This window comes from Cololabis saira, chromosome 11 (assembly GCF_033807715.1).
Source record: "Cololabis saira isolate AMF1-May2022 chromosome 11, fColSai1.1, whole genome shotgun sequence".
Classification (NCBI taxonomy): domain Eukaryota; kingdom Metazoa; phylum Chordata; class Actinopteri; order Beloniformes; family Belonidae; genus Cololabis; species Cololabis saira.
In genome coordinates, this window is record NC_084597.1 from 28,345,566 (window position 1) to 28,611,877 (window position 266,312).

General features: G+C 39.7%; 2 protein-coding genes across 4 annotated transcripts in view; one reads left to right on the forward strand and one right to left on the reverse strand.

The window, feature by feature from the left end:
- Window positions 1-2,891: 2,891 nt before the first annotated feature.
- On the reverse strand, window positions 2,892-123,149 carry strbp (spermatid perinuclear RNA binding protein). 3 transcript variants are annotated; one of them, XM_061734293.1, is made up of 20 exons: window positions 122,967-123,149; window positions 112,965-113,034; window positions 85,229-85,321; window positions 60,816-60,992; window positions 47,543-47,805; window positions 45,088-45,256; window positions 40,813-41,089; window positions 34,063-34,178; window positions 33,116-33,211; window positions 32,473-32,584; window positions 31,112-31,209; window positions 25,815-25,920; window positions 24,922-25,005; window positions 23,192-23,400; window positions 16,348-16,500; window positions 15,866-16,000; window positions 14,406-14,546; window positions 13,917-14,046; window positions 12,879-12,932; window positions 2,892-4,310 (listed from the first exon to the last, which is right to left on the reverse strand). In XM_061734293.1, exons 4-20 carry the CDS (start codon window positions 60,816-60,818, stop codon window positions 4,216-4,218), a joined length of 2,241 nt encoding a protein of 746 aa, XP_061590277.1. In that variant the 5' UTR covers window positions 60,819-60,992; window positions 85,229-85,321; window positions 112,965-113,034; window positions 122,967-123,149; the 3' UTR covers window positions 2,892-4,215. The 3 variants fall into 3 exon arrangements, with proteins under 3 accessions (XP_061590277.1, XP_061590276.1, XP_061590278.1); XM_061734292.1 differs by lacking the exon at window positions 112,965-113,034; XM_061734294.1 differs by lacking the exons at window positions 2,892-4,310; window positions 112,965-113,034 and adding an exon at window positions 7,281-7,631.
- A 76,750-nt stretch (window positions 123,150-199,899) lies between these two features.
- sh2d3ca (SH2 domain containing 3Ca) overlaps window positions 199,900-266,312 on the forward strand; it is an 80,055-nt gene continuing 13,642 nt past the window's right edge. Inside the window, 12 exon segments of the mRNA XM_061734291.1 lie at window positions 199,900-200,017; window positions 202,990-203,277; window positions 204,627-205,113; window positions 208,566-208,605; window positions 255,466-255,594; window positions 261,533-261,664; window positions 261,666-261,683; window positions 262,617-262,670; window positions 262,672-262,782; window positions 262,784-262,893; window positions 265,639-265,766; window positions 265,848-266,220. Coding sequence (XP_061590275.1) covers window positions 199,999-200,017; window positions 202,990-203,277; window positions 204,627-205,113; window positions 208,566-208,605; window positions 255,466-255,594; window positions 261,533-261,664; window positions 261,666-261,683; window positions 262,617-262,670; window positions 262,672-262,782; window positions 262,784-262,893; window positions 265,639-265,766; window positions 265,848-266,220 — 1,889 coding nt within the window. The 5' untranslated portion in view covers window positions 199,900-199,998.

The following is a 266,312-nucleotide window of genomic DNA, read 5'->3' on the forward strand; positions in this document are numbered from 1 at the left end:
GCTGGCTGCTATGAATGGAGCTGTAAAGATGTGGATGAAAAAGGTGCTTTGGCTACTGTAATTCTGTGGTATTTTGACCAAAGCATTTTTTACGAAGTTAGAAAATTGTGTCAGCTTATTAGAAAAACCAAAACCAAAAGGGTGATAATATGACTCCACTGGTTCTGTGATGGTGACAAGACCTCTGGAGCTGGTTCCTCCTGCCCAGGGTTGTGGAAGGGGTTGGATCTATCCTTGAGGTCAGTGGGTAAGAAGACAGGTCCACCCTGGACAGGTCACCCATCCGTCACAGACACAAACAAAACCAATAACCATGCATGCTGACGTTCACTCTTATGGACAATATGAACTCTTATAGAGAAAAAAGCTTCAGGCAGAGTATTAGGGCCAAACTAAGACAAAAAAAATTTGAAAATTACGAGAATAAAGTCATAATATAATGAGAATAAAGTCGTAAAATTACGAGAATAAAGTCGTAATGTTGTGAGAATAAAGTCGTAATAGAATAAAGTCGTAATATTATGAGAATAAAGTCGTAATATTATGAGAATAAAGTCGTAAAATTACGAGAATAAAGTTGTAAAATTACGAGAATAAAGTCGTAATGAATAAAGTGGTAATTTATGAGAATAAAGTCATAATATTATGAAAATAAAGTGGTAATTTATGAGAACTCTAACAGGAAGAGCAGTCTTCTCCCTGTGTTAAAATGAAGAACCTTGAGCATCTTGTGAAGTTATATTTATATATTTATAATATAGTACAACTTTATTCTCGTAATATTACGACTTTATTCTCATAATTTTACGACTTTATTCTCATTACATTATGACTTTATTCTCGTAATTTCCTTTTTTTGTTTTTTTGTTTGGCCCTAATACTCCGTCGTTCTAACAAGCCCTAAGGAAGAGATAATAAATCACCAGCACACAACACCATGTCTGACTGTGGACAAGCCATAAGCCACCAGACTGAGCCAGTTTTACAGCGACAGCGTGTCTCGTGTTCTCAGTCCACCACCGCTCCGTATACGCTCAAACACCCGACACACAGAGAGGACAGGGTCAGTAGTTAGGGTGGCTCCTCCTCCGTGTCTGTTCAATGTGAGGGGAAATGAAAAGGTTGCTCACTGAGGTCTGACTGTCTGCCTTATTAATGTGGGCCATCTGGGGAGAGAGAACCAGGGCAGAGGGAGGGACGGAGGGAGAAAACTCTTGGCTGATGGAGTGAGCCTATTCTGACACACTACAGGAACGACTTGTACACCTGCATGTGATTTTAACACAAGGATGACAATTTTGAGCAAAGCGCTTCAATCTCACCAAACCTAGAATGAAAGTAAAATAGAAAAAAAGTTTGACATATTGTAATGAAGTATTAAAAAAACAGGCAGCCAAGGTGAAGCACAACAGTCGTCTAAGTGAAAGGACCTTATTATCCAGGGATGCAGGGGTTTTTTTTGTTTAAAAAAGAAACACAGTTTCTCAAAGACGGTCCAATGTATGCACATTAGAAGGTTTAATAACAGCGTAACAAAGGCTTTATTGTTCTCTTAGGAGTGTAACAATTGAACACCATTCTGAACTTTACCTTCAGAGTCTCAATCAAAACTTCATCTTGACTTAAGCTACAAAAAATCCTTTCATGGTCTCAAAAACAGTGTCAAAAATGGCACCTTCTTTGACTAAACGTCCTGAACTATTGACTTTGAGGGCTTGCTGTGTCTACGGACTCTTTCTCAGACGTCAATCCTTTTGAATCAAAGTTCAGCGGATCAAACTGGTATCAGATCAAGGAGAATAGGAGGAGATTCAAAGCTTTCTCATGCAGATTCTGTCTATGCTGACTGACGTCTCCGTTAAAGGTGAGGAATAATAGCTGCGCCTATGTCTGGACTGCAAATGCGCACCACAGACCATAAACATTGTCTGATGAACGCAAGTGGGAGTTAATGGAATATGCTTCTATGTACATAAATCTAATATGTCCTATGGGAAGAGTAAACATTCTCAGTACACAATTGAACTACTAATTATTATTCACAGATGCTGGTTTTGCTTCCTCTTGAGTAATTTAACTGAGAATATAATAAGAGAAGTTTACGTTCTTCTTAGCCTCAGATGAGGAATACAATATTTTTCTTTCTACATCGCTTCCAATACCAAATACAAGTGTGATAATTGTTTTCAGATTTCTGTGAGGCAGCATGAGGCCAAGAGGAAGAAATGGGACTGGGCCTGACTCCTTCCTTCAAGCTTCAAGACGTCCAAACCTCAGAAACATGTGCACACACACTGCACACTAGGAATGGGCGATATTTTACCGTTCACGATATACCGTCAAAAAAAATCCTCACGATAAGAATTTGTCATCTCGCAGTAAAAACGATAAATTCCCGTTGATGATGTTTTTGTGTAAAACTGATTTATGGTTCTTTGTTAAATCCACGCACACCGTACGGGAAGGAAGGAAGGAAGGAAGGAAGGAAGGAAGGAAGGAAGGAAAGGAGGAAGGAAGGGAGAAAAGAGGAAGGGAAGAAGGAAGGAGAGAGCAGGAGGAAAGAAGAAAGGAAGGGAAAAAGGAAGGAAGGAAGGAAGGAAGGACAGGGGAGAAGGAAGGGAGAAAACAAGGAAAGGAGGAAGGAAGGGAGAAAAGAGGAAGGGAAGAAGGAAGGAAGGAAGGAAGGAAGGAAGGAAGGAAGGAAGGAAGGAAGGAAGGAAGGAAGGAAGGAAGGAAGGAAGGAAGGAAGGAAGGAAGGAAGGAAGGAAGGAAGGAAGGAAGGAAGGAAGGAAATGAGCCAGAAAGAAATAAAAAAGGGTAAATTCCCGTTGATACGTTTTTGTGTAACAAACATGGCGGATCTGGGAGCGAGATAGATTTATAGTTAAAAAGTTGGAGTTGAATTTGTATTTTTTTTTATCGTCATTTTTATCGTTATCGGGATAAATGCCAGAAATTATCGTGATACATTTTTTGGTCCATACCGCCCATCCCTACTGCACACTGAATTGCTGCAGCAATTCCAGGCTCCACATCGATCAGGCATCTCCTCTGCTCTTTATCTGTACTCAGCCTGTCAGAAGTTTGTGCCTTATGTACAGTAAAGCTGTGTCTGCCACTAGCAGCGTCACTTCTAGCCATCAAGAAGAGGACTGAGGAGTGAGTGTGTGTGTGTGTGTGTGTGTGCAGAAGCCAGGAGTGCTGGAGGATGTGCTTTATTGGGCCCTGTGAGGACAGCAAGGATGAGACTGATGATTGCATGTCCACTAATGCTGTGGGAGGAGCGCACGGGCAACATTTGTAACAACAGTATTCCCTGCCAGCAGTGAGAATATAGAAAATGTGCTTTCTGACAGGAGAAGTATGTGTGACTGGGTTATGAATGCGTTGGGGCCGTGTGGGCAAACTCCAAGCAGGAGAGTGCATGCTCAGAGAGACATCAAGACAGAGGAGAGGGGGAGGGAGGGAACGAGGGTAGCAGTAATATTCTACTAGCATGGGTTAATAAGAATACCAAAGATAATATTGCATCGTCTAGAACTAGCTTCAGTTGCTCAGTGTATATAAAATTGGAAGAAAGCTATACTGTGATATTACAGTTACATTTCACTTTATAATTTAAAATAGTTTATAACAACAATAGTTATACTTTATAGAGTATTTACATAAATACATAATCATATATGAATATTGTCAACACATAGTTATAGAAATACACCGTACCTATGTGTATATAGTCTTGTTATAGTCACACGTACACACATACAATAAATATACAATCAAAATCAGCTATTGCAAAGCAGTGTTGAGTAAAACTCTGTTGGACATTCACATTTCTCAAGTAAGTAAGCTCAAAGAGACGAGTTCAGGTGTATTGCTATAAGAAAGACTAAAGTTCAGCCCCGTTCTCCAGAGTCACAGCCGAACGTTTCTCGCAGTATTGCTTCGTGTAAAGTCGCTCCCCTCTGAGGAGAATAATCTGGGTGGAGAGAGAGGTGAAAGCAGAGAGAGAGAGGGAGGAACTCTGAGGCTCTCGGGGTCAGCAGGTCAGACGGTTTTCTCCAGCGGGCGTTTTCAAAGCGAAACCGCTCTGAATCTGGGTAGAAAGGCGGCCCACTTGTGAGGGACAGAAAAACAGGTGGGCGTGTGTGCAGCCGGGTGATCTGTGTTTACAGACAGCTAAGTGTGAAGACCGTATCCAAAAACCTGCTGCCTTTAGAAGTCAGAGAAGAGATCCTGTGGACCCAGATGGATGATGAAAGGTGCGATGGTACGTGGCTGGTAAAAAGGATTGTCAATGAACAGACCACCTGCAACAATGAAGAACAGAACGAGTCAGTAAATAGCGCAAACACAGCTAAACATATGTGATTTAGTGTTTCTTTAATTTTACTCCAAGTACACCGGAATGATGCAAACACTTGACTGGTATGTTGCAGTAAAACATGACGTCCACGATGATATTAACATCCATTTTTCATTAACTACGTATATGGGTTGCAGAATCAAAACAACAGATCGACATTTTGGAATGCTAATGAATTTCTTTGTCATAAGCTGATAGGAAAATGAGACAAGAAGATAAAAAACACCTGGATGCAGCACTTAATATGATCCGGATTCTACTAGCCTGCTTCTGTCAAAACTTTACAAAATCAAACTACCAATAAATGGACCGCAGCGGTTTGCAGGCTACTCCTCTCCCTCTGGGAAAGGAAAAGTGGACTGTTGCAAAAGACATCATGCCAAATTAAATGGAGATGGATGGAGAGGAGGATCAGGGCTCAAAAGTACGGTTTGCAAAATAAAGTTTTGCCTTGGTGGGGAATGTAGCGTCAGGAGTCCTGTATAGTTCCCTTTAAACCACCTGATTGCAGTTTAGGAGGAGAGTATCCGTGGGACTACTTTAAAACAGTTTTTATATATTTTTTTTTCGCGACTGTTGGTTACCTGGTAACCTCACACTTATGAAAATATTTCCCTTTTATTTTGCCTAGAATAAATAAACTATAACTGGATGTCACAGAAACTACAGTATACTAAATGTGCACAAGTCATTGCCATAATTAAGAGTGTGAGGAAAATGTGTTGCAGACTGAAAACATGATTTTGGAAATAACTTGCTCAACACTCAAGCTAAACATGGATATTAAGAGGTAGGGCTGGGCGATATATCGAGATTTTAATATATATCGATATATTTTCAAACACGATATGGTACGAGACAATATCGTTTATATCGATTTAAAAAAAAAAAAATTATTATTTTTTTTTTTTACATTTTTTTTTTTAATGATTTTGATATAGCTTATTTTGTGACAAATTGACTTGAATGTTTTATTTGAGATTTGCACAAATGTTTTGTTATTTGCACAACTGTCAACCTCAGTGGAAAAGTCTGCCTGTTACTGTCTACATTGTATTAATGCAGGAAAGGGATATTTGTTTTATTTTATTCAAGAAGCATTTTTATTCTATTTATGCAGGCAGTTTATTTTTATTTCATTTGTTTTATACATTTTGATATTGTGCAGACCTCTGTTAATAAAGGAACCTGTGTGACATTTGGCACGAGGCTTTGTATTAAAACTGACTGTTTTTTTAAGGGTTTGCCTCAGAAAAAATGAAGCTAACAGAGATGCTATGCTATAATGCTTTGGGGGAAACCTCAATTAAGGCACAGAAAAAATATCGAGATATATATCGAGTATCGCCATTTAGCTAGAAAATATCGAGATATGACTTTCGGTCCATATCGCCCAGCCCTATTAAGAGGTATCACAAATACCTCTTAATATCCATAGGTCTTAGTTGGGTTGGTAAACATTTACTTCTGGTCTCTTTGCTAAGCTGAGTTTATCATTTCCAACGTGCCATACAGGGAACAAGTACATTTTTCTAAAATAAATAACAAATATTAACACACACATAAAAAGATCCATGGAAACAATATACATAAAACAAAATAATATCAGTAAAAACACACAACATAGGCAACATGTGAAGAAAAAAAAAAGCATCTTCAATCATGTGAGATTGAAAGCCTTGAGAACAAATTTGCCTTTGAGAGGTTTGTAATTTTGTGGAGCTCAACCAACCATTGGACAAGACACTGGGTCTTCTCATCCAATGGCTGCGCCTCTCAGCTGTAACCATGGAGACATCGTCGGGGTTATCACTCGGTGGCCGGGACCGAGATGAGGTGAAGGGCTGGTCTGTTTTGGATCTCCGGTACTGTAACTCTCTCAGCCAGGTGCAGTTTGTTTTCTGTCAATATTTGCTAATCTTACAAATATCTTTTACTTATATCACTGAGGTACTGTATAGTTAAACTTGTTTTCTGTGACTTAGTTGGAATTCAATTCACAAAAGATGAAAAAAAACCACACAGGAAAACAACAATACAGCAAAACAATGACACATAAACATAAAAACACTCAGTGACGTTTTGCTATTTTTCCCACTTTTCTTACACTGGTTTAAATCTACATGAACTTGTTATGGCCTATTCTCAATAAGGGGAAATAAATGCAGATTCAAACGCTGCTGAGATAAAAGGCGTTGATAAATTCATTATGCAGAACATAAATCAACAAAAAAATCTGCAGTAAGGCATTTTAAGATGGCAAATGAAAGCTTTAAATATGATTGAAGGACAAAATGTATGATATCTGTGGGAAAGCTGCAAACATTAATCCAAATACAGTAATGAGATTGTGCAGCTGAATAAGAAATAAAGGATTTTAAGAGTTTTTTAATTTCACCATTTGTCTTTGGGTCTTTTTCTCAGAGTATTTAGGAGTTGTAGGTCAAAATGATGCAGCGAGTGATGCTGACGTAAGTGGAAAGACTGAATTTATATCAGCAGGATGCAGCTTGAAGTTTGATGTTTAAATATTGTGAAGTAACAGGAGTCTATGCGGGTTTCAAGTGCAATAATCTCCCAGGTGACACGTCTACAGTATGGTAAAATACAAGTCAAAACAAACATAACTGTGTCTCCCATCAGCTGAAAGCTTTTAAATCAGACGCACAACAGTTACCGTTGAGCTTTTATTCGAGATAGACTTTATTCATTTTTCAGCAGTAATGACTTATTCTTCTACACACAGCTCCCATTATTACTTTCTTTATACACAGAATATGTGTTGTGTGTCTTAAAATTGCAAAGAACGTCGTCTTCTAAGCAAAGGAGGAACAAAATAAGAAAAAGCTGATCATATATATATATATATATATATATATATATATATATATATATATATATATATATATATATATATGATTTAGACTCAAAGACTGACGTAACAATTCACAGTACAAATCCTTCAAGTTTTTCATGTTTAAGAATTTAAACTCGCAGTTCTTGATTCATAAAAGGTTTTTTTTTCCAAAACAGTAAGAAAAATAAACCTATAAACAAAGTTTAAAAAAAAGGGGGAAAAAAAAGCTTGTCCTTGATCCTTTCCCCATCACTGACAGTGTAGAAAAAGAACAGACTGAGTTTCCCTCCTAGAAAAAGGCTGGCTGCATTTGGTATGTGTGTCTCCTGTGCTAAAAGAAGTGGTAGTGGGGGACGGGGTAGGCAGGCACTTTCATGAGAGGCAACAGAAGCATTCTCTTGGGCAAACCTAGAGGGGAGACATGAGAAGAGCACAGCTCTGCATAAGTCCCGGGCAACACATCACCAAGACTCTCTATGCTCGCTGTAGCACACGCTAGGCTACAGGTCTGTCCACATAAGTTTGAGCGAGAGAAGCAGGGCTCCCAGAGCGGGGAGTGTGAATGTGCGAGAGCAGACAGGAATGTGTGCACGCGAGGTGGCAGCCCGCGTTAGTAATTAGATGATCCAAGAAGGAAGGAAAGGAAAGTTAAAGCAGCACTATGTAACTTTTCCACCTTAATATCATATTTCCAGAGTCCTTGTAATGGTACATCAACTTACAACAGGTTTAATGACACCTCTGTCATGGTCTGAGGGGTCTGTATCCCCCTCACTGGTACTATGTAACTTTGAGGAGCATGGTAGGAACTAGGGCTGTTCGATTAATCGATTTTAAATCGTAATCGCGATTATGTAATTAGAACGATGTTAAAACATGAAAATCGTAAAATCGATTTTTCACTTTTTTTTTTTTTTTTACCTTGTCTGCACACATATTAATGATTGATGGAAATACCTCTCAATACCTGCGACAAGTGCCCCATTACACACCTCTACCTCCTTCATGGGTTGCATTATTATTTAGCATGCAAAGACCCAGTTTAGTTTAATTAGAAAATGTCTTGTTTTATTTAATTGGAAATATAACTTACTGTATGTTTGCAAGTGCTGATTTGCTGATTTTTTTTTTCAGAAATAAAACTTTATATTTTATTATATTTTTAAAAACTTTTTTTCAACTTATTTTACAGAGTTTTGCACTTTATTCATTCATTTTTGGTTTAATAAGAGCAAAGTTTGCACTTAAAGCCCAATGGGGCAAATGTTCAATAAAAAAACAGCATATTTGAAATCATTTCTTTGCCTTTTGTCAATTCACAAAATAATCGTAATCGTAATCGAAAATCGGATTTTGAGAGAAAAAAATCGAGATTTTATTTTTGGGCAAAATCGAACAGCCCTAGTAGGAACCCTGCCACACTACTGGTAAAGCACTACCGCTTTTGTCCAAAGGAGCCGCCAAACTCAACAAAAGCTGAAAGTTACATTGTGCTGCTTTAAAGGGGTAGGAAAAGAAATGGCTTGGGTTAGAGATTAAATTCAAAGTAGCTTCATTTTGATTAGTTTGATTATGAAAAACTCATCTAAAATAACAGCTTAGATTTAGAACCCAAAAAGGACAATCAAGCATACTGTAAAAGGCTTCAACAGCTGTTAAAACTGGAACCGGACACACAACTATGGTGATAGTCTGCTTGACTGGCTGATTACTACTGACTACTCAAGTGTTGGGCCACAAAACGAAGCCGATAAAGAAAGAACACGTGTGAGTCAACAGCACCACACAACAGATCCACTTTTAGCAGCCATAACTTGAAGTAGTCAGTTCACGCATGAAATTTGGGCTCATTCTTCTTTACAACACAGCATTACCACTGGGTTTAGGTCTGTACTCGGTACTTTGACTAGGCCGGTCCAAAACCTCGATTCTTGTTTCAGCCGTTCTGATGTAGATTTGCTGGTTTGCTGTGGACCACTGTCCTGTTGCATGGTCTACCGTTGATCAAGCTTTAGCTATTGTACATTTGTTCCTAGTATAATCTGATGTACAGGAGTTTACGTTCAATCATTAGCTGCATGGTGCCCAGGTCCTGTGGCTGCAGATCACCACTCCTCTGGTGTGCTGGACAGCGGGTAAGCGGCCGTTCTGTTTAGCATTGGGCATTAAGGCTAAACAACTCCACCCTGGTCTCATCTGTCCTATGAACAAACCACAAAAAGTCTTGTGGCTCACATCCTTTTTAGTGAACCTCAGTGATGCTTCTGGATTCTTTTTGGACAGAAAAGGGCTTCTTCTAATCGTAATTCAGCTAACATTTTCATGCTTCTTGTTGGGTTGTACTTCTATAAACATTGACACACACCTGAGTGCTTCAGACCACCAAACTATAGGTCTTTACATCTGCTGATGACCATCAAGGGATGATGATGAGCAGCACCTGACTGCAACTTCCTCTCCTCAGTCACATAGAAGCAGGAAGAAGTACTTAACATTGTCACGTTGTTGTCTTTTTCTTGTTTGGCTTCATTAATAAAATGAAATAAATAAATACTGTTTTTTTTGGAATATAAGCCGCACCTGCATATAAGCCGCACCCGCTCTATTTTTTAAAAAATAATAAAAAAACGATATACAAGCCGCACCTGCATATAAGTCGCATCCGCTCTATTTAAAAAAAAAAAAAAGATATGCAAGCTGCAGATATTTATGTTGTTAGATTAGATATTTACTACATGTACAGAACCATTTTGAACTGTAAATGATGTACATGTTTGTACCTAAATAGATCCTTTCCTAACAGTGTATTTTAACACGGCAGCAACTTTGCTGATTAAAACGGGACAGAACCAAGAGAAAATAATTTATTTATCTATTTATCTGTTTGAAATCTGTTTCTACCTACTTCTATCTGCTAAAGAAGAAGTAGTGTATTCTTCTTTGCATTTATTTTGTCTTAGTTTTGATTCTAATTCCGGTTAGAGCGCCTGAGCAGTGGAAGAAAAATCCACAGAATAGCTGCACCTTTGTATAAGCCGCATGGTTGAAAACCCATGAAAAAAGTAGTGGCTTATAGTCCAGAAAATACGGTACATAAACAACAAAAAACCAAACAAGTTATGTGCTGTCATTCATCTGATGTTGTATTGGTCTACTTATAATACCCACTATAATCAGATAATGTTCTATCAAATATTTTATAAAGAAAACTAACTTTCGCACTTGACCTAAAAGGGACAATCTCATGGACTTGTTTTATAAAATACTGCTCTTTATTCTGTTATTCTGAGCTCAGGTTCTATGATGTAATAATATATTCTTCTACATTACTTTTTTAATATTTTAAGCGCAGCAGCTTTATGTTGTTGCATTCAACAAACTCAAAGCAGCAACGCAAAACAAACTGACAAAGCAGGAAAAAGAAACGGGAAAAACATTAAAAACAACTATAATATAATTTTTTTAAATGTTTATTTTCTGGTTTAAAAAAATGACATCTTGGCAAACAGAGAACCCCCAGTGCCAAGCCCCCCCCTGTGAAGGGAAACTATTTCCTTCCAGAGTTCAGTCTCGGGGGGGTCAGGAGACTTCATACCTATCAGGGGCCTTAGACCAGTTTTCTGAAACACATAAGGTCCTTTCAAACTGCAGGCTGTACAAAGGACAGAGAGGCTCCCCAACGTCACATGTGTACACACACGGAACAAGGCTGAGTCTGTTGAGGTAAACACGACTGTGTGACAGTGAGACGGCTGGAGCCAATTTCTCTCCAATACCTTTGCTGGAAAAGGTCAAGAATTAGTACATTTTTGCCTTTAAATGTCTTCAATTATGCCTCTACGGATGTGTGAGATGGCAGGGAATGGTGCATGGAGATGAACTAAGAGAGAGCTGTGCTGCCTGCAATAGGCCAAGGTTCTTCGTTCTGCTCATCCGAGCTGAAAAGACAATGACAGTGCAGAAATTGTGTCTACTTATTGAGCTCAATAAGAAGAAGTGGTTGTTCTCTACTCTACAGCGTTCTGTTCTTTTTTTTTTGTTTTATCAAAGACATGTGTGGGGGCTAGGGATGGGCGGTATGGACTAAAAAATGTATCACGATAATTTCTGGCATTTATCCCGATAACGATAAAAATGACGATAAAAAAAATACCAATTCAACTCCACCTTTGTAACTATAAATCTATCTCTCTCTCAGATCCGCCATGTTTGTTACACAAAAACGTATCAACGGGAATTTATCTTTCTTTCTTTCTTTCTTTCTTTCTTTCTTTCTTTCTTTCTTTCTTTCTTTCTTTCTTTCTTTCTTTCTTTCTTTCTTTCTTTCTTTCTTTCTTTCTTTCTTTCTTTCTTTCTGGCTCATTTCTTTCTTTCTTTCTTTCTTTCTTTCTTTCTTTCTTTCTTTCTTTCTTTCTTTCTTTCTTTCTTTCTTTCTTTCTTTCTTTCAGGCTCATTTCCTTCCTTCCTTCCTTCCTTCCTTTTTCCCTTCCTTCTTTCCTCCTGCTCTCTCCGTCCTTCCTTCCTTCCTTCCTTCCTTCCTTCCTTCCTTCCTTCCTTCCTTCCTTCCTTCCTTCCTTCCTTCCTTCCTTCCTTCTTTTCTTCCTTCTTTTTTCCCTTCCTTCCTTCTTCCTTCCTTCCTTCCTTCCTTCCTTCCTTCCTTCCTTCCTTCCTTCCTTCCTTCCTTCCTTCCTTCCTTCCTTCCTTCCTTCTTTCCTCCTGCTCTCTCCGTCCTTCTTCCCTTCCTCTTTTCTCCCTTCCTTCTCCCCTTTCCTTCCTTCCTTCCTTCCTTCCTTCCTTCCTTCCTTCCTTCCTTCCTTCCTTCCTTCCTTCCTTCCTTCCTTCCTTCCTTCCTTCTTTTCTTCCTTCTTTTTTCCCTTCCTTCCTTCTTTCCTCCTGCTTTCTCCGTCCTTCTTCCCTTCCTCTTTTCTCCCGTCTTTCTTTCTTTCTTTCCTTCCTTCCTTCCTTCCTTCCTTCCTTCCTTCCTTCCTTCCTTCCTTCCTTCCTTCACATATGTTGTGGGTGGATTTAACGCAGAACCATAAATCATCATCTTTACACAAAAACATTATCAACGGGAATTTATCGTTTTTACCATGAGATGACAAATTCTTATCGTGAGGAATTTTTTTGACGGTTTATCGTGAACGGTAAAATATCGCCCATTCCTAGTGGGGGCAAAGGACTGCAAGTATAACTTTTCCCGTGTCATCATGATCATAGTCAGTTTCAGGAAGATTCGAAGTCAGAACTAGTTACAGAAGATAACACTTTACTGATAAAATAGTGGTCCAAACTCAAGAAATACAGGAGAGAAAGTAGCGAGCAGCTCATGAAACAAGGGGTGAGTGGAAAATTAGTTAAAGAAAGATCGATAGGAAGACAGGCCGATCTGACTGAAGCACAAAGCCATAAAGAGCCAGATTTCTATATTTATAAAGATAACTGTCAAACCCTAAAAAAAACTGGTTAAAATCTAAATGAGTGATTATTATAAAAGGGTGGAAAAAGTGATGCGAAAAAGCGGAGAAAAAATAGTACACAAGGTGTTACATAAACTTGCTGCAGATATCATTAATCTCCCCAGGAATAGTTAGGGAGGGAAGAGGGTTAGAGATGGGAAAAGGAGGGAGGAAGGATGAGGGAGGAGGCACGTACCGTATGCAGGAGCAGCTGCTGCAGCAGGACTGTAGCCGTACGGTGTCCCAAAACCTGTTGGGGAAGAGGTTACAGGGTCTAATTCAATCCTGTACTGATTTGAGTCCTGGCCACACCTTTTACCATATTCAGCATGAGTATTTAACGGTCCTAAATTGGAGCAGACAGTTTTAGGATTAGGGCCCTGAAGGGACACCGCGCTCCTTAAATAGGCTGTATTATAAAAGCATCTATTTGGACAACTAAAGTGACTATTATCTAGAAAGAAAATCTGACATAACACAACCGCGTGGCCTCGTCTGGAGCCGCCCAGGTCTGAGAACATCTCATTAAGTGAGCCCCTCAGATTTGCAGGGTATCGTTACATCACCAGATCAGAGTAGAAGTATGCAACGTCCACAGCTTTATATCCAGCTACTGTAACTTCAACTGCAAATCATTGTTCATTCTCTGTGTCTCAGAAGAGGGAAGTTGAAACTTAAAGCAGGGAGGAATGAGCCAGCAGTGAACCCCTTGGGTTTTTCAAGCCCACACATGGCGGAAGATAAACTATTGAAAAATATCTCTGAACAGGAAGAAGCTGGTATAGAAAATGGAAAGATATTTTCAAGATGAAGATGACGTTTTCAGTCACGCTAACAATATTGACATGATGACTCCCCTCTGTCCTTCAGATTGCTCTAGGGTATTTGTTAAAGGCTGTGATATTTACAATTTAACTTCAGGGAGAAGAAACACTGTTTATTTGCTACAGACAAAGGAGCGAGCAGCCTAAGAAAGAGGAAAATGTCAAGAACTGTTAGGGAAACTAAAAACAAAAGGCCACATCTACAAAAACTAATGTTTCATACATAAAATACAGTCGCAAACTGGAATTTGTAGGAGCAAAAACAATAACAGTCCGATGGTACCATTAGATGGGGATGGTGCATTAAAAATGTGCAATTACTTTATGATGAAAAGCAATTTTATATTCACTGTATGCTTGTAAAAAAGGAAAAAGAACACACCAACGAAAAACAGCAAATGTCCAACTACCTGGTGTGACGTATCCGGGTGCAGCTGCGCTGACGAAGGCTCCTCTTGCGAGGGCTGCTCTTCCTCTTCCTCTGGCTACCTGTGCTGCTACTGCTGAGGCCGCTGCCGCCACAGACAACGCTCCTTTAGTCTGAACAGAGAACAGAGCAGGTTGTACGTGACCATCACTTCTCTTAACACCCAGGTACTGTAGTTGCAGATATGCAGTAGCAAATCTACATTGGATATGAGATAAGGACATGTTTATTTAAGCATGCTTACTGACAAAAAAGGGTAAAAGAGTAGTGATAATTACAAAAAGACTGATCTCCCCAACCTTTATGCACATATGATTAATGTTTTTGATTACTGGGTAAAATGCAAACGCATATCATGTAGTTTAGCCTCCCAACGATGACACAGACAGTTATTGATATGTTGTTGTTGTTTCAGAGTGAATGCAGTGCCCTCAATGTCTGGTATGCACTCTCTAAGTGCATGTCTCCCTACCTGAGGCAGTATCTTTTTCTTTTTATTTGCAGCTGCGTTGGGACCAGAGAAGAGTTTTTCCAGAGCTGCTAGAGCAGCGCTGGCCTTTGCTACCTTTTTGTTGGGGCCTGCCCCACGAAACTTCTGTCCATCGACCTCCACCTAACGAGCAGACACACAAATGATAACATTTATTTAGATTAGGGCTGTTCGATTTTGCCCAAAAATAAAATCTCGATTTTTTTCTCTCAAAATCCGATTTTCGATTACGATTACGATTATTTTGTGAATTGACAAAAGGCAAAGAAATGATTTCAAATATGCAGTTTTTTTATTGAACATTTGCCCCATTGGGCTTTAAGTGCAAACTTTCCTCTTATTAAACCAAAAATTAATGAATAAAGTGCAAAACTCTGTAAAATAAGTTGAAAAAACGTTTTAAAAAATATAATAAAATATAAAGTTTTATCTCTGAAAAAAAAAAATCAGTAAATCAGCACTTGCAACCATACAGTAAGTTAGTTAGTAGTTAGTAACTAAACTAACTAACTAAAGTAAGTTATATTTCCAATTAAATAAAACAAGACATTTTCTAATTAAACTAAACTGGGTCTTTGCATGCTAAATAATAATGCAACCCATGAAGCAGGTAGAGGTGTGTAATGTCAGTCATTACATTTGCTATTCACATTTGCAAGTTTTTTGCAAGGAACACGAGCCGGTCTACCCGGTGGCATGTTAGTATATCACCATGGTTACAACGCCCCCTCCTACACTAAAGAGCCTCTCCGATGGGGCACTTGTTGCAGGTATTGAGAGGTATTTCCATCAATCATTAATATGTGTGCAGACAAGGTTAAAAAAAAAAAAAAAAAAAAGTGAAAAATCGATTTTACGATTTTCACGTTTTAACATCGTTCTAATTACATAATCGCGATTACGATTTAAAATCGATTAATCGCACAGCCCTAATTTAAATGAGCTCTACTCATCTAAATACATAAAAATACATAAAACTGTATTTTGGGTGAAGAAGAATTAAATTCTAACAATTGCTGCAGTCTTTTCTGTTACATAAGAAGCCTTCCTCTTTCATGATACCATTCAGCCAAATCTAACAATATCATAATTAAGTTGCCCAAACGTTATGTTTATCTGTTGTCTGTGGCTCAGCCAGCAAGCTTCTCTGAGCAGGACAGCTTGTTTGGTAATGCCCTGCTGTCAAGTAGACCTGCTAATCAGTCAGCAGTGCGATGGAGCAGCCAGGCGTGTTGGAAAACAACACACCCCACAGAGAACAAGCTTGCCTTAGGAAACAAGTTGACTGATTGACTCTGCTGGGTGATCCGCCTGTTTCTGATTACATATTTCAGCCACCGTACGCGTCTTCCCTCAGCTTGAGTGCACAGCTGTGCAAGTGCATGCGAGCTGAAAACCATTTCGCTCGTGTTTAAGTCCGTCCGCGGTGGCATTATTCTCACCTCCATGACAAAGCGTTTGTCATGGCTGCCTCCGCTCTCGGAGATGAGCTCGTATTTGAGGCCTCGTCTCTTCTCATTAAGCTCCATAACAGGATTCTTCCCACTCGCCGTTAAAATTGGACCCTGAGTTCGCACCTGGGGAGAGAAAAGTCATTTCATTTTAAAAGCACTTCATTGCTTCGTTAAAAAAACACACTGCTGAAGTAAAACTGGGAGATGGATCATGATAAGCAGAGACTGTCACAAGATTAAAGTGGAATTAGCAGCACATGACAGCAAACATCTGGCAGCATTTAAGAAAGTTAAGATACAGTCAGTGTAAAAGAGCAATAAGCGTATATTTAGATTTGACAACTGAGCAGTCTGTTGTCAGCTACATATAAGATTTAATTAAGAAGTTCTGCATTATTCGCCATCAGACAAATTTGCTTTGGACTTTAATGTGACAGGTCGTTTTTCCTGTGCATGCCCATGTTTCTTACCTCCAGTGTGTTGGAACCATCCACGGAGTGTGTTGGGTTATTGCTAGTGTGTGAGGACGTGTCGTTCTTCCCCTCACCGTCCGACTTCTCATCTGAGCTCATTGGGTCTAGATCTGAGTCGAAACCTGTCGGGTAGCCCATCGCCTGGAGAACCTAGAGAGACAAAGTGATCACGCAGTTTAATGGATGAACTGATGGATTCTCAGCTGAACAGACCTGGTCTATTATTAGTCCCCTTGTGAGTGAATGGTTTGCCTTGAGAAGACATTATAGCACTGTGAAGAACAAAGGTAATGTGAATCATGTCTTATGCTTCAACATAAAATCTTCTTGAAACAGCAATATTGTTGCTAGGGGTGGGCAAAAATATCGATATGGCAATATATCGCGATACTTTTCCAGCTGATTCAATATCGATATTCAAATTTTGAATATCGATTTTTTTTTTTTTTTTTTATCCCCGATCTTTTTCCCATTATATCACCCAGTGCTCCTACCTAAGTGACAGTCCTGGGCATTGCCACTCTCTACCAACCCTGGGAGGGCCCTGCACTGAGCTCCGGTTTTATTGCCTGTCCTTAAAAAATGAAAAATAATGGACAGAGGTTTATTTATTTATGGATTTATATCTATACTGACTGATCACTGTGCCTGTCCTTGGTTTTAGTACCATCTTTCTTGTGTTTATTATCATTTGCCACATAATTAAAGCAACCTCATACTAAATTTAATGTTAATTTCATATGATGTAAATAATATGAAAAACATATACAGATATGTTGTAACTTTAGCTTGTATAGTTATAATAAAACATTGTTTTGACTCAGTTTGTCCCATGAATTGTCACTATAATCTGATGAACATGCAACTCGGATTTTAAGATCCATCACTATCATCTGATGTACATATATACAACTTGGATTTTAAAATGTGTAATGCATTTTTAAATTTTTCGGTGAACTATGTAGAATATAATAATCGGGATATTGCATAATCGGGATATCGCAATGTGTATCGTATCGTGGCTCAAGTATCGTGATGCGTATCGTATCGTGAGGTCCTTCCCAATACCCACCCCTAATTGTTGCAATATTATTGTCCATGTATCGACGAGACAGTGCAATTCACATCGTGTTTTAAAAGAAAAAAGACCTGAACCAAAGCTTTGTGGAGTTACGTGTCTTTTCTTTCCCAAACAGCACATTGAACAACGAAGTGGCTTCCAGAAATATCCAGGTAGAGAAGAAAAGGAGAATGACAAGTTTCTGACCCAAATGCCACAGCTGCTGAACCAGCCATGACAGCAAAGGAGCATGTAAGAGGAAAAGAGATGAAAACGAGGCCACTCAAATGAAAGAAAGTGTCTGAGAAGGGGAGCAGAAAATAGGAAGAGGAATTAAAAAAGAGCCTTTTATGGGAAAGAAGTGCACAGCGGATTATCCAAGCTGTGTGGACTGAAGAGCCTCTTTGTTCACAGTCACTTTGGGATTACATGTCTTTGCCCACCTTCATCGTTCCATGCACATAAAAACACAAACTGGAGGAATGAAATGTATTGTAGATGCCAAATAGTATAGTGGCAGTTCAGGTTTTGATTGTCAAACAGTTGCAGAATAATATTCCTCAGAATAAAATTGCAAAGACTGTTGAATATATCACCATCTAAAGTACACAATATCATCAAAAATGACGGGGCAAGGCAGAAAAGGAACATGGTAAGTCTGTGATCTTCAGGCCCTCATCAACACAGCTGTAATGGAAATCGCTGCATGGGCTCAGGTACACTTCCAGAAATCACTGTCTAAGAGCACAGTTGGCTAGCCCTGCTACAACGACCGGTTATAGTGCTATCATGCAAAGAAGACAGCCACATTTGAACATGATCCAGAAACACTGCCATCCTCTCTGGGCCAAAGCTCCATAAAATGGACAGAAAGCAAAGTGTAAAATGTTCTGTGATCAGGCAAACCAAAATGTAAAATTCTTTTTGAAAGCCACGTTGTTCAACCTCTATAGTACTGTAGCAGAGGCCATCAAATTTTGAGATACCCCTACCCGAGTTAGAACAAAGCACAACCATGTTTTTTGTGATCTTTAGGGTCAACCATTAATGAAATGGATGGTTGTGAACTTTCATTTTTGGGAGAAATTATTATTTTTGGCTATTATTTAGACCTACCCCAATCTCTGAAAAAGGTAAATCAGCATAGGGCAAAGGTGACAAAAAAGCTTATAACTTGAGAATGCTCACCCCTTTCTTCATCACATTTATTGACATATGAACCAGGTGTCTACCCTACATCGCCAAAGAGTCAGAATGTAGTTAACCTAAAGAAATACTGAAATGTGGCCCTGTAAATACACATTTACATTAGGCGGAGATTGTACTTTTGTAGTGAGGACTCCTCTACTTTCTTCTTACTAGTGTGGAGGGGAAAGAAGGGGAACCATCTGTTTTTTTTAAAATTAGCACTCCGTTCAAAAGCCTACATCTCTGATGGTACAGGGGCACATCAGTGCCTATAGACTGGCCACATCTAGAAAGGAACCACAAATGCTGAAGGACAGGGGTTATTTGTGTCTTTTACAGGGAAAGCCTTGCATATTTCAGCATGACAATGCCAAACTGCTTACTGCATGCATTAGAAAAACATGTCTTCATAGTAGAAGAGTTTGCCTGCTGTCCAGACCTTTCACCAGCTGACAAGATTAGGAGCATCATCAAATGAAAAACACAACAAAAAAGATTGAGGACTTATGTGCAGCTTAAATCAGACAAAAATAGACCAACATTCCTCTCCTGAAACTCCAACAACTGGTCTCTTCAGTTCCTAGACAGTTATAGACTGTTGTTAAGAAAAAAAGAGGGCTTGTCGGCTCCTGGTCTCTCAGGTGGCTGTGCCCTCCCTCCTCCACTATAATTGCAGTTCAGGTAACGCCTTATTTTCACTTTGCACACACACAATTACAAAGACAGACACGCCTGTTCACCCACTTACATGCTCACCTCACAGTTTTGGGGGACAGTTAATCGCAGTAGTCTAGTCCTGATTTAGTTTTAGAGACCTGGAATGGTTTCTGTTTGTGTCTCTGCCTGTTCTCGTTTCTGTTTGTTTGTTTTCTCTCTTGCAGATTCCAAAGGCTTGTGTGCCCGTTGTCTGTTTTCCTGTGTTTCTCTCATTTCAGACGTGCAGCGGATGCCCCCCCTCACGAGCCCCCCACCCTGATCCCCCTCATATATATGTTTAAAAAAAAAAAAGTCATACAATGATGAAAAAAACTGGCTTATGGGTTTCTGGCCTGTCATTGCTGGTACCTCTAGGTATTAAAAAAAAAGAAGGAGCTACACAGTGGTAAACATCGCCCTGTGCCATATTTTTGAGACAATCTGGTATCTCTATTTTTCTATGAAATTGCAAAATATCTCACTTTCCTACATTTGATGTTTTCTGTATTCTATTGTGATTAAAGAGTTAGTTTTAGTTAGTTTTAAAGAGTTCATGAGATTTGTTTACACTGCATGGGGCTTGCACATACAGTACAACTAGTACTAGTAAATATTAATTTAATGTTTCATTTAGTTAATGTACATGTCCAGCTTCTCTGTTATATACCTTTGGGAACTTCACAAATATTAATAAAGACTTTGTTTCATAACAGTCTCCACTCACTATCCCCATAGCCAAAGAAAAATCAGGTTTCATAAGTGTCTTGTTCCCATTTACAAAAGTATTCACAGCTGAGCTCTAGTACGTCCTGCTGCTATTATGGGCCCGTATGAGGCTTGAGCAGCTTGGGTGCCTATCACTGCCTCACAGAATTTTTCGGACCTGAAAACCAAAAGCACTCACTTGAAGTCACTGCTGCCAAAAGAAGTTTGACTAGCTTTTAAATCCAATCCCTTTTTCTATCAGCACTCTGAATATCTAACGGGCATCTTCAAAGTGATGGTCATTGCATGCATATTATCATCTTAAGAACATTGTGCTTGTCTTTCATTGTAGCATAAATGAGCATCAAATCACATGTATCTAGTAAACCCATGCACAAAAACAGACTGGACCACAACTTTTTGTTCAAGCCACTGACTTGATAGGATACAAGAAAACATTTAAGCATTTAAAAAGCTCAACACCATAGAAGCCTCCGGCTATACTAAGCAAAAATCCTCTGACTGAAAATTGGTGGCGATAACACCATTCTGTAAATTAATTTTTTATATGTAGGAGGCTGGAGTCAAGATGGAGAAAATTCTAACAAATAATAACAGCGGAGCCTTTTTCGGACTGCTGGGATGTCAGAATTTTATGCTTTTATGCTAAGACAATGATTCAAAAAGTTTCACCAGTACAACAAAGGGGTGGCTTTGGGAAAACTCTGACAAAGCGATCCAGCCAGAGTCTAACCCTGAACCCAGCAACACATCCCTGAAACTGAACATCATACTTCCATTCAAAGTTAAGGCTGAACGATTGTTCCAAGAAGAAAGGAGAAACTAATGAAATATTTTAAGAGACTTTCTTTATCCAAGCACTAAGCAAAAGATTGTAATACTTCTTGTAATACTGCAGTGGTTCTCAACCTTTTTGAGTTGCAACGCTCAATTTAACATGCATTGCTGTCCGTTTTGGCTTCAAGCTCTCGTGTGCTGGCACCTCAGAGCAAATGACACATTTTGGGTAGTCAACACTGTTTTTTGTTGTGCAGGAAAAGCCTTATTTTAAAAAGTGGGCTGATATTTAAAGAGCCTCGAACCTTTATCAGCCGCCGGTGTCGGCCCGGCCAGTGCCCTACTTTTCTCTGTTGGTGGTTCTGGTGGCTGATCTTGGAACCCCTGCTGCTGCTGACGGTCTGGAAAACTTTTTCTTTTAAGCGCTCCATTTCTCCAGCTAGCAAAGTTTCTGCAGATCTTTTTCTTAGTTCTCCCCCCAAACCTCCCACCTCCACCACCACCACTTCACTGACCAGAATCGGACCTGCATAGAAACGCTGCATTGATACAATGAATTTTGGACAAACAATGAATCGGAAAACAACTCTCTGTTTGAAATTAGGTAATTTAATGTGAATGTTACAATGCTTAATTTTATAATGTTTAAAGGGGACCTATTATGGCATGTAATACCTATTTTAAACAGGCCTTGAATGTCTTAAAATCAAGCATTTGATTGTTTTTGCTAAATAAAATAGAAATTCAGCCTCTGGGCCATGTCTTTATCTTCCCAGTCTCTAACCTCATTCTCTATGTGGGATTCTGAGTGGGCGGGGCTATGATAATGAGGCACTGTGCTGATTGGCTGCCTGAATGACGCGATACACCGCTACGAAAAAATGGTGGAAGTTCCGGCCGGTGGAGTTAGTTGTGGACGTGGTTTCACACATCGGAGGACAACCTATGTAAATTGCTCCTTTCGTTACGTAACAACGGGAGTAGAATCTGAACGGCTCGTAGAATCCACATCACACTGGACGGCTCATCCGGGCGGCTGAACAGACACTGCAGAATTTGGTTGCTTTCCTCCTTCTGAGTGGGCAGGCTGAGGGGAGACCACTTTATATATGTTAAAGCAAGAGAAAACTTGTTTTTCATAATAGGTCCCCTTTAAGTAATGGTTAATTTTACGTTTTGCGATTTCAGACCATCTATGAACGCGTCTGCTTTCTGCAGCCGCCGCTCCTGCTGACAGCAAACCGGGGAGAAAATAAGCATTTTTTTGCTCTGATATGTGAATGACAAGGACTACGTTTACATGCACTCAATAACCCTTTTCTAACCGGAATATTAGCAATAACCCGGTTGCGCACGGCCATATAAACACCAATAACCCCTTTGAATAGCCAGAATTTGCTTATATTCCGGTTTTTAAAAACCCGAATACGACCCCTGGGTTACTCCTTTTCTAACCCAAATATTTGGTCATGTAAACGCCTAACGGGATATCCCCATTAAAAGGAACATGAATTTGTTTTCTGTGCATGTTTTTTCGCAAGGAATCTTGCTCTTTTTAGTCCAGGAAGTTCTTATAAACATGGCGAAACGCAAGACCACGCCACACTTTTGGAGTGAGGAGGAGACTAATCACCTCATAAATGTAATGAAACATATGAACATTTTGTCATTTGTAGACGGTAGAAAGTACCGGGATAGCGAGATTTACAAAAAGGTGAGCGAAAAGTTGCGCGAAGCAGGATTTGTACGAACGCCAGACCAGATCAAGCACTGCTGGAAGACGCTGAAAAAGGAGTAATACAGGGCCGAGAAACAAAACAACTTCCGCCGTGCTGCTGTTATTGTTTTTGTTTTGAATTTGAATACAGGAAGAATAAGCGGAAATGACGGGAATTACGTCATGACGTTCTCCGTGCATCGCTGTTTTGATGGAGATATCCCAAATGATGAATCACCATGTATACAGGGATAACCCTGTTTGCTCACGCATGTAAACAGATTATTCCGAATGTTTCAGTAACCGGAATTTTGACTGAATGTAAACGTAGTCAAGGGCAGACATGAGAGTAGTGGACAGATTCGTTGTTGTTGTTGTGGTGTAGCCTCGTTATGGCCGACAGTAACTAGTTTTGAGTAAGAAAAGGCCTGATTGTAACAAACCGCTTGTCGTCCTTCTAACGTCCACTCGGAAGATACATTAATTTTGTGCATTTATATTTTTCCAAAATGATTCAGCGACCCCCATTAGTCATCTGGCGACCCCAATTGGGGTCGGGACCCCAAAGTTGAGAATGGCTGCCCTACTGAACCTATTTAATTTCAGTGTGAAGTGGTTTGAAATGATTTTGTTGCGAATAGATGCAACACAAATGAACTCTTGTCATACTGTAGTACCTTGACAGCAACGTGGAGCTTGGCGGTTTTCTTGGAGGATCCAGATGCTTCATAAATGGTTCCATCCAGGTCCACGGACATGGTGAAGACTGGAGCGTGAACAGGCCCCGACTGGGACAGCAGGCGGTACTGCAGCCCCGGTCGTATCTGGTTCAAACGCATCAGGGCGTTCATGGGCTGGTTGGAGTCTATGGCCTTACTGTCCAGGACTGTGGCAAAAAACAGATGGGAGAGTTTCACAGTGAGGAGTAGAGCAAATTAGGATAAATATAATAGTGACATGTAAAGTCTAACATCTGTCCAGCTGGAATTGAACAGAGAGGACAAATGCAGAGATAATATTGACCATAAATCAAATTATCTAATGGTTTTCACTCTGTCCAGGTGTTTTCATGAATAAAAGGTCTGTTTCTATTTTATTTCTCATTAAATCATTTTTGTCTTGTTTGCCAATACACTGTAGCTAGAAATATTTCTCAGCGCCCATATGATGCGGTTCATCTTCTCCTTGTGTAAAGACAGAGGTGGGGATGTTTGGGGGGGGGGGGGTAAATTGTTAGCAATCAATACTATTGATCTGCCTCCAGGATTGAAAGGAGGGATGAAGGGAGAGGAGAACACAAATAACACAAGTGAAAAAATAGAAGCAAGGGGAAGAGCAGTGACACTTGTTTGTGAAGAGCAAAAAATGACTTCTTCCACCTCTAACTGCTATACCTTTTTTAAATAATTGAAGATGAAGATTTTTTTAAAGACATAATACATTAGTACTCTTCTACTCTGAATTAATATATTTCTCTTCTTTATAAATATAAATATAATAGCATAATAGTAGTGAACACAAGATTCAATTTCCCTTGGGATTAATAAAGTATCTATCTATCTATCTATCTATCTATCTATCTATCTATCTATCTATCTATCTATCTATCTATCTATCTATCTATCTATCTATCTATCTATCTATCTATCTATCTATTAGGGGTGTAACGATACACTAATCTCACGATACGGTACGATACACGATATTGAGGTCACGATAACGATACGATATTATAGCAGTATTTACAATACAACCTTGAATGAGGAACATATGACTGGAAAAAATTGTCTTTTATTTGAAAGACACAAAATACAAAACAATGCTGTGCATTTGTCCTATTGTTACAGTTTGTAATGCTTTATAACTGTTTAAGTTTTAAAGAGAAAGCCAGGCCAACCATTTTTCACAAACTGAACTAAAAGTAAATTTCCGGTTTGCATTATGCATCTTGTCACAAACTGAATAGTTTCTCTCATGTATGACTTGACTTTTTTCTTTTCCAGAAATTGAACAACTAAAGTTAAATAAATAAATAAAAGTAAATAAATAAACTATGAAAAGTCCCAAACTCAAAATGCAACATGACTGTTATTCAGCTTATGACAGCTCCCAGCCTGAGGCCGTAAGGTGAACCCCATTATCGTTTCATCCCGCTCCCACCTTTAGGGACGACACAATCTTTACATCATAAAACCGATTGATTCATGCTCACCTTATAAGTAAAAGTTCGGAGCTCAAAACGCCGCAAGAGTCCCGTGATCGGGACCGCAAAACGGTACTAGTTTCTTCTGAGCGTAGTAATATTTTCGTCCGCGGGTCGAGGCACGGCCGTCACGTGATCTATCTATCTATCTATAGATCTATCTATCTATGTGCAATATATGACTTGTTTTCATCCTCCTCTTACCTCTTCTGAGATTTCTCTTCATTTTCTTGATGAGGTCCTTGTCATCCATCGCTCCATCCTCATACGGCCTCTTCAGACCTAAACCTAAAAGTCAGGGATCAGAATAAGAATAAAAAAATCACTTACAATCAATTATACAATAATATATCATGACGGAAACACAGGGAGGTGATGCTGCAGAAAACAAAGTATACATGAAGCAAACCTAGAGTAACATGGATATAGCTGCAGATAAGATAAACAGAACTGACAGGCAGACATGGAGACAGCCAAACAACAATGAAGACATGTAAGATCTTTTCCTAAGGGCACTTTAATATGTAAATACTCAGGTATTTTTCCATATCAGCCTCATGAGATACCAAAAGGCCAGTCGCTTTTCAATTAGAATAAGTATGGAAATGTGCCAACTGCATATCTTGTGACATTTCTGTGAATTTTCCCCTCATGTACTCAAAAGCAGAAACATTGCTGCATAGTTGCAGCATCTGCAAGAATACAAATTATTGACACTGGTCTGAGGAGGGAAAGAAAAAAAAAAGGGGAGGGGGTCATTTTTAATTTGTTAGCTTTATTGATAGAGGTTGGGTGTAGAAAAAATGTAATACAACCGAAAGGTTATGAGGAGTCTGGAAATATTCGCCATATACATAACCACATCCAGCTATGTTACAGCATCCATGCAAGTGAGGGCCAAGAAGCACAGGCCAAAAAACTGGGTTTCAAAGATTAAGTGAGAAAGTAAAAACCAAAATATTTAAAAACTGAAAGTTCTGAAAGTCCAATAATGAAGGCCATGCACAAACATACAAGAGGGCCGTGTGGAACGAAGACAAACACGGGTTGAAACGAGGGAAAGAGCTGAGCAGACAGAGATGGAGACGGGTACAAACCTTCTTTGTCACACCAAGGATATTTCTGTGATGGTTTATTTGATGGAAGAGGCTCCATCTCTAAAACCTTGTAGATCTGTCCAAATGCCATGAGTCTGAGAGCATGCTGTTGAATGCAGAACACAGCACACACAAGGTAAAAAAGGGGGAAATAGACAAACTTAATAAGATTCACTACAAGTAATCCAGAAGTTTAGTAATGTACATTCTCTTAAAGCATGTGCCTTGTCTTTTCTGTCATCAGCACATTTTATTTCTTAAAAAAAGACATTTTAAAACCCCAGTTAATACTTTTAATGTGTAAAAGAGAAGGAGTGACCCCCCCAGATTAAAATAAAATCTGTTTAAAGTGTAAATATAATCTTGAAACATTTCACGCTGACTCAAATTACAGGCATAAACAAATATGAGCAAAGAAGCAATTACAGTCTGCTTTTACACTGTAATTTCTTGCTTCAAGTTAAAGCTTTGCTATAAATACCCAGTGGCCTATAAATGGTCTCTTTGATCTTTCCACAGTTAGAATGGTGTACATCGCCGGTGAATTGTTCAATAGATCCTTGTTTTGGATCTTCATTTAGCTCTGATGTCCAAGGGAGGTAAGCACATTTTGTGTAGTTAGAGTATTGACTGTATTGTTGGAGTGCAACTGTTGCCCTCGTAGCTGGGGATTGACAAGCCGTCCTTCCTCTCCGTTTCTTCTATCTGAAGATTTTTCGAGTGTCCATCTTTTCCCAGACTTTTCTAGGAAGTGGATCCTGATAGTTACCCTGCATTCACACTGAAAGCTCCTGATGCCAGCATCGCGCTGCTTGGTGCGTTCACACTGAAAGCTTCATGTACTGCCGACGGCTGCAGTGGGCGGGGCTAAAGCTGCGCTGCAGAAGTGGAGGGAACAGTCTACACATATCTATATATAGCGTGCACATCTTCAGTTTCCTATTTCACCATAGATCACACTTTGGGAAGCCTTCTTTATATTTTAGCGTAATTTCCGCATAGATAAGAGTGAGGTTGATGCTCTCTTTAGCAAGTTTGGTCCGCGGATCAACAGCAACCATCAGCAAGTCGTTGGTCCCGGTGAAGCTGCAGTCTGTCTGCGGTGAACACTGTCGGAGCAGATTTGGTCATGATGTCTAAACTGTGTTTTGTGATTAATAAGCGCCGGTTTTTAATTATTTTGCGTTGGATCGATGTAACAAATAAAATAGTTCGGACCATACAGCTCCTCATCCATCAGGTACGTGTTTCACATCAGCAGTTCAGGTAAAAACGGCAGTCAAATCAGCAAAAATGTCAGTTTGATGGATGAAATATATTAATTCCTGATAGAATAAGTTTGTTAGTGCACAGCTCTGCTCATGTACACATGTGAATGAGTGTACGTTTGTGTGTACATGAACGTACAATCTGCATTGAGGCTTCTCGCTTCGGGAATCCCGGTCTGTGATTGGACGCTGCCTCGGCGTTGCCGCTGCTCATTTGCATAAAGTTCAGATTTTTCAACTTCAAATTGACGCGCTGCTCCGGCTGCTCCCGACGCCTCCGCTGCCTCTGCTGCTCTCGCTGCTCTCGCTGCTCCCGCTGCTCCCGCTGCTTTTTGACGCGCGTTTTCATAGGAAATGAATGGCAGCCGGCTGCCTATGACGCCCGTGACGCTTTCAGTGTGAATGCAGGGTTAGGCAAAAGATGGCTGCTTCTCACCAGGTGGTCAAAAGCGGGCTTGACTAAGGTTTGGGGTAATCGAGGTACAGTAGGTGAATAGTACTCCCAGCTCATTGTTGGAGGGTACTCGCTGGTAGGTAAACGGGGGGGTCAGTTGTGATAGGTTCTCGAGGTCAGCTCAGGGAAATCCAGGTTGTGTTTTTCCAACCTCAGCAGGCACATGGGCAGAAACCGTGCACCCTCAGGTTTGCAAATACACAAAATAGCCTGTCCTGAGTGTTTTTCTCCATCTATTCCTTAGGGATTAGTGTGACCGTAGTCACAGACCCCTTAAGGCTTCTGTTTTAGAAATGGCTCCTGGACAAAAGATTTTCATATTTGTAATCCCATGTTAACATAACAATGGGTTTTAATCAACATTTTACAGTATGAAAGTACTGTACCAAAGTACAGAGTGAAAGTACAGTACCAAAGCAGGACTTCCTACCAAAAGAAGGACTTAGACTTATATGAGTCCTACCTTTTGGTTACTTTTTTATGAGCAATGATATTAACACTGTCTTCCCAGGAGGACAATCACCTTGATGAATCTGAAATACAGTATCTCTATGTTTATGTTCCATTTCTTCACCCAGTCAGCATCTCCACTTTTCTTTTCAAAGTTGAGGCTCTGTAAGGGTTTTGAAATTCTTGACGAATGGATTATGTGCATCAACTCGATCCTGGAGGTGAAGCTAGCAAACTCCTCCACGATGTTGCAGTTCTGAGCTAGTGTTCTTCAGCCCAGGTCCTCGAGGGACACAGTCCTGCATGTTTTTCGACGTCCCCTTGCTCCAACACTACTGATTCAAATGAATGGATCACCATCAGCTTGGCCTGCACCTGCATCTTGGTCAGCCCAAGTTTTATAATGATGCATTCATTTGATCATGTGTGAACTGGGAAGACCACTTATTTGGAACAGCTGACCCTCTCACAGTTATTAGGGCCCGAGCACCTTCAGTGCGAAGGCCCTATTGTATCTGTAGGAATTTTTTTTTTTCTTTTTCTTTTTCTTTTTCTTTTTCTTCTGACGAAAGGAGGGCCTTTTTGCCCCCCTAAACGTGCCCAAAAAGTCACCAAATTTTGCACGCAAGTCAGGCCTGGCGAAAAATTTGATATTTAATGGTTTACATTAATGGGCGTGGCAAAATGGCTCAACAGCGCCCCCCGGAAAACTTTGTGCCTCAAGCCCCACAATACGGTTTGACATACATGCACGAAAATCGCTACACACCTGTATCAGTACACAACTTAAAGAAAAGTCTCTTGGCGACATGGCCGAAACCAAACAGGAAGTCAGCCATTTTGAATTAATCGTGTCAATTTGGCACAATTTATGCCATTCCTTCGGCAGTTAATACGGCCCGAACCGTAACGTGCACCCAGGTGTGTTATACATCAAAATGTGCGTCTCCATCCTGCGACAACACGCATTACTTTTCTCTTTCAAAAGTGTTACCATGGCGACGCTAGACGCCAAAAAGCGCGCCCACCCTTCATCTGGTTGGTTCAGACCGAAAAAACTTGGCGCCTCAAGCCCCATAATACGGTTTGATGTACATGAACGAAAATCGGTACACACTTGTATCATGTCGCAACTTAAAGAAAAGTCTCTTGGCGCCATGGCCGAAACCGAACAGGAAGTCGGCCATTTTAAACATTCTGAATTAATCGCGTAATTTTGGAGCAATATGAGCCATTCCTTCGAGAATTAATACGGCCCGAACCGTAACGTGCACCCAGGTGTGTTATACATCAAAATGTGCGTCTCTATCCTCCGACTACGCGCATTACTTTTCTCTTTCAAAAGTGTTAACGTGGCGACGCTAGACGGCAAAAAGCGCGCCCCCCTTCATCTGATTGGTCCATATTTGATAGTTCCCCAAAAGTCACCAAATTTTGCATGCAAGGCAGGCCTGGCGATAAATTTGATATTTTATGGTTTACATTAATGGGCGTGGCAAAATGGCTCAACAGCGCCCCCCGGAAAACTTTGTGCCTCAAGCCCCACAATACGGTTTGACGTACATGCATGAAAATCGGTACACACCTGCAGCATGTTGCAACTTAAAGAAAAGTCTCTTGGCACCATGGCCGAAACCGAACAGGAAGTCAGCCATTTTTAATTTATTGTGTAATTTTGGCGCAATTTATGCCATTCCTTCGTCAATTTTTACGGCCCGAACCGTAACGTGCACCCAGGTGTGTTATACATCAAAATGTGCGTCTTTATCTTGCGACTACGCGCATTACTTTTCTCTTTCAAAAGTGTTACCGTGGCGACGCTAGACGCGAAAAAGCGCGCGTCCCCTTCATCTGATTGGTCCATATTTGATAGTTCTCCAAAAGTCACCAAATTTTGCATGCAAGCCAGGCCTGGTGATAAATTTGATATTTCATGGTTTGCATTAATGGGCGTGGCCTAACGGCTCAACAGCGCCCCCTAGAATACTTTTCTCTGCCATAACTTTTGAATGGTTTGACATAAAGAGTCGTGGGTGGTGTCATGGGACTCGGTATTGAGTCCTTGACCATAATTGGTGAAAATTAGCCCCGCGCCTTCTTCTGATTGGTTGTCCCTATTTCCTGCTATAACATTTGAATGTTTTGACATAGAGAGTCGTGGGTGGGGTCATGGGACTCTGTAATGAGTCCTTGACCTTCATTGGCCTGAATTAGCCCCGCCCCTTCTTCTGACTGGTCGTCCCTTTTTTCTGCTATAACTTTTGAATGGTTTGACATAGGAAGTCGTGGGTGGTATAGTTTCTGATATGCTTATGGGGGGCGGTGGCCGTGAGTGCGAGGGCCCGTTCATCGCTGCTTGCAGCTTTAATTTTATTTGAAATTGCAGACCATTTACATTGTTTTGACACTGGATTTAGTGTTGGGAATCATCCAAATACATGTCTATATCCAAAGACCATGTATTTCTAATGTTCCCATTCAAAAATGAATGACATTAACAGGGATTTTGAGAAGTGCTTTAAGGACAAGCCGCTTTGTATTAACCCACGTGTAAGAAGATAACCAAATTGCACACAGTAGCTTTGCTAAATTTAATCTATTAGGAAGGTAGAGTGCGTCAGATATTCAGGACGCCTGGTGTAACTCATTGACAGAATAGCACCCTCTCTCCTATCTGCGCTTGTATCTGCTCCAATACAATTATCCCCATTGACATTCCAGCCTCGTTCGTGCTGCCTTCAAAGGAAATGGACGGCAGGATTCACTAAGCCGTGCAGCTTAGAGGCTGCCCTTCTCAGCCAAGTGTGTGTGTGAAGAAAGACCTGACAGTGTGCGCGCACACAGTGCATGCAGGTAACCACTATCCTCAGGGTGTCAGAGATGGATTTATGGCTTGCAATGGAAATGGTTTCCCACACCAATCTTTAAAATGCAGCATCACACAGCTCTTTCTGGAGACGTGCAAGCGCCCTCCTACAATTGTGTTTGCGTGTCAATACAGAGTGTGTGAGAGGATTTGTGTCTGGTAATAGTTGTGTTGCTTACATATTCCCACAGTGTGACAGCTCAGGGCAAGCAGAGCTGGGGGATAACAATACTGTCTCAGAGCTGCATTGTTTGCGTACCTGTGCGCTGTAGGTAATAGCCCCGGCCTGCTGGTCGGTCATGTGGGCTAGAGTGTCTGTGGGCTCTTTCTCACATGGGTCATGTAAACCTGGGCCACCTGGGGGAAGTGATAGAGGATACACAGATGCATATACACATAAAAAAACGTAGATGTTGCTACTTACTACGATGCAGATAACAATTTTACCATAGCTGCTTGTATTTTTCCCATAGTCAGCTCTGTTTATATGTATTATGTACAGTATATATATATATATATATATATATATATATATATATATATATATATATAAGGGCTGGGCGATATGGACCAAAAGTCATATCTCGATATTTTCTAGCTAAATGGCGATACTCGATATATATCTCGATATTTTTTCTGTGCCTTAATTGGGGTTTCCCCCAAAGCATTATAGCATAGCATCTCTGTTAGCTTCATTTTTTTCTGAGGCAAACCCTTAAAAAAACAGTCAGTTTTAATACAAAGCCTCGTGCCAAATGTCACACAGGTTCCTTTATTAACAGAGGTCTGCACAATATCAAAATGTATAAAACAAATGAAATAAAAATAAACTGCCTGCATATATAGAATAAAAATGCTTCTTGAATAAAATAAAACAAATATCCCTTTCCTGCATAACAATTACATTAAAATACACTGTGCAATTAATACAATGTAGACAGTAACAGGCAGACTTTTCCACTGAGGTTGACAGTTGTGCAAATAACAAAACATTTGTGCAAATCTCAAATAAAACATTCAAGTCAATTTGTCACAAAATAAGCTATATCAAAATCATTTAAAAAAAATTAAAAAAAAAATTATTATTATTTTTTTTTTTTTTTAAATCGATATAAACGATATTGTCTCGTACCATATCGCGTTTGAAAATATATTGATATATATTAAAATCTCGATATATCGCCCAGCCCTAATATATATATATATATATATATATATATATATATATATATATATATATATATATATATATATATATATATATATATATATATATATATATATATACATATATATATATATATACACACACACACACAAGCATTAATGCAGACAGACTTTTAGGTCAAAAATTAATATGTATAATGAAACAAAATCAGAAGCAATTGTATGCAATGACATTTCCCAGCTGATGTATAACATTTTGTAAAGAAGACATTCAGCTGCAACTAACGAAAATGCTCTCCTAACTCCGACAGCTGTACTTCGCAGGGTCATTCATAACATTCCAACCTCTGCAATGCACAAAAATCTAATCTTCCAACCAAGCTCAACAAATGTTTATTTTTTTAAATCTCTTTTCATCAGAAATGCCAGGAAATAGCCATGCTTGACTGATACCTGGTAGCAGTATGCCTGAGGCCAGAGACTCCATGACTCGACGCAGGGCTTCTCCTGCCCCAAGAGGTCTGTTGCAGGTGGCAATGGCCTTCTCACATATGAGCTCTAAGGGCTGCAAAAGAAGTTCATGAGTGCCAAGATGAATAAGCAGGAATGAAAAACAAGGTGCCAACAAGGTGCCTTACTTGTGCCAACACAAGTAAGCCCTTCGACATAAAACATATCCATAAACGTTGGCATAAACTTTTGCCCTTCAAGCCTGGAGTTGTATCACAATTGTTCAGCTTTGCCGGTAACACAAGGTTGCTTCTTAATGATATATTTGAAAATCATTTAATCAAATACATGGATATTTAATTATAGATAGAGATGGAATTCTTGAAAAAACAATACTACAATTAGGACTCTACAGATAATAATTTACAATAATTATTCATTCATTCATCTTGTAAACCCATTGCAATCCTATCACCTTTCAAAAAGTGGGTGGGTGGTTGAAGGCTATTGCAGCTTGTACTTCATTTTTTCATATCATCATCAATCCATGCATGTTGTGACAACCCAGAAGGGGCTGAACAGTTAGTTCCTCATCATTTCACAGGAGTAACACTCAAACAGAGGTAATCACAGTAAAAAGACTCACCCATCCCTTGAGAGGTTCCCAGGCAGGGTGTCTATTGCACATGTCTCTTAGTATCCTGAGAACGATAACACAGGACTTAAGTCCGTTCACTCGAGCCTGAGGGAGATAGAGGGATGAAGAGGGACGAAAGGGGAAAGACGAGGGGAGGCAGGCAGGGAGATCAAACAGAGAGGAAGGTAGGAAACAAATTGAGCAAAGGCGGAGTGGTACTTTTGCAAATACATACAGATAACATCCTGCATTACTCCACAGTGCCATAGTCATAATGGAGTGATTGTATCAGCTCTGCATGAGCTCCCCACAGACAGGAAATTCTGAGGCACGTGTATATTGCTAAACAGACTGAATTTAGTGCATTCAAAATATTTCTTTTTTGTATTTTAACTCTGCGCTCAGAAGATGCATATATTCTGTTAGATGCCGTTTCTTTCCCTTTTTTTTACTAAGGTAAGTGTGCAGGAAGATAGATGGGGATAAAAATGGGGGGGATCAAAGGGAAGCACTGACACACTGTACGAAGCAGGCAGGTTCACACAATAGCCGAAAAGAAAAACAAGTATCAACCATTGCTTTTGTAGCCTTACGATACTTATTACATTCACCAATTTCCTGTTCATGTATAATAGGTAGAATTTAACACTGAAGACAGCAAAAAATGCAGTTTGAGAGAATTAAACAGAATCTGAAAGTATATTGAGTGCTGATGTGTAGCATCTTTCATGTTTTGCTCACAATGTTGTGAGTTAATGTTCCTACAATTTGGAGTGCAGAAATAATTGTGATAGTCTCTAAGTAAAAAACTTGTTTTCATGTACAAATGTGTATCAAACTGAGTGGGCATATTAAAGCAGTACGGAGTAAGCAGGCAGTGAGTGTATCGTCCCTAGGTGAATCGTCAGGCTACAATAAGCATCGGGCACGAAGACAGGAAGTGAGTGGGTGCCGACCTGGAACCACTTGGTGTGTCGCAGCGCTGCCAGGGCCAACAGACATCTGTGTCTATCCAGCACCTCCCCCTCCTCCTCCTCCTCAGCCTCCACTCTCTGCGCAGCAGCACCCAACACTGCCACAAAACAATAACAACCCAATATAGAGAACGTAAAACGCACACACGTCATGTCTGAGTGTGTGTGTTTGTAGGCTGCGTGTGTGAATGTATCCAGACATGCTTGAAAGTGTGCATGAAAGCATACAAGCACACACACGTGCATGGATACTTTGGTACATACAGGGAGCTTTTCATGCCATAAAGTTGAACTTTCCTTGCTGAAAGTTGTCTCTCTCTCTCTGTGGAGTTCATAGATCTGTGATGAAGGCACTTCAAAGGAGACATATAATGGCCGTTTTTAAAAGCTTTCTTAGGTTTCTAAGGTAAAGTTTCTTAAGATCTTAAAGAAATAGTTGTTATTTGTTTCAAACAAGGCTTTGAAACTCTGTTCATAGCAGCTGGTTTAAAGGGATGGAGTCAGCATATGAACTTCACTCCCCCCCGTCCTTCTCTGAGGTGAATCTGCTTTGAAAAGTGTTAAATATATATAGTACAACAAACAGGGAAACAAGGTGAAGATTAATGGTGACGCTGGATAATTTAGCTTACTGACAGCTTAGTTGAAGAAGTGGCAGGGATGTTTTAACTAAAAGTTTTTGAGTTAGTAGTCATTTCACACAACAAATAACTTATCTCAAATACAGATCATGTTTTAATCTTTATTTTACGTCTCCTTTAAAGGCTTCCTCACACTGCGTGTCATTTTCAGCACTGTCTTACATGTGCTAACTACATCACTCACTGTTTTTTCAATAAACAGATGTGCTGAGAATGACACATGACTGTTTAGTAATAGTTTACATCTTTCCAGTTACCGACAGATTAGTAAGAGGGAGAGCAACCAGTGTCGACAAGGAAAGAGGCAGCTTTGTGGGATGGATAGCGCCCAACAGATATACACTAAACAAATACCTAAAGAGTGTTTGATTTACTGGATGCTGGCACTGCAGGGACCAGTCATTTTATGTGCCCAGCAAGGTAAATCAGTCTCTCCTTTATGTATTTGATGATAATTTTGATCCAGTCTGCACCAGGCCAGAGTCAAAATAGTAGCTTGTTTTTCTTCTGGATTACTTAAAGTGCACTTGATTTCACAGGCTCATAGAGAAATGGTGCAGAGAAAGCCATTCAACAACCTCTCGAGGCAAACACAGAATCAAGCGCTCCAAAAGTAGAGCTGAAAATGAAATAATATTTAAAAAAAATAAATTCTAAGATTGTTTGACCCAATCTGAGACAAACACAACACAAGAGGGATCAAGGCAAGGTTGAGTCAGAGCAATGTGGTTTGTAAAAGAGGAGCAGCCTTATATTTATTATAAGAGTGTGTTTGATTCGTGCTGCCAAACACACCAGGCTGGGGTGAGTAACCAGTCTACTCTATTATACTACTTGGAAATAAACACAAAGTGATGCACAAGGCATTTTGCAAGGCAAACTGAATCAAATGCATTTCGCATGAATGAATGTCATTCCATGGAGCTTCTACAGATGGTTTATTGTGCCGGAAATAAATGACGCAGATCAGCCGTTTGGGTCTCTATAGAAACACAACAAGGTAAATATTTTCCTCATCACTGTCATGTAAGAAGAACATCCTTTATTCAAGACTCGCTAGACATTTTAAAGATGCCTAATGCAGCAGCACAAGAACATCTATTTGACATACAGTAATCCTTGCAATGCAATTATAACTGTTTCTCTATTTTTAGCAGGCAGTGTGTATCTTAAGGTGTGCCAGAGTGGTCCCAGCTGCATGTGGGACCGGTCTGCTGCTAGTGGATCATTATAATCTTTCTGCTCTCACATGTCCTCCCACAGTTCCCTCAAACTCTCCGCTGGCCGCTCCCTCTTTAATCATCATCTCCCTCTGTGTTACAGATGCCCTCCTGTCCCTCAGTCTCATTAAAAAAAAATTCCCCTTGCTTTCGTGTCTCCAACAATTTTCAGTTCCTCCCTGCCTCTGTAACCACACAAAGCAAGTGAGATACCAGTGCCTTAAGAATCCATGTAGTGCACTAGGAATGGGCGATATTTTACCGTTCACGATAAACCGTCAAAAAAATTCCCCACGGTAAGAATTTGTCATCTCGCCGTAAAAACGATAAATTTCCATTTATGACGTTTTTGTGTAAAACCGATTCATGGTTCTGTGTTAAATCATGCACAATGTACGTGAAGGAAGGAAGGAAGGAAGGAAGGAAGGAAGGAAGGAAGGAAGGAAGGAAGGAAGGAAGGAAGGAAGGAAGGAAGGAAGGAAGGAAGGAAGGAAGGAAGGAAGGAAGGAAGGAAGGAAGGAAGGAAGGAAGGAAGGAAGGAAGGAAGGAGGAAATGAGCCAGGAAGAAAGAAAGAAAAAGAAAGAAAGAAAGAAAGAAAGAAAGAAAGAAAGAAAGAAAGAAAGAAAGAAAGAAAGAAAGAAAGAAAGAAAGAAAGAAAGAAAGAAAGAAAGAAAGAAAGAAAGAAAGAAAGAAAGAAAGAAAGAAAGAAAGAAAGAGAAAAATAAATGAGCCTGGAAGAATGAAAGAAAGAAATGAGCCATAAAGAAAGAAAGAAGGAACGAAAGAAATGACCCAGAAAGAAGGATAAATTCCCGTTGATGACGTTTTTGTGTAACAAACATGGCGGATCTGAGAGCGAGATAGATTTATAGTTACAAAGGTGGAGTTGAATTGGTATTTTTTCTATCGTGATTTTTATCGTTATCGGGATAAATGCCAGAAATTATCGTGATACATTTTTTAGTCCATACCGCCCATCCCTATAGTGCACTACACTTGATATTTTCAGTGGGATATTTAACTAACATTAGTATTTAATCTGTTAACCCAATTCATCAGGTCAATTACTGAAATGGCAGTAACATGTAACAGAGTGAAAAAAAGATGAAATCAGATCCGTCTCGCAGCATTCAAATTGTCAGAACTTATAGAAACTTGATATTTTTAGTTTTTTTTTATCTCAGCTGTGTCTTCTTTGTGGATGTTGTTGCTGCAAGTGTTAATATGTTGATGGTTATGGCTGCACAAGCCAAGAGCATCTGACAGCTGGTGTTTGCATTTGCTGATTCATGTGTTAATGGGAAAAAGTAATAGAGCCTGTCTTTTAAAATATGATCCCCCATAAATCTGAGTGATTACATCTCCGGTGTGGCAGGTATGTTTACGTCTGACCATCAGCAACGAAATATGGCCCCGTCCGTGTGCGTCTCCCTGACGGTAGCGATGCGAACTTCCGAGTAGGCATGCGCACGCTTCTTCTGATCTGCGCTTCTCTGAGACCTGTGGAATGATGAACAGCTAACCTTCGTGCTATCTCCCATAACCCTCCGAGAGCTGAGTGTCTAGTTGGACAGGAGCCACAGGATGGATGGGCAGCTTGCTGCTGCTTGGTTATTGATTTCACTGGCCTGCTGGCCTTGCTTTCCCAAGCTACCCACTACTAATTATAACCAGTTCCTGATAGCCATGAAAAGGGAGGAAGCAGAGTGAGCACCAGACAAGCGTGTCAATCCTGGAATGTGCCCTGAACGTAACACCCTGCTACTTTCATGTCAGCTGAATTTGATAGAACAGCACCTGCACACATTCATTACGCTACTTTTAACAGTTAATTAATGTATGCACTTTCCATTAACAGGCTGGTGGTCAGCTATTTCCTGATCTTCTGGTGTCGCATCCCACTGCAACAGCTAGGGCTGGGCGATATATCGAGATTTTAATATATATCGATATATTTTCAAACACAATATGGTACGAGACAATATCGTTTATATCGATTTAAAAAAAAAAAAAAAAATAATAATAATTTTTTTTACATTTTTTTTTAATGATTTTGATATAGCTTATTTTCTGACAAATTGACTTGAATGTTTTATTTGAGATTTGCACAAATTTTTTGTTATTTGCACAACTGTCAACCTCAGTGGAAAAGTCTGCCTGTTACTGTCTACATTGTATTAATTGCACAGTGTATTTTAATTTAATTGTTATGCAGGAAAGGGATATTTGTTTTATTTTATTCAAGAAGCATTTTTATTCTATATATGCAGGCAGTTTATTTTTATTTAATTTGTTTTATACATTTTGATATTGTGCAGACCTCTGTTAATAAAGGAACCTGTGTGACATTTGGCCCGAGGCTTTGTATTAAAACTGACTGTTTTTTTAAGGGTTTGCCTCAGAAAAAAATGAAGCTAACAGAGATGCTATGCTATAATGCTTTGGGGGAAACCCCAATTAAGGCACAGAAAAAATATTGAGATATATATCGAGTATCGCCATTTAGCTAGAAAATATTGAGATATGACTTTTGGTCCATATCGCCCAGCCCTAGCAACAGCCCTATGGCTTTGTTTTCACTCATAAAACGGCTACATGTGGTGTGGGAGATCCACCCGACACAAAACATCTTTGACCTTCACTATTGGAGACGGGCTCTCAAGCTGTGCTACCAACTACTAATAACCGTCAACGTGGCAGTGCAGTGCAACACGGGTCAGAGGTCAGCGCACTAAGGAGAGAGCAGTGTGTCTTGTGTTCATTATATCAGTTAGATGTTTGTTTTCATTTGATTGAGGACATTTTGTTGCAGTGAAATCAGATGACAGCAGCAGGAACAGTACTAAACGGTTATCACGGGTTATCAGAAGTTAAGGACAGAGGGACATTTTGATACTCTTTAAATTTAGTTTGTTGATTTCAAATTATCTGTTGGGTAGGGAAATAAAAAATAGGCAAAAGATACAGTTACAGCTATCTACCAACAGAGTATTACATGTTGTTAATTTCCATTCAGAAACATCTGAAGGAAGTCGCTCTGGAAATAGGAAATATTTTTATCTCTGTTCTTCTGACTCTTCAAGATGCCACATCACATCTAGGGATGGGCGGTATGGACTAAAACATTTATCACGATAATTTCTGGCATTTATCCTGATAACGATAAAAAAAATACCAATACAAAAAGTGTCATCAATGGGAATTTTTCTTTCTTTCTTTCTTTCTTTCTTTCTTTCTTTCTTTCTTTCTTTCTTTCTTTCTTTCTTTCTTTCTTTCTTTCTTTCTTTCTTTCTTTCTTTCTTTCTTTCTTTCTGGCTCATTTCCTTCCTTTCTTTCTTTCAGGCTCATTTCCTTCCTTCCTTCCTTCCTTCCTTCCTTCCTTCCTTCCTTCCTTCCTTCCTTCCTTCCTTCCTTCCTTTCTTTCAGGCTCATTTCCTTCCTTCCTTCCTTCCTTCCTTCCTTCCTTCCTTCCTTCCTTCCTTCCTTCCTTCCTTCCTTTCTTTCTTTCTTTCAGGCTCATTTCCTTCCTTCCTTCCTTCCTTCCTTCCTTCCTTCCTTTCTTTCTTTCAGGCTCATTTCCTTCCTTCCTTCCTTCCTTCCTTCCTTCCTTCCTTCCTTCCTTCCTTCCTTCCTTCCTTCCTTCCTTCCTTCCTTCCTTCCTTCCTTCCTTCCTTCCTTCCTTCCTTCCTTCCTTCCATAGATCCGGCTTTACACAAAAACGTCATCAACGGGAATTTATCGTTTTTACCGCGAGATGATAAATTCTTACCGTGGGGAATTTTTTTGACGGTATATCGTGAACGGTAAAATATCACCCATTCCTAATCACATCCACAATTAGTTCAAACTTCTGATGTATATTTTCTAACAAAGACTCCAATATACTCCTGTATTTACCTCCATGATGAATTGTCACTGACTTCTGGTGAAATATATAATTCACTTTAACATTTTAATGACTTCAAGGCATCACTCCACAACATGACAGTGAGGTGCTGATCTCTCGTTGGTCCAGTGGCCTCTGGGAAGCTTCTGGTCCTCTTAATGATGAACAACCTGTGATGACTGAGCATGTGGGGTCATAGCTCACAGATTATAAGGGCACTGACCCTTTGAGGGTTAGTTTGCTCTATCTTTCTTTCAGAATATGACATCCAATTCTTTGGTGTGTTTCTTTAATTTTAACTGAAGATGTGCCTTTGTGGTGGAAATGAAACGACCGCTGAGAGTTATATCAGGCAGGAAATCTCAGGCAATCTCCGCCTGCTTACATTAACCCCTCTGAATGGTTCATTCCAATTACTGCAATTACAGAAGTATGTGCTCTTAGAGGCCTTCAGATGTCTCACCTAAAAGCTCGCTGTTACTCTCAATGTCAATCCCACCTGTGTGCTCTGATTCAAAGGGGCGGGGTTAGTCCTGCACCCCTGTAGTTCTATATAAGCCTGATAAACAATGTTTGAATGGAGCTTAATGGCAATGCCAAGTATGTTTTACAATTAAAGTGTTTCAAAACTTCACTGCATAAGTTGTCTGACTGAAATTACACATTTGCTTTAAAAGATGTGAAAAAGAAAACAGAGTAGTGCTCTGTTTTTTATTTATTCATCTCTTTTACTTTGGGTTATTTTGACTCAAGCACTTGTTGTTTTTGTTTAAAGGACTTTTGTTTAAAGGATTTTTGTCTTCTTTTGTGTTGGCATCAGTTAATGAGGTCAAACATCTTGTTTTTTTATTTTTTAAATGCAAACAACTGAGTTTTATGACAATATGGAAAACTTTAATAGACAATTCAGTCGAATGTGTGCCTATCAGATAAAACCTGAGCAACAGAGAAAAAACAATTATCTTCATACGTCTATGTTCCTACCTTGACCGTTTTCCTTTCCCTGCTCTTCCTCTTCTTCCACCACTTCCTCCACTACCTCTTCTCCTTCCTCTCCATTCTCAAACACCTCTTCTTCTTCTTCTTCTTCCTCTTCCTCCTCCTCCTCCTCCTCCTCCTCCTCTTCTTCATCTTCATCTTCCCTCATGGCCGGTGAGGTGAGCGTAATCTTCAGTGTGAGTTTGGGCTCCGCTGTAGTTTTTACCAAGATGGCTGCCTCAGGCAGTGAGCTGGAGACCTCGTATTTCTCCTCTGTCAGCTTCTGTGGGGTGTTAGCAGACACAAGCAGATGCTCAGAGGCCAAGGTTGTAACATGACTCAGTGCAGATGTAAAATGTATCCAAGTCCCCTCAGCTTCCAGATGCTTCAACATTAACACCGTTTATGACAAAGTGGGTGTTTTGTGAAAATCAAACGCAGATAAAAAGTGAAAGAAACTGATTTCCCTTGGATATACACTACTGTATCTTCTGTTATTTCTAAACAGAAGACAGCTTCAGCTTCATGTGCATTTCTAGTTTATCTGCGGATCAGCAGAACCTCTGCTTGCCAGGACACTGCAATCATGTTCAGGGCTGTACGCTTACTTTTTTGAACGGTAGCACTGGTGCTAGCAAGTTAAAAATTTTAGTAGCACAAATAAAAATTTACTAGCACACCCGGGTGGACAGTTAGTAGGGGTGTAACGATACACTAATCTCACGATACGGTACGATACACGATATTGAGGTCACGATAACGATAACGATACGATATTATAGCAGTATTTTTTCAACAACCTTGAATGAGGAACATATGACTGGAAAAAATGGTCTTTTATTTGAAAGACACATAATACAAAACAATGCTGTACGTTTGCCCTATTGTTACAGTTTGTAATGCTTTATAACTGTTTAAGTTTTAAAGAGAAAGCCAGGCCAACCATTTTCCACAAACTGAACTAAAGTAAATGTCAGGTTTGCATTATGCATCTTCAGTTTCATACAAGTACTAATATTTTGCCACAAACTGAATAGTTTCTCTCATGTATGATTTGACTTTTTTCTTTTCCAGAAATTTAACAACTAAAATTAAATAAATAAATAAAAGTAAATAAATACATACAATTTTACATCATAAAACAGATTGATTCATGCTCACCTTATAAGTGTAAGAGGAGATTTATTTTTGTTAAGAAGGTTATTTTGGTAATTCAGGGTTCATTATTTTATAAATATATTCTTTATATTCTGATGTAAATCAGGGACTATAATGACACTAGTCAGTTTATCTGTAGTTGTTAATATGTTTTAGATTGGGCGGAGTGATACAGCACTAGGTGCTGTGTTGATGTTCTAAAATCCTACGCTGTTGAGCGGACAGTAAAGTACTCTCAAACTCAGCAGAAGTTGTCCTCTGTTTATCCTACTCACGACCCGAAAAAGGTTTAATTTAATAAGGTAAGGCTTAACTCTACACCAGACTTAAAAGTTCAGAGCTCAAAACCCTGCTAGAGTCCCGTGATCGGGACCGCAAAAAGGTACTACTTTCTTCTGAGCGGAGTAAGATTTTGGTCTGCGTGTCGAGGCGCGGTCGGATCATGGATGTATTAATATTATTAATAGCCTTTCCACACGGCGCCCCGGCCGTATGGTCGTGAAAATACGGTATTTATATATGAAATGACAGAATAGGTCATTTTTTTGACGACACCCCAGGGTGCCGCGACACCCCGGTTGAGAAAGGCTGATGTAAGTCAAGAGACATTCATATTTTCACACTTTTTTTAACATGACCCCAGCGCAACTCACTCGCACAAATGCGAGTGGATACATATTTCTCTTCGCACCGGATGGTTTTTATTTGCAAATGCGATGAAAACTGTCGCACTGTACAGCCCTGATGTTCGAGTTTAAGCCTGGCTGCAGGTTAAAATTAAAATGCTCAAGTAATACCATCTTGACACATAACGACTTAGCCAACAGTGCAACTGGTCTAAAGCATCTCCACGAAAGAAAGTCCCGTCTCACTGACACATATTAGGAAATTAAAAAAGGGCAAATTCATCTTTTCTATACCCCTTTCACCACATTTATGGTGATGAGGTGGGCGGTCGCCACTGGAGCCTGTCCTACATGTCATCAGGTCAGGTGAGAGGCAGGGCTGCAGGTCCACCATAGGACCAAGCAGAGACACACTACCATGCAAACTCAAACTCACCAGTTATCCTGATGTATGTTGTTGAATAAAGAAAACCCATACAAGCATAAGGAGAACATGCAAACGCCACATAGAAATGTCCCAGCTGAGATCTGAACCTGGAACCTTCTCGCTGTGTATGATCCATTGCTTCAAAACATTTACCTGGTGTATGTTTGTATAATTATCTGTTGAAACACTGCGTCACTCAGCTTGAAGTAATCAATTACAGCAGACTTCTGGTCAAGACTGGGTCTCACCAATCAAAATGAATTAATGTCGTCATTCAAAGCAGCCATCATTGTTCGTTGTTGCAGAAATCCATGTCAACAAACAAACAGACAAAAACAAGAACAAACTAAAAAAAGCAAAGTCAGTCATCTAAATGCCTCGATGCGGCCGGGGGAAACTTTTGAGAATTGACCTGCAAGTGCACTTTTGTTTTACTTCCTTGTGCTGCTCACGCTCTTTTGGTCAGTGGACTGTGTTGTGTGTGTTCATTTGTATTATTTACACTTTTGAGTAAGAAACCTCTCCTGACAGTAAGGGTATGAAGCTCCCAGTAATGGGTAAAATAAATGCCCCTTGCATGTTTAAAACTTGTTTCAAGTCTTCAATGTTTAAGATTATGATGAGTTTCAAGATTATCAGAGTTACATATCATTTATAAGGTTATAGTAAGCTCCGTCTGGGTTTGTGCAAATATTTCAGGCTTTGTTTAAATGAGTGCTGAATCATAGGCGGTCCATCTACATCTCATTTGGCTCACATGAGAAAATAAACATTTCAAAGGAGAGACTACTTTCTTGCACACACACACGAGGAACACGAGGAAATGTGCTTCTTTTTCATCCTCTCACCAGAAATACAGAGCTGGACATATATGTCATGCATATTCAATTAAAGGAGCCGTCTGTAAGAAATGTCCAAAACTGGTACTGCAGTCACTTTCAAAATATTGTTGAGCGGCGTGTACCCTCCCCCTCCTCCCCCCGACCAGAGGTTGCCAGGTAGGCTGCAGAATGCAGCAGGAACGTAGGCTGCCATAGCTGCCATAATTAGAGCCGAGCTGGCAACCCGGATGCCGAAACAATACTGACTTGGTGATTGGGAGATAGGTGGAGGGTGGAGCTTCAGAAACAATACTGACTTGGTGATTGGGAGATAGGTGGAGGGTGGAGCTTCAGAAACAATACTGACTTGGTGATTGGGAGATAGGTGGAGGGTGGAGCTTCAGAAACAATACTGACTTGGTGATTGGGAGATAGGTGGAGGGTGGAGCTTCAGAAACAATACTGACTTGGTGATTGGGAGATAGGTGGAGGGTGGAGCTTCAGAAACAATACTGACTTGGTGATTGGGAGATAGGTGGAGGGTGGAGCTTCAGGCCAAAACAAAAAATGACAACATAAACATCAGTTGAGGGCTGCAACTCCTCTTTTTAAACTGGAATATCCTGGCTTGAGTGCTGTTGTCAGTGACATAAGTATTTGAAATTAACATGATTTTTAAATGTCTGTTGACATATCGGGGTCATTTTATGATTCGTTTTATTATTGCTCTTACATACAGCTCCTTTAAGTTCAACTGAATATTACTTTACTAATCCCTGAAGGAAAAGTATACAATGACACTAATATATCTGCGTTTTCTGTGTATGATTGTATGTGGATGATTGCCAGAAGCTTTATTCGAAATCATGATTTGATCATGAGTAAATAAGACACCAAAATAACAACTCTTAACTCCAAAATTCACAAGGTTATCATCCCTTCTTTTCTTATGCTCACTGACACCCACAATATTTTCTGCAAGGTTTCTTTCAGTACAAGTTGGTGAACCCAAACAGAAACGTGGGAAAAAATGTCACCGCTTGTTCATTTAGCTTCCTGTCTGACATTAAATAGGGCAGTGCATGAAAAAAATGAAGAAAAAAAAACAAACAAACACACATGACTTTATTGGATAACATTTGGTAGAATGTATTGCCAGTGTGATTTCAGTAAATGTGTATCTGAAAACCCAAGTGAAGCTGTAGTAAACAAGTCTCTGCATATGTGTGGGTCTGAGTGTGTCTCTCACCTGGATCTGTGTTGGTAAATTGTGACAGACAGTGTCCAGCAGTGTCTGTGTGGGTTTGTCTCTGCACATAAGCACCAGCTCCAGGTCCATGTCCCCTTTGATCAGGAGTCCTTTGGCCACTAGACCGATCCTCATCACTCCACACAGCATGCCCTCGCCGCTGGACTCTCTGGTTTTCAAGAAAATTAAACAACTTTTTTTTCACCCATTTAAAACTATGCAGGTAACATTTCCCAGCAGAATTTATACTTAGATTTGAGGTTGCTGAAAATTATTTTGTCATATTATTGTTAATGTTAAATATCACACAAAATCCTCCAATTATCCTCCAAACATATGCTAATAATTAAAGTTGCACTCTAGATCAACAAGTCTAACCAGAAGGACTTCTAAACCTTGTTTGCTCGGCATCATAGTGTCGTGATTAAAAGATTAAAACACAATATTGCAGTCTATACTACAAATAAGACCAAACACAGTATTTCACCTGTTTAATGAGAAGTACTGAAGCAGTAATAAAATGGTTCATGAAGACAGTCAACCATGAAGACTGTTTGTACCCAGAGACAGTAAACAGAAGCAGTTTATTCTCGCTACTGCAACAATTTCTGCCTACAACCAGTTCCTTGTAGATATACAGCAGCTGGGTCTATTTTTTTTAACTTGTGCTTAATCACTTTTCTAATATGACAAATGAACATAAATGGTGCCTTTGAGGGGTACTGAATTATAATACATGTCTGCGAGTGATAAAGTCTTGTTGTCAGGCAATTGGATAATCAGTCTGGTACTGACTTAGCAAATATGAAATTATTTTACCCTTTCTACATCATCGTAAATATTCAGAGATTTAACCCTTTTGTGTAAGAAGTCAAATAACAAGTTGAAAGAAGACTTGGTGGAATCAGAGTACCTGGAAAACTTCAAGAAATAATCTCTCCCAGCCAAGAAATACTCCAACACATAAACACCCCTATTACTACAGCTTTTAGGGAAGATTAAATTAGTATTTTTTACTTTGGTATACATCAGGGAGGGGTCTTGTTCTCGTCTAAGGGACCTTATATCCCAAATGTTTGAAACAGATATAGAGATGGACAGAACCTTCCGTCTGCACCCTGTGTTTGTCTTTTTACACATTGTCTAGGTCAGGGGTCGGCAACCCAAAATGTTGAAAGAGCCATATTGGACCAAAAACACAAAAAACGAATATGTCTGGAGCAGTAAAAAATGAAAGGTCTTGTATCAGCCTTAGAATGAAGACAAATGGTGAAAGGAGAAATGTCGAAAAAAAGTCAAAATGTGGAGAAAAAAGTCAAAATTTAGAGAAAAAAGTCAAAATGTTGAGATTAATGTTGAAGTACAATCTCGAGAAAAAAGTTCAAATGTTGAGAAAAAAGTGGAAATGTCGAGAAAAAAGTTGAAATGTTGAGAAAAAAGTCGAAATGTCGAGATTAAAAAGGAAAGGAAAAGGGAAGAAAAAAAAGTGGAAAAAAGGAAAGAAAGAAGAAAAAAGAAAAAAAAACAAGAAAAGAAAGAAAAAAAAGGAAAAAAAGAGAAAAAAGAAAACAAAAACAAGAAAAGAAAGAAAAAAAGGAAAAAAAGAGAAAAAAAACAGAAAAGAAAGAGAAAGAAAGAGAAAAAAAGGAAGAAAAAAAGAAGCAAAAAGAAGAAAAAGGGGAAAAAAAGGAAAAAAAAGGGTGAAACATTTTTGAAAAAGCTCCAGGGAGCCACTAGGGCGGCGCTAAAGAGCCGCATGCGGCTCTAGAGCCGCGGGTTGCCGACCCCTGGTCTAGGTGCTTACGGATACGGACTAAACAGAGCAACACCACCAGAAGTCAAGGGTGGCAGTATTGAGTCAATTGTCAAACTAAACATGAAAACAAGAAAATGATGGGGAGGAAAACTGGCAGACATCCTAAAAAAGTATTTAACATTACACGTGGGTAAAATAAAATAAAATAATTTTGCTTATTTATTGACTTCGTTCAGTGGTCTGTTCGCACCATTGTTTTTGTTTCCGCCGCCTTAGAATTAGCGCATATAAAACATTTGTTTGACATTTTTGTTGATATCAGTACTCATTACTGCCCCCTGGTAGATACGCTGCTCAACAACTATTGAGACAGAGATGATCCACGGAGGTATGTAGGGTAATGACGTAAGGCATTTTGAACAGACAGATGTACAATCATAAAATGAAGCATAAACCATGCTTAACTCTCAACCGGGTCAACAAATCAATAAATATGCTGTCCCGCCATCATTTTCCACTCATCCGAGTCTGGGTCACAAGGGCAGCAGCTTAAGCAAAAGGCCCTGACCTCTCTCTAAACGGTTTCCCCAGAGTTATGTGGTTTTAGACTGCATGTTAGACAAAAAAACATAGAAACAGATGATTAAAAAAAAAAAAAAAGTCAAGGTTTTATTGAAGCGCCGTGGAATACTTGCTAACCTGTAGTTGTGACTGGATTCCTCAGTTTCTTCGGCCTGCTCATCGCCAGGGTCGTCCTCCTCTGTAGTTTCTGCTGGTTGGCTGTCAGGCTGGTTGTGGACAAGGCTGCTGCTCTGATCCAGCCAATCAGAGACATGTTTGAGGGCGCACTCAACGGTGGATACCAGAGTCTGAACAGCTTCAAGCTCCTGAGAGGAGGGATAGATGGTGGAGTGCTTCGCCATGACGTGGCGATCATCATTACTAAAGGAACGAAAGGACCTCTGAAAGAGAGAACGAGAACAGAGTTAGAAATTTCATTTAGAACATCCTCATATCTTACTGCACAAGGACACAACAAATGCTTGTTATAGTGTACAGTAGGGCTGTTCAATTTTGCCCAAAAATAAAATCTCGATTTTTTTCTCTCAAAATCCGATTTTCGATTACGATTACGATTATTTTGTGAATTGACAAAAGGCAAAGAAATGATTTCAAATATGCTGTTTTTTTATTGAACATTTGCCCCATTGGGCTTTAAGTGCAAACTTTGCTCTTATTAAACCAAAAATTAATGAATAAAGTGCAAAACTCTGTAAAATAAGTTGAAAAAAAGTTTTAAAAAATATAATAAAATATAAAGTTTTATCTCTGAAAAAAAAATCAGCAAATCAGCACTTGCAAACATACAGTAAGTTACATTTCCAATAAAATAAAACAAGACATTTTTTAATTAAACTAAACTGGGTCTTTGCATGCTACATAATAATGCAACCCATGAAGGAGGTAGAGGTGTGTAATGTCAGTCATTACATTTGCTATTCACATTTGCAAGTTTTTTTCTGGCTTGAGGGATGCCCGGTGGCATGTTACAACGCCCCTTCCTACACTAAAGAGCCTCGCCGATGGGGCACTTGTCGCAGGTATTGAGAGGTATTTCCATAAATCATTAATATGGTATCAATCATTAATATGTGTGCAGACAAGGTAAAAAAAAAAATAAAAAAATTTAAAAAAAAAAGTGAAAAATCGATTTTACGATTTTCACGTTTTAACATCGTTCTAATTACATAATCGCGATTACAATTTAAAAATCGATTAATCGAACAGCCCTAGTGTACAGGACTGCATGTTTCTTGCTCATGCAGCATGTATCTCTTTTATGGGTGACAAATCAATTCTTGCTTCCATGATGGGCAACATGTAATGCCACTGACCCTGACACACATGCACAGATGCATGTGTACACACAGATATCATAAAAATCAATTTCACCACCATCATCACATCCTTTATGTCTGTCCTAATTCAATCAGACGTTTGGCCTTGGAAATTCATGCCAGCTCTTCAGCCTCTCTCATTTGCTCGCTCCTGTTCTCCAAGAGGTGTATGGAAGAAAATCGTTGGAGAAGGATACCAGGTGCGAGGCATCAGATGGGGGTGGCACAGGGGAGAGTAAATGACAGAAAATAGAAGAGGCTTGCCAAAGGAGCCAAGAAAGGAGAGCATAGATAACACCAGGAGAGGGCTATGGGAACAGCACAGAATGTTTTAAAAGGAAAAGAGACAAAAATGGATGGGGGAGCAGGACTTGAATTCAAAGGTGGATTAAAAGTAAAGAGATAAAGGTGTGGATCAGGTGTAACTGGGGCTTCTGTGATTTGCATCCTGCAATAAATACCACCCAGATGGGAAACTGCACTTACAAAGATTTATATAAATACACTTTGTAGTTCGGCTTTTGTCGTTTTCATCTTTTCAAGTGTCACATTTCAGTGACTTCTGCTTTACAGGACTAAATGTCAAACAGATATGACTTTGCTGAAAGAGATGATGAGATCTTATATCTATCAGATTTAAGCAAATCGAAATTCCTTTGGGCGTAATTATGAAGTCAAATAATTCCAATTATTTCCAGAAAACATAATTGATAGTAGTAACATTTGAGCAACTTATTAACTACTGCCATAATTCAACATTACATATAAAAAGCAAAAAAATAGTTTTTGTTACACTCAACTTTGTTTCTTTAGCTAGCAGCAAAACATTTGTATCACTTTACACAAATGCTCTAATAGGCACATCTTTGATAATATTGATCTTGAAACTTCACTCGATCCTTGTTTTCCTCAACTCAGTCAAGCCTTTTAATATCTATTTGACGCTTAATCTATTTGTTTCTTTATTTTGCTTTAATATAATTTATTAAAAATATAATAAAAAGATAACGATAATATAATAAGATTAAGACAATTAACTGCTTTTTATGTAATGTCTTAATAACATTAATCTGAACAATGTGGTTCAGCCGTTATCGTATTATCTTGGTGAGCCTGAGGTGCACAGTTCAACACGAGGAGGGTGCACCCTGCAAGCTGCAAAGTAGACCTGTAGACTTGCTTATCTCCAAAACCCACATTTCCGTTTATTCACTTCTCCACACATACATGTACCGAAACAGACACACAACAAAACACAACGGGAGATGACCTTTCAGAGCTGTGCAGCTTGACTACTACTATCAATCTACTTAAAATACAAGAACCACACACACACACGCATGCACGCGCACACATGATTGTCTCAACATCTTAGTGGGCACATTCCACAGACACAGTGCACTCCCTAGTCCTTGACCATAAAACCCAACAATGAACCAAGTTTAACCCTAAGCCTCTTAGTCTCTAAAAGTGACTTAAAACTAAAGCCAACTGCAATTTGGTCCCCTTGTTTACAGGCAGTTCCAATAAGTAAGTATCCTCTCAGGATTTGACCCTATGTTATGATATAAAAACCAAACACATACACGGACACATAATGCACACTCCATCTCAATCCTAATTGAACTGGTGACATACTCTTTCAGTAGAGTGAGCGAGATAAAGCTATTACCAGCTTGGAGAACAAACGCTGCACAATAATTGCAGCCTCATAGCCCGTGTAGCTCAGTATGTAGAGCTTTGCAAGAACATTCGGAGTTACACACTCCATTCCCACTGAGGCTCAAGTGTGATTCTCCAGCACTTTGTCAAGACTAACTGGAGAGACATGGGATGAATATAGATACTCCGAAAGGATATAATGCTATTGAAATCTTTGAAAGTGCCTTTATCATGTTTTTACTTGGTTCACCAATACAAACATGGTGTTTTTTTCGTAACCTAAAATATTGTACCTAAAAATGGCTTTTACAAAAAAAATTCTTGATCTACCGATTCACGGTCAAAAGTATCAAACTACCTTACTTTTTTTTTTTTTTTTAAGATTTTTTTGGGCTCTAGTGGCCCTTTATTGAGATGCAGACTGGAAAGGGGTAGAGAGAGAACGGGGAAGACACGCAGCAAAGGTGCGCGGGCTGGAGTCGAACGCGCGACCGCTGCAGGAGGAGGACTGTAGCCTCAGTATATGAGCCGCTGCTTAAACCACTGCGCCACCGTCACTGTTTTTTTGATTTGACAAAAACATCCTTTTAATTGAGTTTTCTTCTTGAAGAAAGCAGAGAGTTTGTTAGATGGCTGAATGAAATGAAGTTGTGACAATAAATAAATAAATGAATAAATAAATAACAGACACATACAAAAAGATTCATTGCAGTAACCATGGCCTGTTTTAAAAATGAAAAATGTGAATGTAATTTAAAAGTTCTGCGCAGTAAAATGAAAAACGGCAAGTGTATACAGTATATGTGTATTCACAGTCCAGAATGAGTCTCGTACTCGTGTCTCCTCAGAGCAGTGTTTAACAGAGCACCAGTCATTGGTTTTATGAGCTGTTACTAATGGGAGCTTCTGCAGCCATAAACCACTTTGCAAGGCAGGATGGTGCCTACGAATGCATGTATGTAAGTCTGAGCCTCTCAACCATGGGGGAGTTGTTGCACAGCTGCTCTGATCGCTGTGTAAATCACAGCAGTTAAGCTGGACCTACAGACAAGAATCAAACCCTCTAAGCTGCTGTGTGGTAAGTTCATGCTGCATACATTTAGATAAGTGACAAGATAGGTGCGTTACTATGTCTGCAGGTTCAAGACTCATTGCAGAGATTATGTTAGATTTTTATTTGTTATGTACATTTAATATAGCTCATTCTGTAGACATGTGAGCAGATGAATGAGAGCAAATTAAATCATGCATGGAGATTGAATCACAGAATTTGTCAACCGGTTTGCCTTTAACATCCGCCAGCATCAACATTAGCTTGTGGCCAAGTTAAAAAGTTCAGAAAGCAGACTTCAGGTGTTTCATAGTGTTAAAGTTAATGTTTCAGTGTCTCAGTTCGTGTTTTGGTCAGACAGTCTTATGTCAACACAGGCTGCCGATATATCAAAGCAGTTAAAACAATGAAGTATGTTATTATCTTTGTTCAAAATGTTCAAACCTAGGGGAGTGCATACAATATTCTTGCAAGGTAAAGAATTTGTTCAAAGCTGGTAAATTCATCTGATTGCTCCTGTCTTCTGCTCCAATGGATGAAAATAATTTAACTCCAGAATTATTTTTCATCCATTGGAGCAGAGCGACCCCTCAAAAAAAAACGAAAAAAAAAAAACTCTTAAAGTGAGAAGAAGGAACTTTTGCCACTTTTAGCACCAAGGGTTCGCCTACTGGTGCTGAGGTTAAGTCGCTATGACACTATGAGATTTACTCTTGCTTCATCTCCTCTTTGGTGACTCTTGTTTCTCTTCTGTCGTAACTTTGTTAAGTACTTCACTTGTTCCTCCCATGATGCATGTAGCTTTTTGAGCTAGTTCATTGCTGTTGATGTGTTATATACTGTAGTCCTGTAAATATACACAGTGCAAAGAGACGACTGCAGCGCGATTGCAACATTGCTCAGGTAGTTTTTTGCTGATAATAGGAAGAGGAGACTGCGAAAACTATGTAACCCTTCCTAAAAATAATCAAATATTCCTTCAAAATTAAATTAAAACAGGTATTTTCTGATGGAAAATTTTACCTTTTGGCCACTTGATTAAACCAAAACTGCTGAGAGCAGCAAAATATAGCGTAGGCCCAAGAGTGTACAGACTAGTAGTCTGCTCAAAAAAGATTAGCACTGACCTTAAAGATGTTTATGTCTACTCGAATCATAAGAATGAATAATCATTGTGCCTTAAAATCATTATGCTTCCTTTGTTTCATTGTCATTCTGCATCGAGACACCTCATGTATGTTTTGACCCTTTTGCATGCAACTGCAACTGGATCATCTCTCAAGTCTTACTCTTGGTAACTTAGACACTCAGTTTCAGTCCAGTTATTCACCTAGTTTGAAAGAACATATTGAAGAGCATTTAATGGGTTTTTCCACAACATATTTCAATATGAAAAACTCCTTAGCATTGTTCAAATGTTTCATGAGCTGACCCTTTTACTTTTAAATAAACCTTTATCAACAGTAACCTTCAACAAAAAGCAGTTTCTAACTAACGTCTTAAAGTACAGTCTTGTCTAAATTATTATTTCTTTTTATTTATCAACATTCTTTATCATTTCTAAGAATGTTTTAGAAAGGAAACCCCATTTTAAATTGAAACTACCTATAATAACCCTGAGAAACGTATTTAACCTACATTACTATTTAGTGCCGTATTATAATTTCTAAGTGCATTGTGAAATTAAAGCCTAGATATAAGCCAGTGGTTTGGCATTGTACCTAAATAGCCAGGTCACAGTTTACACATATAGCTGAACATGCCGTAAAAAAGCCTATAATCCTGACAAATATCCAAAAATCAGAGTGACTGATGAGTTTGTGTAAAGTCAAATGGATTTGCCTGATATTCTTCCCATTCAATCATAAATACATGTACATATTAGACTGAAAACAAACACACACACACACACACATACTACACTTTGTGCACGTGTGTATACATTTACCTTCATATAGCAAATCTGCGTGCTGTTTTTAGACCACACAAGTTCTAATTATGTTCCATTTCATGCTCCAGTGAAACCTACCAGAAGGCAAGCCCATGTTACATAACTACATTACACAGCATTTACAACTCACAGTGCTCTGAGGTTCACACACTCCTGTGCAAGAAAACACAGCGCACATCTGGGTAAAAAACCTTAAAATTAAACATGCATCACACATGATAATCAAAGATGAGAATTAAATCAATAAAATTATACAGAGCATCTATTACAAACCTTCTCATCCATTATTTCCATCACCTCCACATCTGTGTTTAATGCTCTGATGTAAAACCACTTCAGTTCAAGGTGTTATGGAGAGACACGCATGCTGTCACCAGCAGCTACTTTACTGAGGTGCAGTAGAATCCAATGACTTTCATCTCCTTTCCTGTCGGTCTCCTCCAGGCTCCTCTTGTCTCATCCTGTCTCTCTGGAGCCATCTGCTATAAATTACGTGACCCAATGCCAAGGACTTGCTGGAGCAATATCGGTTGTGGCAGGAAGGGTTACTCTCTACCCTTGTCTTTGCTAGAGATTAATTAAATGCTCATTATATTTCAACTTATAAATACTACGTAGCATATTCACTGTGTGTTAGGCAGTGGGCATCACAAAGTGTGCTTTTACTCTAAATAAGTCATGTGTCAAAAGTGCTATCATATTCACTGACATTGTAAAGAGAGAATTTGAAGGGAAGGGATACAGAGATGAGAAATTGTATTATTTTTAGGGAGCAACAGTGAAAAGATTTGTTTCTTGAAATGCAGACGAGACCAACCAGAAACAAGAAACTTCTAATCAAATATAAATATCCAGCAGACTATTTTAGATGTGTTGCGTGAGGATGTATCACAACTCCACAACAAAAAGAAAAGAAGCCACGCAGACTTGAAAAAGAAAAGAAAATTCAAAAAGCCATCTAAAATAGGCTTCGGTGACAGGACCAGCGACACTGAAAAAAGCAATTCACTGCCTTCTCTGCAACATCCAGCAGCCTCAGGGGGATTGCATTAAAAATTCATCCCTGTGATTTATCTGCACTCTGCTAGCCCTGCCACACTCAGCTATCGGTTTTTATTGTGCGCTCTCTTTCTAGCTGTCTTTCAAATTGACACATATGCATGTCATCACACAGAGATACACGCGACAGCAGAGAACATTTACTTCGTAACATACAAAAAAGACAACACACACACTCATGGACAATATCAGAAGGACTGTGAGTAACAAAGACCTGAACTGTCCTGATAAGAATGAGATCAAATATGATACAGAGTAACCTACAAACCCAAATACAGAGAATTATGTAGTGCATGGCATCACTATTCCCAGATTGCCTTGTCTCAGTGGGAATGAAGTTCATCTTAAACCTGCTGTAATCAGTCAAGTCTATAAATCAGTCTCCAAAAACAAAAGTGCACAGCTTAATTTCTGCAAAGGGGGCTGGACACACACATATGTGTGTATATATATATATATATATATATATATATATATATATATATATATATATATATATATATATATATATATATATACATATACATCATGTGAAAAGATTTTTAATATGGAAAGAGTGCAGGCTAAGAGATAGGATGTAAACCCGTCTAGTGGAGCATGAATGATACTAAGGAGGATAATCTATTGAGGAGGGTGATATGACAAATGGTGTCAAAGGCTGCACTCAGGTCAAGGAGGATAAGACTAATGAGTAGTCCAGAATCAGCTACCATGGGGGGGTCAGCGTTTCTGTGTTATGGAGGGGACTGGAGCTGTTCAGATTAAGCTTTGTGGTTTTCTTTTGTTCAGACAAGGAGCCGAGGTCTTATCTTCAAACTTTTCTGACAGTTTCGGCAAAACTTCCGCCTTCTTCAGAGAGTCTCTCTCTCTGAAGAAGTAGTAATTTGCAGTAATTTGTAATTATCACGGATGACGTCCCGTCTGAATGTGCCATGTCTGTTATTTGTTACATTTAAAACAGGCCGATATGGCATTTTCCGATTCTGTCACTTGTCAATACGTGATGTGTAATCACTGAAACCTAGCTCTTAAGTGTCTGATGCATCTGATGCTTTTAACTCGATATTCAGATTTAATGTTAAATAAAAGCTAATTGCTTTGTAAAATGCAAGGACTCGTCGTTACTTCAAAGTCTGTAAATCACGGTAAAATGCAGACTTTGCTCATCCAGCATGAATGCATGGGACTAAATACAGATGTTGGGATGTAATTTTAGAATTACTGCAGGTTCAAATGTGATTTTAGTCCATTGTGAATAGTACATACGTTATAGATCTCTTTGAACATCGTGCGCTGATTTTGTATTGGATTATATGGCTGAGGAGCAACTCTCTCATTTTGAGGCTTCTAGCCAAAAAAAGAAAAAAGATAAGTCTCTTTCCTTAGATTTACATTGTAAGAAATAAGACAACGTTTCCTCCATCTTCATGAAAAATTGAGGCCTGCTGAGTTAAGTCTCTGTTCTGTGATTTAGAGCAGGCAACGGAAAACATTTACTTTTTAAGTTTACTGAGAAATATCATTCTGCTCTGGCTCATCACAATTTATACATTTATTTAAATTTTTCGTGGATACATTGTAGATTTTTGTCAGAAAAGCCACAGTATGCACCACTGAGCTGGTCGTTTTAACATTTGAACCATGTTTCTACTTTGAAGGGTGTTCATCACAGAAACGTTTCAGTCATTGAAAATCTCCTCTATAAATTAATTACTGCAGTTAGAGTGAACAAGGCAGCTGAGAGCGTAGCTAGATCTCCAGGCTTCCCCTCTTGGTCCTGGGAATCACTCTTTAATGGTACTTGCTGTGTTTATTGTTAGAAGAAATCATATTTTCAGCCTTTTGTTCAGTGTGGTACACTTTTACTGATGTTCATACGATGTGTGACATATATATGAGAAGCATTTTAATGACAGGTATGGACAAGCTGCTTAGAACTGTCCCCAACCCCCTTTATGAAGCTATTATTACAGAACTGTTGACCGAAGCCTGAATCATGCCAGGATGAAAAAGAAAAATGTCTAAAAACAACAGCAAAAATGATGTTAGCAGCTCCCAGGTTCTTGGGGTATACCTCTCAATGAAGATTCAATTTAATACAGTAAAAATATCACTCAGTTTTTACACTGAATGAAATATTTTTTTAATATCTGTTTCAATATGTTTACTTAAGTTTAATTATAATTCCCAAGCTTCTTCATTGTCTCAGACAGAATGGATTACACTAATGATGTACAGTAGGTACAAGGACATAGCTACACAACAAGGTAGACATTAAAAACAATAGAACACTTGTGTAGGTGCTAAAAAATGAATAGAGGCAAAAAATGTGGGGATGTCTATTCATTAAACACCCAGAGGTATCAGTGGTAGGAAGCTCTTTGCTCTATTGTGTGGTTTACATTTGGACTATCTTGCCAAGATCAGTATTTGGTGCACCAAGTCAAAATTAAACACAGTACTGTTTGCAACATGGGCATGCACTGCTCTTATTACCCATGGTTATTTATAAACTCAGGCATGTTTCCCTTTTCTGTAATATCCGACCTCAGCAGCTTCACTTAAAGGCTTGTTTTCTTTCGGTCATGCATTTTTCTCCTCCTTATCCCCTGTTCCTTTTCATTCTTTTTGTCCACTCTTCCATGCTCCCCTACACACCACTCTTTCACTTACTTTTTATACCCATTTTTTCTCCTCCCTCCTCTTGTTCCAGTTTTTTAATAATTCATCTTGTGCTCAGCTCCCCCCCTGAGGGAAGCAGCTCCCACTGTCACAGGCCAAGACCATTAATCAATCCCTCTTCTCGCTCATGCTTTACCTCTACCTTTCGCCGCTCTTAACATCCCTTCTCTACCCATTTCTCCACTTTGCACTTTTTTGCTGGTTTCAACATTCTTTTTGCTTTTCATCTTTCAGGCTACTGTCCATCATTCATGCTTTTAAGGTCTTATCTGCTCCCTCTTGTCATTCTCTCGTTCCAATACTGTCTTTGATCTTTTGAACCATCTTCATATAGTGGTTCTTTTAGAGCATTGTCTTCATCCTGTGAACTTCCTCTGCTGCCAATGTAAGGAACAAACCGAATTTCTACAGTGAATAAGTCAGTCTCTACGCACATAAAAAAATGTAGATAAAGGACGATCCCCTGTACAATATGGTGTAGCCCATAAGTTTCATCACAATACCAAATTACAACAATTCAGTGGATGGCGAGTCAGTATTTGCTGATATGACAAAGTCTAAAACGATACGATTTTGATTCGATTCGATTGAAGAGATAGCGACTGATGATGATGATTGAACACAATTACTTCCATTTATATTAAACATGGTGAGTAACTAAATTTAACTAGACAGTTCAATAAAAAAGGGGTGGAGAAGTCCTGCCTCAGGTGGAAGAGTTCAAGTATCTTAGGATCTTGTTCACGAGTGAGGGAACGATGGAGCGTGAGATTGACAGACTGATCGGTGCAGCATCCGCAGTTATGCGGTCGATGTACTGGACCGTCGGGGTGAAGAGGGAGCTGATTCGAAAGGCGAAGCTCTCGATTTACCGGTCAATCTACGCTCCTACCCTCACCTATGGTCATGAACTTTGGGTAGTGACCGAAAGGACAAGATCGGGGATACAAGCGGCCAAGATGAGTTTCCTCCGCAGGGTGGCTGGACGCTCCCTTAGAGATAGGGTGAGGAGTTCGGTTACCCGGGAGGAGCTCGGAGTCGAGCCGCTGCTCCTTCACATTGAGAGGAGTCAGCTGAGGTGAGTTGGGCATCTGTATCGGATCCTCCTGGACGCCTCCCTAGGGAGGTGTTCCAGGCATGTCCCTCCTCCCTAGGGAGGTGTTCCAGGCATGTCCCACCGGGAGGAGACCCCGGGGAAGACCCAGGACACGCTGGAGACTATGTCTCTCGGCTGGCCTGGGAACGCCTCGGACTCCCCCCGGAAGAGCTGGAGGAAGTGTCTGGGGTGAAGGAAGTCTGGGCATCCCTTCTGAGGCTGCTGCCCCCGCGACCCGGGAACGGATAAGCGGCGGAAAATGGATGAATGGATGGAGTTCAATAAAAAACTATATTTCCTTTAGAAAAGAGGTCACTTGATAAGATGTATTGATGAGGATTACATGCATTGATGTAAAATTGATATTTTTCATTTTGTATCATCTCTATTGGTGCGTTTGTCATTAAATAAATGCACCAAAATAGATTGACAGATTGTTACACCACTACCATACATGCTTAGTTTTTCAACATATATACGCAAATATTTGCAAACAACATTTTGAGTGATCTTGCCATATGAGAGTATAAGAAAAAAACAACTCACAAAGCCTAAAAAATATACTCAGGGATTAAAGCAAAAAAAAAATCCCAGGACGGAAAGTTTTCAGACCCCCCCCCGTTGCGGTTGAAAACGTAAATTTATAATCCATTCCAGTTCATTTTTTAATCCAGTGGCAAAATCCGTGCTAGTAGATACTTTTTATGTAATAATGACAGGGGGTTCTAAACGAGGCACTGCACTACAGACCCGCTACATAACTTTGAACAAAGCATCTGAAATTAAAATGCAGATATACAAGCTCACAGCGCGTCACATTCGTAATGCAACGTAGGCTTGTAGCTCCGCAGTGTTTACATTGCGGCACACCGACATGCGACGAGGTCTAGCGCTGAGTTATGGTTCTGCGTCACACCAACGCAGAGCACACGGCGCAAGAATACACACAAAAATACACACAAAAAATCTGAATTTTTGCAAAGAATGAGGCATTTTGATAACATAATAACACGCATTCATCATCATGGGTAATTCTTCATGCATGAATAAATCTTGAAATGAAGATAATTATATCTTAAACTTCTACAATGGCCAGAATCCCCCTTTCCCACCGAAAAAACTAGGGATGCACCTTAGTAATTAAGGAGTTAAAACTCACTCGCCACTTACGGGACTCAGTAGCCAGCAGAAACGGCAGTAGGAGCATTTATTACATTTATTAACTGTACACCGCTATTATGAGAGGTTATTTCTCACAGTATTAGCCTAAAGGGACTTAAGTCTGATTTATGGTCCCGCGTTACACCAACGCAGACCCGGCGTAGGGTACGCGGCCGTACGGCGCGCGTCGCCGCGTAACCTACGCGTCGATTTAACGCAGAACCATAATTCAGGCTTCACAGCGCGACTCCACTGTCGGCCGGTGCGCGCGCAGCTCCTCGCCACGCCGACTCCGCGCTCATATATTTAATACATTTATAAAGGCAGCCCATATATTTATAAAGCCCCACCTGGCCGAGCCCTAACACTGAAGCCATGGTAGATTTAGGTTACACACGGACACGCGGCACTGTTGACTTTTTTTCCCTGCCGGCTCTGCTCACTGCCGCAACGTGTTGCCTCCAGTCATTTCAATGAGAAGCACACCGCAAAACACTGCATTGCATATTCAGCGCCGCACAGAAGCTCCCAAATGGAAATGATTTTTTATTTCTGAATGAATGGATAGATACGTCGCTTATTTTTTGCATATTATGTTTTTCTTTTCTGGCCTGGTCCGTTGTTTGGGGAATTTTTTTTTTTTTTTTTTCCCCGTTCCGCGGAAATTTTTTGCTGAGACCAAAATCCGCGGATCCGCGGAAGATTCTGATGCCTGTATAATTGCAACACATGGTGCTTTACATGCAGAATAAAATAACAATCAAAAACACGTTGACGCAAACCACATGCGTAGGCACGGCGTCGTTTTGACGCAGAACCATAACTCAGCCTAGGCTGAGTTATTAGGTGTCAGGTTACGTGCATCTAAAACCAGAGGAGAACTTTACTGTGTGTGCACAGCCAACAGCTGATTGACTGCAGTGGGCGCCGTTCGACAAGTCACCGCGGCGCTACAGACACCCCGGTGTTCATATTTTTTGTCGTATTTGCGCTGATCTCATAAAAAAATATCCCCAAAAAATCCCCAGGACGGAAATCCGTACGCAGTACGGAGAACTTTAATCTCTGTATACTGAAAAAAGGAAACATTTGTAGTTAAATCATGCTTTTATTCTCCTTTCTGTTAATGACCACTGTCCTTCTTCCTTTTCTTAACTTCATGTCTCTTCCATTATCCTGTGCTCTCCCTACCGATGGATGGCTTTCTTCCCCCTACCTACTCCGAACAAGCTTTTATCAATTATCTACCTCTCACTAAAAGACACATTTTCTGTTGTCTTGTCTAGGACAATTTATCAGATTGAACTCTTGCACTCCTTTGTCTGGAGGAGTTATCCCTCCATTGTGGATAATCCACACCAGCCCACCCACATGGTAACCTCTAGCACATATCAGCAATGAGTATATATTACCATGCCTGCAGGAGGAGTCACCACTTGTTTCCTTCCTGCTGACGCCCACTTCTGGAGTTGGCAGTCGCGTGGTGGAGTGCAGAGGCAAGGTTACTCGTCAGGATGTTGATGGTACGCCGTTTCTGCTCCACATGTGCTCCCCTCTCACTCTGGCCACCACTCTAAAGAAGTTGTTTCCTAGCGGATAGAAAAACAGACCGGAGGAGAGACAGATGAAAGTTTGATCACTGCAACAGCTACAGGAAGTTGTGTCAAGGGGAAATTGCAAGACTGCTTCCCCAGTACCTGTAAAAAAACACAGCAATGAAAAAATTGTCAATTTACTAAATACATGAAAAATCTGAGAAAATGCTTGCAAAACATGGCAGAAAAGATATAGAGAGACAGTGGATTGAAAGACAGCATGGCCACCAAGATTCTACTCAGCAACAATCCCAAACGTACTCAGCCTGGGACCGTTTAATCTGCAGAGCTCATCTTCACCCTTTGTTTCTTTCCCTACTACTACTACTACTACTACCACCACCACCACCACCACCACCACCACCACCACCACCACCACCACCACCACCACCACCACCACCACCACCACCACCACTACCACTACTACTACTACTACTACTACTACTACTACTACTACTACTACTGTCATTTAGCAGACACTTTTATCCAAAGCCATTTACATCTGAGAGAAATCACATACTGTAGGAGGGTCCAGCTGGATCAGTGCTGGTCAGACTACTGAGAGTCCAGTTGGACACAGGTGCTGCCATGCCAGGGCTAGAATTATTTTTTTTCTCGCCCAACCCAACAGTCCCTTTATACAAGAAAGCTACATCTAAGAAGACACCATCATGCCATCATCTTGACATAAGTGCATGTAACTTACTCAGTGCTGAGTCCTGCAAAGAGCTGGATCTTCTAACTATTTCTGATGAGCAGAGAAGTTTACTCAATACAGAAGTGCTCCTTAAAGGGCTGAGTCTTTAGCTTGCTCTTAAAAGTAGGTGCAGACCCAGCAGATCGGACAGAGTTTGGTAGGTTGTTCCACCATCGGGGAACAATGGAGGAGAAGAGTCAAGTTACTGTACTGATTTCACGCCACGTTGTGGTGGAAGCACCAGGCGTCTTTCACTGGCTGAGCGTAGGTGTCGAGAGGGAGTGTAGCTCTGGATGAAGCAGTGAAGGTAGGCAGGAGCCGTTTGGGTCATTTTTTGGTAGCCAAAAGCAGAGCTTTGAACTTGATGCGCGCTGCAACTGGAAGCCAGTGCAGGGGAGTGACATGAGCTCTCTTGGGTTGGTGAAGACCAGACGTGCTGCTGCATTCTGGATCATCTGCAGATGTTTAACTGAGCACAAAGGAAGGCCGACCAACAAGACCTCCACTGTCAATGCACACAAACAGTCATCTAAGGCCACGTTTACACGTAGCCGGGTATTTACAAAAACGGATATTTCCCCCTCTACGTTTTCAAAAAAAATCCTCGTTTACACGAAGCGCCATGAAAACGCTGTTAAGGTGCTATGAGCAGCCAAACCTGCAGGGGGCAGTACGGAGCGCGTCGCCGCATACCCTACGCCGTAGGCTCTGCGTTGGTGTAACGCGGAACCATAAATCAGCCTTGACTGCCAGTTACTTCCAAGACTGAACGAGAGTCTTTCGTTTGGAGTTACAGAGAAGTGGAGTTAGACCCTGTCCACACGTAGCCGGGTATCTGCTAAACCGAAGATATTAAGATATTAACGCGGCAGCTCCGTGGCGGCCGGGACATGGGGGACTCGGGCTTGTTAACTGCGGCTTACAGAGAAGGAGATGCGCCTCCCGGGGAAGCTGCGAGCCGCGGAGGTGCAGCTTCCCCGGGAGGCGCAGATGATCTACAGGTTTAGAATGCTTATGAATGTGGTCGAAAAAGCAGATCTTCGTTTATGTGTGGAAGGGTTTTTTTTTATAAAACGATGCAATGTGGATACAAATTATTTTATAAACGGAGGGGGGGAAATATTCGGTTTTAAAAATACCCAGCTACGTGTGGACGGGGCCTTACGTTTTAAGTGTGACTTCAGAATATAAAATACAAGAAAATATTGACGGTGGCCAAACAAATTGTAAACACAGGTCGCACAAATGATGCTGGTGATGTTTCTGTGACGTTCTGAGCCTAAATCTCCGTTTTCCTCCGTTTTCCTCCGTTTTCCTCTGTTTAGACGCAAACGTGAAAACTGAGTTTTTGAAAATCTCCACTTTGGCCGGCGTTTTCAGAAATGATCGTTTTTGGGGGCTTTGAGCTGCGTTTTCGTGTAAACGAACGGCCAAAACGCATGAAAACGCCTCAGTTTTTGCTACGTGTAAACGAGGCCTAAGCCTGGACAGAGACCTGTGCTCGTGTTAAAGATCTAACAGAGTGGTGGATTGGTCCATGTGCAGAAAGAAGTGGACACATTAACACACGTAAGGACCCACACAGGTCCTCATTTATATTTCATGAGCTGGCAGGGGTCTGAGGGAGGGGAATGCAAAACAAACATGTACTTGTTTTCACACACTGGGTTACACACCGAAGCCTAACACGCCCTGAGTTCACAGTTCACACAGATCCACTGAAAGCTCAGACTTGTAAGCTGGTCTTTATTACGTGTTTCTGGGAAAACACATGCTGTTGTCAAAATCATAAAACAGGTCTTGGAAAACAATTAACTAATGTTAATTTGATTTACCGTTGGTGTTCATTTACTACTAAGTTGGGATGATGAAGGTTTTTACTCTTTGAAATACCACCTTTTTTCTGCAAATCCTACAAATCACCACCTTAAACCTATCAGGCTTGCAAACAAAGAGTGCCCACAGATGTTGTGCCGTTGGCTTTCCAACTAAATCCATTGCATTAATGTTCATGAACAGAAGGCGTTAAGCACCTTGATTTACAAAGCTAGTAGCAAATAAAGAATAGAAATGGTGCTGGAAATAAGATTTTTCTGTTTTTAGTGGAAAGGAATCCAACAATTATGAGAAAATAATCAGTCTGTGGCAATTACGCTGTTACACAGTAATGGCACAGATTCACAGTACAATACTGTATACTGTACATATTATTCAATTAAAGGAAAATGCTACCACAGTGAGCCTTGATGTGTGTAATAACTTGAGAATCATTAAAAATCCATATTGACATTTCAGCATTATTGGAAAAAGAGGTGATGAAATAATGTTACATTAGAATTTTAGCTTTCAGTGAGTTTTTACTGAGCAGCACTTTAATTCACTGGATAGTGACCAAACACAGACAACAGTAAAGACAAGAATAAAATAAAGCTGCAAGCAGCGATGAACGGGCCCTTGCGCGTGCAATTTTCACCAAAAAGTCAAGGACTCAAAACCATGTCCGATAACACCACCCATGAGTCTTTTTGTCAAACCATTCAGAAGTTATTGCAGAAAATAGGAACTATCACATATCGACCAATCAGAAGAAGGGACGGGGCTAATTTGCACAAATTATGTTCAAGGACTCAAAACGGAGTCCGATGACAACACCCACGACTCTCTATGTCAAACCATTCAAAAGTTATGGCAGAAAGTAGGAACTATCAAATATGGACCAATCAGATGAAGTGGGGGCGCGCTTTTTGGCCTCTATCGTCGCCATGGTAACGCTTTTCACTGAGAAAAGTAATACGCGTTGTCGCAGGATGGAGACGCACATTTTGATGCATAACACACCTGGGTGCACGTTACGGTTCGGGCCGCATTAACGGCCGAAGAAATGGTATAAATTGCGCCAAAATCACACGATTAATTCAAAATGGCCGACTTCCTGTTCGGTTTTGGCTAGGGCTGGGCGATATGGACCAAAAGTCATATCTCGATATTTTCTAGCTAAATGGCGATACTCGATATATATCTCGATATTTTTTCTGTGCCTTAATTGGGGTTTCCCCCAAAGCATTATAGCATAGCATCTCTGTTAGCATCTCTGTTAGCTTCATTTTTTTCTGAGGCAAACCCTTAAAAAACAGTCAGTTTTAATACAAAGCCTCGTGCCAAATGTCACATAGGTTCCTTTATTAACAGAGGTCTGCACAATATCAACATGTATAAAACAAATGAAATAAAAATAAACTGCCTGCATATATAGAATAAAAATGCTTCTTGAATAAAATAAAACAAATATCCCTTTCCTGCATAACAATTAAATTAAAATACACCGTGCAATTAATACAATGTAGACAGTAACAGGCAGACTTTTCCACTGAGGTTGACAGTTGTGCAAATAACAAAACATTTGTGCAAATCTCAAATAAAACATTCAAGTCAATTTGTCACAAAATAAGCTATATAAAAATCATTAAAAAAAAAATAAAAGTAAAAAAAAAAAAAAAAAAAAAATTGTTTTTTTTTTTTTTTAAATCGATATAAACGATATTGTCTCGTACCATATCGTGTTTGAAAATATATCGATATATATTAAAATCTCGATATATCGCCCAGCCCTAGTTTTGGCCATGGCGCCAAGAAACTTTTCTTTAAGTTGTGACATGATACAGGTGTGTACCGATTTTCGTGCATGTACGTCAAACCGTATTGTGGGGCTTGAGGCACCAAGTTGTCTAGGGGGCGCTGTTGACCCATTAGGCCACGCCCATTAATGCAAACCATTATATATCAAATTTTTCGCCAGGCCTGGCTTGCATGCAAAATTTGGTGACTTTTGGGGCACATTTAGGGGGGCAAAAAGGCCCACATTTCGTCGGAAGAAGAACGAGGATAAAAACAATTCCTACAGATACAATAGGGCCTTCGCACTGTCAGTGCTCGGGCCCTAATAAGACGAAACAGAGCTAGACCTAAAATTACCACGTTTAGTGTTTGGTAGGAAGGCTGTGCTGTATTGCAGATTCACCTTTCCCACATGTTTCTCACCTCATCTTTTATCCCTTGCAGCCATCAACAAACTCAAGTGACAGTAAAGTAATGCTGCTACATCTGGAGGGGCTCTTCACAGTAGAAAAAAATAATAATAAATACCTCACTGACAACAATTAACCTTCATGGTTTTCTGAACAACAGGCTACAAGCTAATATTTTTGTAAGGGTTAAATTAAGAAAGTTCTCACTTCCACCTTTTATCTTGTAGGTCTGAAGACTAAACTAAACTTGTGGTGCGGCCATGAAAACAGTTTTTTTGGGAGAGAGCATGCAGAGGTGCACCGATACACAGCGTTCCTATATTAACAACACGAAAATGTCAACAGTATCACCACTGACAGTGAACAGGCACATCTGGCCACACTCAAACCAAAGCCATGACATTTACAGAGCTATGCATGTTTAAAGTTGCTCACATAGGTTGTTTTCTTGAAGGCCTGCCAAAGAACATTCAGGAAGGTGTAGCAAAGTGTTTATTTTGTTATCAATGAGATCTGTGACCTAACTTTGAACTCTAAGCAACTGAAGTAAATGGTCATAAAGAAAAAAAAAAAAAAAAACTAAATACACTGTGACTACGGCTACATAATATTAGGAAAACGTGTATGCTACTGTCTTCCAACTTTGCAGCTAAAAATGTCACCTACAACACTTTGAATGTAAATTAGCATCTAAATTGGCATCTTGAGCAGTGACATATAATTTTATTGGCCAGATATATGACATATTGCAAATACATTTTTCAGTGTTAATATCAAAATAACACTTTATATTATAATGATAACTCCACATTTTCAATGTATTGTATGCATAATTTTGACGTATTGTGGCAAAGATTATACCCAAACTTAAGTTCAAAGATGCAGCTTGTATGATTGTGGGAAATTAGTACAAAAAATTGCTAACACGTTGGCTCTTGACATCAAGCGACCACTGGAGAGCAGGACTACCTAAACTTAATCCCGCCAGTCAGTTCATCCGGAAGAGAAATAGGTCATATTTTTATGCCAGAAATACTGTAATGATTAAGTAGACTGTAAAATAAGTTATAAAAAACGACCAAAAATATAGGAGCACCTAAAAACTGATTTTCTAAAATGGATTCCTTTGTTTGTATCCCTCTGTCAGATACTCAAGTCGTAGTTCACAACCTTTTCTATACTGACCCACATCGTATTTATACTGAAGACTTAAGGGAATTTCTAGGAAGGCATCCAATGTAATTATCAAAAGTATCTCATTAAAGATCAAATATATTATTTTTTTCCCTTGAGATTTTAGCTATACAAGTTTTTCTTTGTGAAGCATTATGATGCCACAATGATACTGACACCTAGCCAGACATTCGACCAACAAAAAAAGGTAATCAGCTCATCTTTGAGTACAAAAGAAAATTCACTCACAACATTTAAGATCCTTTAAATTCCATTGAATAGAAGAACATAAAAAAATACTGACCCTTACATTAAAGTAAGCAAGTACATCATGCAAGTGTGTGAGTTAGTTCATGTCCACAAATTTCAGGAAGAGAAACTTCATATATTACTTGCATGACAATGGCTTGGACAGTTTTAACCAGACGTTAGCTGTCTGGCAGATCTCACATATTACTCTAAAATACGGTGGTATACAGCCAAGTTGATTGTCTACTCAGTGACCTCGTGGTGCTCATGTCCTGTTACTGCAAAACAAGTCAACATCCTCACCCCTCCACCAGCATTTTGCTTGACAGTTGGTATGAGGTGTTTGTGCTGATAATGTGTTTTGGTTTTCACCAAACATGGCGCTGTAAATTATAACCAAACATCTGTCCTGTGGTCATATCTGTTTAAATTACACTGCTCCGCAAGGCATGTGGTTTGTTCAGATGCAGCTTTGCAAATTTAAACCGTGCATCTTAAAAACAAAAGGCCTTTTCTTTGCAATCCTTCTGAACAAGCCAAACCTATTCTTGTTCTCTTTGTACTGTCCTGAACCTGAACATTTTACACCCTAACAGGAGCAGGTAAGCCTGAGATGTAGCTTCTTTTTTTCTTTTGTTCACAGTTTCCCTGAGCAGTGTGCAATCTGACCTTGGGGTGCACCTCCTTGGACATCCACTTCTGTGAAGATTGGCAGCTGTCTTGAATGGTTTCCACTTGTGAACAATCTTTTTCACAGCAGAATAAAGGACTCCAAATTGTTTGAAAATGGCCCTTGTAACCCTTCCCAGATTGATGGACAACAACAATTGCTCTTGTAAGATCTCTCCTGATGCTGTTCTTCCTTGGCTTTGTGTTAACACAGAATTACCCGATAAGCTCTGCGACCACTGGTGATGCCGTTTATGGAAGGTAAATTGATTCTCATTGTCTGCTATTGATGAAGAAACTGGCGGCTGTTGGACAACAATGTTTGACTAATGAGCGTACTTAAATCCTTTGTTAGAGCACTGCAACAAATGTAATATAAAAAGGCAGTAATATTGTTGCTTTATGTTAAAGCATTGATGAAAATAATGTTTGATTACCCTGAGGAACTCTTTGACAAAGCAGTGGCTGCTACATCTATAGCCTCCTCGCTTCATTATTGATATGGCTTTCCTTAACTTGTCACAGTATGGCAAATCTGTCATTTTCATATGTCAGAGTAGTCGACTACAACAACAGGATGTATTGGCACAGTCAAACTTGAAAATTGGAACATTTTGTGTGTCAAATGCTGCATTTGTCAATTGAACTGTTGCTGCTTGAAGATCAAATAATGGTATCAGGTCTTACAAACAAAAGTGTAATGTAAAACACAGACAAAGTAGAGGTCAGCATGTTAAAACCATGTGAAGACACAGTCAAAGTATTGGTGGTATTGGTGGACCCCTCAACAAACTTTTTAGGAAGTGACAGAATAACATATCAAGAGGTATGAGGCATTCATTTGGTTTCCCCGGGTACCAACTGATGGGACATAATGGCTTCTGTGGGAAGCAATCCCAGTGTGAAGAAACCACATGCACAACCCTCAAAGCCCACAGGATCTATTACAAACACCACAGTACCAGTCACTCCAGGACACCCAAAGAAGTTCTTTTTCCAGAATCCAAATACACATACTTATCAATAAGTGATTTACTTTATACCATACTATAACAGTTCTGTGAATTCTTGACTTATAGAAGACTAATCCTGTCGATCTATAGTACATGTCTTTGCTAATACTCCACCTGTGGCTTTAACATGGAGAATGTCATGGCCACCTTGACAAATAAGATTGAAATCCTGCTCAAGAATTAAACTTTAATGACACTGCTGCCTAAAACTAAGAGCTCAGGGGGATGACAAATGGAATTATATAGTGAATAGTTGGAGAAAAAAGGTGAACAGATTTCATAATGACCATAAACGGACCGGGGGAGATGGAGAAAATGGTCATATTGGGGCAACACTTAACAAGAAAACAAGTACAATTTCGGTGAATAGAGACAGGAATTGGATAGGGTACAACACCAGATATTGAGCTAATCCCTCAGGCACAAAGACGCTAGTACAAGCTGCTGGTCAGTTTCTCTCCAGTTCTTCCTCTCGATGTTTCTGGACTTGAGCCTGCCACACTGACAATTTCCTCTCAACACACCTGGCAGCGACATTGTCTGGATCCATGCACAGGTGTTTTGCCAGTTCTGTTAGAGCCACTGCTCTCTGCTAAAGGAGAATAAGCTTTCCTCCGACATGGCTTACATCTAAGGACTATATACTCATGATTACAGTGCATGCACACAAACACAGACACAGGTTCAAACACCGAGCCAAGGAGCAATGGTGTCCCGGCCTGCATTTGGGTTTCATTATCAGAACAATTCAGTGATAAACAACAGTACCGCTTCCATCTCTGTTTCTCTGTGATGACACTTCTACCTGTTTTCTGAAACTAATCAAATGTACAAGAATGAAAATATAATCAATAATAGCTTTAAAATACAAATCATAATGGAATTTGTATGTTTTTTAAATCAAATTTTCTTCTGAAAAACACCATGTGGCCCACAGTTTGCTCATCCTCGTCTGCGGACCACCGAGAGATTAAGAAGCCTGGGTTTTGCTTGCACAAACTCTGTCTGTTTGTTCATAAATCCTGCTGTGATTTAGCCTTCCTTGGTTTAACACTGATCAATTATGACATTTCTATCTGTACTCCCCTTTTTCTTTTCCCACCATTATCCATACCCACTTTTTCCAATTTTCAATTATTTACACCATAATGATCGGTCATTAAAGTACGATTGCGTTACTTTTCCAGGAAAGAGAGAACAAAAGTGAGAAAATCTGGCAGAAGCCCTGCCTCATTAACGCAGATGGTGGTTTATGGATATTACCATATGTGCACATACACGTGCATAGGATTGGCAACATTATACAAACACTAACTCATTCCCATCCAATGTATTTGGAATATGTTCTTTCTTTTTCAAGAAATTACTTTATGCATAATGGAAAAGACACACCAGTTCTGAGTATTTCCTTTTGCCAACCAGGTAGAGGAAAAGAAAAAAATGAACTTGGAAGAAATTGAAATATGACAGAGAAATAGAGCTGGGGAATATGCTGGCATAGCTGTGAGCAGCAATTCACACCTTTCTCATCCGATATCCATCAAATGATGAGCAGTGGAAGAGACAAAGGGATGGGAGACAGAAGATTGACAAAAGGCAAAGATAGTGTGTTAATTAGTGTTGGCAGCCTGTATTTACTAAATATAGCTCTCTTAGAACGTACAGTAGGATTCTTCATAATAAAATGCATTGCCAAAAGAGAAAGAAAAATGTGTGGGATTTGTTTCATCATGTGATAACACCAGTGCACATGTACCAAACAGTTTGACTGGAATTGTACGTTACTCCTAAATTTCTTGTTTATTATCGTTGTAATATATCTTTTTTAAATTTCTACAATTTCACATTATGAAATTCAGTAAAGCAGATTCATGACAAAGACTAAACTTTACAAAGAAACAAGACACGCAACGTGTTCTCACCAATACTATTTCTGGCATTCATTATCAGCTCAAAAGCTCAAAGCATGAGTTGCCAGTGTGTTACAATGTTTTATTCTAGACATCTGTAGCTGACTCCAGGGTTACTGCTGTCATGATGTCTCGATCTATGAAAAAAAATCTGCAAAAAGCATGTGTTAATTAAAAATGCCACGTAGAAAACAGCACAGGCAAATAATGACACTCTTGTGTCCCAGCGGTGCACAATAATCAGAACTGATGCAGAATCACGCTCCTAAACACATCGCTCTAACCTTCCCTGTTGTGTGCTGAGTAAAGAGGTGCCAGTCGACTCAGATGCCTGTTTGTTTTAGCTCTTTCTCAACTGATGTGAGACAGCAGAGCAGAGACAGACAGAGAAAAATGGGGAGACAAGTGGTCAAACACGGACTATGTCACAAAAAGAAAAAGGGAGAACAAGGCAGCCATAGTAATTGAGATGTAAAAACACAATACAATAGAGAAGTCTAGTATTTGACGGCGCAACAGATTACAAAGGAATCCCCTGCATATTAAAAATGTGAGAGTAATGAGAGTATTCTGTCCTCTCTTCTTTGAGCTACAAAAATCCATATCTAAATTTTAAAGAAAACAGTTCCTACATTTTTATGCACGCAAAATGTCACAATGTATAATTCTTAAGCAGTCTGTTTTCCATGTCCATGTTATATACAGTACAAGTTTTGTGCAAAGGCACCAGCTTTGTTTAAAGGAGACATGTTATGAAAAACACGTTTTCTCTTGCTTTAACATATAAAGTGGTCTCCCCTCAGCCTGCCAACTCAGAGAAGGAGGAATAATAATAATAAATTGTATTTATAGAGCACATTTTCACCTGAAGAACAAGTCTCAAAGCTCTTACAATAAAGATTAGAAAAAAAAAGAAAAATAAAAATAAAATAGAAATAAAAAAATAAAATAAAAAAGCTAAATTAGCAAAAAAAAGCACAAGGACATTCTAAAAGACCAGGACATCAGGGATAGGCTTTCTTAAAAAGTAACGTTTTTAAGTTTCTTTTAAAACAGTCTGTGGTCTGGGGGGCCCTCAGGTGAGGAAAGCAACCAAATTCTGCAGTGTCTGTACAGCCGCCGGGATGAGCCATCCAGGGTGATGTGGCTTCTACGAGCTGTTCAGCTTCTGCTCCCGTCGTTACGTAATGACGTTGGCTTCCGATGCGTGAAACCACGCCCACAACTAACTCTGGCCGGAACAACAACAACAAATCCGCCGGCCGGAGCTCCGCCATTTTTCCGTAGCGGTGTATCGCGTCATTCAGGCAGCCACTCAGCACAGAGCCTCATTATCATAGCCTCCCCGCCCACTCAGAATCCCACATAGAGAATGAGGTTAGAGAATGGGAAGATAAAGACATGGCTCAGAGGCTGAATTTCCAATTTATTTAGCAAAAAAAATTAAAAGCTTGTTTTTAAGACATTCAAGGCCTGTTTAAAATAGGTATTAGATGCCATAATAGGTCCCCTTTAAAGTCCTATCAAAGCATCTAATTTGGGGGGAGGTCTGGACTTTGATGGCACTATTTCAAAACCACTTTTATTTTTCAACCATTCTAATGTAGATCTTCTGCTGTGCTTTGGATCACTATGTTGGATGGCCCGTTTTCAACCAACCCTTGTTGATGGACACACGGCCTCACATTTGCCTCTAAAATACAGAGGAGTTCATACTTGAATAAATAATTGGAGAGTAACCAGGTCTTGTGGCAGAAAAACCCAAAATAATCATACCTCTGCTGCTGTGCTTAACAGTAAATATAAGATGTTTCTGCTGAAATGCTGGGTTCAATTTTTATCAAACAATGCTAAAAACTAAGGCCAAACAACTCCTTTCTGATTCTATCTGTCCATGACATTGCTCCAGAAGTCTTGTGGATTTTTGAGGTGCCATTTTGTAAATCTGCTTCCATTCTCTTTGGAAGAAGAAACATCATCTTTCCATCACTTCCAAAACATTTACTTCTAAATTTCTTTCTATTTTCTTTTTCATTATTATTATTTATTTGAGCTTTGGTCTGACATTTGGGTAAATTGCTGGAACATCCACTCCTGGGAAGATTGGCAACTGTCTTGAACGCTTTCCACTTTTGATTAATCCTTAACATTTATCTCCAAATTGTACGGAAATGGTATTTCAACCTTTTGTTGAAATAGTTGTTATACATTAACAATTACTTTTAGGACCTTTGTTTAGAGCTATTCTTGCTGGCAATGCATTAACATGTTGGACATGACATGGACATGACAAGTTCTGGATCTCTGGAGAGAGCCTAGAGACAACTTCTGTTGTAATAGATGCTATATAGATACAATTGAATTGAATTGAATTGAATTAACACAGGCCTGAATGCTACAAATAAAATGTCTGCTTTTATGGATGGATGCACACTTGCTTTTGAGAAATTCATCACGGACCCTAACCCTTTTCTGGGGCGGGGGACTTTGTATTGCTTCACTTTTGTGATCTAAATAATGGCACAGAGAAAAAAACATTGATGGTGGTTGTCATCTGAGGTTAAGATAAGAGTAATTGACTAATACTAACATCCAGTACAATGAGATGGTTTTTATCACATTTTTACAGACACAAAAGGAAAAGAGGAGGCACTAACTTTTACACCTGATTTATGTACTGCTGCCTTCTTGGCCAGGTCTCTTTTGAAAAAGAGATTTTAATTTTAACGAGACCCACACCTGGTTAAATAAAGGCTAGTAAATAAATAAATAATGTATGTATGTATGAAATAACACTGAGATGTCAGGGACTTCCCTTCCAATACTTAACCAATTTCCTTTACACAAATAAACAACAAAAATAAAAACTATTTTTTATTTATGACAAGAATCTAATTTTTCCCCACAGATAAAACTGAGTTTTACAATTACATTCCAAGCTGGAATTAAGACAGAATTTCCTTTGTAGATAAGAAAAATGTAAGGAAAATACAGTAACAGTAACCATAGCAGGAAAAGAGGCATGTATGACTCAATATTCCAATAAGCATGACGCCATCCTAAAAAGGTTTATGCATTTAAACATTTTTTGCTGCTTTTTTTGCTGTTTAAATCTGCACAAATGGAGAACGCACTAAAATCGTAATACCTGAAAAATGTTAAATCTCATGCACTCATCACATGCATTGTATTTAGTAGGGACATGGTTTTGAGGAAGCGACACAGTGTAGACATAATCTGCATCTGTACTGTGTCTCTTTAATCCAGGACTATGCAGCAGGATCAATGCGTGATGGAAGGATATTAGAACACAGAACACCAGGGAAAATATATCAGCTGTGTATGTAACGGATTCTCAAAATGGACTTTATCATCCTCATTTCCTGTCATTTCACTCTCAAAGCTTAATGAGGCAAGTACACAAAGAATAGAATATACCCATTTGAGGGCTTATTTCACTGTTCCTCTCACTCCTGGTGTGTAATTACCAGAGATGACAAATGCTAACTACAGCATGAAAACAGTGTTAGAATATATATAACATAATATATTCAATCAAACAAAAACAACTGTTACATCAATTGACATTTTAACTTAAATTTTGAAACTATGACATGTTTGAGAAAGGTTGGCATTTCTGATGCACCAAACCTCCATGTATATAGGGCAAAAGAAAACCAGGTTTGTTGTACCTCAACTGAAATGGAAATCAAGGAATTTCTTAAATATCTTCTATAAATGCTACAAAAAACATTCTTGAGGGTTTATATTTATATAAACCATCTTTGGGTACCTAGAAAAGCGCTATATAAAACACGTATGTATTATTATGGGCATGCCAAGTAATGGCATGACCATATTGCAATCGTCCAGAATGGCCCAAAGGGCAATGTTGCTAGCATTTTGCTAACAAGCTAAGGTCGCAAAAGTCCCACGTCACACCAGCGGGTGTACAGCATGACCCCGCACTGATGTGGAAAAAAAATCCCCAAAAAATAAAACACGCCCGAAAAAATGAGGAAAACCATGAAAATGAAGGCGATATAATGGTATACAGAAAAGGTTTCCCTTTCTTATTATTCTTATTCCGTACATTTTTTCGTCCGTTAATACGGCCCGAACCGCAACGTGCACCCATGCATACCATACATCGTTGGATGTGTCTCCATCGTGCCTCAATGGGAAATACTTTTTTCAGTCAAAAGCGTTACCGTGGGGACGCTAGATGCCAAAAAGCGCACCCTATTCACAGGAATGAATGCAATGCATCCGTAAACACCTCAAACAGACATAGAACCACCCCGAACACAACCACTACAGCCCCAAACCAAAGCAGCAAGAGGGGTCGAATGGGCAGTAGGGCATGCCCATATCAAAATTTCCTGAAATTTTCTAGTTATTATTATTATTATTATTAGCAGGTAATAACCTATTTCCTCCTTTATTGTTTAATGCAATGGTAGACTATTTTTTTCTTTATAATTCATATTTAAGAGACCAAGACACTTTTTAGATCAAAATTCTGAAAAAAAAAACCATCAATAGATGGATGTTTTTCATGATTACGTGGAAACAATCCTCCACTGGATTACAGCAGACAGTGACACCACGAACAAAATCCACACCCACACACACACACACACACACACACACACACACACACACACACACACACACACACACACACACACACACACACACACACACACACACACACACACACACACACAAGCAATTACTTCTCCTACTGAGTACCACACTGATTCCCCCACTGATTTCAACTTACACACCTGACCAGCTCTAGTCATTTTAGCTCTCCCACCTCTCATGTTACTGTGCACTTATTAAGTCCATCTTCAGTCTCTCAGTGTCAGTGTAAAATCAGATTTTGTCACTGCTTTTAATTTTAACAGACATCCTTTCGTTTGCCAAATAGTAGAGTGCAACAGTTCAATAACAATTACATATAAATACATACTGTATTTGTGATTCTTTTTTATGGCTGGAACACAGAATACAAGCAAAAGCAAAGAATGATTAAGAATACTATGAACGTTACTACAACCACAAGCCTGAATCATGATTTTTTTATTTTTTTTATTCCAATACGAGACCACCTAGTGGCATTATGTTTGCTTGGAGAGTATGCATCTTTTTAGTTTTCTTTAAAAGTTTAGCTACACTGTATTCCTGTCTTGACTGGGTCCAGCTGCAGGCCAGGAGAAGTCAGTGCACAACATATGGATGAGGTGGCAGAGAGCACAGAAAATGCTGATGTTGCTTCAAGGAGGGAAGATGGATAATACTGACAGGGCAGTATAACTCCCCTTGGTTGGTTATTAAAAAGGAAGGAACTGACTGTGCATAATTCCTGCTGGTGATGGATCAGACTGCAGAAACTTAAGGTCTTTCTAGTCTGCTTGTCATCTATACGCAAATACATATGCAATATTTAGTCCTCCATCCGCATCATATTAGCTCAACTCTGTGAGTACTGTCCTGCGTCAATGTGGGGAATAAATAGACTATCACTATGCCAGACCTGAGGCATGCTACAACAGTGTGTACTTGTGTGCATGCTCTAGCAGGCTCCTGCTGAGCTGATTTCAGCAGGAACAGATGGTCCTGCCAGGGCTCTGCCGAGGCTCTACAGTCAGTCAGTGAGAGGACTGGTGAATATGCATATACTAGCTTGGTTAATTGTGTGTGTGTGTGTGTGTGTGTGTGTGTGTGTGTGTGTGTGTGTGTGTGTGTGTGTGTGTGTGTGTGTGTGTGTGTGTGCGTGCACGCGCTTCTGATTCCCTCTGTTTCTTAGCATTGACCCCACACTTCCATTTCCTACTAATTTTACGTACTACTGCACTTGCCCGTAGACAGGCTGACTGTTGCAGTGTAAGTGATATCTCAGTGGTCTTTGGCCCACTTGTCTCCTCCGTTGACACTTAGCAGCTTAATCCTGCTTGAAAGGCTTTTTACTGCTAAGCTCATGTTTGCCAACATGAAAAGCCATCATAACCCCACCACTGTGTGTGTTTGTGTGTGTGTGTGTGTGTTTGATTGTAAGAGTGCGTGCACTCATGCTGGTTTGTGCATATGTGACTCTGGTCAAAAACATAATAATAGTTACATTTAAGTTTAAAAAAAATGTTAGGGTCCTACTTAAAATAAAGGTCATAATGAATAAAAAGCATGGAATATTACCAACACCCAGCTTATTTGAAAATATAATAATAATGGACAATGAGTGAGTGCACGAAGGTTACATGAAGGTTAATCCAGTGTGCTTGTATGAGTAAATAACTTGAGAGTTTGAAAACACATAACACTATACAGTATAAATGGGGTATAGTACACGTGGGGTTTGGAAAATATGGGGGAAAGAAACAACCATGTTATGGTACATGTTTCACATTATCTCAGATGTTAAGATGATATTTCTTGAGCATGTAAAAAAAAAATCATCCTAAACTGCGAGTGAATTTGAAAGATGGGACAGGTCGAAGGCCAAAAATAGGTCAAAAAAAGATCAAGCGGATTTATTTGGAAAAGAATCGAGGTCAGAAGTTGTTCTCAGTTATACGTTTATACTGTGTATAATGAGATGTTTACTTGTGAGAATACTATAGCTATGATTGTCTATGTGGACTAATTCCCTAATCGGTTTCAGTTCACAAAAACAGGTTAACAAGCATGCAGCCTTAGTGTTGTGTAGTAACTCTAGGATGTGTCCTCCCTCCCTCTTTCTATGTCTGTCTTCATAAGAGTACCTAAGTGGTTGCTCATGGCAGATATGGAAATAAGTCAAATGTACATATAGCTGCTTTCATCAAGTGTAATGAAAAAAGAAAAAAAAATCCCAGAATGGACTCAACAAATTTTAATATTTCTGATAAACGTAAAACACCTTTGATGACTTGGGGAAATGTGTGGTTGTCCTTCTTTTTTAATATGCTTTCCCATTTGCACACCCTCTCCATGACATTTTTGTCTGCTACTCTGTTATTCAGTTCAAATAGCAGGGAGTACACTTTGAATACAGATGGCTGTTACCATTAAGGCGACTACTATCAATTTCAAGTTAAAACGAAAAAAAAAACACCTTTTTTTCTATGTTCCCATGCTTTACTTAATACCTGCAGACATTAGAAAGGCAACCTCACAAGTAAACATGTACAGATCCATCTATTATGTACTTTGCTGTACAGACAGAAAAATAAATAAACATGTTTGTGAATGAGATCTTTTGATAGTAGTATTTCTTATGTATTTGCAGCGGCTTCAGTTTTCCTTACATCTGTAACTCTTAATCTGCACTGCTTTAAGCTGATCAGTGCCTCCATTCATTCTAGGTCAATTTGAGCACTGTGCTCGATATGGCCGTGTCATTACACACTTCCTTCCTCTCTGTCTCTCCGACTCAGGGGAGAAGACAGAGAAACTAAGGGAAACAGGAAGGGGCAGGAGTGGGGGTGGGGGATTTAAAGGGGGCTGAAAAAGTTGAAGGAAGGGCATTAATGAGAGGATAAAACAGGGAAAGTGTAGACACACAAAAAATGTCTAAGACGGACAAGCTGCAATCCAAATAACTGATTAAGCAACATGCAAAATACAGTAATGTATCCTGTCCCTCAGTAATGTAAATATTTACTTTACTGAGGGAAATAAGAATATATCATCCATCCATCTTCATGCTTTATAGGACTGTCATCAGATCAAAGACAAGGAAAAATTGAATACTTCTAAAAGTTTTTAAGGTTTTAGTAATTTTACTATTTAGTTTTTAAAAATGTTTATGATCACCACAATATTAACTTTTTTTCATTATCATTTTCAAAGTTTAAATACATCATTTCACTACATAGTATTTAATATCAAAGCTGTTTTAATAAATTAACTCTAAAACTTGTGTGCATTATAATAGGTTGTCCAAATCACATTTTTCTGTTTTCAAGAACTAAGATTTGTTTGAAAAGTGCTATAAATTTGACTGATTCAACTGCAAAGTGGTATGTATTTATATATTTATGGTGGTGACATTAGAAAGGCAGCTACAAAGGTGAGAGCATGAACATAATTAAATATCAATGTGTGACTGATTCAGCAAAGAATAATGGAGCTGTAATGTAAGACATGCAGAGGAAATGGGGAGAACAAAGTAGGGGAGATGATGAAATACGAATTGAAGCTGAGATAACGTGAGGAAGAGTAAATATACGAAGGTCAAAAATAGATAAAACGAGACAGATGAGAACAGGAAGGACATAAATGAGGAGGTAAGGATGAAGTGCTGATTTGCAACATTTTCCAATTCATACAAAAACAAACACTACAGAGTCACAGGAAAAGGATTGGTCATTAATGATTCAAATGATTTATTATAAAAACTGGCAAATGAAAACTTCCATTTTATCTTCCAGATTCTGCCCTGCCCGAGGAGCAGAGATTAAACTTTTAGAAATGAAAGGAAATTACTTGTCATATTTTCATAAATTTTGAATCTAAACATTTTATTTTTTCAAAGGAAAGGGTTTAATTGTAATACAAGCCACACCCAATCAAGCAACATAATGTCTTTTTGAATTCAGTGACATTACTACTGTTAAATCTGTTTGGATTCTGAATATCTCTGAATGCTAGACCAGGATAGATTTAAGGATATTCTGAATTAAGACACATTCTATAGATATAAATTGTCCAAAATTAATAAAGTATGGCAATAGTACTTTACTGACAAAGCAGATACCAGTAAACAACCAAAAATGTACAGTGAAAAGGCTTAGGCGTGTGAGAGATTTGCCCCTTAAACTTATGTGCGGGGCACTTGCTAAACTGATACTGTTGACGATGATGATGATGATGATGTCAGTGATTACCTTTGAAAGTGAGATGATATAACCAGTACTCGAGTTGTAAAAAAAAATCAGGGGGGATGGTGGATTTTATCATATGGGGACAGATAATTTGTGCTCATTACAAATAATATAATATATTACAAATAATAGCACTGACCAAAACACCTGCAGGAATGGCATAGCAGCAGTTAAATGCAGCCTTCTGTAAGCTTTAAATATCCACTGGGCTTACATCAAATACATCAAAACACAAAAATAAAAAAACAGTTTTCTGAACTTATCAATATGTCTCTGTCCTTCACAGGATAAGTAAAATGGTTCACTGCAAAAACTCAAAATAAGAATATTTGTCCTATTTCTAGTTAAAATGTCTCATTTTAGTAAAAAATCTTATTACACTTAAAACAAGACTCATCACTGGAAAAAACAACAATTTTCACCTGTTTCAAGTAGATTTTCTCTTGAAATAAGTAGAGAAATCTGCCAGGGGAACAATATTTTTTTTTGCTTGTAATGAGAAGATAAATCTTGTCCCACTGGCAGATTTTCCTACTTATTTCAAGTGAAAATTTACTTGAAACAGGTGAAAATTGTCAAATAAGTTATTTTTCTGGTGTTATTTTTCTGGTGATGACTCTAAATGTTGAAATAGCAGTAAAAACACATTCATTGATGAAATGACATAAGGGATGGAAAGGGGGGATGGCAGTTTTACAGGGGGGATGATTTTTACTGTTTTTATTTCAGGGGGGATGCCATCCCCCCTCATCCCCCTTCAACTCGAGTACTGGATATAACTGACAGCATTCTTTAACACAGTAATATTTTGTCCAAGGCTGTAACATCCTTTAAAATGATTCTTCCTTTTTCTACCTTTTTAAAAAATCAGTCTTGAAAGGCCTCTTTTGTATCATAATTTGATAGCCAAGGTTCTAAAAACCATGAGCAAGGTTACAAACAAACAAGGAATCAAGCAAGAAACTTTAGATGAGAAAGTATGAATGAGAAAGATAGAATTTCATCAAACAGTGTCTCTAAGGGAGAAGTGAAGCCTCTTTCAAAGTGTATATGATTCAAATCTGAGTGAAAAGAACCAACATGAGTCAAACACTGCACATCCTCTGCTTTTAGATTCTAACGCTCATGCATGGGGAAAGCATTGGATTGCAACAATGCCTGAGAGAAAGGAGGGAAAGAGAGTGTGAAAGAGATTCATCCTCAACTTTTCTCTGTGGGACTGATCACCATGGTTACAGAGGCATCTTTAGCTGAATGCAGGGTAAAAATTGAGAAAGACAGATACAAACATGCACAAGATAAAGAGAGGACGTGGCGATAATGGGATTCTGTCATGGTATACTGTAGTATGGTAACATATGTAAAAAACATCTACAGTACATTTATTAAGAAGACAATGGATTCAAAAGTACTTACAGTACTATAAAGAAGCCAATCTGAATATGGGACCAGCGTCAATGAATATACAGTATATATACTCAGTGGAGCGTTGAGGATGCAATTACAAAAAAACGTCTGCCATTTATAACAGTACAGTTAGCTAACAACAAGATACTTGATATTCATCAGAAAACATGCAGGGTGGCAGGAAGAAGCAGTGACCCAATACACGTTCAAATGGAAAACAGAAACCAAAGAGAACAAACAGCATCAAGAGACTATAACATCTCATCTTGCAACCAGACAATCAGAATCCATCTATATTTCAGGAGCTATGGAAAACTCTAACAATGGGCTATCCAAATCTAAGATTAGTGGAAGGGACCTTTAATGAGGAGCAGGGCAAGCCAGCATCATGTTCCCTTGCCTAACTACAGTTTCACCTTAGGGCAATTTGTTCAAATTTGGTAACAAACCTTGAGGAAGAGTAATTGTATTTGTGCAATAAAACCAATCTCGGGCTTCTCAGTGCTATATATTACGGGATCAGACATTTAAATTCCTTATTTGGAAAACAGCTTGGCAGGTGTCTATTTGTCTAAACGGGGACTCTCAACAAGGAAGACAATTGTCTTAGATTTTCCCTGCAATAGCTTTGTCAATATTCACATCAAGTGTAACCAATATTACAGGATGAATTATTCATGGGGAAGAAAAGGAAAAAGACTTGTAAAGGCTGCTGGTGCTTGACAGTATTGTCATGGATCTACCCAAACATGTGTGTGTCTGTGTGTGTGTCTGTGGGGGTTGAGTGAGTGTCACCGAGAGAGTGTGTATAAGAAGAGTGATGCGCTCTACTGCGCTAACCAGCAAAGTCACTGCTTTCTCAAGGACACTGCGGCTAAGGGGCCAAGAAAGAGAGACGGAACGACGAACGGGAAGAGAAAGAAAAAGGAAGAAAGGAAGAAGCACAAACATTAGATAGACAGCCAAGTTAGAGAAACAAACTGAGAGAAAAGCAGTGGTAGATATGGAAAGAGTGATGAAAGAGAAGGAGTTAAAATTTATAAGAGGGATAGAAGACAGGGTGGAGATGGGGACCCATTTAGGGCTGCAACGATTCGTCGACGTTGTCGACAAAAATCGATAATCAAAATTGTCGACAATGAATTCCATTGTTGACAATTGTCGCCAGACGTGTTTTTCCAATGGAGTGAGGCGTCTCACTTCAATACAATCTCTGTCGAGTCGCGCATGCACACAGCGTCTGAGCGCAGCTGCGGGTAATAAAACTTTGATAAAAAATAAAATAAAAAGTTTGGGAGCATTTTAGCCTCGATACGGTGAATAAAAATATGACTTGCAAGGTTTGCAAAGCCGACGTTGCTTTTCACGGGAGCACGTCGGTAATGCATTTGAAGAGAAAACACGTCGGAGTGCTGAACGAAAGGGACTCGCCTTGGTAAGACATTAAGCTTATTTTGGCTTTAAAAGAAAGCTTTAACGTTATGCCTGACAAAGTATTAAATTAAGTCAGATATTTGGAGAAACTGCGTTTAGTGTCTGTGGCGCATCTTGGAAGAGAGACGCAGGAGACCGCAGTCGGTCAGCAGCATTCTCTCCCTCCAAATAATGGCCAAGGGATTCATTTGTTAAATTAATTCGTTTCATTCTAAACTTTGTTTATTTTATGTTATTTATTATTATTTGAGCCACTCACAGCTACTCTCGTTGCTATAACCTCAATCACATAATTGATGCAGCGCGAAAGGCGAAAAAAGGCTTGTGCGCTGATGACAATGATGGATTTGCATCTAACTTTCAGTCAGGTGCCAATGAACTGTCAATTATCCATCAAACTCCACAATTATCATGTTAACATTAAATCAGATAGATTTGTCTGGACTTTTCTCTTGCGGGACGGGAGAAGACACTAAAACAATGCATCTCTATTGTGCAGCATGCGGGCATGAATTCTCAGAGTTTTGCAGGAGGGGCGGGAGTGTAACACACACGTTGGAGGCGGTAATGGTCAGAAATGCAGCGGGAGCAGGATGAAGAAAACAGTCCCGCTATAGCAGGGCTCTGGTGCCATCTTTCTTGTGTTTATTATCATTTGCCACATAATTAATGCAACCTCTTACTAAATTTTTTAAAAAATTACTAATTATCCGGTTAGTCGACTAATCGTTTCAATAGTCGGTGACTAATCGACTATTAAAATAGTCGTTAGTTGCAGCCCTATTGTCTTCACTTCACTTTGTTTGTGATCAGTAATGTGAGCGGATATTAAAATTAGTTTTTCTGAATATAAAACTGAAACCATTTCTTTCATGAAAACCATAAAAGTATATGAAGTAACCAGAAGTGTTGACTTGCTCAAACTTGCTCATCACAACAAACATGCAGCACAGAACTTTGTATACCGATGATTGACAATACCAAGTAATGCACTGTTCTTCACTTCCATAAACACATTAATATCATCATTATTATTTTAAACAAACTTCACATCTGACAGGTCAGATTCAATCACATTTATGGCGCTTTAACCTTGTGATTCCCTGATCCCTTCATAAACCTAGCACTGAAAAACTAGAGACAAACAGCCCAACACAACTTCCCACTGAGCAAAAGCAAACATAGTATAGTCATGTTACATGCAGTGTAGCATAGGGAAGTGGGGCATATTTCTTTGCTTGGTTCAGTCTCATTGGTGATGCACTCAAACCTCCACAGCAATCAATTATTTACACAAACACAAACGCAGACCCCAAAACATCCCACTGAGACGAAAAGTGGGGGAGAGTGAGTTACATAAAAGCTATTTAAAATACATAAAAGTTCACCAAATCAGAGTGGGCTCTGCAACCACATGGACTGAAACCCCTGACCAAAATGTGGCTAACCAAAAAACACTGCTCCTGTCGAACCATAATAGTGACAAGGGCATGAATTTATGATGAAGCATTTGTTTGTGTCAGATGACACAAGTAATATTTAGAAACAGAAAGGAAGGGGTGAAACAAGATGAGCAGATACTACTTGTCGAGGAGATGTATGCATTGCTATGTACTGTAAACATAAACTACAGTTTATATTCTTGTGTGAAATACAGCCGCTGCTTCACTAAACTACAGGATAATGTGTCAGTGTCACATTTTCCTTCACCCTGGTGCGAAAACAACTTAATGTTGCGCAACTTTAGCAGGGGAAGAAAGTAGTGTTTGATTTTTTAATGAAGCATAACTGCCCATTTAGGATGCTGATTTGTGCAAAAGTGTTTTTGTTACAGATAGTTAGTTACAAAATAGATTCTCTTCACTGTAATCTCACAAATCTCAAAGAGCTGCATGATACAGTAATATAACCTAAACCTCCTGAGTCAAAATCCTGTGTTAAAGGTTCTCACTTCCTTCTGTGTTCTTAGAAGGCATTTTGTGCTTTTGTGCTCTGCCAACAAACATTACATGTACAAGTAAAAAAAAAAATGTAAAATTGTAAAGGTGTAGCAAAATGGTGCAAAATAGCAATAACTTAGTGGCATTAAAGAAAATGACAAACTTGCATTAATTTAGGATGATAACAGACAGATAGGGTGAATGATGCAATAATGCACGCATGTAAGCAAATAGATACAGTCTTGGGCTCAGCAGAGGTGTGAATCAAACTCTTTGCAATAGCGCTTCTTTTGCTTTCTGGCTAATTAGGTATCACTGTAAATTATAACAAACTACAATCCAAGTCATTACAATAAAGCGGTTTTACCCTTTATGGTGCAGAGGGAGACATAACTCAAGATGCACTTTACACTCCATATGCACAGAGTATGTTTACATGAACAGCAATATTGCAGTATTTACCTGATTAAGAAATTATTCTGAAAGGGACACTACCATAAGAGGAGCAAATTATGAATATATTACTCCTAATAAGTTTAAGCAATGATTGAATTAAGCCATTGACATCAGGAACATTTTTTGTTTTGAAGAATATGGGTATAATTCAAGTCCTAGATGGGTGCAACTATTGCAACAACAGTTAGAAAAGTATGCTCTGTAGCATGTAAATGGGGATATGAATGCAATAAAACTTATTTAAACACCATAACCTGAATACTTTGTATACTGAACATTTTGTATATTAATCTCATTGTTTTGGAAAGAGATGAATATTGAAAATGTTGCTGTCCATGTAAACGTAGCCTCAAACACAAGAATGATTTCCCAAATGAATTTACTCACCTTCCTCTGTCCTCTTATCAGCCTAATAATCTTAAAAGTCTTTCTGTCTGTCTGGAGTCACTGTGTTGGAGCAGGCAGGTTTCCTTTGTACACCTGAGAAAGCAGACAAGGTCAAAGGTCAACTAAATTCAGTGTGACAGCCTTTACAGATCGTGTATGGCTGGAGTTAATACAATAATGAAGAAAAACAGGATGGGCAAAGACAGAAAGATTTGTATTAGACCACATACAGCATTTATTTGCAAAAAGAGTCCAAATATGAAATACCAAATACCCCAATAGGAGCTTTGGCAAGTGCATATTTAAACTACGCAATACATCATATTACTTTGCCCTCTGGCTTTACTTTTCCTTCCCTCCAGTCTACATCAAAACAAAAGGCAACAGATAACTGCTGATAGAAAATGGGGAGAGGGACAAGAGAATAAGAGCGTGGAAAAAAAGATGAAATATTTGAGGGAGAAATGGATTAAAAAAACAACAATTGACTAAAAAATATAACCCAAACCAAGGTAAAATTTAAGTTATTTGTGGAACGCAGGAAAGCAGACATTTTCACTGGGCGCAAAATTGAAACCCAGCCTCCAAAGGGAAAACTGGGCCTCCTTTTTATTTGAATGTGTGTTGATGTAATGAAATAACTCCATTTTCAAAATTGCTTTTCACTCAAAGAGTTCAGAAAAAAAAATGGGCTGAATTGGGTTCCACCGTTTCGTAAAATTTATGGAAATATTCAATCGTGTGGTAATCTGAGACATGTTTGACTTTGAGAAAAGCTGCCTGTGAGCTCATCTGAAAATACTCCTCCAACATAAGTTACTTTCCAAGTTTGTATCATGCACTGCTGGCCCATCTTTTGTCTACTGTATAATCCCAGTATGGCATTTGGAAGAAAAAGGCTTACTTCAATTTATTGTGATAAAAGTCTGCTTTATGCCCATATTGCACTAAGCACCTGCAACTTTTTAACTTTGTAAGCTGATCTTTCTACAGTGAAGTGGTCTGACTATTCAACTTTAGTTTACTACATGCCAAATCTCCTCTTATCTCCATTAAAACCTTTTTTTCCCTTTCTTTTTTTTCCCACAAAGTCATGGCTGTTCCTGATTCCCAATAAAACACTTGCTCTAGTCTCCATGCTTTAATTGTGATACAAACTTGCACTGAAAGTTTGTATTAACATTTTAATCCGTGCTCACGGCCTAATGGTCAGTATTGTCTTTTGCAAAAGCAAACCATGATGCATATGCAGCGGTAGTACACTTCTCTACATTTACAGATTTCAGTCAAAGTCACTCACACATTAAGGATAATCACATTATTTACCCTAACTTTCAAAAGTAAATAACAAATTGTGTGACGGATGGAAATTAGGCTTTCCAGAGCAAAAGTGTGTGAAAATAGGACATTACTGGCACTGAATACTGGGAACTGCATGCTGTCTTGCTACACACTGTTTAACCGTGAGTCCCATTTAATCGATGAACCAGCTAGAGTCATTTAATAACCTTGCTTGGGTTTCATTCTAACTATTGTAAATCTATGAGACCAATAAAGATTACCGGACTACTGGGAAACATCAGACTATCTCTGATTGGTTTTTATGTGTGGAGTCAAGAGATGTCTTAACTCAATGAAAACAGGAGAAGTCCTGCAGATCATTTGCCAATCAGTGTACTTCAGTCGAGAAATCACAACCCACTGAGGCACCATGTAATTACATGGTGCCTGTGTGACAGAGATGATCCTGACCAGCCAGTGACAATAAACCGAGGATGGCACACCCTCCAAAAACCTAACAGGAAAGCTTACAGTCAAGAAAATCAAACCAAAGCAAATGTAAGTTTTCTGTTTTGTTCAGAAGAGTCGTCAAACCCCATCTAAAAGGGCATAGTTGATGTGGGTGTTGGTTGGTGAGGTGAATGTCTTGGTCCTACAAGTCAAACCGGTTCAAAGTGCATTCACATTGCACACTGTAACTGGTAAATACAGAAACAAAAAGCAAATTCGTCTTCATTCATGCATGTGACAGATTTTTACTACAAGTGATGGTGAGGGTGGAGCATCTTGGAGGAAACAAAAAACAAATAAACAATCAAGGCTCATCGTGTCACAATATGGTCAAAGAATGATCTCAAATTAATGACTTAAGAACCCAAGACATGATCTCAAGATTGCTATAAAAAAAAAATTACAAAAAGGACAGGGATCCCTTTTCTACAGCATTATTTAACTTGGTTTTCCCTTCAAACTCATTTAAAAATGTAGGTGTCAAAGTGGGATGCAATTAAGTGTAAACAATGACAGTTCCAGGTGGTACAGAAACCTGAATCAGTAAACAAAAAGCAACCAGCTAAAGCAAAGCTCGTTAGTCACAGATTGTCAGATTCAGTTATTACCGAGTGTAGAGAAATGTAGTTAAACACACATATTTGGACACATTACACAATAGATACATCCACACAGAGCTGTAGATGCACCACAACGGATATCTAGCCAGATCAGGATTGTTCATTCTGAGCCTCTGAATTCATGGGATGCATTTTTTAGTGTTTAAACCAATATAGTTTGTAGCTTTTAACGTTGGCGTTCTCATATGTGCAGGTGCCCTCATCATGGCTAAATCACCAGATAAAAAAGTCGATTTCATAAGTATGAGCGCTCTCAGCGCAATCGTTGTTGATGCATCATTAGACAGTAAATAATTCAGCTCTGTTGTGCTGCAGAAATTATTTACATACTCATTGGTGAAGCTCAACTGTAATGATGTATTTGGCTTACTCTGCTAAATATGTAAATTGTGTTGGCTGATTTACCTGATTTTTAAAAAACCTAAAAATGTCTTGTCCGAAAAAAAGAATTAGCAAATTAAATTGTAAATCCAAGGACAAAATTAACTTTTTTTAAGATGTTTGCTCATTTTCACTTTAAATTGCTGTCATAGCGTTTGAGCTCAAACTTCGGCCAATAAGATCAATCAGAACGGTTACCGCCCCCAACTGACAAAAACACCCACTAAACACAGAGAGTGAGCAGAATTTTCAGGTGAGAGCGTACAGATGGATGGAGGAGGCACGTTTTACTGCTCGCTGTGCTGCGTTCATGGGCCCACGTGTAACTATAAACCTCCCCGATAAGAGCCATGTGCTCTCTTGATTAATAAATGCGCTGTTGTAATTGATGGATACCCTTGTAATTGATGTACCGTATACACTCCTCAAGGTATTTGGTAGAGATTTGACGCCATACTACCATTGGTCAATAAAGAGGAAGGAGCAGGATCGGGCCAAAATTAAGACCATTGCTCAAGTGGCGGTGACACTCTGGGATAGACATATATCCCCCCTATGGGTATGTATAAGCGTATGTATAATGCTGCTCTCATGCCTTTTTGTTTAAAAAATCAGCCCTTACTGAAGACGAGCTGGACCAATAAGGGCAGCTCTTCTCATTTGCATAATGAGGGAGAATTGCACAAGGTAAAGTAAAAGGGGCTTTTTTTTACTTTACCTTTTTACATAAGCTAAAGTAAAAATGGGTTTTTACTTTACCTTATGCAGAAATGCATAAGGTAAAGTAAAAAGAAGAGACAAGGAAATGTAAAAATGCAGGTACAAGAAAAAGGAAAAAACATAATACAAATATTTTTTGCCAACGATGCATGCAGGAAAAGGAAAAACAAGAAATATATATTTCTGCTTTTATTTTTAATTATGTCAGATTTGGTCCTCCATATCAGGTTGCATTTATTGAACTTAACATAAAAATGTTGAAATACCGATAGTAAATTTAATTGTGTACAAAATACATTTCCAGACCAAGTAATAATCAATCAGGTCAACATAATAGATGCTGGTGTCCAGCTCAAATGACCCCCTAAATGTTTCTGGCCAAAAACGCTGGTGCGGCTCCAACATTATTTGATAATCACTTGAGTCCTAGTGAGGTGCACATCCCATTCACAACACAAGATTATGTGGGAAAATCATTGTTGAAATAAGTGGTATCAGAATATACATTGTAGCTTTTCTCCTTACTGGTGGTTACCTGTTTCATGATTTAAGAAGTTAAGAGTCCAAACAATGAATCAGGGTTATTTATTATCCCTATTTTTAACCCTTCTGAATGGAATACTGAACACCAGTGGGCTTTTAGTTGATGGTTTGTGTTATCTGGTCTACGTTTATACTTAAAAGTTAAGAAACTATAATCTTGTGCATTAATGGGTATATACAGTAATTCCACTTCTTCTGGACTTTGTTTGGGCATATACCTTCGTCCACTAATTTAAGGCATTTTCTTTCTTTTTATGTCTGTAACCTGGGTAACAAAGTTTGGATGTTAAGAGGAGTTTCAAGAAAATGGGAGTTTTTTCATATCTAATGATTTAAAAACACCTGTCTTAATTTCTAACTTAAATACAATAAAATATGTATTCTTATACTGTCAATGAAATCTAAAGTTGCAAGTCTGAAATTTACAAAAACTAGAAACTGGAAGAAAAAATTAAATGCAAATAGTGCACCTCTGGTCCATCATAAGGTCATCAGCAAGTGTTACTTACTCAATGTAAGATTTTTAACAGAATAATATATTAAATAATAGTTAATGACAATGAAGTAAATTGATTTTCTGCAGCTTTGACCCTGAAATGTAGATGGAGGAAAACTAGTCTTTAGATTAATATATTAGACCATTTCACTTAATTCTAGATATGTTTCACTGTTCAATTTGTAAAATGAAATCCAAAAGACAATCTCATTTTTATATTCATGCACTTTCATAATAATTATGATGTGTATCCCTAACCTCTTTTAGCTTAAGAATATTACATGTAATCATAATCTTTATAATCTCTGTTTTAAATCATTTTCATTATAGTGATGCTCTCGCATGCACACATTCAGTTTGAATTATTTCTAAAATATAAACAAGTTTCCTGAATAAATTACAGTCTTCCATCATGTAACCAGTGCATTTATTTTTTGGGAGTTTGTGCATATCCAAATCCAAATTAAATTAAAGCTGCAAGCAGCGATGAAGGGGCCCTCGCACCCTTGTGCACGTTCAGGCGTGCTGCAGTGGAAGCGCTTGTATGACTTCCATGTAGATGTCTTCAGGCCTGGACATTTAGCTGATGACACCACCTACGACTCTCTATGTCAAACCATTCAAAAGTGTCATGGTTTCCCAGTGTAGTTTTTTAGTTTTACTCACTCCCCTGTTTTTCCAGATCCTGCCACCCTAATCAGCCAGAGATCCACTCATTCCCTTCACCTGTGCTTCCCCACCCAGCTCCACACCTGGTTTCCCTCATCAGCAGTTCCCCTCATATACCGGCCCATTTCCACCTTCTTGTTTGCCAGATTGTCGTGTGCTTTTGCCCCGCTTTCCAGCCTTCCTGTTTTCTGTCCTGTTCCTGCCTGCCTGCCTGTAACCCTGCAACCCTGCATGACTCCCGGTTTTTGATTTTTGCCTGTCCCCTTGGACTTGTTTGCCTGATCTGCCTGTCTGCCCGGTTTTGACCCCTGCCTGCCTTGGACCCGAATAAAGCCTCTTGGACTCTGATTCTGCCTGGTGTTGTGCATGTGGGTTCTCTGTCCTGTCTGAGCCGTGACACAAAAGTTATGGCAGAAAATCGGAACTATCACATATCGACCAATCAGAAGAAGGGGCGGGGCTAATTTGCACCAATCAAGGTCAAGTACTCAATACCGAGTCAGATGACACCACCCATGACTCTTTATATCACACCATTCAAAGGTTATGGCAGAAAGTAGGAACTATCAAATATGGACCAACCAGATGAAGTGGGGGCGCGCTTTTTGGCATCTATCGTCGCCACGGTAACGCTTTTGACTGAGAAAAGTAATGCACATTTTGATGTATAACACACCTGGGTGCACGTTACAGTTCGGGCCGTATTAACTGCCGAAGGAATGGCATAAATTTCGCCAAAATTACACGATTAATTCAAAATGGCCGACTTCCTGTTCGGTTTGGGCCATGGCGCCTAGAGACTTTTCTTTAAGTTGCGACATGATACAGGTGTGTACTGATTTTCGTGCATGTACGTCAAACCGTATTGTGGGGCTTGAGGCACAAAGTTTTCTAGGGGGCGCTGTTGAGCCATTAGGCCACGCCCATTAATGCAAACCATGAAATATCAAAAAAAAAGGCCCTCCTTTCATCGGAAGAAAGAAAGAAAAATTCCTACAGATACAATAGGGCCTTCGCACTGTAAGTGCTCGGGCCCTAATTACCAAATACTTTCTTTAAAAATTGAAGATTTACACTAATGCATAGCAGAGAGCTGTGGAATTGGTTCTGTTTCTGTTTGAGACGGAATGGCCCATTTCCACCGCTTTATAATTCAAATCCAGAAACAACTCAAAAGTGAAAACAAACTGGAGACAATATGCACAGGAGAACAGGAAAAAAACTAAGGATCTCTACCTGCAACAAGAAGCAGAAAATAGCAATGCTAAAGTATGATAGTGTGAGGAACAATGCTGCTGCAAGCTGTGAACCAATGTAAAACATGAGCATGAGCATCTAGGTTAAGAGGTATCAAAGAAGTGGAGACAAAGTGAAAACTGCAAGGGACTTTCTACAATTAACCTGCTCTTCTGCATTGCTGTGGATCAGGAAGTTTTTCTCTTCCTACTTCCTTCAATTACTAAAGCAATAAACTTAAACAGGTGCAGCCACTGTGGGGAAGGTGGTGGATTTACTGACTGCATTAAATATAGTTTGAATCAAGTATCAGGTCGAACTGTGATATTTAAAATCTAACAGCGCTTAACAAGAGCGTCCACTATCTCTCACACACAGAGTTGTACAATTATTATCATTTAAACTTTGCAATTTACACCAGTTCTGCTTGACTGTGTTGTTGCAATACTGTATTGTTATACTGTATTGTTAGGGTAATTACAATATGTGCATGTGCAACACTTGCGTCGCGGTGTTAGCTACATTTTATGTTGCACTATGACACAGACCAGTAGCTCTGACTGATCACACTTCCCATTACTAATTTACAACATAGGTTTTATTTGATGAAAAACTAACAACTCAGCTTTCTCAATGTGCATGCACAGTGAAATTACCAAGAAACAAGAAACAGGTGCTCCAAATGAATATCTGGTTGCAAAGTGCAACAAACCAAACGGTAAGATTGAGTCAATTTATTCACAGAAGCTCTCATAGAAGCTCTCATTTCTCTCAAAACCTGCCGCTGATGTTGAGAGAGGACTTGATTGAGCTCATCCTCTTCCATACACACCCTTGGTTACGTTACGTTTCTCCTCTTAATGTTATTACGTGCCCTGTTTGGCTTCACTGCTGCTGAGCTGCTGAGAGGGGACCATTTTCAGAACACCACTTTGGAGGAGCGGTAATGACAGTTGTTCAGTAAGAGGCACCGAGGGGCTTGATCTCAGGTGTTTGTTGCTTACATACTAATCTTATGGCATTAAAATTCAAGTAGAAAAAATGGTTGAATGCAGATATAACCTGCAGAATTACATCCACCATTCTAAAATACAGCTAAGAACTCTTCCCAAATAAAACAGCTTAAACAAACCACAATTTACATTTTAGCCTTAATCCTCACCATAAAACAACATTAAGCTTAATTTACCCCCCAACACACAAACACATGAACCACCCCCATCACAATTCTCAGAGGGCCCCTGTGTCTAATTAGAGGTGCAATTCATTCTGTTTAGAATGGAAGACATGTAGTGCTTTTTCAGCACTATTGATCAAAGGATTTATCTGCTCTTTGTTTTGCAAAGAGAAAGAAGTAAAAATAGATGATGGCATCTAGACTGGACAAAACTGAGGAGAGGGACCTTTTTGGTTTGTTAAAAGTTTCCTAAGGGTACATGAAATTCTTAGTTCTTTTCACCTTCAAGCAAACAATGTGTTATGTGTTGTGTGACCCTGAGCCATGGCTTTAAAAGTAGCTTTCTGAATCACACACACATGCACGCACACACGCACGCACGCACGCATATATATACTGTCTATATATATACATATACATATATATGTATATATATATATATATTTATATATATATATACATATATATATATATATATATATATATATATATATTAGCCCGAGGTGGGCTAATGGCTAGGCTAATGGCTAACCCGTGGGGGACACCGATTCCATCTATTCTCCTGTCGAACGTCTGCTCCCTGGAAAATAAAATGGACTACCCACAGTACATCTGGATCTAACCACAAAAAGGGGGTTGAGATAATGCTGTGCTATTATTCTCACGGAGACATGGCTAACTTCGTCCGTACCCGATGCTGCTGTTAGCCTAGCGGGACTAACAGCATTCCGGCTCGACAGAGACACTGTACTGACCGGCAAAACCCGAGGTGGCGGTGTGTGCATTTACACAAACGACAACTGGTGTAATAATGATACTGTGGTCTTCAGCCACTGCTCTGCTGACTTAGAGTTTCTGACTGTAAAATGCAGGCCATTTTACTTGCCCAGAGAGTTCTCTACGGTTAGCATCACAGCTGTTTACATCCCCCCCAGTGCCAATACTAAGGAGGCACTGCAGACTCTCTCACCGTTCCATCAGTGACTTGCAAAGTAACCACCCGGAGGGCGTTGTTATTGTTGCTGGAGACTTCAACCAGGCCAACATGAGAACTGTCCTCCCTCATTTCCATCAATATGTGGTGACCAGGTGGCTCTGTGAACAGCTACAGCCAACCTTAACCGTGCGATAAGGCAAGCTAAGCGTGCCTATGGACAGAAAATCCAGGGCTTCTTCCAGGACCACACCAACACTCGGAACATGTGGGAAGGCATCCGGGTCATCACAAACTACAAGCCTTCACAGGTGTCTTGTAGAGATGACATGGACTTCTTAAACAAACTAAATAACCACTTTGGCAGGTTTGAGGAACTGAACACAACAACAACAATGAAATCTGAGCCCCAGCCAGGAGAACAGCCACTGTCCTTCCAAACTGCTGATGTCCGCAGAACCCTGAAAAAGATCAACACACGGAAAGCAGCCGGGCCGGATGAGATACCTGGGCGCCTACTCAGGGAATGCACGGACCAGCTGGCCCTGGTTCTGACGGACATATACAACACCTCCCTAAATCAGGTCACAGTTCCATCATGTCTCAAGACTACCACCATCACACCAGTGCCCAAAAAATCCACAATAACCTGCATAAATGACTATCGCCCCATAGCACCCCGATCATGATGAAGTGTTTTGAGAAGCTCATAAAGCAACACATGGTCTCAAAACTACCCCCTGGCTTTGACCCACTACAGTTCGCCTATCGCCCGAACCGCTCCACAGAGGACGCTATCTCCTCTGCACTCCATCTGAGCCTTCAACACCTGGAGGAGAGGAACACAGCTGTACGGATGCTGTTTGTTGATTACAGTTCAGCTTTTAACACAATAATCCCCCAGCATCTAGCAGATAAACTGGCAGCCCTTGGTTTCAGCACCACACTATGCAACTGGATATTGGACTTTCTTTCTGAAAGGCCCCAGTTTGTTCGGGTGGGGAAGAACACCTCCTCAGTCATCACCCTGAGCACCAGCTCACCTCAGGGCTGCATCCTGAGCCCGCTGCTCTTCACTCTCATGACCCATGACTGTGTCGCCAGATCCACCACCAACCACATCATAAAATACATGGATGACACGACAGTGGTGGGCCTCATCTGCAACGACGACGAGTGGGCCTATAGAGAGGAAGTGGAGCGACTGGTGAACTGGGGCAGCAGTAATAACCTTCTCCTGAATGTCGACAAAACCAAAGAACTCATTGTCGACTTCAGAAAGAAGCAGCCCAAACACACTCCCAGTGCACATCACCAACTCCCTAACCTGGACAGAAAACACAGGATCTCTGGTGAAGAGAGCACAGCAGCGCATGCACTTCCTACGCAGGATGAAGAGATCCCCCCTCCCCCCTCCCATCCTTACCACCTTCTACAGGAGCACAATCGAGTCCATCATGACGAACTGTATCTCTGTGTGGTGCGGCAGCTACGCGGCAGCTGCACAGCAGCGGACTGGAAATGCCTCCAGAGAGTGGTTAGGATGGCAGAGAAGATCATCGGGACCTCTCTGCTCTCCATCCTGGACATCGGAAACATGCTCTGTCTGACGAGAGCCAACAGCATCATCAGAGACTCCACACATCCACACCATGGACTGTTCACACTGCTCAACTCTGGCAGGATGTTCTGCAGTGTGAGATGCAGAACAGCCAGATTCTGCAACAGCTTCATCCCCCAGGCCATAAGACTGTTGAACTGTAAATGAAAGGATTCCACACCCACACACACACACACATACAAAATGGAAAAGTACACAAACTGCTGCTAATGAAAGCTGCATATTCTGCTTATTTTCATATTTTTTAAGCACTTAAGCACCTTTTAAGTTAAGTTAAAATGTAGTTTTAGTTTGTTACATGTGTCCTGAAAATGACAAATAAAAACTTGTATCGTATATATATATATATATATATATATATATATATATATATATATATATATATATATATATATATATATATATATATATATAAATAATCTGTTTTCAAATGCAAGTTTGTAATGAAAAATATTTGTCAAATACTCCAGGAAAGTAACCAATCAATAGTTTACAGCAAACCGCATGCCGCAGATGAAGCCTCAGCACGCCTCTGATCAGACATCATAGTACAGTAACAATCTCCAGTTGGCTCCTGGTTTCACTGGTGGAAATATGTTCTTCCACATCAGTTCATCTATGCGTTTTTCAGGTAAAATTCCTGGAGTGGAAGCATAGCTAAATGTATTCTACCACCTCCTGCAACTAGTTTAATTTTGTGGACATCAGAGTTTTTTAATCATTATAAGGGAATTTCTATGAAAGCTAGTCGCTTAAAATATTGCTTACGAATGATCTTACATTTATTACTGCACATGTGTTTAAATGAGAACACGCATCCACAACATCTTTGACACTAATGCCGCATATGCGTTAGTGTTTGGCGGCTCCTTTGGACAAAAGCGGTAATGCTTTACCAGAAAGAACACTACATTTCCCATGAGCACCAGCGCGTACTGCCGGAAAGATCCTGTCCCCGTCGCGTGCAATTGTTTTGAGAGAAGACGGGACGCACTTTCCAAACTACTTTTCTGTTTCACCAAGTGAACAGACGGAACGCAAAAAAAAAGATGTTAAACTGCTGGAAAGGAACTGGAATTTACCGGGATACCTTATATGGAGAAAATAAAGATTATTAACGGTTTGGATCCATATTAAATCCCTACTAAAGAGTGGAGCTCCTCGTCGGAGCTCCACTCTTTAGTAAGGATTTACTGTGGCAGTTCTGCACAACCAACGTCTTAAGGCTGAATTATGCTTCTGCGTCAAAATGGCGCCGTGCCTACGGCGTGTGGTTTGGATCGACGCAGACGACACGCCGTCACCTGCGCCGTCTCTGACGTGCACCTCCCGAAAATTGTAACTACGCGTCGAGGAGACGCAGACCACACGCAGACCGAGAGGGCTGTGATTGGTTCGTTTGAAAGCGAAGCATTTCCGGTTTCCGGTTTGAATCAGTAGTGAACTTCCAGGGCTCTTTTCTTCGTTTATATGTGATTTTTTTTGTTTTTGTTTTTTGCACAATAGTTGTCCTTATCTCTTTGATTTACTGTGACCGGAAAAAGTCGGATAAACCATTCAGAAAAAGATTGCTAACTAGTGGCCGCGGGGGGTACTGCACCGCGACCAAACGGAGAGACGGAGAAGTCAGAAGGGTTCAGCAAGGCGTCGCGGCTGCGGCGTGTGCTCTGCGTTGGTGTGACGCAGAAGCATATTTCAGCCTTTAGGCTACCTTGTTTAGGAGTGTTTGGCAGCTGCTTTGGTAGATGTTTGACTCGCCATGTGTTTCAATAAATTTGTATAATAGTACAACATACAGTACATGTTTTGTATTACTCTTACTTTTTTCTTTTTTGACTGCTATATTATGCGGAAGAGGCTCCGAGGCATGAGCAATATTTTTTTTTCCTCGTGAGATTATTTTTTTCCTCCGCAGCTACAAATCAAATAGTTAATATTTTTTCCTCAACAAAATTAATCGCACCGCAGAGAGCTGGCCAGCAACTGCGTTTAGCTCGAGAAGTGGGGAATAAAACCCGTATGAATGATGCGACCCCGCTCTGTGTGAGTGTTTGTTTGTGGTTTACTGTGGAAGGTTATGTTTGGTCGTCTTACAGCCGCGATCCAAGCGAGCCGACGACTCTTTCACTCTTTTACTCTGTTATCTCAGATACTTGGTCTTCGTGGTTCTGCCTCCGAGCAGGAAAGCGGTGAAAAGTTAAACCATTAGCGATCTTTTCCCCACGTCTGTTATGTGTGGAGCTGCTGCAGCCACAACACAGCAACGGGTTACCATGGTTGCAGAATAACGGAAAGTAACGATTACAAGTACCGGTGGGCTAAGACAAAACGAAGAGGGAGCACGTCTGTACACGCTCTGGTTTTGTTCTACTGCACCTTTTTCCTGTCACGTTTTTTAGAGGGACTTCGTCATAAATTAGTCCAACATACTTACTGACAAAATAAAAAAATACTTTATAACCTGTGAATAACTGAATGCCCATTCCTTATATTTTGCAGATCAGCCCTGCACAATTTTACAGTTCTCAGGAAAAATACTAGAACCCAAGACGAATCCCCTGTATGTGAAAACATTCTAATTTTGATTCTTATTGAACGTAGAACTCTACATTTACATTTGTATCATAACAATTCTGTCTCTTGTTTTATCCCCATAAATCCACATCGGTCGGACATCCCTCCTCGTCTTTCATCTCACGCCAGCGAGTGAACACCGGGCCAATGTTTATTCTTGTCCGAGCATTTTTTTATTTTTTTTTGTCCGGGCATTTAGCTTGTTACTCTCCCGCTTTCTTTTTTTCGCCTCCTCTGATAAAACTTTTATTTTCTTCGTTTTTTTCGCTGCTTCGGCCATGATACCAGCTTCCACGCCCCCGCCAATTTTCGTCTCGACTACGAATCGGGAAGGAGGGGGAAGTGATGTATGCCGTAAAGCAGTCAAAGCCGTAAAAAATTGTAGTTTTTTAGTGTGGCAGGGTTCCTACCATGCTCCTCAAGGTTACATAGTGCCAGTGAAGGCGATACAAACCCCCTCAGACCATGACAGAGGTTCATTAAACCTGTTGTAAGTTGATGTACCATCACAATGACTCTGGAAATATTATATTAAGGTGGAAAAGTTACATAGTGCTGCTTTAACACACAAAAGAAAATAGAAATGAAAACATTTATTCCTGACTAGATTCAAGTCAGATGACTGATTTTAACAATCCCTGATAGCTTATTAAAAAAAGAACTGAACACTAAATGAGCAGAATTCAAGTTAAAACATTATTCCCTCTCTCATGACGTGATGTGGTACAAAAACAGTATTTATAGGTAACTACAGTAAATACAAAAAATGAGCAGTATAAAAGGAACAGAGCTATTCATCTTTACCTCTCCTGCGAGTTTGTTTTTTATTATTTAATTAGCCACACGTGTTTGAAACCAACAAGGTTTATTAGCAACTGTAATTAGCCGTGGAAAAACAAAATCTATTAACACCTGATATCAGCCTGACAGATAACTCTAACAGATCAGGAAAAAAAGCAGGCTGACAGGAGGGGGAACAAGGAGGGAGGTCTGGACTCTCACCATGTCTCTCACCCACACTTGTATCAATACCCACAACAGACACTAAATGAGAAAGACTGAGTAGCACTTGCCCTAGGCCACATACAGCAGCACTCAGCAAATCTAAGCCTTACCCAATCGTGTCCTTTCTTTCTGGGTTGCCATAGCTACAGCCTGTCTCCTTGCCTGTACTTTGGGAAGGGTGAGACTTAACCGCTGTGTCACCGTGTAAGTGTAAGCGTGTGCCATGTGGTAATCCCACCAGATAGGGTCTTAACACTTCCCATCTATCAACTTTACAGTCCCACTCCGATTGGAGATCTCAGATGGAAAAGAGTGAGAGCAGAGAGGTGAGCTATGCTGAGACAGGGCCATCTGTTACAGAATATTGGCAGTCTTGTGACCTTACACATGTCATCCCATTCGGTACTCACCCCACATATTCACCCCGCAACAACAACCTGACTTCTATTTTAGGGGTAGAGTAAGAATAACACAACCATTTTTTAACACTTAAAAAAAAAACAATAATAATACTTAATACGAATCTTTAAATTTAGTTAAGCTAATTTGTTATAACAAAAACCGCCTTGCTCAAATGTATATCCCATCCCCACACACAAAAAAATGGGTACTATTAATCTTTTTCTTTATTTTGTCTGCTAATAGAATTATAGCATCTCCCTGAGTGTGTGTTCACAACTATATACATTCATAATTCCCCTCATAATAAAATGTGATAATCTACCTTGATAAGTAGTTTATCACATAATTATAGTTGGTAAGACTTTAGACCATTTTTAGCATCATGAAACTAACAGTCAGAGAAGGCAATTAAAGTAGTTAGTGTGTCTGTTGGTGATAGTTAGATAAAGAGTTAGACAACCCCACAGGTTGCATGCACCCAACACTGCTTCTGAGTTCACATTAGCAAAGTCAGAATGGAGGTGTGTGTGAACTTGGTGCATGTGTGTGATCCACACACCAGATGCCACCTTGCAGATTTGTGTTTGTGTGTGTTTACTATCAGGATGGTAAAGTTGATATAAACACTTAAGGATGGACATATCACTAAAACTCCCACCATCTGCCCGCCAGCAGACAAACATAAACTTCTCTTACTCTGCTATTTCTTTATCTCCCCTGCATCGGCCCACTTTTCTCTCTGTTCTAGCTCTCTGCAGAGCTGCCATCCATCATCATTAAGAGGCCGATAGATGACCTGCCCGCACACTCTCTCTCTGCTCTGAGGAGGGGAAGGCAAAGTAAGCGGCAAGTTTAGCATCCAACTATAAATGAAAATGTATAGTTGTATTAGGGCTGGGCGATATGGACCAAAAGTCCTATCTCGATATTTTATAGCTGAATGGCGATACTCGATATATATCTCGATATTTTTTCTGTGCCATAATTGGGGTTTCCCCCAAAGCATTATAGCATAGCATCTCTGTTAGCATCTCTGTTAGCTTCATTTTTTTCTGAGGCAAACCCTTAAGAAAACAGTGAGTTTTAATACAAAGCCTCGTGCCAAATGTCACACAGGTTCCTTTATTAACAGAGGTCTGCACAATATCAAAATGTATAAAACAAATGAAATAAAAATAAACTGCCTGCATATATAGAATAAAAATGCTTCTTGAATAAAATAAAACAAATATCCCTTTCCTGCATAACAATTAAATTAAAATACACTGTGCAATTAATACAATGTAGACAGTAACAGTCAGACTTTTCAACTGAGGTTGATAGTTGTGCAAATAACAAAACATTTGTGCAAATCTCAAATAAAACATTCAAGTCAATTTGTCACAAAATAAGCTATATCAAAATCATTAAAAAAAAAAATTAAAACAATTTTTTTTTTTTTTTTAAATCGATATAAACGATATTGTCTCGTACCATATCGCGTTTGAAAATATATCGATATATATTAAAATCTCGATATATCGCCCAGCCCTAAGTTGTATAGATATTAATTATAAGCAACCAGCATTATTTACTGTTCATCTATATAGTATGTGTATCTCTTGCTGTCCAACATGTCACAATAAAAAAAAGAAATCAATATCAGAGATCTTAAAAGAATATTTCTACATCTGTCACAATTTTATTTCAGATATGTTTTAGACTATCTGAACCATCTTTCATTGGTTTAGTCAGCCTCTTATGACCATACTGAACGACCCAGGCTGTATCCCATGCCAAACACAGCAGGGAGTTGACTGATCATCCCATCCCTTAAGGAGGAGAAAGGACCAAAGCCAATGAAGACAAATAAAAAAGGGGGAAGGTAGAACAGGAGGATGCAAAAAGAAGGTATGGGAGTACCTAAGATGGAGGAGGAGCAGAAGCATATGGATGTGGGGAGGACGATCAGAGGACAAAGTATTGTCTCCTGGTAATATGTAAAAATAACTCTGCTGCTGCTTGCTGCTTGATGGAGCTAACTAGGTCAGAGAATTCCCACAGAAAGAGACAAGAGGGGGAGAGAGAGGTATGACATTGATTTAGCCTGTGCTATGAGTCTGAGGCAAAAGTCAGTCTCTCTTCACCTCAGGCTGTTCAGGATGAGGTGCGTCTCTGTGCACTTCCGCATATTTGTACATCAATCTATCCATCTCTCTGATACACCATTCTTCTTACCGCACCCTCACACATCTTTCCATCTTTCCTTTTTCCCCCACCTCTCATTTTTCTGTTTACACCCACTTCATTTCCCTCCACCACTAATAAACATGTCCTTTATCACATACACTTGTAGTCTTCTCTCACATTCTGCCCCTTAGTTCATCTGTTGCAATTAATCCTACTCCCACGCTCCCTTTCTCCTTTATTATGTCTCTTTTCTCTCTTTGTACAGTAATGCAAAAACCTACTACATGGATAATAAAAAAAACTTACTGTATCTCCTAAAGGATTCTATTAGCTATATGCCATCTAATTACTTAGGAGTTAAGCAAAGCGACACATACTGAATCAGTAATAATGAAGTGAAACAAGGTGAAATTGAATGATATCCTTGGGGGAATAAGTAGAATGAACTAACTTATTACATTAAAGCATGGATTATTACATTAAATCACACCTGGATCCTATTCTGTCGCATAATTCTTATAGTGGTCCTTATTTGTGCGAACTTGACAACCCAGGAAAAAAATAAAATAAAACAATGTAATGTAACACACCAAAGCCCAAGTTAGGCAAGAACAGCGCAGAAGAAAGCATATATTATCACTTTTGCTTTGTCTTTGCAGGACAGGCAAATACATGTGCTTCACATGAGAGTCACATGAGTAAGAACATCACTTACAACATTTACTGGTTTTTCTCTAATTGTTTATCCACCAAATGGAGGAAAACATTTCTAAGGGTTATCGATTATTTGTCGACATAACAAGACAAAGCCAACTACTTGAGCTGCTTTTAAAAAATGTTGCTATTTGAGATTAACTGTGAATCAAAGAGATGGAGTGGATTTTCATAGTTTCTCTTTCGTGGTTTCTGCAGTCTCGTGCAGAAATGATCTATGGTATACCTGTGTTTCAGGATTTTTACTGTTGCCCCAGCCAACTCCACAGCAATAAGATTAACTCATAAACCACACAAGATATGCTGGTCAGCAATTTTGAGCTATAATTAAATCTTTACTGATGAAGAATGCAGTGAGCATATCAACTATTTTGCTGAGCCCCTGCTACACATAGAAGCTACCGCAAAATTACTCTATGTGTTAATAGAAGTCATGTATCTATAATACAAATTAATGGAAATTATTTTTTTTGCTCAAATGACCAAATCTGAAAAGGGCTATGCAAATGATGTCTTGTTAAAGGTCACAGTAATGCACAATAATTCAACTTTCACCACTTTCAACATTCATTGGACCGCAATGTTTCTGTAAATTTCCATGCTACCTTTTTAAATGTATAGTATTCATTATGAATCCACACATATGACACCAATATTTAGCATGTGTCTGGATAGATTCACATTAGGCCAGTGCTTAAAATCATTAAGACGTGACAGCCTGAATGGATTAACCTGCAGTGTCCAAAATGAGCAAGGTTGATCTTGGCTCACTAACTAGAGGCAACAGAAATAGCCTGAGCTGACCGCGGCATATGAAGAGGACTGCAGCAGATCTTCAGGATTCTACGTGTTTGCGTGTAACCCATCTGCTGTATTAGTGCTTGTTTAAGAGAACAGCTCAATGCTTTTGCATGCTGGAGTGGTCATGTGATACTTCCATGGGTGGTGCAGGGTGTTGGCTCATCTATATTTATAAGGAGAAGAACAGCAGGTAAATGTGGCTGACACACAGTATATCTTAATGAGGCCTTGGTGCAGTGCGGTCTTTTGAAACAACAGGCCAAACAGTAAATGTTATCAATACAAATAAACACAAAGCATTAAGTCATGGCAGATCATGTCATATCAGGAAACACTCCAGTACTGTTCTGCAACAGAAGATCTTTGACACTAATAAAATTATAGATGGTCACTGAGACAGCACTATGACTTCTGTTTGTTTTAGTGTACGTGAGGAAAAAAAATGACTTCCCCGTGTAAACAATTTTAATGAACTTCATAACTATAAATAAAATATACACTGCATATTATTGGTTTGGCTTCAGTCATATTAAAAATAAATAAAGGTACTTGCAATTACAAAAATAATTTTGATAGAAATGTGATTAGATATGTATATCAGGACAACAAATATTATTTATAGAGGTGTTTCCTCATGGTTAATCAGCATTAAAAATGTGTCTGATAATTGTAATTACTCCTTGGCATTCCAACTTGTGCACAATATAAGGAAACCGCTCATACTCTGCAAAAACCACATCTTAGGCCCTGGTAGGTTCAGCAAATTCTGCAGTAAAAGCCTATTTTTCACAACTTTGCAAAAAAGTACATTGGTGAGACTGGAGCCAAGACAGCAACTGCAACCAAAGCCTCATAATTACCAACACTGCTGCATCCATAAGCATCTCTTTGTTTCATTTCAGTACCTGCAATATCTGCGTAATCTTTTTGTTTCATTTCAGTCCCTGCATAACTACTAGTTGGTTGCAATCTAAAACAAGTCGCTAAGCTGCTACTGTATGTTTCTCAAGAAAACAAAACTGTCCATTGTTTAGAATTCAGTATTGAAAAAGTTTAAAGTCCACGAGTATAAAGCAATAAAGTCACTGGATGACTAACCTTGAGGGTAGTAAAGTGAAAATCCCCATTCTTCACTGAAACTTCTCTGTGAGAAATTATGTTTCTAAAAAGAATATGCATATAGTCATGTTTTACAGATAAAGGAGTACTGAATATCTTGTGTATTCAGTACTCGTGTATATCTGTAAAACATGACTATCCACATACAAAACATTCACAAGTTTGTTGTCTGACTAGATCTAAACATGGTTGGATAATGCTTTTATGTTATGTACAACCAATATGAAGCAGTGCTGATATGACCATAAAGTTGACGGAAAGCATTAGATTACACCAGAGGCAGTGCAGTTAACTTTATGAGAAAGCAGAACCAATTCAGCTTAGATTTACGATAGCGTTGATCTTTGAACGTTGCACTGAGAAAAGTGCATCTAAGTACTGTTATTTTAGACACCACGTGGTGGATGCATTACACTTTGCATAGTTTCATTATTAAAACTGTATGTATTCTACACAAATGCAGACATGTAGGTATTATTCGTCAGATGCATTTATCGATGCGTACACATTTATCTCAATCATCATAGAATTGTATGTGTCGTGATTTACATTTTCATTTTTATTCATGGATGAATGTGGACAGTCCCCTACTTTCGTATTTGCATATACAAAAGTCATCAGTACAACAACAGGAGAACTGAAAGTAGGAAAGAAGAAGCAACAATGTGACACTAAAACACTCATCAGTGTAGTAGAGAAGAGGAAATTAGCTGTATTTAGTGTCAGTTCTGGAAACAACAAATGAACAGCAAGTAGAAAAGTAGCAGATTAGAAAAGAAAAAGATATGAAAGCATCATTGCTCTAGAAGGATGACCTTCTTTAGCTAAAAACTATGAAGCTTTTTTATTGGGTCATAGCAACTTAGTAGTGAGTTGATCAGAAGAGAGATGCATATGGACAGATGGAGCATGACACATTTTTTAAACAGATCTTGGAAGTCTAAAGTGCTAGGTAAACCATCCATCATCTGATGCTAGAAAATGTGAAAAATCTTCAAACACTCTTTTTTTTCTTAAAAAGGGATTAGTATGGTTTTCCAACATCCTCATTCTAGCATCAAACTGTTACACTGAACTGCAATTATTCATAGCACCTACAATTATTCATTGATTTTCTATACCTGCAGTCCTTTTCAGGGTTACGGGGCACTTACACAAGAGACAGGCAAAACAGACAACCATGTGCAATTAAATCTGTGGTCAATTCAGAATAATCAGTTATTCAAGCATACATATTTTTTTACTGAGGGAAGAAGCTGCATTACCTAGATTGTAAAAAAAATAAATAAATACATAAAAATAAATTAGATACAAATTAAAATCATCCGTTTCATGTGACAATGTCTCCTTTGTTTCATATAATCCAAAAATAAAACAAGATAAATTAACAAATGAATTGATAACACGTGAAGTCTTTCTGTATCCATCTGACTGAACATGCCATCTATCCTGGGTCAATAAATGACGTGTATAGAAATGTTTCTCATTTCTAAAAGTCAACAGTGTAATCTGTGTTTCCAAATGTGAACTTATTTCCTGTTTATTGTTAACCAAGACTAAATTTCCTGCTCTCTTTCCTCTTCTCCTAATGAAAAATGTTGTTTGAATGTCAGTGCTGTTTGGATCATTTTCTCTATGGATGAATTTACACAAACTTGTGTGCAATTAGAAATTAGACCTCGCTAACATGTAATACGTTTTTAAACGTGTACAAAACCAAATCTGAAATTACGATCAAAATTGCAAAAATAAGAAAACAACTATTGTCTCTGAATTTCAATCACTGCAATGTGGTCAAAACATATATTTACATTCAAAAGTGATTTCTTCATAAAAAAGGTGTCGCTGAACATGACTGAGATAACAAAAAGGTAGGGAACTAATCCACAGCAGTCATGGATTCAGGCTAGGGCTGGGCGATATGACCTCAAATCAATATCACAATAAATAGGGCAGTTTTACCTCGATAACGATAAATCTACAATAACCCTTAACCATTTTAAGATTGCCTGGTCACTAACTTAAGACAGCTGCTCTGAGCTAAGAGCGCTCAGTAGCGTACCGTGACTCGTTTGTAAGATGGGCTGTTGCAGTTACTGTGCGGTGAAGTTAATTTCTCAGCATAAGAAATGCCATGTGTGGCGTGAGTAGGGGTGGGTATTGGGAAGGACCTCACGATACGATACGCATCACGATACTTGAGCCATGATACGATACACATTGCGATATCCCGATAATTATATTCTACATAGTTCACCGACAAATTTAAAAATGCAATTACACATCTTAAAATCCAAGTTGTATATATGTACATCAGATGATAGTGATGGATCTTAAAATCCGAGTTGCACGTTCATCAGATTATAGTGACAATTCATGGGACAAACTGAGTCAAAACAATGTTTTATTATAACTATACAAGCTAAAGTTACAACATATTTGTATATGTTTTTCATATTATTTACATCATATGAAATTAACATTAAATTTAGTATGAGGTTGCTTTAATTATGTGTTATATAAAAAATAAATTATAAAATGAAATAAAACGTGAAATAAAACCGGAGCTCAGTGCAGGGCCCTCCCAGGGTTGGTAGAGAGTGGCAATGCCCAGGACTGTCACTTAGGTAGGAGAACTGGGTGATATAATGGGAAAAAGATCAGGGATAAAAAAAAATAAAAATTAAAAAAAAAAAATAAAAATTAAAAAAAAAAAAAAAAAAAAAATCGATATTAAAATTTTGAATATCGATATTGAATCAACTGGATATATTGCCATATCGATATTTTTGCCCACCCCTAGGCGTGAGAGTGTGTGAACTTGTTGAAATGCGTGAGTCTCACACTAGACAGTCCTGTTATGTCAGAAGCTTCTTTGTTTGAACCATCAGCCATTTTCTTGGGGTTCTCTTCTTCAGTCCAGTTCAGACTGGATGGGTGGAGTCACGTCATTGCAGACACGCTGTACACTCATACGCGTACGCGACCTGCAGTTCTCGCCTTGCCCGTGAGTGGCGCTGGTTCAGGTCAGAGCACCAGCGGACCACAAGTGACTTGATGCGGAGGTCGTAAACTTGCGGACTGTTTTGAAGAGAGGCTGCTGAGCAGCTGTTATCCTCACATTTATGATCGACATCGCCACCGCACTGTGACAAACATGCGTGTCAGCGGTCGGAAAATCAACACAGTCCTGGGTGCAGGTAGCAAAAATATTTCTGCTGTTTCTCATCATCGGTTGCCTGCATCGGCAGGAGGAACGAGCTCTCCAGTCTCCCGACGGCTCTGGTTGAACGGCCCGACAAACCATCTGCAATGGCGCCTTTTTTTTTACCGAGATCACAAGATCAGTGATCTCCTTGTCATCCAGTGTTGCTATCTTGTTTATTTATCCATTATTCCACCAGCTGGTTTATTATACTACTACGAAATATTTTATTACGTTTCTAACTCTGTCTCTGCATACTGCCCCCAATCGATTACCGCCGGTATGACGCATTTTCCTCATGTGCGAGCGCGGTACGTTCACAACGCAGCTGGTTGTGAACGCGAACGAACGCAAGCGCAGGCTCAAACAGCAAGTATATTCGCCCCTTTAAAGGGGAATCAAACTAGCCTATCAGCACACATTCAAAACAGACAAAAAGACGTTTATTTAAATTTTTTAATCAAAACACTGAATTTACCGACATGGGAAAATTGACATCGGTCATCGCAGTGAATGATGGTAACAGTAAATTTTTCGGTTTAACGCCCAGGCCTACTTCAGGCATAGTAATTGGTTACCCATTATGATTGATACACCACCGATGGCTTAGGGAAGCCAGATAGGGTTTAGGTTGGATCCATACATAAAGATTCTGCTGGAGCATGGCTGTCTGATATGAGGCCATTTTCATTCATCATGTAACACCAAGGATAGAAAAATTCCAAACTAAACATAACATGCAGCAAAGATTAATTTGATCTTTTTTATTCTCTTTTTTTTTGGGGGGGGGGGGGGCAAAGTAGCTTTTTAATCTGAAAAAGGTAGGTCCCAGCATCCATTTATACATTTTATAAGTTCCAAACTTCATGTTTAGCATTACTACAGTTTTTTTAAAACTGTCTTCCCTCACTAAGACAGTTGGAAAGGAAATGATAACATCAAACAGGAAGCAACCTCAGGTTTCATCTATCTAACACCTGCAATGCAGCCTTAAATCTCCTCCCCTGGCATATTCACAGCCATTTACACCGTCATTCATGTGACTGAAATATAACACGACTGATCAGATAAATAATGTATGGTGGACAGAAATCCTCAACGACACACAAAAAAGACCAGTGAGTCAACTAACAAGAATAAACGCTCAACAGCAGCTAATAAGCCTGATACAACGGGGCAATCAGTTAAACCTAATGAGGCCTTTCAGGTAAGAGGTGTTGAGAAGTATTACTACAACCTGGATGATTGAGAATCTACACCAGCATACATACAGGATGTTGCAAATATCCTGACACAATCTGTTTATAAATTTAGGTCAGATAACTGAATATAATTTCCATAATTTGTATATTATATCATATAACTTTTTTTTTGTTTTTTTATTTTTTTTTTTTCAAAAAAAAATTGTTTTCAAAATTTTTTTTTTTCGTTTTTTTTTCGTTTTTTCCCTTATAAATATCAACAGTCAAGTTCCATTACAGACCTAAATGTGTACTAGTCTGTGCATATCAATAAATATATGTGCAATGATGCGCGTGTCTGTTCAATACAACTGCGTCAGACCAAGCGCAGACACAAGCTGCTCTGATCCAGACGGGTGGAGTTGGAACAAACTGTCACACAATGTCGAGAGAACGAGACAGATTCAGGAAATTTCCATCAGGGGATGAAAAAAGAAAAAAACTAAAGAAAATGGAAGAGTTTAATGCCTCTCTGAAAGGCTTGTTTGATAAATTTGTTACAAAAATCACCGATCCAGCCGGGTCTCAAGCAGCCGTGGGGCCCCGCGTCGAGGCAAGCCCAGATGACGATGAGGCAAGGGAAGGTATCCAGTATTTTGCTAATTGGAGAGTTAAAATTGCGCATATAGACACCCGATCCGACCCGAAAAACCCAAAAATTTTGCGGCGCTCGCTGCGCTCACGCGCAAGGGCCCCCCCAGCCATTTCGCACAGGGCCTCACAAATCTCCCAGGCGGCTCTGGGTGTAACAATATATCGTGCCACAAAATTTTGCGATACAAAAATGTCACGATAAGTGGAGGTGACAAACTGTAGCGCGATATTGGGTTATTAATATTAATATATTGTGTTTGCTAGTAACATCTTATTGGTGCAGCGGGATCACGTGACGACCTCGCCTCGACCCGCAGACGAAAATATTACTACGCTCAGAAGAAACTAGTACCGTTTTGCGGTCCCGATCACGGGACTCTTGCAGGATTTTGAGCTTTTACTTATAAGGTGAGCATGAATAAATCTTTTTTATGATGTAAAGATTGTGTCGTCCCCAAAGGTGGGAACGGGATGAAACGATAACAGGGTTCACCTTACGGCCTCAGGCTGGGAGCATGTGGCTGAAGCTCTTAGATCTGTCATAAGCTAAATAACAGTCATGTTGCATTTTGAGTTTGGGACTTTTCATAGTTTATTTATTTACTTTTATTTATTTATTTAATTTTAGTTGTTAAATTTCAGGAAAAGATAAAAGTCAAGTCATACATGAGAGAAACTATTCAGTTTGTGTCAAAATATTTTTACTTGTATGAAACTGAAGATGCATAATGCAAACCTGACATTTACTTTTAGTTCAGTTTGTGGATTGAGACAATTTTTTCCAGTCATATGTTTCTCATTCAAGGTTGTTAAAAAAATACTGCTATAATATCATATCGTATCGTTATCGTGACATCAATATCGTGTATCGTACCGTATTGTGAAATTAGTGTATTGTTACACCCCTAATAAATATCAACATCAAACAAATTATCCAAGAAAAATGTGACTTCCATTTGTCTAGAAGTCGCATTTTCCATGATTAAGGTGAAGTGCTCCTCTTAATTGAGCCTGGCTTCTGGGCTTTTATTGTTAGCTAATGAATGAGACATTTTTGGGGCAATTAATCGAAACAATCTTGGTGTTAGAACAGAAAAGATGACAAACAGTTAAAGCACCTTAGAAACCTAACGCTGTGGGTCATCTGTAGAGGAAGATACCCACTTAATAACTGCAAAATCTCACTTGTCCTCAGACTGACTTCCCGATGTTTGCTTGCAGCATAAAATGTAGTTGTGCTCCAGATCTTTTTACTGCCCCAGCAACTTCCCTTCCGGATATAAACTGGTAGGTAGATCCGATGATGTGATGTGTTTTTAAATTGTTCTGTTATATTTGTAGTTTAATTGGTTCTGTTTCATTGTCACTGATATGTTTTGACCCTTTTGCATGCAATTGTTTAATTAAATCTACTGAAATCTGGATCATCTCTCGAATCTTATTCTTGGTAACTTAGACACTCAGTTTTCAGTCCAGTTATTCACCTAGTTGGAAATAAACGTGTTAAAGAAGTTTAGCAGGTTTTTCCACGACAGTAACACAATATCCTGCTTCAGTCTAAACAGTCTTGTATCCATCAATTAATCCTCAGCAAACGTGTCCATCAAGTCAGTTTTCCACCACAGATGCAAGCTAGACCTCATTCAGTGGTTGGTTTTGATTGTCTGGATTTTAGGCTGTACTTTGTGCCTTTCGTGTATTTTACCATATGTTGTCTATTTTTGTATCAATACTTGCATAGTGCAGTTCTTGTACTTAACACTCAAAACCCAGACTAAAAATGAAAAGGTATAAAAACAATAAACGAAAAACAAACTTTAAAAAGGAGTCAGGCTGATTTTTTCCCCCTGTGGTATTAAAGAAATGTTTGTAACTAATTTGCTTAAAATACCTCAAAAGACAATATAGTGTGTTCCTTTTCTGCCATCCCTTCCCACCAGCTGGTTTTACGAGATGGAGGGAGGCACCTCAGTCTACTCCACCCTTTCTTCCTGAGATTGTGCATTTTCTAACATTAATCTATCACTTTGCTACCCACCTCTGAGGAGCAAATTCAGCATTTTGTGAAGCTGGTGGAAATAAGATAGGGAGATGGGTAATTCTACTCTCCAAATGAAATGACAGTGCTGTGTTTTTACAGAGTTTAAAAGTCATTCAGACACCCAAAGAAATAAATGTTCTTACATTTTCTTTATCATTAAATGACTTCTGAAAATATTGTTTTTACTTTAAACTCCATCATTTAAATTTTGGCACTTTTTAGATTTAACTAAACATTTACAGTTTTGCGCTTCCCATTAACAGTTTCTTCAGTTATTCATCGTTTCATACAGGCTACTTTACTTAGCAGCACTGTCACTATCACAACTATGGATAAATATACATATATGTGTAGCTCATATCATCCAGCAAAGAATGAATGTCCGTAATACAAATCACATGAAATAGACTGTTTGCTTTCACTATTTGTATCCTCTGTCTGCTTGTGTTTAATATTACAGTGTGCAAAATGAGAACACACTGTCTGCTGAAAGCCAGTCATGATGAAAATCATATTTTGGCACCAAACAGTTTGGACAGATGGAACAAAGAGGCAATGGCATGGCTTATGTATTTGAGCAAAAACCACAGTTCTTTTACAAATTAACTGATCTACTCTTTGCATGTATGGAGCAGAACAGTCTCATAATTCGCAAATGCACACACCTTTTCACAAATGCACAGGACAAAATTCACAAATGCACAGAACAATTCACACGTGCGTAGGACAAGATACACACATGTATTTTTGATGCACACACAAATATAACTTGATTTACAAACGTTTTTTTGTCTGTGAGTTGCGCTGGATTTGCGTGTGACTTTTGAGACTCCCCTGACGTGACTCGATCCACAAATATGTTTTTTTTAACACAGAAGGATCTGCAACCAATCAGATGTCTTCCTTTGTTTCAGCCAATCATAAGAGCGCACCCCACGTGGGGGACGATTTACTCGTAAACCAATCAGATTAAAGGGGGGGATACACCTGCTGTTTGAACTGCGTTCGCGTCATTCGCTTAGAAAAGTGATTCAATATTTCAAATTGGTGGAATAAAGACAGATAAACAAGACAGCAACACGGGGTGGAGAGGAGATCACTGCTCTGCTTTTCTTGTGATCTCGGTAAAGAAAACAATGCGACCGGAGATGGTTTGTCGGGCCGTTCAACCAGAGCCGTCGGGAGACTGGAGAGCTCCAAGTCCTGCCAATGCAGCAACTGATGATGAGAAACAGCTGAGATATTTCTGTATTTGAACTGCAGGTGTCTTTCAGGAGAATACTTGCTGTTCAGAACGCGACCTGCAGTTCTCGCTCTGGCCGCGATATATATCTTGTCCTACGCACGTGTGAATTGTTCTGTGCATTTGTGAAACGGTGTGTGCATTTGTGAATCGGTGTGTGCATTTGTGAATTTTGTCCTGTGCATTTGTGAAACGGTGTGTGCATTTGCGAATTATGAGACTGTTCTAGCTCCATACGCATGTCCTTCTCTTTTCTTTCCTTTTACAAACAAAAGGAAGGACACTCATACGTACGTAGACAGGTGACTAAACGGTGGCTATGGTTGGGGCTGATGTGCCATAAGAAGATGAAAAGATGTCAGAGGAAATACGGTTGTGCTTCACAGCAAGCGCTGTTTCTCTGCTCTCTAGCATGTATGAGTGTATCGGGCAGAGTTTACCGCTCTGCTGCATCCTCTGCTTTTCAACCTCTCAGCAATCACAACAAACTGGCCGGATACATCTCAGGAGCTGCAAGGTGGACAACACAAGCTAAGTGTCTACTTTACAGTAGTATCTTTGAATTCATAGTCATATACAGGAGTCAGCCTCCTTCACAGCCAGATCAGTTTGCTTTCTATGACAACACATCTTTTACAACAAACTTGAACTGTAATTTTCTACATGTTTTGCAAGCTATTTTGTCTTATTGAACAGATGCAGAGGAAGCTGTGTGAACATGGACCACTCCGAGCATTGACGCCACTGTAATATGTAATAATAATTTGCTGAGAGCTGATTTAACAAATACCTTTCGTACCTCAAGCAAGTCAACATCCTCTTTATCCTTTTTTTTCATGTTTCTCCTTTCTCCAGACGTAGAAATTAATTGTTTTAGGGGACAGTGTTAAGTTTTCCGGACAACCTTCATGTTATGCAGGAAAGATTTTAAGAGACAGTTCTGAATGAGTTCATGGAGATTACAGCGTGTGTGGCAGTATGTGCAGAGGAGAGGGACAAGAATCCCATAAATCCCACTTTATGAGATCAACACCCTCGTCAGAAATCTCACGCCACTCAGCATTTCCCTGATAATCTCCATTACCAATTACGTGGGGATATGCCACAGATTATCATGAAGACCACAATTAATCTGCTAATACCAGTCCATGGATCATGACGTAGTTCAGAGAAATTGGTGCTTTCAGTCACACACAGGTTACAAAAAAAAATACATTTTGTTTCTTTATGAGCACAAAATAGGTTTACACCTTATTCCCAGACATATAAATTCATGTTGACTTGGTTTCTTTTGTGCTTTAACATTTTTAATAGCCCATTTTTAATCCTCTCTAAAAGTACATCCTCTCTTACTACCCTTTTTTATTCCAAACTCACACTTGAATGCCACCATTTGTACTGGTCAACTGTGTGGTTTCACCATCCTAATGTGCGCTTTCAAATATGCCAACACTGAACAATCAAAGAAGTTACAACAGTGTAACTTCTGAGTGTCTAGGGGGCTTTAATTCACCGCAGTGGCTAATCTCAACTCCGCGCGTCAATTCAGCTCTTTGACTACATTCATTTCCAGTTCAAAGGTTTGTTGACCTTGAAACACTCATTTTACCACCGTACCTCGCAAGCAGAAAGATGAAAAGAAACAGTGGCACAACATTTCCACCTTGAACGGACCACGTGAAAAAGAGATCTGGTTCTGCTCAGCTGGGGCCCGGATGACAAAAAGAGTAAGATTGTCAAGATCTATGTAGAAGAATTTGAAAAAAAAAAAAACTGTTTCTGCAGGTGATCTTGCAGAAGGATGATGAAAGATGGCAGGGCACTCTTCTATCGCTCTCGGATGTCATGGATGCCTCGCCCAGACCACTTTCGTCTGTGTGTTGCAGAGAGGACAGATGGTCAACAGCTCACTATCAGGAGTGACTTAGGCCTCTGTCATTCAACCTTAAATTACTGAACCAAAATAGCCACTACAAACCAAATTTATTACTGTTGAGGTTAGCAAGCAGACCTCCATCTGCTTATGAATGGCACTAAAAGACAAATCAAACATCACCTTGGGCTTTTGTAAGTTGTCAATACTATGTTTCCACTTTTCATTTGAATAATTAAATGAGATTACAAAAGATGAAAAAGAGACAAAATAACTAATATAGTAATGTGTTGCAAAAATACTACCCCCTGCACCCTTTAGAAATTCCCAGTTTTCCTAGGTTTCTTGCAACAGCTAATGAAGGTCTCATCCTTTCTCAATGGCACTTTTACACTGGACTGAATCCCCCAAAGTTGGTGAACCATACTGGGATTCAACTGGCAACTTTCCAGCCATATTCCAAATATGGTGTACTTGGTTTTAATATATAACTTTACATTTCCTGGAAGTTTGAATATGGACAATGTATGGTTTCCCTGATCTAAGCTTTTTTTGACATAGTGAGCAGAGCTGGGACATGGTTTGTGTTGTTGTATTTGTGTGTGTCTGTGAAAAGGTATGAATGTGTGCACATTTAAAAGAGAGAGAAAGAGAGGACACAAAATTGTGATAGACACACCAAGAAGGCATTTGGTCCGTGCAAATGGGCTATCAACATGTGTACTAAAGAAAGGTTGGCCAATCTGGCCTATAGATCCAATAAAAATACCTTAGGGTTAGGGCTGGGCGATATATCGAGATTTTAATATATATCGATATATTTTCAAACATGATATGGTATGAGACAATATCGTTTATATCGATTTTAAAAAAAAATTAAAAAATTTTTTTTTACATTTTTTTTTATAAATGATTCTGATATAGCTTATTTTATGACAAATTGACTTGAATGTTTTATTTGAGATTTGCACAAATGTTTTGTTATTTGCACAACTGTCAACCTCAGTGGAAAAGTCTGCCTGTTACTGTCTACATTGTATTAATTGCACAGTGTATTTTAATTTAATTGTTATGTAGGAAAGGGATATTTGTTTTATTTTATTCAAGAAGCATTTTTATTCTATATATGCAGGCAGTTTATTTTTATTTCATTTGTTTTATACATTTTGATATTGTGCAGACCTCTGTTAACAAAAGGTACCTGTGTGACATTTGGCACGAGACCTTGTATTAAAACTGACTGTTTTTTTTAAGGGTTTGCCTCAGAAAAAATGAAGCTAACAGAGATGCTATGCTATAATGCTTTGGGGGAAACCCCAATTAAGGCACAGAAAAAATATCGAGATATATATCGAGTATCGCCATTTAGCTAGAAAATATCGAGATATGACTTTTGGTCCATATCGCCCAGCCCTGCTTAGGGTAGAACCATGATGATTCTTGTCATGGTACAATAACCAATCAGAGCTGTGCTTAGTTCAGAGAGACCAAAAATGTATAAGGTAGTGTTCTTTATTTCTTTATTGATAAAATCTGGATGACTCCTGTGGTAATTTAGAAGAAATGAATGACCAATCAAGATCTGGGATGTAAAATTGCCAGGCAGCAACCCTTGCATTATGTACAATAAGTCTGTGGGAAACTGTGTACATGGGAGAGAGTACACAGAGGGCAACACTAGCGGAGTGATATAACAGATGTGCCCCCTCATAACAAAGTTCAAACTACAAACTCTTTATTCAAATTGTTCCCTCATGTGGAAGATGTGCCTACACACACACATATCTGTCACAAAATGCAATAGTCTGATAAGTGCTATAATCATGTAAGAAAAATGTAATCACCCTTGTTACTCACGTACTTCTTCCATTTGATACACATGTTTCCTTTATTTTATTAAGTGTCCCTGTAGCGTAGGACTACAACAATTGGATGATGTAATCTACATAACCAATTATAAAAAATGTTCAATACTTTTTAGCATCAACATGTCATATAAAACAACATAAATGTCACAAAGTAATGCATTTATGAGCAGTAAAAAACTACTAATTTCTTGTTGTACTTAAGGAAATTGAATGTAGTTCACTAAAAAAGAAGAACTCAAGTGGTGAGCTACCTGTGTGGGCGGTAGGGATGGGCGGTATGGACTAAAAAATGTATCACGATAATTTCTGGCATTGTTCCCGATAACGATAAAAATGACGATAAAAAAATACCAATTCAACTCCACCTTTTTCACTATAAATCTATCTCGCTCTCAGATCCGCCATGTTTGTTACACAAAAACGTCATCAACGGGAATTTATCTTTCTTTCTTTCTTTCTTTCTTTCTTTCTTTCTTTCTTTCTTTCTTTCTTTCTTTCTTTCAGGCTCATTTCCTTCCTTCCTTCCTTCCTTCCTTCCTTCCTTCCTTCCTTCCTTCCTTCCTTCCTTCCTTCCTTCCTTCCTTCCTTCCTTCCTTCCTTCCTTCCTTCCTTCCTTCCTTCCTTCCTTCCTTCCTTCCTTCCTTCGTTCTGGGTCGATTTAACACAGAACCATAAATCAGCTTTACACAAAAACGTCATCAACAGGAATTTATCGTTTTTACCGCGAGATGACAAATTCTTACCGTGGGGAATTTTTTTGACGGTTTATCGTGAACGGTAAAATATCGCCCATTCCTAGTGGGCGGTGATAAAGCGCTGTCTTTCTTGACATCATATTAAAATTAAACTAGTCAGCAAGTAAAAAAAAACAGATAACTGACTACCAAAATAATCATTGGTTAAAGCGTGTTAGTGTCAAGTTAGTTGCTCCAGAGCTATCAGGATAACCTCAAGTGTGCTACTTGATCCTATCTACACTTTGTCCTTTATCCTCACGTGCACTGTTAAATCTTATTCTGTAATTACTGTTTAAACCATTCAGTCTATCACCTCAGTAATTTCAAAGATGTGTTATGTTAAATAGTAATGTATAGAGTAGAAATAATTGTTATGGGCTTGCACTTAAACCATGAAATCAAAAATAAGGCCTTTTTCCCTACATTTTCCCAATTTTCTTATCACATCAAGAAGTAATAGTGATTATGCAAGAAACAGATCTAAAAACATAACTATATGTTTCCCCAAAAGGGGGATTGTACAGTGGGATGTGGCCCAGGTTTGTTATAATCCTACTAAAAACTAAAAGATAAATGTTAGTCAAATCCATCTATATAACAGGCTGTGTCACATTTGATCATATCTAAAGCGCAGTGATCATTTGTCATTTGTTATCACAAGGAACTGCGTGACATTTATCTGAACATTTTGACTTCAGCTGCCCTGATAACAAAAGGTAAGATTGATGTTTTGCCGTCTATGTCAGTATTATAATAAATTCTTAGGAATTAATCTCAATTTGGAGGGCAGGGACTGCCGAACTCACGCGGAGTGGTTTATATTGCCATCTGGAGCATTTTCCCTCGTAATTAAAAAAAAATGTCAGCGTGTGATATACAGTTCTTGTTACAGAGCAAAGATCAACACACAGTGCTGCATGCAATTCATTTTTCACTGGCCACATTAATTAAAGAAATATTGTACTCGGTGTCTAGAAAAACATTGTGTCACAGACTGAGCAGCTCTTCATTAACACTTCTACTGACCTCCTATATCAACTTAACCAAACTAACCAACTAACAGCCGGCGTCCATGACCCACTGATTACACTCAGGGAAATGTAAATCTTTCACTCCATTGGTTAGTACATTTAAGCACTTAAGAGCAGTTTTACTGTGTACCAAATAGGGCTGTTCGATTTTGCCCAAAAATAAAATCTCGATTTTTTTCTCTCAAAATCCAAAAGTCAAAGAAATGATTTCAAATATGCTGTTTTTTTATTGAACATTTGCCCCATTGGGCTTTAAGTGCAAACTTTGCTCTTATTAAACCAAAAATGAATGAATAAAGTGCAAAACTCTGTAAAATAAGTTGAAAAAGTTTTAAAAAATATAATAAAATATAAAGTTTTATCTCTGAAAAAAAAAACAGCAAATCAGCACTTGCAAACATACAGTAAGTTATATTTCCAATTAAATAAAACAAGACATTTTCTAATTAAACTAAACTGGGTCTTTGCATGCTAAATAATAATGCAACCCATGAAGGAGGTAGTGGTGTGTAATGTCAGTCATTACATTTGCTATTCACATTTGCAAGTTTTTTATAAAAAAAAAAAAAAAAAAAAAAAGTGAAAAATCGATTTTACGATTTTCACATTTTAACATCGTTCTAATTACATAATCGCGATTACGATTTAAAATCGATTAATCGAACAGCCCTAGTACCAAATGTTCAAGAAATAAACTTTAAGGATATATGCAGTCACCAATGCATCCTATTGTGAGTCAACAGCAATTTGGTAAAGCAATTCCTGAATATGTCATTTCAGGCTTGTTTCTTGTGTGTGATGCAGAGAACCTTACATGGCCATGTCTCCAACTCCCTGTCCTTGTCTAACTGTCTTGCTTTGTTTCTCTCCCTGTCTTGCGTCTCTGTCACTCTGACCCATTCCTGGATTCCACACAGAGGTGAAAGCAAACAGGAATGACTGCAACAGCCGCTAAATTGTGTTATTGCCAAAAAAAAAAATCTGAAAAAGTCACACACATGCACACACAGAGTCAATATTCCTGTTTTAATGTCCTTGTTCTTCAGCCAGTTTGGAAGATGTTTCCTAAAACATGATGAAAGGGATTCCTGTTCCTGCAGATGAAATGCAGGGGGGATGTGTATTTGCATGTGTGCGTGATAAACAACACAGCTAGATATAATCAGCTGGATGGATCTGAGTCAGCAGCGTGCAGATGTGTTCTTTATTATTGTGTGTGGAGGAACATTCAAAACAGTAGCACACTCTGTCGCTGTCTGCCCCTTTGCACAATCTCTCTTTCACCACAGCACAATTGGGACTCCCAACTCCCCGTTGTGCTTTCCAAAACCTTGGCAGCCAGCTTCCACATGGCCCAATAAGGAAAGCTTTTACTAAGTCTCCAGCCAATTGGATAATTCCTACATTTCCTTGCCAGACACAACTCTAAATGTGCTGCTGTAAGCTCAAATCTGAGAACTGTAAGATTCAAGTTGCATTAATAGGCATCAGGCATAAAAACATACTGTAAATGCTGCAGGGGCAGCAGGGGGAGATGGGGACATCTTCCACAATTAGTGTCTCCTCAGCTGGTGGGTGTGTGTTACCAGGATCACAAATTCTTTCAAGTGAAAACGAGACTTAAGCCAACGAGGACTCCAACAAAATCCATGATGTCGTTCTGACACTTAAATAGCATTGCAGAATGATGACTGATGGCTGAACCAGCATTTATGTGTTGGACAAGAGGACAAACCTATCATAGTCTTTTTCTCTTCATGTTACTGCGTATCTATATTAACAGAAGCTGTTTAGAATGATATTTGTAATTTCCTGATTTTTTTTGGACTAACTGGTGTTGACTATGAAAAAAATCAGTGGTAAACAAAAGTACAAAAAAGAAAAAAAAAGATATTTTAGGTTTAAACAGTCATTTCAGCAGCTCTGTGTTCATCATGCTCAGTGTACCTACTGTGGCGTTGCCATTTATCCACGTGTGTCCTTAATCTGGGTATCTAGGCTCAAGTAAGCTCCATTAGTGGAAATTAAATCCATATCTAAATCCACTTAAGCAAACAATCCAAATTCAATGAGTGTGCTCCAATCGCCTGATTGATGCCAGGAAAATCAGGCATCATAGGTTAAATATCAAGTGGTAAAGCCAGCTTATACGTTTGATCAATTTGTTTTCTCTGTCTCAAGATTGTGAGATTGATCAAAATCATTGAGTCTCACTGCTTTTTGGATCACCTTCGAATCAAAAGAATGCAAATCAATTAACCTCTCTGTAAGTCTGCAAACTGAACTAAAAATCCACACTCAGAGACAAACATCCATCGTTTTTCATCCATGTTTCATCACACAGAGAAAACTGAGCCTCTCTAAAAAGAAAAACCTTTTAAGAATCGGGGGGAAATTCGTGTAAAAGAGAAGGTGAGTTGAAATTAACCTCAAAGATTTTCCGGATAAGATAGAAATGGCTGGAGAAAACCATGCACCTTAAAATGTCTAGTGAAAGAGACAAAGACACAGGATGATTGTGCAATGCCAGCGCATGCTCTCACTCCATCCTCATCCTTTAATCTCGTCAATACCGAAGAAAAGTTCACTGCTGAGTCGATGCTTATGAAAAAGCGTCCATGAAAGTGCTCATTGGGGCTGTAGCACTGAAACGCACTGAGACAACTAACACACACACACGCACGCACGCACGCACGCACGCACGCACGCACACACACACACCATATATGTATATATGTTAAATACACAAACTAAAAGTCAGGATGTTAAAACACCATCTCTAAGTCTCCCACACTCTGACACATTCACAACGTCTACTGTAAGCAGTACAAGAGGTGCTTTATATGTGGATGTAACAAGCAACAACTAAAGAAGCAGTGTTTCCACTCAATAAATCCACTCTATCACTGAGACTGAAGCAAGAGCTGGGCAATTCAACAAAGACACCTCACATTTCTACCTAACTAGGACAGGTGTGGCAGGGTGCGTTGGGAAGGAGGGGGGGGTGTCACTTCAAGCAAATGAAACTAGGTGCAGCATTCTGGAGCGCACAAAAATAACCTAAAGGCAACAGGCCATTAGTCAACCTTGGAGGTCACTTGGTGCCAAGACCTGATAAACCAGTACAGACTAAGATCAACCACTCAACCGCTTCATTCATTAAGTCAGATCATCAAAACAGCACAATCCGTTGCCATGTATTCAAAATGTCAAGAAAAATGACATCTGTCAACAACAGATTTTTGAAACAGAAAGTTTTTTGTTTTGTTTTGGCAAAAAAAAAAAAAAATGCTGAAATTCTTGTCACCTTCCTGGTTGTTGTGAAAATAAAAGCCCCAGTTGAGGATCAGTACTGCGTGGGTTTGTGGCGTCAATTCAGTGGAAGCTAAGGTATGGCAAGGTTACAAGTCACAGAACTGGACTAGAGTATCAATCAACACGTCCAGCAAATACTCATCACAGAAGTCTGCTATGTAGCTGATCTGTGTGGTCAAGAAAATTGGAACTTTTTTCAAATGCAGTCTCGCTCACTGCAAAAACTCAAAATCTTACCAGGAATATTTGTTTTATTTCTAGTTAAAATGTCTAATTTTTACTCATTAAACCTCATTACACTTAAAACAAGAGTCATCACCAGAAACATAACTTGTTATTTGATATTTTCACCTGTTTCAAGTAAATTTTCACTTGAAATAAGTAGAAAAATCTGCCAGTGGGACAAGATTTATCATTACAAGCAAAAAAATCTTGTTCCACTGGCAGATTTTTCCACCTTTTTTAAGTTAAAATCTACTTGAAACAGGTGAAAATGGTTGTTTTTGAGTCTTGTCTTAAATGTAATGAGATTCTTTTTGACTAAAAATTAGACATTTTAGCTAGAAATAAGACAAATATTCTTGTTAAGACTTTGAGTTTTTGCAGTGTATAATAACTAGTGAAATCGATCATGTTGTTCTGATTTGCATTTGTAGTTATTCTATATGTATTAAGTAATAGAATAATCAATACAAATAGACACAGAGTAATTCCATAAATGTATTTAAAAAACAAACATTTACATTTTCCCTTGAAGCCAAGGTGTGGCGGCTGCCATACCTTGGCTTACCCAATTGACGCCCCTGGGTTTGGGTATGCCACCCAGCTGGTTGAGCGGAGCAGCGTTTCCTCCTGCGGGCTTCACTTCAGGACCGTCCACGCTCACTAAACACACCAGCACCAGCTCAGTGATGAAACACGGTGGGTTGCCCCCAAAACTTAGTTGTGGTTCCCCTAAAATAGTGGCTCGTTAAATTAAAAAGGAGATGAAAAAAAGAGGAATTTGAAGCCCGTTTGTTAGTTTATTTTGTTTGGTTGAGGGATGAAAAGCCTGAATTATGGTTCTGCGTTAAATCGACGCAGAGATTACACCGTAGGGTACGGCGTAGGGTGCGCGTCGCCGCGTAACCTACGCCGTTGGCTCTGCGTTGGTGTAACGCGGAACCATAAATGAGCCTTAACAAAGAACTGAGTGGCACTGATAATATCTCGCAGTACAGTGCGGAAGTGTCTCAGACACCTGCTGTAAAAGATGAGCTAAACACTTCTGCTTTCTGTTTCCCCACCTTCTCTTCGGAAAATAAGTCAGCTTGAATTCAGCAGAGACTTCAGATGAAAAGATTATACTAAACAACGTGGGGAAAGTTTCTTTTTGTTTTTGTACAGCTCTTCTTTTCCTTTCTCACACGGCAAAAAAAAGCGAAAGCAAAATTATCGGGGGGAAGGAAGGGACATTATAAATAATACTGATGAATAAACATCAGCCAGACTGAATGAAATCTCTCAAACCTCTGCTGCTTGTGATATTTGCCTCCCCGTGTCTCGGGATGTGCATGGAGCGCAGCGTGCAGGGGGAAATAAAAACCCAGAAAATACAAAGGTAGAAAAAACAACTTACGATGTTGGCCGCCTATTGCCGGGAGTCCGCTGCTGCTATAAAACCAATGACATCCGAATAAGAAACAAAACCTGACAAGAGCCGTCCGGTCGCAGCGACCAGGAGTCTCACACACACTTGACACCCGGGACAGCAGCGCAAGCCCGGAGCCGCCTGCTGGTCTCTGCTGCTCGGCACGAGGCGACGCACGGCAGCGAAAAAGAAAAGAAAAAAGATTTCCCTCGAGATGAATGGTGGCACTGCGCATGCGCGGAGAGGGTCGACTCATTCCGGCGGAGTCGGGCTGTGCAATGGCAATTGCAGAAAAGTGCTGCATTTAGTTTTCTGGGGGACGGTTTTAGAAGGAACGACAACGGGTAGTTGCTTAAAATAAATACTGATTTGTGGACATTAATGTAGGAAATAAAAAGAAAACTGGAAAGTGAAACCATTATGCAGATGTGTACATCGGTTGTGGGAGTAAAACTGTGGAACTCTCTACAAAATGATTTAAAGGAATGCACAAATTCACTTAGGTTCAAAAAAATGTATAAAGATAAAATATTTAAGTTATATGATCATGAATAGACTGGGAATTAAGCAGTATTATTAATATCTGTGGTTGGTTCTATTTAAGTGTATATTTTTGTAAATATTGGATACATTGACTGTTCTTTTTGTTTTGGTATTTAATAAGGGGCAGGTAACATAAGACTTGTCTTCATCCTGCTCCTTTTCGGTCATGGGTGTGTAGATTGACCACCATGCACGAAACGAAATAAATAAATAAATTATTCTGGTTATTTTGTGCAGGTAATGGGATTCGCTTACTTTCTACACCAATAACCCGACTATATCTGTAATTACATTCAGGCCGCCTGGATTTATTTTGATTTTATGGCTGTAGAATTGTCAAATGTGAAAAGAATCAGTGCTCCTGTCCATTTTTTTTTCCAAGATAACTTCAACTTTCAATATCTGGCAGTTATTCAATATTATGTGTTCTTTCTGGCTGTGTAATAACTGTTTAATTAATGTCAAGAATGCACTTAAGCAAACGAGCTAATGATAATCATGGTCATTGTGACATTCAAATGGTTAAATTTGCCTGATTTACACTAAAAAAATACTCAACTACTTCGAGTTGAGCCATAATTGGATTTCCAACAATAACAATAACACAAACTGGCCAATCAAGATCAATTTAGTCCATGTATTCATCGGGACTCTCTCCAAGTGAGGCATGACTCTCTCCCAGACAGTCTTATAAATAATTCAGCAATAAAAGCTTGCCTCTGCTTGCCTGCATACAGTATCAAAATCCTCTCCGATGCATCGATTTTAAAGCGGGCGTTACCCATTCAAGCAAATCCCGGGGCAGATTTGAGTTCAGCCGACATTCTCGTCTCGAAAATGGCTGTGACCGGTCAGTGAGATCAGCCAGGGATTAGGCGGCTTCTGTCAACTATCAATAGCCATGTGCCTGCAAGACATGGGCTAAGTGGAGGAGGAGAAGGAGGAGGCAGTGAAGGGAGGGGGGGGGGGGGGGGGGGGGTGGGGTGAGCTTCAATGCGCAGGAGGCACAGACCGAGCAACCTGCCAAGGATGCTGTTTGTCCCGTCCGAGGACTCACATGGGGGCAAGAGTCGACCAAAACCGACCAGAAATCTAATCTTATCATGTATCCTGTCCAAGAACCAATGACCCCCCCATGTAGGATAAAATATATAAAGCCAAGTGAGGAAAGAGAGAAAGAAGAAAAGAAAAAAAAAAGCAATTTACCTGGACGCGGCTACCGACAAGCCCCTATTACTTCCTAGATGTGGCTTTCAGGGCTGCCGCTCACTCAGAGCTCGCTTGCTCTCAGCTGAACGGGAATTCACACGAAGGGATTTGTTCACGTGGCTGCGCTTAGTGCGAACAATTGGAGGAGATGGATAAGAGATCTGTCCGAGCGGCGCGCACCTGTGCACCGGGCGTTAAGCCTGAATTATGGTTTATTTTATTTTTTATTTTATTAGTTTGCACACAATAAAATTAACACTTGCAATCAAAATAGTAAAACAAATGTGAGAGGAGAGGTCAAAAAGCCAACAGGCTTATGCAACGGACCTCCCCTCAATTTAGGAAGTAAAACAATAATTACAAAAAATCAAAAAACAAAAACAACAAGACGAAGACTAAACAAAAACAAAGGTTTGACTACATAGTTACAGATCATCAACACACACAAAAAAAAACAAAAAACAAACAAACAAAAAAAAACAAAGAAAACTTGACATTTTTTAAATGTGAATTAAATGAGATGATACATTTCTTTTAAAAATCTCTAGAGAAGCAGAGCTTTTGATAATGTGAGATTTGGAGTTCCATATCTGTACACCGCGATATCTGAGGGAAAACTGGCCGTGTTTAGTTTTATAAAAAGGAAGATGAAAATGATTAACCTGTCTAGTATTATATGAATGTATTTGAGAATTATATTTGAAAAAATTACTAAACGATAGTGGTAAAGAAAAAGGCAAAAACATATGTTTGTATAAAAACACACATATCTGATGAATATTTATGTCATATACTGAAAGAAGTTTGAGTTTTCTGAACAAAGGAGTAGAGGGTTCCGTAGAGTTAGAAAAAGTTGCCAGTCTTACAAATCGTTTTTGCATTAAATAAAGTTGATGAAGACTGGATTCATCATGGTTCTGCGTTAAACCGACGCAGAGCCTACGCCGTAGTCTCTGCGTTGGTGTAACGCGGAACCATAATTCAGCCTTTAGATGCAAGAGCACGGACAGGTGCAGTATGTTGGCCCATTTTGCGAGGACACCGAGACTAAAGCTCAGGGCACCAAACTCCTAAAAACATCACTTTGTGTGTCTGTGGATGTTTGAGCACGTTATGGCTAAGGTCCCGTCCAAGGGTATTGTTCTCATATACCAAAGATGACTCCCCAGATGAGGGCATACTAACATTAACAATATTAGCAATGCGTGTCCTTTATTTGTGGCACATCTGTCAGCAGCATCGCAGAAAGATTACCCTTGCCCTCTTTGGATGACATTTCAACAACTGGCACCATTTTCACATTTACAAACCCAATAAGCATTAACCTCATTATATAGGCCAAAAAACAAGTAACACTAAAAGTAGCCAAAAGTCCACAAGCAGCAGTTTATTGCAATGCTGTTGATTTAGAGTGGTTTTTGTCTTGTAGAAGAGCTCACATGTCTCACTATCGCAAACAAACGGGTACACCACTGCACCAGTCCTGAAAGAATGTTTTAAATAGCACATTTGGACTTGAGGGTTGCAAACAAGGCTGTGGTAAACCTAAGATTGCATGCCATACCTCATCTTTAGTTTTACACATGCACACAAACACACACACACAGTTAGGCTATTCATCTACCTACTGAGGCTAAGGCATAGGAGCAGTCAATGGTACAAGATTATTTTTAGATTTCATGTGGGTTGCGGATGCTGCTCCGTTCAAGCAGGTCACAGCAAACAGAAAGACATTTTTCACAGCAACATTTAATGCCTTTTGACTGTTTATGGTTATTTTTTTGTTTTAAAGAAAGTGAAAATGTGTTATTTATTTATGAATTGTTATCATTTCTGTATGACAGCAAGTCATGACTATAATCAGGCAATTTAAAGACCTAGATCTTTTTTTTAATTCTTCTCATTTCCTTTTTTTTTTTTTTTTTTTTTTCTGTGCTTTTGTGGAAATTAGACCAAGACACTGAAATGGCCCCCAGTGTGTTGGCAGTAATGAGGCTCCATGTTTTCCACAACTCAGTTCTGGCTTGATTTAAAAGCTTTTTTTTCTTTTTAGGGCATTTTAACACATTTATAATTGACTCTCAGAAATCTGGCGTGTTGCAGTTCCAACTGTAGATAATTTCCTGTGAATCATCTTGCAAACACACATTAATATACATCTCCAAGGCATTTCAAACTGAAGCGGCTGAGATGAAATGGGTTTCACATTTTGAAGTGCGGTGGTATAACTAGTTGTTGCATCAGAAGATTGAGGGTCCATTGTAACATGCTGCTCTCATTTCCAGTCTGGAGGTGTTTCCTCGGTTTTTGGAGTCAAGGGGTGGAGAGTTACTGTTTAAGAGAACAAAAGCTAAAGAGAAGAGCACAGACCAGTTTTCCCCTCCTCCTGTTTCCCTCTGTTCCATCCTTTATCTGTCCCCCATCATCTCTCCATCCCCCCTCCACACACCGACACAGACGCCTGCCATCTGACACCCCTCAAAAGAGTTGTTTTTGAGAACCGTCTTCCGAAACACTCACCACATACACACAGATGCATTTTTGATAACAGCGAGTTTGAGATCCTGTTTTCTTTATCCAAGACAGAAAACTGGGCCAAATAGCACAGAGAGAAGCAGCCAATATGACAGAGACAGATACCATTTTTAAAAAGAAAATCAGGCCTTAGAAGCAGAAGCAGGAAGCCGGAGGACTGAGGTTGACTTTCTGTTGGTGGAACACACAGCATGTTTGCATCAACTGTTGGTCACTTCGTATATTGCCGCCCAGCCGTGTGCCCACAAGCAGGATACTGGGAGCTGTGTGTGCGGGAGAAACCTTGCTGGGCCGGACAGAACTTCGACGGGCAGCAGATGGTGGTGCCAGCGTGGGATGGACATGGGTGCAAGGTTGACTCACACACATGGATGCACACAAGCTGTCCTGGCTGCGATCACACAGCCAGAGTTGTCAGAAAGAATTGCAATAAATACTAACCTGACAATCATACTCCACCACCCGTTCGATTCTGAACAAACACAGAATTGACCGTGTCGTTTTCTTCTTTCATTTTTTTGGAGCTTGTTAACACAAATTATTATTCCGATCACAGTTCTAATTTCTTGTCTAATTAAAAAAGCACCCTCAAGGTATTATTGAGGGGGTGGCTTGTCACTGTCAACAAACGTATAATCAATCTGTTTAAACATCTTTAGATCTGCACAGTACCGCCAGAATCAAGAGGTCTTTGTCAGACGGAATTCTTATTGAGAAATGTAATTCATATATGAACTTGTTGTCTTACTGAGGTCCATATTACGCAAAAACATACCCAGTCATGTGTGCAAAATGCATACATGAACAAAAACAGTGTCGCTGAGCAGCTGTCTTGGGAGTGGAGGACATCTCCATTGTTGGAGAGTGATGGATGAGACGGTAGCTTTACATGCACCGCTGTGGCGGACTATAGATCAGGAGAGAAAGTTCCTGTGTACCTTCATTACGGAAGAGGCCAGAAAAAGATGTTTAGAGAGGCCTGCATAAAAGGTGAGGACAAAGACTGTCAAATTAGGATCATACAGAATTAGCAGATGATGAAACTATGCCTTTATAACACTGGTATTGTGTAAGAGACAAGGACTGGCTTTGAGAGCGCGCTGCTTTTCTTTTTGGTCTCCAGTCAGTAACTCATTAGTTGTTTCACTTACACATGCACACATATGGAAGCTATCCTTTGACAGAATAGTCTCTTATTCATTATATGAACATTTTACCTTCTTCCTTTTGAAAATATATTTTTCATATATTTTAAATGTACACATTAAACTATAATTCAAATGAATTAGATTACAATGGATTAAAACAAATTGAATTTATTCCAGTATAACTGACTTATAATTGGATCGGATTAATATGGTTTGTACTGAAATGGTTTGCTTCCTCTGTAAAGTGGTTTGAGATTACTCTAGTCTAGTGAAATGATGCAAAACAGTTCTACTCTGACCTGAACTAAACCAGATCCTTACTAAAGTGACTCTGTTGTGCAAAATTCACAACAATGCATAAAACATCTGAAAACACAAGAAGTAAAAAAATGAACTGGGCCAATTACAATTACACTGTTGTTATCTTAGAGTTAGAGTTTATCCCTGCGTCAGATCAATATATCTAAGACAGCCACATGAACTCTTAATTTGATTTAATTCAATCCAAAATGATCTAATTAATGTATAAAGGGAAAATGTATACTGTGATGGAAAATTTAGCCTTGGCTACTTGATTAAACAAAAACTGCTCAGAGCAGCAAAATATAGCCTTGCCCCAACTAAGCGTACAGACTAGTAGTCTGCTCAAAAAAGATTAACACTGACCTTAAAGATACTGTATTTTTGTCTACTCGAATTATAAGAATGAATCATGCTTTGTGCGTTTAAATCAGTATGCTCCCCTGTTTCATGGTCATTCTGCATCAAGACACCTGATGTATGTTTTGACCCTTTTGCATGCAACTGTTTAATTAAGTCTACTGAAATCTGGATCATCTCTCAAGTCTTAACCTTGATAACGTAGACACTCAATTTCAGTCCAGTTATTCACCTAGTTGGAAAGAACGCATTGTTATTCACCTAGTTGGAAAGAACGCATTAAAGACCATTTGGTAGGTTTTTCCACAACACATACATCTAAATCAATTAACTTAAAATTAAACTGCATCTGCTGTTTAACATACATGTTTGATCCCAATTGATAAGAGTTTGATCCCAGTGTGTGTACGCGTGGGGGGTGGGGGGTGGGGGGTGGGGTCGTATGGGATGTTTTAAATCGTGTTTTTTATTGTTATTTTATTCTGCATGTAAAGCACCAAGTGTTGCATTTATATTGTATGATTTGGTGCTATATAAATAAATAAAGTTTAAGTTTAAATTGCTGTGTCCTCTAAAAACATCAGGTCTCTTTCCTGTGCAATTCCTTGAACGTAACAGTATATATGTGAGTTTTAACATTATTCAATTTAAATTCATACAGCCAAAAAAATCTATGAAATACAAATAAAAGTTGATCAATTCATCTCATGTAATCTGTACTGACTCCAAAGTGTAAATCTTGAAATTGTAGCGTATTTCAGGAACTTGAAGTTTGCATCCAGTTCGCACATTCCCATTTGGCTCTTGGAAAAATTGTCACTTTTACCAATTAAACCTGCACTTGTTGTGAATCTCCAATCACATTTAACTTAGAACTCAGATGCAAGTTAAATCCAAAACATTGTGGTGCATGTTGTAACCTGTTAAAGCACATAGAAAAACACAATACCACCACACAGGTGGAGTGTCCAAATAAGTAGTGAAGATTGTTATACCTGAAATATTACATTCTGCTGTCAAGTAAACATTATTTTTCCTGGCATATAACTCCTGTATACAGTGACTGTGGAGTATTACACTCCTGAATAAGTAGAGGGTGATTTAAAACGCAACCCGAGCGTGCTGCCTACCTCACATAGTATATATCCCATAATGCAATGTGCCACATTCCTCCCCAACAGCAATAAATATTTTTACCGTGGCATACTTCGTACTAACGATCGTTGCCAGGCCAGTGGTATACTGGTATACTGTAAGTAAGTGCAAGAGATAATATGTGTCATTCAGAAAACTAATCATTTAAGAAAATACATTTCACTATATCATTTCCTATGTGTTCAAATACAAACCCATCATAGGAGTTTAATTTCCTATAACGTGTTTATGACTATGTGTATTTTCTTTGTAAGTTTGTCTTCTGGTTTATTGTTGTGCATTCTGATGTGTTATCCTTCCTCTATCATTGTCCTATTATCTGAAACTCTGGTACGTGTTTGGTTTTAATTCGACAATGTTATATGGTTGCATGTCAGGACCACCGTTTTTTAAATTAGGCCTTCAGAAATGGTGACAAAGCGAGGTCTAGCCGAAATGTCCTCACTTATTCAAAACATCTAAAGTAAAACAAAAACTTGACCTTGCAAAGAAAAGCTGTGCAATAGCACACACACACACACACACACACACACACACACACACACACACACACACACACACACACACACACACACACACACACACACACACACACACACACACACACACACACACACACACACACACACACACTACACTTTACGTGGTGAGTGAATAATGTGTGAACATCTGTTGTTCGTGGCAGGTGATGGTAAGGTGAGACCAAGCTGTTGCCCCCTCACAAAACATTACGCAAGTAAACAGTAACAATAAAACATGCACACGCTGTACAGTTGCGTATCTGTGACTTCAGAGGACACTACACTCACTTAGATCTCCTGGGAACTAGATCAACTATGAACTGCAACTAGCACTCATCTAACCCTCATGATATTCATACTCTAACATGTGTCTTCATTTTAAAATGAACTGGTTGTATTATGAGATTTTATTTTGTTCCCCTTAATTAGGAGAGGTCTGTGTAAAACAGATCCTCCCAAGATAAGCAACACCCGGATGAAACAAACACAAAGCCCATAATGCTTTGTGTGGCTGAAGCTGCTGGCTGTCAAACTTGGTCCAGTGGTGACAGCATGACATACACACCCATCAAAAGGACTGGTTGTCTCTTTGTTTGCCATTATACTCCAGGATCAACACATACAGTGCAAAACACAACTGGTTTCCATTCTACACTTCCTACATGAAAAAGCTTATTTTATTTTCAAAGCAGAAGACCAAGGTTTGGTTCATCCTGGCTTTGAACCACAGGTTTCAATGTGGCAAAGTGCATAAAAAAAAATGGATGCTTTGGTCACTATTGCAAAGTAATTTACCAAATCACTCAACAAACAGGCAAACTGTAAAAGCAATGTTCTCATAATTATTTGAGATTTTTATTGAGGGAACGAATCAAATACGATGTATTTATAGTTATATATACTAGAGTTTACAGAAAAAAAGAGAATAGAATGAAAAGGAGGTGCTACTTAGAAACCTGTATGTCCATAAGTGTTTGGAAACAAATATAAATACATAAACAGTACATACATTTTGTATACAAAATGCACCACAGACATCCTGAACTTGGAGACATATCAATTTTCAATATGCGCATATGTCACTGGTGCATGAAAAACTGGTTTGGGATGTACAACTGAGTGAGAAACATCACAGAGCAGTGAAGCATATAAGGTAATATGGGCTGTGCAGCAAAAGCATGGAAGGCCGTTATTGTTAAAAGTATTTTCATTCATTCATAAATATTGAACAACATAACAGTGCAAAGACCACAAGAACTGGAGAATGGACCAGTGGACCAGCTTCATCTTAGAAACTGTTTCTCTTTTCCATCCTCTCTAAAAGAAATAGACAACATTTGAACCAAGGACCATGACAAATTTCCTTGTGATGCTTCAACCTCTCCTGCAAAGATCACACGTTACGGTCACTTAGGCGAGATCAAGGCTTCTATTAGACCCCTGATCATGTGGCCGATGGTCACATCCGCCCTGCTGTAAGATGGAAAATGCAACCTGAGTTATACTTATGCCTACAGAAAACCATTCTCAAACTATGTTGGTGTGGTTACAGCTGATATGTGTAATTAGGCAAATCTGGTCTCAATCTCTTCATCATTCTGTTAAACCTTATCAGTAAGGAGAAGAAAAACTAAGCATGATTGCCTCAGTGTGTTGATTATACGTGCATTACATGGACATTGCAATATTACCCTCACATCATGGCTCCATGTCCAGTGACATTGTGACTATGTCCCGTGCATTTAACCAGACTGAATTTAGGCTTGAACAAAAAACAAGAATTAAGGACGTTTACCGTATTTTCTGGACTATAAGCCGCTACTTTTTTCATAGGTTTTTAACCATGCAGCTTATAAAAAGCTATTCTGTGGATTTTTCTTCCACCGCTCGGGGCGCTCTAACCGGAATTAGAATAAACACTAAGACGAAATAAATGCAAAGAAGAATACGCTACTTCTTCTTTAGCAGATAGAAGTAGGTAGAAGCAGATTTCAAACAGATAAATAGATAAATAAATACCTTTATTTTCTCTTGGTTCTGTCCCATTTTAATCAGTAAAGTTGCTGCCGTGTTAAAAGACATTGGCCCGGTTTCCCAGATCAGTTAAGTAGCTCTTAACAGCGAAAGACTTCTTTCAAACCATCTTAAGGAGCCTGTGAAAGAAGTATTTCGCTGTTAAGAACTACTTAACTGATCTGGGAAACCGGGCCATTGTTAGGAAAGGATCTATTTAGGTACAAACATGTACATCATTTACAGTTCAAAATCCTTCTGTACATGTAGTAAATATCTAATCTAACAACATAAATATCTGTGGCTCGCATATCTTTTTTTTTTTAAATAGAGCGGATGCGGCTTATATGCAGGTGCGGCTTATAGTCCAGAAAATACTGTACTTACTTTGTCGTAATCCAATGTATGTACAGCGGACTTTGATTTATACATTAAGATTATTTATGTACCTGTTATGTAAGAATTGAGCCAAAAGAATTCAAGAGTGTTTTGTGACAATGAAACTTCATCAGGTCAAAGACATGTGGCAGGAATCCTTTTTGATAATATTGTGAAATATTGCACTGTACTGATGTTACTATGACTCTTGTAACCTCCAATGCCTTACAAGTGAGAAACATGAGCTGGACATGCTGGTTGGATTTATCTGCAGGAGATTTTTACCATCTTCTTTCTTTCTTTATCGCCTCAGGCAAGCATAAGGGCACAAAAGATTGAGTCAGGGATTGAATAAAAGACATCACCATTTTCTGCCTGCTCTTTTATCTTGCTGTTGAATCAGTTTTATAGAGCAGAATCCTGAAAAAGAAAGTTTACATTATTATCAGTGTATATACTGTATGTTTGAATGACTTTTGAAGAGCAGAAAACTGTAACAGACAAATATTGGCAGATGCTAAAATGCATACACCTATTCAAGCCTATGTACAGAGGCTGGAAAGAGGGGACAGATTGTTCAGAGGCAAAGTGAACAGATGACAGGATATTGGCCAGATGATGCAAAGCAGGGTAACCACCAACTCTTGCTTTAATCACTCCTGTATCTGTCTCATGTTACCCACCCTTGAGGTGTCAGAGGCCCAGCCTCCACCTCAAGGATTTTCTTTAAACCCTCACAGACTTCACAGATGTCACAGTGAAGTGAATTTGTCAAGTTTAGTTGCTATAAAATTAAATTAAATAAAAAAAAAGCAGGATTTGGCCATACGATCATGGCTGCAACATCAAGCAACACATCAAGATTTGTGCTGTTGGAATTTTTATTTCAAGTCCATTAATTAATTCCTTTGGTTAGTCAGAAAAACTGCAAACACAATAGGTTACATGCAAATATCACACTCATAAACAAATGAACACAATAGTAAAAATGGAGATCCTGTGCTTTACAGATGAAATACATTGGTTGTGACTGCATGGTGTTAGCAGCACCACCAGGACCTGCTGACATTACCAATTTCCCAATGAACTTTGGGCAAGTCCCACTGGAAGTCTGTGGACTCACAGAGGTGGTGCACAGTTTCACTAAGTTCACGTCAATGTCTTTATGCACTTGATTCCTATCTGACAGTGGATGAGCCCTATGCCCTGGGTAGATGTTAAAGCTTTAAAGTCAGAGATTATGTGAATGTTGAGGATGGAATATGTACATTCAATTGCTGCTTATCTGGTAGTGCATAAAATGTACAATGACCTCACTGTTAGGATTAATAATAGAAGAATAATAGAAAGAGTGCTAAGGAGGCACTGAATATACAAAGTTAGGAATGCTGACCAGATTAGTTTTGATTTAGTTTTGGCATCGATCTAGTTCTCTTCAGCTTAAGATACTTCGAAGTGTACTCCATCTGTTCCACCGTTTCTTTCACACTACCTGCCAATTCTTTCCTTCTCCATCCTTTTCAACATCACTGTACTTTCATCTTCTCCCTTGTTTGCATCCATCAGAGAAATCCTTCCTCTAAATCTCTTGAGAGTCCTTTCAATAGAATAGAATAGAATAGAATAGAATAGAATAGAAGACTTTATTGATCTCCCAGAGGAGAAATTCAGTCGTGCAGCAGCCAAAACACACACACGCTTTATACAAAAAATTAAAAATAGAAATAACCAATAAATAGTTAAATAATAAAAAAGAGCAATATAAAAAGTAGAAAAAGGTCCTTTCATGCTCTTGAGGATGTTAAAAGCTATAGAACGATTCATTTAGCCACCACGGAAAGAAAACTGAGACATATATAGCCATCACATAAATTTCTAATCATTTTTATTGGACTAGCATGAATATATGCAGTTGTATATGGTAAAACTAATCATCACCTGGAAGATAGTCTGATGATGAGGGTGTGAATATGATTATTAGTACGTCCATCCGGTGAAAATAGCAGCACATGATTCCATTTGTTGTCAAGTTTATGTTCATGTATCAGTCAAATGTTTTGTTGTAGTTTTTCAGTTTCATACACACCAGTCCTGTTGTTAGGAACATGTATCATGACTTTATGTTTGTTGAACCAAGAACTACAATCATGTCACATGCAAAAGTGCAATATGTAACATAAACAAGTTCTCTCATTTCAAATAAGATTTATAGAGTCTTCTCTAGATGAATGACTCTCTGATCCTTTTACAGAAGCTAAGGTGCTGTCGCAGTTATATGGGCTGGGATACATCACCCCAGTAACCAGGCTCATCAGTTAGATATGAATGGCATAAAAATTGCATCTCATCTATGTATAACCTGTCAATTTTTATGTTATGGTCATTTTACCCATAGTGTGCTTCAGAATTGTGATATGGTATTGAGGAGTAATGTTCCAGTTTGCTTAGGCTTGCATTTGTACATGTTGCCTGTGGACTTAACAGGGAGCCAATAAAAAAAGGCTAAAATTGGAATAATACACTCTCTCTTTCAAATTCTCTTCAGAACCTCCCTTTGCTGCATTTTGTCTCAGCCCGTGGCTTTTAAAACAATTATTGGGATTGAATGATAATGACAAACTGAAGAAGTTAGAAACAGCTGGGGCTGTATGGAAATAATAATAATAATAATACTAATAATAATACTAATAATAATAATAATAATAATAATAATAATAATAATAATAATAATAATAATTAAAGCTGCAAGCAGCGATGAACGGGCCCTCGCACTCACGGCCACCGCCCCCATAAGCATATCAGAAATGACACCACCCACGACTCTCTATGTCAAACCATTCAAAAGTTATAGCAGAAAAAAGGAACAACCAATCAGAAGAAGGGGCAAGGCAAATTCAGGCCAATGAAGGTCAAGGACTCCATACAGAGTCTGATGACACCAGCCACGACTCTCTATGTCAAACCATTCCAAAGTTATAGCAGAAAATCGGGACAACCAATCAGAAGAAGGGGCGGGGTTAATTAAGGCCAACAAAGATTAAGGACTCATTACAGAGTCCCATGACACCACCCACGACTTCCTATGTCAAACCATTAAAAAGTTATAGCAGAAAATCGGGACAACCAATCAGAAGAAGGGGCGGGGCTAATTAAGGCCAACGAAGCTTAAGGACTCATTACAGAGTCCCATGACACCACCCACAACTTCCTATGTCAAACCATTCAAAAGTTATGGCAGATAAAAGTATTCTAGGGGGCGCTGTTGAGCCGTTAGGCCACGCCCATTAATGCAAACCATGAAATATCAAATTTATCGCCAAGTCTGTCTTGCATGCAAAATTTGGTGACTTTTGGAGAACTATCAAATATGGACCAATCAGATTTCAAAATGGCCGACTTCCTGTTCGGTTTCGGCCATGGCTCCAAGAGACTTTTCTTTAAGTTGCGACATGATACAGGTGTGTACCGATTTTCATGCATGTACGTCAAACCGTATTGTGGGGCTTGAGGCACAAAGTTTTCCGGGGGGCGCTGTTGAGCCATTTTGCCACGCCCATTAATACAAACCATGAAATATCAAATTTATCGCCAGGCCTGCCTTGCATGCAAAATTTGGTGACTTTTGGGGAACTATCAATAATGGACCAATCAGATGCAGGGGGGCCGCGCCTTTTGCGTCTAGCGTCGCCACGGTAACACTTTTGAAAGAGAAAAGTAATGCGCGTAGTCGCAGGATGGAGACGCACATTTTGATGTATAACACATCTGGGTTCACGATACGGTTCGGGCCGTATTAATTCTCGAAGGAATGGCATATATTGCTCCAAAATTACGCGATTAATTCAGAATGTTCAAAATGGCCGACTTCCTGTTCGGTTTCGGCCATGGCGCCAAGAGACTTTTCTTTAAGTTGCGACATGATACAGGTGTGTACCGATTTTCGTTCATGTACGTCAAACCGTATTGTGGGGCTTGAGGCGCAAAGTTTTTTCTATCTGAACCGATCAGATGAAGGGTGGGCGCACTTTTTGGCATCTAGCGTCGCCACGGTAACACTTTTGAAAGAGAAAAGTAATGCACGTAGTCGCAGGATGGAGACGCATATTTTGATGTATAACACACCTGGATGCACGTTACGGTTCGGGCCGTATTAACTGCCGAAGGAAGGCATAAATTTCGCCAAAATGACGCGATTAATTCAAAATGGCCGACTTCCTGTTCGGTTTCTCGACATGACGCCCAGAGACTTTTCTTTAAGTTGTGTACTGATACAGGTGTGTACCGATTTTCGTGCATGTACGACAAACCGCATTGTGGGGCTTGAGGCACAAAGTTTTCAAGGGGGCGCTGTTGAGCCATTTTACCACGCCCATTAATGCAAACCATTAAATATCAAATTTTTCGCCAGACCTGGCTTGCATGCAAAATTTGGTGACTTTTTGGGCACGTTTAGGGGGGCAAAAAGGCCTTCCTTTTGTCAGAACAATAAGAAGAAGAAGAAGAAGAAGAAGAAGAAGAAGAAGAATTAAAGCTGCAAGCAGCGATGAACGGGCCCTCGCACTCACGGCCACCGCCCCCCATAAGTATCAGAAATGACACCACCCACGACTTCCTATGTCAAACCATTGAAAAGTTATAGCAGAAAAAAGGGACAACCAATCAGAAGAAGGGGCGGGGCTAATTCAGGCCAATGAAGGTCAAGGACTCCATACAGAGTCTGATGACACCACCCACGACTCTCCATGTCAAACCATTCAAAAGTTATAGCAGGAAATAGGGACAACCAATCAAAAGAAGGGGCGGGGCTAATTTTCACCAATTATGGTCAAGGACTCAATACCGAGTCCCATGACACCACCCATGACTCTTTATGTCAAACCATTCAAAAGTTATGGCAGAGAAAAGTTTTCCGGGGGGTGCTGTTGAGCCATTTTGCCACGCCCATTAATGCAAACCATGAAATATCAAATTTATCACCAGGCCTGGCTTGCGTGCAAAATTTGGTGACTTTTGGAGAACTATCAAATATGGACCAATCAGATTAAGGGGGCACGCTTTTTGGCGTCTAGCATCGCCACGGTAACACTTTTGAAAGAGAAAAGTAATGCGCGTAGTCGCAAGATGGAGACGCACATTTTAAGGTATAAGTCACCTGGATGCACGTTACGGTTCGGGCCGTATTAATTGCCGAAGGAATGGCATTAATTGCGCCAAAATTACACAATTAATTCAAAATGGCCGACTTCCTGTTCAATTTCGGCCATGGCGCCAAGAGACTTTTCTTTAAGTTGCGACATGATACAGGTGTGTACCGATTTTCGTTCATGTACGTCAAACCGTATTATGGGGCTTGAGGCTCAAAGTTTTTTCCCTCTGAACCAATCAGATGAAGGGTGGGCGCACTTTTTGGTGTCTAGCGTTGCCGCGGTAACGCTTTTAAATGAGAAAAGTAATGTGCGTCGTTGCAGGACAGGGACGCACATATTGATGTAGAAAAAAAAAAATTGCTGACAAAAAAGTGTGGATACTGCGGGAATCGAACTCTGATCTCTGACTCCAAAGACGGGAACACTCTGGCTGAGCTAAGACTCAGCTTGTCATTTCTATTTGACCTACTGACTTATGAGAGACCAACATATCGATATTTAGTAATGTAAGTCTGGAGCTGTTTTTTCTAATTTTTTTAAATATTTGTAAGTTTAAATATTAGTAAAACCCTACTATTTTAATTATTACTTTTTCTGTAACCATTCTGCCAAGGTTGTAACCGGGCTGAGCGGGGAATATTTCTGACGTCACCACATTACAGGGAGCTGATTGGTCGGGGGGCGGGGCCGTCATCACCCTACTCGCCACCGATTGGTCGGGGGGCGGGGCCGTCATCACCCTACTCGCCACTGATTGGTCGGGGGGCGGGGCCGTCATCACCCTACTCGCCACCGATTGGTCGGGGGGCGGGGCCGTCATCACCCTACTCGCCACCGATTGGTCGGGGGGCGGGGCCGGCAGACGTTTGAATCAGGAAGCGGGAGTCAGCGCGAGAGCGACTGGCGGCTCGTGGCGATTTTATTATAAAAAAGGGACAACCAATCAGAAGAAGGGGCGGGGCTAATTCAGGCCAAAGAAGCTCAAGGACTCATTGCAGAGTCCCTTGACACCACCTACGACTTCCTATGTCAAACCATTCCAAAGTTATAGCAGAAAATCGGGACAACCAATCAGAAGAAGGGGCGGGGCTAATTAAGCCCAACGAAGCTTAAGAACTCATTACAGAGTCCCATGACACCAACCACGACTTCCTATGTCAAACCATTCAAAAGTTATGGCAGATAAAAGTATTCTAGGGGGCGCTGTTGAGCCGTTAGGCCACGCCCATTAATGCAAACCATGAAATATCAAAGTTATCACCAAGTCTGGCTTGCATGCAAAATTTGGTGACTTTTGGAGAACTATCAAATATGGACCAATCACATGAAGGGGGGGCGCGCCTTTTGGCGTCTAGCGTCGCCACGGTAACACTTTTGAAAGAGAAAAGTAATGCGTGGTGTCGCAGGATGTAGACGCACATTTTGATGTATAACACACCTGGGTGCACGTTACGGTTCGGGCTGAATTAACTGCCGAAGGAATGGCATAAATTTCGCCAAAATGACACAATTTATTCAAAATGGCCGACATCCTGTTCGGTTTCGGCCATGGCTCCAAGAGACTTTTCTTTAAGTTGTGCCATGATACAGGTGTGTAGCGATTTTCGTGCATGTACGTCAAACCGTATTGTGGGGCTTGAGGCACAAAGTTTTCCGGGGGGCGCTGTTGAGCCATTTTGCCACGCCCATTAATGCAAACCATGAAATATCAAATTTATCGCCAGGCCTGGCTTGCATGCCAAATTTGGTGCCTTTTGGGGAACTATCAAATATGGACCAATCAGATGAAGGGGGGGTGCGCTTGTTGGCGTCTAGCGTCGCCACGGTAACACTTTTCAAAGAGAAAAGTAATGCGTGTAGTCGCAGGATGGAGACGCACATTTTGATGTATAACACATCTGGGTTCACAATACGGTTCGGGCTGAATTAATTCTCGAAGGAATGGCATATATTGCTCCAAAATTACGCAATTAATTCAGAATGTTCAAAATGGCCGACTTCCTGTTCGGTTTCGGCCATGGCGCCAAGAGACTTTTCTTTTAGTTGCGACATGATACAGGAGTGTACCGATTTTCGTTCAGGTACGTCAAACCGTATTATGGGGCTTGAGGCTCAAAGTTTTTTCTGTCTGAAGCAACGAGATGAAGGGTGGGCGCGCTTTTTGGCGTCTAGCGTCGCCACGGTAACGCTTTTGAAAGAGAAAAGTAATGCGTGTGGTCGCAGGAGGGAGACGCACATTTTGATGTATAACACACCTGGGGGCACGTTACGGTTCGGGCTGAATTAACTTTCGAAGGAATGGCATAAATTTCGCCAAAATGACACGATTAATTCAAAATGGCCGACTTCCTGTTCGGTTTCGGCCATGTCGCCAAGAGACTTTTGTTTAAGTTGTCCCATGATACAGGTGTGTACCGATTTTCGTGCATGTACGTCAAACCGTATCGTGGGGCTTGAGGCACAAAGTTTTCAAGGGGGCGCTGTTGAGCCATTTTACCACGCCCATTAATGCAAACAATTAAATATCAAATTTTTCGCCAGGCCTGACTTGGGTGCAAAATTTGGTGACTTTTTGGGCATGTTAAGGGGGGCAAAAGGGCCATCACTTTGTCAGAAGAAAAATAATAATAATAATTAAAGCTGCAAGCAGCGATGAACGGGCCCTCGCACTCACGTCCACCGCCCCCCATAAGCATATCAGAAATGACAACACCCACGACTCTCTATGTCAAACCATTCAAAAGTTATAGCAGAAAAAAGGGACAACCAATCAGAAGAAGGGGCGGGGCTAATTCAGGCCAATGAAGGTCAAGGACTCCATACAGAGTCTGATGACACCACCCACGACTCTCTATGTTAAACCATTCAAAAGTTATGGCAGAAAATCGGGACAACCAATCAGAAGAAGGGGCGGGGCTAATTCAGGCCAATTATGGTCAAGGACTCAATACCGAGTCCCATGACACCACCCACGACTCTTTATGTCAAACCATTCAAAAGTTATGGCAGAGAAAAGTATTCTAGGGGGCGCTGTTGAGCCGTTAGGCCACGCCCATTAATGTAAACCATTAAATATCAGATTTATCACCAGGCCTGGCTTCCATGCAAAATTTGGTGACTTTTGGAGAACTATCAAATATGGACCAATCAGATGAAGGGGACGCGCGCTTTTTCGCGTCTAGCGTCGCCACGGTAACACTTTTGAAAGAGAAAAGTAATGTGCGTCGTCGCAGGACAGAGACGCACATTTTGATGTAAAAAAAACACAAAAATTGCTGACAAAAAATTTCGTCATACAGGCAGGCTTGAACTCTCAACTTCTGGCACCAAAGACCGCAATTCTGTGGCTGAGCTATGTCTCAGCTAAACCTTTCACTTTGACTTACTGGCTTAAGAGAGACCAACATAGCGATAAAACGTCTGGAACTTTTTTTTCCTAATTTTTTAAATATTTGTAAGGTATAAATATTAGTAAAACACTACTATTTTTATTACTTTTTCTGTAACCATTCTACCGAGGTTCTAACCGGGCTGAGCACGGGTCTATTTCTGACGTCACCATATTACAGGCAGCTGATTGGTCGGGGAGCGGGGCCGTCATCACCCTACTCGCCACTGATTGGTCGGGGGCGGGGCCGTCATCACCCTACTCGCCACCTATTGGTCGGGGGGCGGGGCCGTCATCACCCTACTCGCCACTGATTGGTCGGGGGGCGGGGCCAGCAGACGTTTGAATCAGGAAGCGGGACTCTCTATGTCAAACCATTCAAAAGTTATAGCAGAAAATCGGGACAACCAATCAGAAAAAGGGGCGGGGCTAATTAAGGCCAACGAAGCCTAAGAACTCATTACAGAGTCCCATGACACCACCCACAACTTCCTATGTCAAACCATTCAAAAGTTATGGCAGAGAAAAGTATTCTAGGGGGCGCCACGCCCATTAATGCAAATCATGAAATATCAAATTTATCACCAAGTCTGGCTTGAATGCAAAATTTGTTGACTTTTGGAGAACTATCAAATATGGACCAATCACATGAAGGGGGGGCGCGCCTTTTGGCGTCTAGCGTCGCCACGGTAACACTTTTGAAAGAGAAAAGTAATGCGTGGTGTCGCAGGATGTAAACGCACATTTTGATGTATAACACACCTGGGGGCACGTTACGGTTCGGGCTGAATTAACTGCCGAAGGAATGGCATAAATTTCGCCAAAATGACACAATGTATTCAAAATGGCCGACATCCTGTTCGGTTTCGGCCATGGCTCCAAGAGACTTTTCTTTAAGTTGTGCCATGATACAGGTGTGTAGCGATTTTCGTGCATGTACGTCAAACCGTATTGTGGGGCTTGAGGCACAAAGTTTTCCGGGGGGCGCTGTTGAGCCATTTTGCCACGCCCATTAATGCAAACCATGAAATATCAAATTTATCGCCAGGCCTGGCTTGCATGCCAAATTTGGTGACTTTTGGGGAACAATCAAATATGGACCAATCAGATGAAGGGGGGGTGCGCTTGTTGGCGTCTAGCGTCGCCACGGTAACAGTTTTGAAAGAGAAAAGTAATGCGTGTAGTCGCAGGATGGAGACGCACATTTTGATGTATAACACACCTGGTTTCATGATACGGTTCGGGCTGAATTAACTCTCGAAGGAATGGCATATATTGCTCCAAAATTACGCAATTAATTCAGAATGTTCAAAATGGCCGACTTCCTGTTCGGTTTCGGCCATGGCGCCAAGAGACTTTTCTTTTAGTTGCGACATGATACAGGTGTGTACCGATTTTCGTTCATGTACGTCAAAGCGTATTATGGGGCTTGAGGCACAAAGTTTTTTCTGTCGAACCAATCAGATGAAGGGTGGGCGCGCTTTTTGGCGTCTAGCGTCGCCACGGTAACGCTTTTGAAAGAGAAAAGTAATGCGTGGTGTCGCACGATGGAGACGGACATTTTGATGTATAACACACTTGGGGGCACGTTACGGTTCGGGCTGAATTAACTTTCGAAGGAATGGCATAAATTTCGCCAAAATGACACGACTAATTCAAAATGGCCGACATCCTGTTGGGTTTCGGGCATGACCCCAAGAGACTTTTGTTTAAGTTGTCCCATGATACAGGTGTGTACCGATTTTCGTGCATGTACGTCAAACCGTATCGTGGGGCTTGAGGCACAAAGTTTTCAAGGGGGCGCTGTTGAGCCATTTTGCCACGCCCATTAATGCAAACCTTTAAATATCAAATTTTTCGCCAGGCCTGACTAGGGTGCAAAATTTGGTGACTTTTTGGGCATGTTAAGGGGGGCAAAAAGGCCTTCACTTTGTCAGGAAAATAATAATAATAATAATTAAAGCTGCAAGCAGCGATGAACGGGCCCTCGCACTCACGTCCACCGCCCCCCATAAGCATATCAGAAATGACACCACCCACGACTCTCTATGTCAACCCATTCAAAAGTTATAGCAGAAAAAAGGAACAACCAATCGGAGGAAGGGGCGGGGCTAATTCAGGCCAATGAAGGTCAAGGACTCATTACAGAGTCCCATGACACCACCCACAACTTCCTATGTCAAACCATTCAAAAGTTATGGCAGAGAAAAGTATTCTAGGGGGCGCTGTTGAGCCGTTAGGCCACGCCCATTAATGCAAACCATTAAATATCAAATGTATCACCAGGCCTGGCTTGCATGCAAAATTTGGTGACTTTTGGAGAACTATCAAATATGGACCAATCAGATGAAGGGGACGAGCGCTTTTTCACGCCTAGCGTCGCCACGGTAACACTTTTGAAAGAGAAAAGTAATGTGCGTCGTCGCAGGAAAGAGACGCACATCTTGATGTAAAAAAAAGACAAAATTTGCTTACAAAAATTTCAGCATCCTGCCAGGCTCGAACTCCCAACCACCGGCACCAAAGATCGCAATGATCTGGTTGAGCTATATCTCAGCTGATACCTCACATTGACTTACTGGCTTAGGAGAGACCATGATAGCGATATAATGTCTGGAACTTTTTTTTCCTAATTTTTTAAATATTTGTAAGGTATAAATATTAGTAAAACACTACTATTTTATTATTACTTTTTCTGTAACCATTCTACCGCGGTTCTAACCGGGCTGAGCACGGGACTATTTCTAACGTCACCACATTACAACAGCTGATTGGTCGGGGGGCGGGGCCGTCATCACCCTACTCGCCACTGATTGGTCGGGGGGCGGGGCCGTCATCACCCTACTCGCCACTGATTGGACGGGGGGCGGGGCCGGCAGACGTTTGAATCAGGAAGCGGGAGTCAAACCATTAAAAAGTTATAGCAGAAAAAAGGGACAACCAATCAGAAGAAGGGGCGGGGCTAATTAAGGCCAACGAAGCTTAAGGACTCATTACTGAGTCCCATGACACCACCCACAACTTCCTATGTCAAACCATTCAAAAGTTATGGCAGATAAAAGTATTCTAGGGGGCGCTGTTGAGCCGTTAGGCCACGCCCATTAATGCAAACCATGAAATATCAAATGTATCGCCAAGTCTGACTTGCATGCAAAATTTGATTACTTTTGGAGAACTATCAAATATGGACCAATCAGATGAAGGGGGGGCGCGCCTTTTGGCGTCTAGCGTCGCCACGGTAACACTTTTGAAAGAGAAAAGTAATGCGTGTAGTCGCAGGATGGAGACGCATATTTTGATGTATAACACACCTGGGTGCACGTTACGGTTCGGGCCGTATTAACTGCCGAAGGAATGGCATGGATTTCGCCAAAATGACACAATTAATTCACAATGGCCGACATCCTGTTCGGTTTCGGGCATGACTCCAAGAGGCTTTTCTTTAAGTTGTGCCATGATACAGGTGTGTACTGATTTTCGTGCATGTACGTCAAACCGTATCGTGGGGCTTGAGGCACAAAGTTTTCCGGGGGGCGCTGTTGAGCCATTTTGCCACGCCCATTAATGCAAACCATAAAATATCAAATTTTTCGCCAGGCCTGGTTTGCGTGCAAAATTTGGTGACTTTTTGGGCACGTTTAGGGGGGCAAAAAGGCCCTCCTTTCGTCAGAAAAATAATAATAATAATAATAATTAAAGCTGCAAGCAGCGATGAACGGGCCCTCGCACTCACGGCCACCGCCCCCCATAAGCATATAAGAAATGACACCACCCACGACTTCCTAAGTCAAACCATTCAAAAGTTATAGCAGAAAAAAGGGACAACCAATCAGAAGAAGGGGCGGGGCTAATTCAGGCCAATGAAGGTCAAGGACTCATTACAGAGTCCCATGACACCACCCACAACTTCCTATGTCAAACCATTCAAAAGTTATGGCAGAGAAAAGTATTATAGGGGGCGCTGTTGAGCCGTTAGGCCACGCCCATTAATGCAAACCATGAAATATCCAATTTATCGCCAAGTCTGTCTTGCATGCAAAATTTGGTGACTTTTGGAGAACTATCAAATATGGACCAATCAGATTTCAAAATGGCCGACTTCCTGTTCGGTTTCAGCCATGGCTCCAAGAGACTTTTCTTTAAGTTGTGCCATGATACAGGTGTGTAGCGATTTTCGTGCATGTACGTCAAACCGTATTGTGGGGCTTGAGGCACAAAGTTTTCCGGGGGGCGCTGTTGAGCCATTTTACCACGCCCATTAATGCAAACCATGAAATATCAAATTTATCGCCAGGCCTGGCTTGCGTGCCAAATTTGGTGCCTTTTGGGGAACTATCAAATATGGACCAATCAGATGAAGGGGGGGTGCGCTTGTTGGCGTCTAGCGTCGCCACGGTAACACTTTTGAAAGAGAAAAGTAATGCGCGTAGTCGCAGGATGGAGACGCACATTTTGATGTATAACACACCTGGGTTCACGATACGGTTCGGGCCGTATTAATTCTCGAAGGAATGGCATATATTGCTCCAAAATTACGCGATTAATTCAGAATGTTCAAAATGGCCGACTTCCTGTTCGGTTTCGGCCATGGCACCAAGAGACTTTTCTTTAAGTTGCGACATGATACAGGTGTGTACCGATTTTCGTTCATGTACGTCAAACCGTATTGTGGGGCTTGAGGCGCAAAGTTTTTTCTATCTGAACCGATCAGATGAAGGGTGGGCGCACTTTTTGGCATCTAGCGTCGCCACGGTAACGCTTTTGAAAGAGAAAAGTAATGCGCGTAGTCGCAGGATGGAGACGCACATTTTGATGTATAACACACCTGGGTCCACGTTACGGTTCGGGCCGTATTAACTGCCGAAGGAAGGCATCAATTTCGCCAAAATGACGCGATTAATTCAAAATGGCCGACTTCCTGTTCGGTTTCTCGACATGACGCCCAGACACTTTTCTTTAAGTTGTGTACTGATACAGGTGTGTACCGATTTTCGTGCATGTACGACAAACCGCATTGTGGGGCTTGAGGCACAAAGTTTTCAAGGGGGCGCTGTTGAGCCATTTTGCCACGCCCATTAATGCAAACCATTAAATATCAAATTTTTCGCCAGACCTGGCTTGCATGCAAAATTTGGTGACTTTTTGGGCACGTTTAGGGGGGCAAAAAGGCCTTCCTTTTGTCAGAACAATAAGAAGAAGAAGAAGAAGAATAATTCCTGCAATTACAATAGGGCCTTCGCACTGCAAGTGCTCGGGCCCTAATAATAATAATAAAAATTCCTGCAAATACAATAGGGCCTTCGCTCTGAAGGTGCTCGGGCCCTAATTAAAGCTGCAAGCAGCGATGAACGGGCCCTCGCACTCACGGCCACCGCCCCCCATAAGCATATCAGAAAAGACACCACCCACAACTCCCTATGTCAAACCATTCCAAAGTTATAGCAGAAAATCTGGATAACCAATCAGAAGAAGGGGCGGGGCTAATTAAGGCCAACGAAGCTTAAGAACTCATTACAGAGTCCCATGACACCACCCACGACTTCCTATGTCAACCCATTCAAAAGTTATAGCAGAAAAAAGGGACAACCAATCAGAAGAAGGGGCGGGGCTAATTCAGGCCAATGAAGGTCAAGGACTCCATACAGAATCTGATGACACCACCCACGACTCTCTTTGTCAAACCATTAAAAAGTTATAGCAGAAAAAAGGGACAACCAATCAGAAGAAGGGGCGGGGCTAATTAAGGCCAACGAAGCTTAATGACTCATTACAGAGTCCCATGACACCACCCACGACTTCCTATGTCAAACCATTCAAAAGTTATGGCAGATAAAAGTATTCTAGGGGGCGCTGTTGAGCCGTTAGGCCACGCCCATTAATGCAAACCATGAAATATCAAATTTATCGCCAAGCCTGGCTTGCATGTAAAATTTGGTGACTTTTGGAGAACTATCAAATATGGACCAATCAGATGAAGGGGACGCGCGCTTTTTCGCGTCTAGCGTCGCCACGAAAGAGAAAGAGAAAAGTAATGCGCGTAGTCGCAAGATGAAGACGCACATTTTGAAGTATAACACACCTGGGTGCACGTTACGGTTCGGGCCGTATTAATTGCCGAAGGAATGGCATAAATTGCGCCAAAATTACACAATAAATTAAAAATGGCTGACTTCCTGCTCGGTTTCGGCCATGGCGCCAAGAGACTTTTCTTTAAGTTGCAACATGATGCAAGTGTGTACCGATTTTCATGCATGTACGTCAAACCGTATTGTGGGGCTTGAGGCACGAAGTTTTCCGGGGGCGCTGTTGAGCCATTTTGCCACGCCCATTAATGTAAACCATAAAATATCAAATTTATCGCCAGGCCTGGCTTGCATGCAAAATTTGGTGACTTTTGGGGAACTATCAAATATGGACCAATCAGATGAAGGGGGCCGCGCTTTTTGCCGTCTGGCGTCGCCACGTTAACACTTTTGAAAGAGAAAAGTAATGCGCGTAGTCGCAGGATAGAGACGCACATTTTGATGTATAACACACCTGGGTGCACGTTACGGTTCGGGCCGTATTAATTCTCAAAGGAATAGCATATATTGCTCCAAAATTACGCGATTAATTCAGAATGTTTAAAATGGCCGACTTCCTGTTCGGTTTCGGCCATGGCGCCAAGAGACTTTTCTTTAAGTTGCGACATGATACAGGTGTGTACCGATTTTCGTTCTTGTACGTCACACCGTATTATGGGGCTTGAGGCGCAAAGTTTTTTCGGTCTGAACCAACCAGATGAAGGGTGGGCGCGCTTTTTGGCGTCTAGCGTCGCCACGGTAATGCTTTTGAAAGAGAAAAGTAATGCGTGTTGTCGCAGGATGGAGACGCACATTTTGATGTATAACAAACTTGGGTGCACGTTACGGTTCGGGCCGTATTAATTCTCAAAGGAATAGCATATATTGCTCCAAAATTACGCGATTAATTCAGAATGTTTAAAATGGCCGACTTCCTGTTCGGTTTCGGCCATGGCGCCAAGAGACTTTTCTTTAAGTTGCGACATGATACAGGTGTGTACCGATTTTCGTTCTTGTACGTCACACCGTATTATGGGGCTTGAGGCGCAAAGTTTTTTCGGTCTGAACCAACCAGATGAAGGGTGGGCGCGCTTTTTGGCGTCTAGCGTCGCCACGGTAATGCTTTTGAAAGAGAAAAGTAATGCGTGTTGTCGCAGGATGGAGACGCACATTTTGATGTATAACAAACTTGGGTGCACGTTACGGTTCGGGCCGTATTAACTGCCGAAGGAATGGCATAAATTGCGCCAAAGTGACACGATTAATTCAAAATGGCTGACTTCCTGTTCGGTTTCGGGCATGTCACCAAGAGACTTTTCTTTAAGTTGTGTACTGATACAGGTGTGTAGCGATTTTCGTGCATGTACGTCAAACCGTATTGTGGGGCTTGAGTCACAAAGTTTTCCGGGGGGCGCTGTTGAGCCATTTTGCCACGCCCATTAATGTAAACCATTAAATATCGAATTTTTCGCCAGGCCTGACTTGCATGCAAAATTTGGTGACTTTTTGGGCACGTTTAGGGGGGCAAAAAGGCCCTCCTTTTGTCAGAAGAAAAAGAAAAAGAAAAAGAAAAAGAAAAAAAAAAATTCCTACAGATACAATAGGGCCTTCGCACTGAAGGTGCTCGGGCCCTAATAATAATAAAAATTCCTGCAAATACAATAGGGCCTTCGCACTGCAAGTGCTCGGGCCCTAATAATTCCTGCAATTACAATAGGGCCTTCGCACTGCAAGTGCTCGGGCCCTAATAATAATAATAGATTATGTGATACCTACATTCACATTTTTATTGTATTTCTTTCTGCAGACAGATTGAACCATTGTAAATGTAATTTAATTACTCAGCCCTGGATTTTGGGTTTGTGAAAGGTTCCAACGAGGTGAGCTGCGGGACAACTTCAGCAGGTGAATGGATTAAAAAAATAATATTTATGTTATTTCAAAAAGATGATGTCAACAGTTGTTGGGTTTAAAAGCAGCATTCACTAAAACCTGAGTCCTTGAGGAGGACATATGGGTGGAGGATCTACATTATATTAAGCTGGATGGCTGTGATCTCTCATCCCTCAGTCACTGATCACCCCTTAAAACTCCAGAGACTCATCAATGCCCCTGGGCACTGGGCCCCATCCAGTGGTGGACAGTAATGGAGTACATTTACTTGAGTACTGTACTTAAGTACATATCCAGAGGATTTGTACTTTACTTGAGTATTAGATTTATTTGGTACTTATTACTCTTACTTGAATACATTTCCAAGACAAATATCTTTACTTTTACTCAAGTAAATTTCTAGGAAGGCTGAAAAGTACTTGTTACTTTCAGGTCTGCTCTTTTTTCTTCTTCCCTAAAATCCTATTGGACACAAGCTGTTTTTGTCAAAGGAGGAGACCTATCACAGAGCACGCTCTCCACTGGGATGTACGTAAAGCGGAAATACGTCAAGCCTCCTCAAAACGATACCGCCAAAGTAACCTGCGTTTGTCAAGACTGAGCCGCAACAAGTGAAGACAGAGCCGCAACAATGGCTACGCCTGCGTCAGGAGAAGAAAGACAATCCGCTGAGTCGTCTGAGTCTGATAATGAGTCGGACTCGGAGCAGGGACTTTCACAAAATCCTTGGCCGTATCTTAACTCAATGTTTGAGTTCGACCGAGTAAAAAACGAGGGCACAGAAAAACCACATTTATTTTCAAATGTTTATTGTGTCTGCCGAAGCAGAACTACCTCTCTGCTTTCAACAACTCAACATCGAATTCTCAGAAACAAGAGTTAAAAGATCCTAAAATTAATTTATAAAAAATATAGTAATTTACTGATGTGGAAAATAAGAAATTTACTCTTACTCTTACTCTTACTTTTACTTAAAGTACATTTAAAAGCATTTACTTTTGGATACTTAAGTACCTTTAAAAACAAGTACTTTTCTACTCTTACTCGAGTAATATTCTGACTGAGCTACTTTTACTTGTAACGGAGTAAATTTTGACCAGTAGTATTTGTACTCTTACTCAAGTACTGGGGTCGAGTACTCTGTCCACCTCTGGCCCCATCTATAGGTTGGACTTTCATACAGTGGAATGTCTCTTGCAGTCAGATAAATCAGTATTCCAGACCTTTTTGGAAGAAATGGATGCAGTGTGGTCAGGACCAAAGATAAAAAGGATCCAGACTGTTGTTAGGAGCCTGAAAGCCAAGGTCTGTGATAGTATCTGTACCCTTGGCAAAGAACACTTACACTTGTGTAATGGCAACATTAGGTGTGTTTCCACAAGCAGGAGTTCAGGGTAAACTTGCCAGGCAGGAACCTCCAACAGGGCCAACCATCTCCTCAGCCTCTTCAGCCACCATGTCTCCATTACACTGTAGCACCCCACAAGAGCTGTTGACTGAACAAACAATACAGCCAACCATGTTGTGGTAGTAATTCACATTTGTTGGTTTTCGCAAACGACCAGCAGCAAACAGACAACTACATTAGCGTAATATACCAAGATGGTCTGAACCATCTCATCTACTCAAATGTAAACATACCTATTAATGCAGAAAAGTCGATTGAGATCTTTCAAGACCACATCTTCCAATAGCCAGGCACATTAGTGAAACGATCGTTCACTTTGTGAGACAAGCGCCAAATCTTCAAAAAAGCCCGTTAGCCACGCAAAAAAAAAAAAAATGGCTGCCGTTTTCCAAAATGGCTGCCACAAAAGCCGTTTTTATATGTTTTTGACCTGGAATGTGATTGGAAAATCCAATTTTGATTATTCTGACATCAGACTATAATCTTGGGACCCCCCACCCCCTCCCCCATTAGCCATGCAAATAAAACAAGCTTTCATAAGACAGCCATCTTGAAAAACTAAAAACCTGACTTAATTTCCCTCACTACAAAGCCATTGATACATTTTTCAACAAAACAATGCAAAACCACATGCTGTGTACTCTAAAAAGTCATGTCTCGGGATGGGTATGGGTACCTGCCTGCAGTCTTGATCTAACAACAATGACCCCTTTATTAACCTATTATTGTGTGGGAAATATGACCCACTCTTATTCATGTTCATTTGTTTGAGTTTTGGGGACATTCATGAGTCCACAGCTCTTTTAAGGTCCTGTCATCATTGTAATTTCAGACAAGCTTTAGCAGATTGATGCTTCCACATTTCACTTCAGAATACAGAAACGTTTATGGTGCCTTGGTGACAGTAAGGTGCAAAGGTCCTGTGGCTGCAAAACAGCCAAATCATCACACCTCCACGACTGTGCTTGACAGTTATTATGAGGTATTTGCGCTTTAAAGCGGTATTCGTTTCCTGTCAAATGTGGCTCTGTGTATCTCTGCCTAATAACAAAACATCTCCACATGACTCCATGCCTGAATTAATGGACATCTTTTCTAGTTAACGATAACCTCTAAAGTTCCTCACACTGGTTCTGGATGCTAGTGTAATGCTATCTAGAATTATATGCTTATATGCTGTTTTTCTCAGGTTTAGAAGTGGAGAATTAGAAGCCGTCCGGTCCTTTTATGACTTTTAAGTATCCTTATACGCCATCTTTCTGATTGGTTTTGTTTGGTTTCACGGATAAGTATAATATAAGTATAGGGTCATTCTTTGATCATTTATTCGGTCTGTATATCGTAATGGAAGGAAATATACCATAAAAAAGGTTTGAGCATAGACCCTTGGGGAGCACCATGACTATTCCTGACATATAAGGAAGACTGATCATTTTCATGAACAACTTAAAGCTGTCAGATTGATATGATTTAAAACAGCCCAATGTGATCCTTTTATTCCCAACTGTTCGCTCAAGCCTCTGTAAAAGGAGGATGTGATCAATAACATCAAGTGCAGGATGCTCCTATAATTCTTTGTTTAAACAAAAGAGTAAAAAGGCATTTATTACAGCAAATGAACTAATGTCTTAGCCAATGTACACAAGTACACAACTGAGAACACTGCAAAAAAACATCTCATTGTTATTTATGATTAAAGCTACATATTGTGCAAATTAATGTATTTGTGTGCTGTCCGAAAGCTGGTATGTTAATTAAAATGTATTTTAGTGTTGAATACTGAGACTAGCATAAAGGCCTAGGACTTAAGGGAGGTTATATGTGGATTGATATGTCTCTCCGTGCTCTATTTTATTCCTAGTCATTTTCTATCTCTGTCTGTTTCCAAACCTCCTACTTAAAAACATTAGCATATTTTTTCAACGCTCTTGGCTCTCTATTAATGGTTCCATCTTTCCATTCTCTGCAGTGTAATGAAAATGAGTCTAAGCTATTTACACGTTTGTGCTAACCCACTTCTAATGTGTCCCAAGCCTTTAATCAGCTTCTTTTATTTATAAAGCTATGGCATGTTGGATTTAAAGGTGTTAATTACGGTTCACTTTTAGAGGGGCAGCTGTCTACTCCTCTTTAGAGAGAAAAGTGTGTGTAACTCAACCATAAAATATGATGCTTGACAAAATAAAAGGTATATATTTGGAAAATCTGATTTTAACATCAAATCATCCCCAAATCTGATCTTTCTTGAAGCAGTGATTTTTGTTAACAGTTATTATAAGAAATAATGAATTGACCTGTTGTGAAATATAAAACTACTTTCCTTGTTAGCATGGCCTGATGAGAAACAACAATGATCAGTTAAAAAGAAACGAAAAGGATAATAGTTGAGATAATTTCTATTAAATGAGTGACATACAGGTTTGTTTATGAGGTGATTGCAGCTTAAAGTGATTTACATCTATGAAAACAAAACAGAGCTTAAAAAAGAAAACATTGGTAAATGTGACAAACTCGTTTTAACTTGCATTAATCACAGAAGAGCTCGCAAACAAAATCACCACAGGCAGAAGTTGGCAAACACACTGTGTAACATGTGGGTTTTTGACACCCTTCAGGTAAGAATCTGTCAAGAAGATCAAGCTGACAGTTGCAGCCTAACTATTTTCCTGAACACCTGAACAACAATAAACTCTCAGGGATTAACCCATATAAGAAAAAGATAAAGAAACAATGGTAATAATTTAAAAATTACAGAAAAATAAATAAAAAAATAGCTTGCAATAATTTGTTATTGATCCAAAACGATGCTAAAGCTACTTTGTTTCTGGGTTCAAACAGCTTTTTCAGGCATGCTATTTGTGAGAATTATCCTCACAGTTTTGAAGTAGTCAGATCGTTATACAATGCAATGAAATAGTTTTAAGATGAAGAGAGAGAGAAAGAAAAATGTATGCAGTCAGATTGAAATCTTCATGACATATTTTTGGCCACCTAAGAGACAGACGCACGCACACACGCACGCACGCACGCACGCACGCACGCACGCACGCACGCACGCACGCACGCACGCACGCACGCACGCACGCACACACACACACACAGATATGATCTGATCTGCAGTGTGGGACTAGAATTACACCTGCTGAAGTTTTTCTCCCAGACAACTGAGACATCTGATGTCACCACTTCTAAGTCTCTTACTCTCACACTCTCCCCTGTCTTCCTCTCCCGTGCCTCCTTTCTTCAACTTTCACATTAATTTATTTCTTGCTTTTGTGAGGGGGTTTAGGGTGCAGCTTCTTTCCCCTACAGAGTTGGGCTCTCTCTCTCTCTCTCTCTCTCTCTCTCTCTCTCTCTCTCTCTCTCTCTCTCTCTCTCTCTCTCTCTCTCTCTCTCTCTCTCTCTCTCTTTTTAAAGCTCCCATATTCCTTTGGGGTTTTTTTTAAGCTGGCCCTCCTCTCACACATTCCTCATCTCATTATCTCTTCCTTTCTCAGCTTCACACTTAACTCACTTGTGACTCTCCTCTTCCTGTTATACTTCCCATAACAATTGCAGAATAAAGCTGATTGTGTCGTCATTAAATTGTATATGTTAGTGAACAGAAAGAATCAGAACAAAGGGCACAACTATGTCTGATATTAACGACTAACTTTTACATTTAAGCAACAAAGGTTTTGATTGTCTGAAGTTGTACTAACATTTTTTACAATAAACTTCTCCATCTAGAACAGGCTGCTTATATAGCACACTGGTGCAAGCAAGACCCCTGATGCACAGCTGTGGCCTTCTTTCCATGTGGTCTCATATTTAACTCTGCTGGTGCAGCAGACTTAGGGCCAGTCCCAATACACCCCCGCCCTAGCCCTACTTTTCAGCACTACCCCTAAATTTTGCGCGTTCCCATGAAGGTAGTGGTGTCCCCATTCCTCTTTGCATGTAGGGGTAGTGAGCATAACAAGGGCTAGGGTGTATGAATCTAGCCCTTAAAAGCGAGGGATTTCAGATGCTGACTCGCCGACCCAGGGCCAGAAAAATGTCATAATTTGGAGGCTGAATTAAACAAAAAAACATGGTGGACATTTCTAATTTTTAGCGAATAAAATCAATATTTTGAGTTAGTTTCTGCATAAAAATGCATTTCGATTACATTTCTAGAAAGAAATATATATTTTACTTTCATAATATTCACTCAGTGCACTGCAATTTAACGTGGAACCATAAATCGCCGGCAGCTCTTCTCATCCCCGAAAACATCGGAGCAAATTTCTTAACAGGCGTTATTTGGATAAATTGAGCCCAGGTTGGGGATCTTAACGGTTACTTTTACGCCTGAAAAAATATTAAAACTTAATGAAGTGGCATATTAACAGCGCTACAGCGGAAATTAAAACAGCTTTTAGCTCTCGGCTTCCTGATATGGTGTGACGTATGTGCAAACGTAACTACGCAGTCGCTTACGTACCCGAGCGTAAACCACACAGTGACGTAGCAAGTGGTGTCCCAATCCCTAGGGAAGATTACAAGGGCCCTACCCCTTGTGACTTCATTTTTAGGGCTAGTGGTAGTGAGTGAGGGCTAGTGGTAGAAAGTAGGGGGAACATTGGGATTGGCCCTTAAACTACTCTCCTTAACACACACCACCACTGTAAAGCTAAAACAATAACATCTTAATTCTTTGCAGTCAATTGGAGTATCTACAGAAACATGTATACCTGTAAAACAAGAGTCAGTTACCATGAACACATGGTTTGTTTGAAATTATGTGGAAAACGGTTTATCCACCAGTCTATCTGTAGTCTAAGAGCAACATAGTGAAGCTTAGGCCACGTTTACACGTAGCCTGGTATTTACAAAAACGGATATTTTCCCCTCTACGTTTTCAAAAATATCCTCGTTTACACGGACCCGCATGAAAACGCTGTTAGCGTCATGCCAGCCAATCAGAATCCTGGAAAAAACATCAACAAATGACACGTGTAACTTCCAGTTAAGGCTGATTTATGGTTCCGCGTTACACCAACGCAGAGCCTTCGGCGTAGGGTACGCGGCGAAGCACACCGTACGGCGCGCATCGCCGCGTACCCTACGCCGTAGGCTCTCCGTCGATTTAACGCGGGACCATAATTCAGGCTTTACTTCCAAGACGGAACGAGAGTCTTTTATATAGAATATAAGACAGGTAAAATACAAGAAAATATTGACGGTGGCCAAACTAATTGTAAACACAGGTCGCACACATGACGCTGGTGAGTTTCTGGTGCATAATATGACGTTCTGAAGCTTAAATCTCCGTTTTCCTCTGTTTTCCTCTGTTTTCCTCCGTTTTCCTCTGTTTAGACGCAAACGTGAAAACTGAGTTTTTGAAAATCTCCACTTTGGCCGGAGTTTTCAGAAATGAACGTTTTTGGGGGCTTTGAGCTGCGTTTTCGTTTAAACGAACGGCCAAAACGCATGAAAACGCCTCCGTTTTTGCTCCGTGTAAACGGGGCCTTAGTCCACTTGCGGGGCGGCAGTAGCTCAGGTGGTAGAGCGGGTCGTCCAATGATCCGAAGGTCGGCGGTTCGAATCCCGCTCTGTCCCAGTTTGCTGTCGTAGTGTCCTTGGGCAAGACACCTTACCCACCTTGCCTCGTGTGAATGTGTTTGAATGTGTATGAATGTTGGTGGTGGTCGGAGGGGCCGTTAGGCGCGATATGGCAGCCACGCTTCCGTCAGTCTGCCCCAGGGCAGCTGTGGCTACAAATGTAGCTTACCACCACCAGAGAGAATGTGTATGGATGAATAATGATTTCTGTAAAGCGCTCTGGGTGCCTAGAAGGGCGCTATATAAATCCAAGTCATTATTATTATTATTTACTTGCTTGCTGTGGTGATTAGTTTGAGTCTTTGTTTGATTCTTTGATGTGTGCCTGAAGCCATCTATCGTCTTTATCCACTTCTTCAGTTTTCATTCAAAGCCTATCCTCCCAACGAGATGGAGTCTGAATCAATCAAGATTTGAGCCAGGAAGGTTCAAGTTGTGACACAACAGCACTCATCACCGAGCTATATTAACTGTGGTGCCCTTTTATAAATCATGGAGTAAAGATGAAAAGAATGTGGTTAAATACAGAAGATATAAAATTCCTTTATTTCTTCTCATAACTTCTTTAATGAGCAAAAACTAAATCTGCATCACTACTGCAGGGAACATTTTCCAGCTGTAGCCAGATATCTTTTCTTGGGTCCTATCCTTGGTCCCTTTCATTACGACTGCAGCTAAACAGCGTTCCAGGGGAACTCTGAGATTACTTTTGGAGTGAGCCTGGCAGTGCTAAACATTTCTGATCAGTGGAGTGTTTCAGGGTTTAATTTCCTCCTTTTTTTCGTCTCGATAACACCAGGTTTAATCTTCTCAAAAACTTCCAAAATCTCTTACTTTTAGGTTGTGCCACAGGAATAGGTGTCATTGTTTGTAAACACGTTTTCAGTTTCAATCAGCTGAGAAGAGTCTGCCAGGAAATGGGCAGTCATGTGAGGTCCAGAGAGAGAGAGAGAGAGAGAGAGAGAGAGAGAGAGAGAGAGAGAGAGAGAGAGAGAGAGAGAGAGAGAGAAAGAGAGAGAGCGCTCTGATGGTGCTAACAAGGCAGTGAATCAATACAACATTAATCTATCATTTTTTTTTCACAGCAGTTATTGCTCTAGGGTACAATAAAAACAGCCCATAGCCATAAAAATGTGTAACATTAACAAACTTTAAGTGACTAGAGAGGAAAGAGAGCTCACTTTTGGATAAGAAAAAAACTAATCAAAGCCATAAAACATTGTTTCACTGTATCTATGTTTTAAGACCCAATTATAAACATCCTTAAACATGTAGACGTGTGTATCATGAACAGATTTTTAGTTAATACAGCTGAAGTGCGTTTGCTGGATCAGGAGACTGACCACATGGGATGATGAGAAAGAAGTGCAGATACTCCAGTGGAGACTGCTAGGGAGAAGTGGTGCACTTATAAAACCTGATTGACTCTGAACCTTAGACCTCAGCAGAAATGCAGAAGACACTAAATATTCCTTTAGCATCCTGAAAAAAGCTGTGGGTTAAGTTCTGGATGCTGTTGGTCGAATGCAGCTTAAAGGAGCTGTATGTAAGAGCAATAATAAAACGAATCATAAAATGACCCCGATATGTCAACAGACATTTAAAAATCCTGTTCATTTCAAATACTTATGTCACTGACAACAGCACTCAAGCCAGGATATTCCAGTTTAAAAAGAGGAGTTGCAGCCCTCAACTGATGTTTATGTTGTCATTTTTTGTTTTGGCCTGAAGCTCCACCCTCCACCTATCTCCCAATCACCAAGTCAGTATTGTTTCTGAAGCTCCACCCTCCACCTATCTCCCAATCACCAAGTCAGTATTGTTTCTGAAGCTCCACCCTCCACCTATCTCCCAATCACCAAGTCAGTATTGTTTCTGAAGCTCCACCCTCCACCTATCTCCCAATCACCAAGTCAGTATTGTTTCTGAAGCTCCACCCTCCACCTATCTCCCAATCACCAAGTCAGTATTGTTTCGGCATCCGGGTTGCCAGATCGGCTCTAATTATCGCAGCCATGGCAGCCTACGTTCCTGCTGCATTCTGCAACCTACCTGGCAACCTCTGGTCGGGGGAGGAGGGGGAGGGTACACGCCGCTCAACAATATTTTGAAAGTGACTGCAGTACCAGTTTGGCCATTTCTTACAGACGGCTCCTTTAAATTCATGCCCATGATATGTAAGTAATCAATTATAATTTTCATTGATCTTTACTAGAAGGGAGGGTATAACACCAGGGACAGCCAGCATAATAGACCAAAATCAATGCACTCCCACAAATTGGGTTGGAAGCCATCGGAGGGTGAATGTTCCTCGGAGAGCGGTGTCAGAAGAGAGGTCACCCATCCAAGAGAAACTAAAAAACTGATCCATGACAAGCCCAGAAACTATAACTTTCCTCTGAAGTTGTATGCTGTCCTCCAAAGAATTACTAGAGAATTAATCCAAGAGAATTACACTGAGATGCTTATCATGTAAAGAGTGTCCCATTGAAATAGATGCAACAGATAGGGTATAACGTCCAATACTGAGCAACAGGCACAAGCCAGAGGCACATATTGTTGCCTATTTCAATTGTGAGGTTAGAATGCAATACAATCAATTAACTGAATAATCCATATAAATTAATTCAAATGAACTTTGAATGACGTTATATAAAACAAATGCAAACTGTTAAAGAAAGCTGTTTTATGAGTTAACATTTTAAAACTCTCCATTCAAACCATTCTGCTTGTGATCAGGGATTCTTAGGACCAGAATAAAACAGTTTCACACAAGAGATTTCCTGATTTCCTGAGCAGTTGTTCTCGGGACAGCGCGTTTATCCGACCTACAGGCTGGTTTGCATTAGCCCTGTAACATAAAATATTTTCCGAAATGGGCATTCAATAAATCAGAATTTGAGGTTATTTTCAGTGCCTGACTACACACCCATAGTATTCCTTGTGTATCAGGAAATAAAACTCATACATTATTTCATATCATTCTACTTTGGCTTCTTTATTGGTTTCTTTGCTGGTATAAATCTGAGGTAAATGCATAGACTCCAAACTAAAAAGACTGTGGGAGTGAGTCTGCTCACAAAAACTAGCAAAAGGCTGCATATCCGGGCTTTTGCAGTCATCCTGAACTGGCTGCTGGTTGGTTCTCAGATTTATGATTTTGCACATTACTTTCACAATAAATCACTTCATGGCTGGGTCCTGGATCATATATTTGAATTTCCGTCTCCCAACCAAGCAGTTTATTCCTCTTTGTTGGACACTAAATTGGATTGAGCATTTGCAGTCAATGTACCTTCTGAACTAGAACTGACAGAACAATCTTACTGCAGCCTGGTTTCAGGGTTGACTTTTTAAAAATGTTAATTTATATGTCTTATTAATTGTATGAAATAAAAAGTATATTGAACTTGTTATTGATATCGATCCCTTTTATGTAAACAGACATCTTGTTTATGCCACCAAAAATGTCCAGATGCAGCTGGAAAATAAAATTAAAAAAAACAAAAAAAAAAAGAGGAAATCTATGTTTGTTGTTTTTTTAAATACATAAAATAGAACAAACATATATATATATATATATATATATATATATATATATATATATATATATATATATATATATATATATATATATATAGATCTATATATATATATATATATATATATATATATATTTTTTTTTTTTTTCTCAATAAAAAAAAAATTAATCAAAGAAAAAAAGTGTTTCAATACAAAAAAATATTTGAGACCCCCAAAAATTGCATTTGAACACTTTTTTTTGGATCGAAATTTTTTTTTTTTGATTTGGAGTGATTTTTTTTATTGAAGTGTAAAAGGTTTTGATGTATTTTTTATTTGATTGAATCATTTTGACACAAACATCCCACAGTGGGCGGATGCTTCCCCATTGGTGAGCCCATAGGGTCAGACATGTTTGAGTGACATGTGTCTACACCAACCACGTCTTTCTGACAAGCAAGTTATGGTCGCCAGCAAGACCTGCGTGAAGCTGGCCCCCCACGCAAAACTCAGTGAAAATATTCTAAATCGTTTGTGCTGCGTTAGTGCTGGTTTGTGCAAAAAAAAATAATCATTTGTGCTGCTTTAGTTTTGAATATATAACGGGTTAATTATAACACGATGACTTCACGTAGCCCCCTGACTTTGTTGATGTCCACGGTGAAGCGGTGGAGTGAGCGTCGTTTTCGTGAGGACAAAGTGTTACGTTTCTGCTTTGGGTGTTTTTTCTAGTTTTGAGACTCTTTGCAAGTTTTGTAAGTTAGTTGAGAGTAATGTGTGTAATTTTAGCTGATATTGCTACTGTTTCAACATATAATGGCGTGGCCCAGTAGCTCCAAAGCCGGAACGTCACACTTTGTCCTCACGAAAACGACGCTCACTCCACCGCTTCACCTGGACATCAACAAAGTGGGGGTGCTGCGTGACATCGTCGTGTCATAATTAACCCGTTATATCTTCAAAACTAAAGCAGCAATGGGGAAGTATCCGCCCACTGCGGGATGTTTGTGTCAAAATGATTCAATAAAAAAAAAAAAAAGACTTCCACGGTAATGAAGCTGACTTGTCGTAGCAGGAACAGCGTGCAGGGAGCAGATAATAATAATGTTGACTTAATGCAATTACAAGCAGTCATAGGCTTGTTAATTATGTAATGCTTGTGCCTGTGTTTAATGGTGCAAATATTTGCTGTGATTTAAAAAAAAAAAACATTTCTTCAAATTTGGTGTCATGTTTGGTCACGTTAAACCCCACAGGCTCACGAGGAAGCGTGCCAACAGCATGCGTTAATGTGAATGTTAGTCACTTAGGTGATGGTCTAACATTGTATTTGGTTATTTTTGGCTGTGAAGGGAGGTGACTGATGGGGCGTGCAGTGAGAGCGTAACAAGGTAGCTGGGAACTTGTCTGTGTGTGCGGATTAGCTTCAAATGATGACTGTGAGTGTCTCCATACTGTATTTCTGTCTGTGCATTGAAGATTGAAGACATTTAGGCTGGTATAAATCTTATGGATGAATGTTTCCCTCACTGTAAAACAAATTCAAAATATAATTTTTCCTGTGAAAGACACTCTACACCTCTTTCTGTCCCATTCTTTGTGTTGTGTGAAGCCGGCCTATCGGTCATAAAACACTTGCTGGGATTTTTCTTGTAAGACCATTGTGTTGAAGTGCAATAAACAGTAATTGATATAAAAGAGGACGTTAGAAGAAAGGGAGTGCTCTATTACTCAATATTATAGACCTGCAGGGTGACTGTGAGCTAACAGTCTTGAAGAGCGTAAGGAGTTTGGAAGAAAACAAAAACACAAGGTACACAAGATACACAAGGCATGGAACGATAGAAGGAGGTGTATATAAGAGCAATAATAGAGAATATATCTCACAACAGAAGGCATTTATAAATATAACTTTGAACACTGGTAAAGGCTTTAATTTCCTCCACATAGTACCTTTACATCTGATTACAATAGCAAGCGTATCAACATGACAAGCTTTCAGTATGAAAATAATCTAACCTGGAAAACTCTACATGCTCATTTTTGAATGGAATCACAGACACCAGTAGGTTTAATTTCTTCCCTAGTCTTTATTTTCCTCTTTGACCTATGCACTGTATTTATAAAGGCAAGGTGAAACTCCAAAGTCACCTATGGCTGAATTTTAAGTAGGCAGCTATTATGAGAAAAATAAACACAGGTAATGAGAGGGAGAGTGGTAGGCAGGAAAAAAAAAAGAAATAAACGACACCCATGTGGAAATGAGTGTTGAGGGAGAAACATAGCCTATGGTGAACAAATGGAGCAGGAGAAAAAAAGGATGAAGAATTGTGAGAAGGGGTGGGGAATTACTGTGGGTGCTGGAGATGAGAGGAAGTGAAGGATCAGCAAACACCTGAGGCCCTACCACCTCTTCTTTTATGCTGGGATTCACCAGCAAAGCAGTCAGATGGTAGTGGGATTGCAGTCCAGATTTACCCCTGATAAATGTGTTTCCCTGGTTTAAGTCAGATCATGATGAGACATGAAACAAACAGGCAGCTTAGGAGCAGTACTCGAGTTGTAAAAAAAAATCAGGGGGGATGGTGGATTTTATCATATGGGGACAGATAATTTGTGCTGATTACAAATAATATAATATAATACAAATAATAGCACTGACCAAAACAGCTGCAGAAATACTGCAGGAATGACATAGCAGCAGTTAAATGCAGCCTTCTGTAAGCTTTAAATATCCACCGGGCTTACATCAAATACATCAAAACACAACAATAAAAAACAGTTTTCTGAACTTATCAATATGACTCTGTCCTTCAAAGGATAAGTAAAATGGATCACTGCAAAAACTCAAAATAATATTTGTCCTATTTCTAGTTAAAATGTCTCATTTTAGCAAAAGAATCTTATTACACTTAAAACAAGACTCATCACTGGAAAAAAAAAACAATTTTCACCTGTTACAAGTAGATTTTCACTTGAAATAAGTAGAAAAATCTGCCAGTGGAACAAGATTTTTTTGCTTGTAATGAGAAGATAAATGTTGTCCCACTGGCAGATTTTTCTACTTATTTCATGTGAAAATGTACTTGAAACAGGTGAAAATTGTCAAATAAGTTATTTTTCTGGTGTTATTGTTCTGGTGATGACTCTAAATGTTGAAATAGCAGTAAAACCACATTCATTGATGAAATGACATAAGGGATGGAAAGGGGGGATGACAGTTTTACAGGGGGGATGATTTTGACCGTTTTTATTTCAGGGGGGATGCCATCCCCCCTCATCCCCCCTCAACTCGAGTACTGCTTAGGAGTAAGTAAATACATACCTAACGCATAAGTATTACAACATTATATTTTTCCGTTGATTGTTATGCATTGGTCCAATAATGTAGTTGGACTGACAGAAAGGTGGTTTCAGAAAGCTCTAGTGGTGGCTGATGTGGGTGGGGAGGGTCAAGAGTCCATGGCAGCATTGCTGATATATGTTCTCTGTGGTGGATAACTGGGAGCCAAGGGTCCTCTGGGAAATTTGCAGCTCCCTCCCCCCAGAGTATTTTCTAGTCTGATGTGGAGCAGTTGCTACACGAAAATAAGATACAGTTCGCAAATATGCTGGTACGCAGGAGGCGGTGGAGGAAGAGACTTGAACTTATAGAGATGTTGAATTTTCTCAAATCAAAGGTGTACAGGAGTAATCTAGAGTTTGCAGTCAAAACAAAATACTAATATGTATTTGTTAATCTGTAATGTATTTATCTATTTATTTTTGGCTTCAGGAGAACTTTAAAGCTTTTTAGTTATGTTTATATAAAAAAATTATTTGATATAAATAAACATGATTGATAAATAAAAAAAACATCTGATAAAGGACAGATATTAGAAATAAGAAGTTAAAAACAATGTTTTCAAAACAAAGACTAATAAGGCAAATTCAACATTTTACATAATTGTAAAACACACTTGTAATATATAAACATGCCAGATTTAAAAAAAAAATCCTAATGTAATTATATAGCCTATTTCGTCTTTTCCAAACATACTTTTAGTATCTAGTATTTTAGTAAAAAATTGATTTTACATTTATTTGACATTTTATTGCAGATCATTGCTGATAATGGGTCATTCCAAGAGGTCCACATACTTATTCTTGCCACTGTATATCAATCAATAAATAAATCAATCAATCTTTATTTATATTGCACTTTTAAAACATCCACTGTTGACCAAAGTGTTTACAGTTAAAATCAAATAAAAACATGGACTACCAAAATAATCGTAAGACACATCGAGACTTAGAGAAAACATTCAAGTAAAAAATCCAATAAAAAAAGAAATGAATGTATAAAATCAATCAATCAATAGATTTAAAAAAATCTACTATGAGCCAAATGCCAGTCTGAATAAGTCAGTGAGGGACCGTAACTCAACGGGCAAGGTGCTCCAGAGTTTAGGACAAGCTACTGCAAAGGAGCGATCACCCCACTTTTTCACCCTCGTCTGTGGAACCTCTAAAAAAAGTTGGGCTGCTGAACCACAGTTCTGCTGGATTGATGGAAATTTAAAATATATCAGAGATATGAGGGAGCAAGGCCATTTATGGTACTAAAAACAAGAAACAACAGCTTAAAATTAATTCTAAATTAAGAACAAAGGACTGGTGTGATGTGGTCTTGCTTTGAGAAGCAGCATTCTGGACAAGCTGCAAACAATGCAGTAAAGTTTGGTTGATACCAAAATAAAGGGCATTATAATATTCAAGCCGGGAACTAATAAAAGCATATTTAGCTCTCTAAGGGTCACTGTGGCTCAAGAACGGCTTGACTTTTGCGAGGAGTCGAAGATTCGTGAAATGATTCCTTTCCTGTACATCTTTTTTCTAAGCTCCCATTGAATAAACAGAAAAGACACAAGCTGAGCATATATCCAGTACTCGAGTTGAGGGGGGATGAGGGGGGATGGCATCCCCCCTGAAATAAAAATGGCCAAAATCATCCCCCCTGTAAAACTGCCATCCTGCCTTTCCATCCCTTATGCCATTTCATCAATGAATGTGGTTTTACTGCTATTTCAACATTTAGAGTCACCACCAGAAAAATAACAGCAGAAAAATAACTTATTTGACAATTTTCATCTGTTTCAAGTAAATTTTCCCTTGAAATAAGTAGGAAAATCTGCCATGGGACAAGATTTATCTTCTTATTACAAGCAAAAAAAATCTTGTTCCACTGGCAGATTTTTCTACTTATTTCAAGTGAAAATCTACTTGAAACAGGTGAAAATTGTTGTTTTTTCCAGTGATCAGTCTTGTTTTAAGTCTAATGAGATTTTTTTACTAAAATGAGACATTTTAACTAGAAATAAGACAAATATTCTTGTTAAGATTTTGAGTTTTTGCAGTGATCCATTTTACTTATCCTGTGAAGGACAGAGTCATATTGATAAGTTCAGAAAAGTGTTTTCTATTGTTGTGTTTTGATGTATTTGATGTAAGCCCAGTGGATATTTAAAGCTTACAGAAGGCTGCATTTAACTGCTGCTATGTCATTCCTGCAGTATTTCTGCAGGTGTTTTGGTCAGTGCTATTATTTGTAATATATTATATTATTTGTAATCAGCACAAATGATCTGTCCCCATATGATAAAAATCCACCATCCCCCCGGATTTTTTTTTACAACTCGAGTACTGCATATATCTTATCAAAGACTTGCTTGTCTTCATATATTAATGGAACAGCAATTGAAAAGTGCTCTTTTCTTGACTCATTAAGTTTTGTTCTCACAATATTTGTCGCACTCACATTTGCTTCTCCGTCAGAGACAAAGACAAAGGGCATGTCGCTGAGGAGACGCTCATCTGGTTGTTGGCTGAACCTTCACAACAGCAGGGATCTGGAGAGATTCACCGGAGAGATTCACTACACGACCCTCGGGGCTTTCAATGGATAAACAGTTTTTAAGATGGCAGAAGAAAATGAGAGATTATCTTAAAAACTTGAATATGTCACACTGAGATAACTTCCTTGCTGCTTCTCCATCCTGTTAGCAGTTTGTGGCTGTGGTCGGCATCCACAGAGATTGTACTCTGTCTGAAGTCTGTTTGTTTGTAGTACCACTGCATTAACTTAATAATCATAAGATAAAGAAGGGTTTGAAAAACTTTACATAAAAAGCGTGAACATTTACCAAGAAAGTAAAAGCATAAGAACTCACAAAAATGTATCATATGACATGATAATAAGTGGGAAAATCAGATCACGTAGTCTACAAGCACAAGCAAGATGTTAAAAATATTTTCTGCTTAATTTCTGCCTCGTGAAGCTTTGCTTGTTTTTTAAATGGTATAAAATCACCATGGCATTTGAGCTCAGTGTGACCCTGAGGTTTAAATGTGTCAGTCCTAGGCAGCAGTGAACAGAAGTCCCCAGGGGACTTCTGTTCACTGGGGATGACGCCTCATATCAGCATGCGGATCGTGTAAAGGCAAAGCTCCTGGAGCTCGTTCAGTCAGGTAGCAAAGCCTTCAATGATAGAACATTTAGACTAGATTTTAGACCTCCACTATTCTACTTACTAGTGTGAACAGTTGCATCCTTTCGAACACCAATTTCGCACACCTCTGACCAGAGGATATTTTATCTGGTCTGCTTCATGTGAAGCTGATAATTACAGTAAGTGATATTGGGGTGATACGTTTCTTATCAACCCAGAAGTGTGATGGAAGCAAAGCAATTCAAGCTTTTGTGAATACCAGATTATGATGCATTTGAGCATGTTTACATACACTAACAGAGCCTTTCATCCCTGACGTTTCATGTTGATATCATCTGATTCAGATTCTGACAGGCATCGAGTCTGAGCCTCTCCAAGGAACAGAAGAGCGAAAGAAGCCAGTCAGCTTCTTTTGCTCATGTGTCCCACTGTGATTTCCATAATTGTGAATGTCATCGAAGGATTCAGTGACTGTGAGGAAAACTGCAGTACTACTTTGAAGCAGTTAAAATTGCTTTGACAGTCTTTTGTATAGTACAGAGAGAAGAATACTGAAGGTATGAGAGCCAATGGGTTGTTAATTTTAGCTGTAGGTTGGATGAAGAAGTGAGAATTATCTCATGCTTTAAAGGAGCTTGAGGCCGGATTGTGGCAAGATTTATGAAAAAAATCTGTATACATTTTAAGTTTTCTAGTAATAATGTCAGATGAAGCGTTCCAAACCCAAAAGAATGAGCCCTCTAGTGTATCGCTCCGTTGCCTTGAACAGGCTGTGTGCTGCAAAATGTGCTGCAATTCGGTCCCGAATTTCCCGCGCTGGGCTGCGGATGTGACGTCACATGACGCTGCATGTGCGTTCTCCCCGTTCTCCCGTGCCGGCTTCACTGTTGGCTGCAGTACCCCCGACAGCCGTCGTGGTGAAGGGTGGCGCTAGAGAGTCTCATTTCTTAAAAGGAGCCTCAAGCTCCTTTAAATGTTTGTTAAACTAGTGGTTTTGTGTACCCAAATAATCAGAACTCTGTTCTCTTACAGCCAGTTGACTGGGTTTATAAATGTATTTATAGTGTGTGTTCATATAGATATATACATAGATCTCCACTAAACTCTTTCAGGGTTTAACCCAGTTCATGCTTATATTTACAGAATTTCTGATGTGAGACTTCTGTTTCTGCCCTGATCAAATGCTATTTCATTTTTAGTTCAAACCCACAGATCCTACTCAAACAAATGTTGTTTTTTTCTAAAATAAATGACTAAATAAATAAGTTTGTGCAAAAGTGGTCAGTGGTTTACCATAAATATGTACAAAGTAGATGTTTTTCCCTACTTTATACAGGTAGAGGCAGCTGGCATGTGAAAGTGAAAGAGATATATTTCTTCGTATTTTGGATGAATTGACCCTGTAATAAGCAGAACTATAGCAACACAAAGCCTGGTTAGGATGTCTGGACTGTGGGTTCTGGTATCAAGGTAGTTCCCAATATGTGCATAATGTGGTTTACAAAGAACGAACTCTGAAGTTTAGTAGTACATTTGATTTCTTTAGGCTTCCTGACGAAAGTGCTTCAGGAAAAGCAATGAAATGATGTGCTACTGAAGCCGCCAGGGTCTCAAGATTTGCACTCAGAAAGTCATTGTGGGGACTTAAACTTAAACTTTAGAATATGATTTCTACCATTTGCAAACACGAATCAGCACCCTTAAATCTGAAACCATGGTCCTCAATTGGAAAAGGGTGGAGTTCCCTCTTCAGGTTGGGAATCAGATACTGCCCCAAGTGGAGGAGTTAATGTATCTCAGGGTCTTGTTCACGAGTGAAGGAAGAATGAAGCGGGAAATCAATAGGCGGATCGGTGCAGCATCCGCAGTAATACAGACTCTGCAACAATCTGTCGTGGCGAAGAAGGACCTACGGCAAAAGGCGAAGCTCTCAATTTACCAGCCATTCTTCTTTCCTTCCCTCACCTATGGTCATGAGCTGAGGGTAGTGACTGAAAGAATTAGATTGTAGATACAAGCAGTGGAAATGAGCTTCCTGCGCAGAGTGTCTGGGCTCTCCCTTAGAGATAAGGTAAGAAGCCCGGTCATCTGGGAGTAAATCCACTGCTCCTTCACATTGAGAGGAGCCAGATGAGGTGGCGCTGGCATCTAGTGAGGATGCCTCCCGGACGCCTCTTTGGTGAGGTCTTCCAGGCATGTCCAACTGGAAGGACACGCTGGAGGGACTATGTCTCTCGGCTGTCCTTGGAACGCCTTGGGATCCTCCCACATGAACTAGGGAGAGGCAGGGAGAGGAAAAGTTTGGGCTTTCCTTCTTAGGCTACTGCCCCGTGACCTGACATCAGATAAACAGACGAAGACGGATAGATGGCTGGATGCAACAATAAATTAACTACAGGCTGAACTATTGGACACTTGTGTTGCTTTACAAGTTCTGGCTAACTTTACTTGTGATCTCTCAATACTTCAGAAGCACGTGCACTAAATAACCCAAAATGATTTTTAATTACTTGCAGGTCAACATTTTGAACATTTTGATGAAAGCAGTGGGATGCATGTGTAAACGCACACAGTCCTCACTAACGCAACTCACGGCAAGGCAAGTTTATTTATATACAACAATTCAATAACAAGGTGATTCACAGTGCTAGACATTAAAATATACATAAAAGCATTTTTTTAAATTGATAATAATAATAATAATAATAATAATAATAATAATAATAATAATAATAATAATAATAATAATAATAATAATAATAATAATAATAATAATAATAATTAAAGCTGCAAGCAGCGATGAACGGGCCCTGGCACTCATGGCCACCGCCCCCCCATAAGCATATCAGAAATGACACCACCCACGACTTTCTATGTCAAACCATTCAAAAGTTATGGCAGAACATAGGAACTAGGAAATATCAACCAATCAGAAAAAGGGGCGGGGCTAATTTGTAGCAATTATGGTCAAGGATTCAAAACCATGTCTGATGACACCACCTACGAGTCTTTATGTCAAACCATTCAAAAGTTATTGCAGAAAATCAGAAGTATCATATATTGACCAATCAGAAGAAGGGGCGGGGCTAATTCTGGCCAATGAAGGTCAAGTACTCAATACCGAGTGATGACACCACCCACGAGTCTTTATGTCAAACCATTCAAAAGTTATAGCACAAAAATTGGGACAGACAGTCAGAAGAAGGGGCGGGGCTAATTCAGGCCAATGAAGGTCAGAGACTCAATACAAAGTCCGATGACACCACCCACGAGTCTCTATGTCAAACCATTCAAAAGTTATGGCAGAAAATAGGGACAACCAATCAGAAGAACATGTGCTGGTTGGAAAACAAGATGGCGGCGCGCACAGACGCTGCGGCTCGGTGCTCTCACCTTCAATGCCTTGTTTTACTGTTTGTTATGTACGTCCTGCTTGTTTTGACTGCAGCCTGTCGAGCCAACATCACCTACAGCCGATAGGATCTGTTAAAAATTGGAGTTCAATCACTCACACAACATCCCGGAGTCCATATCAAGAGATGCCGGCTCGTCGTGGATCACGATCCTAACAAGAAGGAAGCGAAGGCGGCGCAGGGATCGTAAACAGAAGCGGGGATGCAGGGCCGGTGGGATAGCCAGGCTACGGAAGCGGCCACACAAACCACTGCTCCCCAGCCTTCTCCTCACTAATGTGAGATCCCTCACCAAAAAAATGGACGAATTGAGGCTCCCGGCAGCCTCGGATAACTTCACCAGAGACTGCTGTGTTCTACTTCTCACCGAAACATGGCTACATTCATCCATCCCGGACTTGGCTATCGAGCTAACATGCTACACAACACGGCGCCTCGACAGGACCAGTGACTCCGGTAAGAGCAAAGGAGGAGGCTTGTGTATGTACATCAATAACAACTGGTGTAACAACACAGCAACTATAGCCACTCATTGTTCCCCTGACTTGGAATATTTGACTGTGAAATGCCGGCCATTCTACCTCCCTCGGAAGTTCACTGGGGTCATGCTAACCGTGGTTTACATTCCACCGCTAATGCTAGCTCGGCTCTAGGACTATTGCATAGCAACATTAGCCTGCAGCAGAACCGACATCCAGATGCGGTACATATTATTGCGGGTGATTTTAATCATGTGGAGTTAAAATCAGTGTTCCCTAAACTCCACCAGCATGTGAAGTGTGCTACAAGAGGAGCCAACACTCTGGACAAGGTTTACACCAACGTAAATATGGGCTACAGGGCCAGACCTGCACCACACCTAGGCAAGTCAGACGACATCCTTTTACAACTCATTCCCACATACACCCCCCTCCGAAAATCCACCCCCCACACCATCAAGACCGTCAAAATGTGGCCAGAGAGTGCTTCTCAGCAGCTGCAGGACTGTTTCGACAGCACTGACTAGGACATCTTCGAGGACGAAGACCTGGATGTATTTACAGACACTGTACTATGCTACATCAAGAACTGTGTAGACATGGTTACAGTGGAGAAACGCATACGGGTCTACCCCAATCAGAAACCCTGGATGACCAGAGTGGGTGCTGAAAGACTGTGCAGACCAGCTTGCAGGGATTTTTACCAAAATCTTCAACCTGTCCCTGACACAGTCCATAGTCCCACCCTGCCTGAAGACCTCCACTGTAGTCCCCCTACCCAAAAAATCCCCCACAACCAGCCTCAACGACTACCGGCCTGTCCCACTTACACCAGTGGTGATGAAGTGCTTCGAAAAACTGGTTGGGAGTCACATTACGACCTTCATAACCCCCAGCTTGGACCCATACCAATTTGCCTACAAGGCAAATAGGTCGACAGAGGACACCGTGAACGCAGCACTACACACAGCGCTGACCCACCTGGAAAAACAAGGGAACTACACCCGCCTTCTCTTTGTGGATTACAGTTCAGCCTTTAATACCATCCTTCCTCACGGTCTTGTGGGGAAACTGCTGAACCTCGGACTACCTCACTCCACATGCCTTTGGATTAAAGACTTCCTGTCAAACGGCCCACAGAAGGTCAAGATTGGCCCCCACACCTCCACAGCTCTCACACTCAGCACCGGGTCCCCTCAAGGCTGCGTGCTGAGTCCTCTGCTTTTCACCCTCTACACTTCAGACTGCACCCCCATCCACGCCAGCAACACCTTCATTAAGTATGCGGATGACACCACAGACAACCAATCAGAAGAAGGGGCGGGGATAATTCAGGCCAATGAAGGTCAAGTACTCAATACCGAGTCCGATGACACCACCCACATGTCTTTATCACAACCTGTTCAAAAGTTATGGCAGAGAAACGTTTTCCATTAATGCAAACCATTAAATATCAAATTTTTCGCCAGGAATGATGAGAAGAGAGGAAGACCTGGGGGACAGCAGCTGCAATTTTTCTGGCTTGCGTGCAAAATTTGGTGACTTTTGGGGCACGTTTAGGGGGGCAAAAAGGCCCTCATTTTGTCGGAAGAAAGAAAGAAAGAAAGAAAGAAAGAAAGAAAGAAAGAAAGGAAGGAAGGAAGGAAGGAAGGAAGGAAGAAAGGAAGAAAGAAAGAAAGAAAGAAAGAAAGAAAGAAAGAAAGAAAGAAAGAAAGAAAGAAAGAAAGAAAGAAAGAAAGAAAGAAAGAAAGAAAGAAAATGTCACGGTTTGTTTCGGTTCAGTTTTATTTTGAAACCCGTGTCTTTGTGTTTCAGTTCTGTCTTGACTTCCCTGGTTCCCATCTGCCCTGATTGTCTGCACCTGTGTCTCGTCAACCCCTTTGTGTATATCTGGTCTTGTCTTTCCCTTGCTCCTAGCTGGTCCGGACTCAAGGTTTTTGGGATTTTGCTCTAGTGTTTTTTTGTCAACCCTGCTCAGCAGTGCTTTTGGTTTAAAAAAAAATAAAAAATTAAATCACCTTTTTTGGAACTCCTGCCTCTTGGTCTCTCCTGCGTTTGGGTCCTAAATCAATCACAACGTGACAAAAAATGGACTTTTCTACCAATTGTGTGTTTTTTTTTTTTTTTTTGTTTGTTTGTCTTCTGCCTGCATCCTTCTACCAAGGTGTTCACTATCAGGCCTTTTTACATCTCTAAACCAGCTCAGTTGAGTTTCTCCAAGACATCTAAATCCTGAATGTTCCTCTGTGCTCTTTCTTAATTCTGTCACTGCATCTTGGATTCTGATCAATTCATCCGAAAGCCATTAACAGAGAGGACGAGACCTTCCTCTACCCGGCTACCTCCAGCTCTTTACCATGGCATTCCCAGGCCATTTGAGAGATATAATTTCTTCAGCGTGTCCTGGGTCTGAATCGGGGTCTGCTCTCTACACCCACAACACCTCCCCAGGGAGGAGTCCAGGAAGTATGCTGACCAGATGCCCATACAACTCTTCTCAAAAAGGAGGAGCTGCATCTCTACTTTTAGAGTATCCCAAAATAACTGAACTTCTCATCCTATTTCTTAGAGACGCTCCGGCCACGCTCCAGAGAAAACTCATGTCAGACATTTTTATCTACAATATTGTTCTTTTGTTTTTACTGCACTGGTTTTAGACTACCTGTTAAGGCCCAGATGCCCAGCTGGGCTTTGGCAGGAGTGTCCCCCTTATCAGCCAGGTCCTGCTCAAGGTTTATTCCCTCCTATAGGGGAGGTTTTTCTTGCCACTGTTTGGCTTATGGATTTTTTCCCACAGGAGTTTTCACCTGCCATTGTTTAGTAATAATTGCTCGGGGGTCACGTTGTGGGTCTCTGGAAAGACAACTTACAGTATGTTGTAATAGATGCTATATAAATCATGTTTTTGATGCCATGTTTGACAAAGAAAAATAGACACAACTGATGAGACTCAGATAATGAGATAAGACGAAACACTCTTTGCATATTTATTATTGCAAAAAATGTTCACAGTTCAAACAAAAGAATAAACAGGAGAGTGAATGAGAGCTCAGGATTATCAAGGTTTTGAGGAAGAAAGTCAGAGGTAGACTGGTGTTCCATAAAAGCTGGCAGTGGAGTTGATGCAGCAAAAACAGAATCAGCACTGAGCAGGTCAGGCCACTGGGATGGAGAAACGTAGATCACAGTCTCATTATTCATTAAACAGGTTGTAGAACCACATTTAGGAGCAATAACTTGAAGTAATTTGTTTTTGATATCCGTCTTTAAATCATTGTGGAGGACTTTTTTACCATTCTTCTTTACAGCGTTTATGTTTGTCTCTTCAGGTGGATGTGAAGGGGCTTGAGCAACCTGGAGAAGAATTTGTGAATCTTTCCATCAAGCCATCAGAGCAGGATGTTATGCTGTTACTAATGTAGCAGTGGTGTTGTACTGTTGGGTTGTGAAAGGGTGAATTGAGATTATATGTCCTTACATACTACTCGGCAAAAGTCAAGTCTAGGAAAGTTTTTTTTTTTAATTTAAAAGCCTTATTTCAAGAAAGTAAGAAATCTATTTTAGATTTTCTTTGCTAAGTTTAAAAATTCTAGTGAAGAAAACTCTATTGGCAGAGAACATTTTTGCTTAAAATAAGACAATTTTGACCAGATTTATGGAATATTAGGCTTATTTCCAGGGGCTATTTTTGCAGTGTAGTTTTTCAATTTCTATCCACAGAATTGTTTTTCCCCTCTGCATCATCAAATTTGAGCTTTGCCACATTTGTTTTGCAGGAGGTGGTTTAAGAGGTGGAGGGCATCTCGACTTCCTTGATAATGGAGTTCAGTGGTTTGAACGAGTTAGTGGTGGGCTGTATTGGAGTCATTTTGAATACATCATTGAATTTTTTCATACCATGGCCATTTTAACTGTTGCTCTTTCACCAATTTGGGAGTTCATTGATTCATGCAGATATTATGGTCATCTTTTATAATTTTGAGTAATAGAATAAAGTTTAGGTGAAACCATATTTGAATTTGAGATTGTGGCAACTCTCTTGGGGAGGAACGTTGGCTTGGTGGTTATCATGGTTCCTGGTTCAATTCATGGCAGGGGCCTTTCTGTGTGGAATTTGCATGTTCTCCCTGTACTTGTGTAGGTTTTCTCTGGGTACTCTGGCTTCTTCCCACAGTCCCACAGCTTAAATGGTGATTGTAAATTGCCTGTAGCTGTGACAGTGTGGTTGTTGTTTGCTAAAGTGGTCCTGTGATGGACTGGCGTCTAATGATCCCCCTGCCTTTCGCCCAGAAGGAGCCTGGACAGGCTCCAGTAGACCCCCGCAACGCTGAATAAGAATAAGCAGGTATCTCTCCACTTGTCAATATACATTGTATGGGCAGCATGTGAGTTTTGTCCAGTTATTTCTTTGTTTGTTTTTAGAATAATCAGAGATCTTAAAAACTTACTTAACAAGATTTATAGCTTCTGTTAGATACTGTGAGGTTTCTTGAAGGTGGAGCATTAGGGCTTAATAAAGACCAATCATGTAGTGAGCATGTATTTTGATTCCTTTGATTTTATTATTTTGTTGTACTACTGCTGCTAATAGCTCAATAAGTGGGGCATAGAGTGAGGGATTGATGGTACCCTTACCTGGGGTCCGTTTCACAAAGCCCGTTCAACAAACTCTGAGTCCAATCCTGAACTCTTAGTTGATCTACTCTGAGATCGGAAACTCTGAGTTTTCGGTTCCAGAACAGCGGATTTGAGGTAATTTACTCAACTCTAAGTAGTTTCACCTGGAGTTAAGCGCGTGCGCCACAACTATCAAAAGCCAGCATTAATGGAGCCCTGATACAACGATCCACCATGGCAACCGGCGACGACAAAAGATCCACCTACTTTTTCTTTTTTTTTTAACTTTATTTAACATTTCAATTTACAAAATCCCTTTGAGGAAACATTAGTTTGCATCTGAAGATCCACATACTTCACGCCGTGTCCTTATTCACCCGAATGGAATTAGAGATTTTAATGCGCGCATACAGCGAATTTGAACATGTTTTTCGAAAAAAGAGTAACACCGCAGCACAGAATATAATATAAAATTAATTTAACAGATCTCTACACACAGGCGGGGCTTCAGGGCGGACTGGGAGGGCGGTACTCCCCCGGCCCGGGCCGCCTCGGGATGCCCGGTAGCGACGTGCGGGCCCGCCCGGGACCTCCGCACCCTCGCAGAAACCACCCCCCAAACAGAGGCCAACGGACGCGTCGAGTTTTCCAGGGGGCGCTGTTGAGCCATTTTGCCACGCCCATTAACGCAAACCATGAAATATCACATTTTTCGCCAGGCCTGGCTTGTGTGCAACATTTGGTGACTTTTGGGGCACGTTTAGGGGGGCAAAAAGGCCCTCCTTTCATCAGAAAAATTAAAAATAAAAAAAAGAAAGAAAAAAAAGGAAAATTCCTACAGATACAATAGGGCCTTCGCACTGTAAATGCTAGGGGCTTAAATAATCCAGTGATTTAAATTTCAATACAAGCCAAGTAAAAACTACACTTTTTCCACTGATGTGAACGAGAGAGACAGCTGTTTTGTCCAACCAGTTATTCTGCCTCAGATGAAGCAACGAAGAATGATTTTTCTGATTGGTCAGTCAGGGACCAATCAGAAAGCTGACAAAGGGTCAATTAGGTCAATTGGAAAAAAAGAGAAAAATGTTTGGATCAATGGTGTTGGGGCATAGATATTTGAAACAGTGTAATTTGTCCACTGTTCATGGATCAGTAACAGGGTTATTGTGAGTAACGGAAATGTTTTTCCTAATTAGAAAATGACGCCTCTGGTTTCTTCGTATTATAAAATGAAGAATATTTTCTATCAAATTGCGTGGGTTTCTAATTTCTGTTTCTAATTTAGGCGGCTTGTTGTAACATATGTCATTGTGTAGGTTGTGTGAGTGGTTCCTTATTTTTGTTCTCTTTATCTGTGAGTTCATCCCAAGTATGTTTCAGCTTATGAATTTGATGAATTATGGCATAAACAATGGCATTATAAGCGGCATGTGGTAAGTAGGATGCCTAAAACAGAGTTTTTTGTGTTTGCCGTATAGCCTATGTAGACAGTTGGTGAGGAGACCATCAGGTTTATGCTTGGAGATTTGATTTTACAGCGACATACGTCCAAGTTTGAATGATAAGAGCGAAGCATTGATGTTGGTCGCTAGGCATGCTCATCAGTGTCTACCAAAAAGCGCAGCTTGTTTTTCTTTATCTTGATTTGTTGTTTCATGATTGGGACAAGGATTTTTCTTAATTCCTGTAATTCTTTTGCGAACTGATGCTTGATGTCGTAGTTTGTTCCTTTTATGGCTTTTCCATAGCGTTTGACAATTTTTTCATTCCCACATTCATTGATTAGTTTTCTCCTTCCATGACCGTTACTTACGTAGCTAAAGTTTTGATTGCATTTTAAGTTTGATATTTTTGTTACAGTGATTCAATATGAGCTTGTGAGAACTCTTGCCTGCCTTTTAAGCCTTCGATTTCTGTATGAAGTATCACCAGTATTGAGAGTCTGTCATTAGTAGTGTTGTGGAAGAACCTGCTAAACCTCTTTAACACGTTCTTTCTAACTAGGTGAAAAACTGGACTGAAAACTGAGTGTCTAGGTTACCAAGAATAAGACTTGAGAGATTATCCAGATTTTGGTAGATTTAATTAAACAGTTGCATGCAAAAGGGTCAAGACATACATCAGGCATCTCGATGTGGAATGATCATGAAACAGAGGAGCATACTGATTTTGAAGCGTAGCGGATGATACATTGTAGTAGACAAAACATTGGTGTTCCCACTGCTAATCTTTGTTTGGTCAGAGTACTAGTCTGCACCTGTAGTCGGACAATGCTATATTCTGCTGCTCTCCGCAGTTTGGGTTTCATCAAGTATGGGAAACACTTTTTTCTCATCACAAGTAGATTGATCTACTACTCTGGGTTGCTATAGTTTGTACCTCTGATTCGGTAGACCCGTTGCATCTTTATTGCTTCTTCTTAGCTTTGTGGCATTGAGCCCATGAAAATAATTGTCTAATAGGGTAAAAAGTCCTAACTTCATTAGATTATTGATCAACCAGGAACCAGTAGTTTCATATGAAAGACTCTCATTGGTTCCTTCATTGACTCCAGCTTCCATGTTCTGCAATTTTGACTATTGTATTGGTTTTGTGTGACAACTCATGAGTAAATTAAGAAAAGAGGTCAGCAAGCTGCCTTAGTCCAGGAGGGATGTGGGTCGACCTGAACTGACTTTTCAGTCTGTTAAGAAGTTGATGATCCACAGGCAGATGTTATGTTGTATGTCCAGGTTCGACAACTTGGGAAACAGCCTGCTTGGTAAAATGGTGTCAAACACAGAAGTGTAGTCCATGAACAGCAGCTATACATATGCCCCTTGTTGAACCAGGTGACATGGCACAGTGTGGAGAACAGTTGATGGGTGTCAAAGTAGCCTAGATGTATTAGAGGACCAGTTTCTCCAGAAAGTTCATGATCTCAATTGTGAATAGCACACCTGCAGTCATTGAGGGATGCAATCTAATGATGTAAGTTGTAGGGAAAACCCAAATGCAGAAGATTCATAGGTGTGAAGAGGTAAACCGTTTTGTTTTACAAAAAGCGCTGCATTGGCAGGTAATCCAAAAGTAATAACAAAAGGCTTTCAACCGAAAACAAAGGAGGACAGGATGCAAAACAGCCAGGAAGGAAGATATCCCAGAATGGGCAAAGATGGAGCAGCTGGGAGGAAGGAAAAGACAAGACAATATATGCACAGAGGACCTGCCGAGACTGGAATCTGCAAACAATCAGGATTGATGGGATCAAGGGAAGCCAAAACGGACTTTCAAAATAAAACAGGTAACAAGTTACAAACACCAGACAAAACCCAAAGCATAAAGCCAAAAACAAGAAAAGAAACTCAAAACCCAACAGAAACTCCAGACCATGACATGTAATGGCAGTCCGCTATGGACATGGTGCTATTTTGGTTGTCGTCAGGCAGGTGGAGACAGTGCACTCTAGTAGAGAATGGTTAAAGATATTTGTGACTATGTTGACTACCTTGGAACACACTCTCTTAGGACCCTCCCAGGGACAACATCTGGGCCAGCTAATTTCCCTGAGTTTATTTTATCACATCTACAGACAGCATGTCAAACGCCTGGCTATCCATAGCTGGAGCTGGGTTGACGGCTTCCACTGTTCTTTCCACTTCAAAGAGCACGGAAAACTGATTGAGCTGCTCTGCCATCGGAGTGATGCTGTTGGTCAGACGACTGCTCTTATTCTGTCTGGTGATGCGATATATCCCCCGCCAGGCCCAGCAGGGGTCTGAATTGCCAAAAAGTGGCTATCCATCTGCTTATAGGTTGCTATGGCATCCCTGATGCCCTTCTTTAGATTTGCCTGTGCTAATGTTACATAGGACCGAGAGCAATTTTGAGATAGTAGTGCAACAGTAGAACTTAAAACAGAGATAACAGAACAAAGAAAGTATCTTTAAAATGGACAGTTTCAATACTTACTATTAACCTTAATACTTACTGTGACCCAACAATTCAAATTAGTATGTAAATATGCATGACAGATTACTTAACAGAAAGACTGTGTATGAAAGAGATAGAGGTACTCTCTTAGTTGGGCACTCCTACAGCTTTCTTATGTTGATATATATTCATCATAACAACACAAATAGAAACAAGATGCATACGTTACCTGGGAGTTGCATACAAGCTTGGGAGAGAATATTACTATAAGTCAGCATTTTTTTGTTTTAAAACACAACTTTACCAGTCAATGCAAAAACAATTAACAAAGGAGGAGCACAGGAGAAACATCCCATCGGATCTTCTTATTCCATTTTGGATTTGCGAAGGATAAGAGCATTCTGTTTTTGCCCCAAGTAAGGTCTCTGTGTATTTGTCAATATACATCCATCTAAACTTCTGCCTCTTATTGGATTACATCTATTAATAATTGATGATTTTGCACCTCCCCCTCTCTGCCTCAGCCTCTCTCATGTTGTCACATCCCTCTCAGTCAGCTGTGGGGAAGGACACTCAAGGTTGAGCAATGTGATTTCCTGTCCATTTTCCATGTGCCTGTGTGTGAGTGTGTGCATGCATGCGTGCGGGGGGGGGGGTGCGTGCATGCATGTGTGTGTGTGTGTGTGTGTGTGTGTGTGTGTGTGTGTGTGTGTGTGTGTGTGTGTGTGTGTGTGTGTGTGTGTGTGTGTGTGTGCACATTAAGCTTGGCAGGGAAAGCTCGAAGAACAAAGAGCATCTCCAACAGATGGGAAATTGAGAGCGTGAGCAAAAGTGAATGAGTAGAAAGGGAAAGGCAGAGACTGGTAAAGCAAAATGTAAAGTAAAGCACAATAATGCAAAGAGCTTGATCGGAATAACATAATGGAGCAGATTTAGATTAGAGTAGATTAAAAATGTATGATCTGCATGCAGAAAGTGGGTCACGCTGGAGGACATGAGCTTGGCAGACATTTATCGAAATGTATAGCTGAAGTATGTTAGGTGGGGGATAGAGAGTCATTGTGCAAGAAATAAAAGGTAATCAATGAGAGAAAAAGACTGGCCTCTGTCATTAATCTTTACATGAGCAGATTTGGAGATGAGCAGGTGATCAGGGTTTGACTTTTTTCAGTCAGAGATGCTTCAAATAAATCAGATTCCCGCATCAGATATGCAAGTATGATGCTTTCTAGTTACATCCTCATATATGCAGATGGAAGAGAATTAACAGATTTATGCAAATGCACATCGCTAGCTCCTGACACATTTTATGAATTTCAAAACGGAGAGGGAATATATAATTATTTCCTCCAAGTTCACCAAGTGTCAAGTTCACTAGTGGCATGATTACTGAAGCTGAAAAATAAATAGAAATGAAATTCAAAAGAGCAAAAGATAAAACTCTTAACAGCTGATGTTAAGTAGATCAACAGACTTTTATAGCTGTAAACCAAGAACGCTGACAGTAGTAAGAGCAAAAAAGTAGAAATTACAGTTTGTATGTGCTGTTTGAAACAACCATGGTTTGATTTTAAAGACTTGGTGCGCGTCTTAAAGACAGGAGTCTGAAAAACAGTCTCTCCTTGAGGTACAGTAGCTGCTCTGATGCTCTCGATCATTTCAGACACTGTTTCTCCCCAGCAAAAGCTGTGTTGTTGTTTCCATTCATCGGTGTTGCTGAAATCATATCCAAACCTGCATAATGCTCACAAATGGAGATGAAGATAAGTCTCATTACAAACAGGGCTCAAGCCAGAACAAACAGAAATTACATTCTAATGACACAAAGCGACTGCCAGACTGAATAATGATGAAGAGAAAATGAAACAATTACAAACGCTGGATGGATAAATAGACAGATCTGACTCCTTTGTAGTGAATATTACCAACATTTGACAGATTTCTCTTATTCATACACCTGCAGCCCGTGGAGTAATTTTAGAGTTGTTTATTATAAATATTACCTCATAGTACATAGCAAGTGAGCTTGGCAAGTGCTCTTGTTAAGGTCAAGCAGTAAATTATAGCCTCGACACTGCAGCACCAAAGTATCATGTTTTTGTATTCAGGCCTGATTATACTTAATAGTACCTGCATTGTGAATGGAGACTCACATTCTCTTTGTCTTTATATTCCACACAGACACACAGATACGCACACAGACACACACAAGAGCTGATATGTTTTATCCCTCTCAGAGCTTATTCATGAGGAGTTTGAACCCTCAAAACCCTCTTGGCAAAATTGGTTCTGGCTCTAACAATTGGAATTTATCAAAGTTTTCCTGTGATAAAAAATAACATATGTGGTATAAGAAGCATCATAAGCAAAATCAGCCATCAACATTTATGATTTTCTTCTTTAAATCTGCAGAGCAATACCTAATGTAAAACCTCAGAGAGGCAGTTTCTGAAAGCCTATATTCATTTACCAAATAAAATATTAGAGTAATAGTACCCGACTATCTGCTGGAAGAGTAATATTTGCATGCACTGTGAGGAGTGAACTAAGGGGAGAAGTTAGTGCAAGCTAGGAGAAGACCAAAAAAATAAAGGAGAAGATATTTAGTCTGTTTTGCTCTTCTAGCAAGTATGTTAAACCTAAGATATTCCGTTTATGGCTGTAATAGGACACGATCTGTAAGGCTGAATGCCTTCTCCATAGTATTTAACTATGACAGAAGTGGATTAATTTATTTGGAGACAGTGCAGTGTCCCATGAAAGACCGAGACCTACAGTTAAGATGCAGACAGCATGGAGAGAATTGGGAGCTGACCTGTAAGAGGCTCAGCAGGAACTTGCTGGAATGAGTAACAATAGAAAGTGAATACATTACCATTCTAATACGCTGCACTTGCATGCCACCTTGTATAATTAGCTCTTCTTCTTCTGGAGAATAACTGTCTGATTCGAGCATTTTTGTCTAAATTATTAGATATATTCTAATTGGCCATTGCTTACTTCTCTCTCTATATGTTACCACTTGGTGACATCATTAGAGAATATAATGTAGATTTCCATAGCTATGCAGACGACACACAATTGTACATATCCGCTGAACCTAACGATACAACAGCAATTAAATCCATTACCAACTGCTTGTTGGCAATAAATAAATGGATGAATGCAAATTTCCTCAAACTAAATGAAGATGAAACTGAAGTTCTTCTAGTTGGTCCCAAATCAAAGAGAGAGATGCTAACTAAAAACCTAGGAAGCTTAACTTCCTGGATTAAACCTGAGGTAACTAGTCTTGGTGTCATCCTTGACTCAGACTTGAACTTCAACTCACACATAAACAAAGTGACCAAAACAGCTTTTTTCCACCTCAGAAACATAGCAAAGGTTCGTCCATTCATAAATCAAAATGATGCTGATTCATGCGTTTATCTCGCCGACTGGACTACTGCAATGCACTCTTCACTGGTCTTCCTAAGAAAACCACTGAAAGACTCCAACTTATTCAAAACTCTGCAGCTAGACTATTAACCAAAACCAAGAGGCGAGAACACATTAGTCCAATCTTAGCTACTCTACATTGGCTACCTGTGACTTTTAGAATTGATTTTAAGGCCCTCCTTCTCACATACAAAGCCCTAAATGGACAAGGACCAAGCTACATTGCAAACTCCCTAACAAACTACACACCAGCTAGAACACTCCGATCATCTGATGCAGGTCTATTAGAGATCAGCAGAAGTAGTCATAAAAAGATTGGTGATGCAGCCTTTGTTAACTATGCCCCAAAACTGTGGAATGCACTACCCTCAAATATCAGGGAAGCAAACACCTTAGAGATATTCAAAAGGCAGCTTAAAACATATCTGTACACCAAAGCATTTGATTGATCATCACCTTCATCACCACCTTGACCCACCTTCATCATTAAATACCCTAAATACTTGTTCCAGTTCTTACTGCACCGACTTGCACTTTTAACTTACTCTGCACTGTACGCACTACTGTTTAACTTTTTCTAAACTTTTATATTTTTAAACTTTACATTTTTTTAACTGTCACTATTTATACTCCGTAATGAGATTATGGTAATTCAAGTAACCTATTAGAACACTAGGATCTGATATGATGTTGATTAATGTTTTTAATGTGTGTTTGTAACGAGATTATGGTAACTAAGTAACCTATTAGAACGCTAGGATCTGATATGATGTTGATTGTTATTTTATACCTTTCTCTTTATTTAAACTGCACTTGCTGTTTGCCTTATTATTGATGTAAAGCACTGTGAGCTACAATTCTTGTATGAAATGTGCTAAAATAAAGTTTTATTATTATTATTTTATTATTACTTGAGGAGAGGTCAAGGATGTAGGGCAGGTTGGTGTGGTGCCCAGCTGGCCCAGAGTCCCCCCTTATGATCCAGGTCCTGGTCAAGGTTTTTCCTTTCGATTGTTTGGCTTAAGGTTTTTCTCCCACTAGGACAGTTTTTACCTGCCATTGTTTGTGTTGTTATGTTTATGTAATAATTAGTGGTGTCGAGCAATAAAACATTTTTTGCGATTAACTAATTAAGATCTGTAATTAATTAATCTAATTAGTCTATTTTTTAATTGCACCTAAAAATTGCTGAGAAAAGTCCTCAACTTGAGGTGTTTCCCTTTAAATTCATTACATTATTGTGGTAGATCAAAAGATTGATATATAACAACAACAAAAAGTGGCTTTATAGTTATTTACAGTGTTTATTTGTTTAACAGACTTGAACAGATGCAGTCCTAGCCATTTACATCCACTTGGCAAGAACATTCGCCAGCCTCTCGGTCTCCTCGAGTTTAGTTTGCTGAAGAGCGTTGCTGTGGTAACATGGTTGCTGTGGCAACATGGTTGCTGCTAACGTTAGCTGTGGCTGCACTTGCGACCGGGTAAGGGTTGCCACCTTTCAGAAATAGAAATATGGGACACCCCCAAAACTTCTAAACTGCATAGAAATGTATTTATTTTATATGAAAAAACTAAATGCTTTGATTTAAAGTTTAAAGTGCTTTAATAGCATTGAACTTGCATGACTGTACAGACAGACAACCATACTAGCAACTGAAATAACCTCCCATGATGTGTACGTCAATCAGCCCAGATGTAGAATAACCTACAGGAACATTAGAATATGGTGTAAAAGTTAATTTATTTCAATAATTCAACTAGAATATGGCGAAACTAATATATTACATAGTCTCATTACATGCAAAGCAAGATATGTTAAACCTTTATTTGTTATTATTTTGATGATTGAATTGTTTATTGATTTCATAATATAGAGATTTTTTAATTTGGGGTTTTCATAAACTGTGAGTCATAATTACCAAAATTATAACAAATAAAGGCTTGAAATATCTCACTTTGATTGTAGTGGGAAATAATATATTTGTTTCACCTTTAGTTGAATTTACTACGAATAAAGTTTTGCAATATATTCAAATTTTCCAACCTCACCTGTATATTATGACATCAATAAATAAGAGCATAATATGTGTCTGTATTGGTTCAATACGGAACACAACTTTTAATTCCCAATTACGGAACAATTCCGTATTTTAAGGGACGGGTGGCAAGCCTAGACCGGGTGCTTTGCATTTATGTGGCTAAACTTGAGCCGCTTCGGTGGTGAGCAAAGTCCTTTCCACAAAGAACACATATCACTCTACCTTTATCAATGGTGCCATTGGGGCATTTTAGAAATGTAAATTCCCCATTCACCTTTCACATGCTCGTCCATTTTCACTTCTCTTCTCCACTACTCACTGCCCCCCACACCTGTCCAGCTACAATGGGAGACTACCAGAGTCTGCTAACCACGCCCACACACAGTGACAGCCAATCAATGTCCACTTCAAGGTGGAAACACAGAAACAGAGATTTCAAAATAAAGCAACTCGCAAACAGAAAAAGTAAAGTTAGAGATCAAAAACTAGATTAAGCGATTAAAAAAACGTGACGCACTAAATATGCCTGTAATTAATCAATCGATATTAACGCGCTAATTTGACACCCCCAGTAATAATTGCTCGGGGGTCATGTTCTGGGTCTCTGGAAAGCGCCTAGAGACAACTTCTGTTGTAATAGATGCTATATAAATAACATTGAATTGAATTGTTTCTGCTGGCAGAAACCATACAGTCCAATGCAATGGTTAAAGAAAAGGTGTAGTCATGCATAGTCAATTTCTGGTCATGAGAGACTTTGTTGTGGCAAAATCATCAAGATATAATATTTCCAGGAACACTGATGAGTTTTTATGAGATTAATAACCGCTGTAGAGGGACTTTAAGTCTGTATGATAGTTTTCCATCCATTGTCTATCCCATGTATTACTTTTTAGGGTCACAGATAACTCCTGCAGCCTAAACAATTGTTTTAATCTAACTTCATGAGTACTGTTGAGTTTCTTCTGTTTGGGCGACAGAAGTTTCCACTGTGTGGTATGACATTATCCAATAGACTAATTTATGAAGGGAAGGGGCCCAGTAACAGAACCTTGTGGTGGTCCATGACTAGTTCTGGTGTCTGAAGTCTTCAAATTGAAGAAGACATGAACAAACTAAATTATATCAGCTAGATATTGCCTAAAACAGCCTAATACAGTTCCTTAACTTGTTACCCCTAGGTATTTTGGAGGTGAATTTCACATGAACAGGCCTATCCAAATTAAATCAACAATATCTCCACAATTCTAAGGACAAAATGCATAATCTTGGTCTTAATGGATAGCTAAGACCTCACAGCATACATTTCCTGTGTCAGAAAAATTATGAATGTTCACACTCCTGAGCAAATTGTGATTAACGAAAGGAAAAAAATTACATTTTCATCCTTGTCTAATTTCTCTTAAGTTTGCACAGTGAAAAACACCATGATATGAATGCATCTATGCATAAAGATACCACTCTCTGAATTCAGTAACTCCTTGACTACAAGTGTACCAAGTTAAACGAGAATAGCTTAAATCCCTGACATCTAACAGGACAGTTACAGAAGTATATTCATTGTCTGAGAACATGAAGGGAACATTGATAACTTAAATCAAGATTATGGCTTTAGAAGCACATTATTTCTCTACAAATTGCTTCAAAGTTCACTTACATTGTTTTTTATAAGAACTTTAGAAATACAGGGGAGATTTTATTATATCTTTATTTGGCTAACACTCCTGGATAGATTTTTTTTTTTATAAAACAAAGGTTAAATTACAGCAACCTTGAAAGCCTAGCAAGCCAATAGACTGATTAGATCCAAAATGTAGATGTTGATTGAGGGGAAAACTTCTTTGAATACCCTGGTTGTGTTTAGAACTAAGAAATTATTCAATGTTTTGGATGAAGTTGCCATTGTTGCTACCAGCCAAAAGGCCACTAGTACAGAAGCAGTCCAGATATAAAGCAGTTTCCACCATCATTTCCAAAACTGCTCCTATTGATGACATGTCAGAGGCAGGAATGAGAAGGAAAGCATGAATTATCGTTCTTCTAAAAATAATTAAATAAATAAAATTAACTATTTTGTTTGTGAAAAATCTGATGATCGCTACTTAAAATTTAAGGAATACAGTACATGGTTCAGCGGAGATGAGTCTTGGTCAGTCTGGCTACTGTTTTTTAGCTTTGCTAAAAGCTGACTTTCCAGACTAAATTGGGTTTTTCCAAATTAGCTCAGTCACTTTCTTTCTTTTCTTCCTCAAGGTCTGCTCCAATGTAGGCAGCTGATATACTAAAGGGCCTATAGGACTATCTTGTCCAGTCTTTCCAGTCAAAATGAACTGAAAAATGAAATTAACCTTTCAGCTACACTCTTTATGCTGTCTGATTTATGTTGTTCCCCTAAACCATGCTTTCAGATTTTTACATTATATATAGTGATACCAGTCCTTTGGAGACTTATGTTAGCAAACTCGGACTTTTCATGAAAAAGCATATCTACTGTGGAATGTAGGGCTTTCAATTGACTAAGGCCCAATCTCAATACTCCCCCTACTTTTCTTCACTCGCCCTTCTTTTCTCCACTCGCCCTTCTTTTCTTCCCTACCCCCTAAAAAAGAAGGGGGAGATTTTAGGGCACTTGAGATCTAGGGCACTTGGCCCAGGTGCCTGTCCCATTTCTCCTACTCCCCCTCGTTTTCATCCCTAACCTGATCAGGAAGCTGAGAGCCAAAAGCTGTTTTAATTTCAGCTGTAGCGCTGTTAATATGGCACTTTATTAAGTTTTAATATTTTTTCAGGCATAAAGGTAACCTTTAAGATCCGTAACCGGGGCTCAGTTTATCCAAATAACGCCTGTTAAGAAATTTGGCCCGATGTTTTCGGAGATGAGAAGAGCCCCCGCCCCCGGGGAGCAGCAGCAGCTCACAGCCCGAGAAGAGACGTGTCCGCCGGGTCAAGCTGCTCCGTCGCCCCGGGAGAGAACTCTCTCTGGGACGCTGCTCTGTTGAGAATTACGCTGGCTGAAATAAATCATTTAGGAAGATGTTGGTTTAATAGATGAAATCTAACAGTTGTAGCTACGCCTGTTAAGAAATTTGCTCTGAAATTTAGAGATTTCTGTCTGCCGGCTCCGGAGTTTAGGTCCGCGTTAAATCGACGCAGCCTATGGCGTAGCTTACGTAACCTACGGCGTCGCTTACGTAACCTACGGCGTCGCTTACGTAGGTTACGTAACCATATTCCGGCGCGTTCTTAGCGAACAACGGACAAAAAAGGGATTATGTACATTCACTGAGTGAATATTATGAAAGTAAAATATTGGTTTGCGCCGAGAAATGTAATCAAAATGCATTTTTATGCAGAAACTAACTCAAATAATTGATTTTATTCCCAAAAAAATAAGAAATGTCCGCCATGTTTTTTTTTTTTATTCAGTCCGCAAATGACGACGAAAAGCATTCTGGGAAATTTTCATACCCCCTCGCTCGCCAAGTGAGCATCTGAAATCCCTCGATTTGAAGGGGCTATTCTCAGCCCCTAGCCCTCGTTATGCCCCCTCCCCCTTGGTGAAAAGAGGAATTGGGACACCACTACCTTCACGGGAACAGCGCAAAAGTTAGGGTTAGTGAAGAAAACGAGGGCGAGGGGGAGTATTGGGACGCAGCCAAAGACTGTGTCATACCAAGGGGTCCATAAAAAACCATCTGTCCTTTGAAAACTGATGGGATCTCTTGAAAACCAAAGAGAAGTATATGAATATAGTTAGCTTAATGTCAGTGAACCAAAACCCTGAAATGCAAAAAAGATCACAAAAGTGAAACTCTGCTCATCCCCCTAGGGAAGAGTTGGCGCTTATATGTAATCTACTGAAAACACAGCTGCTGCTTTCAATCTTTTATTGTTTTGGTATTATCTTCAACCAGTCTGTGTGCAATCATGTCTTAAAAGTTTTTTTTTCAGATTCAGGTCTGGGTCATATGACATGTATGTTTCTTCATGTTTATATGTATTAAAGTATTTATCTATTAAAGTGTTTACCTCATGTATTCAATGTGTTTGGCCAGTGCAAGTGATTTCTTACTGATCTGAAATGTAACTGACTTTGTTGCCCTCTGTAGTTTCAAATACACAATTACACATTCAAATATGGAGTGAGGTCTCATTTGAGGTTTTTCTGGAGAAACGTACACTTGTGTAAGCTCGTTAGGTTTTAATGAAAGCACAAAAATGTTTAATTAAGTGTGAATGGGTAGGCTGTGTTACTTGGACACTTATTTATTTGTGATACCATCGATAGTGTGGTAGATGTAATTAAACGAATCCAAGCATGACTTCGACTCCCCAATACACTGGTACTGATTAATCCAAATTTGAACAGAGCGTTTACTCAGCTTGAAAGTACCCAGAAACAGAACCTGGAGAAGCTCAGGTATAAGCGACATTTAAGGTTATCATTTTAACACTAACATAGCAAAAATGTGAGATTTTTTCGGTCAGTATTGATTTCTAGCAGTCTTGCTTGTTGAGGATTTAATTTCTTCTTCAGAAGTCTGGTGGTCCTCAGAGACTGATGCCTTTGCAAGGTCCTTGCAAATACAGCAAAGGATGTAGCTATGTATGGCAGGATGAAAGTGTGCAAGTGTGCAAGTGTGTGCATGTGTGGCTTTAACTTCACCTTGATGACAAAGAAGGTTTCAATAATTCAGCTCTCGGCCTCTGTTGTGTTGGGACAAATGGAGGCCAAGTCAATACGAAGTGCCCAAACCTGATGCAAACACAATCTGAAACACTGTGGTCTTGACCTTTTCTCTTTTCCACTTTCATTTCAACTTACGATGAATGTGTTTTGCAGCTTTGCTGCTATATCAGATAGTGTGCAGTGATAAGCGACAGGCTTGACTGCTGACAGGAAAAGCTGATACAGTGACACAAACAAGGAGAGATGTTTAGATGAGAAAAGTTGAATGTTTCACAGAGAAATTAAGACTGATAAGTAGCAGTAGCATAAGTAGCTGATTGGACTTCAGTGTCTTGCTGCTTCTTTAGGAAGAACAGAAGGAAAATAAAGATGTTGCACTTGAGTTAAAGGAAGCTGCAATGTTCATTCTTTCTCCTTTTAATCTTTTAGTCTATTTTTTTCTGCATGTGTTCGTAGATTGCCACCTCCTTCATACTGTATCTGACACCCAGAATATATGTGATTAATGATGTGGCCCTTTGGAACCTAGTTCAGGTATACATCTCAAGCTGCATTTTTTTCTTTTTTTCGCTCTCACCCCTCAGCAGGGTTTATTCCAATTACCCGGTTTCATTCAGAGGTCTATTTAAGGAGCAATAAGTACTTGTCTCTTGCATGACTTCTGATATCTCTCACCTGGAAAACTCATTCCCACCTCCTCTGCAGCTTCCACCTAATGTTCTACTCCAAATGTATGGATTGGGGGTTAAGTTAAATTCATCACCTTCATTGTCTCTACATATTCCTAATAAGTGGGGATTGATTAGATCGGAGCAGAGATACCAAAGCCTAAGGGATTTGATAGCAGTTTGAAGTCTTCATTGTGAGAATAGCCTGGCTGAGCTGTAGCTTATTCAAAAGCAACACTGTTATCTTTTCAATAACACATCAGTATTTAAACTGACTGAAAAAATGTTTAAGTGACAACTTGGCTACATGCTTCTGTCACATCAAGAATGAAAACGAAAAGATTTAAAAGCAGCCAGATAATTAATAACATAGTTGCTGTACAAAATACAGAGCTTTTACTAATCATTTTCTATATAAACACCCGTAAACTGTTTAATTTTATTGACTTTTTCTGTCACAGATGCTGATTATAACTTCACAGTGTCCACTGTAGATCTTGGTTTGATTGCTTACTATTGATTGCCCACAAGAGAGCAGACAGCAGGGTCACAATAAAGTACTAGTGCAAGCCACCTTCGGGCAGAGGCTTCAAATGCGGGCAGTTTCGAAGTCAATGAGGCAATGACAGATAGTACTGTGGGTGTTGAAGTTCTCATTTTCGATTTTGCTATATTTTATAATATTCTGTGTTGAGAATGTGTAATTGAGCTTTGTAATATATAGGCTTTGGTGTCAATATGCCCAATGACAGTGTTTTTAATTGTATTACTGTAATAGTGCACCACCATGGATAAAATGTTTTCCTTGGCAACGACTGAAAACTTGCCAATATCCAAGTGTTAGGTAATGCATATATTAACATCAGTAAGATTGTCTTCCTTTGAATGAGTAATTTATGAACCATATATGCATCTATATCTGAATGTGTAGCACAGTAGAAAATAAAATGATTGACTCTGCCCTTATGTTTCTTTGCAAGCTCACCACAGGTCAATTATTTTCTAATACTGACTGTAATCTTGTTTCATAAATAACAACGTAGTAGATCAAGTTTAAATTATCCAAAAATTAGGTTAAAATATGGTCAAGGTGATGTTTAGCAGCGCCCCTGAAGCAACTTCTCCCAAACTGAATGCAAATGACACTATGTTGACTTTACCAGAGTCTCGGTTCATAGACGGATGAGCAGAGGATGAAAGTCTCACCAGCCACCAAAACCAGTTCTTCTGGGAGGATACCAAGGGCTTTCCTGGCCAGCAGTGAAATACAATCTCTCCAGCGGGTCCTGTGTCTGGCTTAAGGCCTTTTCACCGTTGGACATGCTTGAAACACTTATCCAGGGTAAAAGAGCTTACAGAACAGATGTGTCTTTACCTTTAATGTACTACAGCAGTACATGTGACAATTGCAGTAAACAGAAATATCTCAGTAAGTTCAGAGGAGATGCTCCAGGAGTTCATGGTGTTAGGGTTAATGCTGAAGTTAAAGCTGACATTTATGCAACTATCACAGATGCAATAAAGTAGTAGTAGTAGTAGTAGTAGTGTTTATTTCGAATATGAATCATATAAAAAAAAGAAAGAAAATAAGACAATCGTCTTAACATGAGACATAACAAAGTACATATTCGAAAGGGAGTGAGAAGAAGTAAAACTTATAAACTCTCACCCCCTCTCCTTAAATATGACTAGCTAAGACATGCAAACATAACATTATGCAAACATAATTAAAAAAAATTAATAAAAATAAATAAAAATAAAAAAACAAAAACAATCAAAACAAGACAATAAAAACATTGTAGCAACATAAGCTACTGACTAGTGTAAGAAAATAAGGATAAAAATAGATAAATAAAAAATAAACACTGTATCATTGCACCCAAGCATTTTGCTCATCCCTGTAGGTTCACTCTGAAAAATAATATCTTTGTATTTTATTTTAAACAGTTAAATATTTGGACATTGCTTTTATTCCATTGAAAACTTGTTCCATAGCCTCACCCCGCTGACGGAAACACAAAAACCTTTCCTGTTTGTGCGTATTAATGTGACATGAAAATTACTTTTGCCCCTTAAACCATATCTTCCCTCATGAATACTAAATAATTTCTGTATATTTGTTGGTAACAGATCATTTTTTGCTTTGAACATTATTTGCGCTGTTTGATAGCCCACAATATCCATAAATTTGAGTATTTTGGACTTCAGGAATAATGGGTTTGTGTGCATCCTCAGCATGCAAATCCTCGACTGCATCATACTTTCATACTTTTAAAATAATATGTTTTATTTTCATAGTAATTGAAAATAATTAGTGTGTGTTCATGTTTTGACACTGCTGTTATACAAAACATAACCACCTTTTATTTACTGTTGACATATTATGTAATTAGAAGCTGATTTATCTCTGACAGCATTGAGGAGTATGACATAAACAGCCAAGAGGCAATTCTTCATTTGTTGTTATGTGTTAGGGCATGCAGCACCCTCATAGCTTTTATTGAATGTATTTTTAGAATGCAAATGCAAAAAAACACTACAGTTATATTTACACAATATTGTTTTGTGTAAAACGGAGTGAGAAGGGAATAGTTCAATTATTATACAAGTGCCGGGAGACTGTAGCAAACTTCTGTTTTTATCATTAAAAAAACGCCCCAGTTTTGCCGGTCTCTCACTGCAGTGCGCATGACTGCGACCTTGCATGAAAGTGACTGATAGTTGTCGCTGTGTATGGAGGCAGAGAGCTGAATTATTGAGGGCTTGTTTTTCATCAAGGTCCAACAAAGGCAGCACACACATACTCAAACACTTATGTGCACTGAAATACACACAGTCATTCACTCCCAAAAAATAACTTCTGTGGTGAACATGGTTGGGGCACAGAGGTCAAAATGAAATTCATTATTCCTTCAGGGTGTGTGTGTGTGTGTGTGTGTGTGTGTGTGTGTGTGTGTGTGTGTGTGTGTGTGTGTGTGTGTGTGTGTGTGTGTGTGTGTGTGTGTGTGTGTGTGTGTGTGTGTGTGTGTGTGTGTGTGTGTGTGTGCACTCACTATATACTATTTCTAATTCTACTTCATCTATGTCAACACCTGTGAAATGCATAGCTGAGGCCAGCAGACGCACCCACTTGTTTCAGTTTTGAGCCCACCAATGAAGGAAGGCCTTTCTCAATGAAAAACTAAAGATACTAAAATGATTCACTGAGAGCAAAGCTGAGACTTTGAATAGTTCCTGGCAGAGGCGATTCTAGGGTCTGTTGGGGCCCTAGGCAAAAATTTCTAGGGGGCCCCTCAAACCAGCGTTCATCACCGTTATGTTATAATAAACTGACACCAACGAAAACTTTATGAAATTTATATTTATTTACACACTGCTAATTTACACGCACAACACTGTGTGTAGTTTTTTTTTGTTTTTTTTGACACTGCGTACAGGTGGATGGCCGTGATCATGGGAATGACAACATGGGGCCCCTTAAGGGAGGTTTCTTACTGGCTACTGAGATGTCATTGATAATTGCCTTATGTTTGTTTAAGGAGGAGGATGTGGTCATTGCGGTTACCACATTTTGAGATCTGTACAGTAAAAACAGCCTTCAATATTTTTTTAGTCCCCAAAACCCCTGATAGGAAACACTTTTGTAATAAAAGTGATTATTAAAAAAAAAATATATATATATATTTTTTTTTTTTTTTTTTTTTGGGCCTCATGGGCCCCCCAACAACTTGGGGCCCCAAGCAGTTGCCTGCCTTGCCTGTTCACAAGCTGCGCCCCCGGTTCCTGGTCAGTGCCTGCGTATCTACTCCCCACCATCACCATCACCATCACCACCACCACCACCCACCCACACACACAGAATTGGAAATTGTGGTTAAGCAGTTTAATTCTTTGTATAAGAAATTTTGCATCTTGGCTTCTTGGGTTATTCAGGTGCTTTTGTCAAACTCCCAGGAGACTGTCATGTGCCTTCTCTAGAGAAATGGCTTCAGCTGGCTGCTCTTGCATAAAAGACTTAAGAGGTGGAGTGCAACACTGATGTCTGTCCTTCTGTAAGGTTCTTCCTTCTTCATAAAGAAACCCGCAGCTCATTTCATGTGCCCAGTCGCAGGTTGGTTTGCTGTTTGCTGCATCCTTGATCATTCAAAATGATATACAGGTGTATGACTTCTTTTGAATCCAAACGTCTGCTGCTGCAGAGTTATGAAGGCTGCTGCAACTTTTTTAAGGTGCCACAGATATTTTCAGTCAGTCTTCATTTCATTTCATGAAATAAGAATATATCTGTTTTTTTCTTGGTCATTTTGGAGAATTGTGTGTTGATAAGATGACAAAGAAACAACTGAAAACTGGAAACTTTAGTGGGATTTTATTCGCAGTACAAAAGAATTACATGTATAACACCAATTAGATGTAATTTGCCTTTCATGTCAGTTCTCTAACAAAATGTAAATACATGAACATGAGAGGGAATAAAACAGCCTTTGTGGCAGCATGTGTTCTAAAAGTCATGAAAAGTAAATCTTTCTTTTTTCCCCCAAGAAGTCAGCAGCCAACATAGTTTAGAGTGACTGTTTTTGATTAAAGGTTTGGCTGCTGTGTCTATGAAACAAGAAGAAAAAAGAAAGAAAATAGTCAGTAAACCCTTTGGAATTATAAACATAAATTATTATGGATGACTTCAATTTGTTACACTTGAGGTATATGTTTTAAAATCAATGACTGAATGTGATAGCACATATAAGCACTGGACATGTTTCAATTTTTCTAGGTGTTCAGAAGACTGAAGGGCAAAGAAGGAACAGAGCTGATCGATCCTACCACTGTGAGATTGGATTAACTGGAATCCAGTAGTCATCATAAACTATTGTTCAAAGCATTGAAAAGCTCAGCTCAGGAGTTTTGTATTTGTCATGACTGTCATAATGCATTTTCATTCGACTGTTACCAGAGATTGTATTAATAGAAATCTACAAACTGGCTGTGATGTCACCCATATGTTTGTGAAGAGTAGATTTGAAGCCCGGTTTTGTTGTTTTTTTTTTTAATTTATGGGGCATGGCATATTGATAGGAGGTACCTCCACCCGACCCTAGTTAATCTAAAAATAGGCAAATGGCCAGAACAAAGAAGCCTGGCAATCAGCTGCATTGTGCTATCTAATTTTACCTGACATTCATTCTTATCGACTCTTTCCAGCATCATCACAAACAGATGTCATGGGGACAGCCACAGCACTCTGACTGCCCCCAGCTGGAAGCAGTAAACTAAATGTCAACGAAATGTTTGACACTGTAGACTTGACACCTTAGATTTGAATTGTAGATCAATAAACCATCTATCTATCAATCTAGACATTCATGAAGCCATCTAAAACCTCGACCATAATAATGCGTGAATTAGAGGTGTATTAGGAGCTAATACATTTCTCCATCTGCTGTAAACTTTCGGCAGTCTAATTAAAACTGATCCGCTTTCACCACCTAGTGGTCATTTAAGGGACTGCACATATTTTCATTTACAGCAAACTGGGTGTGGCCCCTTGGCTTTGAGTAAGAGTAAACCTTTTCAGTGAAAAGACTCAAAATATTAGAAAACGGTGTGCACCTCGAGCTGTATGAATAGGGAAACTAATAAAAATGGTGGTAATAATCAAGTAAAAGTTTATCCTTTCAGCTTGAAAAATGTTGAGAGCAAAATTCACAGAGAAAATTCACAATAGGAAGAAGAAGGAAGAAGAGGAAGAAGAATATAAGTTTGAGTTGGTAAATCAACACACAGAAGAAAAAGCTTCATGAAGTCAAATCCTTAAAGGACAACAGAGTCAGCTTTGAGGAGGTGGCTTTGCACACAGCCCGTTAAAAACTGGAAGGAAAAGCTTTAAGCAGGGTATAAGATGCCAGCAAAACTTGAAGTTCAACTTCAAGTTGAACGACGGATGGAGGGAAAATTTCAGTCATAACTTCAAAGCTCAGCAAAAGTCTCCAGGTAGATAAAAAGTGCTGAGTGAAGGCAGAGGCTGAAGCGGACAGGTTTTTTGATATAGCAGACAAATTCTTACAGGAAATGGAGGAAACGCATCAAATCTTTATGCTGAACTGAAAAGTCAGCCAGATGGCCTCGGTCAAGAAAATCTGAAGTCGTACATGATGCTTGAAACAGAAAAGCAGAGGAAGAAGACTGCAAACTAGAGACACTCAAAAAAGAGGAGGCCTCTTTACATAGAGGCTAAGGATGACGGTACAAGAAACTCGAGTTTTGAGAGGAGTCCTCTGAATGCTCAGATAAATCTTTTAAGATTAGAGATTAGTCCTGTGGAAAAGAGCAATGTGAAAAAGATCAACAGACACACAGCACAGAAGAAAAACGGTTTCCAACAGGAAATAGTAGAAGTGCACTTGAAAATATAAATAAATTCCAAATATGCTAAAAAAAAATGATGTCCACTACCAGGGCTTTGACATCCTGTAAGGACATTATTGTCTGTTTAATCTTTGATTTTATTTTTCAAGGATAAAAAACAAACTAAAATAAGTGCTGCCGTAGTCAGACTGTCTTGTACGAATAACTAAAATGATATGACTACTAGTTTCACTACAGGCAACACCCAAAACACTTCTTGAAGTCACAGATGCGCTGCAGTTTTTTTTGACGTCTTATGCAGACCACTGTGATGCGCCTTCAACACTTAGAGTTGCATGTACATAAGCTATAGGTGTGGTTCGGTGGAAACAGGAAGATGAGAAGCATTTTTGCAGAAGCTTCACATACCGGTAAATGTCAACAGGAAGTGAAAGACTATGCAACTATTTCTCAAACGAAAAAAACATGTAAATAAAAAGTAGCTTTTACCACATTAGATAGGTAGTCCCTTAATTATAAGAAAAATGAAGCAACTTCTTTTTTGTCTGCATATATATTAATGGTTGATAACAGATTTGGCAAAACCTTAAAGTCACATATACAGTACAAGCATTTTGATCTCGCAACTGATTTTTTTTGTGCGTTTTTTTTTTGTGCATGGGTGTGTGTGAGAGTGAACGCGTCCTTTATCAGCTTCTTTACAGTCTACCCTATTTTATTAACCCCTGAACCCCTGATTCTACCAAAAAGAATTAAAGTCACCGAAAGTAAGATGCAAGAAAACAGAAAGGAAAGAAAACAGACAATACAGTGATGGGGGCAGTGTGGTAACTACATGCTGTCCTGTGATGTAAGTAAATGAATGTGTAGTAGTATTTGGAATAAACACCACACGACATGCACGTGTGTCCGATTAGGTTTGGGAGGTAGGGGGGCAGGTTAGGGGCAGAAAGGCCTCTCGCTCCTTTTGAGCCCATGGTGGCCACAGGAGCCCAGGTGCCGGGATGCAACCCTAACCCAAACAGGACCAACATGTCCCCCGGCCACGGATCAGGCACCAAGGCCGACATCCAAAGAAGGCCGCTGGGCAGTAGGGCTGTTCGATTAATCGATTTTAAATCGTAATCGCGATTATGTAATTAGAACGATGTTAAAACGTGAAAATCGTAAAATCGATTTTTCACTTTTTTTTTTTTTTTACCTTGTCTGCACACATATTAATGATTGATACCATATTAATGATTGATGGAAATACCTCTCAATACCTGCGACAAGTGCCCCATTGGAGAGGCTCTTTAGTGTAGGAGGGGGCGTTGTAACATGCCACTGGGCATCCATCCCTCAAGCCAGATGCCGTAGACCGGCTCGTGTTCCTTGCAAAAAACTTGCAAATGTGAATAGCAAATGTAATGACTGACATTACACACCTCTACCTCCTTCATGGGTTGCATTATTATTTAGCATGCAAAGAACCAGTTTAGTTTAATTAGAAAATGTCTTGTTTTATTTAATTGGAAATATAACTTACTGTATGTTTGCAAGTGCTGATTTGCTGATTTTTTTTTCAGAGATAAAACTTTATATTTTATTATATTTTTTTTTTCCAACTTATTTTACAGAGTTTTGCACTTTATTCATTCATTTTTGGTTTAATAAGAGCAAAGTTTGCACTTAAAGCCCAATGGGGCAAATGTTCAATAAAAAAACAGCATATTTGAAATCATTTCTTTGCCTTTTGTCAATTCACAAAATAATCGTAATCGTAATCGAAAATCGGATTTTGAGAGAAAAAAATCGAGATTTTTTTTTTGGGCAAAATCGAACAGCCCTACTGGGCAGAGAGATGTACAGGACTGCTGCCGACTGGACACGCCCCTGGCAGCACAGGGCACCCTGCAACCACTCCAGCACAGCTGCTTCAAATTGATTTGAAAATGCCTTACACATATAAATGTACTGTATGTAGGATAAGGACATAACATGTGAAGGGGATGGGTCCCTTGGTTTCCTTCCTTCATCAGTAGTCCCAGTACTCATGTGACAGGCCACAGCTAACTATGAACTATAGAACATTCTGTGAATGTGTTTGGTGAGGCCTATAGTTAGTGTAAACTGTAGTGTGTTAGGGCCAGTAGTCAAAGCTGCAGCTGCAGGACGAGACTAGAGCAGCTCGTCTTAAACATAGCTTTGTTGTAGATATGCTGCTATAGGCCTATACGCTGCAGGGGGACACCAACATGATCCACTGAGCGGTGTCTCTCACCCTTATTCTCTCCTCTTCTCTTTCCTTTCTTCAGCTCAACCCTCAGTTATTAATAAGAAGTACCTCATAAGCATAATTGTTCTTAATTTTTCTTATAGTTTGTTTTGCTGGTCTGCCCCCTTTTTTTCTCTCTTCTGTACAGGCCACGACTTCCGGACCTGCATCCTGACCTGTAGTCCCACCCTCCAGAGTCTGCTGTCTACACCTGTTTATATTCATCTCTGTCGTACATCAGCTAGTCGTGTATCAGTCATATGTACATTCAACTCTTAGTTCTCCAGCTAACGGATAATGACTACTATTATATTTTGTCTTGTGTAATATTTTGACAAAACATTTGTGCTTTCATTCTGAATCTGTTCTTCATTCTCTCTTTCTTATCTTCCTTGTCCTGCTCTACCCGACTGGTCTTCAGCAGGAGGATCCCCCTAATGCTCCAGGTCCTGCTCAAGGTTTCTTCCCTCCTAAAGGGGAGATTTTCCTTGCCACTGTTTGGCTTTAAGATTTTTCTCCCTCTAGGGGAGTTTTTACCTTTCATTGTTTATGTTTATGTAATAATTGCCTAGAGACAACTTGTATTGTAATAGACGCTATATAAATAAAATTGAATTGAACTGAATTTACAGACAAAGTGAGAATGATGGTGTACAAAAACTGCACCCGGGATGAATAAGTGCCCCACATACAGATTCTACAGCCCTCATGTTGCTGGCCCAGGTTTGACTCCAGTTTCCCCTCTCTCTGTCTTCATTTTCAGTGAAGCTGACATCAGTAAAAGCCACAGAATCCACCTAGAGAAAATGTGACAAGAGATGTTGTTGACTTTCAAGTATTACATTTTCTTGTGACTGATCTCAAAAACTGTTCTGCAGCAGAGACTGTCCCCGGTACCACATGATAACATACGGATACACATTCATTCACTCACTCAAATAAAAGCCTTAGTTAGTGCAAAAAGTCATGTCTGATTAAGTTTTGACAAAACAGGTTTAACAGGGTTATGTCATCAACAATAACCAACATAGATCAAACTATTATGAAGACTGTTGTTGCTAAATGTATAATTAGTTAAGACCCCATTTTCTATTCCTATTCCACTTTTAGTTTACATTTTCAAAAAATCTCCCCTTTGTTACACTGTATGAAACATTATGTATTTTATGTATAAATTCTGCATATTCTGTGTGTTTGCTTATATGTATCCATAAACACATGTAAATATATATGTATATTCAGAACAAAACCTTCCATTTCCTCTTAGCACTGGTGCTGTCAGCTGTACAGGAAGTAACAGGTCTACTCCTTTGCCCTATTTGCACATCTCTTAGGTTTAATCGAAGTACTGTGCCTCAACCACAGTGGAGGAAATGTGGTGTATAACAAGGTTAATCTTAATCAGCACAGAGTTATCATCCGTCTTCTACCCTGTTTGACTACAGCATTTTATTTGAAAGTCCCCTCCAGCTCAACCTCAACATGAGCCTTCGGAAACTGAGTGAGTACCGTCAGTGTTTGCTTGAAGCTCTGTAAATCAGCAGCTCTTTCTTTGGCATCATGACACATTCTGCTCTGTCAGTCAGAATTACATTGATGAGGATGACGTGAAATGAAGCCAGTGACTGTAAGGACTTTGCATCTTTGTTTGGATATTCATATAATGTGACTGTCAAACATTTGCCAAAAATTCAAATTTTGTTGTTTCAAAATGCAGATTTAAAAGGTCACCTAGTGCCTGCTAGAACTGATACAGAGACAAACAAGCAGGACCATCTGCCCATGCATTCCTTCTCACATACAAATGTACAAATTCAGACAAATATTCCCCGGTTAAATGGTTCTATGTCTTCAAACAACATGAGGGAAAACACCAGGACAAAAAAAAGATTTTTTCAAGCTGCGTCAGAAGAACTTTTGTCACTTTGGGACAAGCAGAACAAGCTTGAAACACCACATCTAATATATCATTTGTTGTTACGGCCTCCAGCTAGAAAACATTTTTAAATCATGTCATGTACTCCTGACACCTCACACCTATCTTTTCTTCCGTCTACAAATTTCTCAGGAGTCACATTTGATTCCCAAAAGGAAATTCATATCAACTTGCAATTTTTCGTTTAAGTATGAAACAAAAAAAAATTTCTGGATGGATAAAAACTATGCAAGTGAAATGAAAGAGGATCACAAGGGAAATATAAAATATAAACTCCATACCCACAGAAGTTGAGACTTTTTGGAAGTACAGAAAAGAAATTCCACACACAGTTGTTTTGAGAAAAAGTAAACAAGGTACATTCATACTTTTAATAGCATTGTTAGTTTTACAAGAAGAACCAGTCCTTTGCTTTCTCTCCTAACATTATGTTTTTAGTATTTTAAAGGCATTAAATACAAGCTTTGTTTAGATCTACTTAATACAGTGAAGACTATGAAAGTCTTTCTACCTGTGCCTGCAGGCTTAACCCTTTAAAACCGATTAAACAACTAAACAATGAACACATTTGTGTTTCTGTTGCATTTTAGAAAAGCTTTCCAATTTTTCTAAAGCTGGAGTTTGTCTGTGTACTACAAATGTGAGAAAAGGAGATATAATGTTTTAGAGTGCAAAGTGCAAAGGCAACATGGCTGAAGTATAAAATATATCTACCAGTAGACCCAGTAGAAAAAAAGTCTACAAAAAATAATAATTTAAAAGTACTAACATCAATGAATAAATAAAGGCGTATTAAAATCAAATAATAATAGATTACCATCATACAGTAGCTCTATTACATGTATAATAAATACTACGCTTGACTCAGACACATTTCCATCTCGCCAGGCATTCCTTCAGCATGTCATGGGAAGGACAAATGTTCTCATCTCATCACTTCTTTACAGGGATGCCCCAAGACTTGGTGCTAGGGACCCATCTGGTTGTCGTATACACCACCTCTCCGGGCCAGATCATCCACTTACGTGGCTACTTGCATCACTTCTATAAATGAACTTTCCCTGTCCTTCCCGCCAGACTCCACCATCTGTTGCTGAAACTCAGCTTGCCTCTCTGATCTGTCTGCACGGATGAAGGAACATCACCTTTAACTTAACATGTCAAAGATCAATGTCCTGGTTATGCCCGCCTATCATCCTATCAACCAAAACATCAACAAAAACATCTCTTCCACTACTGTCGTTCCTGCCAAAGTTGAAAAAAACCCACTAATGACCAGAAGTCTTTCTCTTTTATTGCCTCTGTATCCCATTCATACCACAATGCGCTTTACAAAATGAAAAATCTGAGCTTACCTGACTCAATACGGCATGTGACTCTTGGTACGGGGTAGGGCTGGGCGATATGGACCAAAAGTCATATCTCGATATTTTCTAGTTAAATGGCGATACTCGATATATATCTCGATATTTTTTCTGTGCCTTAATTGGGGTTTCCCCCAAAGCATTATAGCATCTCTGTTAGCTTCTTTTTTTTCTGAGGCAAACCCTTAAAAAAACAGTCAGTTTTAATACAAAGCCTCGTGCCAAATGTCACACAGGTACATTTATTAACAGAGGTCTGCACAATATCAAAATGTATAAAACAAATGAAATAAACTGCCTGCATATATAGAATAAAAATGCTTCTTGAATAAAATAAAACAAATATCCCTTTCCTGCATAACAATTAAATTAAAATACACTGTGCAATTAATACAATGTAGACAGTAACAGGCAGACTTTTCCAATGAGGTTGACAGTTGTGCAAATAACAAAACATTTGTGCAAATCTCAAATAAAACATTCAAGTCAATTTGTCAAAATCATTTAAAAAAAATGTAATTTTTTTTTTTTTTTTTTTTTTTTTAAATCGATATAAACGATATTGTCTCGTACCATATCGTGTTTGAAAATATATCGATATATATTAAAATCTCGATATATCGCCCAGCCCTAGTACCGGGCATAGTTTACCACGTTAACTGCGGCTTGATCTTTTTTTTTCCCTCTGTTGTAAGTCGCTTTGGATAGAAGCATCTGCTAAATGTAATGCAATGTAAAGTTAAAAGATAATTACACAGTTCAGCAGTCAAGCAGCCTTAATGGTTAAAAACTGAAATTATTCATATAAATTCTAAAGAAAATGCCGTTATCAACCTGCCAGCAGGAGTGGGGTGCATCCACTAAACCAAGCTGATGGAGGTGATTCAGAGTTTGACGGCTCGGGCAGAATGACCTTCTGAACTCTCTTGTACATGTTGATGGGTCTTGATGAATCTTCAACTAATCTTGTAGCAACACCTTTAAATGAGTTAGCTAGAGGACACCTTACAAAATAAACATAAAAGAACCGTTTCAATAGTGCAGCAATAGAACAGAACAAAAAATTAAAATTAAAAATAAAATGAAACAGCAAAATGTGGCTTTGATGACTAAATTGCAGATATGTTGGGGCATGTTAACTCTTTCATCCTCTCACATTGTTCCCCTTTCAAGGTTTCAAATGGTTTGGCAGCCTGACCAACCTCTCTTTTCGCCGGTCCTCTGAGAAACCAGACGCCAAGACCTCTAAGTCAAAGTCTGGACTCCGATCAGGAAGTGTACCAGAAGTTCACAGTGAAGGTGTCATCACAGCGAGGCTAAGTCCTCTCTCTGAGACCACACTGGATGACTTGGAGGGTATCCGTCCTCGCACTGCCAGCTATGTCCGTTCCAGTGAGGACTACACACATGTGGGCACGCTGCCCCGGCTACTGATGAGGAAGAAGGACAAGAGTACCAGAGGTAAAAGCTGCAGCAGTCATTATCAGCACTTGAATGAATGAATGAATGAGTCTTTCTTTATTTCGGCTTGTACAGAACAAGATGAAAAGGAAGAAAAAAAAACAACATTTCTTTTGCCGAAAAGGTGTAGGCTGAAGCCGTAGCTTATAGTGCCTACCCTTTTTTCTTTAGATCAGCAAAAATATGAGACATTAACTTTTACTCAGTGGAAACAAACAATACATAAAGAAGAAAAAAATAAGTAAGACAAAATATAAAATTGACGTTTCACATCCTAGAATGTTTTTGATAGTATACTTTATAATTATAGTGTTTTATATTTATTTACAATATTTTCTTTAAACAATTTCTTAAACTTGACGAGAGAGCGACACATTTTTAGGTTGTTATCACAACTATTCCAAATTTCTCTAGCCTTAACTGATGTACATCTCTTTTTAATATTAGTTCTTACTGTCGTCATCTCAAACATGAGTTTCCCCCTCAGGTCATAGCGGGTTTCTTTTATCTGGAACAGGTCCTGAATGCAGTTTGGAAGCAGTTTCTGCTGGGCTTTAAAGGCAAATAAAACAGTTTTCTGCTCTACTTTATCATGGAATTTTAAGGTATTATATTTAATAAAAAGATTATTTGTTGGTTCATAATAGTCGGTTTTATTAATTATCCTTAAAGCTCTTTTCTGTAATAGAAAAATAGGGTTTGTATTTGTTTTATAGGTGTTACCCCATATCTCCACACAATAAGTCATGTATGGAACAATGAGTGAGTTATACATTAAAAACTGCTGCTCTTTGACAGAAAAAATAATTTGTTTTATTTACTATTGCTAGGGTTTTAGACATTCTTGATTTTACACTATTTATGTGTGATTTCCAGCTAAGTTTATCATCAATTATTACCCCCAGGAACTTATTTTTATATACTCTTTCTATTTCCATACCACTAATTTTAATTGTTATATGATTATTTTTTTTTCTAGTGCCAAAAATTATGAATTTAGTTTTAGTTAGGTTTAATGATAACGTATTGATATCAAACCATGCCTTCACATTTTTCAGTTCTCCTTCCACCACATTCAGCAGCTGTTCCAAATTCTTCCCTGAACAATAAAGGTTTGTATCATCAGCAAACAAGAAATAATTTATTATTTTAGACACTTTACAAATATCATTTATATATAATATGAACAATTTAGGACCTAGAAGAAGTGTTATTACAGGAGCCTGGCAACCTAACATGCAATCAGCTGTGATACAATTCCTATGATTTGCTTAGTTTCTCTTTCTTTTTTTTTTTACACCTTACTCATTTTTTTTCTTTATCACTTATATCGTCCATTTCTTCCTAAGGATTGTCCAGCAGCAGCAAGAAGAGTGGAGTCAAAAGCGGCCTGAACAGAAGTCAAAGTCAGAGACCTGCGGGGGACCATGATCATGTGGCTTTTACACACACAGGTGTATTATCCAAAGTGGCTGAAGGTGTGCAAGGAGTTACTGCTGACAGTGGGATCAAAGAAGACTCTCTAACCGATTCCAACACACAGCATGAACCTACAGGTGAAGACAGCAATACTTACGGCCAAAACATCATCTCTGCGCCCATGGCTGCCGGTGAAGATGTGTCGCTCTCTGGTGGCTCGAGAGCAGAACTTCAATCAGAGGAACACGGAGCGGTGAACGCCGAGTCCATGACAGAGCCTTCATCTGATCCCCTCACACAGGGGGGGGATGCAGCCTGTGAAGATGGATGCTTAGAGTCTGATTCCCCCTGTGAGCCTAAGGATTGGGCAGGGATAGAGCCAACAGAGGCACAAAGAAAATCTGACAGCATTTACAGGTGCCTTTTTTCTTTATTTCACTCGTTTCATGAATTAACCATTACTGACTTGGGGAGCATAATTTTATTTTCCTACTTAAAGGTATTGTGACATCATTTTTAACATGCTTTTAACACTATTAAAAGTCTTGGCCAACATCCCTCAAATGTGTCTAAAAGAGTGTAACAAGAAAAACTTCACTCTAGTACTCCATTCCTGGCTTTTTATGACAGTGTTTTTTTGCGCCGTGAAAAACGCGTCCTTTTCCCCCTTTCCTGTCAATCATTGCGCCGCTCCTCCTCCCAACCTCCTCCAACCAACCGCTACACACTTCTGCCGGCGTCTCCACACACACGCGCGCACACCGAACCACAAACACCGACACACAGCCCAGACAGGGCGGCTACAGCCCGGGGATGAAGTCCAACCGGGACCAGAGGACCGGGACTGCAGCTCCCCGCGAGCAATACGCTCGGAGAGTTAAGCCGGGAGCGACAGGCGAAGCATGCACGGAAAAGCAGCAGGGCGAAGCAGACAGTCCACAGCAAACAATCATAAAAATAAAGGCATGCAAGCAACAGTGTCCCCTTATCTTAAGTCCAGTCAGTGGCCGCGGGTCTTCTTAGCAGTTTTCCTCCGGTGATTAGAACAAAAGAGGCTCTAAACAGCTCCGTGTTAAGCCTCATTTATGGTTCCGCGTTAAATCGACGCAGAGCCTACGCCATAGGGTTCAGCGTTCGGTGCGCGTCGCCACGTAACCCTACGCCGTAGGCTCTGCGTCGGTGTAACGCGGAACCATAAATCAGCCTTTATGGTGCGCTGGAGAGGAGAGGAGGCAGGGAGCTGGGTGGAGGGGGCGGTGATTTAGCGGGTTTATACGTAACGACCCGCCACCAAACCTGTTTTTGCATAGTTATGCGGAAAATCCCAGAAAGCACACAATACACTGAATGTTAAAAGTTCGTTGTTTTTTGGGTGTAATTGATGTCAAGACACCCAACAAAACACAAAAAATCAAGAAAAATGTGTTTTTCATGTCACAATACCTTTAATATTTTGAAGTTGATACATTTCTGAGCAGCTCTTTTTTTATCGATTTTAGATTAAGAGCTCCATGTTCTGTAGATTTAATCATGTTAGTGTTCTGCCACTAACTGGAGAATATTTTTTTTTTCTTTTTTTTTTAACATGCTAAATATATGAAAAGATTATAAAATATTCAGTTCTGCTCAGTTTATTTGTACTGCATCACAGCAAAACCTCCCTCAGAGGGCTTTAAAGAGAAAGCTACATTTCCCATCCATCCATCCATCCATCCATCCATCCATCCATCCATCCATCCATCCATCCATCCATCCATCCATCCATCCATCCATCCATCCATCCATCCATCCATCCATCCATCCATCCATCCATCCATCAAAAAAAGGCTGACTGACTAAAAACATTGGAGGCTATCTCAACAGTAACTGAAGTTGATTTTTAGTAGATTTTTAGTATTAGCTCAATGATACACATTATCTTAACATTTCAGATTTGGAGTTTATTGATCAAATGCTGCTAAAAAACTATTTTACTGATTATAGGATTTCCTAATTCACATAGATTCTTCTTATACACAAAAGACCAAAGAAAATAATCTTTCAGTGCATTTGCTGCTTGCATTTCTTAATATTGTCGATGATTTATCAATAAAGTCAGAAGTTGGAGAGTTTGAGAGAGAAATGCAAACCTTGCAACCCCAACCCACTTAAGCCAAACAAATTGTTCTTCCCTGCTTCTTTTCCCATGGCATGCCAATCCCTGTGCCCCTGGCGCCCCTCGCATAAAAGCAGACTACGTGTATCAGGTTACACCCTTGTGTATGTGAATGCATGAAAAGTCCACCATGTACCTAGATGCAAGGGCTCAGATGTCTGGAGTCTCAGCCTGCGACTTTAACCCAGGGACCGTGGGAAATATGGCTATGTAGTGAAAACTCCAGGTTGCGTATACATGTGCACATTAAAGAGCGCTCCCTCCTCTGTCAGTTCAACCATAAATCAAACCGTCTCTCAGTCGCTCTGTCTAGATTCCACGGATCTCTGCTACTTTGCTTGGGCTTCTTTTTCAGACAGCATAAAATATCAATCCAAGTTAGTGAAGCTTTTGGGTGGCTGATAAAATTTGGCTCTAAAATAAGATGCCTTTAATTTATTTACTCACATCTTTTGGACCCAGATAAATGAATGAATGCTCCCTGGTGTGATCTGTGTAGCCATTTAGTAAGAGCCAATTTGGGCAAATATGTGGCAACTAAAACCCGTTGAAACCATCTAAAGATTTTGATTCTTGCTTGTTTTATTTTCTGCAGTGATGTGTAAGTTGTGTGAGGTTCTTGTGTTGTGCTCCATGCATGCTGAATTTGCTCATATGAAATTAAAATAAGTCATCCCTTCAGTAAAATGGTTCCTGTCTTTGGCTGGTAGCACATTTGCCCACATTCTTCACGGTGAGGTACAGGTGACATGAATCCATCCTGTCATGTTCATTTGTACACATCTGATACTGAATTATGAGTTTCATTTTTAACTCTTGGGTGGATTCTTTGGAAGATTGGATTTCCTATTGCACTGTTTGCAAACACAAAGGATTATGTCTCAGACTTTTTTCTTTTAATGATTGCATACGTAACCAGGATGAATATTATTCACCATGGCACAACTTCAAATAGTTTCTGTTGCACGAGGCAAAAATAAATGTTCCATGTTGTGCCGTTTTTTATTTATTTTTTACCATTACAGGACTGGCTCAGCTTTGGTAGGCAGTGCAGAAACTCTACTGTGGGACTTATTAACACTCCCCAGCCCACTGCCACAGTGAGATCTGTTGATCTGACCTCTCTGTACTTGTGTGTAACACATCTTTGCTGTGAGCCCTTTGAGACTCATCATGGAGTTGTGCTGACTGATCTTTAAACTTGTCTGAGGGTGTAGTTAACCCCTTTGCTTTCTTGTGCTTCATGTTACAAAGCTGCATAGCAGTACCCCGCTACAGGGCTTCAGAGACAGCAGCACAGCGGGGGTCTTGACACATGATTGGGATCCATCCTGAGTGTTAAAGTGCAACCGATGGTGCTTGAGAGATTGGAGATGCCCTGTCCATATTCAGAAATCTGAGATGCTCCGTGGGTTTTTTTTGGGGGGGGGGGTTCCAAGAGGGCGAGCAGCATCTGTGTTTTACCCAGTTGAAAGCCTGCTATGGACCGTCATGGGAATACAGATTTCTTTTCCCTTCTTCTTCCGTTTGTGGTAACATGCACCTGTTACAAGAGTAGATCAAGCACAAAAGCACAAATGTGTGAATCAAAGCACATGCATACACAATCTGAACAGAGGCTCAACACCTTTTTCCTCTTTTTACATTTTCTCTCTTTTGTATGCCTTGTACATTGATTTGACTCCCTTAACTTCCTTTTTTCCTCCCTTTTCAGCATCATGAAGCCAGCAGAGAATCAGGACCAATATGTTCTGGTAAGTCTTTGTCAAGATGTGTTTCTTCCAAATGTCCAGATGTTTTTATCCAGTTGAATTACAGTTTGTGGTAACGGGTCCATAGTATGAAAAAACATCTTTTGTCATAGATCCCAACCTGTGGTCTTACAACGTAGAGTGTTACTGGTTCAACGACAGCTATTTTAAAGGTTGCGCAACCAAAGCTGGCCTGAGAATGTTCTCATTGTATTTTTGTATTTTTCGCATTGTATCAGAAAACGTTGTCTACTGATGATGACAATGTAATATGAAGTGATGTATTAATTAATGCAAATATCCACAAACTATCTTTGCAAAACTGGCATCCAAAGCTGGTTTCATCTCTCTAAGCATGACCAAGGCCCCTTTCTCCTCCTTTTCTGTTTCTTTTTTGAAATATCTGCAGCATGCAAAAAAGCTACAACTAAAGAGTGGTTCTTTTTCCTGCTTACCATCAGTACATGCTGATGACGCCACCCTACCACTGTAGTATCCTACAGTTCAGGAAGTCTCATCAGCCTAAAGTGGACACAAGATATTCTTGACATAGTGGCAAAGATTAATCAGCAATGCAACTGATACATGCATTCATGTAGGAGTCTCAACACCTTTTTTTTCTTCTTTTTGGCACATCCCACACAAGAGGGAGTAAAAAAGAGTCTTTATGTTAACTCCACCCCTTAAGACCAACTTTTATGAGCCATTAAAAATTAGGCTGATTTTTTAACTGCATTCCTACATTTCAGGAAGACATAAAGACACTTTGATATTTTTAAAAAGAAGAACATAATAGGCTATTTCTCCTTTAACGCCTGTGACTTTGAAGGGAGCGAGCATATCAGAGATTTTGTTGTTATTGTCAATTCACATATTTGAAGATGTTGGCGTTTGAAATAAGACAAAAAACCCAGACTTTTGAATCTCTCCCTGCTCATGATATCAAAATATTTTACTTTCTTTCTTTCATTGCTTATGCTGTAGTCATAAATGTTACCCTAAATGTGCAAAGTACTGCTATCCTCCAGTATTAATGGATTACATTCTTAATGTGACTCTTCAGATGTAACTGTGGCTGACAATCAGCATATAACCTTCTATAAGTTTGCTCATATCAGCAAGATTCAGTCCACATTTAGCCTAATTCTGACTGCCATTTAGCTAATTGAACTTTCAGTCAGGTAGTGCTAATTTCAGCACTCAACAACAAGCAAACAGCCCGTGCTGCAGCCAGCAGGGGGGGCCCTCCACACAAGCCAAGCTCTTCAAAGATCACAGACGGCAAGAGGTTGTTTTGTGACCTTGGAGATGAATAATCACTCTTCATGAATCCTGTATATGAACAAAGACTAATATTCTAAAGTGGGAAGTAAGAGGAAAACAGTGCAGCTGAAAGATGAAGGGAGGAAGAACAGGGAGTCGGGATGGAGAGCCGACAGCTGAGAACTTGGAGGTCTGTTTTTGTATCGATTGTAAATCACCAGTGGTGGTAAAAGCCTTCTCCTATGACCCTGAGGTGTAGTTTCTTTGTAAAACAAATGCCCATCTTACATTAGCCACAACAAATTGACTGCAGCAAAAAACCTTGTTAGGGTTTTATTATGTTGAAGGCAAACAGTGTATAATGTGAGCTGAATTTTGTCAATGATAGTTAATACCCAGTTTGGAGGATCGTAATGATTAACACCAGTGAGTTTACAAAACTAACCTGACTGCATTAGTTTTCACCGGGTATGGATTTCCTCCCCCCCTCCCTGAAACCTGCATGTCAGGTTAATTGGTGATTGTGAATTGCCTGTAGAAGCATGTGTGAGTGTGTGTATGGTTGTCTGTGTCGTTTTTCTGTGAATGGCCTTGTGATGAGCTGATGACCTGTCCAGTCTGTGCTCTGCCTGTCACCTGAAGACAGCTGGGATTGACCTCTGACCCTAAATAAGATGGACTATGTATAGCCTGGATTCCAAAAATTGATATATTTATTTAAAAGCGGATACACAATTTTACTGTACAGATCACATCTTAGCAATATGAATGAATGAATGAATGAATGAATGAATGAATGAATGAATGAATGAATGAATGAATCTTTATTTCGGCTTGTACAGAACAAGATGAAAAGGCAGAAAAAAACAAAAACATTTCTTTTGCCGAAAAGGTGTAGGCTGAAGCCGTAGCTTAAAGTGCCTACCCTTTTTTCTTATGATCAGCAAAAATATGAGACATTAGCTTTTACTCCGTGGAAACAAACAATACATAAAGAAGAAAAAAATAAGTAAGACAAAATATAAAATTGACATTTCACATCCTAGAATGTTTTTGATAGTATACTTTATAATTATAGTGTTTTATATTTATTTACAATATTTTCTTTAAACAATTTCTTAAACTTAACGATAGAGCGACACATTTTTAGGTTGTTATTACAACTATTCCAAATTTCTCTGGCCTTAACTGATGTACATCTCTTTTTAATATTAGTTCTTGCTGTCGTCATCTCAAACATGAGTTTCCCCCTCAGGTCATAGCGGGTTTCTTTTATCTGGAACAGGTCCTGAATGCAGTTTGGAAGCAGTTTCTGCTGGGCTTTAAAGGCAAATAAAACAGTTTTCTGCTCTACTATATCATGGAATTTTAAGGTATTATATTTAATAAAAAGTAAAATAAAATAAAAATAAAAAATAATCACTTAATTCCAATTACAAAATATTTCAGCTGTGATGCACCATCTTTCAAGGTTCCTTTGGGATATACGCATAATAATAAAAATATCTTCAGTCAGACATCTGAAAGAGCATCCACATTCAAAAAGAATCAAAAAATGCAGCTGTTTTATTTTTTGTTGTTGTTTTGAAACAATTTTGTTTCATTCAGTTTTTTTTTTTTTCATTTTGGAAATTTCTTTGATTCGCTGGGTGATTTAATTTAGACTTAAATAATTGGATATGGTTAGCTAGGTTGGGGTTAGACCTCATTCTTTCAAATTTTTACCAGCTTGTCACAAGGCTTTAATTTTGAAGTTATTGGCTGTCGCCCCCGGAGACTACGAGCCAACCAGTGAGATCCGACGGGTCTCCAGACTGACTTGTTATTGAGAAGTGTAATTTTAGGATGGGTGGCCTCTACTCACTCCGACACATTGGGCTGTTTTATGGCCTGTCAGTGTCGATGCGGTGCCAGATAATGAAACTTTAACAACAGTAATTGTTGCATTACAATGAAGTCTTGTGTAACTGTTTGTTGTTTTATTCAATGCTCAAAATGAGACAGTTTTCATGGCACAATGATAATACCCATAAGAGTTTTTGTACCACTGCTGCTTCCATCATTTCATCCCCCTACGCACCTACTCTTTTCTTCCAGTTGGACACCCCCTCCCCCTGTTCGCATGTTTTTGTCACCCAAATTGTCGCCAGAGCAGCCACTCCCACCATCACCCCACCTCCCTGAAAGCTGCCAGCACTCCCTCCATCTCCCTCCATTTCTCTGAAACATTTATGACAGCTGATGTTTAAATCAGGAGTCGCCCTTGCTGTGGCCCTTTTCATAATGCGAGCGCCCAGGCCAGGGACTCTCACATGTGCACGCTCACACATGTGTTTATACACACCCACGAATGCACACAAACACACACGTAGAACGAAGATTAGACTACATGTAGTAATTAAAGGGAGGCTGTCTGAAAATTAGTGATCAATACATTTTCTCAAAGACTTGGTAATTAAAATGCCTGAAAGCATCTGAGACAAGTTAATGTGCTTTCTCATAAAACATGAGTCATCATTCAGTTTTCAGTTTTCATGGAGACAAGAAACTGGTCAAGCATTTTTTGTGAATCGTGGAAAAAGTCAAAAGCATCTTTTAAATAGTTTATGGCTGGTGCAAATGGACCAGATTGTTCTGTGTTATTAATTAACCCATCCGTCTAAGCCCAAATGTTTATGAAGAGTATGTATGACATGGCTGCTTGTTTTATGATTGTGTTCATCTATTTTTGACTTTAGCCCAGCCTCGCTTTGTCTCCTGCTCTGTTTTTGTGGTTTGGTTGTACTTTGATGGGGAGGGGCAAGAGGGGGAGGCGGGACGGGTCGGTTCATAAGAGGTTTATTAACATATGTCTGGGTCTCACAACGCTCTCTAGACAAAAAAAAACTGTGTGTCTGTGTCTGTGTCTGTGTGTGTGTGTGTGTGTGTGTGGGGTGGGGGAGAGAGAGAGATGGGGGCTCAGCTGCATATCAGTGCATTACAGCATGTTTGATTATGCGAATGGTTTAAATTTCCAAATTTCCGTATGCATCAGTGTGGTGCTTGATTATATTGAAGCTGCACCCCATGGGGGGAACGTGTGTGTGTGCGTGCGCGTGTGCCTGTTACAGTGGGCTGAATTAATGTGGCGTCTCTGTAAATGAGAGAGGGGGAAATTTGTGGACTCCGCACCTCTGAAAAAGATCACTACCAGCTCCTCTCCTGGCATACAGATTGACAAATCGCAGCATGTGGACTCTTGTCCAGAAACACAAACAAACTGTGTGTGCTATTCTTTATATGCAGCTGCTTTAAAGGTGACGTTCAAAGTGTTTGCCGACATGTATTGCTCAGGTGAAGCAGGTGAAGGCGTTTTGGTGAATCTTTTTACCTGATTAAGATCTTTGGATAGAATTATGCTCTGGTTTAAATTTTTTTTTATTTTGTGCTCTTTATCAAGGTCAGCATGCCATGAAGCAGCACATGAAATGGAGAATTATGACACATTTATCTTTCTTATACACTGATTTATTCATACTCAAGATGTGTCTACTTGATGCAGCAGCACTTATGTGAAAGGTTTAGTCGTCTGAATGTGATTACAGCAAGAAAACTGACTTTAAATTGCATTATTTCACACCTAAATCGGGATTTTCCAACACATCTGTAGGGACAAAGTCCCATTGCTCCCAAACAGCCTCTTTTCTCTCTTTCTTTCTCTGTATCATTACTCTAGGCTGATGTTTCAAACATGCTTTGACACACATATCTGTGGTTCAATGCGGATTAACCAGCAGGTGAATGAGGTCCGCCCCGTGAAAATACACTGATGAAAATCAGACACTCACACAGACAAATCATTAACTGCACCCGTCTGCACCCCCGGCGGAGCCTGGCCTTTCTTTTTTACACGTGCACACATTGACACAATCACACATGTGTTTGCACATATAATCTTCATGCACCCTCAGCATACCTCTTTTTATCTCACACACGCATGCACGCCCACACATTTTCCTCTCTTCCTTCTCACACTCCCTCTATCTCGTGTGTCTCTCTTTTACACCCAGACACACTTTCATTAGTGGGATGCTCTGAGCCACATGCTGGGATTCTCCATTGTCCTCCCTATCAGCCTGCGGGATGAAGCTCACTAATTAATATTTAACTGAAGGCCGCCTCCAAGCAGGGGAGGGAGATGGAGAGATAAAAGACTGGAAGGAGGGGAAGGTGGAGGGATGGCCAAGGAAGAGACGGGAAGGGCAGGGAAGAGAGTGGAGAGAAGGATAAGATGGAAAAGGAGGCTGGAAGAAGGATGTTAGGCTATTGATCAGGTGGATAAGAAGGCGAGGGATGACAGGAGGAATACAGTGATAAGAATGACCTGAGAAATGCTGCATTTGATCGACCACAGAGCAGGCAGAGAGATATGGCAATGGTGAAAAGAGGAAGGGCCACTTTGATGCATTGATGATGGAAGACACACACACACAGAAAAAGAAAAGATTCTGGACTATTTGGGGTTGAGATGCACGTGGAAAATCAATCACAACAACATAATAAGGATGAGTCTAAAGACTGTATAAGAAGAACTGGACAAACCCTGATTAGCTAAGCTTTGTTCTCAGACCCTTTCAGGCCAACCCACAGCCAGTCACGCCAGCCAAAACACATGCTCTTTAAAACTTAAATAACCAATTCACAAGTGCAGTTGATATGAAATCTAGCTATAGAGACCAAAACTGTAAAGTCTGTTTCCTTAAAACATATTAAGTCATATTCAACTGAGATAAGATATATTTATGATACATATGGTGAATATTTTGTGGGAACCCCTGTCTGATTGATGAATTACAACAAAACCATCTGGCAATCTGGTCAGGGACTCAGGACTGTTAAGGCATTTTCACCAAAAATAAGTATTTGTTGGATATTTTTAGTCAAGACTTGTTGTATGCAGATAACTGAAAAATGCAAAATGTATGTGTGTAACAAAAAAAAATCTCAAAATACTAGTATCACATTAAATTGATACAGTTAAATGTGAGCTGAATTTAAATCTTGCCAATTCTCTGTGACTAGTAGTAGCAGAGCCCTCTCCTCATGAAAGAAAAACCTGTGATGCATGTATTGCATTTTTTCTTCTTTGTGTCGGATATTTTAAGAAAACATATTGTGACTTTAATACTGCGACTCCCTTCAACAGTTGCTCAATATCTGTTTCACTTATTGTAATTCATCCAAGGATGCAAAATTGCATTTTGAGACAAGTATGAGCTTTCAGAATGTATCCTGTGCTTCTCTTAGGAGGGTTATTTCCAAAAAAAAGAAAGAAAAATTCAAGAATGCCACAATTATCGATGTATGGAGAAGTATAAAGAGCATTAAACTTTTCAGAGAGATGTTGCTCTTTTAAACTTCGCTTGGGTTTCTGGGGTCATTGTTAGGGTCGGTTTAAACACAAGTGTTTGTGTGCCCACACAATGAAAGTGAAAAATGTGCTTTTAAGTGATCACCTTTATCATATGATAAACAGCAATATTGTCAGTTTAAGTTGTATCGTCTTGGATGATGATGTCTCATCCTCAGGATTCAGTTGTCCACTGACTGGTTTAATAAATATTAAAATGATGTGAATCACAGTTAGCAGACTTCATCCCACGACAGATTTCAAACCAATGAGTTTAGACGGCACACCCGCCACCAGCGCTGTGAAAACACTGAATGTTGGAATATTTCCCTAAAGAATGGTGTTTAATCCCTCCATCAGACTTGCAAAGATGCTTAGAGTCAATGTTAGTGTCAATGTCTTCACAGAGAAAACCATTGACTGTGAGAAAAGGCAATTCATGTTGGTTTATCTATCCATTTGTTACCGGTCTCTGTGCCTTTGTTATTTTTTCAAGTGATGCTTAACTACTGAGCTCAGAAGATCTCCATCTTTAATCCAAAGCGACTAACATCTGAGAGAACAACAAAAGCAAGAAATCACATGTAGGAGGGTCCAGCTGGATCAGTGCTGGTCAGACTGCTGAGAGTCCGGTTGGACACAGGCGCTGCCATGCTAGTGCACGGGCGGGGCTTCTGGGGGGGCTGGGGGGGGGCGGTACCCCCCCGGCCCGGGGCCGGTGGGGGTACCGGGACCGGAGTTTTTTTTTTTTTTTTTTTTTGTGGCACCACTTGGTTCATTTTAGGTATAAAGCATTGTGTTGTGCTAAGATTTTCACCCTCACAGTTAACATTAAAACAAAAATTGCAAGTGAATCTCCAAATGTATTTTGGGTAAAATGTTTCGTCATCAACAGCTGTCTATCAACGTCATGCGTCATCATTGATCACTTGTCAACAACGCAGTAATCCTACAGCCTAATCATGAGCAGGAGTTATAAACACAAAAGTGGAGCGATAAAACGCAAAGAAGAAGAAGAAAAGGGAGCAAGAAAAAAGCCAAATTGCCCAAGCTAGATGCATATTTTGTTCGCCCTAATCCTCCTCCCGTGGGAGATGAAGCTGACGGGCCCCCGGCCAAGGCTCGCCGAGTACCTTCAAGTAGTGGTGAGTAGGCCACAATACTTCAAATTGAATTGGAACTTGTATGTGAATTTATGGGCCGCTTTGCCAATTTTACTACACTACTGTCATTAGTTGGAGTGGATGTCAGATGGTGATTTCAGAGTGATCTGGAGGCTATCCGTGGTGCTGAACTGCTAGAAATGCGTTGAATTTGTGTCTGAAATGCATTTGTTTTGTTAGGCTATATTTTTGTTGTTCTTGTGGTTTGTTGGACTTTGTCATGTTATATCATTATCTGAAGTGGGTTTCCGCTATCTGTGGTGCTGATAAATACAATCAAACGCTTTGAATTGTGTGTCAAATAGCGTGGCTTCAGATGGCTTGTGTGCGAAGAATAACTTGCTGAGATAGATGTATAAAGTCCAAAAAATATAATTTATTAAAAAAAGGTCAACAAAACGTTGTTGGGCATGTGTAGGCTGTGTTAATGAGACGGGTATTTTTGCAGCCTGCAACGGGCCTGGTCATATGCCCCGCCCCCCGGCCCGGCTCTGATATGTTCCGCTACTGTGCTAGTGATAGGGGTTTTTTTTGTTAAAGTGTTCCCTTCCCACCCAACACAATAGTCTCTTTATACAAGAAAGCTACGTCTTAAAAGACACCATCATATGACAAGGAATAACATTAATCAATGCATGACCAGAGCCTGAACCAAGACCTGTGTCGTATGTTATGTCAGGTAGGGTCTGATTTTCCTGATGTTGTAAAGAGCAAGGTTCCTCGGCAAGACCGGGAACCGAGGCAACATGCTCCTTAAAGGTCAGCTGGCTGTCTAACATGACACCCAGTTTCTTAGCAGAAGACGTGGGCACAAGTGTGGTGGAATCCAGCTGCACACTTATCTGAAGAGGTAAGGAGTGACTGGCTGGAGAAACAATGAGCTCAGTTTTGGACAGATTTAACTGAAGGTGACGGTCCTTCATCCAGGCAGAGATATCAGAAAGACGCATTGAGACGGCCGTGTCGCCAGGTGGGAAGGAAAGGAAGAGCTGGGTGTAATTGGCATAGCAGTGGTCGGAGAAGCCATGAGAGCTGATTATTTCACCTAGTGAAGTGGTGTATAGTGAAAAGAGATGAGGGCCAAGCAGCGATCCCTGTGGCACCCCTGTTGCCAGCTCATGCGATCTGGACACTCGTCCTTGCCATGACATTCTGATGGATCTTTCTGCAAGGTAAGACATGAACCACAGGAGGACAGATCCTAAAATGCCAAGCGTTGACAGTGTGGAGAGGAGAATGTGGTGGTTGACCGTGTCAAAGGCAGCAGACAGATGTAGCAGTATGAGGACTGAGTATAGACCAGCAGATCTGACAGCCCGTAGTGACTGACAGAAGAGCATTTTCAGTGGAGTGGCCCTGCCACTCCACTGAAAATGCCTAAAGCCAGACTGATGTGGATAAAACAGGCAGTTGTCACAAAGGAACTGTAAGACCTGACTGAAGATGGCTCGCTCTAGAACTTTAGACTCTTTTTTTTTTTTTTTTTTTATAAATATTTTTATCCCGGTTTTTTTCCCATTTTTACCACCCCGTGCTCCTACCTACTGACAGTCCTGGGCATTGCCATCCTCTACCAACCCCGGGAGGGCCCTGCACTGAGCTCAGGTCTCCTCCTTAACCTGAGGAGTGAGCAGGCCGCATCTTTTCACCAGACAGGGTGGGGCTTCTCCGGCCGAACGTAGCGCGTGGAAGGATCACGTTATTCCGGCCGGATCCTCCCCACCCCATCTGGCGCCCCGGTTGGCCAGAGGGGGCATGTATAGCCCAGGACTGTGTGCATGTTTTTGTGAGGGTAGCTCACACTAGCTACCCAGGGGAACACGGGGAGAACATACAAACTCCACACAGAAAGATCCTTTCGCCAACCCCACCCATGGTGTGGGCACTGAAGTCATGGGGGAACTAACACGCACTTCAGCACCCACAGCGTCCCCCGGCGGGAATCGAACCCAGGACCTTCTTGCTGTGAGACCGCTGCACTACCAGCTGCGCCACCGTGCCCCCAGAACTTTAGACTCTTAATGTCAGAGCAGGCCGACTGCCCACGGCCCCAAAAACAATACATTGCATCAACGTGTTGACTTCAACCACGTGTTACCAGACAACAACATCCTACTGTATGTGCAACCAATTTCTCCATTTTTGGGTGACTGCTTTTCTCAACAGTGGATTTAACTCTATATATTTGTGTGGTATGTGTGTGAGTGGCACAGTTGCCAGATGTGACATACTGTAGGCGTTGTGCTGATTGTTTTGTCATGGTATTACAGATAACCAAGAGTCGGACGAACGTAGAGCAACAAGAGATTATATGTGACCCCGCTGTGTAATCTGTCTAATCCAGCACAGGATGGTTTAAGATGAGATGCAGAAGTTGATGAATCTATCCTGCGGTTTGTATAGCTCCTTATCTCCCTCCATCCTTTATCTATTTTTTTTCACTTTTCCTCTGACCCACTGGCATGCATTTCAGGCATGGATTAGAAATGTGATTGCTGGCATCATTTGATGCTGTAACTGTGTGTTTGTGGGGCACCAAGACGACCTCAGCTAACACACAGGAGGGGTAGGAGGAGCAGGTCTTATTTTTTGAGAGTGAGTGCATTGCTCCGTCTGTGTCTTCCACTCTGCCTCCCTGCAGTGGTGCAGACTTCACTAAGTGCAGTGTCAGAATTTTGGATACTGTCAAGGCTCGCTTTCTGTGTGTGTTGTCATGGTGAAGCGTCCTCAATGATGTCACTCACTGAGGCCTCTAGAGACAGAACCCCACCCCTGCTGACATCTCCTTGTCATTATGTGTGTGTGTCTATGTGAAATTGGCCAGTGAAAAACGCACTGTTATCCTTGAAACACCTGCCTCAGTGTTTCAGCTTATAATGAGCTGTCTTGCTGCAAGCCTGCGCTGCTTTTTAGGACTCGCATCGTTATATTCAGCTGTAAACAGAGAGCATTCCTGCCCAGAATTTCACCACAGGACACAAGCGCTACAGCAGCATACAGCATGTAGCCTTGTGCATGTTGCTGTGCAAGGTGCATTTTGGGCATGTGAAAATGTGTGATCGGGCAGCCCCCTCTTTCATGGCAGAAGAAAGGTTTGACTCCTTTTGAAAGCTGAACTGCGTCCTCTGTTTCTCTCCTTCCCTAATCTCCTTCATTCATCATCTCATCTTTTAATTGTTCCTCTCTCCCCTCCCATCTTCTCCTCACTTTTCTCTCTCTGTTTCGCTCCCTCCAATGCCCCCTCTCCGCGCACTGCTTGACAGCATTGTCTCAGGACTGGAGCAGTGTGTGTGCATGTGCGTATGTGTGTGTGTGTGTGTGTGTGTGTGTGTGTGTGTGTGTGTGTGTGTGTGTGTGTGTGTGTGGGTGTGTGTTTGGAGGGGCGGGTAGGGTTTCTGCCCACAATTCCACAGCCCTCTCTCTCTCTCTCCCTCTCACTCCATCCCTCCCACTCTCTCTCTCTCCCCCTCTCCCCCTCCCTCTGGTCCAACCTCCCCCCACCCACACTCCTTTCATCAGCAAAGCAATGAGGTAATCCCTAGCACCCCAGTGAAGCAGAGCAGCAGCAGCAGCAGCAAAGTGCAGGCTGGGAGCGCCAGGAGCGGCAGAAGCCGGTGCGGGGCAGCAGAGGAGGATGTCGGCAGCTGTGTCATTCCTCGCCGTGGTGCGTGCCAGCTGTTAGTGGCTCGGGCACAGGTACCGTGGCTGATGTCGCGAGCTGCAGCTGTGGCGTTGGCTGTTTTTATTTGCAGCGCCGGCACTATGTTGAAGCGCTGCTAAGACCATAGAGGCGGAGTGGCAGGCAGGCAGGCAGGCAGGCAGGCAGGGGTGGGACAGGCTCATCCCCGAGGCTGCCGTTTGGACTAGACTGCCCCGGGTTGGGCTGTAGAGGACCGGCGCACAAGCGGCAGCGGCAGAAGGAGAGGTGAAGGAGAGGAAAAATACAAAGAATAACGCGGGAGAAGGTGCGTGTTTGTGTGCCCATCATGACGGAGAGGTGCAGTCTGTGGAGCGCCCTGTCGGCTGCAGCATGCTGCTTCTACCGGGGATCCTTCATGCAGGTGCAGGTCAGTGAGCGTCGGCTCTCATGCATGTCCTCACTTCGTTTGGCATAAGTTTCGTCACATTAGTGCACTCCTGCGAGTGTGTGTGCTGGCTCCTCTTCTGTCCCAGCCTGCCTTCTAGTTGGCAGACTGATGAGATCATAGACTCTGTACGGTGCAGTTTCATGTCAAAAAGACTGGAGGTCTGAGAGTTTTACGTGTGTGCGTGAGTGTCGGTATGTGAAAGGGCCCAGGAGGTGTGTGTTTGTGATATTGTGTGTGAGAGTTTCGAGAAAGTGTTTGAAGGGCACAGCAGTGTGAGCTCTCAATATTCAAGAGTATCAGCTTCCCGTACTGTCTAATTCTGGCTTGAAGCTTGAAACCCAATATCTGAACCTATTCTTGGACAAACTGACTCCTGCAGTGTGTTTTTCTGTGTGTTTACCTGTACACAGGGGATGGAGAAAAGCTTTTATAAAGAAATGATATGTGTGAAATCTTCCCCTCTCTCCTCTTGATCACGTGGCTCCTTTAGTTGCATCTGTTTTTGTTTCGATTGAAGTGTTTCAAAGCTCAGGATAATGAAGTTATTCTAATTAAATGTCATAGAGTTCCTGTGCAGTGGTACTTGTGGTAAGTGTGTGTGTGTGTGTGTGTGTGTGTGTGTGTGTGTGTGTGTGTGTGTGTGTGTGTGTGTGTGTGTGTGTGTGTGTGTGTGTGTGTGTTGTGTGTGTTTATGAGTGTTCTTGAATAGGGTGTGAATTAATTACCAGTTGCTCAATAGTTAGAGTTAAGTGGGGGACTTTCATTGGTGAATGAAATAATTAATTCACAGCAACAAACATGGGTTTGTTTACAAACAGCATGATTTTGTCTATAGACCAATATCAATTCCACAATCCGTCTTAATTAAAAATATCCTGTCAAGCACAATAAAATGTCTTTTGGAGCCAAATGTTGTCAGCTATTCAGAGGAGCTTTAATCATACTCTGTCATTTGATGCCATGTTGATTCTTTTGGTGTGCCTGCAGAAAAGGGTAATCATCTGGTAGAGTGTCTGCGCTCATGTTATTTTTTTCTTTGGCACTTGAAAAAAATGAATGAAAGAATGAAAGTGATGTGTGAAAACATCAACTAATAAGTGATCAATCTCAAATCTATTCCTGCTTAAAAAAAAAAAAATCCACTTGTTGAAGGTAACATTTGGATAACTTCACTGAGAAAGAGCTGATTGTCCATTTTTGCTAATTTGACTAATAATGCAGTTATAGTGTTGTCACCAACTCTGAAGACATTTCTTTGTAGATGATTCACAATTTCCTTCATACTTCCAGGTATAAACTACCTGGTATCTGTAGTTTGTTTGCTTATGTAGCAATGGCAGCATCATTTGAGCAAACATGATGACTGTTGACACTGGCATATGTTGTTCAACACAGGGAAGTACAGTTTTTTTATTTGTGGATTGCCCGGATGGCAATGGTAATGATGCCAATGCGTTGCTGCCATGGAGTAGAAAAACAATTTTTTATAACAACCTTTATAATCCAAATACATGGAAGTGTGTTTTTCTAAAGGCTGCTAGTTGTTTTCGCTGTGCTAGCACTGGATGTCAGCACAGCATATGTTTTCTTTTGGAAATCCACCGCACAAGTTATTTTTTCAACAGGGCTCCAAAGACTCCAGGAGATGTTTCACAACCATGTCAGAGGTTTCTCTAAGAATGAATGGACTCAAGGATTTGTCACTTGAATGCACAGAAGTGGAGACGAGGCATAATTGTCTCTTTCCCCGTGATTGCAGTATTTCTCCCACAAAGTTTAGATTATGGTTGTATGTTTAGATTTAAATGTCTTTCATAAACAAGCTATTTGCCAATTTCTTTTTTTTTCAATATCCTTAAATGCAGGGCAGGTAGCTCTATGATATTTCTAACTCAAAACAGTTTTTGTCATGTTGTTACTATCCACTGTGTTATGATTTAAGTTGTAAGACCCAAATGCAGGAGAGGTCTTTTATTTAACAAAAAGCACTGCACAGGAGGGAATCCAAAAACAAATTGAAAAGAGGTTCACTAGAAAAATGGAGAACTCCAGACAGACCAGCAGGGAGGAAGGGAAAGACCCTGATCTACTCACAGGGCTGACGAGACACAGGGTCAAGAATCAGAGAGATGAGGCCAAGGAGAGTAAAACAGCAATTGAAGTAAAGAGAAACACAAGACCAGACCCAAGAATGGCAACATAAAACCAAACCCGGATCCTAACAGAAACAGTAAAAAACTAAAGAACCAAGTAATAACACAAGAAATGAAACTCAAAAACTAAGGCTGGGACTTTAGCGCGTTTATTTCGATTAATTAATTACAGAAAAATAGCGCGCTAGAAAAATAGCGCATTAATCGCATTCGTTTTTTCCCCTCGGAACATTTCTCACGGGACGACTTTAAGCTGAGTTATGGTTCTGCGTCAAAACGACGCCGTGCCTACGGCGTGTGGTACGCGTTGACGCGTACCACACGCCGTCACTGACGCCGTCACTGACGCCGTCACTGACGCCGTCACTGACGCCGTCACTGACGCCGTCACTGACGTGCACCTCCCAAAAATTGTAACTATGCGTCAAGGCGACGCAGACCAAACGCAGACCGAGAGGGCTGTGATTGGTTCGCTTGGTAGCAACGCATTTCCGGTTTCCGGTTTGAAGCAGTCGTGAACTTTCAGCACTCTTTTCTTCGTTTATGTTTATTTTCATATAAAAGTACGTTTGTCAATGTTTATCATTATTCACAAGTATGCAGTATCATAACTACATCTCTGATGTTCATAACAAACCAAACTGTTGGAGCATGTTAAGGTTGTTTAAGCAGTACATGCACCATTAAACATGTTATGAGTGGCAAGATGGCCGCCGTGTGACGACGTCGCTCTGCATTGGCAGCAGCGCGGTCGAGTCATCTAGTATAGCCTTTATATATATATATATTTATGGTCGTCATAACACAAGCAGAGACGTTTTATAAACGAGACACCCCACTACGGTTCGGTTTCCTGTATCTGTGTCACGTGGGTTTCCCCACTCCCCCGCCCCTTTAGGAGACAGGAAGCAGAATAGCCTGAGTCTATTGAGTCCTATGGGAAAAATGAACGTGAGCACAGATTATTACCCAATTCCTTCGCCCCATAGTAACCTAGGTAAATATGGGACACATTTTTCAAAAGCCACATACCTTCTGAACATTCTGACGCCAAAATGGAAATTTTCAGACCGACAAATTAGGAGAAAATTAACTTTGTTTGAGACCTGTCTCTGTCTGAGCAACACTCTCGTGAGATTTGGCTCTCATAGCTCTGCTCAGAGTCGTCGGTCACTGCAGAACTGCCAAAGTCGTTTTCCTATCGGATAAACTTTAAAACTAAAATAAAACTTGTTTCTTTGCTTAATAATATTGTTATTGTTATTATTGAAGTCTTTTTGGAAGGGAAAAAAAGAATATTAGACTGTACTGGGTTGATATCAGACATTAAGGTAGAAGATAAAAAAAAATGAGCGGCAAAATAAGGCGCAAATATTAAAGTTGTACTGTATCTAGTGTTGTATGTCCATCCACACACACACACACACACGTTCACAACACTTCCAAAACGATGTGGGGAGAGGGGCGACCACGCCCACTTAGGAGACAGGAAGTGTATACCATTTCATACTATTGGCAGAAACGGTAATGCGTGATCTTCTGTATAGAGTATCTTTGACACAAGCTAAGTTGTTTCCACACACGTTAAAGATTGTACTGTACGTTAGAGAATGTACTGTAGGAGCCGCATTTAAGTTTATTTACTATTTTTGTTGTTTACTAACAAAATATGAAGTGTGCGCCTCCCTCCCTCCCCAGGTGGAGGACGGCGCTAGTCTTTAAGTTGGTGGTGTGACGTATGACACCACCAACTTTCTCGGAAAGGCAGGTACAGCAGCGAAACCGTCATTGAGCGCAGCTTCAGGATCAGCAGGGGAACTGAAACCTCTGACAACTACTGCTAAGACTCAAGGACTCTAATTTCATCTTTATTTAAAGTTTGTTATTTTTACAATAAATTTTAAGCATTTCGCTCTATGGATTTATTTAAAGGACAGCTGGGAGTCTGACACACTGCTTAAGCCTTTCCATGTGGCAAGTAAAGAAACAAGGAAAACTCATCATTAGATTTTTGCCACTACAATTCGTCAATGACGAGCTGTGACTCCTAACTGGAGGACTTTTTGAGGATTAAAGGAAACAGACAACTGAGTGAAATATTGCTATTTGCTTTATCTCTGTTCAGGCCTCTCTAGAGCAACAGACAGGTGTTCTTCTGGAAAAAAAAAATCTATTTGCTAAATCTCTGCTGAGGCCTCTGAAGTTACAGACAGGTGCTCTGTTTTCTAATGTGTTTCCATGTTCTGGAATGTACTTGAAACAGTTGAAAGTATTTTGTTATATTTAAGTGTTTACAGAAGGTCCTTGACTATAAGCTACCTGTCTCATTCAATGTGCATACTGCATATATTTAATTTACTGCACTTTATAGCAAATTGCACTGATTTGTTCTTGGTGAAGCACCATCTTGATAAAAATACTGTTTCATAAATTGAACATATGTTTTCACTAGTCAATCATTCACTCGTATACAAAAATCAATTTGAAACAAACAAAAAAAGGAAAATATCATTGTTCTCAAGTCTAAAATTGATATGCGATCAAATTGCGATTAATTGCGATTAGTTAATTACGCCTGTAATTAATTCGATACATTTTTTTAATCGAGTCCCAGCCCTATCAAAAACCCTAAACCATGACAGGCTAGAGTCCCGTCTAAAAAAGACAATACAGGAAAAAAAAGGAACAATGACAAACAGATGTTTCCTAATCCTACCTTTAAGAATTAAAAGCCTCGTCTTTCATTGGAAGATCTTATGTTATTATTGTGATTACGTTAGTGGCATAAAATGATATTGAAAATCACAAGTGTTATAGCTTTTCACAATTATTTTCAGGTAAACTGCTCATTATATAGCAAATCCTTAATAAGCTGTCATCTACCTCTGACAACAGGGGGTGATGAAGGCGTACACCAGATATGTAAACCCAAAGGTTAACATCGATCTGGTGTAACAGTGTGACAGTAATTACTCAGTGTTTCTCCTAGCTGTCTGTGCATAATTGATGTCTCCACATTGTTCTGTTCAAGCTGTCTTTTGTTTCTTCAGTTTCCATTAGTGGTGTGTAAAAGAAAAAACGTCTTCTTTGCAAAAACTCAAAGTAAAAACAGATAAACAGACAAACTGTATGAGAGAAAGAGAGTAGGATACAACAGGATATATATATATAAAAAATATATACGTATATATAAAATAATAATATTCTGTTCTTCAGATGTAAATGCTGACTCGAATGAGCAGCTCAATATAAAATACTGTTTAATTATTTATTGAACTAAAGTTACAACAAAACATAGTGAAAGACAAAGTAAGAGGGTAAATGGTAGCCAGATGCTGCTAATCAAATGCCATGACTCATTAATCATCAGAAAGTATTACACCTGTATAAGAACTTTTGACACATATTTTGGCATTTTGGCAGTATTGAACATTAAAGTGTATGTTAACATAATGCAAAAGAGGAAAGACATGAGCAGTGATTTTAGAGAAACAATTCTTGTTGTCCAATCTGAAGAGTTATAAGGCTTTTTCCAAACAATTTAATCTCATCATTATACAGTGAGAAAGATGGGGACATGGAAAATATATATGTTTGTCAGTATTCCTTGAATGTCCAAATTTTCACTCCAAGACTGCACTGTGCAAAGATGATACTGAAGACAACTTCTACAACAAAATAGGTGGATACGAAAATACATTTTAGTTTGTTTCAGCCATGCCTAAGTTTTTTTGTTAGATTTTTCTTGTATTTACCTAACTCCAAAACCTGATTTAACAAAAAAACTGAAGCATGGCTGAAACAAACTAAAATGTATTTTAGTCATATTTATCATGACATTGTGAAAATCCCTTGATAAATAGAAGTTTACTATTGAAATATTATGATGTACTTTCTTCTTTTGTATGATGTTATGTTTTTAAGACAAAAAACAAAGAAGGGGCTGCAGGAAACTTATTTTCACAATGCCCATGTTGTGGCCTTATAGTATTAATATTTTTAAGTTAAGTTTCAAAACTGTATCTGTAGTCAAAAAGGGTTAAAAGGTGTAATCGTCATAATAAACAAAATAAAAAAAGTTGCCATTGGCCGGGTTTCCCAGATCCAACCTCTCTTAAGGATTTAAGAGAGGTTCAAAGAAGGTTTGAACTAAGAGAGAACCCTAAGATACGGGTGTTTCCCAGATGACTTCTTAACACCGTCCTTTAGTTTCGCTCTTTCAGAAGCTCTTTGGAGCAGCTGTCCGGTTCTGAAACCAAATCAATCGATGCCAGGCAAATCGATCACCGAGCACTATCAGCGCATTTTTACACGCAGCACTGCTGCCTAACGCACTAATTCCCTGCTGCCTGTGCGTTATAATGAAAAATTAAGATGATAAATATAATTCAATGACCCTTTTTCATCCAAACGGTGCGTTACTCCGTTATTTCTGGCTACAGTGAGGCTTTTTTTCCCCACACGCAGAGACCGGGAGGAAACGGGGTGGGCGTGTGTGTGCGTTCAAAAACATGAGCCAAGAGAAGGCGAGTTTCGCAAATCGCAACGTGGAATTACAGCAATCCCTGGTTTTTCATAGGGGTTATGTTCCAAAAAGAACCCGTGAAAAGTGAAATTCTTTTTACAATTATAGAGGGCTTCAGATTGCAGAGATCATCCCCGCCACGCACGTATTCCACTGCGCTTCTGAGACGCTGCATCCCGACTCGCGTCTTTTTCTCCTAAACCCCGCGGTGCAGCTGTGAAGAAAATAGTTATGGGTTGTTGTCTTCGCTCTTTTTTCTTCTGGGTAAAAAGATTATTTAATATAAACCGACACCATTGATTATATTTGAGACTGTAATGAACGATTCATCAAAGGATCCCTGCTTCCCTGTCATCACACAGGTGTAGGTGCGCTCGGGCTCGGGCACGGCAGGAGGATCGGTGTCGGTGTCTGGACAGCCCGGTCCGACTGCACGTCCAGGGGACTGAAGTGCTGACGCACGAATGCGTTCATAAAAACAGTTCTGCTTCGCGCACGGCGACGCGGTTGATTTGCAGCGAGAACATGCTGTATAGCAGCCAAATTATCAAATAAATGATATTCATGATGATCGTTTTATTTGTGCGTAATGCATAAAGCATATACAGGAACACACTTGTTATTCTTTATTTTTCTTTTTTTTTTCCCCTTTGCTGTCACCAATAAATGCTAAACAATATAATTCTAAAGTATAAAATAGATCAAAATTTGTGCGGGGTGCATTGTTTTAATATCTCATTACTTGGTGTGATATTGATTTGCCTGACGTGGCTGGATCTGTGAGTCTTTGTTCACTAAGATGGTTGTAAAGACTGGGTCAGCAGCATCTTTCATTTCCTTCTTAATGAAAGAGATACTTAAGCTAAGAGCAACTCTGGGAAACGCGATTTTCTTTCACAGGCTCCTTAAGAAGGTTTGAAAGAAGTCTTTCGCTGTTAAGAACTACTTAACTGATCTGGGAAACCCGGCCATTGTTGGAACTGATGTGCTTACAGTGACAGAGGTCTGTGACCTAAGCTCATCTGCTGTATCAGTAGAAAGATTACACTTGATCCCTTGGTCTAGACTGCTGTATGCTAACTGTGAACACACACGCACGCACAGCTTAACAATTGTGTCTGTAATTCCTTCTGCATGTCAGAGTAGGTGGGACAATGTAAGTGCATGCTGGACTCCTGCAGAGATAAAACTCCCCACCAGCCCCCAGATATACAAACATAAAAATGCAGACACTCACAAATGCATAAACAGATGCATGGGCATAATGATCTCCCCCTGCTTTGTTTGTTTTTTATGTTAATCTTTTCTTTTCTTTCCTTTTTTTAAATTATTTTAATCGTCTCACCTACCCCCTCCTATATTATTGCCTCTTCTACTCAGCTCCATCGTCTCATTCCCTGGTGACCTGACCAGCATGTGGCTGCCGTCATGCCAGCCAGCAGCAGGCCCCTCTGTCCTTTAACATTCTTGCAGCCCTACATTATCTGGAACGTTGCTGTCACCTCCAACCTTGCAACCTGGCTCCTCTCTGCCATCCGGGCACTGTAACCTGCACCTCTGCTTTGTACAACCTTAGTGATCCTTTATATGTGTGTGTGTGTGTGTGTTTGTGTTTCTGTGTGTATACATATATACATATACACACACACACACATATAAACGATCACTAAGGTTGTACAAAGCAGAGGTGCAGGTTACAGTGCCCGGATGGCAGAGAGCAGCCAGGTTGCAAGGTTGGAGGTGATATATATATATATATATATATATATATATATATATATATATATATATATATATATATATATATATATATATATATATATATATATATGTATATATATATATATATATATATAAGTGTGTTGGACTATGATATTTCTAAATTCAGCTTCAAGAACTCGTCTTTTGAAAAAGCTGGTACCAAGCTGTCTTTGTAAAAGCGATTAAATGGAAAAGATGAAGCAGAAACTTGAAATTGCTGTAAGATTTAGGTAGAATTTGATTTGCTAAACAAAATTGGGTCTGAATTATTAAAAAATAATGAAAAAAAATCATACTGTTTAAAAAGTAAAAAGCTAGAAATGTTGTTTGGAGGCATATGTAGCAAAGAGAATTCATAGGAGGCCATTATTACTTGCTGCAGGTGGATTTTTCAACAAGTTCTTCTCAAAGTAGATCATACATATTAAAGTGTCCAGATTTTATTGCACTGATACTTGTTCTCTGTGTATTGTTCTTTATTAGCTCTCTTTCTATTCCTAAGAGCAGGTCGCAATTTGATACCACAAAATTGCACTTGTTGGAGGTAAATCCTCTACATGATGTTTATTATCACTACATTTTTCACATTCTGTAGACTCGTTTTTATTAGTTTTAAAGAACCAAAACCGCAGAACCCTCTCTTCTTGCATTTTTAAAGATGAAAAGCCTTAAACTGTTGGAGTTTGGTTGTTTTTGGTCCCATCAATATGTCACACCAGGCTGAACAATGTTCAGTTTGTCAGTCAAAGCCCCGGGAGGGGGTCCTAGCCAGTTTTGTTTCAGCTTTAACCATCGCTCCACTCATTGACTGCTCATTGACTGCTTAGCTGCACAAGATATGCTCCGGCTGGTGTGTGTGTGTGTGTTTGTCTAAACCAATTGGTATATTTCAGCAGTGAAATATTCACCATGTAATCCCCTCTTCTCCACTCCTCCTATCGCCCTCTCCCTCTCCTCCCCAAAGCTTTTTGCCACAAATCCTCTTTAGGTGTGCCGGCCTGTCACACCCTGCAGGCTCGTAGTTTGAAGGACAGCTGTGCATGCGTGTATTTTTGTCTGCGTGTGTGTGTACTTGCTCAAATTGCCTTGTTCCAGAGTCCGTATCCTCATTACAGCACTGTGATGTTTTTGGCACTAATGAGGAGCAAGACTGTCTATGCGAGTGTTTGTATGTGTCAACGACTTGTGTGTTTTTAACTGTGCATTTGATTCTCCCTTTCACTTACTTACTTACTTACTTACTTACTTACTTACTTACTTACTTACTTACTTACTTACTTACTTACTTACTTACTTACTTACTTACTTACTTACTTACTTACTTACTTACTTACTTACTTACTTACTTACTTACTTACTTACTTTCTTACTTACTTACTTACTTACTTACTTACTTTCTTACTTACGTACTGGTTTTTAATGGACGTTTTTAATGGACATTTTCAACCATTATTGTCAGGGACAATAAGTCTTTATAAGGCCTTTATACGTTTTTCACAGCAGGGATATTTTGAGAAATCTGCTGCGTATTTTTTAACCAGATCACACTAACCGGCCTCCTAGAGCAATCCCCTTTTGATCAATTATGTTAATTGACATTTTGTCACTTCCAACTAACTGTCTGAAAACCTCAATCTTAAAGTCATAATGAAGAAGTTGTCATATACTGTACGGTCAGTGTATGGTGCTACTGTCTTTCTCCTTTGCTGCTAACATATATTCCCAGACAATAAATAGTCTAGTCAGACTGCGAAAAGAAATAAAATATATGATATCTATTCCAGCAACATGATTTTATTGAAAAAGAAAAATGCACCTGACAAAAACCGTTATGTCAGCGAGCAATGAATCAACTTAGCTGCATGTCAGCTAGCCTGCCCTTGTTGGAGAACAACTTCATTTTCCCGTGGTACGATTTTTGGGGATAATTCTTTTTTTTTGAAGGGACACTGCCAAATTAGGAGAAAAATTATAAAAACAAACAAGTTAAAGTTAAGTAGAATTGTACAGTCTGTAGTTCAGAAAACACCAGAACAAAAACTGTAAACATAAATGTTGGCATGTGAATGTCGCAGCAGCCTTCAATCAGTTAACACCAAATGTGCCTCCAGTGCTCTCACTGAACAGATCTGACAGTAAGAAACATCTTGAAGACTCCCTGAAACTAAGTAATGTCAGTAGTGATCGGTCCGGCCAGGGCTTTGATGCATCCTGCTTTTTTTCATCCTGCTCATATTTCCTGTCCCTCTATTGAATCTGTCCGGTTAAAGCAAAAATGTTTAAGAAGATAATATTTTAAATGACATTTAGCAGATGCTTTTATCCAAGGCAACTTAGTACAAAGGAATAGTCAAGCCACAATAACAGTATTTTAAAAGGCGCACTAAAGTGCCGCTAAGATGACATGCATGTGGAGCACAGACAGTTAAACGAGGAGCATAATTCCCAACACAAGGTGTTCTTGGAAGAGGAAGGTTTTCAACACCTTCCTCCACATAGACAAGGAAACAAAGGCAAAAAATGTATAAGAAACACTTTTTTGATTTTGCACATCTGCAGCATGACTGCATATGTAGTTGGTTGATCCAAAGCCATCAGACTCTAATTTCCAGCTGTTTATGGTCTCATCGATATAATGCAGTTGTGCTATAACACTGCATAATCATTTTGCATTACTGCATGTTGTAATGGCTTTGCCCCTTGAATATTCATCATCATCCACTGTCTTTGTCTTCTGCCGACTTATTTCGGAAACAGCTGTAGCGGGAGTTGAAATAACTTTTCCAAAAACTAAAGATGTTTCCATCCATATTCTTCGAATTCTAGATCTTCTTTTTGCTTTCTTTTGAAGAGAAGTCTGGCAGCATGAAATTCTACGAGAATTATGATTTCAATGGAAACACTGGCCCCACGAAACAATACCATTTTTGCAATTTCAAAATTGTCCGTTTTTTGTTGAAATCCAGCTAGACGCTTTAGTTTTATTCGCACAGCCACCGGGTAGGGAGTGAAGCCTAAAGAACAGTGTGATGTGTACCCATCTGGATTGATTAGAGACCGGCACATTCTGAACCTTTTTGTAGTGGTTTGATAACACAAGCTAGAGGGCCGGATTGGAAGGCATTGCAGTAATCGAGGCGGGATATAACCATGGCCTCTACCAGGTACTCAATCAGGTATGGTTTTCTTTTTTTTTTTTTACTGTTGTAGAGAGCAAAATGGCACGACCAGGACTCGGAGGCAATGTGGTCAGAGAAAGATAACTGATCATTAAACATTACACCTAGATTCTTTGAAAACTTTATGGGGGTGATAGTCATAAAGGGAATATCCATGTCGATTTAAAGACTGAACCAATGCTGGGCAGGGATAACCAGGACTTCAGACTTGGGTAAAGTTGAAGGTTGTGATTCTTCAGCCATGCAGACAGGTCAGAGAGTCAAGGTGAGATTTGTGCAAAGATTGTGGGGTTGTCTGGTGGGAATGATGGGTTCTGTATCATCTGCATACAAGTGAAGCCACATGAATTAATAATCTGGTCAAGAGATCTTAAATTAAATCTTAAATAAAAACTAAATGTATTTTTGCTGGAAGGCTTTTACTAAGCAGGAAGAATTGAAGATGCTAGAATCCTCAACTAATTCATTTATTAACAGTGTTCTGTTGCTGTGATACTTTGTGTTCTGGCTCTCTTTAAATCTTCATCTTGACTAAGGAGGTCAGATAAAGGATGGAGAATAAAGGGCTTCATCAGCCGCAGGTCACCGTTTGGCAGGCTACTTTAAATGGTGATAAGAGTGCTGTCGTTTCTAAAGAGCTAAAATGCGAATTAGTAGATGTGTTGACGCATGGCTCGTTGAACAACTTGTCAAGTAATGTCAACTTGTTTGTAGGGTTAATGTACGCATTAAAAGGTACATTTTGAACGAGATCAGCCTTTAGACCTGAAGGCAATCAGGAGAAGCGATTAAAAAGACTTTAAATTAATTTAACCAGTGCTGTATCTGAGAAGAGAAGGGATTGTGCAACAGGAACATTCCTTCAGGCACCTTTACGGTTCATCACACTTTAATGCAGAATATGCTCACCATTCAAACAAGTGAAAATGCAAAAAAACAAATGGTCTCTTCATATCATGGCTTTTAGCTGGAGGCCAGGATCACAAAACATTCCAGCTCAGCGCTTCATGCAGTCATCTGCTTTCTTCTGAGTGATAGAGGAAAGTCTGAATATATGAGGACATAAATCTGTGGTGAATGCTCCCTTGCATTTAATCACAGGTTAGACCCTTTGAATAGAGGATGTTGGAGGAGATTTTATTCTTATGAATACCTGGCAGCAGTTTAGTTTAAATCGCTCTTTTACCGAGGATAATTTGCATCTGACACAACATAAGTGTACAGCTTTCTGCTACAGCTTTGGTGAGATTTCTTTTTTTAATTCTTTTTATGCTTATTCATCTTGATTTGGGTTGTTTCCTCAGACAGTTGGGCAAAACAGAGCCGAACAAGAATGATTCCCCTCATAATACTGCAAAATTTTCCTGTAGGATATTAATAAAGGAGTGAGGAGCGATTTTGTCGTAAATAGAAGTTGATCATTTCCCTCCTTAACTTCTCCATCCTCCTCTCTCAGGCTTTTGTTTTCCCACATTGCATCAATAATGTTGACTTTAGAAGTGAACGAAGCAAACTGTTTGTTTCTCCAGCAAACTTTAAAAACTAACACGGAGTGCTTAAAAACTTTCTGTTTGAGAATCTGTCCTCAGAAGTCTGTCCATCAGGCTCTCGCTGAAGACATTTCACATACCCGCGAATCTACCACGCCTGCATGCATGCACACAAACACACACATACACCGTGTTCACATACTGTATGCTGGAAGAGACGCAGCTGAGAGGGAGTCTGGAATTGGGAGCGGATTTTGAGCAGGAGGTTGGCAATTGTTTGCTCTCTTCATCTTTGACCTCTCCTGGCCTCAGAGAATATATAAGCTATTGCACGACATGCTTTAAAGGCTCAGCTCTCCCAAATGAAACTAAAAGGCATTCCAGCACGTGGAGCAGGGCTCTGATCCTCTTTATGCTTATTGTTTGATAGAAAAGTTGTACCTTCTGGCTTTAAATGCTGCATAAAGAATTGAGTATGAAAAACAAGCACCTTCTCTAAAGTAATTTGTAAATTAATACCACAAAATATTTGTTCTAATGCTCTAATTAGGGGTGTTTTATGTAAACTCTGTCTTCCCAGGGACACTTTTTTAAGTTTAGAAATGTTCCACCGTTCAACCCCAGTTTTGCTCCGTCTTCTAATAAATCCCACCGAGTAAAGTGTATTTGAGTTACGGAAGGCCATGGACCTCTGCAGAGTTTTTAATGCATCATTTTCCTTTATGAAAAGACCCAAGGCTGTTAAAGCGTCTCTGGGTGATTTGCACAGAGCAGCTGAGAATGGCTGCAAACACATTTGCACACACTTGCTTAATCCATCTCTTTCTCTCACACACAGTTTTTTCAAGGCAAATACACTCTGTCATGTATGTGCACATGCCTAAACACTCACATATGCAGTAATCCACAAATTAGGGTTGCAGCTCTTCCATTCTCTTTTTTTAAGTGTGTATTTAATTTAGCATTTTTTAAGCAGTTTAAGTGACTAATTGATGATTTTAAAAAGGCTGCAAATACATAAAGCAAACACAGAGCGGGATTACTGCTACGAAGGTGCTGATAACATCCTTCTGTTATTAATGTAGCAAACTGAAGTGTTAATGTGAATGATACAGATACTGATTGATTAAACTGGTTATACTGACACACATCGGATAGCATTACATTTTTTGTTTTTTATTTTTTTGTTACATGATTAAATCCTAATTAGATTTGATCCAATTTATACTTCTGCCAATAACTTAATGGGAATTAATGTGCAGCTTGGACACAGAGTCACAGAGTGCTGAAACACCTCTAACTCATGCACACACATGGTGCCTGGCCTTCAATGACACTGATTAATTTAAGCGAAACAGATGAGGAGACTGTGTGTCGACTGAGCGACAGATAGCAACCATTATATTTCTTTGTGTAATAAGTAAGTAATAGAAGCATCCTGATGGAAGAAAGTAATGGGAAAGGCACTGGAAGAGACAATGTCCTCCAGCAAAGCAATTATTTTCTGTATCTGGGTGTGTAGAAGTGCATTGTTATGCTTCCTTAAGTGGCTTTCAGTGTGCAATATACAATATACAGATTAATAACTGTTTAAAGTGTACATTTTGGATAGTCACATGCACCTCTTAAGTCTTAGGCAAATACAATCCTGGCATTATTATCTAAGTAATTGGGACTCAGGGTGAGGTGGAAGGTGCAATTTAGTTAAAGGCAAAGGAGGACTGTAAAATATGTAATGAGGGAAGAGATGAAAAAGGGTGAGCATGAAGTAACAGGAAACCAGAGGCTAATTTCTCTTGAGCATCTCTTAGAGGATGTGTATAGTGTCTCCTGGGACTGTTTACACTCAGGCACACACACACTTCCTTACGCTGAAAGTCTGCTTCCTATTATTAGTGTTCTTTGAAAGCAGTTGTAAAGGCAAGGTTGCTTTGCAAAAGGTGTGTGCATGCAAGCATCAATGAAAAAATGTGTGTGTGTGTGTGTGTGTGTGTGTGTGTTTTTTGAAGTGAGGGTCCCAGATAGCAGTAAAAGCTCCATCTGCATCACCATGACAACAGCTTGGTAACAACAGGGAGGCAGCACCCATCTCCCCACCCCCATCAGCTGTGTGCGTGTGACTGTGTGCACTCATGGATATGTCAAAGTGTGCATTGTTGTGACATTCCACAGTGTGTGTGTGTGTGTGTGTGTGTGTGTGTGTGTGTGTGTGTGTGTGTGTGTGTGTGTGTGTGTGTGTGTGTGTGTGTGTGTGTGTGTGTGTGTGTGGCACAAGGCACGATCATTAGGGAGTGTCACAGCAGGTAACGTTTGTGCCTCAGAATGATGGACGCGGCCCTAATAGCTCTGCCTGTATGCCCCACTGGGGAGTGGTCGGTCACACACGCACACACACACACACACACACACACACACACACACACACACACAGACACGCACAAAAATGTGCACACTTCATTGGAGCTTCTGTATGAATGGAAGTGATACCTCAGCAGCGCTCTCTTACTGCCTGCCTCAGCCAGCCAATTGTACAGCTCTCCCTGCTCAACCTCCAGGAAGAGATGACATCATCGCTGGCCAATGGCGTCTGAGCTGCAGGGTGTGCTTCTTTCTGCTGGCTACACAGCCAGGGTGATGAGGTAGCTTGTGTTTGTGTAGAATGTGTGTGCTTGTGATATAAAGATAAAACTGATTGATAAGCATTCATCGTCCACCTATGGGGTTAAATATTTTGAGTATGAGTATAACTGCATTTTTGCCATTTCTTCCATCTTTTTCTCATTTCTCTCATCCTCGAGCACATTATTGGCTGTAATTAAATTATTCTTTTCTGTTTCAAAAGTCATATCCCTCTTTTTCTCTATCTTTCCTTTTCTCAAGCATAAGTTGCACAGTTGCATCTTCAACATCAGTGTCTTGTGTGCACATTTTAGTATCAAGTTACAAAAGCAGTCGATAGGAAATCATTTGTACTGCATGTACTGTGTGTTTACTGACAGAGCATTCAGTAGGACATCACCACGGCAGAGATACAGATTAGCATGTTTCTAATTCAATTTAATTGGAAAACTGGTTGCTTATATGAGACCATTTAGACTGTTTATTCAAGAAAATTACATTTAAAATTTATTTTTTTCCTACTAAAAATGGCTGTAAAAGGCCTTTTCTGAAGGTTCTGAATGTTGGGTAGCTTTCCCTGCATCCACTTTTCATGCAGGACAAAACCAATCACCTCCCTCCATAAAACTCTGACACTTTTAAACCTTAATAAACATAACATTACCATGCTTTCCGTCATTTTAACTGTATGGCAACTGTATGAGAAAGATAATCTATACCATACTTCAGCCGACAGAGTAAACACGTAAAACGGATAATTTCCCGAAATGTCTCCAGCCTGATAAAAGCTTAGCAGATTTATATGAATTTGTATCGGGACTTTGAGTGCATTTTAGAGACATATGTCCATGTGTCTTGGCTATGTTTTATCTGGTGAAGATGATTAATCCTCTGCTGTCACTTATTGATTAATTAAGTAGATGCTGTGTCACCATATGTGTTTGTATCCTTGGTAACAAGGCAGCAGATTCTATCCACAGCCATATAAAAAGTAAACCAAAGACCAATAAGTCTGACAGCCATCAAATATAGCACATCATTTTTATATGTAATAATATAGCAGATGTCAATACATCTCTGACGTATTAGACATTGGTTGTAACAAAGTGTAGGTCAGTCTGATCCCTCTTTAATGCATCTCAACGACTATCTATCCCGAATGTTAGCCCTACAGGGTTAAAGTGCAGAAAATGCAAAACGGATACATTAATGGATAATAGCTAGCTGTTATTTCATCAATATTGTGAGAATTTGGCATATAAGTAATAACCAGCCTGTCCTTTTTCACCAACCCCCATTCCTCATTTTTGCCTTCGTCCTGTATGTCCCTCGGCTGCTACTGCCTGCCTTTTTGTCCCTGTCCTATTTAACTGCATTGGAGAAATGTGTTTTGGGTTCCTGGTTTTCCCTTTACACCTGCCACTGTCAAGATAGATGGCCCTGGTGTGGACAGTAATGGCAGTGGCTTGCAGTTAAATGGCAAATAAAGAATAGATGTGTGTGTGTCTCTGTGTGTAGGGTTGCATGTTCAAATTCGTAGCTGCATGTGTTGCATCTGTTCATTTTTGTGTGTGTTAACATACAGAGGTAACACACATTGATGAGTTCTGAGACCTTCCATCCATCAGTGTCGTGACCTTTTACCTTTCAAAGCCGGAAAATTGGCTATTAATGGTAAAGCCCATATAAGCAGGGATGACAGTGAGTGGCACCATCCTCAGGGGAAATGCCCCATGTTTTATTTCTTTTGGTGGGGGGTACAACAAATTGAGACTAAGGTAGTTGGTGTTTTATTTTAACTGAACGGTAATTTACCACAATATAATCCAAATATTTGTCATGATGAGGTCATCTTTTAAAGGCCCAGTTCTGTAACATTCAAACCCCTGTTTTGCACGTCAACAGTTCTTCTCTAAAACTGACAGAGTTAAAGGTTAGTTGTGGCTTTCCAGCTGAATGAATAAACTGCCTCAAGCATCTTTGAGTTGCACCAGCTGGTCTCTGTGTCATCGACACTATCAGCTCCTGCTTCAGGACAATATTCCTTACATGGAACAAGCTAGAAGGAAAATCGAAGAAGGATAATGAAAGCTGTGGGTTTAATAGAAAAATATGGGTTTTTTTGTACAAATGGGATTGAAATTCAGAAATGACTACCAAATTAGAAGATTTTTATGCACACAGCCTAGAGACAAAGACAAATACGTGCTCGTATTAGGCAAGTAAAGCTGAAAGTAAGCCCCCTTTCAGACAGGGGTTACATTAAAGGCTTCGTCAGTCTGTTTGAATCACAGACGTTGGTGTTTTAGGCAACATGGTTTGGACATTGCTGCTCACTGGTTCAGGTGTGTCCAAACATTGGTCTGGGACATCACTGTTATGTTAATGCTGCACCCTTTAGGTCATACTTACAAGTGACCTTGACAAAGAAAGTTGCAGGAGGTGCAATATGTTAGCCACATGCACAATATCAATATCAAGTACCCGGTCAAGACCAGATTCTGTATAAGAAGAACTAACAGCTTGCCATTGGCTTTGCTAGCCATCAGGACTACACTCTAGGAATGGGTGATATTTTACCGTTCACGATATACCGTCAAAAAAATTCCCCATGGTAATAATTTGTATCTCGCGATAAAAACGATAAATTCCCGTTGATGATGTTTTTGTGTAAAGCCGGATTTATGGAAGGAAGGAAGGAAAGAAGGAAGGAAGGAAGGAAAGAAGGAAGGAAGGAAGGAAGGAAGGAAGGAAGGAAGGAAGGAAGGAAGGAAGGAAGGAAGGGAGGGAGGGAGGGAGGGAGGGAGGAAGGAAGGAAGGAAGGAAGGAAGGAAGGAAGGGAGGGAGGGAGGGAGGGAGGGAGGGAGGGAGGGAGGGAGGGAGGGAGGGAGGGAGGGAGGGAGGGAGGAAGGAAGGAAGGAAGGAAGGAAGGAAGGAAGGAAGGAAGGAAGGAAGGAAGGAAGGAAGGAAGGAAGGAAGGAAGGAAGGAAGGAAGGAAGGAAGGAAGGAAGGGGTTTTGCAGTACAGTTGTACTAATTTAATTGGTTTTTATTAATTCAATTTAATTGGTGTAGTTTAGTTAGTTTAGGTTTTTTTAATCGTCATTTTTATCGTTATCGGGATAATGCCAGAAATGATCGTGATACATTTTTTAGTCCATACCGCCCATCCCTACTACACTCCTATTTATGTATATCTTTTTTTTTTCCTTTGTATAGTTTTACCTGTTGTGGCACAAACAAATTAACCTCAGGGGTCACTGCTTTCCTTGGTGATATTTGCCATCTGAGTGTGTGTCTTTTGAGAAAAACAGTATTATTTATTCATTTCTTCTGAAAAGCAGCTTAAAAGACCACATTTTATTTCCCTCCCTCTGTTTGGCCTTCGTCCATCCCCCTTTTACAATCTGCTGGTGTAACTGCGAGATTAGTCTTTTGTTGTACATCAACCCACCAATTGAGTGGATCTGTGAGGGAAAGCATATAAAGTAAAAGTAATATGACATTTAGTTGATATATAGCAGGTTGTAGCAGGGGGAGGGTAGAAATAATCCAGACAGTGTGAGTGTAAGTACAAAGTAGTGAGAGGATGGAGTATATTGAAGAATAATGGAATATAGCAGAAAGAAAAAAGGTAAATGTGTGCAACAGGAGGAAATTAAACTACCCAGATAATTAGTTTTACCACACTTTAATGATGGCTGCCAGAAAAAGAAAATCAGACAGCTGGTTATGTGAGCTTTTTTTTCTTTTTAGATGTGTTACAAGAAGGTATGTGTGGAAAAACAAAATAGACAAGTTCAGAAAAGAATCCGAACACTGCATCTCAGGAGACGGAGAAAGGCTGCACAGTTTGCCTAAAGCATGAGAGATGGAGCGAGCTCAACATGATGAGAAGCGGCGGAAAAGACAGCAGTGAAGTCAAGAAAAGCCATGAGATGAGTCAGATGTGTGTGTGTACATTTGAGCTGTCTATAAATTGCACCACAGTGAGGAAGAGAAGTACGAGCATCACAGACGGAAGTGCAGTGATTGAACAGCCAAATACCCCATTCGGCGTGATTACTCTGGGCTTTGGACAGGCTGGGAAAGATGGACAGAGGAGCCAACTGGGGTTAACAGACAGCATGATTGATGCTACAGTATTTGCAGAAAGAATGAATTTCTGTTCTTTTTCCCCCTCAGATGTAACATAATATAGTTAAACGTTTCTCTGTTGCACCTGTATTCACACCTTGCAGAGATGTCACACCCCAGAGTGCACCTTTTGCAGAAAAGTGAGAAGGTAAACTGACATGCTCCCAGACAGAAATATAACTGCATGACATAGTGTCATGACGATGAACCCACTATTAGCCTCATTGCTTTCCAAAACTCAATAAAACTCAACTCTCACTCAAGGCTGCCGTTGGCTGCTCAACTAATATTTACCGAAATATCCAGTGCATCATAAACCAGTGCAAATAGAAAAGCTTGTGTTTTTCTAGTTTCAGAAACTGTTTAAATGTTTGATTTTCACCAGCCCTTTAGGAGTAATAGTAGTGAGAAGTTAGCATTACAAATGTGTGACCATAGACTGTGGACTGTTGGACACGCTGGCAAATCCTGTTTGTGATTGTTAGTGGTTGTACTTCAGTCCTGGGGTTGCTGTAAAGACTTGTATACCGTATGTGCACAAAGTTCTGTTTCTCTGTCTTTTCCTTTCGCTGTTCCCTTCAGGGGTCACCACATCCACTTATCCACCTCCATCTAACCCTATCCTCTCCAGCCTCTTCTCTATAACCCACTAACTTCTAGATATCTTAAATGGTCTACGAGTTACAGTTATGACAAATCCTGACAAGGCATTGACAAGGTGGTCATGAAGGGGTTTTAACTTGACCTAACATTTTTTATTTTTTATAGTCTTACAAGCAGCAAAGTTTGTTCATCGCACAAGTTAAATAAATCACATATGTTTGACTGAACAAATCATTTTCAGCGTTTTCTTGTTACTTGGAACATGCCTTAAAGAATCATAGGGTGATTTTAAAACCTAATGGCTAAATAAAATGGTCTAAGTTAGCACGATTAATCAATGAATCATTTCAGTAGTCAATTGGGTGATCAAGAAAAAACTAAATTCAGTTGGTTCCACTTAGGTGATTCTAAAGCATTGTTTACTAAATGCAGTGTCCTTGAGTGAAAACTGTGTGAGGATTTGTCTTCAGTCAGGCATGGACTACTTGACCAATCACGTGACCAAAGGGAAAAAAATAACAGTGAAAACTGAAGGAATAATACTATTGGAACCGTTTGTACAAATACAATCCGAATTGTTCATACGATGGGTCACTATGATAACTGGCTTGGACCAGCTATGTTTTCCTCCTCGGTGCACCTCACTGCACATGACAGAGCAAAGCACACACGGGGCACATTAACCTCTCCCTCCATCACACACTTACACACACCCAGGCATTTTTCCCCCTCAGGGAAACACCAGCTGGGGCATGCAAACTATGGCGTCGCCTTGACAACAGCATTCACAGGCGTGGCGTTGCTGAGTCGACTTTAAAGCGGCAGGGCGTGATTTGTTTATGAGGGGTAATGTTGGCATTAAGTGTTTATCCTACTTACTGGTGATGTGTAGGTCAGAGAACATCACGCTAGAGGTGGGTGCAATTCATCGATGTGTCGATGCATCGCGATGCGTCACGTGACGATTTGGAATCGATTAATTAAAAAAAAATAATATTCAGATTCCAGACTGAATAAGCTGCGGAATCATTTCATTTTCAAGAATGCACATTTCTTATTGTTCACTTGAAATATGGCAGATATGTTTACACTAAATAAATTTGATGGAAGTACATAGCTTGTTTACTTGAATTAATGAACTCATTAAATCCAGGGCTTGACCGTTTTCAGTGTTTTCCACCAATAGAGGGCGCTCTCATGCAAGTGCAGCTTTCCCTGGTCAAAGTTAAGTAAGTCAAAGAGCAAATGTTTACATAGTCATAAAATAAATTATTTTGTGTCTTTGAAAAATACATGTCAAATGTTCAAAGAACCTTGTTATTTACTTAATGAGTGTTGTTAGAGGAACTGAGGAAATTGATTGGCTATTTATTTACAAATGTAGCCACAGATGAAGACAAAATCAATCTTGTATGGAAAAAAGCATTAAAAATCACAATAATCGAAGAATCGTGGCACCAATAATCGAATCGAAAATCGTTATAATCGAAGAATCGAAGCTCCAATAATCGAAATTGAATCGAATCGTGAGGTACCCTTGTTTGCACACCCCTACTTCACGCTGTCTCCCCATATTTAAATCATAGGTAACATTTAACTGCTGTTGGTTACTACGCTGTCTGGCTAATATGTGGATTGACTCACTAGCCAAAGCATGAATATGCAAGAAATGCTAACGTAAAGATTTGAATGCATTCAAGTTGTACTATTAAACATCGCTGTAGTTGTGGATTGATTGGATTTTGAGTCGACTTGGGTCTTCCTCCTCAATGGTTACCCCTCGGTTGAAGCTCCAAGCCGTATGAGTTGGTACCAAATAGTAATTATGAAAAGCTCAGGTGTAATGGATGTCATAGTGGTGGCTACATTAATTTTGGTGATCCATCTGTGTTCAGTGTGCAGGTCTCTTGATATAGACGGTAAAATCTTGGAAAGGGATTTGAGATCCACGTACACAATACGATGCAGTAGAAAATTAAGTAGAGGAGAGTACTTTGCGGTAAAATCAAATAGAGAGAAAGCTGTTTTGTGCATCGGAAAAACCGCTGAAGTGGCCAAAGATCCCATCAGCTGCCATTACATTCTGACTAAGTGCTCTCCATAGGAGGAAGGTGACTAGGAAAACCTTTAGGCTGGTCGGCTTGGATTCAACTCCACTCGTAAGTCAGAGTGCAGCTTTACTTTTGTGAAACTGAGCAAAAGAACCTTTTTAAAACTGTCTTAATTCACTTTTTTCTTAAGTTGAATTCAGTTACAACTATACAATGCATTATGCTGCATTCCCATATTATTAGCAGAAACATTAAATAAATCAGATTTGAATTAGGCTCAACCAAAGCGATAATTTCATCCAGAGAAATTTAGAAAAAAGAGAAATCATATCTGTGAATGTCAGTGTCACTGTGTCTGTCAGTGACTGGATTGTACTTTTTGCAACATCAGTGTGCTGTTTCTTTAATCATTGCACAGGGCCCTTTAGTAAAATACAAATATGTCATCTCTTTGTCTCTGCCTCTGCAGGTATTTTGTGTGGCCCCTTCATGCAGCATAGAGTTATTTGTGTTCACGCTCTCAGTGTGTATTTTCATTCGGAGGAAAAAGGGTGTTGTGTCTGTGCAGATACTTTTGGGAAATGGATGTTTATTCCTCTCACTGTTTGTACGTGTGTGTTTGACAGAATGGGAATGTTGCCTATAGGCCTGCTTAGCACAAAAACCCCAGGTTAAGAGGCGTGGAAGAGATATGAGGTCGTATTTTACAACCAAACATCATTAAAATCTGCTCTGCTCCTCTGTGGGCTTTGTGTCACTGCTCATTTTAGTTTGACTCAGTCTCTTCAAGTCTGTGAGGATAAAATATGTATTTATAAATGCTTTTATTTTTGCATTTCTGTAATGTTGGCTAACATTTTTTCCCCTCTTTTTCTTCCTTATTACCCAAAGACCTGGGGTTAAACAGAATAATATGAAGGAACTGCAACAAGATGTGGCTGTATTCAGGGTCAGCATTGTAAATGTAATAATAAAAAACAAAAGCATACTTGCATATACAGACACAGAGAGGACATTTAGCTCTTCAGGCGACTGATTGTCAAAGAATATCTTTTGACATAATAACATGCACACATACACACACTTGTGTGTCACTCTCAGCAATGGTCCTCTCATCAAAGTGTTGATAGATATTGTTGAGCAGGATGATTAAAGGGAAGGAGAGATAAATGGAGCAAAGAAAAAGGCTTAAGATAGCCTTGAAAACAGGTACAGAAAGCAGCTATAGAAGTGTGTTACAGAAGAAGATGTGGAAATATTAATGACGATTCAAATACAGAGAAGAAGGCTGGGACATTAATTATCCATCAACTTGTGGTTCAACTTCATAGTTTAATCTTCATTGGTGGGATGGCTGCAGTAATACTTTAAGACAAGCTTTTAAAGTCCCCAAATCTGAAGTGTTTATGTATAAAGTTATATGAGTTGCATCACCTATTTGACTGTATCAGGCCCACCAATGACATAAGACGTATTCTTAATGACACAATAGTTTGTGATTTATGATTAACTGTTAAATCTGTGAATGACTCGTCCTCATCTTTCACTCACGTGCACATATTGAATTTCTCAGCCAAATAAAGACCTTTTTTGAATTGTTTTCCCCTCTCCGCGATGAACAGTGCCTGTTGGAACTGCCTTCTAAGCTGTTGAACCCAAACACCTTGCTCTGAGACGGTAACGTCCATCAAAAACAAAGTAGAGGACGGTACCTGCTAAGACCTGTGATAATAACCAATTAGAGTAGACTGAGCTTTTTATAAGGTGTGGATGCTCTTAGTGGAAATGTGGAGATGCATGTAGCTAGTGCTGGGCGGTATGACCAAAAATTGATATCACGGTATTTTTCAAAATTATATCGGTTTCCCGGTATATCACGGTATTTTTTTTTTCATGCACAACTGGGTGTTAACCACATTTTCTAATGATTTGGAAAGGAATTGCTGCAGTAAATTGGCTTAGAATGGCCTATTTTACTGTCAAGTCAAATCAAATCAAATACATTTGATTTAGGCATGCTTTTCAAAGAAAAAAATCTTTTACAAAATTACAAGGTAGAAAATATTTATTGAACATAAAAAACTGAACATTTTTTAATTTCCCAGCATTATGTTGTTTTGGTTCCACCTCCTGGTGAATGTTAGGTAAAATTCTTATGGGGTTAGTTTTTGATTGGCCAACGATTTATGTTTGTGGTGCAACAGTTACGGGAGCGGCCAGTCTATTTCCTTATATTACAACGCCGTTATTAATTGTTCGGTTTTTTTCCCACTTATTCCACCGAACACCGAAAGTGTTTTATTGCCATTTTCGGTGGAACAATTTCGGTTACCGAACAATCGGTGCATCACTACTGCTAAACAGTCCCCTCACAAACAGTGTCCAGCGGCGCTATGTTCCCAACGTTGTGTACGCTACTGTACATACTCACCGGTATTACGGTATATGAAAAATTCATATCATAAGAAAAATAAACACAATCTGTTGGCGGTAGCCGTCCCAGTGTTGCCCACGGTGGCCTGGCTGTACTCGCGGCACGGGGTGGACGGAAGTGCTCCGGTGTACAACATCGCTGCTCTGATCAGGGGCTGTTGCATCATGGGATTGCACTCACTTCGTCACGTCAAGCCAGATGTGTAAATCCCTTCCACCCGCATGCATACACCCAACTTTGAACTTAAAAGCACTGAGGCATCCTTTTCAGCAGTATCTCAGCTCTGGTTTTGTTTCTCACTGGACGTCGATGCTGTTGGTTCCAGCACTGTTATTTTGCACTGCAACATTACCATGAGTGGAAGATTAGTGGTGACAAGAACTTTATTTATGAAGTTGATTTACATATTTATAAGCATATCATCTAAGTAGATGGTTATGTTATTGTCCTGTGCTGTCCTTACATTATATTTTTCTTAATATTTAGGAGGTCAAAGACTACTTTTGTTTGTATTCTGAAATGTTTACTATTTAAAAAAAAAAAATAACATAAAAAAAACTTAAACCTTCAGCCAAAGCTTTAATGTGTTCCAGAGTTCCAGTTTTATGTTTTGTTTTCTTTCCCCTTGCCTTCCTGGAGAAAAGAGCTTTACCTGTTGCAGTCTTGTGTCATCACTAGAACTAAGTTGATGCTTCAAAGCAGCTGACTTGTGTGCCTGAGCAATGTGCAATATTTGTGGTTTACATCAAATGTCCTTGTATCTTTATTAAAGCATGATCATCCTGGGAAAAAAATAAATAAATAAACACCCGTATATATACGGTATATATACCGCCCAGCACTACGTGTAGCACTCTGAAAGCCATTTCGTAGGAATTTGAAGGCAACTGCTACTTGACGAGATGGCTGCAAACTGTGCAAAGTCACCTCTGGGTTCAGAAGCTCTGACCTAATGTGCCAGACTCTACCAGAGGCTGTGGCTCACACGGTGCTGACAAACATTTGATTATAAGAGAAATTTTTCGCACACCTGGGGTCATTTTTATTGGGAGAGGCACATTGCCCTTACTTAATTAATTTAGTCAAATCTCTGAAAACTAAGTGCCTACAACCTGAGTGCAGATTAAAGGAGACATGAAGAGTTGATGGAATTATTGGTATGTCAAGGTCACTTGCAATTGTCCCTGCAACTAAGCACTGTGAGCTGAAGAGAGTGAGATGCAGACTTTCTTTTCCCCAGGGTTACTTCTCCTGCACTACACAGTAGCTTACTGCCCTTTCCTCTCATTGGTTTAGGGAGAAAACTCTTTGTTACTGTACTTCATACCTTTTCCCCTCTTTTTTGCTGAAACTTGCTGACTATTTGTTTGCTTTGCTTTGCTTTGTTCACATACGGCCTATAAAGGCTCTGGATGTCGCGTTAATAGACAGAATGGTGTAGAAAAAACACCTGAAGATATGACCTGAGTAGAGTAGTTTTGAGAGTGGAGTCGTGCAGAGCTGCCCTCTTGCTTCCTCCACTCTCGGTGGGAATGCGGTTGTATGTCATATCCTGTCCACCAGCTGTCAGTCAATGCAGGGGGCGGCAGCCCCGACACCACACAGACTGACAGCTTGCAGCGCTAATCTGTATGTGTGTATGTGTCTGTATACTCCTGTGGTAAGAGAGGACACTGTATATCAGCATCCAGCTGCCACTAGGGGTGAATGTGCTGTGTTGGAGTGTGTACATGTTGGAGACATTCATTTTTAATGACAGTAGAAGGTCACCATCATCACGTACTCTCGCATCCTACTGTATGTTTCTGTACCAGCCCTCACTCTCTCTGCCTGAAGAGACTGGTTGGATACCTGATACTCACACATCATGTGACATATCAGCACTGTTATTTTTATCTGTACTTTTTTTCCTTTTTAAAAAAAAAAACAACTATTCTTGGTAAGTGCCTATTCAGCCTATCAGAATGCAATTTCCAGTCCAGGTTCTTTGTCCAGTTTAGTGACTGTACGACTCAAAATGATTAAGAAATTGGTGTGGGTCCAACAGCTTTTGGACGCTTTTGCTTCTAATACTGTATATCAGTTATTCCCATGTTGGTTTTATGTCCTTAGTGCTTTTCAAAATACATCTGGTAAATCAACATTGTATTATAGTATGTGTCTGCTTTATGGACAGAAACTAAGAGCTGCAGTATGAACATAAAGTTCAAAACACAAAGAATCAAAATAGCAGGGAAAGGAAATAGGTCTTGATGTGTTTGTAACTAATGCAGGGAAAAATAATGAACTAAGACAAGGATCTACTGAACAAAGAAACCCTGTTTGTTTTAATACTGAGGAGAGTCATTAATAAACTTCACAAAAGTGTGTGGTGACAGCAAAACCTGGCGTGGCACAAGAAGGCATAAAACATTGGGTCAAGGGAAAAGGGCTTTTTTTGCTCGTAATTTCACAACAAAATAGAAAAAAGTGATGGGTTTTAGGACAGATAACGATCTAATTTATTTGTCCATGATTTATCGCCGCCTGCTAAGCAGTGATGTATTACTTCAAACAGTACCTAGAGTATGGTAAGCTAAGTAGTTGGAGCTTTTCTTCTGTACAAAGTTTTTAATGATCCCACCATTGATCTGCAGTTAAAAGTTTTTCATGGGTGTATAGACATTAGAAGAATATTAATTCATAATCTCTTCCAAGCAACACATTCATTTTGGTCAGCTCCTTCAGTCTTCCTTTTATTGTGGAAATAAGGATGTTTGCAATGTGGTCTGATTTTATCCATTTTTAACAAACAGTAGGGCTGGGCGATATATCGAGATTTTAATATATATCGATATATTTTCAAACGCGATATGGTACGAGACAATATCGTTTATATCGATTAAAAAAATATATATATATTTTTTTTTTTTATGATTTTGATATACCGGTAGCTTATTTTTTGACAAATTGACTTGAATGTTTTATTTGAGATTTGCACAAATGTTTTGTTATTTGCACAACTGTCAACCTCAGTGGAAAAGTCTGCCTGTTACTGTCTACATTGTATTAATTGCACAGTGTATTTTAATTTAATTGTTATGCAGGAAAGGGATATTTGTTTTATTTTATTCAAGAAGCATTTTTATTCTATATATGCAGGCAGTTTACTTTTATTTCATTTGTTTTATACATTTTGATATTGTGCAGACCTCTGTTAATAAAGGTACCTGTGTCACATTTCACGCGAGGCTTTGTATGAAAACTGACTGTTTTTTTTTTTTAAAGTTTGCCTCAGAAAAAAATGAAGCTAACAGAGATGCTATGCTATAATGCTTTGAGGGAAACCCCAATTATGTCACAGAAAAAATATCGATATATATCGAGTATCGCCATTCAGCTAGAAAATATCGAGATATGACTTTTGGTCCATATCGCCCAGCCCTAACAAACAGAAACTACCAGTCTGAATCTGATGAAACTTAGTGGAAGAACCGAGAATGAGTCGAGGATGAACCCATTAAAAGTCTGGCTCTTGAAGAAACCTTATCTTTTCTGAGAGAGCATCCCCCCTTGATAATTAGCTCAAGGGGAAATAGTTTAATCATCCAAAATTAAACATGCAGTCATGCGGTGCAAACATTTGTGCAAAATATTACACTTTTCTAACTGGATAGTGTGAAAGTGTCACACGTATTTCAGTTGAATTAGTTTTGATTCAACAGCACTTTCACCTTTGCCAAGAAAAATAAAGAGGGCTAATGTTAACTGCACTGCTCTCTAATGCTCTTATCATTTTACATGTGACTTAGAGACTACTAGACCCACGAGGCCCGGAGTGAATACAGCAGTGGAAAGTGGACTGGAGGGCATAGCAGAGGGATTACAGCTGTCTGGAGAGGGGTGATACTGCCCATGTATGTGCGCTTAAACTCCTATAAGACGTACATACGTGTGAGTGTGTGGCTGTAATAGGAGATAGGAGGACTCAAGGGTCTTTCTTTCAATAATCCAGGTCTCCATCACCACAAAAGAGGGAGGGTGGGGGGGTCTTAGGGCTGAGTGGAGGAGAAAGCAGATAAAGGTAAAGAGGGTTTTCTAGGAATTGGACCCCTGACCCCAAAACCAGTTTGTATTTCTATGTGTCTGCGCAAGAAATGGGACTTAGCCCCCGTCTACAAACCCCCACTGTCACCACAACTTTGGGTGTTACCCTGACAACAGGGTTAGAGGCTAGCCCACTAGCTGAAAAAAAGAAAGAAGGTGCATTCTGACATAGATCCCAGCGCAGCAGTCTGGACTGCATTCATCTCTTTTGTTGGCGCTTTTCCTGGTGGAATGTGTTCCTACTTTTTTCATTTTGCATCTTTACTGATGCAAGACACATTAAAAAAAAGTTCCCTGCAGTTTTTCCACATTTGTCAGGATTATATTTAATTCCACCTGTCACAGATATTTTCATTCCTGGAGTTGAATAGGGTTTTTTTTTGTTTTTTGCACACTTCCAGTGAGAATTAACTTGGTTTCATCCACAAACATCTACAAGCTGGTCTGTACCCTGCTGTGTTTTATGATGTATTCCTGTCTTTTTATATGTTCACACTCACTAAATGTGCAGAGATGATATTGTTTCAAACAGTTGTGCAGTATTTCATTTAAAACAAACAAATAAAAAAAGATCCTTTTGTGATTGCTGCTTTCGCTGCAGAACAAAAGCCTGCAAACTGGACACAAAAATACAATCAATTCAGTGTGAAATAGACACAACAAAAATCCAACAACCATATTCTTCCACACAAAATAGTCTATAATATATGTGCATATATTTAAAATAACTCCCCATTATCATCTCTTTCATATATATTCCTTTTAGGTGTCTTTAAAAAAAATCTTTTTTAAACTCCTCTTCATGATTTTGAGTGATAGTCGTGTTAATTTTCACTTGGGGGGATGGTGTTTTGATGCCATGAACCAGAGCCATCCAACTGCTCAAGTGCATGCTGCTGTAAATTAGGTGTCATATCACACTGCATTGTGATTTGACGCCCCTTTTCACACATGCATATAAACCCGCTAAAACTACAGCGAATGTTCTGACTCTGTGCTTTTATCTTTTGGTAGCTGGTCCAGCTTTCTCTCCTAATCATTCCCCACCAAAAACAGTCCGGTGCATTAACAGAGCTTCTCATTTAAATCTCACACATATGCACGCATGCCTAAACACAGACACACACCAGTCACTTTCCCTCTTTTCAACCCCACCCCAGGGGGAACCAAGGTCCTGCATCAGCTGCTAAATTGCCAAACTCTCCTATCCTCTAATGGGCTACCTGTCTTCCTGCATCTCTACCTCTCTGTCTACGTTAATGAGTTTCTGTTATATGTCTGACTGCCTCTCTGTGCTCCTCAATGTCTGATGTCTTGTCTCTTTGTGCGTTGTGTATATATTTATTTATTTATTTATTTATGCGTTTGGGACCGGCATCCTCCAATCTGCCTTCATGTCAGAACCCAGTTCATCTTTTGTTGCCCAAAGTGACCAATGTGTTGATAAATCCATCATTGTATGAACACTATTCGCCCCAAAAATCTGTTCATATTCTTGTTTGGTACAATCGGCCAGCAAGAAACAAAAGTGGATGAGGGAGTGATGTTGCATAAGTAAGAATGTAATGCAGTCTTTTGTAATTGTTACATACACACACAGAATGTCAAAACAAAATGTTATTGTTATTTGAGTTCATTTTTAGCAGCTCAATAACATTAAATTGGAAATAACAATAACATCAATGATCCTCTGGCCCTTTGGCGGCACTGATATTGTTCTGTTTTTCCACCCGCTCCATTGCACCAGGAACATCTCTGAAAACCATTGTCACTTAAAGCAAATGCAAGTTAAAGGCATAAACACATAAATAATAAACAAGATCCAGAAACTTACAGTAGCAGCCTGGGTGTGTCTGGACGTGAGCTCATTTATTGTAAGTTCACCTAAGGTGAAGAAGAAAACTTTCCTGTAATTCAACAAAGTTGTTCTAACAAAATCAGAAGGAGGATAAGATTGATATTTTGGCTTGTTGGCACAGTTATAAAATAATAAATACAATATATCAGTATGTTATGTTATGTGAGGCATTAGTCCACATGAGTAACAGGAGCACATGTATGAGGGCAACGTTAACACTGGATGATAAACGTTGGATTTGAAGCAACATCTGCTCTCATGCAGATGCACTTCATTCCAGGGAATGTCGCGTTTATTTCAAATTAAACCAAAATCCACTCATCTTTGTAACCTAATGCATGCTGCACAAATGATAGTTAAAAAAAAAATTGCTCTGCAAGAACAATGTCAACATGTTTAAATTTGTTAGATATAAAAGAAGTGATAACTTTTTGATTATATTCATGATGGATGATAAAGCTCCTTAACAACTTCTGTTTTCTATAAGAGCAGCGTCAAACCTGCTGGTAGAAATTGTTGTGGTTGTTCACTTTACTTTGTTAGCAAGATGACGAAAGACAATCAAAATATTGGCCTACTTTCAATCTAGACATGTCACCCCGTTAACTATGACCAATTAGAAGCATTACCGCTCACGTGTAAACAAGCACATTGTCATTTGTCTCATGGTCACCAAAGATTCAGCACAATAACGGTTATTCTCTTGATCAGCATGTCCGTGCTAGTTATATTTAATTAATCTCTCTGTCTCCTGCTGGACTTACTGCCTTTATCGTCAGGTAATATTTTCCCTCCTAGAATATTCTGCTCTCTATTTGCACCTTTTGTACGACGGAGTATTAGGGCCAAACTAAAACAAAAGAAAATTGGAAATTACGAGAATAAAGTCATAATGGTGCGAGAATAAAGTCGTAATAGAATAAAGTCGTAATATTATGAGAATAAAGTCGTAATATTACGAGAATAAAGTCGTAATATTACGAGAATAAAGTCGGAATATTACGAGAATAAAGTTGTAACATTACAAGAATAAAGTGGTAATTTATGAGAATAAAGTGGTCATTTATGAGAATAAAGTGTTAATTTATGAGAATAAAGTCGTAATATTACGAGAATAAAGTGTTAATTTATGAGAACTCTAACAGGAAGAGCATCTTCTCCCTGTGTTAAAATGAGGAATATTGAGCATCTTGTGAAGTTATATATATTTATAATATATTTAATATTACGACTTTATTCTCGTAATATTATGACTTTATTCTCACAACATTATGACTTTATTCTGGTAATTTTACGACTTTATTCTCATATTATTATGACTTTATTCTCGTAATATTACGACTTTATTCTCATATTATTATGACTTTATTCTCGTAATATTACGACTTTATTCTCACAACATTATGACTTTATTCTGGTAATTTTACGACTTTATTCTCATATTATTATGACTTTATTCTCGTAATATTACGATTTTATTCTCGTAATATTACGACTTTATTCTCATATTATTATGACTTTATTCTCGTAATATTACGACTTTATTCTCGTAATATTACAACTTTATTCTCACAACATTATGACTTTATTCTGGTAATTTTTACGACTTTATTCTCATATTATTATGACTTTATTCTCGTAATATTACGACTTTATTCTCATATTATTATGACTTTATTCTCGTAATATTACGACTTTATTCTCACAACATTATGACTTTATTCTGGTAATTTTACGACTTTATTCTCACAACATTATGACTTTATTCTGGTAATTTTACGACGTAATTTTCATATTATTATGACTTTATTCTCAAAATATTACGACTTTATTCTCACAACATTATGACTTTATTCTGGTAATTTTACGACTTTATTCTCATATTATTATGACTTTATTCTCATAATTTCCATTTTTTTTTTTGTCTTAGTTTGGCCCTAATACTCCGTCGTACTTTTGAGAGCTCTTTCCTGTCTTCTTCCTCGCTGCTTAGGACGGTCCGTCTACTACTCCAACACACACCACCAGGAGTTGTTGGTCGGTGTCCACTGAGTAAAGAATTCTAGTGAACTACTATTATGTGATGATGCAGAGCCATGCTTGCTATTATAATGTGTGCGTGTGCGAGAGATACCGTTTTTTATTGTCAGGTGTCCTTTGTCTTCACGTGACCTTGTCAAATATATTTTTATTGTCCGCCTATTTGTTGGCCTTTGTCAGTGCCTCGTCTCTAATATCAGCCCGTTGTGTGAACCGTGTCTTAAATAGAGCCCTGATGACATTTCAGTTTACCTCATAACCTTACACCTCTCGCACACACACGCGTACACCAAGTTCATTGTTGAGCATCAGTTCAGTGGCTGTCCTCTCTTGGGTTTCCATAGAGACAAAGAAAAGCAATAACTGCACACTTGACCCCTCTGCTCTTTCATTGGCCTCTTCTCACCTTCCCTCTCTCTCACACACACAAATACCTCAAATCTAATTTGGGAGAGTGTGCCTCCATGGTGATATTCCTCCATCATCCCCAGGGGGTTGGAAAGGAGAAGAGGGAAGAGAAGTGGAGTGGAGTGGAGGAAGTTAATAATTTCATCTTGCTGCGGCCTGGAGACAATAAGATTGAATGTTTGGCTCTTGTATCACGCAGACACTTTCATGCAGGGAAGCTGAAACACACACAACACACGGATCTTCACAGTTTCTCACACTCATGTTTTTCTCCCTAAAAATCCTCCCAACAATATAACAGAAACTTCCTGACATGTGGAAATGGAGAGAGGGGCTGTGTGCAGAAACTATGTTGGAAATAAAGTTGAAGGAAACGCTGGCCCCCAAAAGAAAGAGGGAGAAACTGAATAATGATATATCTCAGCAGGAACGAGAGGCTCGCCTCAGCAACAGGATTTTTTTACTGTTTATTCTGGTCTCAGCCTCATTTCTCTTCATATTTTCAGAGTTCTTCTCACTGTTTATTCCTGTGTGGATTCCTCACATTTGTGCATGTCAGCATGCATTTGCGAACGTCTCCCATATTTTAATCACGCTCGTTCATTTGTCTGAACTCGGTCTTTCCAGAACCATCATGTGTTTTCACATAACGCTGGAAATTCCCACGTTTCTCCTTTACCCACACAAAAATACTACTCAAGAGGATTAGATCACAAAGCCTTCAGGGGTGAATGTAAACTGTGGAGAAAATACAACACAGATCAAACATTGACAATTACTGCACACAATTTATTTGTATTCAATGATTTTCTAGGCTTTAAATTACATCCACATTTACCCGCTGCTTTTTCTTTATGTGCGCACCAAGTGTTAAATCATGCACACATCACAACGTATAATTGCAGTTTCTCCGAAGGACACTTTGAGTTGAGGATCGGAGAGGTCGCAGATTGAGCCACCATCCATCCAATTAGTGGACGACCCGCTCTACCTCCTGAGCCACAGCTGCCTCAGTCAGGAAGAAAAAAAAATCTCCTAATGAGTATACGCTATCATCATTATTTCAGATTCAAGCAGCTGAGGAGGATTTCTGTGTACGTAGTTTTTCCTCTCAAGTATTCAAGTGGTCATTTGTTGCAAGGAGAAATATGAAGCTTTGAAACACAAAATATCACCCAGTGCGCGCGTGTGTGTGTGTGTGTGCGTGTGTGTGTAGGTGTGTGTGCGTGCATGTGTGTGTGTGTGTGTGAGTGCGTGCATGTGTGTGTGTGCACATGGTGATGCTTCCCTGCAGTGCTGCCGTCTGTAGCACAGGTGTGCGTTTTTATGGAAGTACCTGTGTGCCATAAACCCTCGGGGCATTATCACACAAGGTTTTAATGCAATTTGTATGGAAATTTTTATTCTATGTACTTATAAATATATTCATGTATTCTGTGTATCTTTGTAAATAAATCTTAATCTCGCTGGGATTCATCTGAATAAATAATGGTATTTATAGATTGTACTTCTTTTCATGATCATATTTCCATACAAATGGACATGCACTTTACGAGTCCATAGCACAAATTCCCCCCGACTGACTCAGTGTTTTCTTGTCTTGTTTGTTGGGAACAGTTCTCTAAGGAGAAGTATCTGCTGGAGTCTCCTCCCGAGAAACTGCGTAAAGAATTAGAGGAGGAGCTGAAACTGAGCCCTGCTGACATCAGGAGCCATGGCTGGTACCATGGACACATCCCCCGAGAGGTAGGAGAGACTTCATACGAGCAGAGAAGAGTATACGGTACTAGCCAGCAAAGGAGGAAGGACTCAAATTCTGTACTTTCATTAAAGTGCTTAAGCGCAGAGTAAAATGTATTCAGTAGAGCAGAGGAGCATTTTATATTTAAATCCAGCTGGCTGCTCTTATATTTATTGTGTAGGCGTAGTCTATGGTAACTGCCACAGACTACGACAGACTACAACTTTTGACTGGCGTCTGTGATTGGTAGACTCGGTTCGAAACATTCAAACAATCTACACCCACTTAATCTTGTACAGGGTCATGGGGGTCTGCTGGAGCCTATCCCAGCTCATTACAGGTGAAAGGTTCACCCTGGACCCTAAACATAGGTTTAATTAAGCAAAATAAAAAAAATAAAAGTGAAATCGTGTTCAAAAGTTAGTGTAGCAGCTAAAAATAACATATTCTTGATTTGCTTAATTATAATGGTACTTTAAGTTTAAGTTATGGATAAATTGAAATTATACTTGTGTTACGTCATCACGTTGGGGCTTATAGGTGTGGCTTTAATTTGTTGGTTGGTTGGTTGGTTTTGATTGTGTGGTGGCGGGTGGAAGACAAACGAAAGTGCTCATATTGTAGGCTGATATATTTTTTGTTGACCGTCACCGTTTTTGCTTTGCTTCAGCCACGCAAATATCCATTGTTTGTTATTTTATTTTTGCACTATAATAATCGATTGCTGCCAAGTGATATTTTTGTTACAATAAACCTGGATCAGTTTAAGAACCAATTCAACTGACTTTTATTTTTCCCTTTTTTTGAGTGACGCGTCAGCAAGCGGCCTCAGCGGCCTTTTTTGTTCCTACAGTTAGTGTTGCTTTAAAAATCTTATGTTTTCAGTGTAAAAACATTGTAAAAAAGCATCTTTGAGAGTCTGTTAAATACAGCCTTAGATACAGGACATGCAACTTTTTCTCAGTTTCGTGGGGGGAAAGCCTTTTCTGTCTCAAACCCACATGGAAGCACATATCAGGGCTTTTGAAACTGTAACGTTTTGTTTTAAAGTTTGAACAGAACCAGCTTAAAGTGATAGCTGAGCAGGCAGAAGGAGTTAATCAAATATTTAACACAAATATGAACAGGTGATCAGGATATGCGAGATGATGACTGGGTGGGGTTGAGGTCACAGTTCAGAGACCAGGAGAGTTTGTAGATCGGTTAGTTTGAGGCAGAAGACAGATCCAAAACAGTGTGCGGTACCAATCAGGGTGAGGCAAAGGGTTGCTCCAATAAACAGTCCAGGTCAGAGCCAATTCGACAAAGGGCTCCAGGCAGAGGTTCCAATCAGGGCTGGGCAGAAAGCGAAGGTCCAAGGAAGCAGGTCATGTCAGGTTCAGAAAAGTAATCCCAGGATAGAGACTGGCGAGCCGTATCCGCAAGAAGAATACGAACACAATCCAGCAGCAAGTGAGCGCTGTACACTTGATTAGATAGGGACCAGAATAGGTGAGACTGATGCGGGGGATTAGCTGGCAGGGTGAGAAGCACCGACCGGAAATCCAAATGTGGGCAGAGAACTGGTAACAGGAGACGGGGACTGAGCATGACTGTACAGACAGCCAACCATATAGCAGCTGAAATAGCCGCCTATGCTCTGTATGTCCACATCAGCCAAGGTGTAGAATATTGCTACAGGTGAAGAATATGGTGTAAAAGTTAACTTATTTCAATAATTCAACTAGAATATGGTGTAAAAGTTAATTTATTTCAATAATGAACTAGAATATGGTGTAAAAGTTAATTTATTTCAATAATCAACTAGAATATGGTGTAAAAGTTAACTTATTTCAATAATTCAACTAGAATTTGGTGTAAAAGTTAACTTATTTCAATAATTCAACTAGAATATGGTGTAAAAGTTAATTTATTTCAATAATCAACTAGAATATGGTGTAAAAGTTAATTTATTTCAATAATTCAACTATAATATGGTGTAAAAGTTAATTTATTTCAATAATTCAACTTAAAAGGTGAAACTAATATATTACCTAGTCTTATTACATGCAAAGCAAGATATGTTGAACCTTTACTTGTTATAATTTTGATGATGGAATTGTTTATTTATTTCATAAAATATTCTCTAATTTATTTTTTATTTGGGGTTTTCATAAACTATTAGCCATAATCAGAGAGCAGCGTCTTGCTGGTGCAGGAAACTGCTGCATGCAGTGACGGACACTGGCTGATTTATGGTTCCGCGTTCCACCGACGCAGAGCTTACGGGGTAGGATACGCGGGAGCGCGAACGTACGGTACGCGTCGCCGCGTAACATCATGCAGCCACTTCTCGACGAACACACGTTTTCTGTTCGATTCAGGTAGTGGTTCAGTTTGGCGTCTCTTTGTAGTTGGTGGTGGTGGAACGCCAAAATAATTACTTAATGGCGCTTGCTTCTTGGACATTTTGACGAGACGTGTCGGGGTTTGTTCAGTAAAGCTGATCCTTACCTTTCTTCCTCCTCAACCCACCGCCGCAACGAGTATGGAGGGGGACACGCTGTGATTGGCCAGTACCAACTTTGAGTGGCAGTTCTGGGGAAAAGCTCTCCCAATAGATTTTTTTATATTAGGTTTCTGGTCTGGCCACAACCAATAACATGAGCCCCAGGTGTTGGTACGCAAAGCGCTTCGCAGCACAAGATTGACAGCGCACTGTGGATATTGACGGCGCATGCGCTCTGGCGGCCCACTTATGTGCAGCCCTGCTAATAGTCACACAGGACAGGTAACAAAAACTTCTGCAAGATATCAAATTCTTGTTTTTTTGGTTTCATTTTTGTTATACAACAAACCTCGTTTCAGTGGGCGAAAAGCTTAAAAATTGACTTTAAGTTAGAGTATCCCAGTCTGAGCTGCAGAGAAATAAATTATTTATACAGATTTCACATTTCGAATAAAAACTACAGAATTCCATGAAATAAAAGTTCAAACAGTAGTGTTTTTGTCTTGGTTGACATGCTTGCGATGCAGAAGCTGAGCGATTACCACGCGTTGAGATGGCTGAGCGATTACTTTGCCGAAGTCGCTGTCTCTGAAAGCGCAGTTGAGATGGTTTACACAGAGAGCGACTACGATTAATGAATCCCATCATCTGTCACAGCTCACTGGAAATTGCTTTAGCGTTCAGAAGGAGGGGCACTCTGCCAAACAGACAGCTGTGCATGTTGCTCTTGTACACAGTTGCAGATCGCAGCTGGTGACAAGACACCAATAGAGACATACGATCTGGACCCCTCACACACACACACACACACACACACACACACACACACACACACACACACACACACACACACACACACACACACACACACACACACACACACACGTGGAGGGTCCTTGTTCAGAGACACAGGCTCTGTCTCTTAATCAACCTCTGTCTCTCTTCCATACTCACATAAAAACAGATTCAGATCAGCCATCTGTGAGTCTTTCCTCTTTTAATCTGCATAAAATATTCATTTATTCATGGATTTGCCCCAGTGTAAACTTGGGAAAACCCCGGGCCCCCGGTTACCAAAACAATACTTAGTGTCTTTACCTCACACACACACCCTGCAGGTGTGTACTGTACTGTACATCCGCTTTCTTAGATCTTCTTAAATCTCATTTAGCCTCCCCGATCATTTGCTTCTGTTCATCTTTCCTTTTGAGTTTAAAGGGATATTCTTTCTTTTTTGAGTGGTTTTGCGTGTAGTACTTCTGAGAGTCAGTCTTGCAGTAGACAACTGTCACAATTTGAAGTATCAGAGAGGAATTTCGATGGAGAGTTATTCTAACCGCTGACAAGGACCAAACTATGCAGACGGATGCAAAACAGATGGTCTGCTGTTAAAGAAATGTAGCGACAAAGTTAATAACTTGTCTGGTCTAAAAGTATAAACATAACCAATACAACATTCACCCGAATCACTATAAAATGTATGAGGTTAGGGCTGTTTGGGATGGTAAAAATCCACTCCTGTCACTCCCTTTAGTTAAATTATTTTATATACTTTTTTTCTGCAAAAAAAAAAAGGAAAAAAGGGAGTGAGAGGATCCAGCCTAGTTCTTGTCATTGAACTGTGTAATGTGCTGCCTCCTGCTGGTCTGCGACCTTGTTAGACTCCATCACATGTTTCGTTGATTGTTTTAAAAAGTACGAGCCATCTGCCTTCAGCTGCACCGTCCTCACCGGTAGGAATGGGTGATATTTTACCGTTCACGATAAACCGTCAAAAAAATTCCCCACGGTAAGAATTTGTCATCTCACGGTAAAAACAATAAATTTCCATTGATGACGTTTTTGTGTAAAGCTGGATTTATGGAAGGAAGGAAGGAAGGAAGGAAGGAAGGAAGGAAGGAAGGAGGAAGGAAGGAAGGAAGGAAGGAAGGAAGGAAGGAAGGAAGGAAGGAAGGAAGGAAGGAAGGAAGGAAGGAAGGAAGGAAGGAAGGAAGAAAGAAAGAAAGAAAGAAAGAAAGGAAGGAGCAAAAAAGAAAGAAAGAAAGGAGCAAGAAAGAAAGAAAGAAAGAAAGAAAGAAATGAGCAAAAAAGAAAGAAAGAAATTAGCAAAAAAGAAAGAAAGAAAGAAATGAGCAAAAAAGAAAGAAAGAAAGAAAGAAAGGAAGAAATTAGCAAAAAAAAGAAAGAAAGAAAGAAGAAAGAAAGAAAGAAAGAAAGAAAGAAAGAAAGAAAGAAAGAAAAGAAGAAAGAAGAAGAAATGAGCAAAAAGAAAGAAAGAAAAGAAAGAAAGAAAGAAAGAAAGAAAGAAAGAAAGAAAGAAAGAAATGAGCAAGAAAGAAAGAAAGAAAGAAAGAAAGAAAGAAAGAAAGCAAAAAAGAAAGAAAGAAAGAAAGAAAGAAATGAGCAAAAAGAAAGAAAGGAAGAGAAGAAAGAAGAAGAAAGAAAGAAAGAAAGAAAGAAAGAAAGAAAGAAAGAAAGAAAGAAAGAAAGAAAGAAAATGAGCAAAGAAGAAAGAAAGAAAGAAAGAAAGAAAGAAAGAAAGAAGAAAGAAAGAAAGAAAGAAAGAAAGAAAGAAAGAAAGAAAGAAAGAAAGAAAGAGAAGAAAGAAAGAAAGAAGAAAGAAAAGAAAGAAAGAAAGATAAATTCCTGTTGATACGTGTTTTGTGTAACAAACATGGCGGATCTGAATCATTCCAGTTTTGCAGTACAGGTGTAAGTCATTTAATTGGTTTTTTATCAATTCTATTTAATTGTTGTAGTTTAGTAGCATTTAGTATCTTTTAGAGCAGTGATTTGGCTCCAAAGACTGAATGTGGTGATAGATTTATAGTTACAAAGGTGGAGTTGAATTGGTATTTTCTTTATCGTTATCGGATAAATGCCAGAAATTATCGTGATACATTTTTTCGTCCATACCGCCCATCCCTACTCATCGGTAGTTTTGAAGGGATTGTTGGTCAGTCTGGGATTCGTTTCTTTTGTACTACACAGCCACTACTAGATCAATATGTTCTCACTGAAAACCACAGCAACAAAGCAGCAGAACTGCAGTGTTTCAGCGAGATGTACAGCCTGAAGCTGCTCCGCTGACCATGAACGACCCACTGCTTCTCATCCACTGCCTCCTCTGACATCACATTCAAAACTGTTTCCATTCTCACAATAGTGCTGAGCTCAAAGAAAAAGCGTCATCAGGAAGTCATTCCTTTTTCATCCATCCATTTTGGACAAATTATATCACAGAGACAATTTGCAAGCGAGGGAGACAGCTGCGTTGGTTCAGCAACACAAACAGACCCGAGGCGCCGTTTCTCTAAATGCAGTTATTCAGCTTTAAAAGTGTCGGTAACAACATGTTCACACATATGCTGCAGCCCAGTAAGAAAACAGCATTCGGCTTTCAGCTTTTCCGTCTTCTTTTTCTAAGTAGTAACCATATTTTTTTCCCCGTGTAGGTGTCAGAGACTCTGGTCGTGCGTAATGGAGATTTCCTTGTGCGTGACTCTCTGACGAGTGTGGGCGACTACGTCCTGACCTGTCGATGGGATAACGAGGTGCTCCACTTCAAGATCAGTAAAGTCCTGGTTGAAATCCAACGAGACAAAGGTTCCTATCCACCTGTTACTGGCAAACCTTTTTCTCTAAAACACTCATACATGACATCTTATAACTTAAAAATAGTCATTCAGGATTTAACCGTACCGTACTAGGGCTGGGCGATATGGACCAAAAGTCATATCTCGATATTTTCTAGCTGAATGCCGATACTCGATATATATCTATATTTTTTCTGTGCCATAATTGGGGTTTCCCCCCAAAGCATTATAGCATAGCCATCTCTGTTAGCTTCCATTTTTTTCTGAGGCAAACCCTTAAAAAAAAACAGTCAGTTTTAATACAATGCCTCGTGCCAAATGTCACACAGACACCTTTATTAACAGAGGTCTGCACAATATCAAAATGTATAAAACAAATGAAATAAAAATAAACTGCCTGCATATATAGAATAAAATGCTTCTTGAATAAAATAAACAAAATATCCCTTTCCTGCATAACAATTAAATTCAAATACACTGTGCAATTAATACAATGTAGACAGTAACAGGCAGACTTTTCCACTGAGGTTGACAGTTGTGCAAATAACAAAACATTTGTGCAAATCTCAAATAAAACATTCAAGTCAATTTGTCACAAAATAAGCTATATCAAAATCATTAAAAAAAAAATATATATATATTTTTTTTTTTAATCGATATAAACGATATTGTCTCGTACCATATCGCATTTGAAAATATATCGATATATATTAAAATCTCGATATATCGCCAGCCCTACGCAACCCTTCTTATGTGTGTTATTATCAGAGAACAATTAAATCCTTCTGGGTAAAAAAAGACTCTAAGACTTAATCCCTGCTTCATATTTCTTCTCTTTTTTTTTTTTTTTTAAGAATGAGATTAGTAAAAAAGTTTGTCTCACTTTTTCTCCTGATGTTACAAACGTATGTGCTTGTAACATATCATCACCTGTCATCCTCAGGTGAAGTACATGTTGGAGTCTGATAGCTTCGACTCAGTCCAGGAGCTTGTGCGTTTTTTATGTGGGCCAACGCAAACCTGTCTCCCAGTCCACCGCCGCCCACATCTACTGTCCAGTCAGCAGGACTCTCCCGCTGCGCTACCTGGAGGCGACCTTTGCCCTCTCCAACAGCAAAGCAAGGATCCTACTCTCCGTCCAGTCAGAGGGGAGCGTATATCAAGAGACGGAGCGTCACCATGACAGATGGACTGACAACTGAAAAGATGATACCTCACAGGTGAGGCAGTCGAAGGAGTCAAGGGTGTATCTAGGGCTGTCTCGATTAATCGATTTTAAATCGTAATCGCGATTATGTAATTAGAACGATGTTAAAACGTGAAACTCGTAAAATCGGTTTTTTTCACTTTTTTTTTTTTTTTTTTTTTTTTTTTTTACCTTTTCTGCACACATATTAATGATTGATACCATATTAATGATTGATGGAAATACCTCTCAATACCTGCGACAAGTGCCCCATGGGAGAGGCTCTTTAGTGTAGGAGGGGGCGTTGTAACATGCCACCGGGCCATCCCTCAAGCCAGATGCGGTAGACCGGCTCGTGTTCCTTGCAAAAAACTTGCAAATGTGAACAGCAAATGTAATGACTGACATTACACACCTCTACCTCCTTCATGGGTTGCATTATTATTTAGCATGCAAAGACCCAGTTTAGTTTAATTAGAAAATGTCTTGTTTTATTTAATTGGAAATATAACTTACTGTATGTTTGCAAGTGCTGAAAACTTTATATATTTTTTTTTTTTTACTTTTTTTTCAACTTATTTTACAGAGTTTTGCACTTTATTCATTCATTTTTGGTTTAATAAGAGCAAAGTTTGCACTTAAAGCCCAATGGGGGGCAAATGTTCAATAAAAAAAACAGCATATTTGAAATCATTTCTTTGCCTTTTGTCAATTCACAAAATAATCGTAATCGTAATCGAAAATCGGATTTTGAGAGAAAAAAAATTGAGATTTTATTTTTGGGCAAAATCGAACAGCCCTAGGTGTATCTGAGGGCAAAACACGACCAATGATGAAACAGTAGTACATTTATGACTATTTTCTTTGATAATTTGGTGACTAAGTTTGTCCTCACTTCATTGACACATTATGCTATATACATGATCAGTGATTCAGACAGTCCCAGTCCGGTTTGAGACACCAGTGGCACCGCCAGAACCAGAGCCGGAACCTGCGCCCAGATGCAGGTTGTGTTTGTGTGCGTGTGTATTTAAATGACACCAGTGTTGTTCCCGTGCACTAAACTAGTGCACCAGTACCTTCCACCTTCCTCCACTCCCCTCACCTCACAGACTCCCCCTGAAACCAGCACCAGGTCCACATTCTCGCTCACTTCCACGCTCAAGTTTCAAACCACTCAGAGCCGTTTGAAACTTGACGACTTACGACAGCAAAGCAGACAAAACTTTTGTTTCCAGTGGAAATGAATATTGGGATAACAGGAAGTACGGGATACAAAAAAAAAAATACTGCCCGTGAAACGCATGAGATTGTTTGGTTCAACATTTTGTCACTATTTTATGGGGGTATTATTGTTCCAATATTATTTGTGTGTGCGTAAAAAAGATGTGTCCATGTTATAACGATTCGTATTCGTAATGATAAACATTTGTATGTAAATAAAAAAGTTGTACCCAAAATTCTGCTGTCACACACATGAGTGATAAATTATTAGGGTTAGGATTGTTTTTATGTGAGTATGAATCTAAAAGCTGTGAGTGCAAAGTCTTGTGAATACAACTCTAATTTCTACGACTACGAGTTTTCACTGTGAACACGAATTCAAGTTTATGGGGTACGAGTCGAAAAACTGTTGAAATGACGTCACAGGCAGGTCATATATATATATATATATATAATATATATATATATATATATATATATATATATATTATATATATATATACGAAGACGCCCCATCGATTGTTGAGCCAACTGCCCACATCCAATATGGCGTCAACGTCGCCACCATATTGGATGTGGCAAGACTGCACTGTAAACTAATACAAGTAAATGGACTTTTTTTCATAAAGCGCCTTTCTACAAAGAAATGTACGTTTTACGTCTCATTTATTCATTCACACACGCACTAATATACTTGGGAAAAATAGAGATACATATTTTCTCATCAACAAAACATATTTTTAAATTTTCAAGTAACAAATAACATATTTTAACTATTTTTCAGATTTTTTCAATTATTTTATTGTCTGAAAAATGGTTCAAATATTATTTTATTGTCTGAAAAATTGTTCAATTATGTTATTTTGTTATTTGAAAAATTTTAAATTTGTTTTGTTATATTTTTCTTATTTTTGTGAGGGGGGATATATATTGTTTTTCGGAACTACCTTGTTCTCTATAGCAGATATAACATTAATTACTTTCTGGGATCAAAAAAGTTCTTATTTTTGCCATTTTTTAGACAATAAAATAACATGTTGTGTTGATGAGAAAATATGTTTCTCTATTTTTCTTATGTCTATGCTTTGACCTGTCTGTGACGTCATTACAACAGTTTTTCGACTCGTACCCATAAACTTGAATTCGTGTTCACAGTGAAGACTCGTAGTCGTAGAAATTAGAGTTGTATTCACAAGACTTTGCACTCACAGCTTTTAGATTCATACTCACATAAAAACAATCCTAACCCTAATAATTTATCACTCATGTGTGTGACAGCAGAATTTTGGGTACAACTTTTTTATTTACATACAAATGTTTATCATTATGAATACGAATCGTTATAACATGGACACATCTTTTTTACGCACACACAAATAATATTGGAACAATAATACCCCCATAACAACGCGTCTGCTTCTGCTTCAAAGTCCTGAATGTGATCTGAGTGAAAACACCATGTGAAATACCTTCCTTTTCTCTCACCCTGAAGGATTTAATGCCACTCTTATTGGGTTCCCTTTCAGTAACTGTACTATATTTGTTGTGCTTGCAGCCCGTCAACAATCCACCACCATAAAGACGCAATGCGGAACTGTGCGATGAGCATGGACCAGATTCAGGAGTACCGCTGTCCCTTGTCGCCTGTTGGAGAGACCCCACTGTCTCCCGCGTATAGTGCCAGTAAGAGCCAGACTCAGACACATAAATAAAACATTAACAAATGCCGTCAGCAGAGAGTTGAAGCTTTTATCCTATCTTCAGTTACCAGGCAGAGAGCCCATTCGGGCGGGCGGGCCCTGGCCGTCGTCCCTCCCTCCCCCGCGATGCGTCGTTCCAGCGACCCTCAACTCAGCCCGACGGCCAGCAACATCCCTCCAGAATATCCCACGCAGACCTCTCACTCGGCACACTCCTCGCCAGCCCATCATTCCAGCTACCAGTCGCATTCCTCTGAGACGGCGGGGAGCTACTGTGATCTAAGACCCTGTGTGTCCGGGCCCCCCAAACCGCCAGCTAAGAGCTATGTAGAGAGATTGCGAGTGGAGGAAGGAAAGGAAGGCGAGGGAAGAGAGGAAGGAGAGGGGACGTTCAGCACCCCACAGGTGGAGACCACATCCTCATTCAGGCCTTCCAGGTATGAAAAAAAACCTGCTTCCAGACTTGGTGCTTACTCAAAACAGACAGTAGATGAACTTTGTGCAATCTGACATGACAGATGTTGTTTTT

Bases quoted from the DNA above. Each gene is read 5' to 3' on its own strand.
- strbp (XM_061734292.1), bottom strand. The intron at 14,547-15,865 runs GTGAGAATAATG...TCTGCTCGTTAG, and splicing joins ACAAACGCTTTGTCATGGAG to GTGGAGGTCGATGGACAGAA. The intron at 12,933-13,916 runs GTAGTTGGACAT...CTTCCCCAACAG, and splicing joins ACCCGGATACGTCACACCAG to GTTTTGGGACACCGTACGGC.